The sequence below is a fragment of the Abrus precatorius genome, unplaced genomic scaffold (genome assembly GCF_003935025.1).
Source record: "Abrus precatorius isolate BTA unplaced genomic scaffold, Abrus_2018 Scaffold8, whole genome shotgun sequence".
NCBI lineage: Eukaryota > Viridiplantae > Streptophyta > Magnoliopsida > Fabales > Fabaceae > Abrus > Abrus precatorius.
Window position 1 is genome coordinate 25105998 of NW_020874428.1, and position 262590 is coordinate 25368587.

At 31.5% G+C, this 262590-nt stretch overlaps 40 protein-coding genes, 1 non-coding gene and 1 pseudogene across 89 annotated transcripts; 22 read left to right on the top strand and 20 right to left on the bottom strand.

Moving 5' to 3' along the window:
- Nucleotides 1–1454: 1454 nt before the first annotated feature.
- Nucleotides 1455–5168, top strand: LOC113847479 (KRR1 small subunit processome component). The gene is made up of 9 exons (XM_027476620.1): nucleotides 1455–2006; nucleotides 3213–3269; nucleotides 3420–3458; nucleotides 3584–3688; nucleotides 3778–3860; nucleotides 3955–4036; nucleotides 4343–4486; nucleotides 4616–4690; nucleotides 4833–5168. Exons 1-9 carry the CDS (start codon nucleotides 1548–1550, stop codon nucleotides 4947–4949), a joined length of 1161 nt encoding a protein of 386 aa, XP_027332421.1. The 5' UTR covers nucleotides 1455–1547; the 3' UTR covers nucleotides 4950–5168.
- An 8416-nt stretch (nucleotides 5169–13584) lies between these two features.
- LOC113846336 (3-hydroxy-3-methylglutaryl-coenzyme A reductase 1-like) lies at nucleotides 13585–16915 on the top strand. Its single transcript, XM_027474466.1, has 4 exons — nucleotides 13585–14665; nucleotides 15049–15230; nucleotides 15895–16241; nucleotides 16329–16915. Exons 1-4 carry the CDS (start codon nucleotides 13767–13769, stop codon nucleotides 16569–16571), a joined length of 1671 nt encoding a protein of 556 aa, XP_027330267.1. The 5' UTR covers nucleotides 13585–13766; the 3' UTR covers nucleotides 16572–16915.
- Nucleotides 16916–17943: 1028 nt separating this feature from the next.
- Nucleotides 17944–24357, top strand: LOC113846072 (T-complex protein 1 subunit eta). 4 transcript variants are annotated; one of them, XM_027473925.1, is made up of 15 exons: nucleotides 17970–18088; nucleotides 18186–18446; nucleotides 18665–18790; nucleotides 18935–19138; nucleotides 20309–20478; nucleotides 20590–20725; nucleotides 21097–21213; nucleotides 21303–21422; nucleotides 21528–21626; nucleotides 21711–21800; nucleotides 22316–22403; nucleotides 22510–22598; nucleotides 22686–22760; nucleotides 23753–23870; nucleotides 23946–24322. In XM_027473925.1, the coding sequence occupies exons 1-14, from the start codon at nucleotides 18074–18076 to the stop codon at nucleotides 23846–23848; spliced, it is 1686 nt and encodes a 561-aa protein (XP_027329726.1). In that variant the 5' UTR covers nucleotides 17970–18073; the 3' UTR covers nucleotides 23849–23870; nucleotides 23946–24322. The 4 variants fall into 4 exon arrangements, with proteins under 4 accessions (XP_027329724.1, XP_027329726.1, XP_027329727.1 ...); XM_027473923.1 differs by having other exon boundaries at nucleotides 17944–18088; nucleotides 23753–24357; XM_027473926.1 differs by having other exon boundaries at nucleotides 21717–21800; nucleotides 23753–24322.
- A 1534-nt stretch (nucleotides 24358–25891) lies between these two features.
- LOC113846884 (very-long-chain enoyl-CoA reductase) lies at nucleotides 25892–28610 on the bottom strand. Of its 3 annotated transcripts, none has more exons than XM_027475606.1 (5): nucleotides 28535–28610; nucleotides 28024–28126; nucleotides 27790–27829; nucleotides 26559–27304; nucleotides 25892–26254 (listed from the first exon to the last, which is right to left on the bottom strand). In XM_027475606.1, the coding sequence occupies exons 2-5, from the start codon at nucleotides 28090–28092 to the stop codon at nucleotides 26186–26188; spliced, it is 924 nt and encodes a 307-aa protein (XP_027331407.1). In that variant the 5' UTR covers nucleotides 28093–28126; nucleotides 28535–28610; the 3' UTR covers nucleotides 25892–26185. The 3 variants fall into 3 exon arrangements, with proteins under 3 accessions (XP_027331407.1, XP_027331408.1, XP_027331405.1); XM_027475607.1 differs by having other exon boundaries at nucleotides 28444–28610; XM_027475604.1 differs by lacking the exon at nucleotides 28535–28610 and adding an exon at nucleotides 28444–28530 and having other exon boundaries at nucleotides 28024–28189.
- A 6046-nt stretch (nucleotides 28611–34656) lies between these two features.
- LOC113874526 (UDP-glycosyltransferase 92A1-like) lies at nucleotides 34657–36108 on the top strand. Its single transcript, XM_027512748.1, has one exon. It carries the CDS (start codon nucleotides 34657–34659, stop codon nucleotides 36106–36108), a length of 1452 nt encoding a protein of 483 aa, XP_027368549.1.
- A 753-nt stretch (nucleotides 36109–36861) lies between these two features.
- LOC113847202 (UDP-glycosyltransferase 92A1-like) lies at nucleotides 36862–38535 on the top strand. Its single transcript, XM_027476155.1, has one exon. It carries the CDS (start codon nucleotides 36958–36960, stop codon nucleotides 38431–38433), a length of 1476 nt encoding a protein of 491 aa, XP_027331956.1. The 5' UTR covers nucleotides 36862–36957; the 3' UTR covers nucleotides 38434–38535.
- A 1892-nt stretch (nucleotides 38536–40427) lies between these two features.
- On the bottom strand, nucleotides 40428–41678 carry LOC113848466 (hyccin). Its single transcript, XM_027477989.1, has one exon. It carries the CDS (start codon nucleotides 41596–41598, stop codon nucleotides 40579–40581), a length of 1020 nt encoding a protein of 339 aa, XP_027333790.1. The 5' UTR covers nucleotides 41599–41678; the 3' UTR covers nucleotides 40428–40578.
- Nucleotides 41679–43869: 2191 nt separating this feature from the next.
- LOC113846530 (F-box/WD-40 repeat-containing protein At5g21040) lies at nucleotides 43870–46388 on the top strand. The gene has a single exon (XM_027474918.1). The coding sequence runs from the start codon at nucleotides 44361–44363 to the stop codon at nucleotides 46068–46070; it is 1710 nt and encodes a 569-aa protein (XP_027330719.1). The 5' UTR covers nucleotides 43870–44360; the 3' UTR covers nucleotides 46071–46388.
- Nucleotides 46389–47444: 1056 nt separating this feature from the next.
- On the top strand, nucleotides 47445–49449 carry LOC113874527 (GDSL esterase/lipase At1g71250-like). The gene is made up of 3 exons (XM_027512749.1): nucleotides 47445–47712; nucleotides 48269–48901; nucleotides 49217–49449. The coding sequence occupies exons 1-3, from the start codon at nucleotides 47445–47447 to the stop codon at nucleotides 49447–49449; spliced, it is 1134 nt and encodes a 377-aa protein (XP_027368550.1).
- Nucleotides 48763–51266, top strand: LOC113847511 (geranylgeranyl diphosphate reductase, chloroplastic-like). The gene has a single exon (XM_027476665.1). It carries the CDS (start codon nucleotides 49838–49840, stop codon nucleotides 51194–51196), a length of 1359 nt encoding a protein of 452 aa, XP_027332466.1. The 5' UTR covers nucleotides 48763–49837; the 3' UTR covers nucleotides 51197–51266.
- A 675-nt stretch (nucleotides 51267–51941) lies between these two features.
- On the bottom strand, nucleotides 51942–54818 carry LOC113847783 (alcohol dehydrogenase-like 7). Its single transcript, XM_027477059.1, has 10 exons — nucleotides 54731–54818; nucleotides 54460–54596; nucleotides 54232–54278; nucleotides 53315–53640; nucleotides 53107–53189; nucleotides 52945–53020; nucleotides 52758–52822; nucleotides 52577–52672; nucleotides 52338–52502; nucleotides 51942–52171 (listed from the first exon to the last, which is right to left on the bottom strand). The coding sequence occupies exons 1-10, from the start codon at nucleotides 54780–54782 to the stop codon at nucleotides 52055–52057; spliced, it is 1164 nt and encodes a 387-aa protein (XP_027332860.1). The 5' UTR covers nucleotides 54783–54818; the 3' UTR covers nucleotides 51942–52054.
- A 2373-nt stretch (nucleotides 54819–57191) lies between these two features.
- LOC113846787 lies at nucleotides 57192–59786 on the top strand. Its single transcript, XM_027475426.1, has 3 exons — nucleotides 57192–57548; nucleotides 58384–58711; nucleotides 59262–59786. Exons 1-3 carry the CDS (start codon nucleotides 57401–57403, stop codon nucleotides 59467–59469), a joined length of 684 nt encoding a protein of 227 aa, XP_027331227.1. The 5' UTR covers nucleotides 57192–57400; the 3' UTR covers nucleotides 59470–59786.
- An 8529-nt stretch (nucleotides 59787–68315) lies between these two features.
- On the top strand, nucleotides 68316–73936 carry LOC113846786 (nitrate regulatory gene2 protein-like). Of its 2 annotated transcripts, XM_027475425.1 has the most exons (7): nucleotides 68351–68780; nucleotides 68965–69023; nucleotides 69191–70379; nucleotides 70807–70878; nucleotides 71396–71610; nucleotides 71977–72200; nucleotides 72705–73934. In XM_027475425.1, the coding sequence occupies exons 3-7, from the start codon at nucleotides 69257–69259 to the stop codon at nucleotides 73405–73407; spliced, it is 2337 nt and encodes a 778-aa protein (XP_027331226.1). In that variant the 5' UTR covers nucleotides 68351–68780; nucleotides 68965–69023; nucleotides 69191–69256; the 3' UTR covers nucleotides 73408–73934. The 2 variants fall into 2 exon arrangements, with proteins under 2 accessions (XP_027331225.1, XP_027331226.1); XM_027475424.1 differs by having other exon boundaries at nucleotides 68316–69023; nucleotides 72705–73936.
- A 3420-nt stretch (nucleotides 73937–77356) lies between these two features.
- On the bottom strand, nucleotides 77357–78405 carry LOC113848143 (NDR1/HIN1-like protein 13). The gene has a single exon (XM_027477536.1). It carries the CDS (start codon nucleotides 78349–78351, stop codon nucleotides 77530–77532), a length of 822 nt encoding a protein of 273 aa, XP_027333337.1. The 5' UTR covers nucleotides 78352–78405; the 3' UTR covers nucleotides 77357–77529.
- Nucleotides 78406–81713: 3308 nt separating this feature from the next.
- LOC113848390 (probable inactive receptor kinase At5g10020) lies at nucleotides 81714–85781 on the bottom strand. The gene is made up of 3 exons (XM_027477876.1): nucleotides 84866–85781; nucleotides 82843–84366; nucleotides 81714–82300 (listed from the first exon to the last, which is right to left on the bottom strand). Exons 1-3 carry the CDS (start codon nucleotides 85764–85766, stop codon nucleotides 81714–81716), a joined length of 3012 nt encoding a protein of 1003 aa, XP_027333677.1. The 5' UTR covers nucleotides 85767–85781.
- An 8631-nt stretch (nucleotides 85782–94412) lies between these two features.
- On the bottom strand, nucleotides 94413–98049 carry LOC113846200 (ETHYLENE INSENSITIVE 3-like 1 protein). Its single transcript, XM_027474190.1, has 2 exons — nucleotides 97794–98049; nucleotides 94413–96947 (listed from the first exon to the last, which is right to left on the bottom strand). The coding sequence occupies exon 2, from the start codon at nucleotides 96743–96745 to the stop codon at nucleotides 94919–94921; it is 1827 nt and encodes a 608-aa protein (XP_027329991.1). The 5' UTR covers nucleotides 96746–96947; nucleotides 97794–98049; the 3' UTR covers nucleotides 94413–94918.
- A 1996-nt stretch (nucleotides 98050–100045) lies between these two features.
- LOC113874528 (AP-1 complex subunit sigma-1-like) lies at nucleotides 100046–102789 on the top strand. The gene is made up of 7 exons (XM_027512750.1): nucleotides 100046–100051; nucleotides 100927–101013; nucleotides 101618–101709; nucleotides 101808–101916; nucleotides 102005–102040; nucleotides 102531–102617; nucleotides 102718–102789. Exons 1-7 carry the CDS (start codon nucleotides 100046–100048, stop codon nucleotides 102787–102789), a joined length of 489 nt encoding a protein of 162 aa, XP_027368551.1.
- A 978-nt stretch (nucleotides 102790–103767) lies between these two features.
- Nucleotides 103768–108138, bottom strand: LOC113846395 (L-ascorbate oxidase). Its single transcript, XM_027474593.1, has 5 exons — nucleotides 107806–108138; nucleotides 107550–107642; nucleotides 106989–107201; nucleotides 106195–106392; nucleotides 103768–104871 (listed from the first exon to the last, which is right to left on the bottom strand). Exons 1-5 carry the CDS (start codon nucleotides 108061–108063, stop codon nucleotides 103912–103914), a joined length of 1722 nt encoding a protein of 573 aa, XP_027330394.1. The 5' UTR covers nucleotides 108064–108138; the 3' UTR covers nucleotides 103768–103911.
- Nucleotides 108139–109727: 1589 nt separating this feature from the next.
- Nucleotides 109728–113822, bottom strand: LOC113847252 (annotated as a pseudogene).
- Nucleotides 113823–116913: 3091 nt separating this feature from the next.
- On the bottom strand, nucleotides 116914–116997 carry TRNAL-CAA. Its single transcript has one exon. It is a non-coding gene; the product is annotated as a tRNA-Leu (tRNA).
- Nucleotides 116998–117905: 908 nt separating this feature from the next.
- LOC113846009 (leucine-rich repeat protein 1) lies at nucleotides 117906–122071 on the bottom strand. The gene is made up of 6 exons (XM_027473801.1): nucleotides 121656–122071; nucleotides 121118–121189; nucleotides 120063–120206; nucleotides 119111–119182; nucleotides 118941–119012; nucleotides 117906–118444 (listed from the first exon to the last, which is right to left on the bottom strand). The coding sequence occupies exons 1-6, from the start codon at nucleotides 121877–121879 to the stop codon at nucleotides 118372–118374; spliced, it is 657 nt and encodes a 218-aa protein (XP_027329602.1). The 5' UTR covers nucleotides 121880–122071; the 3' UTR covers nucleotides 117906–118371.
- Nucleotides 122072–129513: 7442 nt separating this feature from the next.
- LOC113845888 (protein argonaute 4-like) lies at nucleotides 129514–137270 on the top strand. 4 transcript variants are annotated; one of them, XM_027473567.1, is made up of 23 exons: nucleotides 129514–129625; nucleotides 130949–131184; nucleotides 131274–131479; nucleotides 131568–131792; nucleotides 131908–132044; nucleotides 132127–132224; nucleotides 132312–132409; nucleotides 132532–132697; nucleotides 132806–132922; nucleotides 133012–133119; nucleotides 133511–133573; nucleotides 133661–133774; nucleotides 133851–134016; nucleotides 134103–134215; nucleotides 134333–134470; nucleotides 134612–134742; nucleotides 135298–135363; nucleotides 135600–135663; nucleotides 135743–135854; nucleotides 135938–136011; nucleotides 136386–136480; nucleotides 136577–136608; nucleotides 136708–137249. In XM_027473567.1, exons 2-23 carry the CDS (start codon nucleotides 130951–130953, stop codon nucleotides 136881–136883), a joined length of 2733 nt encoding a protein of 910 aa, XP_027329368.1. In that variant the 5' UTR covers nucleotides 129514–129625; nucleotides 130949–130950; the 3' UTR covers nucleotides 136884–137249. The 4 variants fall into 4 exon arrangements, with proteins under 4 accessions (XP_027329368.1, XP_027329367.1, XP_027329366.1 ...); XM_027473566.1 differs by having other exon boundaries at nucleotides 129621–129658; XM_027473565.1 differs by having other exon boundaries at nucleotides 129624–129761.
- Nucleotides 137271–138291: 1021 nt separating this feature from the next.
- On the top strand, nucleotides 138292–140765 carry LOC113848235 (adenylate kinase isoenzyme 6 homolog). The gene is made up of 4 exons (XM_027477651.1): nucleotides 138292–138296; nucleotides 138648–138850; nucleotides 140102–140247; nucleotides 140333–140765. Exons 2-4 carry the CDS (start codon nucleotides 138650–138652, stop codon nucleotides 140514–140516), a joined length of 531 nt encoding a protein of 176 aa, XP_027333452.1. The 5' UTR covers nucleotides 138292–138296; nucleotides 138648–138649; the 3' UTR covers nucleotides 140517–140765.
- Nucleotides 140766–141503: 738 nt separating this feature from the next.
- Nucleotides 141504–143811, top strand: LOC113848236 ((R)-specific enoyl-CoA hydratase). The gene is made up of 4 exons (XM_027477652.1): nucleotides 141504–141544; nucleotides 142011–142307; nucleotides 143344–143459; nucleotides 143543–143811. Exons 2-4 carry the CDS (start codon nucleotides 142035–142037, stop codon nucleotides 143655–143657), a joined length of 504 nt encoding a protein of 167 aa, XP_027333453.1. The 5' UTR covers nucleotides 141504–141544; nucleotides 142011–142034; the 3' UTR covers nucleotides 143658–143811.
- Nucleotides 143812–144440: 629 nt separating this feature from the next.
- On the bottom strand, nucleotides 144441–145658 carry LOC113874529 (lamin-like protein). The gene is made up of 2 exons (XM_027512751.1): nucleotides 145505–145658; nucleotides 144441–144784 (listed from the first exon to the last, which is right to left on the bottom strand). Exons 1-2 carry the CDS (start codon nucleotides 145656–145658, stop codon nucleotides 144441–144443), a joined length of 498 nt encoding a protein of 165 aa, XP_027368552.1.
- Nucleotides 145659–147644: 1986 nt separating this feature from the next.
- LOC113875005 (la-related protein 1A) lies at nucleotides 147645–156284 on the bottom strand. 3 transcript variants are annotated; one of them, XM_027513391.1, is made up of 14 exons: nucleotides 155625–156284; nucleotides 154668–155202; nucleotides 154282–154447; nucleotides 153707–153797; nucleotides 153509–153580; nucleotides 151886–152415; nucleotides 151296–151365; nucleotides 150867–150971; nucleotides 150439–150767; nucleotides 150107–150247; nucleotides 149940–150003; nucleotides 149247–149392; nucleotides 148907–149011; nucleotides 147645–148406 (listed from the first exon to the last, which is right to left on the bottom strand). In XM_027513391.1, exons 1-14 carry the CDS (start codon nucleotides 155874–155876, stop codon nucleotides 148259–148261), a joined length of 2754 nt encoding a protein of 917 aa, XP_027369192.1. In that variant the 5' UTR covers nucleotides 155877–156284; the 3' UTR covers nucleotides 147645–148258. The 3 variants fall into 3 exon arrangements, with proteins under 3 accessions (XP_027369192.1, XP_027329145.1, XP_027329146.1); XM_027473344.1 differs by having other exon boundaries at nucleotides 147799–148406; nucleotides 148928–149011; nucleotides 155625–156264; XM_027473345.1 differs by lacking the exon at nucleotides 148907–149011 and having other exon boundaries at nucleotides 147864–148406; nucleotides 155625–156251.
- Nucleotides 156285–159449: 3165 nt separating this feature from the next.
- LOC113846220 (UBP1-associated protein 2A-like) lies at nucleotides 159450–164176 on the bottom strand. Of its 4 annotated transcripts, none has more exons than XR_003501650.1 (3): nucleotides 162570–164167; nucleotides 160474–160789; nucleotides 159450–160050 (listed from the first exon to the last, which is right to left on the bottom strand). XR_003501650.1 is itself a non-coding variant. In XM_027474235.1 (3 exons), exons 1-3 carry the CDS (start codon nucleotides 164085–164087, stop codon nucleotides 161555–161557), a joined length of 1647 nt encoding a protein of 548 aa, XP_027330036.1. In that variant the 5' UTR covers nucleotides 164088–164167; the 3' UTR covers nucleotides 159478–161554. The 4 variants fall into 4 exon arrangements, 3 of the variants coding, with proteins under 3 accessions (XP_027330036.1, XP_027330037.1, XP_027330038.1); XM_027474235.1 differs by having other exon boundaries at nucleotides 159478–161739; nucleotides 162578–163955; nucleotides 164004–164167; XM_027474236.1 differs by having other exon boundaries at nucleotides 159478–161739; nucleotides 162570–164176.
- Nucleotides 164177–167929: 3753 nt separating this feature from the next.
- On the top strand, nucleotides 167930–175342 carry LOC113847058 (SNF1-related protein kinase regulatory subunit beta-1). The gene is made up of 4 exons (XM_027475904.1): nucleotides 167930–168344; nucleotides 172504–172682; nucleotides 172796–172958; nucleotides 173611–175342. The coding sequence occupies exons 1-4, from the start codon at nucleotides 168150–168152 to the stop codon at nucleotides 173926–173928; spliced, it is 855 nt and encodes a 284-aa protein (XP_027331705.1). The 5' UTR covers nucleotides 167930–168149; the 3' UTR covers nucleotides 173929–175342.
- Nucleotides 175343–176536: 1194 nt separating this feature from the next.
- LOC113874871 (calmodulin) lies at nucleotides 176537–179785 on the bottom strand. Of its 5 annotated transcripts, XM_027513090.1 has the most exons (3): nucleotides 179475–179780; nucleotides 179197–179222; nucleotides 177741–178615 (listed from the first exon to the last, which is right to left on the bottom strand). In XM_027513090.1, exons 1-3 carry the CDS (start codon nucleotides 179555–179557, stop codon nucleotides 178242–178244), a joined length of 483 nt encoding a protein of 160 aa, XP_027368891.1. In that variant the 5' UTR covers nucleotides 179558–179780; the 3' UTR covers nucleotides 177741–178241. The 5 variants fall into 5 exon arrangements, with proteins under 5 accessions (XP_027368890.1, XP_027368886.1, XP_027368891.1 ...); XM_027513089.1 differs by lacking the exon at nucleotides 179197–179222 and having other exon boundaries at nucleotides 176537–178615; nucleotides 179482–179764; XM_027513085.1 differs by lacking the exon at nucleotides 179197–179222 and having other exon boundaries at nucleotides 177739–178650; nucleotides 179415–179785.
- Nucleotides 179786–180611: 826 nt separating this feature from the next.
- Nucleotides 180612–203022, top strand: LOC113846435 (oligoribonuclease). Of its 5 annotated transcripts, none has more exons than XR_003501684.1 (9): nucleotides 180664–180784; nucleotides 181700–181843; nucleotides 182363–182439; nucleotides 183157–183238; nucleotides 183511–183566; nucleotides 184610–184696; nucleotides 185215–185305; nucleotides 186417–186651; nucleotides 203013–203022. XR_003501684.1 is itself a non-coding variant. In XM_027474713.1 (9 exons), the coding sequence occupies exons 1-9, from the start codon at nucleotides 180712–180714 to the stop codon at nucleotides 186533–186535; spliced, it is 720 nt and encodes a 239-aa protein (XP_027330514.1). In that variant the 3' UTR covers nucleotides 186536–186759. The 5 variants fall into 5 exon arrangements, 4 of the variants coding, with proteins under 4 accessions (XP_027330512.1, XP_027330511.1, XP_027330513.1 ...); XM_027474713.1 differs by lacking the exon at nucleotides 203013–203022 and adding an exon at nucleotides 181191–181194 and having other exon boundaries at nucleotides 180712–180784; nucleotides 181713–181843; nucleotides 186417–186759; XM_027474711.1 differs by lacking the exon at nucleotides 203013–203022 and having other exon boundaries at nucleotides 180612–180784; nucleotides 181706–181843; nucleotides 186417–187046.
- LOC113846434 (protein TRIGALACTOSYLDIACYLGLYCEROL 2, chloroplastic-like) lies at nucleotides 186929–190226 on the bottom strand. Of its 2 annotated transcripts, XM_027474709.1 has the most exons (7): nucleotides 190010–190226; nucleotides 188814–189395; nucleotides 188364–188693; nucleotides 187918–188033; nucleotides 187719–187809; nucleotides 187493–187630; nucleotides 186929–187277 (listed from the first exon to the last, which is right to left on the bottom strand). In XM_027474709.1, the coding sequence occupies exons 2-6, from the start codon at nucleotides 189333–189335 to the stop codon at nucleotides 187538–187540; spliced, it is 1152 nt and encodes a 383-aa protein (XP_027330510.1). In that variant the 5' UTR covers nucleotides 189336–189395; nucleotides 190010–190226; the 3' UTR covers nucleotides 186929–187277; nucleotides 187493–187537. The 2 variants fall into 2 exon arrangements, with proteins under 2 accessions (XP_027330510.1, XP_027330509.1); XM_027474708.1 differs by lacking the exon at nucleotides 190010–190226 and having other exon boundaries at nucleotides 187131–187395; nucleotides 188814–189543.
- On the bottom strand, nucleotides 191413–198391 carry LOC113846432 (CBL-interacting serine/threonine-protein kinase 3-like). Of its 20 annotated transcripts, XM_027474698.1 has the most exons (17): nucleotides 198145–198382; nucleotides 197591–197663; nucleotides 197359–197405; nucleotides 196789–197017; nucleotides 196467–196529; nucleotides 195598–195669; nucleotides 195202–195309; nucleotides 195000–195080; nucleotides 194144–194197; nucleotides 193924–194049; nucleotides 193750–193839; nucleotides 193263–193385; nucleotides 193063–193173; nucleotides 192696–192809; nucleotides 192543–192599; nucleotides 192380–192454; nucleotides 191414–191780 (listed from the first exon to the last, which is right to left on the bottom strand). In XM_027474698.1, the coding sequence occupies exons 4-17, from the start codon at nucleotides 196957–196959 to the stop codon at nucleotides 191703–191705; spliced, it is 1323 nt and encodes a 440-aa protein (XP_027330499.1). In that variant the 5' UTR covers nucleotides 196960–197017; nucleotides 197359–197405; nucleotides 197591–197663; nucleotides 198145–198382; the 3' UTR covers nucleotides 191414–191702. The 20 variants fall into 20 exon arrangements, 19 of the variants coding, with proteins under 19 accessions (XP_027330488.1, XP_027330499.1, XP_027330491.1 ...); XM_027474691.1 differs by lacking the exon at nucleotides 197591–197663 and having other exon boundaries at nucleotides 191438–191780; XM_027474696.1 differs by lacking the exons at nucleotides 197359–197405; nucleotides 197591–197663 and adding an exon at nucleotides 197248–197306 and having other exon boundaries at nucleotides 191451–191780.
- Nucleotides 203023–205543: 2521 nt separating the features above from the next.
- LOC113848561 (probable serine/threonine-protein kinase PBL2) lies at nucleotides 205544–209421 on the top strand. Its single transcript, XM_027478172.1, has 6 exons — nucleotides 205544–205794; nucleotides 207210–207520; nucleotides 207613–207748; nucleotides 207889–208025; nucleotides 208135–208258; nucleotides 208724–209421. The coding sequence occupies exons 1-6, from the start codon at nucleotides 205740–205742 to the stop codon at nucleotides 209122–209124; spliced, it is 1164 nt and encodes a 387-aa protein (XP_027333973.1). The 5' UTR covers nucleotides 205544–205739; the 3' UTR covers nucleotides 209125–209421.
- Nucleotides 209422–209771: 350 nt separating this feature from the next.
- On the bottom strand, nucleotides 209772–214985 carry LOC113846155 (cyclin-dependent kinase C-2-like). Its single transcript, XM_027474107.1, has 12 exons — nucleotides 214547–214985; nucleotides 213810–213891; nucleotides 213498–213588; nucleotides 213368–213397; nucleotides 213114–213223; nucleotides 212958–213030; nucleotides 212755–212875; nucleotides 212530–212647; nucleotides 211778–211917; nucleotides 211582–211639; nucleotides 211122–211192; nucleotides 209772–210907 (listed from the first exon to the last, which is right to left on the bottom strand). Exons 1-12 carry the CDS (start codon nucleotides 214654–214656, stop codon nucleotides 210361–210363), a joined length of 1551 nt encoding a protein of 516 aa, XP_027329908.1. The 5' UTR covers nucleotides 214657–214985; the 3' UTR covers nucleotides 209772–210360.
- A 4902-nt stretch (nucleotides 214986–219887) lies between these two features.
- On the top strand, nucleotides 219888–220296 carry LOC113848342. Its single transcript, XM_027477806.1, has one exon. It carries the CDS (start codon nucleotides 219988–219990, stop codon nucleotides 220294–220296), a length of 309 nt encoding a protein of 102 aa, XP_027333607.1. The 5' UTR covers nucleotides 219888–219987.
- Nucleotides 220297–229447: 9151 nt separating this feature from the next.
- LOC113846670 (pentatricopeptide repeat-containing protein At1g71210, mitochondrial) lies at nucleotides 229448–232773 on the bottom strand. The gene is made up of 2 exons (XM_027475186.1): nucleotides 230071–232773; nucleotides 229448–229547 (listed from the first exon to the last, which is right to left on the bottom strand). The coding sequence occupies exon 1, from the start codon at nucleotides 232746–232748 to the stop codon at nucleotides 230145–230147; it is 2604 nt and encodes an 867-aa protein (XP_027330987.1). The 5' UTR covers nucleotides 232749–232773; the 3' UTR covers nucleotides 229448–229547; nucleotides 230071–230144.
- Nucleotides 231174–237161, top strand: LOC113846671 (urease accessory protein F). 4 transcript variants are annotated; one of them, XM_027475189.1, is made up of 3 exons: nucleotides 231174–233061; nucleotides 233838–233903; nucleotides 236247–237161. In XM_027475189.1, exon 3 carries the CDS (start codon nucleotides 236290–236292, stop codon nucleotides 237007–237009), a length of 720 nt encoding a protein of 239 aa, XP_027330990.1. In that variant the 5' UTR covers nucleotides 231174–233061; nucleotides 233838–233903; nucleotides 236247–236289; the 3' UTR covers nucleotides 237010–237161. The 4 variants fall into 4 exon arrangements, with proteins under 4 accessions (XP_027330990.1, XP_027330988.1, XP_027330992.1 ...); XM_027475187.1 differs by lacking the exon at nucleotides 231174–233061 and adding an exon at nucleotides 234676–235090 and having other exon boundaries at nucleotides 233813–233903; nucleotides 236238–237092; XM_027475191.1 differs by lacking the exon at nucleotides 231174–233061 and having other exon boundaries at nucleotides 233836–233903; nucleotides 236258–237118.
- A 2251-nt stretch (nucleotides 237162–239412) lies between these two features.
- LOC113874530 (transcription factor MYB101-like) lies at nucleotides 239413–240668 on the top strand. The gene is made up of 3 exons (XM_027512752.1): nucleotides 239413–239715; nucleotides 239807–240195; nucleotides 240332–240668. The coding sequence occupies exons 1-3, from the start codon at nucleotides 239413–239415 to the stop codon at nucleotides 240666–240668; spliced, it is 1029 nt and encodes a 342-aa protein (XP_027368553.1).
- A 3434-nt stretch (nucleotides 240669–244102) lies between these two features.
- LOC113874531 lies at nucleotides 244103–245140 on the bottom strand. The gene is made up of 2 exons (XM_027512753.1): nucleotides 245096–245140; nucleotides 244103–245014 (listed from the first exon to the last, which is right to left on the bottom strand). The coding sequence occupies exons 1-2, from the start codon at nucleotides 245138–245140 to the stop codon at nucleotides 244103–244105; spliced, it is 957 nt and encodes a 318-aa protein (XP_027368554.1).
- A 2933-nt stretch (nucleotides 245141–248073) lies between these two features.
- LOC113874533 lies at nucleotides 248074–251685 on the bottom strand. Its single transcript, XM_027512754.1, has 5 exons — nucleotides 251541–251685; nucleotides 251318–251442; nucleotides 249773–249870; nucleotides 248749–248969; nucleotides 248074–248480 (listed from the first exon to the last, which is right to left on the bottom strand). The coding sequence occupies exons 1-5, from the start codon at nucleotides 251683–251685 to the stop codon at nucleotides 248074–248076; spliced, it is 996 nt and encodes a 331-aa protein (XP_027368555.1).
- Nucleotides 251686–253774: 2089 nt separating this feature from the next.
- On the top strand, nucleotides 253775–256290 carry LOC113845808 (elongation factor 1-beta 2-like). The gene is made up of 6 exons (XM_027473397.1): nucleotides 253775–253985; nucleotides 254118–254234; nucleotides 254320–254392; nucleotides 255344–255464; nucleotides 255641–255754; nucleotides 255860–256290. The coding sequence occupies exons 1-6, from the start codon at nucleotides 253900–253902 to the stop codon at nucleotides 256021–256023; spliced, it is 675 nt and encodes a 224-aa protein (XP_027329198.1). The 5' UTR covers nucleotides 253775–253899; the 3' UTR covers nucleotides 256024–256290.
- A 2469-nt stretch (nucleotides 256291–258759) lies between these two features.
- LOC113845807 (probable E3 ubiquitin-protein ligase RHC1A) lies at nucleotides 258760–261324 on the top strand. Of its 4 annotated transcripts, none has more exons than XM_027473393.1 (3): nucleotides 258760–258817; nucleotides 258858–258919; nucleotides 259911–261137. In XM_027473393.1, the coding sequence occupies exon 3, from the start codon at nucleotides 259945–259947 to the stop codon at nucleotides 260938–260940; it is 996 nt and encodes a 331-aa protein (XP_027329194.1). In that variant the 5' UTR covers nucleotides 258760–258817; nucleotides 258858–258919; nucleotides 259911–259944; the 3' UTR covers nucleotides 260941–261137. The 4 variants fall into 4 exon arrangements, with proteins under 4 accessions (XP_027329194.1, XP_027329196.1, XP_027329195.1 ...); XM_027473395.1 differs by having other exon boundaries at nucleotides 258764–258817; nucleotides 259895–261137; XM_027473396.1 differs by adding an exon at nucleotides 259132–259175 and having other exon boundaries at nucleotides 258807–258919.
- The last annotated feature ends 1266 nt before the right edge of the window (nucleotides 261325–262590 follow it).

The window sequence follows — 262590 nt, forward strand, 5'->3', positions numbered from 1 at the left end:
AAATTTTAAAATAAATTAAATATTATCATAAATATTTTATAGAATTAATTTTTATTTTATAATTATTAATTATAATATTATACTATAATATAATAATTTATTCGTGCACAAGTCACCTATAAATCTTAATTGAAATTTTAAAATATATAAAGTATCTAAAATTTGCATATGAAAATTTATTTATCTTATTTTTTAATCTATTTATATTTGATATTATTCAATATAATATAATTTTATTATATTTTTTTATTTAAATTATAATTTTATAATATTAATATATACTAATTACAATATAAACAAATTTTTGTGACATATAAATATATTTACTAATCTATAATTAAATTTTTTATAATAATATTTATAATATTTAAAGTTGCATATAAATTATTTTTAACCATTATATTTATTTTTTATAAATAATTTATTTTAAAAATTATCAAAATTTTTATTTAATATTTTTTATCTTTCTGTTATATTAAAACTAATTAATTTAATATTTAAATTATAATTATTTTAGAACTAAATTATATATATTTAATTAATAAATATACGATTCAATAATAAAAGATTAAATTATGATACTTAATATATAACAATGATTTCAGAAACACAATAAGAGTATTTTTAAATTTTACAGAATTAAATTTATAATTTATAAATTCAAATTATATTTGAATTTAAACATTTTACTTTTAAAGTTAATTTATAAATATTTAAAAGTATATTATATATCTTTATATAATATATGAAATATTTTATTAGTAATAATATTAATATATACTAATTAATTTTAAAATTTAAAATAATTAAAATATTATCATAAATATTTTATATAATTTTTTTATTTTATAATTATTAATTATAATATTATAATTTATTCGTGCATCGCACGGTCACCTCCTTAGTAATGTATTGTTTCAAATTAAAGAAATCACGCAAATATTATCTGAAAAAAATATCACAATCCAAAGAAAAAAAAAAAGAATCTCAATGAATATTTTATTGAGTTTTCCTTTTGGTAAAAGGATGTTTTTACATTGATCTTATTAAGAAAATAAACAGATTATAACGAGTTAGATGAAAAATGTCAGTAATATAATTTTTAATCTTTTTTAACATAATTTTACTATCGATTTATTTTATTAAAATTATATATATGACTTGTTGAAATAGAAGTAAAACTCTCAATTTCACAAGTTTCAAAAACTTCTAGACTAATAAAAAAAAATATAATAAAGAAAGCAGTGTTAAAGGATGAATTATTAATCACAGAAGTTCTCTAAGTTAGATCCTATAACATTTCATTTCGAGATATAGCTATGTAGTTATTAATAATAAACAAGTACAATATTTTAGCCAAAAGTTTGATAAAATAATTGATTATTTTTATTTTTTTCAACCAGATACGTATTTTTTATGAAGACATTAACAACAATGGGCTGAAATAACAGACCCAAACTTGGCTTCTCTCCTTCCATCCTCAAACCCTCAAACCTAGAAACTGAGTGGACTCCATTCTCACCGGCGGGCATCGAAGCAAAGCAGAGATGGGAATCCACGACGGGGTTGAGAATGGCGTAACGAACGAAGCAGCGAAGGAGAAGCGGAAGGGGAAGCACGACAAACCAAAGCCATGGGACGAAGACCCTAACATCGACCGCTGGAAGATCGATAAGTTCGATCCTTCGTGGAACGAAGGCGGCATGCTTGAAGTGAGTTCCTTCTCCACTCTCTTCCCTCAGTACCGCGAAAAGTACCTCCAAGAAGCGTGGCCAATCATCAAATCCTCTCTCAAACAATTCGGCGTTGCATGCGAACTCAACTTGGTTGAGGGTTCCATGACCGTTTCTACTACCAGGAAAACTAGAGATCCTTATATTATCATCAAAGCTAGGGATCTTATCAAGCTTCTCTCACGAAGTGTTCCTGCTCCTCAGGCAATCAAAATTCTTGACGATGAAATGCAATGCGATATCATTAAAATCAGTGGATTCGTTCGCAATAAGGTACTTATTCTCTTCATTTGTAGGAATATTATGCAAACATTTTCATTCATTGCTTGCGAGTGTTTTATATTTTAGCTTTAGCTGATTTTCTATCACCTTTGTTCAAACACAATTCAATGTTATAAAAACTAGATGAATAATTTATAATTTACACTGTCTACATTTATATGCTCAAACCTCAAAAATGAAGAGTTAACGGCATATTCACAATTAGTACTCATTAGTTGTATACAGATAATTGCTATCGATCTGAGGCAAAGTTAAAAGGGCAATAACAAGAAAAGTCTAAGAGCATAAGGGGAATAATGTGATGGAATTTATAGGGAAAAAGGGGATGGTGATCAAATTAATAGGAAGTATCACAGATGGATTTGAACTGTGAAAAATGTGGGAATGGTGGGTCATTGGAACAGAGGATTGTGAAGACAGGGTGTGAACTGACTCAACAGAGAATCAGATACCTGTGTGAAGGGAGTGATTGTGTGAAATGCATTTGTGGTCGAGCAGACCAACAGAGGATGCCATCGAGCAGTGGGTGTGCTGGAAACACTGGTAGGCCCAAAACAACACTGTCAGGCAGTGGCTCAGGGGTCAGATTCAAAGCAGAAGTTGGGTTTTGGTGTCTTTGGGTGAACCCTTGATCGATTTCTACCCATGCACACCATAGCTGCTGCAATGAACCACATGTAGAGGCAACCTCCTGTGACACAATAACATTGTAGTGCTGCTATTGTGTCTGATTGACTACCACAATGATAACTGTCAGAAATTGTATGCAGTTATAACCAGACTTGTGTGGCAAACTGGCAATACTCATCCATCTTAATATGCCTATCTGAATTCGTATCCTATTTTTGGTTCAGCTTTATTAAAGGCAAATAGCTGTTTTTGGTTTTTCCGAAAGTTTTTTCTCAAAGCTGGAAAAAAAAAAACTCATAAATAAGCTGGACCAAACACACACACTTCAATCTTTCCTTGGAAGTGATTCACTAAGCACATTCAGGAGATCTTCCTTAATAACATCCCAAAAACACTGAAACCATCAGGCCATGGGGTTTTCTCCCTTATCCTTGTTCCAATCAGCTCATTCGATTTCCTATTCTACATATATGCTCACATAACTTTTGTATTTTTTATAATATTTTACTAAACTAGTATTTCAAAGAAATTAGTCTGATGGTAGGAAGCTTCATTTTCTGACTACAGGAGCGATTTGTAAAAAGAAGACAGCATCTTGTGGGTCCCAATTCTTCCACCTTGAAGGTATGTTTTTTGTGAAGACCTGATTTTTTAGCCATGGGGATGAAGTATGAACCCTTTGTTACTTCTTTTTTTTCATTGGCACTGCATACCACTTATTCTTGACTTCAACTTTGCAACTCACTTTTCTCCAACTATAATACTGACGTGCAGGCTCTTGAAATACTCACTGGCTGCTACATTCTCGTCCAGGTAATTTTTTCTTTTGCTTTACAGTACAGATTGTGAAAACTGTACATTTACTTGCACTACGTCTACGATATTAGTGGAATCTAGAATGAGCTGACTTCTTTTGAATTTTGCTTGCAATTACACAGGGAAACACAGTTGCTGCTATGGGCTCATTCAAAGGCCTGAAGCAAGTCAGAAGGATTGTTGAAGAATGCATGCTGAATAAAATGCATCCTGTATACAACATCAAGGTTAATTAATTTGCAATTTCTCCAGCTTGCTTTTATGGTACAGATTTCACGATTAGAAAATATCTCAGTTCTCCTTTTCAAATCGGCAGATTCTTATGATGAAGAAGGAACTTGAAAAGGATCCAGCACTTGCCCATGAGAACTGGGATAGATTTCTTCCAAAATTCAAGAAGTATGCCTTTTATTTATTTGATAATTTGTATGTGTAATTATGTAAACTCCTCACACTCTGCTTCAGTTTATTGATGCTTCATTTCTGTTTCTAGGAAAAACATTAAGCAAAAGAAGGTTAACACTAAGCAGAAGAAACCATATACACCTTTCCCTCCACCTCAACAGCCCAGTAAGGTGAGACAACCTCTAATATCTCCTATCTAGTTGGATTTTTTCCACTAATGAACAGAGTATCTTCCACTCATGTGGTTAACCCTCCCCAACACAAAAAAGATAATAATAATAATAAAGAATTGACAAGAGGTCCGGTGATCTAGAAAATGATGAAGCTTAAATTCCTTTATGTTTAAAACTTACCTAATGTTTCTCAAAGAATACTTATATTTTAATGGTTCTCAAGAACTCAATTCCTTTTTTCTGCATATTTTGTTTGTTAGTTTGTGAAATAAATTGTCTTTGGTAATGTATGTGACATTTCAGATTGATATACAATTGGAAACTGGAGAATACTTTTTAAGTGACAAAAGGAAATCAGCGAAGAAATGGCAAGAGAAGCTGGACAAGCAGGCTGAAAAAACTGCTGAAAACCAAAGGAGAAGAGAAGAGGCCTTTATCCCACCCCAGGTTTGTGAATTGTGTTACTATTTCTTTGGCATTTTTTTTGCTACTCTTCACAACATTTTATGTATTGCGTAATATTTTTTAGTTACCTTGACGGCATGGCATAAAACTTTTGTTTGCATTCTTTTTTAGGAACCTGCAAGACTGATGGATAAATCTGAGGATGCTAATAATAATAATGTAGCTGACATGGCGATGTCCTTAAAGGTATTAAGGTTCCGATGGAATTTTAATAAGGCATATTTTTTCCTTGTTTGGCTTGTTAAAATTATAAGCTTTCTTTGCCTAATGAATAGTTTCTAATCAATGAATCCTCTTCTCATTTGAATTCAAAATGGTTCGTTGGCAGAAAAAAGCAAAGAAGCTTGGGAAGCGTAAATCTGAAGAAAATATAAATGCCGAGACATACATCATAGGATCATCAGAACAGGCATCAGGAAAGAAATCCAAGAAGCAAAGGTCTTAGCGCCATCTTCATTTTGGAGATGGAAGATGAGCCATGTGATACGATTTCAATCAAAGATCTTTTTGTATCCAATGTCTTTTGGCAACAGTTTTGACATCAGTATATGAGGCTTTTTGTTCATTCCATTTGTCATGGAGACGAGATCGCATTGTGTATCTTACTGGTACTTACCAATTAGACTGTAGCATGTAAACTTCGGCAAATATTATTTGGTTCCATAGGTTGAAAACAGAAATCAAATTCATTTTGATTCCTATACAACCTATAGTTTAGCTATGCTTGATTCATTTGCTAAACGTGATCTAGTGCCAAAGGGGGTAAAAGAAAACAAGAATAGAAAACCAATATTTGAGTTTGTTACTGGGGGTGTTTTTAATGAAGCTGAAAAGAAGTCACGAGTTAAAAAAACGTGTATGTATAAACTTTTATTTATTTATTACTTGGTAGTTTATAATCAATTTATGGCGCTATATCTTAGAAGATTCATTGCTGATTTTTTTATGTGAATATATAATAAATGCATATCTTAAACCAAGTGAAGTATATATTAATTTGTGATTTATATATAGTGGCATGCTTAACAATATTTTGTGAATATTTAGAACTAAATACAAACTTGCAATGATGAGGTAGGATTTTTTTTTTTCGGTGAACAGGAGGGATTAAAGTTAAACTAAATACATGATAACTATAAAAATGGACAGGATTAACTGGATCATATGATTTTTGTCTATAAAGTCAATCTAATTTAATTCGCGACCGGCTATAATTGGCACTTAGAAGTTTACACGGACGGGGTATTTCATAAAATATTTTGATTTTATAATTAGTTTATTATATTGCTAACATTCTAGTATCCCGATATCTTAATTCGGTTGATAAAATTTATTTTTTCATATCTTTATTTAAAAATTTTATCAAGCAATTTTAGTCTGTATATTATTTGTATTTATAAATATTAATACAATAAATCAGATATTTATTAGTTTCAAATAACTTACTTAGTATAGAATCATTCTTTTACCTGACAATTGATGACATTGATATTCATGTAAAGTGCATAATCACGGTTCCTCAATGAAATTAACTGTTCGTGCCTTTTGATAATAGGTTATGATGAAAAAAATAATATGCTATCTATATATTAAGAAGTACTTTTTAATGTAAAAGGTTTATTATTATTATTATTATAAGAAGATTATCTTTTTAAAATTAATATTATATTACGATATCAATAATGTATTAAAAAGTAACTCTAAAACTAAAAGATAACAGACATAACAAAAATCTATAAGATAATAATCTTTTTTATTTAAAAACTAAAACATAATATTAAGAGATTGAATCGGTTAAAAAATATTTAAATCAAGATAACCAAAAAGATATATTAATCAAATCAAAATAAATTAAATTTAAAATTAAGAAAATTTTAAAAGGTAATTCAAAAAGAGACCTAGCTCCCTTTCAAAAACATATATATAAATGGGTACATTACTAGTCGAAGTGTAAAACTTGTTCCCCAAGAATTTTGACGCGCTACATAGCACTCTACTTTAGCATCGAATTAACGCAAAAATCGTTATGGAGTGGTGCAGTCATTGTTGCAAGTTTCGTCAAACCAAAGTGGAAGACATCGTCGATGAATTTACAGGCAAAAATTGCAGGTGAATTAATCATATTGCTCATATTTTCTTTTCTCTTAAAGGTTTTGGGAACAATATATATTATATTTTTGTACCATTAATTCATATTGATTTTAAATGTTATGTTTGCAGTTCTTGCACCATGTGTGGCAAGGTTTTATTAAGTTTGAGAATCCCCCTTGCCATCATACATAAGAAGATAAATAGAGGTCCTAAACGAATAAAGAGAGGGAGAAATTTCAATGCAAAATTAGTGAAAAAAGAATACGTAAGTACTCTGATTTATCCTTAGTTTTGTTCCCTTTTGTTTGTCAATTGAGATATTGTAAATAAACTGCTATGTAAATCTAATTATGGGTTAATTTTTAATTTTGTACATCTTGTAACTTCAGTATGCACTTAGAGCTGTTTTTAATCAGATTGATTTTTGTTTGACATTAATTCTTCTGTTTTGAACCTGTCCTTTTATTTGGGGTCGAAGAAACTGTCTTGAATGATTCTTCTTGTTTCGAATCTGGATCGGTGTATATTGTATTTGATTGGAACAAGTTGAAAATATGCCTAATTTTCATGTTTAGGGAAATTGAAAAGAAGAAAATCAAGGATGGGATTGCAATAAGAGAACCGTGATTTCACAATTATTAAAAATTTATGTCAATTGAAGCCTTGATCTTTGGAGCATATCACAGATTGTGGGTTTTATTTGTTTATTGGTATTCCTGTGATCTTTATCTTTTTCTTCAGTTTAATCATTGAATTGACAAATATAATGTGTGGATCCTTGTTGCAGGATATAAGTTCTGAAATTCCTCTCAACAATGAAGAAAAGAATCCAACAATTTCTGACACAATTGAAGTTCCCATAACCCCTGAAGAAGCGTAGTTCAGTGTTGCTGTGGATTAAAATACCTTAATTATTTGGCATTATTTCGATTTAGTTGACTATTCTCAATAAAGCTGATAACGACATAGTTACAATTGATGTATAGACCTACATTTAATTTTATATATACCATTGTTATACATGTTTTTGAATAATCACCATTTTTGTTTTCTCAATAAAGATGGATTGTGGATGAAGAATTCGTCATATTGTACTCTTTAACAAGAAAGAAAACGTAAATTCATTAAACAAATGTATCAATTGGGACAAGAGACGATGAACAAGTGCATCAATTGAGATGAGGGTTGCATAAATAGTAAGCAAAATTGATAGAACAAAATGAAAATGATGCACAAAGCCGTGTAAAATATTGCAGATTAAAAATTTTAATGAAGGGTATGATCCCAGATTCTTCATACATACCTTACAAGTCACTGAAGAGAAAATAAAATAAAATTGACTGTTAATTTTGTTAATTATTAATCAATGACTCTATATGGCTTATCTATGCAAAGATCATTATTCATCTTTGTAGGGGTCACCTACGTTCATCAAAGGTTGAAAAATTTGTGGTTGAAGACAAAAAGGAGGGTGAACTAGACTTTGGTATAAAAGAAATGTCACTAACATGCTTTTTTTTAACATACTATTTTGAAACATTTATAGTTTTTGTAATTTTTAATAAATATTTCAAGAAAAGTTTATATTCATGCAATGCATAGATTTATAAAATATGTAATGTTTCATTGTTATATTATTAATAATCAATCACAACTCATTAGTAATAATATTAAATAGATGTTTTGTTTATATTTAAATATATTTCAATAAATAGATTTGCTTAATTAGGATTTTATCCTTTCATTTGGTATTTTGTTTCTTATACTTTTATTTAAATAAGTCATTTATAAAATAGTTTTTTTTACTGAATAATTTCTTCATTACTCTTTTTTTAATTTTTCTTATCAAGTAATTTTTTGTTTTTCATTTGGTCTATCTGAATTTGGTATTGGTTATTATATTTGATATCTTATTTCATTTTAATTCTTATAAAAAAATTATAATTCATTGTTATTTCTAAACATAAAAAAATTATAGATTTTAGTTCCACTCATGGAATATATTTTTAATTTTAGTCCTTACTAAAAAAATATATTTTAACATTTTTAGAACTTTAGTAAATGGTGAGGAACAATTCAGAAAATTTTATTTCATATAAAAATTAAAACGTAAAACTTTTGTATGTAGAGACAGACTAAAATATGAAACGAGATTGGTGTGGGGACCAAAATTATTTAAGCTACTTAATATAGGATGCCAATAAATACAATTTTATTACTTTTAATTTTCAATCTTAGTTTTTTAATTTTTAAAAAATTAATTTTTTCTATTTTTAAAATTAAAAAAAAGTTTCGATTTCGATTTTCTTTTACCCAAAAGTCTCAAATTTTTAATTTTATTCAAATTCTTATAGGATGAGATTGACATTTAATGAAAGAAAAAGACTAATATTTTTTTTTATTTAGGATGAAACTTGATATTTTGATTGGAGTGTTTCAGAAAAAGAAGGTATAATAGCATTTTTCTTTCAATTTATAACAATATTTTTATTTAGGATGAAATTTACTTAGTTCTTGTTTGGATTATGTTAAGGAAATAGAGCACGCCTTAGGAAGTAAGATCTATGGTTGAAATTAGTTCATGCAAAGACTTTATAATCTAAATACGATGAAAGTGAAAAAAATTTCAATTTTAGGGAATGGAGTTTGCAAAATAAACCTCTTCTTCTTATTGAGTATAAATATTTATAAATATTTTTTTTAATTAAAAAATACATATTTATTGTATTAAAGTTATAAAAACATTGTAATTAATTTAAAGATTCTGGTTGGTGTAATTATAATTTAAACATTATAAAAAAATTATACTCACAGATAAAGATAAAGAGAAAAGATGTAATTAATTTAAAATTTTAAAAATGAAAAATTTAAAGAGACAATATATTAGAAGATTAAAAAAACATATGCCAAGTCAAAGTATTTTACTGGTTTGCCTAGGATTTAGGACACTGTAATTGGGTCTAGTTATATAGCACTTTAAAACTGAACGCAATTGATGCCATGGAGATGGAGTGGTGTAGTCATTGTTGCAGGCTTTGCCCAACCAGATTGGAAAGCATCTATGGTGATTTTTCGGTCAAATCTTGCTGGTAATAAACTTTTATTCATTCTCATTCTCTTTTTATTTTCACTGTTTCCATCTATCATAGGACTACATGTATAAACATCTTCTGTTAGGATATTCCAAAGGGTCTTGGATTAGCATGATGATTAGTCATTTTAACTATTGTTAGCCTTATAAAATTGTAGACATTGGATAAATTTGTATATTTTTGTGCTGTTAATTCATCCTATTTGATTTTCAAATTTCAATGATCTGTTTACAGCGTTTGCACTTTATGTGGGAAGGTTCTATTAGACTTGAATGCAGAACTCCATGTAATTTTTCCAAATAATGAAACAAATAAAAGTTCTAGAAAAATGAAGAGAGGAAGAAAGACCAAGCATGATGTACAAGTTCAGAAAGAAGAATGTGTAAGTAATCTAAATTCTGCTTTGTTCTGTATTTAGTTTCTAACTTTTTGTGACATTAGTGTATATAGTAATTATATCTTTATATGATTGATTTTTCTTTAATATTCCGAATCTAGATCACAACATATAGTATTTGATTGCAATTGGTTGAAAGTGTCTAATTTTCATGGTAATCAAAATTGTGAAAATTTGAAGGTTGGAATTGCAATAAGAGAACCATGATCTTTGTTTATGTCCCAATCCATCATGCAGCATACTAAGGTCTATTAGTTAAATACTGAAGAACTTACACATGCCATCACATAGGGAAATTTTCTGTCTGCTTCACTTTCTGTGTGATAAATTTTTAATTCAGCTTCTTGAGTTATTTTCTCTCTTTATTTTCTGCATTCAATCATTGTTTTTTCCAAAAAAAAAAAATATATTATTGGTTTTTCCTGTTAAATTGTTTAATTGACAATATGCTGTATGGACCCTTTTACAGGATGCAAATCAGAATGAAGAGGCGTAGTTTTGTGTCACTTAGTATGCTTTAGATTTAATTCTTATTTGATAATAACTTGGTTTTAAGAAATAATAACTTATTTTCAAAAAAATAAAAAAAATAATCATTTAAAAAAAAAACACTGAAATAAACACTTATTTATTATCTATTTGAGGTAACTATTCCTGAAAAATCTGATAAGTAGGACTGAGTTCCAGTTGAGAGATTATGTTAATTTTTTTTACTCATATTACCCAAGTTTCAGGATAATCACCATTTTTGTTACCTGGGATTGTGGATGAAGAATGTTTCATGACTTATGATATGTTTCTTCATGCTCCTCTAATCATTGATGCATTGTAAGGAAACTTAAATGCAAGTTAAATAAAAATATGAATTAAGATTCTAATTCCTTAAAGAACAAAACAATAGATCACAGAGCAGCACTATTGTTTACTTCTAATTTGGGGGATCTCAAAGTTATCTGAATGTGATGAAACTTGATCATGAGTTTAGAGGGGCCAATAAATTGGCTGATTTCCATGCAAGTCATGCTGTCAATGCCTATCATCTGTTTTTAGTTTTCAATCCTTACCTCAAGAACTTTATTTTAAATTATTTGTTTACCATATAAACCAAATTGCATTAAAACAATTTTTTTAACAAGTGTTTTAAAATTTATTTTTTTCACATTTAATTGTAGACTAATCACCTTATTTTCATTCCATTTTTTTATTTTTAAAGATTTGTATACAAAATAATAAATTTTTTATTATCCATTATTTTGTGTACATATATTTATAAATATGAAATATAATAGAAATAGGGTGAATGATCTTCTCACAGGTATAAATTTTAAAACTTTTATACTTAATTTAAATTTTTTATTTAACTTATATTTAACGGTTAGTGAAATAATAAATTATAATCCTTTAGATGTAAGTTAAATAAAATACTTAAATCAAATATAAATTTTTTTAGATTTAAATTAGTACAAAAAATTATATCCTATAAAAATAGTATAATATTTTTGTACTTAAAAGTAAAAACAATTGTTTTATAATTTTATTTTTTATTAAAACACAGTAACATCTAATATAATTAATACAAACTTGTATGTTTTAGATCTTAAAATAAAGATTTAAATTTGCCTAAACTTGCAATTTTTTCATTTAAATAAATTGAATCAACCGAACTTAATTGATCAAGAAAAATCAAATAGGTCAAGTAAAAAATCTTTAAATTAACTTGGACTTAAAATTTAAAATCTAAACCCTATAATTTAACAAATTTTAACTATAGATGACCCATTTTATCAATTTTCCTTCCTCTAAGATAAATACGAGGATTTAGGTTGATTAAGATTAAAAAAAAAATTACTATTCAAGTTTATAAAAACTGTAATAAATATTTTTTTTATAAAATATAAGTATAAAAATATGTACGAATATGTCTAACTGAGAAAATCGTTCCTAAAAATAGGTAAGGTAAATCAATTTTAACCCCACAAACTTATCATACATGACAAGATAATTAAATATTGAGAAAGAAATAATGAAATTGATATGGTAGTAGATGAATAATATACTTGTATTTTATTAATTGTATTTTATTAATTGAAGTTTTTCAATAATTATCTTTGATAATCAATGAAAAGTAATATTAGATTTTTATAAATTTTTTAATATTTTAATCCTAAAAATTTGACAATGGATAAGGTGGTCAAAATATAAATTTTTTTATCACGATGTTAATTATATTAATCAAAACTAATGCTTAGCAAAATATTTTCTAACACATTTTTGTTTGAAATTTCTAAAAATAATGTAAGTCTTATAATTTTTTTCATTCGTAAATTAAATTTTTTAAATAAATGTTAACTAACAATGAAGAGTGTATTAAAAAAAATATGTTATTAATATTTTTTATTAATTAATTATTAGCTATTACAACCTTTAATTTCCTTCTTTGGCAAGATGGCTTTGGAGTCGTTCTTCTATATCTCTCATGTTATATAAAAAATGTGATTTTTTTTATTGTTGTTTATGATTATCAAGTTAATTTAAAAAATTAAGTTTTATTAATTAATGTTTTTACAGTACTGAATACAAAAAATAAAAATTACAATAAATTATTTATAGCAAAATTTTTAATGTTTTTTAACTACTATTTAAAGATATTGTTTAACCTTTATCATAAAAATTACACTTAAGCGTAGATAAGTTGGTGGCAGTGGAAGGAATCAGACGCACTTTACCAATGCCATTAAATGCGTGAGTTTTAGGCTCATTACTTTTAAAAAATTACATAATTTAATACATTAACAATTCTGAATATTATAAATTTTTATATAAATTTATTATACATAATTTCTTATCTTTTATGATATTGCACATGGTAATTTTTTTAAATGCATTTTCATCATGTGTTAAAATTTATTAAGGATAAAAATATTACATGCATTAAATCTTACTTTTAATTACTTTAATTATTCATAAAGGTACATTAAAAAACTAATAACATTTCTCAAAAACAGAAAGCTTTTACTTATTTGGACATATTATTTTTCATGTGAATTTCTTTGAATGGCCATGCATGCAATTTTAGTCCTATGTAGAATCTGAATTTGATTCATTATCTTTTATTGTCGAAATCAACCTGTTGTTCTGAATTTATTAGAATCATATGCATTCCTAATTAAAACACTTGATGAAGGGTAATTTAACATACTAATGTGAAATTAAAATTTACTATTCATTAATTAATAAAAATGAGATGATAGCAACTACTAATTGAACTCTGGTTGAGGTTTCCCACACGATTCTACAATGGTAAGTTCCACGCTCGTGACTCCGTGACATGCGCTTCCTTGCTTTGGGGACAACTTTTTACCTTTTCTTTCTCGATCCTTTAAAGGAATGATAATAATAATTATTTGAATAATTAAAATGTAATTCTTTCAATTAAGCTTAAACATGCACAACTGCTAAACATATGATTAATAAAAAAATAGAGACGATGTGGTGTTGTTGGGTTTACAGAAGTGCTTAATAAAAAAAACAAGAAACAGCAAATCCCGACGCTGCTGGGTCCGGTGGCAGCGTGGAACCTTCGTCACCTTCGCTGGCAAAGCAAACACAACACACTCATTAACCATTCATTTCATTTTTTCAATTTCTCTTTAACAATTCCTATCACTCTCTCCGTTCAACAATGGATCTCCGTCCCCACCGAGTCAAGAGGACCTCCTCTTCCTCCTCCTCCCCTCCCCCTACCCCCAAGGCCTCCGACGCCCTCCCTCTCCCTCTCTACCTCACCAACGCCATCTTCTTCACTCTCTTCTTCTCCGTCGCTTACTACCTCCTCCACCGGTGGCGCGACAAGATCCGAAGCTCCACTCCTCTCCACGTTGTCACGCTTTCCGAGATTGCTGCCATTGTCTCCCTCATCGCTTCCTTCATCTACCTCCTCGGTTTCTTCGGCATCGACTTCGTTCAGTCCTTCATCGCACGCGCCTCTCACGATGTCTGGGACCTTGATGACGCTGTTCCGGAACCCCGCCACGACTTCCCCGTGGCTTCTGAACCGCCGATTCCCAAATTGCCCCCGCCGGAACCCTCGATTTCCTCTGAGGAAGACGAGGAGATCGTAAAGTCGGTGGTGGACGGCGCCACGCCCTCATACGCGCTGGAATCGAGGCTCGGGGACTGTCGCCGTGCCGCGGCGATCCGCCGCGAGGCGCTGCAGAGGCTAACGGGGAGGTCGCTGGAGGGTTTGCCATTGGAAGGGTTCAGTTACGAGTCGATTTTGGGTCAGTGCTGCGAAATGCCAGTGGGGTACGTTCAGATTCCGGTGGGTGTGGCGGGACCGTTGCTTTTGGATGGGTTTGAGTACACGGTGCCGATGGCTACGACGGAGGGGTGTTTGGTGGCGAGTACCAATAGAGGGTGCAAAGCAATTTATGCGTCTGGTGGGGCTAGCAGTGTCGTTTTGAGGGATAGCATGTCTAGGGCACCTGTTGTTAGGTTTTCCACTGCTAAAAGGGCTGCACAGTTGAAGTTCTTCTTGGAGGATCCTCTCAATTTTGATACCTTGGCTGTTGTTTTCAACAGGTTTGTTTGCTTGTTTTTAATTGAAATGATTTTTGTGACTGATGAACTTTTTTTTTAATTCAGTGTTGTTTTGGATATAGAAGTTTCCGACTTGTTGAAATTATTATTACACTTGACATGAGTGGTTTTATGTTGCAATTATTATTCAGGTGTTACTTGGTCCTACCTTTTCAGGGACTAATTTATTTTATTAGTATTTTCATTTCTTCCATTTTTGCTGGATTTGATGTTGTTCAGTTAATTTTATTTTTAATTTAAAATTGTTAGGTGAGAGGAGGAACTAAGGGACATGGAGGAGTGGAATTTTAATTTGGTTTCTGGGAGATTTTTTTTGGTTTATGCTGAGTTTTGGGGTTTTTTTCTTTTTTTTCTTTTGGTCTCAGGTCGAGTAGATTTGCCAGGCTTCAAGGTATTCATTGTGCTATGGCTGGGAAGAATGTTTATTTGAGATTCGCTTGCAGCACGGGTGACGCCATGGGGATGAACATGGTTTCCAAAGGGGTGCAGAACGTTCTTGATTTCCTTCAAAATGATTTTCCTGACATGGATGTTATTGGCATCTCTGGTAATTTCTGTTCCCTTTCCCACTTATTAGTGGGTTTTCCTGGATCTTTCTCGAATAGACCTGAATAATGTCGGGAATACCGTTTACTTTTAATGGGTGTTCACACGTTAGTTTCCTTTCAGGTACATATTTGTTTCCTTCATCAAAGTGGTCCAATCACATTTTCTTATTTCATTCCACGTCATGTTTGACGTTTTGGCCGTTTTATGTTTATTATATTATTGTCTGATTTGAAAAGGAGACTTGTGTCACATAATGGGGTTGTTGTAGAGGTTGAGTATACATGTGGCGTTGTCATGTGTTTCTTTATCTGAGCTTGATTTGTTTGTTCTTTCTGCTCTTTGAAGAAAGGGTTAATGTAGGTGATATGTACGCAATGTAATCTTATTTGTTTTAGTAGTATATTATATTCATTTGTTGCTTAATTATGATCTATGAAATCTGAACATGATGCAAAAATTGGGTCTGTGACAAACTTTCATACTCATCGCCAATTTATTTATATTTCTCATCTACTTGTTGCGTGGTAGTCATTATATTAATCTCAATCATTCGGTTGTTTATTTGATGCCTATAATCAGGGTCGGCTGAAATCATTTTATTCTAATGGGTATATTAAAATAAACAGAAAATGTAATGGTTTTATATTGACTTGATCCTTTAGGAAATTATTGTTCGGACAAGAAACCTGCTGCAGTAAATTGGATTGAGGGACGTGGGAAATCAGTTGTTTGTGAAGCAATTATCAAAGAGGAAGTGGTCAAGAAAGTATTAAAGACCAATGTGGCTGCCCTGGTGGAGCTTAACATGCTCAAAAACCTTACTGGTTCTGCTATTGCCGGTGCTCTTGGTGGATATAATGCACATGCCAGTAACATTGTTTCTGCCATTTTTATAGCCACTGGTCAAGATCCAGCTCAAAATGTTGAGAGTTCCCATTGCATAACCATGATGGAAGCAGTCAATGATGGGAGAGACCTTCATATCTCAGTGACTATGCCTTCCATTGAGGTGATTTGGCATCCCATCCTTAAGAATTTACTTTCAATAGTTGGTTAATTTTCCAATTTAATGCTTTATGATTTGTTGTCCTCTCAGGTGGGTACTGTTGGGGGTGGCACTCAACTTGCATCTCAGTCTGCTTGCTTGAATTTGCTTGGTGTGAAGGGTGCGAGCAAGGAGTCACCAGGATCAAACTCAAGACTCTTGGCCACCATTGTTGCTGGATCTGTTTTAGCAGGAGAGCTGTCTCTGATGTCCGCGATTGCGGCAGGGCAGCTAGTGAACAGCCACATGAAGTACAACAGATCAAGCAAAGATGTAACTAAAGTATCATCTTGACGAAGAGGACAAGGGCGTGGTTGGAGTCATTCATTGGGGAGTCTAAAATAAAAAACTTTTGGGACATTGAGTGCAGAAAACAAACAATTCAGGGAGGGAAACGGAAAACAGTAGATTAGATTGTTGGCATCCACGTATGGCTCTGCATTGCTGTCTGTAGTTTGTTATTTGGATAGATGAAGTAGAGTTCTACTTCTACCTTCTGGATCCGTTTGATAGCTTATTTTGCCGAGCCAAACGATGGGTGTTAATTCTCCTTCCCCTTTTTAAGCCAAGACATTTGACGTGCTGTATTATAATTCTTTACCCCCATATAATATGATTAGTATATCTTCCATTATCTCTTACATGTATGTTTTGTTTCTGTTCTATGTAGTTGCGAACCAGATGACCGAATGGGTTGAGGATGAGTTGTCTCTTCGTGTTGTCAGCTAGTACCAAAATTATTCTTTTGCCGCTCTAACTTAGTAAGATGCTTGACATTGGAGTTTGAGGTATTTCATTGGCAACAATAAAATGCTTCTTCAGTATTCAAGCATAAGAATTGCCACTCAATTATTCGTTGTTCGCTTGAAAAATGTTAATGGAACGGGACTCGCAAAGGTATAATAATTGTGAAATGCGGAAAAATGTTTACCTCGGCTTCTCCAACTCAGAAGTGGGTTTGTTTGTAGAATATTATTAACCAATTATTCTTTAGCACTGCTCCACCCTCAACGCTTAATTTTTTTCACTATAGTTCTGATAGTGTCATAGAAAATAGAAATAAGAGGAAAGTAATAACCGGGCATTCATCTATTTGAAGTATGTGGATCAACTTCAAGATTACTTAACGGAGTAAGTAGTTAAATAAATTAACTTTTAAAATTCTTGGAAATCTTATAAAAATAATTTATTTTATGACAATTTCATAACGACGTGTAAATATTCAAGCGCACGTATTCTTTAACAATATATCTTTACACATCTACTCTATCGATTTTTATTAATACATGCTGACTCCATTAGATAATTACATTGAAAATGCCCATATAATTGTAATCGATATGTTTGGTACGCCAAATGAACATGAACATAAGAAGTATGATTAAATGACGAAAAAATATTGAAAATTCAATTCTTTCACTTTTTAATAAAGAAAGATATATTCCAATAAGATCTATCACTAAAATTAATTATAACACATATCGATCAATAATTTAATATTACTTTTATTAAAATCAAATATATATTTCCGCTTAACTTTATTTTTGGTCGAAATACTTAACTGAACCAGGTTCTATAAAGGACTCTTTTTGGTCGACGGGCCCTAGCGGCGCGGGCTTCAGCCCAAATCACGAAAAAAATGAACTTTCGATTCGAAAAAGATAGTAACAAAAGAGAGAGCTCAAACTCACTCTCACTGCGAGAAGGAGGAGGCAGAAACCGCTACTTCTAGACCCATTTCGTGGTTCAAACTTAAACCCTAGCTCTCTCTCTCTCTCTCCTTCTCTTCCTCAACCATGGCAGCGATGCTGGTAAGCTCTCTCTCTCTCCCTCTCTTTCCGTTCCGTTATATGTTTCTCTAACCTAACCTAACTCATTACTACTCGTTGGAAATGGTGGATCAAACAGCAACCTCAGATCATACTGCTCAAAGAAGGCACAGACACTTCGCAAGGAAAGCCACAACTTGTCAGCAACATCAATGCCTGCACCGCCGTCGCCGACGTCGTCCGAACCACTCTCGGACCTCGCGGCATGGACAAGCTCATCCACGACGACAAAGGAAGCGTCACCATCTCCAACGACGGCGCCACCATCATGAAACTCCTTGACATCGTTCACCCCGCCGCTAAAATCCTCGTCGACATCGCCAAGTCTCAGGACTCTGAGGTACCTAACTGGCTCATTTAGATCTCCTTTTTCTGCATCTCGAAATGTTTTGTTTGCCTCGTTTTGAGTTCGGTTTCTGAAACGCGATTTTTACTTTTGCTTTTTGGATGTGGTTATTTTGTAAATTGTCTTTGCTTAATTTAGATGCTTGAAATTGTGGAGTAGTGTGTTTGTGAATAAACTATGGTATTCTTATTGTTGTCGTGGATGTGAAAAAGGTTGGCGATGGAACCACCACTGTGGTATTGCTTGCAGCTGAGTTTTTAAGGGAGGCCAAGCCTTTCATTGAAGATGGTGTTCACTCTCAAAATTTGATACGGAGCTATAGGACTGCGTGCTCTTTGGTACGCCGTACGCATTTATATCTCAGATTTTATTTGTTTGTAAATAGTTTTTGTTTTATATTTGGCTACAGTGTCTAATACTGTATGTAGAATTCTATTCCTGATTTGTCTCATTATAGTTGTCATGTTTAACTGTTGATGCAGGCAATTGGGAAGATTGAAGAGCTAGCTGTTAGCATAGAGGGGAAAAGTCTGGAAGAAAAGAAAAGCTTGCTCGCAAAGTGTGCTGCTACAACTCTTTCTTCAAAGCTTATAGGCGGAGAAAAAGAATTCTTTGCATCCATGGTTGTGGATGCTGTAATTGCAATTGGGAATGACGACAGGTTGAACATGATTGGAATAAAGAAGGTACGTGTTGGAGCTGGTGCAACCTTGTATCTGTGTGCTGCATTCTTTTTATATTGGTGATTATGTGACGTGTTTTCTAATAGAGGAAAATTTATTAGCTAATACAAAATTAAAAAATGGAGGAGCAAAGATACTCTTAAACAAAGGTATATAAAGCTCATCAATCTAGTAAGTCTTTCCCATCACGTTGTATATGTGGGTGAGCACCCTTAATATGGATGTAGTTAAGTTAGAGTTGCAGTTTTTGTGCTTTCCCAGAGTAAGGTTTAAGATGACCAAAATAGTTGAACAAGTCCTTTTGAAATAAGTTGACATTTTTTTAGGGAAATGATTACATGGGTTTTTTTTGTCTTTGTCTGGTTGTTATGAAACTTCATCAATTGTTGTTAGGCTATCGAAAAACTAGTTCAAGAAACATTTAATGGCTTTATATGAAGATATTGATTTTTACCTTATTTCTTTCTGTTTTCTTTTACTGGAGAGAACTATGGTTTATTGCAGTTGATGGAATTTTATTTCAGTAGATGCTAGAACCTGACCTGCCCATATATTAACATGCTATGCTACATAAATAACCAAATTCACACAGCCACTGTTAGTTCCAATTTTCCAATGTTGACTAAATCATACAGAGAACTGCAAAACAGATTTTCCAAAGCAGCTTTGCTTACTATTTGTGTTTTTTCTTATTTGTGTCATTTTATAAGAGTTTTTTATTTTTGGGTATGTACTTATTTTAAGGTGATCTTGATTTTACTGTGTTTTCCAATCATCATTCACCTAACATTTTAGTCAACGTTCTTGGAATTTAAAGGGGTTTCTTCTCTGGTGTAAAAGTAAAACAACATCATCAGTGTTGATATTTTAGTGTTTTCCCCCAATAAGCTTGCCTAGTTTTCATATTATTGTAATTAATTATATGTTTTGGGCTTCACTATTCCTCAGATATTCTGAAGTGCCATATCTACATTCCTTAAAATTGTTCTTGGAGACACATTTTTTTGCTTAAAAAAAAGATGTGATAGGAAGTTGAAACAATCAACTAACTAAAGTCGTGATGTATGAAGATAAGGGAGTGTTGTCATATAGGTTTTTGTTTTTATGATTAATATCTAATTACATGTAAATCAATTTATTCTTATTTTGGAAATCAATGTGATGGCTCTACAGGTTCCTGGTGGTAACATGCGTGACTCATTTCTAGTAAATGGTGTTGCCTTCAAAAAGACATTTTCATATGCTGGGTTTGAGCAACAGCCCAAGAAGTTTCTCAATCCTAAAATACTATTACTAAATGTCGAGTTGGAGCTAAAATCTGAGAAAGAAAATGCTGAAATAAGGTGAGTTTTTTTTTTTTGGGGGGGGGGGTTAATTTTATTTGATTATGCTGAGATCTTATTGAAGGATTGCTTACTTAACCAACATCCCTCTTTTTCCTTTGTTCTCTATAGATTGTCAGATCCAGCACAATATCAGTCAATAGTTGATGCAGAATGGAATATTATTTATGACAAGTTAGATAAATGTGTCAACAGTGGTGTCAAAGTTGTTCTTTCACGATTGGCTATTGGTGATCTAGCTACACAGGTTTTAATCATTTTTTTTTTATCCTTATTGAATCTAATTTTCTTTCATATTCTTGTGTTGCTTTCAACTTTCCATACATTGTTTGACCTTTCTATTGAGTTACAAGCAAAATATGCTGTGTGCCTCTTCCTGGGACAATTTCCTTGTGCATTATATGGATTTCCTCATATGTGATAATGGTCTTTTACTTATTAACTTTTCAAGTTTTTTAATTATGTGTTAACTTTTTGTTTTTCACATAATTAAGTGTTGATGGACTTCCTTATTAATTGTTCACAATAATGCCTGAAAGTAATTCTTTTTACTGTTTTTTTTTAAATCTTCCAGGGATATTCGTAATTACTTTTTTTAACAACTTGTCCTTGAAACAGTATTTTGCAGATCGAGACATTTTCTGTGCTGGTCGTGTAACTGAAGAAGATCTAAAAAGGGTTGCTGCTGCAACTGGTGGAACTGTACAAACATCAGTCAATAACATTATTGATGAGGTTGCACATTTTTTGCATGACTCTGTCATGGTTTGCTCGTTTTATATTGTTATTTAATACATCTGAAATTGTGATTTATTTGTTTTAAGGTCCTTGGGACTTGTGAGGTTTTTGAGGAAAGGCAAGTTGGAAATGAGAGGTTCAACATATTTAATGGATGTCCATCTGGCCAAACAGCCACCATAGTTCTTCGTGGTGGAGCTGATCAGGTCTGTTATATGTTGTGCAATAACCATTTATATAGCTGGTAATTAAACTTGTTGAATAGATCCTGCCATTTTTGGGTTTATTTGAGTTTTTCTATTCTCATACAGTTTATAGAGGAAGCAGAGAGAAGTTTGCATGATGCAATCATGATTGTTAGGAGGGCTTTGAAGAATTCAACTGTGGTGGCTGGTGGAGGTGCTATAGATGTATGTGTCCAAAATTTGTTGGTAGATATTGCTGAATTATGTTAGTCAATGTGTTGGAAGTTAAAATGTGGTTTTTGTTGGTAGATGGAGATAAGCCGGTTCTTGAGGCAGCATGCGCGTACAATAGCTGGAAAGTCTCAACTTTTCATTAACTCCTATGCAAAGGCTCTTGAGGTAACTGTACTTGGAAATTGAGCACATTCCATAGTTGTGATCTGTAATGTTTACTACTATTTTATTATTTTATTAAGTTTTGTACGAAACTGGAGGCAACATCTGATTGACACAAGTGTATTTTTCTTGTCATTAATGGTCATTTCTATCAAGGGTTTCTCTGCCTGATGGCCTGAAGTTCAAATAAATAGGACACGTAGTAATCAGCAATTTGTTTCTTTACACTTTTTTTTTAAATCAGACATTGATGCCATTAAGAAATGTTTCCAGTAATTGTTCCTTGTATATAAGAAGGCATGATTTAATAATCTTAAGGATGCATCTTAGACGTTTTATTTGATCAGGAATTGTGCATGTGTTTTACATGTTTCAATACAAACCCAAAAATGTCAAATGCATACTGACTTAGATACTGTTAGAAATGAAACATGAAGGGTTTGGGAACACGTTCTTCTGTTCAAAGAGTATAGCTACTTGATTGTATTTTGATGCAAAAATTTATGGTATTACTGCAGGTTATACCCAGACAATTATGTGACAATGCTGGATTTGATGCAACTGATGTTCTGAATAAACTTAGGCAGAAACATGCACTTCCTTCTGGTTGGTTGGCCAGCTTTCTGTATTTATGAAGCATGCTTGCATATGTACATGTATTGCAGAATTTCGTGCATGCATGCTGACTCATTTATTTGCCTGCTTGTTACAGGTGAGGGAGCACCATATGGGGTGGACATAGCTACTGGTGGAATTGCTGACTCTTTTGCCAACTTCGTCTGGGAGCCTGCAATTGTGAAGGTAGATGCCTCATTATTTTACATGTTTTTGTATTTTGATTCTGATGTTTTATGTGGATGCTGTTTAAGTGGGTCAATAAATTTGCAGATCAATGCTATAAATGCTGCAACAGAGGCTGCTTGTCTTATCTTAAGTGTGGATGAAACAGTTAAAAATCCCAAGGTAAGTTTAGTTCTGTCATTGTATATTTGCTGAAGATTGTACTTCGGTTCTTGATATATTTCCCAAAGACATGCACAATTTGAAGGGATTATTGTTATGTTATCAATATCATGTCATGTGTATTCAAATTTCACTTTCCCCTCTGTTTTGACTCAAGATTTTTCTGCATAAATCCACTTGCACGTCCAAATGTTCAATGCTTTTATCACTTTTAAACATTGTTCATCTATCATGATGAAGTAATGAGTACTGGTTTTCATGGTATATTGTCCATGCAAATATCTTCCGCTTGAGTAGAAGTAAGACAAAATACATGATTTGTAGGTTTAGCAAAAAATAAGATGAGGATCATATGTTGAAAGTTAAACGTGAAGATGATATTATACCATAAGTCCAAGTTTTTTGGTATTGTTTAAATTTATTATGGTCCTGCCTTGATTCCTCTAAATTGCTTATAGATGAAGGAGCTATATGCTTGCTACATTCATGAAGATAGATGTAGATGTACCATGGGGTTTGGTCTCTGGTATACTTACCAATTGTCATTGATAATATTATATCTTATTATCTTAACTGTCCAAATCTGTTGATAACTTTAATGTGTCTCACCTGACTCAAATAACATTCAAAAGACCCACTATTGATTGCAATTAAAAATATTTAAGGCCTTTTTAGTATCCATTAATTATGCCACGGCCTCTATATTTATCTAAAAAGTGTTGCATATTTAAAGGGATATATATAGTAGTATATGCCTCTCTTGTGACAACTTTTATTGATATTCTAACAATTGTTCTGGTTCGGTCTCATCACGTGACTTTCTGCCTTTTACATTGATTTGTAAAATTATATTATCATTGGTGTCTATAAGTCTGACTATTTCCTTTTTTAATGTTACTGTATTTTTTTAACTTTATTTTATTATGGCTTGTTTTATTCTGGCTACGTTGTTATGAAGCTGATTTTAATTATTTCATATTTAACGTATGTAGTCTGAAAGTGCACAAGGGGAGGCTGCTGCAAGTGCCATGGGTGGCAGAGGTCGAGGAGGTGCATTCCGTGGTCGAGGACGAGGAATGCGGAGATGATGAGAAATGCATTCTATTACAGGTTGAGTGTTACGTGCATTGTCTGTCTAATACATTGAAAGCCATTGCATGCTTGTTCTGATAGTTGGTGTTGTAGAAGCGTACCACATTTTGGGTCAACAAATGAAATGAAGGTAGGATTTGATCAAACTAGGATTTGAAGGTAGCAGTTGTCAAGCTTTGTCTTTCTGACGTTCATTTTATACGTTAGAGGGGTAAACTAATGGATGGCTGTTGGTGGGACATGAGCTATTTCGTGTGAAATTTTGCATCATCTTGTTCAACAATTTTAACTATTCTATTTCGTGTATTCATATAAGCATGCAATTTTTGAGTTTTTTTTTTTTTTTGGACTATTGTAGTCATCACTGAGAAAGTTTAAGACATGTCTGAAGTGGGGAAATTTGAAGTTTAATTAGTTGTTTATGGCAGTGGCGAGCAGATTCTTGTATTTACGCAAGTAACATTTAAAGATCGGAGTTATTATCGAAACTGTGAAAATATTAGTTTATGGTGGCTCTTGGTTCATGCTGTGGTCGCATTAGTGATAATTAAAAATACATTAATATTAAATGTTAATAAACAAATTAGCATGACAAGAGATTTTATGTGATTATAAAAATTGAGTTACGAAACAGGTTATCTTTGTTCTTTTACGTTCAAGATTATTATTTTCAGCTTGTATGTTCCCTTTTTTTCTCGTGGAAAATCATGTATTATTTAGTAACTTGTTTAAAAAGAAATTTGAAAATATAATTGCAATAAAAAAAATTACGTTTCATATCTTTTATTGAAAAAACACCATTTTAAAGAGGAAACTTAAAACAAACGAATTCTCTATAGCTTTTTCACCAATTTTGGAATTAACTTTTTTAAGTTAAATAATTAAGACATCTGACTGGTTTCCGATCAAATTAGTCGGTCCAATCTTCACGGATAACAATGATATGGACTCGTCAGCAGTGATATGTTTTTAAAATGTTGTGTAGTCATCACAAAATGGAGTGGAGGCAACTAATATTTGTTTTATTGATTCCACGGTTTCTATTTGTTTGCAGTGAAGACCCCTCCCAGTTATTATATCTGGTTCATTAGACTTTAGGCAACATGGATTGTCTTTTCGAGTTCTAAGTTGTCCGAAAACCAAAGAACTCAATTTTTATCATAACTGGGTTGTCAACGGTGGGAGATATATATGCAATAAATAAAAAAGTTAGAAATTATTTACTTTCAATTTTTAAAAATATTTATTTTTAATTACAAAGCTATGTTGTTTTATTTTTTTAAATATGTACAAGAAACACTATAAACGAAAAATAAATTATTTACAACATTAATAGGCGACGTACGATTATATGCACAAAAATTGACCTTTAAATATGGATTTAAATTTCTTTCGTGGCCATTTTATTTTCGTTTAAATGAAAATAGACTCTTATGTGAAAATACAAAAAATAATAAATTTTTTATACAAAATTAACTTAAATAATTTTTCTTTTTATTTAAACAAAGTTTGTACATTTAAAGAGATAGAATCTGAGTGTGAAAGAAAGAGAAGACTAAAAATAGATAGAAATAAGAAAGGCGGATGATATAAGAGTAGTAGTAGAGGGAGAAGGGAGTAAAGAGTTGAATATAGAAGAAAGAAAGAGAAATATGTATAAGATAGAGTGAAAGTGAAAAGAGAAAGAAAAGAGTTGAATATAAAATGGAAAAAAGAGAGAATTAGAAGAGGATGAAAAGAGTTGACTGCAAAAGAAGAAAAATGGTTGAACATAGAAATTAAAAAGAATTAAATATAAAAATTGAAGAAAGAGAGTTAAGCATGGAGAGAAGGAAAAAAAAATTGAGAGAAAAAACATAAAATTTGTTTAAACTAATATAATTCACTTAAACAAATTAAAATTCGAATCCTCAAAATATTGGAAAGAGTCATAGTCCTAAGTCACACTAAGAGGAAACAATTTTTTTGTTTTTAAAAGAGAAACTATTTTCAAAAAATAGAAACAAACATGCTGTTAATAATCATTGCAAAGTGTGTGGGAGCCAGAAATTTAAACTCTCATTTTCTAACATAATTGATAAAATATTGGAGAATAAAGAAAGTAGCCAACAATAAGAGGAAGAATTTGACGAATTGCCCAATACTACAATCGAGAAATGACCACAAATATTCTGGAAAATACTGCTTCAACAATTTAGGAACCAACTTCACAGTCAAAAACATTAAAAGACAAATTCATATCTAATCAAAATAGATCACTAAAATGCCATTATGCTACAATTCTAAATCTCAGAATCCTGTGAGCCTGGTGACCTCATCAGTGGCTTTGGCCTCTACAGGAGTGGGGGCAAAATTATCCATCGACGAGGATACCTGGGTCTCCCTTCCTTTCCATCAAATAACTGCAGATACATAAAAAACAGATGAGATGCATCATCATTCATTAATAAAAGATGCAAAAGAGGGAAAAGACTAACATTATTGGTTCATACAAATCACGTGTTTAATGTAACATGTAGCAGAAGAAATAACATCATGAACACAAATTTCAAAATCCTCAAAATATAAAAACAGACAGGTTAGCCAAAAGAACAATCAAACTTATTTCTAGTTTTACAAACTAGGTGTATATATACTTCACATGAAATTTTTCAGTAAACTATACTATACTAGTGAACTTAAAAAATAAAAGGTAAGGAGACAAACCTTCTTTAAACGCCTGTGCTTTGCAAGAGCCCAATTGGTCATGATAAAAGTAGCCACCACAAGGAAAATATAACCGGCAATAGTTTGCGTTGCAATGTTGAAGCCCAACCACTGATAGATCTCAGTTGTATAATTTGCACAAGTAACAATGTTGAAGAGAAAGCCACGAGGGATTTGATATCCACCTTCTCCATCAGGTCGGCGGAGATTCTTCAGTATAATATGGCAATAGAAATTTGAAACTTGACAGATTATCCCGAACCCAAATCCGATCTTCATTTGGAGATCGCTTACAGGGGTATATAGAGGGTGGTTCACATAATAAGCAATGTAAGAGCCAAAGGTCCAGTAATAAGCACAGTTGCGAAACACATTGGAAAGGGGTGAGGTTGCATGGCTGAAGCGATGCACAAAAAATGTTTCCAGAATTCGTTTGGCATAATGGAAACACCAATAGTACAAGGCATATGTCTGCACCGGGTGAATGACACGTTCACCTTTGTAACCAAGATATTGGTACACAGGGAAATAATAGAAGACAGGATAGAGAAGCAATGGTCCCAAATACTCAAAGAAAAAAAGGGTACGATAAGAAACTTGTGGGCCTAAGTCCTTGAATACCACCGTTAAGGTGTCTGAAGTTGTGTAATCTTTCAGACTCTTTTTGTAATTAAGAACAACAGGCCTTTCCTTTGATCCTGGTTGGACAGGAAGTGTCAAGCGCTGCCTTGATGGGGACTTCTTGGCTGTTGAAGTGAAACAAACAAATCATGTTAATGATGATCTGAGAAATCCAGTGCTGACTAGGGATAGATACACCAACAGACTTGCATTTTTTTCCAAGAGAGGTACAAAGATGGAATAACCAAGCATACAATAGTAGTAGGGTTAGAATGCAATGGATGGAACTAGTTTTGGAGCCAACAATTCCTTAAAAATTGGGTTCACAAGCCAGGAACTAATTTTCCATTCCAATATATCAAGTTCAACAACCAAGACTAGTTGCAGATGTAACAATCTAATAAATGATACTAAGACTTCACGCTGCTTCAATCATTTAAAAGAAGAAAGATCCAGCAAGAATGATAAATGTCAATCACCCTATGAGGCTGTTAACAATTCTCATCACACTGTAAGTTAAAAATCCATCACAAAAACAACTAAAACCACATGCACTAACATCTAAGCACCATCAAGATATAAGCCTGAGTAAAGGAACACGTTATCTTACTTCGCCTATGAATTGCCTTCTGCAGATCTGCTACAGTAGCCTATAGCAAATAAACAATGGGTCAATGGGATAAATCATAAAGCTTTACATTTGAAAACAGCGTGGGGAAACTTTTGAGTAATTAAACAAATTAAATCCAACTCCCCAAAATTATTCTAAGAAATCAAAACCAACAACGACATTAACAAAATGTGAAAAGAAAAAGGGTTAGAAATTAAGAAAAAGAAGACATACAGAATCGCCGAACTCGATGCCACCTTTAACAATTTCTCTTCCACTCCTCGAAACCACAATGACCTTCATCTTCAAAACCGAAACAATCCCACTTCACCAAGCACTGTCAGCAACACACTTTGCCAATCAAACAAGAATTATATGCAAGATCCAATATAAGAAGCCACTGAAACTCCAAAACCAGATAAACCAAAGATTCACAATTTCACATCAGCACCCAAAAACACCATGCATGGAGTGTGATTTTTCACAAGAAGCTATCAAATTTACAACCATGTCATTAAAACAGAAAACTGAAAACCCCACATTTTCTTTAAAAACTACGAATAAACAATCAAATCTTTGAAGCAGCAAATGTCAAGTTCAAGCTTTTTCAATGAAGCAACAGTGGGGGAATAAGGGGTTCCAAAAGATACAAACTTTGAATAGGGGAATTGGGTTTCGATGATTACTAAGAACGTGAGTCACCAAAAGAAGGCGAGAAGATGCATGAAGGAAGAAGAGGAAGTACCTGAATAGGAGGAAGAGAGAGAGAGAGTGTTTGCTAGTTACTTAATCACACATATAAATGAAAAATGGGGGGTTACAAAATTTCGATTTCAATTTCATATTATTTTTATAGAGAGAAAGGATGAATAATGTGAGGTGTGGTAAGTAGAAAGGTGCATCGATGCATACGCATATGTATTAATGCGATGTAGTTGCTTGTTGGGGTAGGACATCTAACAAATTGCCCTCATCATCTATATAACCCACCTTTCTCACATATTTTGATAAATCAATTTTTATAAATAATAATGAATTTCAGTGTTATATTTTTAGTTTTTACAGCAAAAATAAAACTAGAGAATGACACAAAATAAAAATCTAAGTATATATATTTATTTTTGTTGTAAATATTAAAAGTATCCTCTATCTTATAGTCGAAAACTATTGTCTTTCAAGATTGAGAGATTATTGAAGTAAGTTTTTTGTATACATAATAAGAAATTGAACATTATCATATTTAAGGGGTGTATCTATTTATTAACTATGCTGGATTTTGTGATATTACTTAGGGTCCTGGATTTTGTTCGTTAAAACTTAAATATATGTTTAATTTGAAAGAAAACTATTATTAAAAAGCTAAACCAAAAAGCGATGTATTAGCATGGCATAGGGATTATGGGGGTGAGGGTGTTCCATGTGAGAGTGTGAAACAGTAGTCGGATGAGGAAATGGCAATGCATTTACTAACTAACTACTACCCACTTTCTGCTTACCTGTGAATAAAGAGTTAGACTTCATTATATGACCACTCTGCTTAATTATTCTTTGTTTTGCTCACCTACTTGCCTAAGTAACCCTTCACTTTTTTCTTTTTCTTTTTTTGTGTCAACGGAAAAGGATAAAGAAAGAGCACTATCGTTTTATCTACCGTGATAATGCTTCGTATTGTGACACATGGCAAAGTAATAACAGGCTCCACGAAATCCTTTTTTCTTCCCTTCTTCCTTCATCTTCTTCCAATAGGTCCAAAAATTAGTATTTTCATGTATTATTGTGAGAAATAAAAAAGTAGAAACAATTTTATGAAATATTTAAGTGTTGATTTTTGATAAATAAAATAATATTTTGTATATTAATTTTTTAGGTAGTAATAGTGAATTAAGAGTCTATTTTTATGGCTATAGAAGTTAGTGAAAAATGTAACATATTCATTATGTTTAATGTTAGTAAATTACATATAGGTTCTTGCTATCAAATAAATTGATTCAATTAAACTTACCAAGAATATAGGTGTAAATGAAGTTTGAATTCAATTTTTTGTGGTCTAGAAACATTATTGGATTAATACAGGCATGTTTTTTTTTACCACATTTTGTGATTTTTCATTTATTCAAATTTTTGGCCAATGTTGCTCTAACTCTCCAAGGCATCTATTGCTATAATTTGAAAACTTCACATGTAACTTTATTGATTTTGACCCCACCATGAAATAACTTTGATATGTTTTTATTGTAAAATGTTTAATAGTCATTTTAACATTTTCTTTAGACTTAAACACTTGACCAACATATAATGTATCTCTCTCCCTCTAAGTTTAATCAACATGAATATCTAAATTTTTCATTTCTTGATCAACATATTCTCAATTAATATAAATATAGTGTAGCCTTAAATTTCAAAAAGGACTTTCAACCATGCATGCATTACAACCACACCATAGAGTTATTTTATCTTCTTTGTCAACAAAAATAGAATAAAATTTTATGTATATAATACCTCCTTCCTGTGAATTGTTAGTTATATTTAACAACAAATTAAAATCATCTTTTATATTTAACAACAATGTCATTCTCATATTCACTTTCCACATCATCATTAAATTTATTGTTAAGCAAATATATATTGAATGAAATTAAACATAAATTACCATAAAAGTAACCATGAATATATCTATTCTAAATAGAATTTGATCATTGTCACTAATATTTTCACATGGAAATGATAAATTTAAATTTACATATTGTCAATGAATAAAAGACTGTATTTATAATTATTATTTAACTGATGAAATAATGTCTTGTAACATGTGTCAAATCAGTTACAATATTTTCCCTCTAACATGTGATAGTGGTCATGTATTTTGATTGCTAATATTATTATCATCCTTTTATGGATGACACTCTTTTGGTAATGACATATGTAACATCTTAAATTAATTTACAAGTAATAATTTTGCAAAACAGGAGTAATTAAATTTTCATTTAAATAAAAGATTCCATCACAAAGTTTCATAAAAAAGTTTAAAACAATAAATGATTATAAATTTATATCAAAGACTGTTACATGATTAATTTAGTTATATCGTAAATTCAAAATACAATCTAAGTCTTATAACAGTTCATTCTTTCTTCACTGAGTCCGGTGCTAATTGTCTTGATAACTTGAAAAATAAATGTAATAATGAGTACTCTATACTATCTAACACACACAAACATAGAGACTCACCTCAATCCTACTTATTTACTAACATAATTTAAATAATGCATCCACAATACAATCATCATTCATCATCTATTCCAATTCAAAACACAATCGATGCATTCAGTGTACCAACATTTCACACACATACGTTTACCGCACCTAGCCACGCTCACTGTGGCACTGTGATCACAGTTTCACACCATAAATGGTCGTCGGTTACTCTCACCTCACGGATACCGCGTAGGTAGTTCGCTCAGCAAATATAGTGGTCAGAGGTCTAGGAGGAGAGTGTGTAGTCTGTGGTGCACTCACGCTCACTGTTAGTGTTGCCACCACTCTCTCTTTCCCACGGTATTTCTATCGTCCTCATCTTTCACACCTCCAGTATATCGTTGAACCATTCACAACATCATTACAATAACATTCAACATGCTCCATTCACACACACATTTCTCATTCATAGCATACGATACAATATCCATAGTCATTAACACTACACAGTACATAGGCCCACATTCATTCGCACACATAGCACAAGTGCCCACATTCATTCACAGTATACAGCCCACTGACCCACATTCATCTACCACACACGACACACATGTCCATTCCATACACACAACATTTCAACATGCCATCTATACTCATTTTCAACTATTTACATAATTCAAAGACATGCAAACACATCTATTCGCCCATATTAGGCTCAATCATTTCACTCATCACATTCAATATCAATTGCTCAACATGCTTATACACATTTCCTACTCTCTATCTCAGCCACATGAAATAATTAGTAAATTAAACACAACGAGATAGGATAGAGTCTCCCCTTACCTCGAATTGAAAATCCACACACGAATTTAGCTCTAGAAAGTGTTTCTCACGCAAACTTAGTCCTAAATACATGGAGGAATCTTATAATGATCAAGGAAAACCAAGAGAATAGAGAATGAGAGAGAGACATCAAAACCCTAACCATTAAAACTTACCTCCAAGCGTTTTCAACACAAATCTAACCTTTAATCTTACTCCCAAGCGGCTTGGAGGCAATTTAATCGGTGAAATAGGGTTTGAAAGTGAGAGAATTGAAGAAATCTCAAAAGAAAAGTGAGAAATAACCATTTCCCAAATCCTAACTCCTTTAAATCCTCTTCTGCTCTCATTGCAGCGAGGGGACCTTACTGCAGCGACACCCTCTCTCGCTACAGAAAAAATATTAGAGAAAACTGCACCCTAGTTTCTGTAGAATCTTATTACAGCAAGACTGCACCCAGAAATGCACCCTAAACTGTTGTTTTGTTACTGTAGCGAGACACTCTTGCTACAGTAAGAACACACTGCAGTAGAACACTTAGCCAAATTTCAGTCTAATTCCAGCATACACATATATTCTCATCATTTATATATATATATATATAATAATTAATAATAACATATGAAAGTCTACGTAAATACTTATATTAATAATTAAACTATATTACAAAATTTGGGTGTTACAAAATATATCTCAATCTCCCTTGTTCAAACTGTTACTTGCTTGCAAGAGCAATGTAGTCTTATCGCTTCATCATGTGTCAAGATTTAATGTAATATCAAATTGGAAGAGACGATATCATATTAAAGTAATAATATAAATTAATTATAGTTCATGCATATGCAATATTAACATTTACATAACAAAAAAAAAGTACTATATAGAGAGTTTGTTTTTAAACTATCCTAATTTTTAAGAATTAGTTTTAAAATTTTATTTGATTAAATAAAAAAAAATCTAATTTGTATCATTATATTATATTATGTTTAACAAAAAGAAGCCATGTACCATTGAATAAGCCTTATAATGCCATTTTCTAATTCGAGTTGAAACTTTGTTTCAATATTTTATTTAATATAAAGTCAACGTACTAATATTAAAATTTAATACATATTTTCAAAATAAAATTCTAAATTTAAAAATAATATTAGTAATATGCATAATACTGTATTTACACCTACATTTTTATCTCATCAATACCGTACCAAGTTGAAAGCGAAAATTGGGTAATACTGTTGGCCCAATTTGGAGTGGGTCTATTTCTGGCCCAAGTCAACCTAATTATACCCCACATGACAAGCTACGTGAGTTTGTTAGCCCAGTTACCAAAAGTTTTTTGTCCTCTCACTTTCTTACTCGTCGATCTTAATGAATATGTCAACGGTTTGATGTTTGAGCCCACACGATAAATAAATACCACATAAATACAAGGATTAAGATAGAGCAGTGGGTGGTCCCACACCATTTACTCATATTTTATTAATTGTATTTTTTTAAAATTATAAAATTAATATGCATAACATAATATAATTTTTTGGATCAGGATACTATTTTTTCTCTTATATAAGATTTCTACCACTAATCCTCAAGAGTCATTAGTGGTAAAGTCCTCCAAAATAGTAATTTCCAAAATTTGAGTTCTTGAGATTATAAGTAAAATTTCTTTTGACATTACAATTCATAAAGCAGAACCATATTTTCACTCGGCATGCGTTTATCAATACTTTACCGCTAGCAACAAACTCTAAAGCAGATTCCACCATGGACCCAAATTATGTATAGATAAGTTTAGTTGGTACATGGAAAAAGCCAACATATATAGAACATAGACATTGTAAACACCAATTCCACCGTTCTCTGATGCATAGAAACTTAATGGTGAATACAAGCCAATAATGGTTATTGGTCCACATTTTTTCCCTTTACCACCAGCTGAACCAAACCTAATGCAGGACAGGTAGAGAACTTGGTATATATACCTCTTGAAGTATGCATTGAGTAGCTCTATTTGAAAGATCATAATTCTCTCGGATCACTAGATGAGTTTGGGCATTACTATGGTCCATGTGTTTGCCTTATATATATCGTATCATATTTTATTTGCTAGAGGTTCAACCACTCTAATCCCAAATGCCTGAACAAGATGAATTTGGCCATTTGAATGATGCAATTTATGAGACAGATAGTGATTAATGTTGCAAAAAGGTTTGCTTTTGATGACAAATGGTCAGGAAGAATTGGTGGGTTAGTTTGTGTTTTTTTCTTTGTTGCATGTTGTTTCTGACTGAATTCAGATAAGATGGTATTAAAATAATAAGTTAAATATTTACTTCACTAAAAATTCAATCTTTATATTGAAAGTATTTTAATATATTAATATCCACGCTTATCTTAACCGTTCCTGAAAGTATTTTAATATGTTATGGTACCATCTAACTTCAGTTGTTTAATGATTTAAGATAGTATCCTGCACATGTAATCTTCTTCACAATCCCCTAAACCCTTTTCTATATAAGAAAGCTCCGAAGTCACTAATTAACACAAAGTTTGCTTTAGCAACAAAAAATAATAATCCTTCAAAAAGTCGTTGAATCTAATGTAAATAATGAGAGAGTGGAGAGAAAACCACACAAAGATCTAAATATAATATCAGAAAAAGAGGGCGGCAATGAAGGCAGCATGTGCTTACAATTACATAGGTTCAAGGAAAGTAGGACAAATCCCTGGTGTTTGCCGAACACACCCTTCAGCTTTTAACTCATGTTCCCTATGTACATTTTTTAATTACCAAATCAACCTATAAGATCAGAGGAGAAGTTTCATCATTTGTGAACTCAAATATTCCAATGGCACAGAATGAAAATAAGTCTGGGCACATCATAATGGTCCCTTTCTTGGCACGGGGTCATCTTATTCCTTTCCTAGCACTAGCAAGGAAAATCCAACAAAGAACCAACGTCACCATCACCATAGCTACCACTCCTCTCAACGTTCAATACCTCCAATCTTCCATTTCCTCCACTACTAATCTCCACCTTGCTGAGCTACCCTTCAATCCTACACAACATGGTCTATCCGCCAACGTAGAAAACACAGAGAAGGCATCCCTAGTTGACAATCTCAAAATTGGTAATGCCACCTTAAGCCTTGAAGCCCCTCTTCACTCCTTGATATCCAGAATCACACAAGAAGAGGGTCACCCTCCACTTTGTATTATATCAGATTTACTCTTAGGGTGGGTTAACAACGTTTCCACGAGCTTTGGCACAAGGAACATAACCTTCACCACTTGTAGTGCTTATGGATCTTTGGCTTACATGTCAATCTTGTTCAACCTCCCACATAGAAAAACAGACTCAGACGAGTTTTGCCTTCCATGGTTCCCTCAAAACTACCGTTTCCAACGCTCTATGTTGCATAGATATCTAAGAGAAGCTGATGGCAATGATGCTTGGTCAAGGTTCTTCCTTCCTCAGTTTGAACTTTCCATGAAGTCTAATGGGTGGATTTGCAACACTGTTGAAGAGATAGAGCCTTTGGGATTGCAACTTCTGAGGAAGTTTCTTAAGCTTCCAGTTTGGACTGTGGATTCTCTTATGCTACCAACTACACTCAAGTGTTCTAATGCAAAACAACCAGGCATAGCAATTGAAGCATGCATTGAGTGGTTGAATTCAAAGGATGAAAATTCAGTTCTTTATATTTGTTTTGGTTCACAGAACTCTATCAGTGAATCACAAATGATGGCATTGGCTGAGGGATTACAAGAGAGTGGAAAATCTTTTATTTGGGTTATAAGGCCACCTTTTGGTTTTGACATGAATGGAGAGTTTAAGGAAGAGTGGTTACCCACAGGGTTTGGAGAGAGAATGAGAAACACAAAGCAAGGTTTATTGGTACGTAATTGGGCACCACAGTTGGCTATTTTGTCACACATATCAACAGGAGCATTTCTAAGCCATTGTGGATGGAACTCTGTGTTGGAGAGTCTTAGTAATGGGGTGCCCTTGATCGGGTGGCCACTAGCAGCAGAACAAGCATTCAATGTGAAGATGTTGGTGGAGGATAAAGGAGTGTGTGTAGAGCTTACAAGAACGGTGGAAAGTATCATTTGTGGAGATGATGTGAAGAAGGTTATAGAAATTGTTATGGATCATGAAGGGAAGGGAAAGGAGATGAAGGAGAAAGCAAATGAAATTGCACAACATATCAGAATGGCGCACTCAGAGAAGGGTAAAATAAAGGGGTCTTCAGTGAAATCAATAGATGATTTTGCAAGAACCATTTTATCATCCTAGTTAGAGCTATTGCAAGGTGCGATCTAATGTTACATTTCTTTTCTTATATATAAAAAATGCTACTCGTAGGAAGAGGAATAAAATAAAATTGTTGCGTTTTCTCTGATGTTACTTATTTTTTAACTGTGTGTTCTCTGAGGTGGTTGGTTTTTAGAAGTAGAACAATTTGCAAACCAAGCGAAGTTAGCTAAACCGTATGAAAAATTTCGTTACACGTTCAGTGCAAGTTTAGAGTGATTTTTATTTTTAATGTAATTTTACTTAAAATATATTTTGAATGAATCTACATGTTTTATGACGAGTAGGAAAACCACTTGGAGTCTAAAGGCATAAACCGGTATGGACTCAGATAACAGTGGATCCCGGATCCCCTCATGCTTTAATCCAAGCATTAAATAAAATTATAAAAATGTCTACATATACTAATAAAAAAAATATATGACAAATTAAAAAAAATATTATTATTATTATATTTTTATTATTAAATAAAATTATCACTTAAATAAAAAAAATTCTACACGATACCCTTTAAGGGATATAAAAGAATTTACCATTTCTCAAATTAATACATTTCATTTGATAGTAACTATCTTTGTTAAACTTCGAACTTGAGTTTGGAAAGAGCAAGTAGATTAGATCACCAAAGGGCAACACATTCCAAAGCATGTCCCACAGCACCGAAAAGCTTGTTAGATATAATGTACAACGCGTACGTGGACTAATGTCATTCACACATTTCAGCCAAACCTTTTGCATTATGTTATCATACTATTCTGTTCTACCCTAAGCTTTATTTTATTTATGTGAAACCAAGAGAAATTTTGTGCTGAGGAGTCTCCCTGTGCTCCAATGGCAGAATCAACAAAGAAAAATGGACACATAGTGATGGTACCATTCATGGCACATGGCCACGTCATTCCATTCCTAGCACTAGCAAGGCTAATCCAACAGAGAACCAACTTCACCATCACCATAGCCAACACACCCCTCAACATTCAATACCTTAGATCTTCCACTTCCAACACCAACGACAATCATATCCACCTTGCTGAGTTACCCTTCAATTCTACCCAACATGGCTTACCCCCCAACATAGAGAACACAGAAAAGCTCCCTCTTTCTCACATAAGCAAACTTTTCCATTCTTCACTCAGTCTCCAAGCACCGCTTCACTCTCTTATATCTCAAATCACAAAACAAGAGGGTCAACCCCCACTTTGCACTATCTCTGACTTGTTCCTTGGTTGGGTTAACAACGTTGCCAAGAGTTGTGGTACTAGGAACATAACCTTCACTACTTGTGGTGCTTATGGAACCTTGGCTTATATCTCTATATGGGCCAATCTTCCACATAGAAAAACTGACTCTGATGAGTTCTATGTTCCCGGGTTCCCTCAAAACTACAGATTCCACATCACACAGTTGCATAGATATCTAAGACTTGCTGATGGTAATGATGAGTGGTCCAAATTCTTTCCTCCGCAGATCGCGTATTCTATGGAATCTGATGGGTGGATTTGCAACACGGTTGAGGAGATTGAGCCTTTGGGATTGCAGCTTTTGAGGAAGTATACTGAACTTCCTGTTTGGAGTGTGGGTCCTCTCTTGCCACCGGTTGAACTACAGGGTTCTAAACATCGTGTAGGGAAGGAACTTGGCATAGCAACTCAAGCATGCATTGAGTGGTTGGATTTGAAGGATGAAAGTTCTGTGCTTTATGTTTGTTTTGGGTCGCAGAATACTATAAGTGAATTGCAAATGATGGCTTTGGCTGAAGGGTTGGAAGAGAGTGGAAAATCTTTTATTTGGGTTATAAGGCCACCTTTTGGTTTTGACATGAATGGAGAGTTTAGGGAAGAATGGTTGCCTAGAGGGTTTGAAGAGAGAATGAGGGATAGCAAAAGGGGTTTGTTGGTGCACAAATGGGGACCACAGTTGGAGATTTTGTCACATAGGTCAACAGGAGTGTTTCTAAGTCATTGTGGATGGAACTCTGTGTTGGAAAGTCTTGGTAATGGGGTGCCCTTGATTGGGTGGCCACTGGCTGCAGAACAAGCATACAATGTGAAGATGTTGATGGAGGAACTGGGGGTTGGTGTGGAGCTTACACGGACTGTGGAAAGTGTCATTTGTGGGGAGGATGTGAAGAAGGTGATAGAAGTGGCTATGGATCATGAAGGGAAGGGTAAGGAGATGAAGGAGAAGGTAAAGGAGATTGCGGTTCACATGAGAGAGGCAACAACAGAGAAGGGTGAAATGAAGGGGTCTTCGGTGAGAGCAATGGATGATTTTGTTAGAACTATTTTGTCATCTAAGGATCCATGATTTTTTACATTTTGAGTTTGAATAATAATCAAGTTGCTTATGTAATAGATTTCCAATTAGATTGAAACATGTTTGATAATTATTGATAACTCAAAGATTAAGTATTAGAACAGAATAATTCACAGTGAACTGTTGGTTCTTATCTCTTACAATGATCAACAGTTCAAAATGATTTTATAGCATATTCTTAATAAACAACTTTTTATGAATGGACGTGTAAGATATGTTTGAGAAGTAAGAGGCGTCAATGACACTTGTGGCACTTCCATGTTTAGGTAACAAAAACAACTTACAGTGAAAGAAAGTTGCTAGCGATTATAGGCTATTGATCGTACCAAAACTTCAGATTCGTCAGAAAGCTGAAACAGTCTAAAGATACTAAACAACTAAAGTCAAAATCAAGTTTTGTCTTACGGTGATATATGTTTTCAGCCTCAACAGCATCATTTGATTATAGAAAACTACATTTTCAACTGCATCATGTTTGACACTTCCACTAATAGTCAACATGAATGTTTTCATCTTTAACAATGTTCCCAATAATCAATCTCATTAACCTATACCCAGAATCGAAAAACAATAGACTAGTTCTGTTCCCTTTTCATACGTAGTCAATTTAATTAAAATTGAAATTCTCTTCCTTAGTAGCCTAATCGATAGCAAGTGCTCCTTATCGGAAAACCTTGTCTTATAAATAAGAATAAATTTATACACCCTCATTTTATAGCCACTTAGTAAGAAGAGAGAAGTGCTGTTGGAATCAAAGCAAAGTTAATCTCTACATATACTAGAATAATAAACCAACAAAGCATACAGACAGGGCATATTTGAGAAAAAAGACAAGTCTATAAGGAACAAAATTGAGAGTTATTCCAGCAACCTTATTAGCTGGTTACTGTTGTTGGCCATAGACTACAACCTTTGATCCAAGGAAACAATTGAGAGATTGAACTTAACCTCAGACTCTATCACAAAATCCTACTATGATCTTGCAACTATTAATATCTTTTATGTTCTTCCACTTTTTTCTTCTCATATCTTTTATATATATATATATATACATGGGTGTGGCTTAACTATATTTTTAGTCTCTCAAAAATTCATAATTTTTTTATTTAATCCCTTATTTTTGTGTATGTGTGTTAATTTTTTTATTTAATTCCTGTTTTTTTTTTTTCTAATTCTGTTTGAACAGGTCATTCATAGTTTTTTTTATTGAGTAGTTCCCTTCTATTTTTCATACGGTTCATTTAAATATTATAAAAAATGTAAATGAGTCCTTATAAATATCATGAGTTTTGCATTTGGTCTCTATTTATTAATATGATGAATGTCTTATTTGATTCTCCTAAAACAGGAACTAAATTAAAAATGTGTGAAATATAAAAAGATAAATGAGAAAATTAGCAACAAAAAAAAGGCATGTCATACCCAAAAAAATTAAGGGAGTTTTGTTTGATTTTTAAAAAAATGACTAAATAAAAAAATCACAAATTTTTTAAGAAAACAGAAACTTAATTAATTAACCCAATATTTTAAAAAATTTCTCAGTCATAATTTTATTTTAAAGCTACGTTTTATACAATACTTACCGATTGAGGTCAATTAAGTGTGAGTTATGTATATTGCACTGATACTTCAAAATTGACAACGAACATGCATATAGTATGCACTACTACAACTACCCCAATATCATCGCGTTACCTTTAAATTTATTAATAAAAAAACTATCATATATCAATATAAATATTAATAATATTAAACCATAAAAGTAATTAAAAAATATAAATAATTTATAAGAAAGTATATTTTACTTAATAACTTTTAGTCATATTAATATCTTAATTTTTTAAAAATGACTATATTTATATTCATAACAATGACTATCTGTTTATATCACTCCATTACACCGTCTATCTAGTTACCTATTTCTCTTTTTTCTGTTTCGATCGTTTTCTAAACTGTAATTAAAATACAACTCTTTTAGTATATATATCCTATTACATGGTATCTGATAAAGTTTGAAGACATCTCCAAGGAAAGTCAAAAGATGCAACGAACGAGGATATGAATTCCTCACATTGTAATTTAAAACAAAAAGGAAACGAAAATAAAGAATGAAAAAGAAAAATTGAGAAATGTAGGCTAAATAGAAATAACATCAGAAAAGGGTAGCTCAGTGGGATCATCATCGTCATTTGTTAAGGCACGTTTGGAAAGCCTTAATAAACTCCTCATTGGCAAAATGGCTTTAGGATCAACATCATGCATTACCCGCGCAAACAAACACCTACATGCATCGCTCGCAACATCAAACACACCCTCTTCTTTCTTATTCGGACCCAACAAACAGTGTCCTAAAATCATCATCACTGGCTGCAACAATTCCCAACCCAAAGGAACCCTCCCTTCTCTCTTCACCTCGCTGTTTTGCTCTTCAACCACCCTTTCTTTTTCTTCTTCTTCTTCTTCTTCGAAGTGCATGTACATGTCACCATCTTGACCAGCCCACATCTTGCAAAACTCGCAAAAATCGATCTTTGAGGAAATGGGCATGTGGGAAATCTTGCTGTAGAAAAGTTCTAATGCCACACCCACGATGCGTCCTCTTCGGGTGGAACGAACCGTGCCGTGGGGTTCTAACGCCGGAGACACCACCGCCATGTTCAGCTCCGTCGCGCTGTTTTTAATCGGTGCTTTTGATTCGTGGTATACGCTTGGGTGTGTCAGGTCTGGGATCGTCACCGACACCGCTTGTCCCGCACGTGAGGTTGTTTCGTGCGAGTAGAGGGCTAAGAGCACCGCTTCGAACCCCGCTTGGGGTTTCCGGTCGCCGACACGTGAGAGGTACACGCCGGCGATAACCGGGAGGAAGCGGAGCACGACGAGCTGGAGCTGCGGGATGCCCGTTTGGAAGGTGTCGTAGAGCCAGCGGCAGAGGTTGTTGTCGCCGGCGCCGGAGTTAGGGTGCCGGAGGAGGGTGGAGATTTGGGAGTAGGTGTCGGGGTGGTTGAGGACAGAGAGAGGGTTGCTGGCGGCGGCGGAGGAGAGAGAGGGGACGATGGCGGAGAGAGCTTCGATTGCAGTTTGGATTTTTTGTGGAGAGTCTGCGGCGGCGGATGTGGTGGCCGGCGCGGCGGCGGATGTGGATTCTTCGTCGGACATTTTGAGGTGTGTTTGAGAATTGAGATTGAGAGTCTCTCTTATCTCTCTCTAAGATGAGTTTTTGTCTCTGAAATTCATGGCGTAACGAATGGAGCAAAAATAGGATCTTAATTATGCTATTCAAATTTCTTCCATTTATCACAATTCAGATCAAACTGGGAAAATTATTATTAATTACTTTTCCATTTTCGTATCGAATATTCACTGATGTGAAATATTAAGTCAAAGATACGAAAATTTTAAAAATTATTATTATTATTGTTCATTGTTAGAGTAGAGTGTTCTATGCACGACTTACTTAGATAATATAAAATATTATTGATATATGATAAATGAAATGTAATCAACTTTAAAACTTATTTAACATTATTTTTGTGTATCAGAACTTAAATAAAAGGAAATAGTAATAACAATAAAGTTTTAATTAAAATAATTTTATAATAATTTACCATTTAGTGATTTTTACTATTGCTATTTTCAAAATTGTAATTTTAAATAATTTTTAATTTATTATTAAAATTATATTCTAAACAAAATTTGTGTCTTTATTACTCGTGTAATAAAAGTAATATATAACCCCATAATTTACTTTAAAAATATGAGTGGATGTTTTAGCCCTGATAAAAATATTAGAAATTCGCAAACAATCAAAAAGCGAGAACATTAAAAAGCAATACTAATAAAATAAATATTTTAAGTAAGAATATTTTTTTTTGGATAATTTTACATTTAAGATAGTTAATTTTTTAGTCTTCATTTGTCAACTAAAAGATACTCTTATAAAAATGATAAATAAAATAAATTCAACAAAAACTACAATAATATAAATTTATAACTTTTGAGTCTAAGAATTCAATAAATAACATGTTTGAATCTGTTATAGTATACTCTACAGGCATTTTTCAGTGCGTTCATTGTAGGAAAATGAATGAGAATAATTATGTTTTGAAAATAACTAAAATTAAAAAATATTTAATTAATACTCAAATTTTCTACTCCAAATATAAATACCATTTTTAATTAAATTTGCTCAACTTCCAACTTTAATTAATGTTATATTCTTTTAATGCTTTTGTTGATTTTTCTTTTTTTATTTGTAAATTTTGCTTAACTTAACTCGAATTAGTTTAGTATCTATTATAATTTTAAATGTTACTGTGGTCTTAGGGGAAAAATAATTGTCCTTACCTATCTTTATTCTTTAAAAAATCAAAATAAAAATGTGTTGTGAAAAAGAAAACGATAACATGAATACTATTTATATTTTAGTTGTTTAATTTTAACTTCTAATAAATAGTATAATTACTTAAGTTATGGAACATTATAATAGTTTCTATTTGAAGCATGAATATAAGTTTATTTTTCTTTCTTATTTTAACTAATTGAACTATTGAAAAATGGGAACGGTAAAATTTGCAAATTAAAATTTTTATTTTGGTAGAAAACTTGTCAATCAAATTGGGAGATGGAGACACAAATTTGTTTTATTGCATATATATAGATATATAAAAACTGAAAAATAAAGAAAGTGGTTTGAATTTACAGTAATAAATTAAGTGAAAAGTGAAGTAAAAGAAAACTAAGAAAGGTCAAATAAATCTATATAAAAAAAAAGGTTAAATTAACAAATTAACTTACAATTTTTAGCGAAAACATTGATGGTAAAATTCAAAGATTAAGATGGATTAAAAATAAATAAATAAAAGATTAAGACAAATACATTTAATAATATAAAATACAATAATTTTAATTATTTTTTATTTATTAATTTTTTAGTAAAATACCTTCAATTTAATTTTCTAAAATCACTTATATCATTTTATATTAATCATTTGAATATTTTAATCATCAAATTATATTTTGAAAATTTAAATCACCGTTATATTAATTTTTTTAGAAAAATCATTTTTTAATAATTTAATCTGTCTAAAATTTAATTACTCATAATTTTTAAAATCATGAATATTTTTTATTAAATGCAATCTTGTCTGAAAAAAGATAAGTGTATTGTATGCGACAAAAAGTTAATAGATTAATTTAATAATAAAATTTTAAAGAATTAATGTCACAAGTATTTTAAAAATGAATGATAAATTTTTTGAAGAATTAATATAATAACACTATCAAAATGTTAAGTTCGTATTTACTTTAATTTATTTCTAAAAAAATATTTACTTATTTTTTAAAAAAAATTTCCCTACATACACAAAATTGAAAGTTTTCTTTAATTATTATTATTTAATAATTTAATAATCTGTCTCGAGTAATCCTGGAAAGCTACCCCGAAGGTGGTTGGCAAATTCGTCCCCAAACCTGTGGTGTGTAAATTTCAATCTCAATCTGAATCTCATTCTTTTGTTTCCGTAACCTAACTCCACAAACCCTTATTCCTTTCTCTTCCCTCGCTTCCAGGTATTTCATCTCTTTCCCTCCTTTTCAATTTCCCCCTCAATAATCTTTTTGCCTCATCTAGAATTATGTATATTTTTTAAATAAATCACATCAAACTTCAATCATTCTTATTTCCCCCCCCCCCCCCCCCCCTTTTTTTGGGGCAAGTGTAGGATTTCGATTGTTTGCTAACCTTAGGGTTAATTCGATATATAATCGGGTGTCAATTTTTGTGGGTTCCTCATATTAGGGTTTCAGTGTTCCCCCAATTTGTTATTTTCATTGGCTTCGGTTTGGGAATTTTGAATTTGTCACGTTGCAGGGGTTTGAACAGTCAACCCTTTTGATTCATAGAGTAGGATCCATTTTTTATGGCATTTGAGTGCCCGCAGACTACTAAGGTTTCTCAAAAATTGGTACAATTTGTAGCAAATCCAGGTATAGGTATAGTTGAACCAAATCAGCTTAGTCCCAAATTTGTTACTGAAGGAATAGTTACATCTAATCTTGTTCTGAATACCAAACGTGAATCTGGGAAAGGTGAGAATTTAAAGGGGGCATCCAAGATTAATTCCAGGAAAGGAATCAAAGCCTCGGCCAGTACTTTGAACCAATCGTCGATTCCTGGTGATGTGGTTTTTGATTGTCGTCGGTGCATCACCGACCTTCCTCCGGCATTGATATCTGAGATTCTTAATTGCCTTGACCCGAAAGATCTCGGCGTTGTTTCGTGTGTCTCCACAATTTTCCAGAGACTTGCATCCGAGCACCATGCTTGGAAGGAGTTCTATTATGAAAGGTGGGGACTGCCAACAGCTCTCGTGGCTGCGGATTCAGAGGATTCAGGGGTCTCAGATGATAAGTCATGGAAGGAACGTTTTGTGGAAAGGGAGTTTAGGAGCAAGACTTTTATGGGACGTTATAGTATTGATGTGCTGTATGGCCATACTGAAGCAGTTCGGACTGTTTTCTTATTGGCTTCTGCGAAGCTCATATTTACCTCTGGGTATGACACCATTGTGAGGATGTGGGACATGCAGGATGGCTTGTCAATTGCATCATCACGACCCCTTGGCTGCACCATTCGTGCCGTTGCAGCAGATATAAGACTGCTGGTTGCTGGCGGTACTGATGGATTCATTCATTGTTGGAGGGCTGTTGAAGGACTGCCCCATCTGTTTGAGCTTAGAAGCTCCCAAAACCAGAATAGACTTTGGGGACATGAAGGTCCAATCACTTCACTTGCTTTAGATTTGACAAGGATTTATAGTGGTTCATGGGACACAACTGTTCGAGTGTGGGACCGTCATTCAATGAAGTGCACTGCAGTGCTTAGACACAGTGACTGGGTCTGGGGACTTGTCCCGCATGATACTACAGTTGCCAGTGCATCAGGTTCAGATGTGTATGTTTGGGACACTAATAATGGAACTTTGAAGACCATTGTTCAAAATGCTCATGTTGGCAATACTTATGCTTTGGCACGGAGCCATATGGGGGACTTCCTTTTTACTGGAGGTGAAGACGGTGCAATACACATGTATGAGATTGTAAATGATGGCTCTGAGACTAAAGCTTGGCACGTGGCTGCTTGGGTTCCTCACTCAGGTCCTGTATATTCACTTGCCTTTGAGTTTCCATGGCTTGTTTCAGCATCAAGTGATGGCAAGCTGGCTCTAATTGATGTGAGGAAGCTGCTGAGGACAAGCAAGCGAGGTCTGGGGAAGAGAGTTTCAAAGTTAAAGCATTTGAGTGTAGACACCGTGGAGCCTCCACAGAGGATGTTGCACGGATTTAAGAGCAATCTTTTCTCTGTAGATATAGGAGCTGATAGAATTGTCTGTGGAGGTGAAGAGGGTGTTGTCAGGATTTGGAATTTCACGGAAGCCTTGGAAATTGAGCGTAGAGTCCGTGCATTAAGAGGAATGCGATTAGAGAACAGGATGAGGCGGCGGAAGCTCCAAACAGAGCTGAGCAATAAAAATGGTCGGAGTGATCAATGTTCAGTTGCAGCCAAGAAGAATTCTGCAACTTGTATTTGGCCCAATAAACGTGGGATGAGTGGAAAACTGAAGGCATAGTCACCGAGGTCATCAAATATTTGCTTCTATGCACCAATTGCCAATCTTTATAGTTTTTTTTTTTTCTTCACAAAATTGATGTATACGATATTTTAGTTTCAAGCAGTTAAATTGGCCAACTTAAGTTTCTCTCCGTATTATGATATATTTAGTGTCATTGAGTGGTGATCAGATCAGACTACTTCCATCTGCATATCAATGGTACAATTCCTAAATGATAGTACTACTTTCAGAGAATTGTTTTTACACAAGGTATTTCCACTAGAAATCTATTGGTGCATTTGATAAAACGTATCGACTTAAAATGGACGGAAGATATTGCATATGAAGCTACGGTGGTCATTTTATGTTCTTGGATGATGAATTTGCCCTTTCATTGCTCTCCGAATCAATTACGAAGGACGAAAACATGCAATTATGTCACAAGTTTTTGGTATTGCAGATAGAGCTGCCTATGATAGCCCATCGTATATATATTTTTTCACTAAAATGTAACTGCGATATGCGCACTAGTTATGAGTGTGTTTATCCATTCTTCATGGAAGAATTGCTCTAACTTCAGTTTACGAAAGAGGGACTAAAAACTGATTTTTATTAATAACTGAAATCTGTAAAATTTATTAGCCGCAGTTAGATCGGATTCGTGAAGAAATTTGATAAATAGACAATAAGGTTATGGTAGAATTTAGATAAACTTATTAAGTATTGATATAAGTCAAAAATTTAAGTAATAAAATACATTATTTTTTTTATGAATTTAAGTTAACTTCTATTTATTTATTTTTATATTAATTTTTTTCTCTTAAATAAGTTCACCCAAATTAGATTATATGAATCTTGTCGCCGGAAGCTTCTTAATTTGAATTTTGGGTAAAATTACATAATGTTCAAGACCGAACTTTTTCGTTGGGTGAGTATTATGTTTCTTGCTGCTTCTTCCAAAGCATAATGACTCATTTTTATCCGTTCTTTTACCTTTCGTAAATAAAAAGAACGGATAAAAACATCAATTTTGCTGATGAAGGTTGTTGAGAAGTGAGAAAAATGTGAGTGGTGTTTCAAAAATAAAAGAACAAGAACACAATTTGTCCAATGACTGCACATGTTATGAATGGAATTGTTTTCCTTCTCCTATGATCAAGTGGGAAAGATTTTAAGAAAAGCTAATCAATCTTTAATTTCCAACTATTTTATAATGCGATTAATGCTGCAAAGTACCTTCATACTTCTAGACTGAGATAATCCTGCAAATCTTTAGCTTCTTTATCCTTCCATCTTATGTTTTACATGTAACACCAACGTTATAATATAGCAGCAAATCAGTTCTTACACCAAGGGTCAAAGGAAATTGATTGTTCAAAGTAGGAAAACAATATGAGAAAAAGAGGGTTTGGTGTTGTTCATTTTCTTCTTGCTGTTCTGATAATGAGCATTCTCAGCATAGTGCATGGACAATACACAGATACACCACCAACTGCCACTGATAATGAGAAGAATGGCTCACATGTATCGGCATTGTATGTTTTAGGTGATTCCTCGGTTGATTGTGGAGACAACACTTTGTTCTACCCTCTGCTTCACGGTCGTCTCTCTTTGTATCCATGTAATGGCTCTGATGCTACCCTTCTTCCTCAACTTCTTGGTACTTCTCTTTCTTTTATCTCTTCTTATTTCTCTTTCTTGGTCATTTAGACTGCTTCCATGATTCTTGGAAATTGGGCAAAACCAGATGAAATCCCACATGCAGGATAATGCAGAAGTTATAATTTGGAACCATTGTATTTGTGATAGGAAAAAAGAAACTGATATACTTAGTACCAAGAATTTAGGCAAAAGATTATTATTATTCAAGAAATATTGAAGTTCTACTCTAGACCTACTGTAGGTACAGAAAGACTCTTTCTTGCAAAACTAGAATATTGAAATGATAATTTCCAACTATTTCAATGCAGTTCAAGAGGCACTGACTATAAGCTTCTTAATAGTTTTCTCCCTCTCCCTCTACATATGGTCTATTACATTTTATATGTTCCTTGAAATTAAATCATTTAAGTAATTATCATCAGGCCCATTTTACCTAATACCCTTAGTATAGACCCTTTTTATTATGGATCTATTTAAATTATTGCTATCAGAAACCTTCTTTAGTGATCATAATAACATATTTAACATGAGTAGTATTGGAATCATTGTTGTAGCTAAGAAGATTGGATTGACATCAATCCGGCCATTTTATGGTCAAAATGGATCTCTGGAAGAGGTTCTTGGTGGTCTCAACTTTGGTTCAACACAGGCTACAATCATGAACCAGGGAAGCTACAGCCACCAATCTCTCACCCAACAACTACGCCAAGTTTCTGAGACTATGCAGCTGTTGCAACTGCAGCTGAGCGAGGACACTGCTCTCCAATTTACAAAATCTTCCATATTTTTCCTTTCCTTTGGCAAAGAGGATTACATTGATCTACTCCTACATAACTCTTCAAGCCAAATGTTCCAGCACAATCCCCAAAATTTTGCTACCATTTTGGTCAACCAAATGGCAAATGCTGCCAGGTATCTTTATGATGCAAATGCGAGGAAGATCATATGTTTGGGAATCCTTCCTTTGGGATGCACACCTCGCATAGCCTTGGAGTCGAATCACACATCAGGTGGAGATTATAACGGTAACAGTTGCGTGGAACATGTCAATGAGTTGGTCTTTGAATACAACAAATTGCTGGATGAACAAATAGCCAAACTTAATGCCGAATTTCCTGATGCTCAGATGGTGTTCTGTGATGTATACAGTGGAATGATGGAGATTATCAATAAACCATGGCTTTATGGTAAATTTTTTTTCTCTATATAACTTCACCTATAGGTTATATAGAATGGCAGAATAAGCAAACACAGTGAGTTTGAAAACACGTCGAAAAAACTGCAAATGTGAATTCAATGCATAAGCTGAAGTAAACGTGAATCCGTAACCATGTAAACATGAAACCAAATACACTCATAATACGAGTCCAAAATCAATTATTGGGAAAGTCAGGCTAATAGAACTGAGAGTTTCCTATGCTGAATGTTGGGTATGTTCAAGCATTTGAAATTAACAAGCAGCCATGTGAATAAATTAATCAAGTGTTTCTTTCATTGTACAGGTTTTGAAGACGCAAAGAGGGCATGTTGCGGACTTGGTCTGAATGGTGCAATGATAGGGTGTGTTTCCATGGACATGGCCTGTGATCAAGCTTCAACCCATATTTGGTGGGATTTATACAACCCTTCACAAGCAGTCAACTCCATCCTTGCTGATGCAGCCTGGTCTGGCCAACCAATCCCTAATCTTTGCCGTCCTATCACCATCCATGAATTAGTGAACATGGAAATCTAGCAATTTTACCTTTGCAGTTACAAAACTACACAAAAACTCACTCATAAAGAAAAGTTTCAGAACAATTTGGAGTTGAACATTTTTATAAAGCCATAGGCTAACCCCACTGCCAGGTTTTGATTTGAAAACCATTTCTTTATTATAATCCAACAGCACAAAACGGGTTTTGGTGCTGACAACATTTGTCTTTGTCCGCTGAATTCGATTTAAAGTATGCATTAACAATACTAAACAAACAAGAACTTGAAAAAGATACCAACTGTTCAACTTTAGTAAAGAAAATGTAAAAAATTATTACACCCACGCTCAAATTGGAGAAAAACCCTAAATCACAGACACTAACCTAAAATCCTAAGACACCAAAACACTTCATTCTTCACCATTCTCAATGGCTGCAAAAATTGGAACTTGTTTCTATTTACCTTCATTTTCCACTCCAACCCCAAAACCCAAATCCAACTTTCACTCCCTCACCATCACAGCCTCCAAATCCACTCGCCCATCCTTCACCGGCCGCAAGCTTCGGGCGGCAGTAATCGGAGGCGGCCCCGCCGGATCCTCCGCGGCGGAGGCCCTAGCCTCCGGCGGCGTGGAGACCTTCCTATTTGAGCGTAACCCGCCGTCGGTCGCGAAGCCATGCGGCGGTGCCATTCCCCTCTGCATGCTCGAAGAGTTTAACATCCCTCACCACCTCATCGACCGCCACGTCACGCACATGCGCATCTTCTCCCCTTCCAACATCGCCGTCGACTTCGGCAAAACCCTACACCCTCACGAATTCATCGCCATGCTCCGCCGTGAGGTCCTCGATTCCTTCCTCCGCTCCCGCGCCCAGTCCGCGGGCGCCACCGCCGTCTCCGGCCTCGTCACTAGCCTCGACCTTCCCGCCACAACAAACGCACCCTATACCGTCCACTACACGACCAACGGCTCCTCCAGGCGCTCCCTCGCCGTAGACGTCGTGATCGGCGCGGACGGCGCCAACAGCCGCGTCGCGAAATCGATCGGCGCCGGCGACTACACCTGCGCCATCGCGTTCCAGGAGCGTATCAAATTACCGGACGAGAAAATGGCGTATTACGAAAATCTCGCGGAGATGTACGTAGGTGAAGACGTATCCCCAGATTTCTACGCGTGGGTTTTCCCCAAGTGTGACCACGTGGCAGTTGGGACGGGTACGGTGCGGTGCAAGCAGGATATTAAGTTGTACCAGCGCGCTATCAGAGAAAGAGTGAGGCCGAAGATCAACGGTGGAAAAGTGATTAAAATTGAGGCCCACCCGATTCCGGAGCACCCGCGTCGGGTTCGGGTCAGAGGACGCGTGGCACTCGTAGGGGACGCTGCAGGGTACGTTACCAAGTGTTCGGGTGAGGGTATTTATTTTGCAGCGAAATCGGGTCGTATGTGCGGAAACGCTGTCGTAAAGGCTTCGGAGGGTGGTGCGATGATGATCGACGAGTGTGATCTTAGGAGGGAGTACCTTAAACCGTGGGATGCGGAGTATGTTAGCACTTTTAGATTTTTGGATCTTTTGCAGAGGGTTTTCTACGGTAGTAACGCGTCCAGGGAGGCTTTGGTGGAGCTCTGTGGGGATGAGTACGTCCAACGCATGACTTTTCAGAGCTATTTGTATAAGAAGTTGGCGCGTGGGCGAGCGTGTGATGATGCTAAGCTTTTCCTTAATACCATTGGGAGCTTTATCAGGTCCAAGGTTGTGGCAACCCATATGCACACTTTGGTGCTTTAGATACATACCATTATGCAATTCTTAATCAGCATTTCTGTTTTACAATGATCAATGAACTATCATGAGTCCTTACTTTTTCTGCTCCATTTCATTGAATTAGGAATTGCAACAATTTCATATATAAGAATGGACTCATTTGTCCATCCAGATCACACATCCAAGACACTTTCCTTTAATCATTAAATCAAAAGCTTTGTTGATGTCCTTCAACTCCACCTCATGTGTCACAAACTCATCCAAACTCAGTTCCTGTAAATATACTGACACTTTAAACTGAATTATCGATAAATATTAAAATATTATGATAAGTTGTGAGACTTATGTAAGAGGGTAATAGAGTTGTTATTAAATTTGAGTAAAAAGTGACATGTGGGTTATTAAATTAGGATATATGAGAGAGAACATTGAGCATTTTCCTGAACCAGCAACACCATAAACAAAAATTGGGCTAGTAACTCAGATGATAGGTAGGAGAGCAAACATTTCTCTGGTATTAATTCACGTAATTTTTTATTTTAATAAATTTCAACAAAGTGTTATAAAAATATATATACAATTTTTCAATAAATTTTGATTAATAATTAAAAATGTATTAAAAAGAGTGTGTTTCTGGTCTTTCTCTTATATAAAATGGTAATTACCAAGTAACTATGGTAATGCACACTAAGATACTTTGAAGCATTGAATAACACCAACTTCTTTAACAATTCCTTTACCGGTGAATCAACTGCTTTAGCAACTTTATTTAATACATCGAATATGTTTCATCAAATATAAAATAACAAGAGTATCCAATATCTTACATATTGATGTCATATTTCAAGGGCTCAAATCATCAATTACTTATACAGAATGGACTCATTGGTCCATCCAAATCACACATCGGAGACATTGTCCTTCAATTAATAAATCAAAAGCTTTATTAATATCCTTGAACTCCACCTCGTGTGTGACAAACTCATCCAAATTCAGTTCCTGTAAATAATTAGAGATGAAATTTACTAAAAAGAAGCATCATGAACACTTGGTATTATGTCAGTATTAATTTTACATAATTATCACTAGTTTTACAGTACATATTAATAGAGGGCACAAAGAGCATAGACTAAAATATATAAATAAAAGAAAGTGCACACAGTACCTTGTCCATGTAGCGTTTAAGGAGAATGGGTACATGAGACTTTGGTTTGAGTCCTCCAAATAAAGCTCCCATGAGGCTCTTCCCATCACAAAGGACCTCACTAGAGCTAAAGCTCATCTTGGATCCTGGCTTGTCCACCCCTAAAACTATTGTTTTCCCCCAACCCTGTATGCAAATTAAAGCATTAGTTTCAACAATTAATGCTTACAAGAAGCATTGAGAGAGAAAGAGAGAGAGACCTTTCTACAAGAAGCATATGCTTCATGCACCAATGATGCCATACCAACACATTCAAAGCAATAATCTGCTCCCCCACCAGTCATCTCTATGATGACCTGATCCAAATCACATATGAAAAGGAAATTTCAGGACTTTAGGCAATTAAAATAAATAAAGATTGGAGCCTAGAAGAGGGTCAACCTGGCTCACAGATTTGTTTTCAGATTGGACAGCATGAACAAAGTCTGTCACTCCAAACTTCTTTCCTGAGTAGAGCAGTGAACAAACACAATGTCAATTACATAATAAAAACATTAAAACAAAATTATTTAACATTATTATTTGACAAAATGCTTACAGTGATATTATTAAACAAACAAACCATTACCAATTTCATATTTTTCTGTGTTGACATCCACACCTATAATCCTGGTTGCTCCACAAAGTCTAGCTCCCTCAGCAACCTAGGAAACCAATCAATTGCAATGATTAATGAGCATTTCAGTATTATAAACTACAAAGTATTTAATGAAGAATGAGGAGTCCTTACTGCTAATCCAATACTTCCCAGCCCAAAAATAGCAACTGTAGACCCTGGCTCCACGCCAGCTGTTCTCCAAGCAGCACCTACCCCTAAAAATGTAAAAACAACCTTGTATTTATTTATGACCTACTTTCTGACCATAATTTATATTTTATAACTGATATAAATCTTCTACTTTATTTTATTAAATGTTTGCATCTTTTAGACAAATTACCAGTTGATACACCACAGCTGAGGAGGCATGCCCTGTTGGGTGGTGTTGCCGGATCAATCTTTGTTAGATTGACAATGTCAACCACAGTGTACTCGCTAAAACTAGAAACACATAGGAAATGATATATGATGTCTCCTTTTGAATCAGTGAATCTAGAGGTGCCATATCTGGGCATCCATGGAGACACCTCAAAAGGAAACTTTGAACAGAGGTTGCTCTTGCTTGATTTGCAATCTATACACTCCCCACAATCAGCTAAGAAAGTTGGAACAACCACATCTCCTTTTGTAACTTCAGTTACATCCTCTCCTACACTTTCCACAACCCTGGATCACATAAAAATTGATTGGAACACATCCTCAAGTGCCATAGTGGTAATTTAAATGTATGAACGTATAGGGAAAATACAAGGGGATTCAAGGTGGAAAATCATTGGCAACCAACCCAAGAAAGATGAGGAAAATTAATTAATGGTAAATTTTAGTGATAAATCAATATTCAAATTAGTGTCTCTGAAGGCTTGCGGATACCCTTTCCTATTAACTAAACAATGCTCAAAATTGAAAAACTAGAATCTGTCTCATAGCTATTCAATCCTTTCTCTATAAATTGGATTTAGGAAATTAACTACTCTTGAGAGTTAGACTACAAAGGTGGCTCTTAAAAATCTTAGCACCTGTAGAAACACAGTGTAGAAACCACTTTTGTCAGAAGTAAGGATCACAACAAATTTTGAGCAAACATTTATATATTGAAGCACAAAAGTTTATGCTACCTAAGAAAGAGCACAAATCTTGTGTTGATACAGGAAGACCATAAAAATAAGTAATCGTGGAATTCCTTTTTCATTATGAATGAGACATTTTCTCAATAAACAGAACTACGAAAATAAGAATATAAAAAAGTTATATACTCACCCAATAGCCTCGTGACCCAGAATTCTGGGACAAATGGCAGGAGGTACCTTAAAAGAACAGGTGAAAGTAAATTAGAAAAAATCATTAATCACTAAAAACCTCCAAAACAATTTAAATCAATAGAATCAAAAGAAAAAGTGTGAAAATGAAAAAACGGTACATGAAAGACATTGACTAAGAAAAATGTTTTAAATCATTTAAATAGAAAGAAAAAAAATACATAGAAACCTTCATTTTCCAAAAAGTAACATCACTCTGACAAAGAGATGTGCATATAATCCGAATCCGAACTTCACGAGGCATTGGTGGCGCCACAATAATCTCCTCAATAACAAGTGGCTCACCTGGTTTGCGACAAACCGCAGCTACAATTCGCAAATAGTATTCACAGTCATATATGAACACATGAAACATAGTAAAAGAAAGACATTTAAAAAAGATAATAAAAAAGAGCATAGAACTTATGTATGTTTGTTTTAGTGAATCATGCATAGCACACCTTTACATCTTATGGGCTGCCCTTCACTTTTTGTTGCTAGTTTATCTTCCATGGCGATCCAAAGCACAAGAAGAGCCAATGCACAGTGTTAGTGTCAGCGTTGAAAAGCGTTGGGAGCTGGCCTACGAAATATAAGTCAAAACTTTGGGCCAAACACAAAGTGTTGTGATGTAATGTCGTGTATTGCATAGAATTTGCAAGTTTTAAAAGTTAAGACAAAATTAATATAGAAAGGTCAGATGGAGACTAATGAACCAAGGACAGTGACCTTTTTTTGCTTCCGTGTGAAGCTATTAAACTTTTTTTTTTTTTCAGAAAAAGATTTGGGTATAGAATTTTATTTTAATAATATATGTTAACTTTTATTGCATAATTTAACAAAATAAAACTCTAATTCTAATTAAAAAATAATATCACGAGTACTTACACTTAATTTTTTTCTTTTTTTGACAAAGCTTCCAAACTAGTTTGGTGTTATGATATTTGCGGGTCACTCTCAGGTACCCTTTTTCTTTCTTTCTTTTTTTCGGAATCATTGTGATGAGTTGTTAAATATTTTTATTTGTTTATGGATTAGGATAATATAATTTTTAAATTCATTTTATATAATTACCAAAGAAAAAGATGGGGTGTTTTAACGTACGTTTGGATATGCGTTGGCTCAAGTCAAACGTCAATTTTCTTTTCTCAACTGGTTTTTCTGCTACCTTCTAACTTGTTTAATAATTTTTGTCTGCAAAGACGATGATGTTTTCTTGTCCTCAAAAGCAAATTTGACACCTACCCACCTGTAAATTGCTTTTGCGGTTAGATGGAACCATGTTTAACACGGTATACTTTTGGTAGATAAAACCTAGTTTAACCATGTTTTAGAGTGCTGTGCATTACATGAACTTTGTTTTGATCAATATTGGTTTTGATCTAAATTATTCAGAAGATATTAATCCTATTAGTGCAACTTTTTGGAGAAAGAATCTAAACAAAAAATTATTTTATTTCAAACTCAGTTTAATAAAAATTAATTTATGAAATTAAAACCATTTATAGATATTCATCTAATGTCTAATCACACACTAAATAACGAAGTGATCATCCTTAAATTTGACAGTGTTAACTACTAGAAAGTAGCCTAATTATTGAGCTTTGTCATTTTTGAACATGACAACACAGAATCACGTGTCCAGAAGTGCTATACATCTTAGCCTTGATTAATGAGTATATGGTTCTGTACATGTCAACACAGAATGCCCTGTCAAGAAATGCTATTCATGTGAACCCTGATTATATGCTCTAGATGAATGAATAAACAAAATCATTTTACAAATATTTCAAGGTTCCTTCATATTTATTTATTTATCTGGTGAACAAGGTTCCTTCTTAGAACAACATCCCAACATCACATGAATAAAATGATATGAGAAACTACTTTCATATTGTAACTTATCACTATAGACAAAATTTTCAACAAGTATTTGTAAGGAAAAAAAAGTTTGCTTGGAAGGTTGAAAGCAACGTCTCATCTTAATAATGTTCACAAAGCAAATACTATAAAATGAGAGTAATGTCAGAAAATGGGCATAAAAAGGATAATGTTTTGGAGGAATCATGTAGAAATTTGATACCAGATGAAGATTTTCACATCCAAGCTTCATCAAGTGTATATGCTTAGAAGGTATTCACATTCAGCTTAGTGCTTTGCTACTTTTCCTATTCATTCCGTAAGTGTATGTACTTTACAGAACAGAAAACTAAATAAAACCAAAATGCTTGTTAATATCTTTCTTTATTATTGAATTGAAGTATTTAAAAATAATATTTTTAAAAAATATTTATTACATTAGAAATACAAAGATATAATAAATACTTTTTAATTTTTACTATGCATGTGTTTGGTTGCACATTTATTTATCTCATAGGTGTTTTTTCATATTTTTTTTACGCTTCAAAGAGTAGTCCCTGGATGTTCAGCGTGTTTTTACTTGACTTTAATACAATCACTTGTAAAACAAAAATACTGGCACTTGAAGCTTAATAGGTTGAATTGAATTATATTATAGCTTAAATATAAAAATAGTCTATATTTGAACTTTTAAAGTTTTGGTTACTTTATTTTTTCAAGTTTTTATATTTTTATGATTTTTTATTTTAATTTATCTTGCTAAATAATTTACATGCCAATTTTTTATTATTCGATGTTGAGGCTAAAACTAAATATTCACAATAATATAAAAAAAATTATAGAAAAAAATTCAAAGAAACGAAAAAACACCCTTTTTAAATAATTTCTTTTAAAAATTATCGAACTAGTGTATTCTTTTAAAAAATAAATATCAAATTAGGATAAATCGTAACCATGGAAATGAACTTGTTCTTTTCTTTTTTTTTTTAATTCTATTTTAATGGCTATATCACCGATTTTAATTACTTAATAGTTCATATTAATAATACAGAAAAGTTAAACTCTTACAAATTACGAGAAAAGTGTATTAATAACAATTTTAAATAATAATTTTTTCATTTTTTAGCGATGCGTACCGATGAGCATATTTTGATTCACTGGTTGCTCCTAGAGTTTACTAAGATTTGGGGTGTTGTGTAGAATATTTGATTGTGGATTTGAGTAATAGAATAGATCTGAAGAATAAAATAATCCCTTTTTGGGTGCGTGTAATGGCTGGTTTCACCGCCGAAGATCTCTCCACAATCGGAGGAATTGCCACCGTTTCGCTTCTTCATTCCTTCATTCCCACACATTGGCTTCCTTTCTCCATTGTGGGTCGTGCTCAGAAATGGACTCTCTCCACAACCCTTCTTGTCAGTACGTTCCCCAATTTCATTCTCAGATCCCCTTTTTCCTAATTCTAAGTTCGGCTTTCTGGGTCCTCCTAAATTTCATAAAAATTAAAACTTTGCTGTGCTTTTTGGTGTGTTTCATGTTTGAATCTTCATATGGGTTTAGGAACTCTGGTTTTCTTCGGCATTGTTCTGTTGTAGCAGATGATTGTTTGAGTGTGACAAATCAGACAATTTTGATTGAATTAGATAATTGTTCTGTGTGAGTAAAGTGAATGAGACAAGAAAAATTACCTTATACATGGCTTTATTTCTGTTTAAACTTGAAATCTAGTGATTAGATTATGAGTTTACACATCCTTTTTCTGCCCCATTAGGTCACAGATTTAGTCTGAGGCATCGGTGGCAAAATGTTGAATTCGTTGTGCAAAGTCTTGAGTAGTTAAATATAAAGCTGAATTAGGCCACCACTCATTCCAATAATATAACAATGATCATTGAAGTCAATATTTTTTATTGGTGGGATCTAGTAAATTTTTGTTGTGATATGTTCTTTTATATTTGAGGGAAACCATATATGCTTCATTGAACATTAGGCTTAGCATTTTACTTTAAGTTTGATGTTTTGCACAAAAGCTGCATTTGAAAATGCATCAGATATTTGGACTTCTGAGCTATTAGCTTAGTGGTATCGTTGCTTCTTTCACTATCAACTCAGCCACAGCAATTAAGGATGTCAAACAGCTTTTCCAGGACTTGTTATTGTTTTTTATGTTAATTTGTTTCAAATACAAAGACAGAAGACTGTTCCAGGATTGTCTTCTAGTGAATTTTAACCTTGTTCATTGTATTTCATGCAGCTGCACTTGGAGCAATTTTGCACGTAATATCCACTTCACTGCTTGGTATAACAGCAATTACCATGGCAAACACCATTGCTGGTGAAGAAACAGTGCATAAGCTCGCTTCACTTTTGCTTGTACTTCTTGGTGGTAGTTATGTAGTGTTGTTTCTGGTGGGAAAGGGCGGCCATAGTCATTCGCATAACCAACCCATGGAGAGAATGGCTGTAGCTGGACTAATTCTTGTTCCTGCATTGTCTCCCTGTGCTACAACACTTCCAGTATTTCTTGCTGTTGGAAATTCATCTTCCATGATGGTGCTTGCCATCATAGTGCTGCTATTCAGGTATTAATCAATTCCATTAAATGTAAAGAATTTTTGCCTTCTGCTTTTATGAGCTTATTTTTCTAATGTTCATAATTTTCTTTTCTTTTCTTTTCTTTTCCTTTGTGTGATTATTTAATATGATATTTTATTTATTGGAAAATGGTGATATTAAAAATTCCGATGTTGACCATAGCATTGAATAAAGCAAAGGCTCCTAAGAACGGTTTCACTTGCTGATCATGAAAATGTGTTTTGACATTAAGACCACAAACTATTGCTTTGGTACTACAAACTATTTGGAATTTGAGATGCCATCACAATCCAGCCAAATCCCTTGACTACTTTTTTATATTCGGGTTACTTAATAGAATAGTAAGAATCCTGATTTTTGTCTTCCATTTGAATTTAAATGTTGTTGTGTGTTAAAGATGCATAATCTTGAAGGCACAGAATTTCTTACTCTGGGTTGATGCTAGTTTGGTTTAGATGCCAATTAAGTTTGCAAAAGTGTTATGTCTGTTTGGATATTCACTACTGTTACCAAGCTTTACATGTACTGCATTTACAGCACAATATCTGTGATGACTTCGCTAGTAGCATTGTCATTTTATGGGGCTAGTCAGCTGAAGTTTCACTGGGTGGAGAAGTATGACAAACTTCTTGTTGGTTCAGTGCTGTGTTTAGTAGGAATCTTGACCCTAATTTTTCATGATCATGATCATGGAGAACTAGGTTCTATTGGAGAGCATGCACATAGGAAGATCATTACCTTGTGAGATATACACACGTCTTTTAATTACACGCTTTTGAGCGTTGTCACAGTATTGTCTCTATTTTGTATTAAAAGAAAAAAAAATGTTGCTACTTAGATAATTGCTTATTCCTGTCTAGTTAAAGTGGGTGTGCAATGAATTTAGAATGAGAAGTTAATGATATTCAAATTACTTCTTTTGGGGGGCTGCAAAATTACTTTGATTAGAATATAGTGAGTCTCCAATATACTGTCACAAAATTATGTACCTGTGGGTACCCCTTATATCTTATAACTGTATAATCTTGATTTGGCAAATTCAGCGTTTCCTCCAACATATGAAAAGCCTGTTTCTAAAGGGCAAAGAACGAATTTTTATTGCAGCTAAAATTTACTGTTGTCATGACATTGGGATTTTATACGAAATGCATTTCGTTTATTCATCTTGTTTCGTAACGTGTCACATTTGCACAATGATAAAACAGTCTTTAAATGATGAGAACAGAGCTGGTTTGGGAATACAAGATTACAATAATAATTTAATCAGAGTGAAACACAAACCTTGGTAGAATTAATGAAATGAAATACTCTACTCATCTAAATCTTTTTGCAGGTTCTTACAGGTTTAGTTTATATTGGACTTGATTTGATCAAATTAAAAGTTCTATATCTAATTCAAATTAAAAATTTAAAAATTTAAACTTCATGTTTTATCAGCTGGATTCAGACTGGTCAGATTAAATAGACTTATTTTGTCAGCTTTAACTCTTAGGTTAGAAAATGGTTGAGTTACTACAGTTTCGAATTCCATAGATAAAAATAAGTAGAACAATGACCTCTGATTTGGCAGCAATCCATTTTCTGCTTCAAGACGGCGTAGGTGTGGCTCCCGTACTTTGACTCGTATTCTTCAGCATTCTATGGTCCCCCACCATTTTCTGCCAGTTGTCGAATTTAATTCATACCTACAAAATGACAAAAACAAGATAAGAGTTGAGAACATAGTGATAAAAATGACGTTGGGTATTAAAGTTTGTGGTAAATAAGGTTGTCTGAGCCAATTGAATGAATTCATTTAGACCATACGTTAAATTGAATTCAGATGAAGATCTCAAACACTATCGTCCTGGCAAATAAAGAATGAAAATTGTCGAGCACTTGCAAGAAATTATTTCACTGTAATTTGTAGTTTATGTGATAAATTTTGAAAAATGTAATTGAAAATTAGGGGTTTGAACTTGCAGATACACTCGACTCATCATGAATTAGCTTAACATAACTTGAGAGTTGAGTGCCTTAAATAAAAATTATAATTATTAATCTTCTCTTAAAATAAATTGTCTTTTTTTTTTAATTGTTACTTAAAGAAGCATTTGAGCTTGTAACTCAATATACTATTCACTTTTATCATTACCATTTTAATAATTTCTAATTTATCACAACAGTATCACCAATTTATTGTGAAATACTTGAAAAAAATTATTTTGTTTACTATTTTGAGACATCATAATAAATGTAATTCAAAAAATGCTAAATATTCATTTTAATTATTATTCTATTTTTACGATTCTTGAATTGTTTTTTAATAGTATATTATTTAGTTAACTTATTACACTGTTCACACTATTTATTTTAATTATTCAAAATATTTAATTTATAAGCGAAACTTTATGAGTTTAAATTAATTTATAATAATCTAAAAATATATATTTCTCAATAGTTTTTTTTAAAATCATATATATCATATAAATGTATTATTTAGGTCAGGTGACTAACTTTTAAAATATTAAAATACACATTAGCAAAAAAAAAAAAAATTATTAAAATACACACCATGCCAAACCAAAGATTGATCAGTGGGTCGAAGACACCTACCTTCTAGCAATCAATTTACTCAGCCATTTTCTTACATGACAAATATCTGTTACTTTTATTCAAAATTTTAAATATAAATCTTTAAAAGTAAAAAATTAATTTATAACAAGAAGAGGCAATATTATAATTATTTATGAAAAAAATAAAAAACGTTTGCTCAAATTAATTTTATACTCAATTTTATTCCATATAAGTATTTGTAACGTTTTCCTTAACGGAAAGAAGAGAATGCATAAAAGGAAAGAAAAAAAAACACTGTCCATTAATGGAAGATACATAAATTAGAATCTGAAATAATGCAATCATTAATTATGAATAGAAGATCAAATGAGGCACCCTCATTTATCAGGAGGTGTAAAATTTATAAGACTGAAATATATTTTTAATGTTTTGTTTTACAAGCATTAATTAGTATCCTCTATTTTAAATATTATTACATATATTTTTTTTTTCAAAGTTAGTATTATTTAAAAAAAATCTTATTTTATAATTTTTACATCTTCATTGTGAAAGAATTTAACATCATAATATTAATATCATTTTAAGACTCAAAATAAACCGAGTAACCGGATATATATTATACTAGTTGATATAATTTACGAGTAGAGATATACACGCTACTCGTACACATCAACTGGTATATTAAGTATCCGGTTACTCTTAGATTACTTTCCTTTTAGCTTTGAAATAATTTTTTTAATATAAAAGATACGAGAATATAGATTTTTTCATATAGAGTGAAATAGTTTCTTTCTGAGTTTTCTTTAAGCTTTTCATTCATGATGAATTATTTTTTGGGTTCCAACAAAGATATGGTTCAAAAGAATGTAAGCAATCGTACAAGTGATTGTTACAATCAAATGCTCAATAACTATCAATCACTTGGGAGTAACTCAAGAGTACCTCAGCAGAGACTTCAAGATTATTCTCGTCCTATCAATTTCTTTCAAGGTAACAACTTCAATTAATCTTAATATTTTCTTGAAGACCACATGTCATGTGAACAACCATGTTGTGTCTAAAAGTTTACTAATTATTTTATTTGATTTACTTTTTTTTAATAAATGTTACATGTAGGAAAGTACCAAGAGAAAAATTTTGCAGATGGCAAGACTCAATCAATGGTGCCTCATGCCTCCTCTAGCAACAACAATGCACCCATATTAGGAGGAGGAAGATATGGTGGAATGTTGCCTTTAGCTATTCCAAGTGATCCTCAAGGGCAATTGGGTTCCCATAATGTGGTTCCTTTTTCACCACATGTAGACTCAGTTAAAAAATTCCCATTCAATTGTGTGGGTTTACAAGGCCATCACACAAATGGTTTTCCAAATCCTTCAACAAGAGCTACCATTCATGACCAAAAGTGCTTTCCAAGTCTTGCAAATGGAGCAAATTGTCTTTGCACAAGCCATCAAAGGAATAACCCTTCAGGGCTTAGCAATGTGATTAATCCTAATCCAAGGATTAGCATGAATAGTTTTCATAATGTGAGGGATAATGCTAATCCAGGGCTCTTGCCTCCAGTTCAAATTCAAAACTTGGACATGCTTTCTTACAAGGACTTGAATCTTGAGAGAGCAATGAAACGACCCTTATGGGAATTTCAAGAAAATGACTTAGCAAGTGCTTCAAAAAGGCCAAGAATGGGTCTTACCCCACCAAATTATTACGAGGGAATGCAATCAAAGATGAAAGAGTTTCTTCTTTCCAAAGATGGAAAGCACCCATTTTCTACCTTGAAGATTAAAAATGATGCACAAGAGAACATTGATAAGGACAATTTGGATCTTTCCCTACACCTTTGAATGATGATGCATCTCCTTTTAGTTTATTGAATGTCTTTTATATATGATCTTATGCTATAAATTTTTATATACTTATATGCTTGTAACTCTCACTAGAGAGGAATCTCCTTATATTTGCATTTTTATTTTTTTCCACCTTATAATCAATGGATCCTAAGCTCTTTTCAGTTTCAAAAACTCTTATAATGAATGATATTAATGCAAATGCATTGTTGATGCCAAGGGAAATCAACTTTCGTCAAAGCCGTGTTTGAATCATTTTGGACAATATGGAAATTTTGAAAAATGAATGTAAAATCTTAAACATTAAGAATTAAGTGACTATTTAATTTCAAAAATATTATTTTACTGTTACTTTTAATCATAAATTATTACTTTATTTCTATTCTATTTTTAAAAATTTATACAGAAATAGTACAAATATTTTTTAATTATTTTATGTACAAAATTTTAAAAAGAGGAATAAGTTAGAAATAAGATGGAAATTTTATAATTAAAAGTAAAATAAAAAATATTTTCTATAAGCAAACCACCACTAAATTTTCAATAAAACTTTGATGTTTTCGACAATTTTAATTATCTTGTCCAACTTAAAACAATTACATTTTTTAAAAAACTCATTTGATGATTTCCGTATTTTCAATAATTTTGAGGACTCGCCAATTTAAATGTTTTAACTATTTTAAAATAATTTTTATAAAATTAAAAATTTCCCTTTTTTCTCATTTTTACATTTATTTTTTTGAGATTTCAATTAAGTGAAATGTCAGTGGAAATCAACTGAGTGAGAGGGTGATACAGTGAACAAACATATATTATGTAAAATTGTTAATATTTAATGAAATTTTTAATCTTTATGTAAAACCTTATAGTGACAATTATTTTTTAAAAGTTTGGAGTATAATTTATTCTATTACAAAAATATAGATTTAATGTTTGGTATAATTTTCTAAAATAGGAAAAAGTTACTGTATATTGTGTCAATAATTTTTTATACTATTAGCCAATGCTGTATTAAGATATAATTTAATGATTTTTTTAATAAAATATCATTTAATGCATTAAATTTAATAACACATAAGTTGTCAAACTTATTAATTGATGTATCAATATATCATTAAATTTATAAAATGTTTTTTGTGTAATAATAATTTATCAAAATTAAATTGCTCAAACAAAAACAAAATAGACTCGTTAAACATTTGCTAGATTTAGCAACACGGACAATCAAAATCACATTTTAAAGCAAAAATAAATTAATTTAAGTACTTTTTAAATTTTCCTCAAGAAACTGCCAATTATTACAAATATTGAAATATTGATTAAATTATTTTTATATTCTAAATTTAAGTTTCTAATTTTAAAAATGAGAACGTTTTTTATTATATATATTTTTATTTTGACGTGTAATTTTATCATTACTTGGTATTTATTTTTATATTTTAAAATTTTTTCAAATTGTTAATTATTTTTAAACATTCCTTTCACATTGAAATTTCTTTTTCAGATTAACTTCTATGTTAATATTTTAAATTAAAAAATATCGACCTTAATTACTTTTAAATTTTAATTTTAAAAATTCCCTTTTATATCAAAATTTATTTATCTATACAACAAAATTAAGTATTTTCATACTTTATCTTTTTAAATTTAAGCTAGTTATATATATTTACCTTTTTTTTAAAATACAATATACTTGCTAATTATGTTTTAAAATCACAATAAAAATAGTAAAAGAAAAAAGGTTATGTTTGACCCTAGATTTTAAGAAACAAGATAATAGGTTTGAATTTTTACTGCAAAAAACACTCATGTTTTACATCGTTAAGCAGTTAAAATATATCATGATATAATTTTTAAATTAAATATTCATACTTAGATGATAAATTAAAATTAAATAAAAATGTAATCAAATAATTTTAGTTAGTTTTTTTCAATAAAACAACTCAATAATTTTAATTAAAAAACATTTCATCTTTCAACTAAATTATTCAACTAATTTTCATAAAAATATTATTTTTTTAAAAAATATTTCAAAACCACTCTACACTCCTTTCAATTTTGTGTCTCTATATGGTAAGCAACTAAGCAAAATTAATAATTTGATTTCAAGGATTTTCTATATTAGATTATTTTTAATATGTATATGGAAGGTTCATTATCAGGTTGATGCTATAATTTAATTTCAATTAATAGTTGACTTATCATAAAAGGAAATAATTATTATATAGATTAGTCTTAAAATTTTTCCTTGATGCCAATCCCATACATGGGAATTCATTATATATGATTTTCCTTATGACACCGTAATATGACAATGAGATTTAAAACTTGGAAACAAGTGAGGACTTTATTAATCACTGTAACACCCAAATTAAAGTTTTTTAAAAGTTAATTTATTTTAATATTTCAATAATAATAAAATTTAAATATCTGGATATAAATAAATTTTAAAAATAATGTACTTTAATTATTGTTTACATATAAAATAGTATAAATTTTGTATGTTATATAAGAATTTCATTTCAACAGCCTCTTAGTCAACATAACAATACATGTATATACTGTAGCAATTTTTTATAGGAAAAAATTTAATAATAAACAATACATAAAGTTGTATATTTTCAAAATATAATATATTTAAATTATCATAAATAAAAAGTAAAAAAAGTAGAAAGTGTCCCAAACTTCAATATTCAGGTGCATAGTATTGAAATTGAAAGCTTAAATAAATCCCCCTCTTATTATGAATTTAATTTTTTTTTTCTTCTAACTTAAATATAAAGACATTTCTTTTGGAATGCATAATTTCTCTATTACTTGGTAATTATTAAATATTTTAAAATTTCCTAAAATTCTTAATTATGTTTTTAATTACCTTTTATGTTGATTTTCAAAAATCATATTTCTTAAATTAAATTTTTAAATTTTATTTATTAAATATCCATTTATTATTTCAAATTTGAATTATTATCACATTTAAATTGATTATTTTAATTTTATAAAAAATTAATTTTACCCTCTTTAGTTTATGTTACTTATATTTCATTTTTTATTTAAATTAATTGTTTATGTTTTTAATATTATTATTAATATAAAAGTATCCATGCATTGTATAATAAAAAAACTTGCCATTTATTATTCTACTCTATTCAGTATTTTTCCATGTATTAAAAAAATTTCATATTAGATGATAAATTATATGTTCGTGTTTTTTTAATTATATTACTGTTTTCTTATTAGTAAAGTAAATCATTAATTTCTATTTTTCATTAAATATATGTATTAATTTATTATTATTATTCGATTTAAATAGGTGAAATTAAATTAAATTATATCACCGATTACTTGCTGACCACACACGAAGGAATCTTTCAGTGTCACTCACACGTGTACTAGTTTGAAGGCACACGTGGCAGTACAGAAAAGGAGAGATTGTGTATGTTTTTGTTGCATAAAGTTTTACCCACCAAAAATGACATATTGATATTCCATACTTTTAAATATATATTATAAAATTATCTTAATTTTAATTTTATATTTTTTTATTTTCTGATTGAGTTATTTGAATTTTTATTTTTTAAAGTTAATTCAATTTGGATTGATCATTGAAAAAATAAAAAGCAAAACTAATATAACCTCATTTAATCCATTTAGACCCAAATTTCCTCGTAAGGTATCTTGTATTCACAACACCTATGGACTTGAATAGTTTTACCCATAAAGTAAAAAAAATAAAAAAGATAAATTGTATGAATTTTTTTTCGTGAAATAACTTAAAATGAAAAGATGAAAAATATCATTGTCTTTTATAATTATGATTAGTTATGAGACATTGATAAAAAAAATTATTTAGTACCAAATAACATACTCTAAATAAATAATTTCCATTTAAAGTAAGAATTGTTAGGTTGATGCTTGAATTGAGCTAGAATTAGATTATTGAAAATGATAGTGTTACTATGTTAACTATTTAAAAATTATCACTGAATTAAAATTTATAAAGAGAAAATGAATTATTAATTTTATATTATGACCATTGTTATCTGTAAAGAATGTGATGACATTGTAATATAGAAAAAGTAAAGCATAGATGAAAGGGATGACTAAGAAAAAGGTGATGAAGCCAAAAAGCTAATCACATGTCCACAGCAAAGACGGTGCTCTCCCCAATTATCACTCTTTCTCCATTGTCCAACTTTTCTTTTCTTTTTTTCAACTTTTTTATAATTATGAATTATTATGTGATATTAAATTGTGTGTGTATATATATATATATAAAATTTGATAAATTTATGTTTTTAACAACTTTTATAAATGTTACATTTTGTTAATTTAATCATGCAATATTATTTAATAATTATGTTTATTGAATTTAGATAATCTATATTTAAGAGGTTATGTAACTTAATAATAAATGTTTATATTTTAAAATAATATGTTGTGTATTCAAATAAAATGGTATAGTCTCGAATGAATTAATTTTAAATTATAGAAATACAAATGTATCAATTAAATTGATGAATTGAGTATTTATTTGTAAGAAATTATTAAAAGTATAAGTCTAGGTTATAGGGTTACTAAAATTATAAATTTATTAAATTTGACACCTTCAATTGAACACACACGTAATATTAAGAATTTGACTGAAAAAATATATTATTAAAAAATAATTATGTTATTTAAATTAATTTTTGTGTTCATATTTAAAAAATTTATGTTGTGTGCATATTTAAAAAATATATTTCAAATAAAAATACTTGAAAGTATCTATATCATAATTTAAGAAACATTTTCCTTAAAAGTAGTAGTCTGAGCAGCTTCAACAAAAGCAATTAGTACCTTGATATGCTTTTTATGCTAATGCTAATAGGGTGTATTAGAGAACAAACTTCACCCAACACACATGCAACTTTATTTTTAATCAAAGCTTTGAATTTCTTTTCTTCATTCTTCTAAAAGAATAAAATGAATACACCTAAATTGATTTAGACACTTTTGGATGGAAAATGAATGGTTGAAAATTAGATGCCTTTAAAGAGAAAGCTATTGCAAATTATTATTAAATTTTAGGGCATTGGAATATTGGATGCTCCAAGCGCGTGTTCCCACGCTCCACTTTCGACAGACAGTGGGACCCACATTGAAGTGGGCTTCACTGTCCTCACTCAGATGTCTGTGTCTTCCTATGTTTCTTTTGCATGGTCGAAGCCATGGGGTGAATGAGTTTCATTACTCTCTCTCTCTCTCTCTCTCTCTTTCTCTCTCTACTCTGAAAATTCCTTTCTTTTTTCCAAATCCAATTTCTGTCATTGATTCTCTTATATGGGTCATCGCTGAAATCCAAGTTCCTAGTGTGCAGCTTTGGTTCACTGCACCCTTGTTCGGTACCCACCAAAATTTCCATCTTTTTCCAAATTCCATTATTCTTTTTTGGTGGTTCACTTTGATTTTTGCTTTTTGGGTACCCTCCTTGTTCATGCTATATCAACTGTGAAGAGCCTTTGATCCAACTTCTTTTTCCTTCTCTAATTACTGAAAAAAAAAAATCCCACTTTCTATAACCGATTTTGCAGTTGGGTTGTCTATCCCTTCCTTGAAATTTGCCTCCGTTGCTTTATGCATCTCACGCACTCTCTGTGCCTTGCATTGGGTTTTGGACACTCTCTTTTGGCTTTTAGTTTCAACTTTCTACTACCCTACTTCATGTTGCTTTCTCTTTGTATAGTGGATGCTCTTTTTCTTTGAGTTTTTGAAGTTTGAGCTGGTTTTCCTTCAGCAATTGTTGGTGTTTTTTGATGTAGTGATGATTCCACTAACAATACTGTTTTCCTCAGATCAGATGCACTTTTCTTTGCTTGCGTGTCCACATGAAAATTGATGGTGACATTTCACAGTAATTACCATTATCATCTCCACCACTTCTTAGATCCTAGTCCTTTTTTTTTTTTTTCAATGTTTTACAAATGCAATACAATCTGGCCTTTCCTGAGTTTACTACTAGTACATAATTCATTTGTTTTTTGTCTAATATATTTGATTTGATGTTGAATGAATTTGCAGATAGAACTCAAGGTTGAGAATTTCCATAAAGGGAAAGCCAAACTTAAGTAAGTTAGATTCGGGATAATGGGGGCCTCAAACTCCAAAATGGAGGATGATAAGGCACTGCAATTGTGCCGTGAAAGGAAGAAGTTTGTAAGGCAAGCACTTGATGGGCGTTGCTCACTAGCAGCTGCTCATGTTTCATATATCCAATCACTGAAGAATACAGGAACAGCTTTGAGAAAATTCACAGAACCTGAAGCACCAATTGATCCTTCTTTATACACCTCCACTAATGCAACACCAGAGCAACCACCGCCACTTGCTTTAACTGAAAAGAACCTCTCATTCTCTTCACCGTCTGTGTCACGATCACAACACATAGATGCAGCTGAACCTGAAACCTTCTCTCTAACTCCCTCTCCTTCTAGTTCTAGTAAGTTCCAAGCAAATCATATGAGACTTAGCACTATTTCTTCTAAGAAAATTGAAGAAAAACCACCAGTACCTGTTATAGCAACAGTAACATCATCAGGCACTGTCCCACAGAATGACACTGTAATGTCTGAAACAGCTGCATTTGAAGATTCTTCTATTCCAGCTGGAACTCCACAATGGGATTTCTTTGGCCTTTTTCATCCTATTGATCATCAATTTTCTTTTCAAGAAAGTAAGGGCATGCCACAAGATATAGGGAATGGTGATGATATAAAAAGACTAAGAGAGGAGGAAGGGATTCCTGAGTTAGAAGATGACGAAGAGAAGGCTTCATCTCACGGAAGGGAACAATCTAGGGACTCTGAAGATGAATTTGATGAAGAGCCTAATGCAGAAACTCTAGTCCAAAGATTTGAAAATCTGAATAGAGCCAATAACCATGTTCAAGTAAATGTTTCACCTCCTACAACTAGGCCTCTGAAAGGAGATTCAGCTTCTGAAGTTGAATTAGTAAATGGAGAGAAGGGGAAGTCTCCTAATTTATCTTCATTAAAGACAGAACCTGTGGCAGCTTTGCCTCCACCTGAAACAAACAAATCAATGGAGAAAGAAAATCATAGTGAAAACAAAGTTGCTCCTAAGAATTTCTTTTCAAGCATGAGAGATGTTGAAGGTCTCTTTATTAAAGCTTCAGAATCTGGTAAAGAGGTTCCAAGGATGCTTGAAGCAAATAAATTTCACTTTCGTCCAATATTCCCTGGAAAAGAAAGTAATCTTTCTGGCTTTCTTCTTTCTATCTGTCTGTGTGTCGACTATCATCTGGTGAATATTAAATATTAGCAGTTCTTACTTCTTAGTATTCTATAAGTAAAATAAAATGATTGGATAATGAAAAGTTGTTTTTTTCCCCATAGTTTTGCAATGCATGCCACTACTTATGATATACTCTATAGGCGCTTGGCCAAAAAGATAAAAAAGGATATACCCAATAGGCTAAAGACAGTCACTGTATGAATGTCCAATAACTGAGATGATGATACATTTTTAACTAAAATATCTTCTTGTTGAAAGTTGATATTAGCAAGCTTCAGTTTCTGTTTCAAAAAGGGTTTTGGAAGTTTCTTTTAATTGCTTTGTAATTTATTTTAAAATAAAATGGTTTTAAGTTTTAACCAGGGAATTCTTAATTGTAACAGAAGGTTCTGTGGTATCCTTGTTTTTGAAGGCCTGTTTCTCATGTGGGGAAGACCCAAGCCAAGTTCCAGAAGGTAATTTCTAAGTCATTTTTACCATTGATCTTTCGTGTTTCCTAGACACTGCTGACCTTGTTGGGTCGAACCAATTTCTTGTTACTTCTGAAATTTAAAGTATTCCCAAGAGTACACATTTTCCCTAGCAAGAATGATTCAAATTGCAAATCCATGTACTAAATATGGCTATTGTTGGCGTTGGTCAAGAAATTGTTGAATGTTCTGGATTCTGTGATGTAGAGAATCTAAGGAATTGGGTTTTATTAGAAGATGTAATTGATTTTGTTCCTTTCCTAGAAATTTTAGAACTCATTTTCAGTTCCTTTCTGTTTAAATACGGCAAGGTAGTAATAACATTCTCTATTCTCCTGTTAAAATTGAAACTCATTTCAGAAGATAAGATTACTTTAGACCTTATGATTCTGAAGCTTGTTTTACAAGAAATGCATCCATTCCATTTTTTTGTAATTTAGATATTCATTCCTAAAGTTGTTTTTGGAATTCAACACCTAATTTTTCCTTCTTTACATCCTAGAACCTGCTCAAAACACGGTGAAGTACTTAACTTGGCATAGGACAGCATCTTCCCGATCGTCCTCATCCAGAAACCCTTTGGGAGCGAACACAATAGACAATGCTGAGGACCATACAAATAATCTCTTTGATAATTCTTGTATGATCTCTGGAAGCCATGCGTCAACCTTGGATAGGCTATACGCTTGGGAAAGGAAACTCTATGATGAAGTGAAGGTACCATGTATTTCTTATAAATAATTACATCAACCTTTATGTATTTTCTGTATGTTACATTAAGATAATAGTATGTTGCCGCTCTTGTTTTGGATCTTAGACTAAACCCGGAAGTTATTCTGTTGACAACTAAATATTTTAAACAAGGAAACTGTTGTTTGTAGCCTTAAAGTGGACACCTTTATGTGTCACCTTTATATTTGTAGTGTATTTTTGGGACGTGTGTATACAAAAAAGATAAAAAGTAAGAGAGAGATAGAAACAATGATATATAGTGTTACATATGATGTTAAATTTAGCGATTCAAATATCCAAACTGTTTAAATCTGTTTGTTTTCTAATAACTTCGTTTGTTTGTGCAAGTAGGCTAGTGAGATTGTCAGAAAGGAATATGACATGAAGTGTAAAATCTTAAGGCAACTGGAATCAAAAGAACAAAAGACCTCAGCAGTTGATAAAACTCGTGCCACAGTCAAGGATCTGCACTCAAGAATCAGAGTTGCAATTCACAGGATAGACTCTATATCAAAGAGGATTGAGGAGTTACGGGACAAAGAACTTCAGCCACAACTTGAGGAGTTGATTGACGGGTATGATTCTGTAGGTTTTGCTTGTTTTGTTCAGTGTTAATTTCATGCTGAAATGTAGCACCCCATAATGGGTTGTGTACAGAAACTCCCTTGGACTTTGAAACTTGCTAACACAACTCCTTGAACTCAACAAATTATGCACATTGATTCCCTATAGTGGACTTTCTGCACTTGAAACCTTATGGAGGTTTTCTGCCAAAAGATTGTCAACATTAAAAACCTTGTCTAAATTGGAAATAAGCTTATAGTTAAATACAATTGTCAGTTTTCCAAGTTTTAGTGTTAAGTTTTAACTTTTAGTAATTGATTATTCAAGATTACTAGTTTTTTTGAGATGTATGATTAAAATTGGATGCCAGTTATTGAATTTGGATCAGTGAACAACTTATGTTTTTCTATCATTGAGATGTACAATTCACACGTGTCCATAACTTTAGTTGGGGTTGATTAGTATGAGGTTCTTGCTTTTGTATTTCATCTGATTCTGTTATACTTTGATGGCAGGTTGAATCGAATGTGGGAAGTGATGTATGATTGTCACAGACATCAATTTCAGATCATGTCAGCGGCATATAATGATAGCCATGCTAGAATCTCCATGCATTCTGAATTACGTCGGCAGATTACTGCCTATCTTGAAAATGAACTGCACTCTCTTTCATCAAGCTTTACCAAGTGGATTGAAGCTCAGAAATCCTATCTGGAGGCTATAAATGGATGGCTTCACAAATGTGTTCATCTCCAACAAAAATCATCTAAGAGAAAAAGGAGACCACAAACTGAACTTAGACATTGTGGCCCTCCAATATATGCCACCTGTGAGTTCTGGTTGAAAAATCTTAGTACATTACCTGTAAAGGATGTTGTGGATTCTATGAAGAGTTTAGCGGCTGATACCGCTCGGTTCTTACCACGCCAAGACAAGAACCAAGAAAAAGGTGCTCATCCTCCTATGTCAATGTGGAAGCCTGATATTGGTGGTGAATCAGCAGATGGTTTATTGAGAGATGACATCTCAGAGGACTGGATTTCAGGTTTTGATAGATTTCGAGAAAGCTTGATTCGATTTCTTCGTCAATTAAATGTTTTGTCTAGTTGTTCTGTCAAAATGTACACAGAACTTAGACAAGTCATTCAGGATGCTAAGAAAAATTACCATAGACTGAATTCTCAGTCTCAAAATGGTCATTTGAATCCTCGATCTTAAGATGGTCATTAGAATTCTGAGTCTTAAGATCCATCATAGACTCATAGTCACAACCTCCAGTGGTTTAGGCTGAAAATAAACATCCAAAAGAATAAGAGAAGAATTGCATGAAACATTGTGGAGTTGCAGAGTTATATCTTTTTGTTGAGCACACTAGTCCATTAGATGGAGCATTTGTACATGATAGGATGTAATAAAGTCATTACTGATTGTCATACTTATTTGTTAATTTAGTCCTTTTAAGAATATAAGGGGTTGTTTGATTTCAGGAAACTTTTTTATTTCTAATTATAAAAATGTCACATTGTTTCTGTTATATTTTTAGTTTTCTCTGTTTCCTGTAAGTAATTTTTGAAAATAGAAAACATAATGCAAATAAAGTGACAATTTTATAATTAAAAGTAAAAACAAAAACAGTTCTAAAACCAAACAATCCCTTAGGGAGCTGAAGTACCAGGTTCTGATGATGAAGAAATTTGGGTGTAAATTTTTGCAAGCAAAGGGTTAATGGAACACCTTGTCATTTTTCATTTTTCTTTGCTTATGTTATTTTTTAATTTATCTTATGAGTACGTAATTATAGGTTAATAATGTTAATTGGAATTTTAGGAAGGAAAACTTAAATGACTAATAGCCCTTATAGTAGGTCATCTTGACTAGTACACTCCCGGGGTTAGTAACCTCATTGATTTTCAGCATTTTCATTTGGACAACTTGCATGTATGTGTATTTATGCAAATCAACATTTTGTCTCGGATGCATAGTGTTACAACTCTGATTAATTTGAAAAAAATGCAGTTTGAATGTGAATGTGTGATTGTAATAAGATAAATTAAGATAATCTTAGGTTTAGCCAAATAAGATAGAGTTTCTTGTTTTTTACATTTTTTTACCTAAGCCTTCCCTTTCCTTGTTTCTACAATTTCCACTTGTTCTTTTACTAATGATGCATCATTATCATATTAACCTTAGTCTCAATTGACTAATTGTAATGCATCTTACAAAAGCAGCAACCTTTAATAAGGGAAATTACAGCAACTTCTCCTAATCTATGTCATATTCATAGCAGGTGGTTATGTCATATTGCAACATCCTTCTCTTCAAGTTACTTCCATATATCTTTTTCTTTGTTTTTGGGTGCATAATTGAATGAGTTTGACTAAAAGAATTACACAACTTTAAAATAACCACAAAAAAAAAATCGTAATAAATGATTTTACAATGGGTGTTTAATGACATAAAATAAGAATTTATATATAACAAAATTTTTATTAAAATTCACAAGTTTTAATGCATTAATAATATTAAATCCTTTTAAGGATTCAAATTCAAATTTTGAGTATAAAAAAAATTAGTCCCACTATATTACAAATATTTTTTTTATCCATTCTGTAAAAATTATATATGGTCTAAAAGAAAAGTTGGTTGGTAAAGGATTAAGAGCTGTTGTTTATAATTTTTTATTTCCCTGACAACTCTCAAGACTTAAATCTTCTTTTTAGGCACAAAATTTAACAAATATTAAAAGAATTACAGCCTGTGTGTCTTTATATAATTGACATTACTTAAAGTGATTGTAGATGGATTGTGACTTTGGATGTAATTAGAGCTTTGTGGACTAGTTGTTTTAGTCATTGTTTGAAACTAATTTCTATGGCTGTTTAAGGCCATTGAGGCAAGTTTAGTCAATAATGAAATTCGAATTAATTAATTTACTTAAGTTAGATTGGATTAATTTGTTACTTTTTATTAACCCCACTTGAATCAACTGGAATAACTTAGGTCAATTTGATATATATTTATAGTTTTAATTTATAAAAAATGAATAACATAAAATTAACTATAAAGGGTTTATGAATTGGATTGAATCCATGATCATGATCGCTCCTACTAATTGCTTCTTCTTAATCGAAAATCATGAGTTTATTATATTTTAATCATATTATATACTATCTAATTTTCTTTGATGGTATTAGAAGCCCCTTTTTAAAGCTAATGGCATCATTCTCTATCGTATTAATTATTAATTATTTAGGTTGAAACTATAAATATTTGCCCCTCATTTGTAAACGTTAGTTTGGGTCCATATTTTTTTTTTTAATCTTTTTACGGCCAATTTTCTCATAAGGACATTTTCCCTTCTTTATGCTTTGACCCATTAAAATAAGGTTCGATTATGTCGTTGTCTTTCTTTCTTTTTAGTTCGTATTTGTTACATACATGCATATACATATATGTAAAATTTAAAGTTATTATAGTTGAACATGTTTTTGTACCTTTCTTTATTATTTTACTTTCTTTCCATGTCTTTCTTTTTTATACTCATTTCACATTCCATTAAAAAGTATAAAAGTATAATTATTTTAAAAGTTTATATGTATCACAGACTTCACCTCCTTTTGTTTAATTTTCCACAGCAAAATTCTTGAAAACTTAAAGTAGTAAAAGAAAGTTTTCATCATGCAAGAAATTGTTAAAAAGTGAAATATACTGAATTAAACCTACAGGCATCAGTTACGTAATGAGGGTTGTTTTAATCCTTATTTTTATAATTTTAAAGACTGAAATATAGTTATTATGTAATAATTTGAAGAACTAAAATCACATTTCTGCGATATTAAAGGATAAATTCATCAATATTTATAATTTTATAGATTAATTTACTATATTATTCAAAATAAAATTTACAAGAGATGAACATAAAAGTAATGGTGCTCAATGTTTGATATCTATCATCATCATTATTGTGGAGGAAACTTTTTGTCTTTATTTTTCAAAAGAAAAAAAAATAATTACCTTTCTCAAATGTATACTTAACAAATGTAAAATTCAAATGCAATAAAACAATCTATTTCCATTTTTTATTTATCCTTAATATTTTTCTAGAGCAAGAAAATGTCTTAACCTTGTTTACTTTTCTCTAAGAGAGATTTATATTAAAACAATGATGAGAGATTTGCATAGTCAATGGTACTTTTAGAAAATGAATATGGCGGTGAATAAAGGGTCTAGTCTAGTCTTGATTAACAATGATCCTTAATTAACATCAAACATTACAAGTGCAATGTTGATTGATGTATTGCCCAAATTTCTTCTGTTTAGGTACAATTAAGAAGGATTCTCATCTAATGGTAAGAAAGAAAAAAAAGGGATAAATTCTTATCCATACATGAAAAGAAGAAACATAGCCTATTCCATCTAAAAGTTCGAATTAGCTTTGACTTCTGCAAAATGTGCAATTAATTCTACACGCCATTGTGAAAAAAACTTTGCACCTTGCAGTGACTTTTTATTTTCAGCTTAATACAATGACAATATGGAAGCATTAAACGCTGAGATATAACAGCTAATTTTTAACGTTATATAGAAACAAACCACTTATATGGGGCATTGAATTAGAAGGGGTGTGTCGATTAGGTACAATAGCTTCCTTCTAAGTATAAGCAAACATATGTTTATTCATATAAATCCCACTAGTTGATTTGATTAGGCAAATAGTAGACCTTTCCCCCCAGTTATTGATCTTGACCAAGTAACAATATCTACTAAGTAAAAACAAATAAGAAACTCTGATAATTTGACTTTGGTTATATACAATCACATTAACTAGTACTAATTATGGATTTTATATAAAATATGAATCGATAAATGATAATCTCAAATTTTATAGTCATATTCGATAGAAACTAGACATAAAATGGGACTGAAAAAGACAGTAAATATCCAGATTTCTTTAGAAATAACCACTTGAGTTGGGTTTTGGAAGGATGCACATTTTTAATAAAATTTAAACTTTGGTAATAAGCGACTAAATTTAAATTTTCGTCAGACTAAACTACAATTAATAATCTTTTAAGGAAACAATTTTGTTATTTACTATAGATAACTAACCCGATATTCTAAAGAGTTGTGGTATCATAGATCACAGTTTCAAGAATTTCTGAAAAACAATACTAAATAAACATATAACATGGATGTGCTACCATGATGTATACGAAAAATGTATATAATATCTGCAAATATCACTACACTATGTATTAAATAAAAACAATGTATTATAATCTTTTAAAAGGGTTCCTTCCTATCTCTACAATAAAACACACAATTTTGTATACAGTTTCATCACCAAAGATCCACTTTGTAATTACAATGCTTTGAAACAATCTTGGCCTGCGCCGTTAGCTCATTCACCGTTACATCACAGTCCACCTTAACGGTAATCTTCCACGTCTTAACCAACCCCACTTTTATTTTCACAGGCGCCCTCAGCCTAACGGTCAACGGCACTTCGCGTTTGGTCTGCGCCTGCAGCAAGGCCTTTTGATCCTCATTTCTCAGCTCGATTCCGTTCCCCCTTAACACCGTCGTAAACACCGTCACGTTATTTGACGGCTGGTAAAACGCCGGCAGAGCGCCGTTACACAGCCTCGCGTCGTTATAGAAGATTTCAGCTGAACTATCCGTCTCGTAATGTATTCCGATCTTGTCGTTAGGGTTGTCGGCCTTAACGGTGACGTCGAACTCCGGCAAGATCGCTGCAGTAGACGACGGCGAAGTCAAGTTAATTCCTCTGATAGCGATTTGATTGATGGTGTAGTGCGGCGCCTCAGGACGGAAAACGAGGTAGAGGACCCCGGCGGCGATACCGAGGAGCACGACAAGAATGAAGATCAATCCGATGAACCAGCAGAAGCAGCAGCAGCAGCGGCACCGACGGTGTTTCCGGCGAGTGTATTGATCGTAGCGGCGGGCATTCTCGGGCGGAGGGACGCGGTAGACTTGGTCTTTGGGAATCTGGATGACGTAAGTTCCCGGCGGAGGAACGGGCTTCTCCGAGGGTGGCGGAGGCGGTGGCTTTGGAACGACGGCATCCTCCTGAGACGACACCGTCGGTGCTTCTCCGGAAACAGGGGGCGAGTCGCGGGGGTGAACTCGGTCGGCCATTGAGTGAGTGAGTGACGAGTGAAGCAAGAAATGGAAATGGAAATTGAAATAAAAAGATGAAAGGAGAGGAAGAAGAGTGAGGGGCTATAAGAAGCAAAGGGTTTGCGCGTGAAATGTAATATCTGACACGTCTTAGGGGTATAAATGGAATTAAGAGGTTTTCCAGTTCTTAAAATGCGAGTGAGCAATTTATAATACAGTTCAGTGTGGGACCCACTCTTTTTCAAATTCGAGTTACGTTAAAACCTTGCATTTGAATTTGCATTTGAATTTGCATTTGAATTTGCATTTGAATTTGCATTTGAATTTGCATTTGGATTTGCATTTTTCAAGTAAGCACACGGAAAGAGAGTTGCCGATTCATTTTGTCTGCCAATTAGTTGGCGCTTTGCCATACACGCTTTTGTTCTTCTTTTTATTTATTTAGATTAAATATTATGCAAAATTTCTTTTTAGAATGTTATTTATTAAAGTTGTATTTTTAATTGATGCATAAAAAATTTATCTTTCAATTACTTACCAATATTTATTGATGAAATAAATAACTTTATACGTTTTAAATTTTTCATTTTTATTTAATGAAAACAATCAACATATATTATCTATATGGGTAAATAAAATTTACTGTATACTAATGTTAAATGATATATTTATTAATAGTTATAACAAATTCATTAGATGTATGCAATTTAATATTAAAGAAATTTAATAAAAAGCTATTACTAAACTAGAAAGAAATCAGTAAATGTTTAATGCAAAAATTATATTTTTAAATATATGCTAAAGCAGATAATTATATTTAGAAAAAATATATATTTTGAAATAGCATAATTTTTAAAAAAAATACTAAAATGCATATAAATTGATGAATCTATATAATAATTATTCTTTTAAATAAGATTTTATGATTTATTTGAAACTTAAGTATATATTAAAAACTTTCTTACTTTTAATTGTTATTGTATATCAAACGAATATTAATATAGAGGTTTCTTGTATGCTAAAAAATTAATAACGTTTACTTTTATGCATTTTGTTATAAATGAAATTTTATTTATTATAAATGCTTAGATAAAAATAAAAAACATATATATGATATGCCTTCTAGCTAGGATCTTTTATATATTAAATAAACTAAGTCATATTTTTTTATAACAACTAAAACAATAGGGACTGAGAATACTTTAATTTTCAAATCTTACATGTACTACTGAAAAATATAATAAACGAAAAATTTAAATGATATGGTATTATTCAAATTGATTTTTATTTGTAAATAAAATATTAAATTAAAAAATATTTTTAATTAAAGAAATACTTAAAAAAGCACAAACAAACAAGCCTTGAACGAATCAAAGACTTGCCATTCATTTGAAAATGAAGAAATCAAACACACCATTGTGGAGAATCATCCAACACCTTGCCGGCTGCCACATGAAGTAGAGGATGAACTTAAAAGCTTTAAATAAAAGAAAAAAACAACTCAAGTTTCAGCCAAAAAATGCATTAATTGTTTATTATTATTTGTTATTTAGTTTTAAATTTATTTATATTAAAATTTTTAAAATGAATCAATGCCTGTTTTAAAATGACATTGAAGTAAATTTAAAAAAAGAGTAAATATAGTATTTAATTTTAAAGTATAAATAATAAAAAAAAAAGGGCTATAATATGTGTTGGGGATTAGGTATTGCTATAACGTCCATATTAGGTTAGTAAATTTAGTATTTTGTTTTATTTTAAAGAAAATATCAATTAATATTTTAAAGATATTTATTCAGAAATTTAAAGTTATATACTGTTTTTATTATTTTCACTACATTTTTAACGTAATTTCTAAAAAAATATTCTTTAATCTTAAGGACTGGTTAGCAAACCCATAATCAAATTGTCATAACATGCATTTGTTAAAAGGTAAAAAAGGAATGAAAAAGGTACTAAGGTAGTAATATTTAAAATAAATTTCATTGTTTTAAAGAAAATTAAAAGGTGTTATTAATAATGAGTGTATCAAGGATATTGGTTAAAAAAATAATATTTTTTTATTAAAGTTATAATAAATTTACTATTCCTGACAAAGTAAATTGGTAACACTTACACATAAGAGCTTTTCATTTTTATTATTTTAACCACTACCTTAAGAATGCTTAGTAGTATTATCCGTTTTAAAATACTGGTAATTTAATTAAAATGTTATTTTAAGCACTCATATGCTAAATTTTACGTTAAATAAGAGAAAAAGAAATAGAAGAAGTAAAACAAAAGCAAAAAGAGTATATTACTTGAATAGATAAAAATAGGAAGGGAAGTAGAAATATTTTTATTCACTTATTTTAATATGTAAAAGAGAGTGTGAAGAATTAAATAAAATATATAAAAAATATCCTAATTTAAAAATTAGACTTAACTAATAAACTGTAAACTTTTTACCCTTTTTATTCTCAGCACAAAATTATTTATTATCCAAAATTTCTATTAGTAGGAATTCATTGTTACAAATTTGTTAAATAATTAAAATCATTATTTTTTTCTTAAAGCATAACCATATATATCAATGTTAAAGTTTTCAATATAATTGACACGTGTGTATTTGTATTTTTTGTCATTTATATTTGGAAACTTCTGTTGTATCTATCTTGAATATTAAGAAATTATTTTATGTTTTTTTACCTGTATCACTATTGATTTTATATTAAATATGTATAGTAAATAATAAAAATTAATAGTTTATTTAAAAAATATAAAATATTGGAAAAATTATAAATGTCATAGTATAAAATAATATTCTTTCAAGTTTACAAGTATTGTATTAAGTACTTTTATATTTTCATGTTAAAAAGTAGGTCTATTATTTTATTTTTTGTCATAAAAGATTATTATAAAAATCTAAAACACACCATTGTTGAGATTTTTTACTTTTTATTCTTGAATACGTTTGGGGTATAAAAAAAATGAAATTTTGATATTTGAATTGTATCTCCCTTTTATTTTCTTCCCTTTATTTCTCCCAATCCAAACACAATATACAAGTACCAACCCGTATAAATGAATCAATTACAAAACATATGTACCTGTGATGGCAAAGAGGTTGATTAATGTCTAGCAAATATCAACTATTACAAAGAACAATACTGCAAAATTCAACAATATACAACGTACCCATTTAAGGGTTGAAAAGAATGAATTTCCTTTGATAAAGAATCTCATTTCTTATCCTCATTTGTTATAAAGCCTTTGGAGAGCTGTCATATCATGAAGGGGCCAATATTTAACAAACTAGAAAAGTAACATGAAAAAGGAAAATAAACTATATATAAAAATTATGTTAGTGGCTAAGGCTAATGATGATATAATCAGCAATGCTACCTTATTGTTGAAAGATCATCAAAGACAGTTTTGATGTCAGGCCTATCAGATGCTGGAAGAATGCATCTAAGAGCCACCTTCAGCATTTCATCAAGAATTCTACATGGTCTTTCTCCAATGTGCTTGTCCATTAGAGTCCTATCAAAGCATTGGCTAGAACGATCTTGTTCAGCTAAGAACCTCACCCAATCAGTGAGATCAACCACCCCAGGAATTCCAGAAACTATTTCTCCAGAATTTCTTCCTGTTAGGAGCTCCAACAAGACTACTCCAAATGCATAGACATCACTTGTCAAGGAAGGGCACGGTTTGTTTGATCTAGCAAACTCAGGAGGGCGATAACCGAGTGCACCAGCATTCAGAACTTGCTCAGCAGTGCCTGCAGCAGTGAGTATCCTGTGCAGGCTGTAGTCAGTGAGGAGGACATTCCTGTTGGAAGTTTGTAGCAGAATATTTGTGGATTTGAGATTGCCATGAGGTATGGCTTTCTCATCATGTAGGTAATGCAGACATCGCGCCACCTCCATGGCCACCCTCAGCCTTTCATCAAGTGATAAAGGATGGAGATTTCTCTTATCTGCCTCTACAGAGGGAATAAAAATGGAAACAAATAAGAGTCGCTCCATGCAGTTGAAATTTCCAATCTATATGTAAAGTTTAACAAAGCTTTAAAATTTAGCTCATTAGAGTGTTGCAAAATTTCGTCCTGCATTTCAACATAATTGAGTTCTAACTTGTTGAGAGACCATGCCATTATCAGTTTTAAACAAATTGACTCTAAAAGTAAAACATGTTTTACAATAGAGTTTCAGCAAGTAAAAATTGTGAAGATTGCATATATATTTGGCATGATAAGTTTAGGCCATGCATAAAATTCAAATCAAAGATCTACTTCAAACTAAATGTTCAAGAAAAAAGAATAATATCTCTACAATAGTCCAAGTTACAGAATAAACTTGAAATTTCATAATTATCCAACATCTTGAAAGAGCTTCATATATTCTAAAGTAGAGAAATCAAATTCTATGTGGTAAATCACTCTTCACATCCAATAATATCATCAGAAGTATCACAACCAAAAAGCTAGGTTTTGTGCTGCAATCAAACATGAAGCAATAATCTTACCGTGGAGATAAATGTCCAAAGATTGTGCATTCATGTAGTTTGATATAATCAGTTTCTCATGTTCCTTTGGCCCTAGGTAGTAACCCTGAATAGGAACCAGGTTTGGATGCTTGATAGTCCCAAGTTTCTTTACTTCCCTTGCCAACTCTTTTTTCCCTTTAGTGATTCCTTCTCTTAACCATTTGACAGCCAAAGCATGACCAGAGTCAAGTGTTGCTTTGTAGAGTGTTCCATGACAGCTCCTGCCAATAACTTCTGCTGGAGCACATGAAAGTTCTTCCGCAGTTAGCACCAAGGATCCATCAAATAGGTGCAAATCTCCTACCAGTTTGTCCGGGGAGGATACTTTGAGGGAACCAGCATACTCAAACTGATGGCTTTTAGAAGATGACGGATTTGAAGGTGTCAAAATTGACATTGGAGAAGACATTGCTTCCTCATACTTAATTAAGTCATCATGGCCAAGATCTGTCGGCTTCTTTTCCATTGGATGAATGTTTCTTGCATCATCAGCAGACCCCCTTTGAGAAGGTGGTAATGCTGCCAAATTTCTATAAGGTGCCTCTATATTTGATGCGAAAGTACGCTCTTGGGTTATGCCTTTTGTGCCATTTTGTTTAGAAGTCCTTTCTTTTTTGTGATGAACCCTATTAAAAATTATTATACCAACAAAAGTCATCACAATAGCACCAGTAACCAAACATGCAATCAAGACATTCCTAGTTGTGGATTTTTCGTGTGACCGATGTTCCCTCAAACCTAGGTTGGAAGTATCTTTAGGTAATGATTGCGAATGTGGAAATGTCAGCATCATATTTCCTGGATGAAATGCTGATTCAGGAAACTGCATTAAATTTTCTGGTACAACACCAGAAAAATTATTAAAGGACACATTGAATACTCTCAACTCATGCGGAAGGTCACCAGGAATATTACCTTCCAATTTGTTGCTGCATAGATTGAGATATGCCAAATTGTGAAGCTTACTCATATTTGAAGGAAGAATCCCACTCAAGTTGTTGTGTGAAAGATCAAGAAACACCAGACTAAAATTTTCAGCAGAAACTAATGGACCATTTGGTGGTTCAAACTGAAAAGGAATTGATCCAGAAAATTTATTGTTTGAGAGATTAAGATTAGTCAATTTGGTTGAGGTAAAAAAGCTTGGTAGGACGAACCCAGAAAGCTGGTTAAGGCTAAGATCAATCTCTTTTAGTTCTGGATATGTTCCCAGGACTGGTGGGAGAAAGCCCTCCAATGAGTTACCAGATACCTTAAGTGCAGTTAACCTTAAAAATTGAGATGTTTCGTTTGGCAGCATTCCTGTCAATGAGTTTGTACTAAGCTGAACAACTTCCACATAGTTACCCCAATACCGGATCCTTGACACATTGCCTGATAGAGTGTTATTACTCAAATCTATGCTGGCACAGTGGCCTACCCTGAGAGGTAAGGGGCCAGACAATTGGTTTGAAGATAAATTAAGCTTCCTCAGAGTTACTGAGGTAATAATTCCAATTGGACCTACAAAGAAAGTTTAAATTGTAAAGGAAGAAAAGGGTAAGTAGAAACTAGTTGAATAACAAATTTTTAATCCATATAATATGATTTTATACAATTATGACTAAAATTGATGAACAAGTTAAGTGCTGAAGAATGGAGGAGAGCCGAAGGGTACAAAGCGGACCAAAGAGATCATTTGTCACATGTAGCATACTTTTGGACAGACTTTGAAAGCACTTCCCATAATGTTTCTGTATAAAAAACTAAAAAGTCCCTATAAGGATTAACGGATGAATATATAAAAACTGTACAACAAGGAAAGCAACTTTATTGCAGATATAGGTTACCACATAAATTTTTTATGCAAATACCTAGAAGTCTGCTAACAGTTGCATGGCTGGTTGCATAGTTCAATGGCATCTTGAGTTTAGGTACACATTTATATTAAAAAAAATGGATGTTTTAACTTTGAAGAAACAATGTGATAACAATTTATACAGAAAACATAGAAGTAAGGTACCTTCAAGCTTGTTTTGACTAAGATCCAGTTCAGACAACATCATTGAACTCTCTTTCAATAAGGCTTGTGGAAGTGAGCCAGTCAACTGGTTGCATGCAAGTCGAAGAATCCTTAGAGATACCACAAACGTGAAGGAAGGTATATTACCCTCTAATTGGTTATTACTAGCATCAAAGACCTCTAAATTGTCCAGGTACGGCATACCATCATGAGCAAATGGCTCACCAGTCAAGGAATTGTGGCTAATATTTAAATATTGAATTGAGGAGAGAAAGGATCCGTCTCCAAGTCCCAAATCCAGTGTACCAGAAAACCTGTTGTTGCTTAAGTCAACATATAGCACACTGCCCATCTGAGAAAAGATATGCATAATATCCCCAGAAAAGTTATTAGTGTGCAAATCTAAATACTTCAGCCGCTCAAGTTTGTAAAATCCAATAGGAAGAGTACCTCCAAATTCATTTGAAGAAAGATTCAGATACACTAAACTACGCAGTTGAACAACATTAGAGAGTAATGAGCCATTAAACTTGTTGAGGGACAAATCAAGAAATTCAAGTGATTCCGTTGGACCAACATGTAAGAGATTTCCTGTGAACTGGTTGTTCACAATTGACAAGTTGCGAAGCATTGTAAGGCCAAAAATAGCAAGAAAATTAAACTCGCCAACCAAACCAGCATTATCCAGAGTGATTGATATAACATTGCCTTCACTACACAATATTCCATACCAGTTCTGAGGACATCCAGTGGAATCTAAAGACTTGGAATCCCAAGAATTAACAACTAATCCAGAAGGGTCATTCTGAATACTCTTCTTGAATTCAAGGAGTGCATCAATATCTGAATTGCCCAATGCAATAGCCACCATCAACAATAGCATCAACCAGACAGCCTGCATACCTTTCCTAGTAGCTCCTAATCGAAGCATCAACAACACAAATATACATGACTATATGAGGAACTTACCACATTGAAAGTGAGAGCAAAGGGGCAAATGCACAACAAAAATTTGAAGGCAGAAGATGGAACATAATACTATTCTATAATGTAATGCACATGCCGATTAAGGCCAAAATGTTAACAATGCAGCCAGAATATCAACAATAATTGCTATAATTATTAAACAATAAACCTACTCTTCATGCTGCACAATCAAACCCCCCCCCCCCCACCAAAAAAAAAGCATTCATTATTACCTCTTGTTGAATAATGAAGGATACACTGGTAACAGCAGAAGCAGCAATGCTAGCCAAAACGAGTAGAAGAACAAATAGAGGAGCAACAGAACCACATTAATTTTATGATGTTAAAAAAGAATGGTTCTGAGCAGGGGAAGTTATGAATCTGAGAGAGGAAGTGGGTGTGGTAGAATGCAGTGTGGAAAATAAATGATTAAGGGAAAGTTTTGATTTTGAGAGAAGGGTAGAAGCAGACTAGAGTGGTAGAAGAAGAGTTCTGTAAGGCAGACAATAACTGAGCAACATGGTAGGTAGGTTGCTGTTTTATCATATGATGATTAGCAAAAACATGGAAGAGAATTTCTCTCTCTCTCTCTCTCTCTCTATATATATATATATATATATATATATATATATATGATCGTTTAATATATGTTCAAAAAGTATATGTTAATAAATTTAAAATAAAAAAATATTCATTATCTTAAAATTATAAAAGCATATCAAATATATTCTATATAATTTAGAATATTTAATAAAATATATTTAATATATTTCTTAACACTTGTACATATATAAAGGGTTCTGATCCTACTTGTGAAATAGACTTTTCAAGATAACGTCATTGGTTGTTCCCAGATACAAAGCAACAGTACTATATTACATGGCTGAGTTGCACTTTGACTTTGGTAAACTTTTAACCACATCTTTCTTTTTCTGTTTATCTTCCCAAGCATCCCAATGCAAAACCGCGTGCTGCCATTTACTACGCTAACATCTCACTTCTTCTATTTTTTTATGTATGATTTTTGTTTTTCTTGAGTACGGTTTCCAATGTAAAAAGGACAAAATAAAACGTTCATTTTTAAAATAATATCTATAAAATATCAATTTATAATTAAAATATTAATTTTTATAAAAACTATTTCACTTTTTTCAATGTAACTCCTAATTATATCACAAGTATTCTAATGGGCTACATTAGAAAAACGTAGATGAATGGGGAAAGGCAGAACACAGACAAAAAGAAAAATAGAAATTCGTTTGCCAAAATTACATAGGGAGGATATATACATATTATTTAAAATTATAAGCATTTTTATTAGATATATTTGTGACTTTGGCCATCCTGAAATTGATACGAAGAGGGATAGAAAGACAGCAATTTTTTATGTCCAACAATTAAAACACAGATTCTCAACACATGCCATAAGAGAGGGACTCGGTCAACATTCGAAACTGAAGAATCAATGCCCCTTAACACGAGTTTGTGCATCAAATTGGCACTTTAACAATCAATAATTACATAATCAGAATGATGATCTTATCAACACAATAACCAAACTAAGCACCAATCAACCATCTCTCTATTGACCTTGCATTTAATAATTTGAATTCTCATTTTTTTCATGTTAAGGGTACGTGAGAAATTCATTTAGAATACGATAAAATAATTTTTTAATGTGTATCTAAGAATATTAATATGTTTTTAAAAACAAAACTTAAGTGCAGTACCTTTAATATTTATTAGTGACTATTTATGTCAACTTTTGTTGAAGTGAAGCTTCAACTTTAATTGGAGAACAACACTGATAATATTTATCGTACTGCACCTAAATTTTATTCATGTTTTTATTAAGAATCACAATACAAAATTTAATAGCACAATAACATTAAGTGTTATTTTTTTTTAATGCAAACTACTATTTATTATTATTTTTATTATGTATCTTTTAGTGCACTTTAAAATAAAACCAATGATAAAATTGACTATATATAATTTTATTGTTTGACCTTTGGGTTGTTTACAATGATTCATCAAACATCAAACTTACTAGACCTCTCCCATCTTACCTTTCTGGTCTTCCTCTTCTTCAGCTATTGTAAGTTGTTAGGTCCTTTGTTCTTCTGTGTCAAGCTGTACTATATACCAAATATCATTAACTGCCCATCACAATCATAATTTGCTGTATTTCTAAGTCTATATTTTATTATTTTTTAAATTTTACGAATCATTCTATACAAAATCAATAATAATTTTTCAAGATTATTACAGGTCAACTGCAAACAAAAAATAGTGGCAATGTTGCTTCTACATTTTGGTAGAACTGGACTTCAAAGTGTTTTTTTTTTCTCATGCAGAAAATATGGTGGTTGAGGGGGTGCATTGTCTGATAGTTTGTCAACATGCAATTGGTCTTTATATTCACTTAGGTCTCTTGTATTCTTATGTGTGTTTGATATGGTTTTGTATATTCTTCTGCCTAGATGCTACTTTATTTTACTGCTCTCATTTACTCAGTTTGAGTTTATAATCTATCAGTGACATGCAAAACAATCAATTTACTAGGCATATTAAGCATTACAAGTCTTCCTCCAAATGTCACACTCTATGCTTCTAAACTATTGTTGCTGATTATAGATGATTTGTTATATTATCATTTGAAAATTACCATCTTTCGGGGTTGAGGGAAATTCTTTATGCTCAAATAACAACACTTAGCTTAGTTCTTTGGATCTGGAAGTGATTATAACATCAACGGAAATTCCAATGTTAGCTGTGCCAGTCAACCCCATATCCCCTCCTTATGTGGAGTGTGTCTGTAAAACCCATTTGCTTGTTCATTATTCGTTGAAAAATCCAAGATTTTCCGATTTCTGTACATATGGGTAACCATTTGAGAGACTTGACAGATGGTATTAATAATCAGCTATACATTATTAGTTTTACATTATAATAACATACTTCTTTTTACATACTTTCAATTATTAATTAAAATTTACAAAATTCACTCGTTAAATTGAGAATAGAATTCACATAACTCTGCATTGTTTAAATAAACTCAAACTAGCTGGCAATGAAACTATATTTAAAAAAATATTATAAAAAATAACCAATAGTTTAAGAATTCTGTTTGAGAAATTAAAAAAATATATTGCAGTGAATTGAGAATTACGATACAGGTCACATTTACTTACAAATTAGTAAACTTTATTAAATATATATTAAAAATACCTTAAAAAAATGGTGACTAACATTTATAATAAATTTAGAGAAGAAGAAAACCCTGGATTGAGAATGAACTTGAGAAAGTGCATGTGAGAATTGGGCCAGGCTGCTTTAATGGCAATGCAGGCCATGACAGTCACAAGGCACATATTTTAATAATGACATGAGTTAAGGGCCCATTCCTTTGACGACAATTGGAACATGAAGCAATAAATCTGGCCCATGCTCCTTCATCATGCATTAGATCACAATTCACACCCTCGTTTCCTGTATTGTGGTGCAACCCAACAACATGCCACACTACAGGATGCAACAAAAGTTCCATTATCTACTACACATTCAAGAACCATTTTCCAGCTTAACTCATGCAGAGGTAGTTCTATTGAATATCACCGTGAGTGATAAAAGTTCTCTCTAAGCTTGAACAATATGTTAACTGATTCATGTGATCATTAAAATTACTTTACTTTTAGAAACATGGTAACATTGTGTATGAATTTAAATTTGAACTTTTCAAAGCAATGACAAAGCTTCAGTTTGTTCCAAATCACCTTTACTGGTATAAAATCATGGAAACTCAACAAGGGTTATCCATAAACCAATGGAGAGAGAGAGAATTGATGGAGGGGTTGAGAGTGTTGGGACTGGGGAACCTCAACAAGACGGCGCTCTATACCATAAAAATGTGTCAGTTGGTGCCATTTCTTTTCCTCAATCAGTGAATGCATCACACACACACACACACACACACAAGAAAGATCATTGAACATTGGATTCCATCATTAATATAAACTGTACTCACAACTACTATCACTAAAGTGCCTAACCATCCAAATCTCACTTTCATATCACTCATCTTATTTCATCATACACCCTTTCCTTTCTCTTCTACGCCTCTACATATGTGTTAACAATAAAGAGGGGTGTAAAATGAGAACATCATATTTTTTTTCTTTTCTTTTCATGTTGATTCATTTAGATGAACAAAAAATAAAGTGGATAAATTTTAAGTTGTTTAAATTAAAGAGAAAAATGTAATTTCTATTTCTACTTAGTAAGTAGACAAGTAAAGAAAGAGAAATAAAATAAAATTATATTAAATGATATTTAAATCCTTATAATATGATAAATTAATGAAAAATATTAATATTAACTTTTAGAACTAATTTTAACTATCGAAAGCGTTAAAATTTTATTAAAACATATGTTTTATGAAAATATAAAAAACTTTATTATTATTAAAAATAAATCATTAAATCTGAAGTTAATAAAATTAGAAATTAAATAAATAAAATTGTAAACATTTTTGTATGAAAAAAATTAATAAAATATGATATTTTAAAAAAATTACAGCAATATGAAATATTTTATGTATTAGTTGATTTGAATGCAAAAATTGTCATTATCGATTTTTTTATAATTTTTAAAAAATTTGTTAATAATAATTTTTTATACTATTAAAATTATTAATAGTAATCTTTACACTTAATTTTTTCTATTATTATTTTATCTCTAAATTTGTATACTTACACTAAAAAAATACTAAAATTTTATTTTCGAATATTTTTATTTTTATAATTTTTGAATATCATATAAAAATAAAATAAAATAACTAACACTTTTGTCTTTACGCAAAAATAGTCTCTTCTCTTTCAACTTTTTTTCTCTCTCTAAATTGGAAAGTTTTTGGGTGTGGATCTTGATTATTTTTTTCTCTCTCCTAAATGATAGTTGTTCTTTCACATGTTTGATTGGAGAGAGAAAGAAAAAGATTGAATAAAAAATATAATTTTTGTAAATCTTCTCATTTTTACATTTATATATTTTTAAATTTTGAATTAAAAAATAAATAATTATATGTAGTTTTTTTTTTTATTTTTCCCTTTCGTTAAAAAAGAATTATTGTTCATCAGTAGGGAAAAAATCAGAACATTAGAGGAATTAATCCAATTAATACATGTCAGAATTTCTTTTTACCCTTTAATTTCAAAATGTTATTTATCCTTCTTTGATAACTCTAGCTTTGTAACATGATTTGTTTCTCTTGGTGATGCTGTGCAACTTGCAGGGAAGAGATAACCTGTGTTAGCAAAATCATGTCGGTTCCAATATTATGGAAAAAAGCATGACAAATATATCTATTTTCTTAATATAATTATATATATTTATCTGTATTTGAACTCCACATCATAAATTAAAAATAATTTTACGTATTCGATATATATTCTATATCATTTAATGTAAAAAAAATTGTTTGACACTAATTATAATATGCTGTTTGCTGTAGTATACTGTTGACCAAGAAATTGATGGTAATATTCCATATAGTTTATAATGAATTAATGAAGAAGACGTGACTGAATGTTCAAGTTTTGACTTTATGGTATCTGAAATTATACGTATAGAATGCACAAGATCAAGGGAAAAAATCATACTATAATTAAATTGAGTATGTTTCTACGCGTAATATACTGCAGAATATATGTTTATTTGACCAACTAGGTTGGCATCTTAATTTCAAATTTGCAACATCTGAGACCATAGCCATTCTTGATTTTGGGCTTCTAGTAATATTCTGCTACGTTTTCCCTCTTTATTTTATTCTCTTTCATAGTTTAATATACCTAACTATCTTTTCAACTTTTTTTTAACAAAAATTCTCTTTCAACTTCTTTATTTGCTACCACTAAAGATACCTTTCAGCTGCAATAGAATAATTGAAAAAACTAGTCTACCTTCGGTGGCGTTGGTGGGTTGCATCTTGTGCAGCTATGAAATAGAGGTTACATTATTTATTTTTTTAATTCCTTTGATCTTAAATTGTGGTTTGAAATTAAAAACTTAAGAAAAACTAGGTAGTTGGTGGCGTGAATTTGCAAGGTTTGTACAGTTTAAAGTGAGAAAACAATGGATAGTTGAAAAGATTCTAAACTCTTATCATATGCTTAAATCAAGATCTCACTAAAGAGAACATGAAAATCAAATGGAACCTTTTAAACTATTAAACTTTTATCTCCTTTCACTTTGGTATTATTAGTCAATCCAAGAAATCAATCTAGAAGCAACTGCTGTTGTTGATAAGAAGTCCCTCTAGAAAAACTGACATATTTGACACTTTTGGAATCTCAGTATAATATTTTGATGCCCAGCTGAGATTTTTTCAATTAGAGTTTAGGTGAAAAGAAAAAGATGAACTCCACTCACTGAGTAACTAAAAAGGTTAAAAGGGCAAAAGAGAAAAACATTTATTTTTCATATTGAATGGATTTGCATTTGATAGAGTTGCTATCAACATCTATGATCGAATTTAAGTTGAGATGCTGCCACTAGCTAGAGAGCTATCATTTTGGGAAAGGTGGGCTGCATGAGAGCTTAATTTGCAATGTGACAAGTGAAAGTTGCTGTTGTCACAGTGTGCAAAAAAGCAGATATGGTAAAATAGGACGACCCCACTTCAGCTTGCATGTTAAACTCCGCTACGTGGCTGCAATAATTGTGTAAAAAGCTTTTTGGCCAGTGAAAGTTTGCTTTCTTTTATCTGCACCATCTTCATCTTCTCCATTATCCTCAAAAATATTGATGTGTACAATTTGATCTTAATAAAAAGTTCATTTTACTTACATATTAATTCAATTTTGTTTGCATTTAATTCCCATCTACACAAATTTTTTGACTTATTTTTAAATACACATTAAAAATAAAAATAATATGTCAAAATACAACAATCAAATTCTATATTTACTTTGTTTTTCATATTAAATAAAGTTCAAGTTGTTTCTCATGCAGCCAATGAAATAAGAGAGAAGTCAAGAAACTGATGCGTTTTGGTGTTTTCGAAAAGATAAGATATCACACATAAAATTGTGGTGCTATTATCCATTGTGGCTCAGAAGGGTAACACAGTCACAGATACAGCAATAGAAAGCCATATGGCCAGCTATGCCGTTGTCTTTCTTTATATTTAAGGCAAAGCAAAACAAAGCAAAAGCAGTGGCTGGGGACTCTACACTTTTCTTCCTTAGGGTGCTACATCAGATTCAGATCGTTATGTTCTAGCCAGAATTTATTTATCTATAGTTGAATTTTCACCATTAATTTTGAAACATGATATACCACTAAGTCAACTACTTCTCTAGCTATATTTAAGCAAACTCTCCCACAAGAAATGGAATTATACTTCTTCATCTTTGAACTATAGTTTTATCAATTTTGCTGAGATCGCTTTTGAAATAATTTTATTATAACCTTTATATTTTTTTATTAATGAAAATTTTTACTTTTAATTGCTTAAAATTAATTTTAAGAATTGGTGTTAGCAAAATCATAGTTTTATTCTTAGGTTATTTTTAATTTATTGAACATATTCATGTACATGTTTTAAGATTAATTGTTGGTATTTGTTGCTTGTGGAAATTGATGAAGTATGTTTCAGGGTGTGCAGGTGCTTGCAGTTACAGATGCTAAGAAACACTGCAAGTTCATTTGTCAGCTATGCTGCTTCTTCAGGGATATTTTCTTTCCATTATAGGATGTTGAAGCTCAAAAAGTGATAGCCCTATCTATCTAAGAAGAATGTTTTGTACTCGAAGAACCAACATCAAAATTAAGATTATTTTGGAATTCTGTATAGATTTTTCAGTAAAAAAGAAAAGAAAATTTTAGTTTTTAATTTGATAAATGTAATCTCAATTTTTGTCAACTTGTATAAATTCTAAAATGTTAACATAATTAAAGAGAAATTAATCACCATTTATCGTCGTATTTGCAGTTTGTCCTTGTTTATATTTGAATTAATAAATTTTTAATTAAATTTTTTAAAAAAAATTCACATTAATAAACATGAACTTTACCACCATTATAAATAACAACAACAATCAAGTTTTGGATACATACAAAAAAAGAACTCGACAAAACCATATAATTAGCCATACACTTGGGTGGATTTGCACTCGGAAGTTTTCAACACGTAGCGATATTAATTTACCACCGTTTCAAACAATTTCTTTACTTCACTGACTTTGATGACAACTATGCCATTCTAAATGGATAATTAGCAGTTCATGTCTCAAAAATGTAAGAAATGAAGTTACTATGCAAAATATTAACATTTTAATGGGCATAAACTAAGCACAAAAATAGAAAAACTGAGTGCAAGTTTAGCCGCCTAACACTATCAAAAGTGATAATGCCCCTTTTGCTCGTCTCATGAATAGGCAATTTCACTTTCAATGAAGACTAAAGATGAACAATTACAAAGCACGCCTAAAGATTTGACTGTCGACTACAAAAAGACAAAGGCAACGTGTCCCTTGAAAAGACCCCACAACACTATGCCATTACCCATACACACAAGTTGATCACGCAATTGAATATGTATGTAAATTGGCATCTGCCAAATGGGGTCCATTTTATATGGAAAAAGATAAGCATGGCATATGAGAAGGCAAACCTCTCTCTTCCCATCATCTACCAAACCAAATTTCCCATAATAACAAGGCCACATATTCAGATTCCTTAACCATGAATGTATAGTGGAACTACAACTCATGAGGGAATAAAAATATTTATTTATATCACAATAGTACATATAGTATCTGTATTAAATAACAACATAGGGCTAACATATAAAAACACACAACAGGGGTTGGTTACATTAGGGAACATCCATGATTTATTAACCCATAATATACCACCAGACCAGACTTGCCAAGCATAATAAAATATCTATAGACCTAAACGATTACATGTGAAGAAAAATGCAGTTACTGCCTTTGAGTCAAGGGAGTTTCACATGATGAGGGCACCCCTTTTAATAATGACACAATAAGAAGTCATTGGTACACGACTTTGCACTTGTCATTTTCACTGGTACCAAATTGAAACATCTTGCTGTTTGTGAAGGGTATCCATCCCTACTCCTTGTATGTCCTCCTTGAAATCAAAGGATGCCAAATCACAAGGTGAACCAAACATCAAATGGATATTATTGTTGTTGTGGCTGGTATCATAAGGAGAGTTCATGGCCTTGAACCGGTCAAATTGACCTTCCTCTCGTGGAAAGAAGTTTCCTTCCATCACCATTCCTTGGCCAGGGAAAAAGTTGTCTTGTTGTTGCTGAATGTTGTGCTGAGAAAGGTTTTGACTTTCTATAGGTACACAATTAGTGGAGCTTCCATTCTTGTTTGCTAGAACATTTGTATCATAGATTGACATTAGGTCACCAATGATTTTCTGGCCATCCTCTGGAACTCCAAGGCCGGTTAGATCAAATGAAGGTTGAACAAGACTTGCAGACTGAGTTGTAGTATTGGGTTGAACAAAGGACTGAGGGAATATAACTGGCTTAACCTCATTAGCATGGAAATTAGGACCACCATAATCTGCAGAATTGTTTCTATATGGACAATTCAATTGATGATTGTCCCTAGAAGACCTGTCTTGAAAACCAAGGCGAACCTCACTGTAAGGGCACTGAGGATGTTCACAAGTGTAGATTTTCTGATCCATCACCATGTTGAAGTCACTAGAAATCTTCCTCTTCCGAATGAAATCCAAGTTTGTGACAACCCCTCCCTTGATTGGATGAGAAGGTTGCTGAATTGGCATCCTTCCCCTCATTCTCTCCATCCCAAGATTGGATGGATGAAGATTCTCAGGTTTCCGGTCCTCCACATCAAAGTTTGGCTCGTCCTCTGCCCCTTCAACATCATACTCGCTGCAATCATTGATGACCAAGGAGCCACTACCTCCACCAGATGATAATGGAGGGCAATAATCGGGATAAAGCTCTCGAGCCAAAGCTTCTTCTTGATTGATGATGGCAAGCCAGGTTGCACTTTCCTTGGCTGTCATTTTATCTTGAAGGCATTTGGACTGCCTCACGAGCTTGCGAATCTTGGCAATATCAGGAGACATATGCTTGATAACTGCAGTGAGAACACCAACCTTCCATGCCTTCTTTAGATCATGAGGTTTCTTGTATGGTGGAGGACCTTGATCTTTAGGTAAACCAATTTGAGGCCACCATTCTTCTTTCCCAGTGGGCCACCATGGTGGAGGAACACCCTTCTCTAATGGGAACCTTCTCTGAGGAGGATCACAGTGCTGCATAAGTGCTGACAAGAGAGAACCCAAGGTTGTATCCTGTAGCTCTTGCAAGGTGTGTGGAGTTGGACCAATGGAATTGCATCCATCGTTCTTTCCTGGAATTGCATTATCTGCTTGATACTTGGCTATGGCAGCCGGACCATTCCGATCAAACCTAACCTTATCCTTCCACCATTCACGAAGATTGTCAGATGCTCCAGTCACCGGTTTTCCTTTCTCAGGAATTATACCATAGACAAACCCTTGTGCCTTACAAACCTCCATCATTTTCAGCATGTACTTCAGTATTCCATCTTGAGCTCTTGACATCTTTTTCCTCCTTGCCTGTTCTTGGGATTGCCTTTGCTTTGCCGCATCAATTCCTTCCTTAGCCTTGGTTTGTTCTTTCAATCGCTTGAGACGCATTTTGTCCCTCCACATCCTCTTCTCAAGCTCATCCACATCAATTTCTTCATCACTGTAATCATCTTCAACTACAGGATCTGGTTCAGTTGGTCTGACAGCAATATCCCCTTCCCCAAGGGCAGGACCACATAACATATCAAAATCCCCACAAAAACCCATGTCATCAAACATCATCATCTTTTCCCACGGTAAAACAACCCAACGATAGACTAAATCTCCAAAAAAAAAAAAAAAAAAAAAAAAAAAAAAAAAAAAAAAGAGGGTTCAGCCTATAAGCTTCAGATGAAGCAAGTAATGTTCCGGGTTTCAAATTTCACCCTCTTCTGTACTATACACCAACTCAATTCAACAAATCTTCAAACTTTAAAGACCTTTACACCTGTAAACAGCCAAAAACAGTGATAACAATTGAGACGGCGCAAAGATCAAACAATACTTTCCAATCATCAACTATGTTGTATATAGGCTAAAAGGCACATACTTCTTTCATTCTCATCCAGCAATATTGGATATAGGCTAAAAGGCGGGTCGGAAAAACACATGGATTAAAAAAAACAAAAAATTGACTGATCACCGATGTTGCACGGCTATTCAAATATGTTGTATCTACGGATACGTTGTCAATTTTAAAGTATTCATCAATAAACAATACGAGTATTTGTCAATTTTAAAGTACATGGGCATTAGATCACTAATTGAAATCTCAAAATTCTGGATTATCTGAAACATAATCCATTTAAACAGTTACTAGACATGAAAATACAAGCACCATATACACTAAGCATGCTTCAGTAATAATTTAGAAAAGAATCGCTAATCAACCCATCATCAAACAGATGACAACCGACAAGTTTCATGCAAAAAAAAGAAAAAAGATATCAGCAAAACAGATGAGGAAACGAATCAAACCAGCTACGAACAGAGGATCTAAGCCCAAACCAATCACTGAAACCCCCACGAGACCATAAACAGCAACAAGAAGCTTACAACATATTAGAAAAACTCAACTGAAGACTAGAAAACTAATAAAAGATTAAAACTTCACAAATCAACAGTGTAGTGAAACCAATACCAACACAAACAGCAACACAAAAAGAAAACAAAAACCCACAATTTTAATTACCAGAAAATGAAAAACCCATAATTTTATTGACCAAGCAGCTGTCAATAGCAAACTGAAAAGTAACAAAAGGCAATTTTTTTTTTTTCATCAAGGGAACCTTACCAGAAGATCCAGAAGTGGGTCTTGTGTTAAGACCACAGGTCAACAAGAGGAGAAGAAGGGTAATTTTTTAGAGCTTCAACAGAAAGAGAATGAAGGAGGAGAAGAGAAAAGAGGGAGAGAGGAAGGTGAGAAGAAAGAGAGTGAGAAAAGGGACAGAGTGTGGAGCATTATCCTGGTTTTATTATTGCTTTAGAAGAAGGGTTTGAGTTGGGGTGGTGCTCTTTGGTGAATGTGAAGTGGGGTGCCATTCATTATTGGCGGGGTTATAAAATAAATAAAATGTTATAAAATCCCGAATTTGAGGACTAATGGAAGTGCAAGAGATATTTATAACATTGGTTAGGTTAATCCAATCCTAACTTCGGAATAATCGGTTATTAGTAGTATTTAATAATAAATTTATTGTGATATTATGTATGAACATTATTAATGAAGTTGCTGTTTCTCTCTCTGTGTTTTGTTTGTGTGTGGGGTCCGTGTGTGTCTCGTAGGTTGCTCATATTGACAAGTTCACCTGACCAATTACGAAGTCACTCACATAAACAAACGGACACACACACAAACGGTCCTTTAACATACTCCAAAATCCTTTTTGGTGTATCCATTCACCACTCAAATTACCTGTAATAACAGGTTTTGTTACTGTTTTTTCCACTGTTCCAAAAACATGTTTCGACCTAATTAGTAATAAGGTATACAAATTTCAGATACATGAAAAGTCAAACACTTTAACCTGTGTAATATAGGATATACGAGTTTATTGATCAGGTTGTCATGTAAAACATTGTAAAAGTTTAATGTTATGATTAATTTCTTTGAAGTGAAAGATTATTTTCAATTCTACCTGTCAAAAACTAAAAAAAGTACACCAAGATATTAAGTATAAAAGTTATTTGTATCTCTTTTCATAATAACTTAAATTTTTTAAATTATATTTATGTTTTTAAGGACCAAAATTCTTTTTGGTCGGCAATAATGGACCAAAACTATTTAGGGGTGTTTGTGAACAAGATTGGATTGATTTTTAAGGCAAGTAATCATTCAATCCAATAATAAAAATATATTGTGATTTAATTTTAGACTGTTTCAAATAATTTTTCAACTTCAATGAAATCCGATTGTAAGTAATTTAGATCATATCAAATGAACCATTCTTTATAATTTTATCTTAAACTTAGTTAGAAGATAATAAACAATTTTTTTTATTTTTACACTATTTTTAATTAAATATTATTTTTATATAAAACATAAAATTGATATAAAAAATATATGATGTATAAGAATACACTTAAATTAATCTAAAATAAATAAAATGATCAAATATATCCATAAAAACTAATTAAAAGTTATAAATTTAAAAGTAAAATTATTAAAATTAACTAAGTGTTGTAATTTTATAATATATATAGATACACAAATTCGATTTGAATTCGATTAATTTTAAAATTGAATTCAAGATTTAATTAAAAATATTTTTATGATATTTACTTATTTTTTATTTTTTTCGATTTTGTAATTTACGTTGAATTTGTGAACGATTACATGATTTACGAAGAAAGAGCACTTAATATACTGTGTACAGAGCATAGAGAGAGCATCGATACTCTGCATAAGTGAGTGGATGAGTGACGAGACATTAGTGGAACACACTGTGAAACCATTCAAAGGGAAAAGAGTGAATTCAATGGAAGCAAGAAAAAGAGAAAAAAAAATTTCCCTAATTTTTGTTTAAAGGAAAATTTGATTTTTTATTTGATAATAATAATAATAATAATAACAAAATTATTATTATATTTTACTTGTAACTTTTTTATTTGATTAGTGACACATAGATGAAATTTTTTAAGCCTACGTGAATTTTTCCTTTTTTTTTAATGACGTTTGGTTATTAAAATCATAATTATAATAGTTTATCTTTTAAAAAAAATTTTAAAAATATGCGAAGAATTTAAGTGGATCGGGCTTATCATTAAGGCCCATTAAGCTCCTTAGCATATAATATACATCAGTTTATTTTGACCTAAAAAATATCACTTTTTCTTTCATTTGGACTAAATCAGATCATGTAGTTATATTAATTAGTAATCTCTAAGAGTGTTTAAGCACAAAGGTTTGAGAACAAAAAACACGTCTTATTTTATTCAAATTATTTTTTATTTTACAATATTTAATTAGTTTTTGTAATAATATCCTTATTTATTATGAATACCTTTTGCCAACTACTAACAATTTTAATAACTTTAGCACTTTTAATGGAGGTATTTAAGTGAAATTAATTTATTGTATCATGTAATTGATAAGATTAATATTTTTTAATAATTATAAATAATTTACATAATTACCTACTAATTTATCTAATACGCATCAAACAGGATATAAAAAGAGTGGGTAGCATATGGTGCTGGCCAACCATTTGGGTGGCAAGTTTAGTAGACGTCAATAACATCATTAGATATTTCATAAGATAATGTTTGATGCTGCAATCATCACCTTATAATATGCAAAGATTGTATAATTGTGTTTTCAGTAGTATAACACAATTAGAACTAAATAAGCTATAAATACAAAAAAAACAGTGATTAGGCATGAGTCCTTCTTCTAAGTAACAACTCAATTTTATATTAATAAGTAAAAGAAAAACAAATCCATATTTGAAAAATTATTTATTAAAAAAAATAATCAGATACACAGTTTAATTTGTGTGAAACTAATGAACCCAGAAAGTTAAACTTTGTAACGCATCACAAAACGGAATAACTTTGTCCCTTTCTGAAAAGTGTAAAACATCAATCTTCAAAGAATTTTAATTGTATTATTCTCAAACCCCATCAATATCAATCATCAATGGTAAATGTTTTTCCTTCTCACTTTCATCATTTTTTAATTATATCCATGTTACATGTTCTAAAAAATTTTGTGATTCCTTCTGATGAACCTAAACTCATTATGTAGTGGCTGAGGTCACAATTTGTTGTCGACGTTGGCTTAATTCCCTCCACATCCCTTTGGATTTGATTTTGAATTATATATATGATTGGTTTCGTAGTCATAGATCATGTGTATACATAGTCTATATTATAATTATAAATGAAATGTAGTGACTCTAATAAATAATAATTCTTTTTGGTTGTAGATTCACTTTGTGCTTCTCATTAGTCGACAAGGAAAAGTGAGGCTCACGAAATGGTATTCACCATACTCTCAAAAGGAAAGATCCAAGGTATCTGTCCCTAATTCAAATATACAATATAAAGGGTCTAATTTTAACCCCATCTATAGGATCTTGGTAATTGAAATTGCACAAATCATTGAATGTGAGTCTTTAATTTTGCTTCATCGCTGAAATTGCATGTTGAATCTCCGGAATCAGCAGACACATATATAGGGGTGATAACAAGCCAAACACTCGAATAAAAAAAGATATTGAATTTGTGTTATGAGATTTATCAAACCAGCTAAACCAATGATTCTTCTGATAAGGCAGAAACCCTTATACATGTATAAAGATATTTTATTGTATTTGGCACTTCATTTGTTTGATTGTCTTTTACACTGAACAAATCAGAGTATTTTTCTAACACATACTAGGCATATTTCATATACTTCTTGATATTTTTATATTTAATGTTAATGTTTAGTGTATTCATGAATTTGTTAAATATATGCACTGGATCATATCCTTATATTAAAGTTTCTGCTATGTCACCATGTTTTCCCTTCATCTATGTTAATGCCTCATAGTACTTAAATTACAAAAAATAGTATTTACTTGCCTCTGTAACACGGATTTTACTTCTTGCTATCCTCTTATAAAATTTTGGAAGGTAATTCGAGAGTTAAGTGGCCTAATTATCTCTCGAGCCCCAAAGCTCTGCAACTTCGTGGAGTGGAAAGGTTTCAAAGTTGTTTATAAAAGGTGGTCATGACTGTCCCCTTTGTTATTTTGCCTCGGTTGCATGCTTAGCAAAATACATTGAACAATAATTGACTCTAATGGTATTGGTTGTTGTTAAGATATGCTAGCCTCTACTTTTGCATCTGCAATGATCAAGACGACAATGAATTGGAGACCCTTGCCATTATTCATCACTATGTTGAGACACTGGATCGCTATTTTGGCAGTGTGAGTATCATAAACTGTTTCAAGTTCTTAATAATTAGTACACATAAATCAGAACCTCAATTTGTTTCTCTCCTACTTATCTTGCCAGGTTTGTGAGCTGGATTTAATCTTTAATTTTCATAAGGTAAATCATTTCCTTTCATACTGTATTCTCTCTTATTATTATTAAACTTGAATATAAAATCTCAATGTTATAATGCACATAGTTCGACTTTATTTTGATGAACAAAACTGTGTTATCCATTTAATCCTAGATTACGAAGATAAAACTCAAATTTTGATTAGAGAATAAAGCCAAAAGAATTCCAAGATGCTACACTTAAATTTTGACTTGTTTTTGCATCCCCTTAGAAATCAAATCTTATAATCTAATGTCATGTTAAACAGTATAGCTTCCATGGTAAATTAGACTTTTAATTAAACTAAGACAGAGGATCCCTCTTAGGTTGGTTCCACTCTACTTTGTGATCAATCATAATGTCTGTTTTTTTAATATAACTTGAAAGTCCTATATAACTAAGAACACTAATGATGTAATGGGAAAAAAAATCTACCATTTATTCTTTCATTATTTGTCTTGTATGAATGATTAAAATTAAGCTTGATCCTATCAGGCATATTTTATATTGGATGAAATTTTGCTGGCTGGAGCAATGCAGGAGACTAGTAAGAGAGCAACTCTGAGACTGATAGGTGCACAGGTATGACTACAAAAGAGCCCTTCCACTTCCAATTTCTATAATAATCATATTCTGTAACATTGTGTTTCACAAAATTCTGAACTTATGGTATGAGTTGCAGGAGGATTTAGTTGAAGCTGCTAAAGAGGAAGTCAGTTCACTGAGTAATATAATTGCTCAGGCGACCAAATAAAAGTGTCATTCAAGGATTGAAAATTTATTGGCAGCTCAAAATTTTCAATCTGGTGAAAATTTTTCGCTAGAAAATCATTAAGATTGGAAATTTTGATACAAGACAAACAATTTGATTCTTAATAGAATCACAACACGCATATTAAGTCATGCACCTGAAATAAGGCTTGTTGCTATTTTATTGAGATTGGAAATTTGTTTATGTTAAATTGTTTATCGCTGCATCATCTTTATTGACCATAGTATGCAGCTAATGATCTAATTAATACGTAAATGTTACACTGTATTGCTTTGTAATATAACTCAAAATTATTGGGTGTTATTAAAAATAATATAACTCAAAATTATTGGTGCGGTTTCCATAACATGGACATTTTTATTACTCGTGAGTCAAATGATAATGTTAGTTTATGATTTTTCGTCATGGAAACTATACCAAATTTGGTTTGCTTGAGAAGTCTTCATGAATGTCTGTCAAGCTCATTCATTAGGAATGTTTTATGGAAAACACTAACAACTACTTTTAAGGCTAAATAGTTAAGAATTAAAAAAAATGTCATATACTAACACAGCTTTAGTAAGATTTATTTATTTATTTCTTATAAGTATTCTTATGATACTGTCACAAAACCTATATTTTATATATTAATGCATTCAGTTGGTTCAAAATGATAGTTCAATATTCTCAAAAATCATTGTCATTTTCATTTTCTATTTCATTTCACTTGAACATACCTTAATTATATAAACTCCTTAAATCTCTTATTATTAACTCACTCTTTTCTTGGCCATTTTTTTTACCCCGCATGCCAACCATGCTAATCGATTGCAGACTAATAGGATAACAAGCCATAATTTAACACTTACAATGGGCATACAAATTTAACATGTTTTTATAATATCAAAGATACTCCATTGATCTACACACATGCATTTCTCTTAAGTTTATGAATTACACAGATTTGCAAAGGATAAATGCAACAGAGAAAAGATAACTACCCTATGCGAGGTAGTCAATGGAAACATAACACAATAACACCAACAAATTGACGGGAGTAACAAGGCATGCATGAGAAAAAGCTAAATTCAATGAATTCAATGCAAACACAAGTGGCTACTAATTTCAATTGTGTTTCTTACTCATGAAAATCTTCCGAGTAAGGCCACATGCAAGAGCTTCCCTAGGAATAGCCTTCACATTTTGAACAGCTTCAGCAAAAATCACACCCATTCCCATGTGCAAATGAGGTTCAATATGGCAATGGAAGGCCCAAACTCCAGGATTATCAGCCTTAAACCTTAAAGCAGTCCAACCATAAGGAAAAATCACTGCAGTATTTCTCAATGGTGGGTTTTTCAAATTGAATTTTTTCTCATCACCCGGTTGAAATTTTCCATCTCCATACCCCAAAACCCAAAAGTCATGGCCATGCAAATGCCAAGGGTGAATTTCACTATTTTTCCCTTTTAATACATTGGCATTTTGGAGTATCACATCAACCACTTGGTTAAGCTGAAACATGTACACCCCACTTCCAATATTTGAATTAGGATTCACAGGAGGGTTCAAGATATCATAATTTGCTGAGAAATTATCAGGTGGACTTTTTTGGTCAAAGGCACCATTTAGTTTAAACTTAATAGAGCCTAGGTAAGGAGTTGATGGTAATGTTAAGGAGACATTGTTAATGGCCCATTTAGTGTATCCATCAACAAGGTTTTGTGTGTTGAGAAGGAAAATTCTACGATCATAATGAAGTGGAGGTTGTGGAGTTCCCATCAAAGCAAGAATTTTCTCAGTGAATGCTTTGCTACGACTATAATCATCCCATTGAGGTGTGATGGGGGGTGGAGATGTAGGAAAAACTGAGGCAGACATTGTTTTGTAGTTGAGTATGGTTAAGGCTTGTGATGTGTCGGGCTTTCTTCCTCTAACACCAACTGAAATCCAATAGTTTTTCTTCGGATCTTGATCTGTTCTGAGAAGGACTGAATAACTCTCACCAGAATATATGTCGATATCGTCTACAGTAAATGGTTGCACGTAGTTTCCATCAGCTTCCACCACTACCATTTTGTGATTCTATAAGAACAAAAAAATATGCTAAGTACACATCAATATTCATTTCTACACCAACTGACGTTAGAGAAATATACTTTTTACTGCAAAAGATTTCGGTTTGCATGTTAGAAATACCGAAATCTTTTATAATTAAAATTTAGCTTTTATATCCTTCATGAAGCAATGTGATTTGAGTGTAAAACATTAAAAAAAAAATAATAGATGTGGTAGGTAATATTAATAAAAAAGAAAAGAACGGATAAAAATAGAATATAAGAAAAATTAAATGTGAAAATATTATTGATATGTTACATAATAAAATCTTTTTTTATAATATCATTAAAAAAAACTGAACTTAACTCATTTATAAATATTAGTTTACAGGGTGAAATTTATTTAAATTTTATAAAAAATATTATGTCTAGATTTTTAATTGATGTAAACTATTTACTGAGTTCAGGACTATATATCTAGTTTGTGAAGTGTATAGGTTAGATATACATATTAGTAACTAACATTCAAATTAAATAAGTTCTCATATCGTAAATTTAATCTTAACTCAATTTTAAAAAATAGTTTATAAGAAGAAGATTATCTAAGCTTTATAAAATATATTATAGTCACATTTTTAATTAAAGTGAGGCCTTTTTTTCTGTAAAAAAAGTGAGGTATTTTACAACAATCTTCAAAGGGAGAATTGAATCCGTACAGGCCTGAGCCCATAAGTGTGGGGCCTGGGATTACGGATGGACAGAACAGAAAAGGCCAAGATCTGTACAACAATCTTGGTTGCTGCTTTGCCATCTCCACAATAATCTTCCTAATTTTCCCTTTTATTTTTTTTTAATTTGTACAAAAAAAATTATTTATTTTAATATATATATATATATGTTGTACTAATAAGTTTATAGTTTATAATTAATTTTATTATGAAAATCAGATTCAATCAACTTTGAAAACGACCCCAAATCCGACCAAAACATAAAATTTAGTATTCAAGACTCAATCATTGCCAAATTATAGCTTCAAGCAACTGGATTGTTTATTCTAAATATGAAGTATGATAAAATTTAAAGTCATGTAAATTATTTATTCTAAAATATGAAAAAAAAGTATTTATGTGCATCATTATACCAATAAATTAAGTTAAAATCTTCTTTTTTTATTTTGTAAGTGGTTATTGTTTGCTTTGTCCTTAGGTTAAACATAATCCTTTTCTTAAGCTTTAATTCCTTACCTTAATACCAATCTAGTATGTGCTTTTGAAGTAAAATTGTAGTAATGCATGATTTATATCATTAAATAAATATTATGATGGAACAAAATATATAATAGAAAACTTACCGCAATGGCCAAATTGAGAGATGCTAAGGAAGTGGAACTGGCAATTCTGATTCTGTAGGTCTTGTTTGGATCGACATGGAGAATCTCGGGTGCACATTCTTCACCACCTCTAAAATTGCATTGGGGCAAGGTGGTGTTCTTGATAAGATTAGCTGCCATGGAACAATTGTATTGTCCTCTTCCATTAATAAGCAAGGACTGAAAAAGTAAAGTTAATGTTTCCAAGGTGAGAAGATGAACCTTTGGATTATACATATAATTACTTCATCAAATGAATTTGTTTGAAGCAAAACACTGTTGAAGCATTTTATTATTGTTTTAAAAAAAGAGCTTTATGTCATCATATAAGAATCTGGGACTAAAAGACAATTTGGCAATGGATTTATCATCCAATTAATTTTCACTTCTTAAAAAACACAAACATTAATCTTACAATGTTTTCACTAATTGTTTATCAAAGACACGTAGCCATTCATAAAATAAAAATTACCACAAACATTAGTGTTAAAAATCTGGTTGAAAAATGAACAATATGTTGGGAAGATTTGTACCAAATTCACAGAATTCCAACATATACCCACTTGCGGGTGATGGACATACGCAATGAAATTGTATCCATACATTCAAAATATTCCATTTTCCATTTTTATTCTTACATCACATGAGGGAGATGGTACATAAAGCTGACATACGATGTGTCCTTTCACATACATTATTATTGATCCATTATAAGACTTGAAGAAGCAAAGAAAAGAATCACACACTACGTGGGTTGTTTTGTTCAATTAATTTACCTGAGGTTCATTGATCCATTTGAATGGCTTGGAAGAGAGGCCAACCTCTTGCTCATGTGTACTTTTGTGCCACCAGTCACTCAACAAAAGGTTGAACTCACCATCATAATGGAATGGTTCCTTTTGTCCATTTGGCAAATCCACTATCAAAGAACCATACAACCCCGCTGCTCTTTGCATACCATAATGCCCATGGTAGAAGTATGTACCCGGCTGCACCATATTTTTACCCATGAATATTATTACATTAACTTAATTATATACTTTGAACATTCAACGCATAACATGCACTATAAAAATTTAAAAATGTTATAAATATTATAAACATAATGTAACAATAACAATATAATACATTATAATAACAAATTTTGAAATGTAAAACAGTGACATATATGTACCATTAGTACATCATACATCTATTGATAATGCAAACCCACAATGTTCTGAACAATATATGCATGTAAGTTAGGACTAATGAACATCGAAGGGATAATTAACAAACACCAATTAAGAAACTAAACAGAAAACAAGGAGATCAACGTAATAATGCATGTAATATACCCTGTCAACTGTGAATCTGTAATGAAAAGTTTCTCCAGGGCTTATAGCACACTGTGAAATGGAAGCTGTTCCATCTGCCCAAGGTGTTCCATACTGTAACACAGTAGAAGTGTGGGTTTAGGTTGATAAAAAAAAAAAAGATAAACAAAAAATTTGTATCTTAAAATTTTTTTTTATAAAAGTAACATACTGTCAGCATATTTTTTTAATGTCTCAAGAGTACTAGGTAGTTAATAAAAAAAATAGAAAGAAAAACCTGTCTAATTCCATGCCAGTGAATAACAGTTCCTTCTGTGGAAAGCTTATTGGTGAGTGCAATATCAAGGGTGTCTCCAGCTTGAGCTCTGATAGTGGGGCCAGGAAACTGGCCATTGATTCCCATCACAACGTGCTCATGGCAATCTGGCTCACGAAGCATGTACTCTACATCAAACTTGTAGTGCCTCACAGCTCCTAGTGATAACTGTAATAAACACAACCAAATGCACCATTGGGTTAGAGCTTTGAAGCTCATTTTCTTGCTTTTCCTCTGAGAGCCTTATGAGGAGGAGCAAATTGTCAATAGATTGGAAGGTTATGGCATTATGGCTTAGCTGGGTGCCCTTGTATATATAGAGAGGGGAGGATCTAGATATAGACATTCTATTATATTAAAGACAAAACTTATTCTTTATTAATTAAAATGTTATTTTAATAAGTAATTTTTTATCACACTTGACTTAATAAATTACTTCACTATTATTTAGTTTCTTTATATTTTAAAAGATAATAATTTTCTTTTATATTGATTTTTTTGGTGTTAAATCTCAACCATACTTTAAGTTGTTTTTAAATTTTACTTTTTCCTCCCAATTTACTCTTAAGCAAATCAATTAGGTTTGCTTTTGTCAATGAAAAATAGTAGTACTTGAGAATAAAGTCATGCACAAGGAATAAATTAAGCAAAAAAAAAATTAGGTTTAACTTTTGTAATATTTCCCCCTTATTCCTCTATCTATTCCTTTAGTGCGTTTGGCAATTTGTTTAAACTTTAAAAAAGTAAACACGACTGGCACCCATCTTCAATATGAACACTGATAAGTAGATATTTCAATTATCGGATACTGGAATTTTTGTTTTATGAGAAGTTCGATATTTTTGAATTATTGCATATAGTTGGGGCAAATCAAACTTGTATAAGTTTTATAAATAATTCAAATTATTAACTCCAAATTATTTTACAGCGATACAGAATAAAAGTTCATTCAGCAAAGGAGTCCATATTTCAAAATAACAATAATTTAATCTTAGCTATACTTAAAATATTGTATTTTATTACTTTTTTTCCCAAAGGAGTTATAAAATTTAAGTCAAAATTAACTTCTATTTTTGTAAGGCTATATATACATATAAAACTTATAGAATATTTTAGGTCCAAACGAAGTAAACTCCATTCTTTCTATTTTTAAATTTTTGGTAAGGAAATAATAAACAGAAGAAATTGGAGATCATATTTAGCAAGTATATCTCAAATATGTTTTGCATTATAACAGTTTTAGAATTTTAAAATCAAACATGGTGCATGTTTAGTTGGTGATATTTTTAAAATAATTTCAATAAAATATGCAAGATTTTGTGTGTGGAGTAGTTTTCTTACTTTAAATATGTTTTTAGCCTTTACAAATATGATTTCATTTGAATTTAGTCTTTAAAAAATTTCATTCTCATAAATTTTATATTTTTTAGAATAAATATTGTTAGGAATATTTAATTTATGTGTTTAATTGATCCAAACTGTAATTTAATAATTTCAGTAATCAATAACATTGTCCTTTTATGTTGCATCCTTCTTGAAATTAAAACCCGGTGTAAAGTATTCAAATCTCTCATTATTAACTCATTCTTTTCTTGGTCAATCATCTTTAACCCCTTATGCAAATCACTCTAATCAGTTAGAATTGTAGCATAGCTATCTATAACATCTACTACCATGGCAATGCAAATTTAGCATATTTATTCACATTTTCTCAATTGATCAACACATTTCGATCTCATAAATTTAAGAGTTCCAAGGATTTTGCAAAGAAAAATAGTACAATAAAGGGGAAGAGATAAACTACCTTGTATAAGGTAGTGAATAGGTCTAATCTCATATTAGAAACAAAACATGAAAACAGAAAAAAAGGGGGGGGGGGGGGGATAAAGTTGATTATTTATGCATGATATATGCTATTTCAATTGTATTTATTGTTCATGAACATCTTCCTAGTGAGGCCACATCCTAGAGCTTCCCCAGGTATTTCCTTCACATTTTGAACACCCTCAGCAAAAATCACACCCATTCCCATGTGCAAATGAGGCTCAATGTGACAATGGAAAGCCCAAACTCCAGGATTATCAGCCTTAAACCTCAAAGCAGTCCAACCATAAGGGAAAATCACTGCAGTGTTCCTCAATGGTGGATTTTTCAAGTTGAATTTGGTCTCATCACTTGGTTGGAATTTCCCATCTCCATATCCCAAAATCCAAAAGTCATGTCCATGCAAATGCCAAGGGTGAAGGTCACTATCATTCCCACTCAATGCATTTGCATTTTGGAGTATCACATCAATCACTTGGTTTAACTCAAACTTGTAAACACCATTACCAATCTTTGAATTGGGATTCATTGGGGGGTTGAAGATATGATAATCCATTGAGAAGTTTTCAGGAGGGGGATTTTGGTCAAAGGCATCATTGATGTTAAACTTAATGGCACCTAAGTAAGGTGTTGATGGTAATGCTAATGAGATATTGTTAATGGCATATTTATCATATCCATCAACTAAGTTTTCTGTGTTGAGAAGGAGAAGCCTACGATCATAGTGGTTGGGAGGTTGTGGAGTTCCCTTTAAGGCAAGAATTTTTTTAGTGAATGCTTTGGTGTGTTTATAATCATCAAATTGAGGTGTGATGGGGGGGGTAGAGAATTAGGAAAGTTTGTGGCAGGAACTGTTTTGTAATTTAGAATGGTCAAGGCTTGTGGGGTGGATTCTCTTCCTCTAACACCAACTGAAATCCAATAGTTTTTGTTTGGGTCTTGATTTGTAGTGAGAAGGACTGAGTAGCTCTCACCAGAGTGTATGTCTATGTCATCTACAACAAATGGTTCCACATAGTTTCCATCAGCTTCCATCACCACCATTTTGTGATTCTAATGCACAAAGAAATAGGTAAAAATTTATACCAAAACCACCATAGACCATACATATGATTCGTGTTAAAATTAATTACGCATAAAAATTAGATATGTAAATTGGAGTCTGTCTAAACGAAAAGTGATCTCCTGCTGTCACATTGCATGATATTAAATATATATTATTATAACATAATTTTATTCAGTAACACATTTTAATAAAATTGAACAGTGTGATCGCACACTATAATAATGCATGTATTACTTTTTTATGCTAATAAAATTATTTTATATTGAGTTTATTCTTTTATAAGAACTTATTTAGAAAACTACTAAAATAGGACTAGACCTAGTTTGAGTAAATTTTCATAAATTTTTTTATAAAAAAATAATATTAAAAAATTATAAATTAAAAACAATTTATTTTTTAAAATTGAAGAAAATTTAAATGAGAAAGGTTATCAAAAATTATTAAAAAAATTAATTTTTATATTAATTTTTTCTCCTACAAAATTTTTTCTAAAATTTTTTCTAAATTGGTCCTAATTCAATTTCAACTAAGTGTTAATATATGACTCATAGTCTCATACAGTTGCGCCTTTTTTTTTTTCCTTTTGTTGGAATAATGAAAATGTCTTTGGAATCACCAATTCAATAGTAAAGTATAAGTATGGATGTAGTTTAACTTATTTTATAAAAATAATTATTTTTAATTTCCAATTTTTTGAAAGAGTTTTTAAAAGATAATGATTTATCCTAATGCATACAAACATGTACTAACTAAAGCTGAGAGAGAACTCAATTACCGCAATGGCAAAGTTGAGAGAAACTAGGGAAGTAGAGCTGGCAACCCTGATCCTGTAGGTCTTGTTTGGATGAACATGTAGAAGTGGGGTGCACATTCTTCACTACCTTCAAACTTGCATTGCGATAGGGTGCTGTTAATAACATTAGCTGCCATGGAACAATTGAATTGTCCTCTTCTATTGATCAGCAAAGACTGAAAAAGTTAAATGTTTGATGGGTCACAATTTTTCAAGAGCCTACAATCTATTGTCGTTCTCTTTGTATTCTTTTAGAAATACAGATAGCTAAATATTATTCATCAACTGTTGAAGCACTTTACTATTTAAACACTTCTACAGTGCATGAAGATGATCTGCCAATGGATTTATCATCTAATTTTCAATTGTTAAAAGAAAATATGAAACGTTATATAAAATTTGAATTCCTTTAATCAAAATAGAAATACTCTTTTTTTTATAATTCTTATATCACATGAATAAGATGTTTATAAACAACAAAACACTCCTGAATTTGGGTTCTCATATTCAAAATAGAAATATTTCATTTTCTATTGTTATTAATTTTACATCACACTGGGGAGATATAGGTACATAAAGCTGACATACAGTACACTATTTTCACGCGCACACAGTTCCCAACATCCATTATAAAATTTAATGTGTATTACTATTTAGGAGTCTGTTCACAAACTTAATTTATTTTAATTAAACAATAAGTTTGAAGTATATAAAAATTAAATGTATAATTACCCAAAAAGATATATAAATAAGATTAAAGTGATATTATAATACTAATTATAGTTAAAAGAATTGGTAATACACATATAATTATTTTTCCTAAGCTAAGCCATACCCCAAATGCAGAATTAATTTTACACAAATTATGTTTGATTTTTTTATAAGATATCAGAAAGTAGTTAATTAATTATTATTTTGTTTACATGTTTGAGAATTTATATTTAAAAAACCACCGAAATTTATTAAACAAATTAGCACAAACTCAAAAGGGATTTGAACATCCAAAAAATCCTAAAGTATTTTTCCAAACTAGATATTAAAGATACTCAAGTAGTGTTGTGTTTAATTTACCTGAGGATCATTAACCCATCTGAATGGAATGGAAGAGAGGCCAACCTCTTGTTCATGTGCACTTGTGTGCCACCAATCACTCAGCAAAAGGTTGAATTCACCATCATAATGGAATGCCTCCTTTTGTCCCTTTGCCAAATCCACAATTAGAGAGCCATATAATCCTGCTGCTCTTTGCATGCCATAATGCCCATGATAGAAATATGTACCCGGCTGCATCACATTTTTCACTATCAATATTATTGTATATTAACTTTATTATAGTTTGCACATAAGATAAATCAAAATCATAAAATACTAAAAAAATTGCTAAATATGTTAGTAGAAAATATTAGACGTTAAGTTATTTGTCATTGTTGGTGTAATTTTTGTTTAAAGAAAAATATTGATATAGAATAATAATACAATGTATTATTTGTTCATATTAAAAAAGAACTATATATATTATTGTTACATCATATATCATACGTAAAAGTGTGATTTTTATATCCATGGAAGCAAAAAAATTTAGTTTTTATCATATTTTCTCATGATTAATTGATTTAAAGAAATCAATTTATGAACATTTTTTTAATTATTTAAAATAATTTAAAAGAACCTGTCATTGGTATTTTTTTATTGATAAACATGAAATATGAAACTCTAAATAAGTAGACAATGTAACATAATAATTATGAGTCTACATTTTTAATTATAATTTTCATATTAAATCTATATTTATACAATTTTTAACATCCTTGCAACCAAGCAAGTAGAGATGTACATACCCTGTCAACTGTGAATCTGTAATGAAAAGATTCTCCTGGGTTTATGGCACACTGTGAAATAGCAGCAGTTCCATCTGCCCAAGGTGTTCCATACTGCAACACAACACTCAAAAAGAGGAATGGATTTAAATTGATATAATAAACCGTTAATCAAATATAATTCTGTGTGTGTCAAAAGAGAAAAAGAGGAAGAGATAGGAAAATAAATAATAACAACAAAAAAACCTGTCTAATTCCATGCCAATGGATAACTGTTCCTTCTGTGAAGAGTGTCTCCAACTTGAGCTCTTATAGTGGGGCCAGGAAACTGGCCATTGATTCCCATCACAACTTGCTCATAGCAATCTGGTTTTCGGATAATGTACTCTACATCAAACTCGTAGCACCTCACAGTTCCTAATGATAACTTAAACAAACTCATCCAAATGCACCATAGGGTAAGACCTTTGAACCTCATTATGATCAATGATGCTTTTGCTAGCTAGAAGAACTTGATAATGAGGAAACCCTACTCAAATACCTATGAAGAAGTTGTTGGTCACTTATGGGAATTTATATAGGGTTGATCAACTATGGCATTGTGGCCTAGCAATGTGGGCTTGTATATAATACTTGAGGGACTCTAGAAATAGCAAGATGAACAATATAGAGTGATCTATTTTATTAGAAGCATGTTATATAATTGTACTTCAAATTTCATAGATACAAAACTATAGCTAGTTATAAATATATATAGAATCCGTCTTCATATGCTTTATCATAACCATTATTTGAAAGAACAGTGGTGCACAAAAAGTCACAAAATTTGTATATCATATTGATGCACTATATTAATTCAAAAGTATTTAATTTACATATTAAATATTAAAACTAGTATAATATATATTTTTAAAGTATATAAAAATAAAAAAAATTAATTATACTTTTTCAATATAATTTGATTCAAATAACTAGGTGAATATATAATTTTATCATTTAATATAAAATCAATAAAATATATCCCACTCCAAAGTAATATTAAAATGTATTAAAAGTAATTCTATAAATAACAAATAAAATGCGCACTCATCTTGTGTGAGAAATAATGTTCTGACTATGTTTGTCCATCTGCTATCATTATTTATATGATTCCACCGACAGTCCCACCAAAGCAGTTTTCAACTATTATATAAAGTACAGCCTCAAATACATGCTGTTTCCAGTTTCCATGAAATTTGAAAAGGTAGTGCCATAACTAAAGAAAATTTTGGAAGAGATAACAATTCAAAATTACTGTATTTTCTAGTGAAGATACTACTTCATGAAGAATAATGCTTTTTTTAATCTTTTTTTCAGTTTCATTTTTATTTCGACTCTTGATATACAAGGTTTTCTTCTTTGCATAACAATATTACACAGAAGAGTTAAAAGACAATAAAATGTAAATTAAAAAACTTCTAATCTTAGTTTACATGATTCGAATTATGGAGGGAGAAAACAAATACATGTTCTACCAAATTTTTACCTTATCACATTACCTATTTGATGTTATATATATTAGACTATATTTACAAAATGCAGAGTTTGGTTAACACAGCAGAAATTTGCTACTTCTATATTTCATTACATAATCTGAAGTCTTAAATCTTACATTGAGAGAGATTTATTGTTCATTACTTAACAAAATTATTACGAATTGACCCGCACGTCCATCTATATGTGCTTGGGATCTTTTTTTCATGATATTCTTCTTGCAAAAGATAATTAGAGGACCACATATTATGAAAAACATGTGTTTGATTTTTGTGTTATTCGTATTGGTGCTGAAATTATTGATATATAATATCAACAAAATTCTATAAATTTTAGGTGTTTGTTGTTGTAATTATTCATAAATTTAGAAGTTTATTCTATAACCCTCTTTAGATTAATAATTATAATTTTTCTACTGTTTTAAGGATAGCCTAATTTTATTATTTATTAATTTAAAATTAACAGTCAAAATTATTTCAGGTATAAAAAAATATATCAAACTCTTTAAATTACAAAAACACAGTAAATTTTGCTTAAATGTTAAAGTAATTTGAGACAGGATATTGATGGAATCATAAAAAAAATTGCATCTCACATATGACTTTATATTCAGTCTTGAAAAGAGTTAAAAAAAGTTGTGAGATCTAAGAAGCAAGAGAAGTTTCATGCTTCCTTATTTTTTAGTTTTTTTTTTTTTTCATTTATACAAAAACATAGTGTGAAATTCACCATTAAACTTAAAAATTATAAAATAAAAGCTCTGGTCCCCTCTCAGATATTTCCATGCACTTCAATCTATGGAATGGGCACTCCCAAAATCCATATAAAGCCAATTTGAAAACTGTGACTAACTATTGATATTGAACATGTGACAGATTAAATTAAGGTCCCGGGAGAGTGGGGAACTCATTCACAGGGATCAAATTCGGACAAATAAATTTGCACCATACAATTAATAAATTACTGGACATTTCATGTTCTTTTTCTTTCATATTTTAGTGTTATTGATGGTAAGTGAAACATGCTTGTTGGAAAGTGACCAATTGAAAACTTGGAAACCTTTTTGAAAAAAAATTTAAATTTAAACTACAGATATTTAAAAAATAATGATTTTATTTAGATTGTATAAAATTAGTGTAAATAATAAGATTTGTTATTTAAATATTTAATATAATTGTATTTATTGAAAGTTAAGTTTAAGATATGTGTATATAGTAATCTATATGAGTATATCGATGTGCTTTAGTAGTTAAAAATAATAATTTAAAATATTAAAATCATAAATAAAATAAATTAAAAGAACAATTAAACTTATAAATTACAGCAAAAATTTCTCTTGTAAAGTTGTAATGGACACATGGGTTACTTTGTCGCGTGTGACTGCAATGGACACGTGGAGTTTGGCGTCAAGTGCCGCTAACTGTTGACCATTGTCACTTTCCCCAGTCAGTGAACACTGACAGACTCAGAGTTTTTAAATAACGATAACATTTTTGTTTACTATGTTTGAAAATTTTGGATGATAAAGATAAAGTTAAAAAAAAAATACTGAATGACAATTTAATATTATAATAATATTAAAAGATAAATTGAGACTGAACATAATTTTTTTATTAGAAAAATGTTTCACATACACTGTAATTTGTCTGTACTTTTAAATATAATATATATTTAATATTCCTTATTTTTCTATCATTTTTTAGAATATTTCAAAGAAAATTATTTTATCAGATAAATTTTTTTTAAATAACGTACCTTTTTCATTTGATTTCTCTTGTATTTTTCACCCTTTAATTTTTATTCCTGATTATTAAAAAAAAAAGGTCACAGAGTAAAAGAAGTCAAAAGCCTTTTGCCCAAATTTTCTGAGCTTATGAAAAGGATGTCCAATGAAGCTTTTGGGCCGAATTTGGTATCAGCAATTACTATCAATGTTGAAAAAGCAAACCTGACCCAATAAGCACACGAATCCGATCCGAAAATGGAATGTTTTAATAATATTTAGAAAGTCACAAAAAAAAATGAGTAAATATGAATGTCAGAAGTGGGATTTGAACCCACGCCCTCTCACGATGACCAGAACTTGAGTCTGGCGCCTTAGACCACTCGGCCATCCTGACAATTTATGTTCATTTAGCATTTTCATTACACTAAATATTATTTATTTATATATCATTATTTATTAAAAATAAAATAATATAATGTAAAGATACATTAATTCATGACTATCAAACCATTGTGGATTAAAATTTTAACCTGACATTGAAATTTGTAAATTATTCTAATTGAATATAAACTTGCATAAACATGTTAATTACTTTTCTTTAACTTGTAAACGTAGATATAACTAACTTGAAAAATAAAAATTGTATTAATCCTTCCTAAAATTATTTGATTCACATTGAACTTGTTTTGTTGAAAACATTATAAGTTTACATGCCCTTTGCATAGTGAGCCAAAACTCTGAATGCTACCATACTGAATATGATTTTAAATAATGACCAGCAGAGATGGCTTTGTAAAGATCGAAGCTAAGAAGAGCAGCGAAGAAAAAGTTTACTTGTTTTACATTCATAATTCATTATATTTATAGTCTTACAAGTGTTTATTAAGAAATTAATTAGAATTGAACAACAAAGCATGATGTAAAAGAACATTTGGGGGCTGCTGATTAGCGATGCTGAAAACCAGTGAGATATTGTTGCAACTCATTTCTTATTGGTTGCTTGATCGACTTGATTGATATCAGCATGCAACAACCGAGACATTAAAAAGTCCGCAATTTTCCAACCACAAATTCTAACAATGAGTATTCTCATTTTGAGGATTGTTTGAAAAAAATAAAATATTTTTTCCATTTGGTCAACCAAAAGATACAACAATATTACAAGAAGCTAAAAAACATGAGATAGCTATTCCCAAGTTAAAGGTAAGTTGAAGCCAGTATTTGCAAAAGCAAAATTGCTTTGCATAATAATTGCTACCTTCTAAGGGAAAGTAGAACAGGAGACTAATCCCAATAACTTGAAGCGGTTCATACCTTACATTCTTATGGGGTAAACTGTTGTTCAATAAACTGTTTCTCCAAATACATGATATTCAAGGAACCCCGGTATAACTTACATATGTGAAGGAAAAACCAAGGTTATAAAAGCTCTTACAACACCGTTGACAATAACAATAACAGCTTGTGCAACAGGGGCTAACAAACAGTATTACTAGATGAGATGGAGAGCAAAGCGTCAGTACATTACAATATTTTATCAGTGACCAAATTCATTTTTTACTAGTATTACATCAATAGATATTCATGTCTGCAACGTCATTAGAAGACCACACTACTGTTACAAATGCCAATGCTCTTCAGTATGTAAATTTACATATACCAGAGATTACATTTACCACTGCCCATTACACTATGAGGTAATACACTTCAATTTTAGAATACATATATATAATCCAACGGAGTTTGAGATCCTACTACATCACGTTATTCACGAGCAGTTTGTGTCATAACTTACAAGTCCCACCAACTCTGGACCTTCCAAACGAGGGTTATTCTCAAAGCTACAGCATTCAAAAGAAAAAACAATGATTATTCAGTAAGTAACATGATACCAACTAAAACTGTTTGTATAGGACACTAAAATGCAATTCAATTCCCCATTATCACGGGAACAGTGAACCAGGGCAGCCAATCGAAAGCATGTGGTACAGCAGGGATCTAATTAACGCACAATAGCAATCAAATATCACCATCACAATTAACATGATCTCCATAAATCAGCCCAAAAACAAGATACAACATCCTAATCATTGAGCAACAAAAATTGCAAGTGATGGATATAGCAGCATATGGCAGAAAAGGGCACTAGAATTTTCATTGTTAAACCCAACCCAACACCCCCCCCCCCCAACCCCCCCAAATAAAAAGAGAAAAAGAAAATGCAGGAGAGAAATAAAGATGACTAGCAAAAATCAACACAAACAGCATCACATGGAAAATATAAGAAAAAAGTCACATGCTTAAAGAAATTTGAAATAAAAGATATTTGGGACATACTTATTCAATGGAATATGCTCAAACGGCCCAGAGGTAGGAATTGTACCACATAAGTCATTGTTGGAAACATCCCTGAAGATAAAGTAAAAACTTAGGCTCTTTAAAAGATCAAATATTCATGTTACCACCAAATCATTTTATCAACATATAAAGACAACAAGGTTACTTACACTACTTTAAGGCTTGAAATAGCAACAAGTTCCTTGGGGATTGGGCCAGTTAGTCGATTGTCATTAAGCCGTCTGCAAGGAAAACACTAATAAGAAATATGCAAGTGCTGAATAATTTATGCAACCAAATCAGAAGTCTTATCAGTTAGCAATGTGGTAAGTTATGCCATATAACATTGAAAGAGTCATTAGCAGCTTCCAACAATTGAAGATGAGATTATTAACTCGTGTTACTATTTATGTCAAATTTTGTCACAGCTTCCACGAGGTCTATTTCAGATTCTGAGAGCGCTAAAAGCTGAGTTAAAAATTTTGACCACATAAAGAAGAATATGGTTTTCATTAGGTCATTCACTAACTAGCCGTTTAATTTTACCAAGGATTTCAGAATGTAATTAGCAATTGTCCATTGAAATATTTAGATGAATTTTTATATTATACAGGAACTTTCTCAGTTCTCTAGTTTGCTTGAATTGAATCAAACTATTGAATGTTGGGCTACATCAATCTCAATTCAATGACTCATGCAAAATTGCCTGAATCTGGGTTTGCCCAAGCTACATTCACGCAGACATATTTCAGGCATTCTACATTTTTCCAAGCAGAATTAGTAAATTAGGATAGGAAGTATTTCCTTTTGCATGGATATATCAAAATTGTATTTTCAAACAAGCCTTATCTCACAAGGTGAGGTTGGCTACTACAAAATGTTTCAAGAAGTGTTACACTGGCTGCCAAAGGCCTAACACAACCCTCTTCCTTTACCTGGACCTGGGACCAACTATGGGGCCATAGAGATTTCACAAGTTAAAATTCAAAGAATTTTGAATTTCTCCAGCACCATTCAAAGCATTGTTTGAATTCATATGAAAGAAAGGGGAAGAGAAGGGCAAGGTGGATAGCACAGTCCTTTCATGCTTAATTAGAGTAATACAATGTTAACCAGACTTACAAAAAGACAAGATTCTTCAATTTCCCCAATGAAGGCGGGATGCTGCCTGATATATTGTTGTTGTACAAGTCTAAGCTGACCAAACTCTTCAGGCTTCCAAGCTCTGGAGGTATAGTTCCTTGAATGTTGTTTTTGTACAGCTCACTACATTCAACAAAAAGAGAACCACAGTAAACCCAAAAATTAATAAACCTGAAACACTATTATTCAACATAAGGTACCATAACAAATGCTATTGATTGATCATTTTGGCAACACTACAAGCACAGTAGTCAATCCCAAATAGCAACGTGAAGTGGCTGACCCCAAAATGGCTATTGCAGGTAGCAATACAACTGCTGTTTTGTTAAGATACACCTAACATAGATTCTACTACACATATATATACTGAAAAATAATCAACAGTAGACAAATTAAAGACATTTTCATAATTAATGATCAAAAGTTGAGTTTCAGAAACTGACACACAAGTCAATAACATAGAAAAAAAAAGGAATTTAACAACAGAGCAGAGATGAGCACGCCAGAAAATGCCTCAAATGGAGATGGGACTTGCTGGAGATGAAGGGTGAAACCAGAACCAGGTTGGAAATGGTGTGCAGCATCAGATCCTGGCCAGAAAAAGATGTGGACCGCTGGGAATCTTCTGGCAGAGCTTGGTTCATCAGAGATGGTGACTGTGACAGCTGTGAACTAGGGTGTTCATATTGAGGATTGAGCATGCAAAATAAGACCATAAAAGGGAGCAAAATCCCAAGATTGCCCCACTAAAACACCTTCAAAAGTCACGAAACTGAGGGCAAAAAAGGCTTTACGCCAGCTGAGTGAATAGCAGCTGGTATGGCCATGAAACCCCGTGAAAGCAGCCGCAAGTTGTGCTGCTCCAGCCACAGCAACAAAGTGCAATGCTACAGAGCTTAGGGGAGCGCCGGGGGTCATGACTGCGCTATATAATGCCACTACTGCACACGATTGACTAATCTAACTACAAGTTCATTTTGTTACTGAATTCACAATATCAGCACAAACTATTAAGCAAAGATTAGACAACATACAGATACTGTAGATGCTCAAGCTTCCCAAGTTCAGGTACCAAATGTCCAGACAGGTTAGAGTTACCAAGATCCCTGTAGAAATAATCATAACGGTCATCATAAACATGAGAAAAATATTAATTGCTTCAGTCAATCCAATGCATTTAGCCAGTATTACACCAACACCAACTATATCATCAAACTTAAGCAAGAACAACCTCATGCCCCAAAAATCAAACAGCAAAGAAAAAGAATCTCGCAGAAGATCCCTCAATTTCATAAAGCAATTAAAAACTGGGAAAAATCCTTAAACCCAGCGTTGACTGGCGAAAAAGAAGAAGAAAAAGGATAGAGAACCTGAAAACAACTCACACACATACAAATTTGAAGAGAACAAGGGACCGATCGTTACAAACAATCAAAGTAAACATCAAACAGAAGAAGCCAAAAATATTAAGCAAAATTTTCAATGAAAACAAAAGAGGAAAAATGATTAGTATTAATTATTCACAACACAGAGAAAGAGAGAGAGAAAACAAAGCAAAGAAAAAGGGGATACACTCGAGTGACACGATTGTCCTGGTTGCAGGTGACATGGAACCAAGTACAAGGACTAACGAGGGTGGGATCCCAGCTCTGGAGAACGTTGTCAGGGTCGGAGAGGCTCCGTTTGAGCGTGTAGAGTGCGTCTCCTTCGGAATTAGCACGTGCCAGGTGAACGAGGGTTAGGATTAGGGTTACAGAGAATAGGAGGCGCAGAGAAGCGAGAGTTGGTGCTGCCATGGCTGATCCGAGCTTTAACCAAGGAAACACGCGCGTGGTGTGTTAGGATTACCTCGCTCTTGCTCTTATTCCTGGATGCAACAATAGCAATAGCAGCACAGAAGAAGGTGAAGTTTTAGAGAGAGAAAGAAAGAAGAATCTTGTGTGTGAGAGAGAAAGGACTTGAAAAGGAAGTATCGGCTTTGGGAATAACACACACCAGTAAAACATGGGATGCTTCACTTTAATTATTTTTATCCTGTTTACCTTTTTAAATTATTATGTCTTTTATTTTTCAATTTTTTATCCAATGTTATACATATACTCAAATATTATCCTAAACCTATAAATTATTTTATTGCATTTATATGTAAACAGTGAATTTATTTAGTAAAAATTAATAATATACAAATTTTGTTTATATTAAGCAACTAATAATTTGTTTTGAATTCTGTGTTTCAAAACACTTGACGGTCTCTTGTTATAGACCAAAAATTCTAATTAACTTCACAATCATAAATGCAACCTTTCATGTTGTTTTCATTTCTCAATTTGATTGTGCATTACTAGGCATTGTGTACAGTTACATGATTTAAAATTGTATTATTATCTAAAAATGAGAGAAAACTCCAATTTATTTGGGGAGTGACGTGTTCTGTGTGATAGTTCTAAGTGTGTGGAAAAGGTAGATTATTTGGTAAGTGGCTTATTGTGTGTCATAATGCTAAGTGTGTGCAACCACCATTACTAGCACCACCTAAAGTGGTTGGGAGGATCCAAATTGGTTTAATAATTTATGGCTGTGGTGCTCCATTGTGACTTTTGTCAACGGATCCATTTATCTTATAGTCTTCTTTTTATTAGAAGGAATTTCATCATACCACCTCTCCTATCTTATAATCTTATTTAAATACAATTTTTCTATTTCAATGCATTTGTTAAAGAAATAAAACTATAAAAAAAATACAATTCTTATATCCTAAATATAAAAAACTTGTTTATGCAGTTAAAAACTATATAAAAGAGTAAATTTAATAGCAATTAACTAATATACTTAATGTATAAGATAACAAATAAAATAGTCAACATTGTTTTTTTTTTCAAATTTATTAGAGATGTAAGATTTTCACGTTTGTTATACATTTTCAAGGAAGAAAAAAAAAACATGGGTATTGTTTATTTGAGAACTTAATATGGTCTTATTTTACTTAGTTTTTATTCTCTTTACAAGGTGGTGGACAAGGTGCCGGATATTTCATCTTTATGAAATTAGGTGAAGTTGTTTTCTAACTCAATATTGACTTTTGTTTTTTCATTTGTTATTTGAAATGCATTTTTTGGAATGTTAAAATTTAACTAAATACATTGTAAATTTATCCACAAATAACACTCTTATTTATAATTATTTAAAATATAAATAATTAAAATTTCTAATAATTAATAAATAAAAATTACACATTTTATTGAATATGCAATTTTTCTCTTAGGTTTTTCACTCTTTGTTTATTTTTTTTAATTATTTAAAAAATATATATAAATATTTGAAGTATATAAGTAAATTAAATTAAAAAATACCAATACAAATGAAGTTGAGTTAAAAAAAATTTTCATCATCACGTGTGAACTCTACTCTAAATTCGCTTTGTCTATCCAAGGCAAGGCATGAGTGGCAAAACGAACAAGTTCACCTTGCTCCGCCAAAAACTCGCTTAAAAACTGAAAAATTACAATTATATTAATAAAAATTATATTTAGTTATTTTTTTCTAAAAAAAAAATCTGGGTCCCAACAAACTAGCTCGTCCTAACCTATCACTAGTCCACATTTTAGCAAGTTAAAACAAAACGAGTTAGGCAGACTAGTAAATCTATAGCATTCAGGCGTTTCACTAATTTTGATGGGCTAAATAAGTCAATCTGAGCAATCAAACTCATTTTATCATCCCTAGATTTAAGAATAAATATAACAACAAATTAAATTTATCTTTAAGCTGCAATACTTAAGGATAAAAGCTCACTTAAAGCATGTGTAATACCTTAAATTTAATTTCAAAATAATACATTTTTCAAAATAAGAATAATAAAAATTTCATTTCCAAATAATAAGTATTTACATATTTTGATTAAGGAAACTATTACAGAACTAATTCAAATACATTGAAATTTCAAAAGAAAATCAGAGTCCTATAGCAATCTCATCCATTCCTTCACTAAGTCTAGTGTTGATCGTCTTGGTCAACTAAAAAATAAACGTAAGGGCGAGTACTCCACATTATCCAACACACACAAATATAGAGACTCATCTCAAACACCCTTCAAGTAGTTTTAACACATTTCACATAAGTAAAATCAATTTAAATGACACTTTCAAGCATATCATTTTCAATTCATAACTGATGCACTAACGGCACCAAAACATTTTACACACACGTGCGCTCAGTGCACATAGCCACGCTTGTTGTGACACTGTGATCACAATTTCACATCATGAATGGTCGCCAGTTACCCCCGTGTCACGGATATTGCATGGGCAGTCACAAGTCGCTCGGCAAAAGTAGCGATCATAGGTCTAGTCAGGAGGAGAGTGTGTGGCTTGTGGTGCACCCACGTTCACTGTTGGTGTCACCACCAATCTCTCTTTCCTAAGGTAATTCTACTGTCCCCATCTTCCACACTTCTAATGTATCGCTGAACCATTCATAGCATCATTACAATGGCGTTTATCACGCTCCATTCACACTCATTTCAGTCTCATACAATATTCATTCATAGCACACGACACAATGCCCATAGTCATTTACATTACACGGCACATAGACCCACATTCGTTCACAACACACGGCACAAGTGCTCATATTCATTCGCGTTACATTCGACGCATAGTATTTTCAACTCACATACAACAATTTCAGCATAATATACATCCATCAATGATAGGTAAGCACACTCACTCACATTCCACATCAATTCCTCGTCCAAGTCCACTCATAATAGGCCCCAACATCATTATCTATCAAAACACACCAGTTCACATATTCTATCTTAATCACATTACCAAAACATAGTAATTGAATGGATTTCCAAATAAATTGAGATAGGTTAGAGTCCCCCTTACCTCGAATTGAAGACCCACGCACAAATCAACAATGAAAAGGACTTCTCACACAAATTCCATCCCTAAAACACATGAAAAACTCTATGAAAACTAAAAAAAAAACCCAAAAAATAGAGAAGAGGGACGAAAATCGAAACCCTAACCATTAAAACTCACCTTTAAGCATTTCCAACACAAATTCAACCTTCAATCTAACTCACGAACTACTTTGGAGTCAATTTAATCCATAAAATAAGGTTTTTGGTCGAGAAAATTGAAGAAATTTTGAAAAGAGGAATGAGAAATGAATTTATCAAATCCTAACCCCTTCAAATACTCTTTAGGTCGCTATAGAGAGACACTCTCGCTGCGGCGACGCCCCTTGTCGCTACAGCGAAAATTTCAGCAGTGCACTCTAGTTTCTGCTGAGTCTCGCTACAGCGAGACTGTACTCAGGATCTTCTCACTGCAACAAAAATCCTCTCGCTATAGCGAGAACGCCCCAGTATTACACCCTTAACCTGTTTCTCAGTCCAATCAATCCAATTCAATCGTACATGAATACATTTATATGCATCCATATGCATTTATACACATTAACATCATCATCACGCACGCAAGTGCAAATTCCAACATCTATCTATATTTATACACACACACACATATATATATATATATATATATATATATATATATATATAACAATAATTAATAATACAAAATTCAGGGTATTACAGCCTGCCTAAAAGCAGGCTAGGCCAAGTCCATTTCATTTAAAAAATGGGTCTAATTTTATAGCTTGACTGTTTAAAAGTAGTTTGATAGGCTAATGAGCCACCCTCACAAAAACTAAAAAAAAAAAAAAGTTAGTGGGTGGGTTAACTCACAAAAAATAATCAAAAAAATTAAAAATTATAATAAATAATAAAAATATTTTAAATTTTTTTATATTAATAAAATTTAATATTTTATTAATTTTAATTTTAAATAATTAAATTTGGGTTAGACGGCCAACTTGCCCTAACCTACCAATAACATATATTTTAACGAGTGAGTTAAAATAGAGTGAATTGATAAATTTATATCATTAAGCCTTACTCTCCAATTTTAGTGAGCTAGATACATATAAAATAAATTCATTTTGACATTTCTAATATCAGAAACAAATAAAATAAACAGTTAAATCTATCTTTAAATTTAACTTTTTTCTCGTTTTTTAATCATGAACCAAAATATGCATATTATTAAAAAAATTATTTATTTACGTTAAATGACTATTTAGTTTCCAGTATGCTTATGTCTTCTTAAGTATTCGGACTCTTCTCATTTTCTTATTGTATGTTAAAAAATACAATCCTTGATAAGGATTTCACCAAGAAAAGGCTGATTTTGTTTTACTTTTTAAATTAAGTCAAGGGAATTCATATTAACATTTATACTTGCAATTAGACATTAGCATTTAGGTAAATAAAGTAACCAAATATTTATGTAATAATATCTTATTATGAAAAAAACTATATTTTACTCTCATAAAATTATCAAAATAAGTATTATATATATATTACTTATTAAAAAACTACATGTATAGAAGAGGGTGAAGAATATTTGGTCCAAGTTTACTAGTATAGTATCCAACGCTGTCTTTCATGACGAATAAAATGAAGAAAAAATAATAATATTGGGATAAATTTAAACAAGGAGTAAATGAATAAAAAAAATCATATCTACTTACTTAAATGATTAGAAAAATAATACAATTTTAAATAATAACAATAATAAATAAATATTTAATATAACATTTGTTCTTAATAATTTTTTATAATTTTGTATACTGTATACAATCTTTAATTACGAAATATAATCACTCCTTACTCTTTTACTTTTCCATTTTTTTTTTGTATCCGCTCCAATTAAAAAAAATCAGTTCACTTCTCCCGTCTTCTTATTCAAACACAGTGTAAATATCACATTGAGCATTTAATTTAAACAAAATAGGTATAATTATTGTGAGCAACAATTTTATTTTTTTGTTTTTTAATTTATTTGCATTTTTAGAAAATATATTTCAAATATTTAGTTAGATTATAACAGCTTTCTAAATGCAATTACTATTATCATTAAACAATAATGAAATCACATATTTTTAAATATCACAATAAGAGAGATATGTCTATTACATACTTAAATGCAACGAAGATCATTATTTTTAAAATCTAAATAAAAAATTTATTATGAAAATAGCGCTTTGTGAATCAGGGTGGATTATCATTATTATTATTTTTTAATTCATACAGTAAACATAACAACATAAGTTCTTATCGTATTCATACAACTGTAATTAATGTTGTCGAATGATTTAATTTAAAATTGCATGTTAAATTTATATAATTGCTAGTGAGTTTATCAATCTTTTTAAGTGTGCACTCAAATTTAATTTAATTATGTTTAAATAACTTTGTTAACAAACATACTAACAGAGATAAAATATAATGTTGTAAATATATGACACAATTTGTTAAAATATCTATTTGAAAACAAACTAATTTTAATTAACTTTCATTTTTACTTTTAATTAATCTCACAGGTTATATTAATTTTTTTTTTTATGTACTTATAAAAGAGATCTTGATGATTCCTGGTGACCAACAAAAGAGGGAAAAGAAAAAAAGGGCTTTCTAGGGTGAATGTCTCTCATAATGTTAATGTACAGAGAACATAGAATTGAAAAGATACCAGAGAAAATTTGACTTTTTTTCAAAAGATTATTCATTTTACCTTTTATAGTTAAATCTAGATTGAAAAAGTTAATCTTACACATAGCTAAATAAAAGAAATAATATTTTTAAATTAAAATTAAATTCAAACATCACAATTCAGGTATATTAATATGGCTGTTTCACATTTATAATTTTAAGAATTTAAATCAAGATTATAAAAGATTTTAAATTCAATCTACTTAAAAAAATTTTCGATTTCATATACACATTTGGAATTTTAAATTTAGATAAGAAATTGTTTTTAATAACAATATAATATTTTTAATATTATTATACAATCATAAATTATTATATTAATAACAATTGTTAATTTTGTAATAATTAATATAAAAAATATATTTATAATAATTTAAATTAATTGAGAGTATTCAATATTGTTATAGTAATAGTATACTAAATTTATAATTAAAAGAGAAAATAATATTTAAAAATAAAATAATTAATAAAATTTTTTCTAACGCATGAAAAGTCGTTTGTCTTTACAAGAGATAAAATAATTATTAAAAATAGATTTATTTATAAATTTGAAATTATACTTAATATATAAAAAATTATACACTACAAATTTAAAAAATTATTTTTAAATTAAAATAATGAAAATGCAGGTAAAAAATAATTTTTATAAAAAAATATATGCTTATATATATACGTACAATAATCATTTATAATTAGTTTAAAAAACAAAATAATTCGTTAAAGAATCTATACAAAACCTGTCCAACCAACAAACATATTATATTTATTTTAGATAAAGTTCATTACTTTTGTTGATAATTGATAAATTATATTTACACTATTAAATATCATATTATTTTCATATAACATAAAATGAAAAATAATATTTTCTCTGGATTTTAAAATTATTATAATCTTAATTCCATTTCTGATATACTTATTTAAAAATATTATCTTGTTTATTTATTTATTTTTCATATAATAGATGCTGAAGTATTTGGTTTCATTAATAATATTTTTAGATTTATAAATATTATAATATATTTTTAAACGTGATACTCTTCTTACATCACATATTTTTGTTTGAACTTTTTAAATAAATTTTCATGATTTTAAATTAAATTTGATTTAAATTTTATATTTTGACATATTATATAAATTTAAAAATATTTTTCTATGGATTTTAAAATTATTACAATTTTAACTTCATTTTTTATATATTTATTTTAAAATATTTTCTTGTTTACTTATTTAGTTTTGATATAATGGATGCTGAAATATCTGGTTTTATCAATAAATATAATTTTTAGATTTATAAAATATATCAATGTATTAATTTTAAATACTTAACATAATTATTTATTTTAAAAAATTATAATAATCTGACCATATTGGCATAATAAAAAGAAAAATCACTATAAGATTATTTATTTTTTCTTAGTGATATTGTTTCCATATTTTTTAAAATAAAAAAATATTGAAACAAATATCAAATCCAACAAATAATCTAATATCAATGAAGAAATAATCTAATGAGAGAGAAATTGTTTAAAAAATAAATAAAAAACATGAAGAATATCAAAAAGAAAATATCTTATTTTCAGGAGCATTATCCACTATCTTGACATGATTGCGAATATTAATCAATAGTTAATATTTTAAGAGAATCAAGGTTTCCAAATTATATTTTTTAATAAAAAATAGTCGTAAGCTGAGTAAAATCGGGTCCACCAATGCAAACGTAGTCACAAGATGGCCCACTTTTTGAACCGAATCCAAAACCGTCGTCACGAATAGCACTTAGAACAGTGATCAAATCTCACCTCTCCACATCAGCACCACACATCATCGAACGATGGAGAGAGGATAACTGTAGGGACCGTAGCAACCGCACTGCAGAGTACATAAGCTTTTGGTTCGGTTACCAGAGGAAGAGAAACAGGTGACTCACTCTCTCCCGCTTTTAAAAGAGCGAGTAAGAGAGTGTCCCTCTAAATCACTTGCTTCAATTTTCTTCTTTCAAACTCTATTAGGGTTCTCTTTAGTGCTTGCTGTGTGTTTCTGTCACTTTTTGTTTGGTGAGCTAAGTGCATGCTCTTCTTCTTATTTCATTATCACTTGTCTAATGATTTTTGTGCGTTTTCTTTTTTTTTGAAGTGTTTTTTGATTTTTGTGTGTGCTTGTTTTTGACACGTTAATGGTCTCTCTCATGATCGAATGCTGCATTGGCCATTTTCTTATGTTTCTTTCTCTAATTTTGTTCCTAGAGTTTGATTTTTCTCCTTCTCTTTGTTTTTTGATTATTTTAGGGTTTTCTGTTTTAAGAATGCTGCTACCTTGTTTTTGTCGTTGTAGTTTTCTGGATTTTTGTGTTGTTCCTGGCGCTGCATGTGGTTGAGATTCATCCTTTTTTGTTTTTGAGTGATTGTTTTGAATAAAAAATGCCTTCGTTGTGCTTTGTTGACTTTTTGCTCTGAATTTCTTAGTATTTGGAGTTTACTCTCATTTCTTCTAAATTTTGTTCTGTTGATTTTTTAAAAGCGTAAGCTGTATTTGGAGTAACGATGGTCCTAATCGGCTCCCACACTAGCCATTTTTGTGTCCTTTTATTTTGAAACCAGACATTTTCATCAAGGATCCTGATTGTGGTACCAGAGTAGCTTTTCTTTTCGATTTTATTTGTGTATAAATATTTTTATAAATTTCCCTTGGCGATGTTACTTGCCGCATTGGTGTCTTAGCTATTTTGCGTGCATTGCATGTTTTTTTTATTAGTAGGTTTATTTGTACAAAATAAATTTAGCAATTTGCTTGTTTTGTTTCATAACTTTCTGTTTTTGAGTTGCGATTTTACCCTATATTAGCTGTTATTTTTACCACACTTAAATTGATGTTAACTTTTCTTTATTTTCATTTGTAAAATAGATATTTTCTTCCTTTTTTGTTCCTTGTTTAATTTCCTGTTTTGTCGTACATTGTTTATATATTTGGATTTTGTGGAGATCCTTTGAATGAAAAGACCTTTTACAATGATGCTATCTTTATCATGTACATCCTTAGAGTTGCATGCAGACAGCATGAAAGATTTACTTGTTTTCAAAATTATTACGAAGGTTTTTTGTTCGGGAGGTTCTTTGGTTATCTGAGAACTGCTAATGTTTACAGTCTATTGTAATTATTTTTCTGAATTAGCTGACAGTGTTTTTAAGTTGAGATTTGGTGGCATAACGATGCTTGTACTTAATTGACTACTTAAATTTTACAGACATGGATTCGCATGGGCCAAATGGAAAAGAAGACCAGGATGCTTTGCCCCCACCACCTCCAGTCTCATCAGATGGTGTACCCATCAAAGCTGAACTGGAGCAAATTAAGAAAAAGATTTCCAGGCTTCCAATAGCAAGGCGTGGTCTTGGGACAAGGGGGATGAAGATACAACTTCTCACCAATCACTTCAAAGTCAATGTTGCAAACAATGATGGCCACTTTTATCAGTATAGTGTATGCCCTTAATTTTATAACCACTGTGTCTCTGTTTACCAGCAATCATTTTCTGAAGCTTTACATTTTTTTATTTTATATTTGTACAGGTAGCCGTTTCTTATGAAGATGGGCGACCTGTGGAAGGAAAGGGTGTAGGGAGGAAAGTGATAGATAGGGTGCAAGAAACTTATGATTCTGAGTTGAATGGGAAGGATTTTGCTTACGACGGTGAAAAGACTTTGTTTACCATTGGCTCCCTTGCACGCAACAAACTTGAATTTACAGTTGTTCTGGAAGATGTTACTTCTAACAGGTTTGAATGAGAGTGGTTTTTAATTCTTCAACTTTGTTTGCCTATTGTTGTTTATGCAAATTAACTTTTATTTTTCTTGTATATGTAGAAATAACGGAAACTGCAGCCCTGATGGTCATGGAAGTCCAAATGAGAATGATAGGAAAAGGATACGACGGCCTTATCGATCTAAGACATTCAAAGTTGAGATTAGCTTTGCTTCCAAAATTCCATTGCAGGCAATTGCCAATGCTCTACGTGGGCAGGAGTCGGAGCATTTTCAAGAAGCCATAAGAGTGTTGGATATTATTTTAAGGCAACATGCTGCTAAGCAGTGCGTGAATTACAGATATTCTGTTTCTCCTTACAATTTTTGGTTATGATGTCTGTGTTATGTAATAGTAAAAAGCATTGTCAGTGATGTAACTATGTTATGATATTTGTTGCAGAGGCTGCTTGCTTGTGCGTCAATCATTCTTCCACAATGATCCTAGGAATTTTACTGACGTAGGAGGAGGAGTGCTTGGCTGTAGAGGATTTCATTCTAGTTTTAGAACTACACAGAGTGGCTTGTCTCTGAACATAGGTTTGATTTGCTGGTGCTCTGCACACTACATTATTTTCTTCATAATCTGGTCTTAATTTCTTATGTCTTCCATTTTGTTTAGATGTCTCAACCACCATGATAATTCAACCTGGGCCTGTGGTGGACTTCCTGATTTCCAATCAAAATGTGAGGGATCCCTATTCTCTTGACTGGGTGAAGGTAAGCAAATTCTTTGAATATTTGGTTATAGTGTTTAACTGACTGTTTATTACTACATTCTCATGTTTTATTAATTTTCATTAACAGGCCAAGAGGACCCTGAAAAATCTGAGGATTAAAACAAGCCCATCCAATCAAGAGTACAAAATTACTGGGCTCAGCGAACTCCCCTGCAAAGAACAAACGTATTTTATTGTCCTGTATTTGTTGATAATTAACTTTCTATAATCTGACTGCTCAGTATTGAGTTAGTTTTTGCATCATTTATTAGTTTTTTTAATGAAAACCAGAAGGTGGGTAATTGTAGGTTTACACTGAAGAGCAAAGGTGGAACGGATGGTGGCGACGCTCCCGAGGAAGTGACAGTCTATGATTATTTTGTTAATCATCGTAAGATAGATCTTCGCTATTCAGCTGATCTTCCCTGTATCAATGTTGGGAAGCCTAAACGTCCAACTTATTTCCCCCTTGAGGTAGATTAGGTTGTTTTTCTTTTCTGTTAAGTACTGAAAGTCAGAAAACTTTCAGGTTTATTTTTACAGCTTATCAACTTTTTTGTTCTGCTTTAATGTCATGCCTAGCTTTGCTCTTTGGTATCCCTGCAACGTTATACAAAATCATTATCTACCCTTCAAAGGGCTTCATTGGTGGAGAAGTCCAGGCAGAAGCCACAGGAGAGAATGAAGGTCTTGTCTGAGGTAAGTCCCTTTCCCAAATTTTGAATTATGTGTTTCCCAAATAATTGTCTGGCTAATATGAAATCGCTTCTGTAATTTTGTTATTACAGGCTCTTAGAAGTAGCAATTATGGATCTGAACCCATGCTGCGTAATTGTGGAATTTCTATAAACTCTGGGTTTACTGAAGTTGAGGGTCGTGTTTTGCAAGCTCCAAGGGTAAATATTTTATTCATTATGATCATGAAAGTGACTATTCATTTTTACTACCCACCTTCTATAAAGATTTGAAGAGTAAAACTTGGTAAATATTGTAAACAAATGTTTCTCTTCCCCTTATCAGTAATGCTGTGCTCACAGATGTAACTTCAAATGTTTTTTGGTGAATAGCATTGCAACTTTTTGGTGAATAGTAATATCATATTTTAATATATTTAGAAATATCAATATCCATTCTGTTCTATGATCAAGTTCAATTTGAATTTTTGAGAAATGTGATCAACTTAATTGAGAATATTTTTCTTTGTTGTTGAAGGGATCTTGTTCACTAATTATCTATGTTGTGTTCTGTGATGGGATTGAAAACTGATTATTAGATTTCCATCTGCAGTTGAAGTTTGGCAACGGGGAAGATTTCAATCCAAGGAATGGGAGATGGAATTTTAATAACAAGGTGCATAATTCAACTCCTCACTGCATATTTACATGGTTCATGAAAAGATTGATTTGAATTTTCCTGACTTAATAATTGTTTCTCCAGAAAATAGTGAAGCCAACCAAGATAGAAAGATGGGCTGTGGTTAACTTTTCTGCTCGCTGTGATGCTCGAGGACTTGTGCGTGATCTGATTAAATGTGGCAATATGAAAGGAATTGTAAGTTGCATAAATTGTTATGGACTCTGAAGCATAAAATATTACTGACTCTATCTGTTATATTTACTTTTGACAGATGATAGAACAACCTTTTGACATATTTGAAGAGAGTGGTCAGTTTAGGCGTGCCCCACCATTGGTTAGAGTGGAGAAGATGTTTGAATACATTCAGTCTAAACTTCCTGGGGCGCCCCAATTTCTTCTTTGTCTGCTTCCTGAACGGAAAAATTCTGATCTTTATGGTGAGTTACTTGATATATTTCCAACTTTTATGTACTATATTTCATATGCAATTCTCTATTACTGAAAATTGATTGTACATGCTAAGGTCCGTGGAAGAAAAAGAATCTTGCTGAATTTGGAATTGTTACTCAGTGCATAGCCCCTACAAGGGTCAATGACCAATATTTAACTAATGTACTGCTGAAGATCAATGCAAAGGTATGTGTTTTATGGACTTGGTTTCCTGGTAATTTTTTTGACACTGTCATTCTCATTTGTGTAGTTTTGTTAGGACATTTGTTATTGTACTTGTTGAAAATCTTTATCTTCTTGTAGCTTGGTGGCCTGAATTCATTGTTAGGTGTTGAACTTTCTCCTTCCATTCCTGTTGTTTCCAAAACTCCCACCCTAATTCTTGGTATGGATGTATCCCATGGCTCTCCTGGGCAATCAGATATTCCTTCAATTGCAGCGGTAAATTATATGTGGTCTTCTGTATTTTTTATTAAGACCTTTGTTTCAGATTGATCTCTCTTTTTGTTTCAGTCTTGTTTTTCAAGTAATTGAAATGTATTTTTGACGATTTGCTTGTACGCATAATGCTTAAATATGCAGGTGGTCAGCTCTAGGGAATGGCCTCTAATATCAAAGTACAGGGCATGTGTCCGTACCCAGTCTCCTAAGGTTGAAATGATTGATAATTTGTTCAAGAAAGTGTCAGAGAAGGAGGATGAAGGAATAATAAGGTTGATGACTATGTGCCATTTACCTAGTTGGTCCTTCAAAAATACCTAGGATTACATAGTTTACCAATTGTTTTGGACGGCAAATTTTATTTGATTGTGTGAAATATGCATATTTGGCAACTAAGTACATGGCATTCACACATTAGGTTTAAATTTGTTGGACCAATGAGATCCTAACTATGTGCCATTTACCTAGTTGGTCCTCCAAAAATACCTAGGATTACATAGTTTACCAATTGTTTTGGACGGCAAATTTTATTTGATTGTGTGAAATATGCATATTTGGCAACTAAGTGCATGGCATTCACACATTAGGTTTAAATTTGTTGGACCAATGAAATCCTAAATCTTTGGAGGACTTTCTCATAGGAACAATGTATTTTTTGTGTTTTAATTAGTGCGTGCCTCTCTTCTGGGCTTTGCATTGCTACAGAACTACTTGCTTTGAAGTTTTTTTTGCTATCTGATAATAGCTAGTGTGAAATGTTGTTGGTTGATGGTCTGTACTTTTATGGTAATGTGGACAGAGTTGATTGATCTTGTTCACACCTGCAGGGAACTTCTGATTGATTTCTATTCAAGTTCTGGAAATAGAAAACCGGAAAATATAATCATATTCAGGTTAATATTCTTTCACAAATTATTTTCCATGAACTATTTATGATTTTTATATGAATCTCTTTTACAATGCGTTCAGTTACATACTGTAATTACATGAGAAGTTCCTTCTGTTGTTGTGATTGTTATTTTTATATTTTTCTACTGAATTGATTTTTTTTTGTTTATAATATTTTGTCACCTTGGATTATTTACTCATATCTCAGTACTGAACATTGATTTTTCTTTTTGGAATGTAGGGATGGTGTTAGTGAGTCACAGTTCAACCAAGTCCTAAACATTGAACTTAATCAAATTATTGAGGTGCTTAAGCTTATCATCTATGTTTTAAATATTAAATAGTTTAGTTTTTAAGGTTAATCTTGACCTTTTTAAATATTAGGCCTGTAAATATCTTGATGAAAATTGGCATCCCAAGTTTTTGGTAATTGTTGCTCAAAAGAACCATCATACCAAATTCTTCCAGCCTGGATCTCCTGAAAACGTTCCTCCCGGTATGCTCTTTGTTTTATAGTTTAACAATATTCTATTATTTTATTTAATGTTTTATCTTCTGTTTACCTTTTTGATTTTGCAGGAACTGTAATCGATAATAAAATTTGCCATCCTCGAAATTATGATTTCTACCTATGTGCACATGCTGGAATGATAGTGAGTTTCTGCCGTTTTTTTTTTTTGTGGTTATGTTCATATGGTTTTGGTTTTCAAATTTTGTATGTCCATGATTGCTGTTTTGTCCCTACTGCCGATCTAATGTCCATGAATGTGCTTTTACAAGCCTATATTATTTCGTCTTTTATTTTGTGATTTTAAATTTGGCTTTGTGTAGAACTTGGAAGTTATTTATGATTTTTACCCACCTGAAGTGACCTCTATTCTTCCTCGTGACAAATGAATGTCCGGAATTAAGTGATGTGCATTTATAGAAGGCAGTCCTGTCTTCTGTCATAATGTGTAGTTTTATGTCAGTACTTGCACTAACATTTGACTTCACTTGTTTTTTTTTTTTTCAATTTACTGCTCAGGGTACAAGCAGGCCTACACACTATCACGTTCTGTTGGATGAGATTGGTTTTTCTCCTGATGATCTACAGGAACTTGTCCATTCCTTATCATATGTGTAAGTGGAAGTTGAGTCTATTTTTCTGCTTTAGAATATTGTTTCCGCCTTATCGTGCTCGATATCTTAACCTACATTGTTGTTATATGACAATAGGTATCAGAGGAGCACCACTGCCATTTCTGTAGGTAAGAGTTCTTGCACGTGTTTTATTGCATAATATTATGTTTATCTTCTTGTTTATAGATTTATAGGTTCTCATTTGTAATAAACCCAATCTTTTGCAGTTGCCCCAATTTGCTATGCTCACTTGGCTGCAACTCAGATGGGACAGTTTATGAAATTTGAGGAAAAATCGGAGACATCTTCCAGTCATGGTGGGTTGACTGCTCCTGGTGCTCCTCCTGTTCCTCAGTTACCTAAGTTGCAGGAGAAGGTCTGCAACTCAATGTTCTTTTGTTGAGGCCTATGAGTTGCCATCTAGTACAACGTTGTTCATAATCGTATATCGATGTAGGGAAACTAGTTTCTAGTTGAAGTTGAAGTTGAAGCCAGTAGCCTTAAACCAGGTTCGCCGCAGGTTTGGTGGAACAGACTACACATGTAAAAATCATTTTGCACTAGTCTTTACATGTGTTTCAGTCTTTTTTAACTATTTTGATGATTGGGAAGCATGTTTTGTCTCTGGCTTTTATACGTTTATACTTTCTTGTTAATGTTTGATGTGGTTAATGTGAATATTTGGTTGGTTGATTCGGAATCCTAGAGTGGTGAACTGGTTCAGGATTTTGTTGGTTACACGAAATTATAGTTCCTATAAGCTTTTTATATGACGCGCTACGTTTACGTGGTAAACACCTCTTTTGGAGCAAAATCTAGGGGTCAAACACCTCTTAAAAAAGGTGATATTGTAATGCTGTAAAAATAAAATACTACAAATTCTCGCATAAAAGACTTGCGAAACAAAATGTTAAACTTAGGAGCAAAGGGAAGAGAATTCATTCTATTTTCAAGAAAGAGGAAGAATTCATATGTGCGTAATATTTTGTCAATATGTTCATAGTTTTGTTGTATCTTGTCTTGTATATTTTAATAATTTTTTTATTGAGTTAATATTAAATGGGAAAATTCATATGTATTTGTTGTATATAAAATATAGAACTATTTAAAGGTGTCTTGATTAATTAGATAGGATTATTTTACACGATATTAATTTATTTTCGAACGCATGAAGCATAATGACTGTACTTTTTGTTTTAAAAATTTATGTTGTAAAGTAATTTTTAAAATTTAACTGCACCAATTAAGCAAAGGGGTATTTTTGAAACATTTGTCAGAAATTACACTCGTCAGTTAGGGGCAGTTTAAAAAATATATTATCTATTCTAAAAAATATACTTATATAATCATAAATTAGTAAAATATATCTCTGAAAATTAATACTATGGTATAAATTTTAAAATAAAATAATAAAAAATAGTTAAATATTATAATTTTATAGGCTTAAAAGTAGGATTTAAATGTTAATTTTATAAATAAAATTATATATATTCATATAAATTTGATTTGAATTAGATTGGATTAATTTTTAAAATGTCATCCAAAATTCAATCTAATTTAATAACAAAATATTTTTTCAATTTTTAGTTTATTTAATTTTTGATAAATTCAGTTTTTAATTCGATTTTTCAATATATATTAAATTGAATCCGTTGATAACACCTCTAATAAAGATAGTTTAATGACATGAACAATAGAATAGCTAAAAGGCTTTATGGATTATATATTAATGTGTATCAATTGAGAGTACTAAACTTTTAAAAAATAAGTGAATAAATATATTTGAAAGGAAATTTAATTTGTAAAAATTTAAAAGGTAATTCTTTTTTCTTATTCACTTGCATCTTTCTGTTTCTAAGAGCGATAAGAAAGAAAACTCAACCCAGCCAAGTGCGTTCTTTTTTTTTTTTTTTTTTTAATTCTTTGCTTCTATCTTTTTTTACACTAATTTTGTTTCTTCTTCTAAATAGCTACAACCATGTAGGAGGTGATTTTATTTATTTTTTTGAGGAAGGGTTTTATATAATTACATATATATTGGGTTACTGTTGTTAGGTCAAGTGAAAACTGAAAATCTACCCTTTTCCTTTGAGATTTGAATGTTGTTAGTGTTATTAATGTTCACTGATTAGAATTGAAAGTGGGTGTTTGTTACCTGATGTTGTAGGGATGGTGCAAGAGAGTGGAAAGAGGAAGAAACCAAACATTCTGGTAACTGGGACACCTGGGACAGGAAAGACAACCTTGGCAACTGCTCTGGCAGAAGCCACCCTGCTCCGTCATATCAATGTCGGAGAATTGGTCAAAGAGAAGAACTTGCATGATGGTTGGGATGATGAACTTGACTGTTATGTTCTTAATGAAGACTTGGTAAGCCACCAATTTATATACTTGAGATCATTCTTTTTAGTAAGTCATATTGTTATTTGGTGGCGTTCTTCTGAATTTATTTTGTTTTGAGAATGTGTAGATAGTAGGTCTGTGAAGTACAGATACTTCTAAATGATAGTCGTGTTATGTTGTAACCGTGTTAAATTTATATTCATGTCAAGACACTGCGTAGCATTTCAACTACTTTTAGATGCATTTTTTAAATTTTTTAATTTGATTTTTAAATTTTTATACTAATAAATTTAGCAATTTAATGTCTATAATGACTCATACTTTTTTTAAAGATAGATTCTCTGTTGTGATTGAAAATTTTTATGTTAATTTTAGATTAATTTTATGTGTTGCATTATAGCTGTGTTTTGTCCCATGATTTCCAAAATTTGATGTGTAATCGAGTCTGTTTGTATTAGTGTCCCATGTCATATCCATACTTCCTAGCGGTAGATAATAGATTCAATGAGGACCATAAATAAATGATGATGATCATTTTAAAAGTTGAGGTGGTAGATATGTTGTGCATATAATTGGAGACTGCAGTCATGGTTCCCTTTATTGATATTTATTATTGTGGTGTTCTTGGATCAATGATTCAATATTTAATATCTTATAGAGATTAGTAATCAAAAGATTGGTGTTGAAGGGAATGGAAAAAGTTCTTGTTGGTGAAAGTAGCTTACTGAAAAAAAAAAAGTGTTTCAGGATCTATGCTGTATATATCCTCTGCCACCTAGGCAATGAGTCCATGCCATTTATTCGCTAATCCTTTATTCTTTCGCAACCACTGTCAGCCCTTCATTTACTTTCATTCTTATTGATAATGACTTACGAAAATTTTACCATAATATTATGTACTAATGGTGAACTTTTTTTAATGGTACTGCTGTATTAAAAAGACATTGAAACTGATTGGTATTCTGAATTTTCTTTGTGGGCTTTGATGTCTGTTTATACTTTTGGGTATATACATTTAATTGTAATTTATGATTTCTGTGACCTTTTAGTTGCTACAAGAAAATGTAACTCCCTTTTTGACTTAGTATTATGAACCAATATCTTGTCCATCAGGGTGATGTTGAGCTGCTACCTGGATTTGTTGTATTGTTGATTTACATAAAACACTAGATGTTATCTTCACGGTTTATACATATCTTGTTATCCTGTGCATCATATATATATATATATATATATATATATAGCTTTTATGAATATATCTTGTATGAGATTTTGTAGGTCTGTGATGAACTTGAGGATGTTATAAAAGAGGAGGGAAACATTGTGGACTATCATGGCTGTGATTTCTTTCCTGAGAGATGGTTTGATTATGTGGTGGTACTTCAAACTGATAACACCATTTTGTATGACCGTTTGAGCAGGAGGTATGAAAGCAATTGTTTCTGATGTTCTTCTAAGTGATTCTATTATCGGTTTCATCATTAACTTATTTCTCCTTATATGTAACAGAGGGTATAAAGATTCAAAGATTTCCAACAATATTGAATGTGAAATATTTCAAGTTTTGCTTCAGGAGGCTAAAGAAAGTTATCCAGAAGACATAGTGGTTGCAATGACGAGTGATACTATTGAAGATGTTGATGGAAATGTTGCAACTCTGACAGATTGGGTCAGAAGTTGGCCACCGGCGTAGTCATAACAAAAAACCTTTTACTTCTACATGCTGTGTTGCTTGATGAAAAAATTGAGGATTTCAAGATAATCTGCTACCTGGATATGTTGCTAATTACCTCTTACAAATTTAGGTGTGGCATGTACTTTGAGAAGTTTGTTTTGTGGATTTTAAATTAGACACTAGTATAAAACTTTTACCATGATTTTTTATGCTGAATGCAATAGTTGAGGGACTTCAAATCAAGTAGAAACAAGATGAAATTGCAATCTAGTGATTTTATTTTTCTTTTATGTATTTTTTTAAATTATTTCACTATCACTAGAAGAAAATATTAAGTAAAGGATCTGGGTCCAAATGTAGAATTCTTTTAGTTGATAGAACATGATATCATCACTTTCTCCTTCTTAATTATCACACGAGTTTTGTTATTTCATGTTTGAACAACTAAAAAGTAATATATCACATTTGATTTCGTATAAAATTATTTTTATCATTCATGTTTTTTTAATCTTTTTCTGAATGTACATGTTCCAAGAATATACTGAAAAGTAAAGGACTCAAAAGTTTATTCTTAAACGTTGTTATTATTTATTATCATCACTCCATCACCACAACAATTTTACTGAAGTACAGGATTTCATTACTGCTTTGAGTTTCAAAATACAAAGTTTATAAACTATATATTTTATCCTCTTAATTTTTCCATTTTTAAGCCCCTTGGCTAATCTCATGAAGATCAATATATTCATTGCAGCTTGGCCCGAAATTATATTTCATTTAAAAACAATGGCGCAAAATGATCTCGACTTGTGAAAAATCAAAAGCTATATTTGTTTTATTTTGATGGGCCTTTTTTTATTACAATAATATAATTCAATTTTTCTCGTACACTATATTAGTTAGCATATCAAAGTAAAATGCGTGATATAGACAAATTTATTTTTGCCTATCACGTCACACAAATAATACAATTATATTTGTACAATCATGTAAAACAGCTTATATACATCATTCCCAAGAAATAAGCCCAAACAATCAAGAAAAAGGTCCTTTACATGTCTCTCGTCTTTGTTGAGGTGAAACATTTACCATTGAGCTCCAAACTCTAGAAAAAAGGCAATAAGGACCATATATTTCAATTTTCACTTCTCTTATCGATGGAATTCGATTCATATTGCATGAATGGTTGTGACATGTCTTCAAGTATTGCCATGCACATTATCTGTTTGTTAAAATGTTGCAAAAAAAAAAAGAAAAGCAAAGGGAATTGCTTCTTGTTCTGTGTTTAGTGATGGTGCATTATGCATACTGCACTTTAAATTACCTTTGATTTTGAAACCTGCCAGTGTGTTTAAAGTTTAAAACTTTAGTTGCTACTTCAAACAAATGAAAATGGGGGGCTTAATTTACAATTAGTTGATATATTTTTCTTTTGTTGTTTTGTTCAGTTCTAAAAATTTTAGTTGGTCTTCAGATGTGGGAATATTAAGCTTCACTTTGCTTGATTTTCAGTTGTTGAATTGAATCCTTACAATAATGCTCATTAGGAGTTTACATTCTACCAAACTCAAGTCACTGTGGCTAAGGTGTTTTTCGTCTGCAACCCCTCAGGTACTTAAACCTGGGGATGTTTTGAGAAAAGCTAGGCTTTTTACTGAGGAAGATGTTCTTCAATACTCCAAGGTGAGTCAGGATTCTAATCCTTTGCATACTGATTCTGGTGCTGCCAAAAATGTTGGATTTGAAGGTCCACTGGTGCATGGGATGCTCGTTGCCTCTCTCTTTCCTCATATCATCTCATCACATTTTGTAAGTTTCATACTAACCCTCTGCTAAAATTTTGATTTATATATCATGGAAATAGATAGTCAACAATCTCATCTCAATAAACCAATTTAGAGAGAATAAATTAATAAACAGATTGCAAGAATGAGATGAAGATGAAACAGATCTGTTTCATGGCCTGTGCACGGTCCTATATACCAACCCGGGATTAGTCCCACGCCTAAAGAGTTTAAACTATATGATACACTATTTTCACACAACCATCCTCTAATTTTAATAGCTAACAGGAATTGGAAATAAAATTGGAGACTTTTTTTTCCCGATTTTGTTAACATAAAACCTTAAAAACTAATTTTAAGCATATGAAAGTAATAAAATTTTATTTGAAATGTAAGTAATTATTACATTAAAAATATAAAAGTCTAATAAATATTTTTTTAATAAAAACTTACTACTTCTAAATACAGTCCTACAGAGGGATGTAAATCACCGTTTTTTATTGAACAAATTTATACTTTTATAACATACATATTTATATGCAAGAGTCAATTTATTTGTGCTTTATGAGAGTGAAACTTTTCCAACAGTCAACATCTTTGGGTATCAAAGTTCATTCTGGGATCCTAATCTCCCTGGCCCCAATAACATCCTTGCAGTCGAGTTGAGAATTAGACACCTTTTAAAGGGAACAAAGGGGCTTTCACCTGTTGCATGGATTCAAATGTTTCATGACTCATAAGAAGTAGAAAGTGTACGATACATGTAAATAAGCTTAAATTTTACTACTTTTATGGAAGGCATGAAAATATGAATGCATAGATAAAAGATTTATGTGTTGTCAATTTAAATATCAACCTGGGTTCTATTGTTTGCATGATCATTACTAGGCATTAGATTTAGTCAACTTGAATAAACGACTGAATTTTGAAGTGATTAATAAATGACGTGAATTTGACAATAATATGAGGTCATTCATTCCATTTCGTTGTGATAATTTTCTTGAAGTTCTTCCTTTTCTTCCGTGGCCCCTTCACTTTTCTAACACTGTTGATAATTGCAGCCAGGAGCTGTGTATGTATCTCAAAGCTTGAATTTTAAGTTCCCGGTCTATATTGGAGATCAGGTTATTGGTGAAGTGCAAACAACTAATCTGAGAGTAAATAAAAATCGATATCTGTAAGTCCTGATATTATTATTGTACATTCTTTATGAAATAAGGAGTCATTTTGTTTCTGAATGAGTTCCTCAACGTTATTCAGCGCAAAGTTTAAGACAAGGTGCTTCAAAAATGATGAACTTCTTGTTATTGAGGGTGAGGCTGTGGCTTTGTTACCAACCTTGAATGTAGAACAGGGGCAACATGTGGAGCAATAAAAGATATTCACTGTTCTAGCTGTTAATCATGAATGCCTTTTCAAAGGCAATGTTAGACGTACTGGTAATATGTTTGTTATTTTATGTTTTAATGGAGACTTATAATTATTGATAGTTCCAATTTGTGATCCCCTGCTCTGAACAAAAAGATAAACAGCAGACAGAAGAAAAGATTTTGTTCTCTCTGTTATTCTGATGGCATTGATTAAAAATGATTGATAGTTCAGTATATGTTTTTGTCATGTTTCACAAAAGCTCACTTCTTTGAATAGTGCTCCGAATAAAAAATTAACGATTTTGGAGGAGACTTTTATTTTAACAAATTAGATTTTATTGTTAGCTTTCTGTCAGTTTGGTTTCTCTATATTATATTGACAACTGCTTGGCTTGAAAGCAAAAATATGTTCACTAATCGATCCTCTTGTTCTTCCCAATATAGGATTAATTTTAATCCACTTTCAGAGCAGCTAATTGTAGTAAAACTGATGGAAAATTTGTTTTGTTGGTAACTTTTTAATAACGAACATGATTCAAACTTGATTTGCTAAAACAAAACATTAGAATTAATTATGTACCACAACTAAACTCCTTCCCTTTTTTTCTCACTTTTTCGTAAGTAATAATGATTGACATTCAAAACTACTAAAAACAATAGTAAACGCAAATCATCCATGATTAAAAGATACCTTAAATTCCCCAGTTGAGCTAACCATTACACAAAGTAAACCAAAACCCAACAAATAAAGTTAATACTATGGTAAATCTACTTGTGGTCTGCCATTTCTAGTAGCTGTTGTTTTTTAATAAGATAATCCACACGAAGACTGAGATGAGCAGCACAAGTGCTTGGACCTGAATTCCAGAAGCATATGAAGCAGAACATCTTTTTGATGGAACAGGTTCTCGAACAGGTGCAACATCTTCAGTAACATTTATAGCAACTTTCATACCCTGCCAACAATAACCTCCTCCACTTAAGAAGTAATAGGTCTTCGCCTCTGTCAATTGAAACACATCTCTTCCTCCACCCCTTGTTATGTTCTTAATAAATTCTGTGTCTTTGCAGTTCTCATAACTAGTCTTGTTCACCTCTAGTACATTGTACATGTGCTTATCATATCCAAAGTCTAGCAAGCATAAAAACATCAGTGAATCATAGTGAAAAGAGAAAGTAAATTAATGAACAAAAATATAGGTTCTATTCAGTTGTGGGTTGTGGTTCTTTCCTCCCCCCTCCCCATTCCTCACCCAAAAGTTGTACTTGTAAAAAAGAGAGCACAGGGCAAATCACAGCATTAAGTTTAAGAAGTAATGTTACATAAATTGCTACATTTTTGTGCATTAAAATATATAAAAGAAATACATTGTTATATTTTTCTAATTCTTTATCTTAAATTTTCAGAGTAGTAATTATAGATACAATACATTATTTATATTCAACCATTCGTAAAAAAAAGTGTATAATTTTTCATGTGTCGTGTGAATCTAGATTCTCTGCAGTCAAAATTATTGTATTCATCAATCAAGTATTTATTTCTTATTAATATTTTAAAATTTAAAAAATAACAATAAAAAATTATCTTTCTTTCTCTTTCATGCGAAGAATTCATACTCACTCGTGAAGAATCTATACTCACTTGTGACAATTCACATCATGAATTAAAAAAATTTAGAAACAAGTAGCTCAATAGAAAAAACATTGGATAAATTTTTTTTTAAAAAAGTATGAAAAAGGTAAAATTTTTAGGGGGTAAAATCATGAACTAAAGTTGAAAGAAAAATCCTCTCTCTAACCCCCTAATTAGGGATATGAAAAATCAAGAAATTAAGTGTTATGGAAATCTTACATAGCCAATCGCCCAAATAGAAGTGCTCATGACTTGACCATTCTGAAAAATTAACATTGGGTGCCCAACTAGACTTGCTCCCTCCAACGTAGTGCTCCTCACATTTTACCCTGTTTCCCAACATCATCATCGTAATCATCATCACCAACACCATTTTTTCGAAGCTCAAAATCTCCATTTTTTTTCCAAAGCCTCTATTAACTTTATGTGTAACAATAAGACCCTGAGGATCAATGTGAGATTATATACACACACACGCACGCGTTTTCAAAATCGATCAAAGCATGTAGAGGATGGAAAGAAAGGATGCCCACCTGGTTGTGAGACATAGCATTGTCACATTTTTAGAATAAATCAAAACATTTCCATATTTTAATGAATTGTCACTGTGTTTGAATATAGCTCAATTCGAATTTGAATTTGCAATATTCTTTTGACTGAATTGCATCAATCAAATTAGGCATAGTAATTATATCAATCCGTATTATTCAGTTACAAACATTTAATTTAATGCATAAATACAATAATTACAAAAATACAGTACAAGCTTAGCAATATATTAAGTAAAATATAATTATATTATATGTGTACTATTAAATATTATAATATTATTATTATTTTTTTAATTTCTCAAAATAGAAATCCCCTAAAATAAAGAAAGTTATTTAACAAGTTCTATGAAGTATGAAAATTTTATAATAATAACTAAATTACATTATTATTATTTAAAAACATTAATAATGATAAGAAAAAAAATAACTTTATTTAAAAAATATTTTATCATAAACGTTGATTATTATAGTAAAATATTATGTTAGCATAAAAAAATTGGTTTTAAGCACAGTTTTACTCCCTATGATTTTGCTTTGATTTTAGTTTTAGTACCAATATTTCCAAATTTTGGTATTTGATCCTTATAATTTTATGAGTTTAGGTTTTGGTCCTTTCAGCGTACTTGACACTCATCTAAATGATTTGTACCTTACAAGACGCGTTTTGCTATATTGCTAATAGCGAGGATTAAAATAAAAAGTGATTATAAAGACCTAAATTATTTTTTTTTAAATATAGACATCAAAACTAAAATTAGTGTAAATTAGAGATTAAAATTGTATTTAGACAAAATATTTTATAAAAACACAATATTTAATAATTTTCTAAAAGCCTCACTAAACTTGTTTATTATTCTTAATCATACTCTTATTTTCTAAAATATTTATTCCCTTTTTAGCAAGAGCATACATGTAACATGTACTTTGTTTCTTGAATAATTGAGAAGAATTACTAACTAAAGATAACAATGTTTTATAAAAACACAATGTTTTATAATTTTTAAAAATTAAAGACACTCGTAAAAATATAAAACAGGAAGTTAAGCTATATATTTTACTTAAAAATTAGAACAATTTATGATTTTATTAAAATATTTAATGAACTTATCACTTTAATAAATTATAAGTTACTATTATTTAAATATCATAAATCATAACAAAATACTAATAAATAAAGATGATCTAGAACCATCTAAAAAGTTTATTATTTTATTTATAATTTTAAATTGACCATAACTCAATGATCAAATTAGGTTTGAGATATATTTTAGAACATATTAAGTAAACATGCTTCATGCGCTCAGCATAAGAGATCATATTATATAACTATTTAAAGAAAATAGTTTTTATAATAAATTTATAATAAATTTTTTTTATCATAGTCCTTAAAAAAATGGACAAGATTTTATAAAACATGTTATATTAAAAACTATAAGTTAGAATTATATGCTATATTAAAAAATAATCATGATCATAATAAAATAATTGTTTTTTTGAAAAAAAAAAAAGAAGAGCTTCAATCTTTAAAATTACACTAACTAAATTTTATATCTACAAAATAGAATTCATCCTCACTTAAATAAACACGTTAAGTCACATTATATTTATCATTTCATTAAAATGAATGATAGACCAAACATTTAAGACTAATTTAATATATTTTTTAAAAAGATCAAATTGAAAAACTCATCATCATTTAGAAACTAAAACAAGAAGCCACACATTCAAAGACTAACTTTAATATTCAAGGACTAAATTGAAGGCGTTTTATCTTCAAAAACTTTAATGAATGACACACCACACATTCAGAGACAAATTGAAGATACTCTCCCAAAAATATTCATCCAAAAACAAAGCTCCCACTTTAATTGCCAAAAAGAAGCCTTTTTCCTTTTTCAAAGTATACCAATTTGGTGAGACAGAAAGTGTAACAAATAAATTAAATGAGCACGCCAAATTACAGTAAGAAGAATCTCACTCTTATTGTTCAAATTTGGCAAGATATAAGTACAACCCTTTCCCCCTCTTTTTCACCCCCCACCAAAATAAAACAAGAACCTCTTTTTCTTATGCTGTAATGTTCACAACTTCTAGTCTATCATCTTATGTACAACATTTGGAGACAAGAAAAGGTGCCTCCTTAAGTCTACAAGAACCACCAAAGAAAGGATGCAATGGTATACCATATAGAATGATCCATCAAAGAAACTTGAAGTGCTTGGCAATCAGCAATCCTCTTGCAGAGGCATAAATCAATTCAACCAAATATAGAACAAACAAACAATCTTCCTCTTTTTCCATTCAAACCAAAATGCATGCCGCTATTCCAACTCATGTTATGTTGTTAGAGTTCTCATCAAAATTGTGATCCCATCAAAACTCTCTGCCATTATGTATTTACTGTTTGAGCACATCACTCAACCTAGTTCATGTCCTCTTTCACTACATTCTTTTCTTTGGCACGAAAATCCTCCAAACTTCTATATTCTTCTCGGAGCAACCTCTCCAGTTCAGGGTGTTTAGTCAAAGGTTCTTTATGGTCACGCACCTTGCGATAGTGGTGAAATGCCCTGTCAATGTCATACATATGAACAAAGCATAAGTCCCAAGAGTGATGATAGTGTGAAGAAAGAGCCAATACAAAACGAGAAACTACAATTATTTCTCTATATCTTCTAACATAATCTAACAAATGTGAGGAAGACTGAATTTTTCTGAACCCCTCCCCCAAAAATATAGAAATACCATGTACTAAAATAACAGGCTAACATTGGTACAGGGAAACTAGCATATATTTACAATATGATGATCGATTTTGAATTAGCTAAGCAATGTTAATCTAGTGTCATGTACATTTTTAACATTTAGAACCGTTCACACTGTTCCATAAATATACCCTCATGAATAAATAAAATGATAAATTTCAGTTCAATAAAATGGTCAAACAATTTTTTATAATCTAGAACACAACTTAGCTAATGCTTCAGCCAATCAATGCAATTACTTTCTTCACAATACAAAACAGAAAACGTGCAGTAAAAAAATAAAAAGCTGAGTAAATAGGTTTTACCAATATTTTTCCAGGCCATACAGATTGCCTTTCTGGTAGAAATCCAGAGTAAGATGTTCAAAATCCTTGTATAAATCATCACTAAATTCCTTCTCCAAACCATAACTGAACAAAAAATTATTAAAAAATCAGAAGAACTAGGTACCAGTGTCTGCTAATGAAAATAATAGATAGCCAAAAAGCAATTTAATCAATTTCTCTGAATAAACAATATAGATGAATATTAAGACTTGAAACCACCCTATATAATTTTCCTCAACAAAGTGGACCAGAAGATGAAATTTAAATGATACTTCTAGCTTCTCAAGCAAATAAGAAACGTAAAATTTGAAATAGATACCTGTAGAATCTGAAAAGGCACTCTATACCATAATTATAATTAGCAGCAGCATCTTCCTTCGCTAATTTCTTAAATTCATTATACATAGAAGGGACAAACATGTCTCGAAGAAAATAGGACCAGAACCTGTATAATGTATTCATTTCCTGCATAGACATACAAGAGGGGGGATAACTATCAGGATAAGTGTGTGATTTAAAAAGAATATTGAGAAAAAATAAATAAGAAATTTGAAAATAATATGAAAAAAAATTATATACAAAATATGTACGCAGAATGAACAAAATTAAGCTAATGAAGATAACAGTACTGCATTCCAGCTCATTTGGATGTGAAAAGTTTGGATAATAATGGTTTTAAGTTTAAAATAGAAAGTGGAATGCTGGAAATCGATATTGAATATTGATAATACTAAGTGGGGTAACTATTCCACAATTTTCATACAAGTCCTATTATAGTATATTCATACACAGTAATTTAGGAGAAAGTTCATACAATTATGTAATAGAAAAGAAAGACAATAGATTAAACATTCTGTGCACAATAAAAGTAATGGGAGCAGAAAGAAGCATTTGTATTGAGAGAATGAGTTCAATCTGTTTACACCAATGTGGAGAGAACAAAATTTTATTTGGTTCAGCATTCAATCATTACGAATATTGTTTTCATACAAAGTTAAGAAACGAAGTTCACCTCACTGCAACCAATTCCAAGTTTCTTTCTATCATTCAGGCATCGTTTATGATACTTCAAGTACCTGAAAAGAACAATAACATGAGCAATTTTGAAGATCCAACATACTCCATATAGCTATATCCTACTACTGTTCATGCAAGTAAACAATAAGCACTGTCACTTACTTCTGTTGTTTGAAACCATTTTCTTCTAGAAGTTGGTGACTTGGATGCTGAAACGGTGGGAAAGACTTCGGCATTGAACCCACAGGTGGACTACCAGAAAGATACCCATGTGGTGAACTACTCAATTTGGAAGGCTTGAGACTGCAAAATTAAGATAGTTATAGGAAATAGCTTTTCAGTTGTCAAATAAAATGAACATGTCATCTGACTGATCTCATGCGCTCTGAAACAATGATTATATTATTTTTAATTGAATAGTTACTTGATATTCTTGGGGGGGAGAAGAGTCAAACTAATATCAATAGCATGCAGAACAATCACTTTGACCTGACCTATAATTTTCAGGAGGTGTAGAAGCGAAGAAAAATCCAACTGAATTACTAGGCGGGCTTTCAGATATGATTCCATGAGAGTTACGACCAGTTCCATGGTTTCTAAAATTGCTTGAGAAAAACCGCTGCTTAAGGGAAGATTGCTGCTTGTGAAAGACTTTCTGTTTCCTTCGAGAATTATTGCCTCCAGACTCTTCAACACAGCTTCCATTGATATTCTCGCCTGCCTTTATATTTGATACTCCTAAAGTATGGCTTGAAGATTTCATGTTCCTATCTCTATTATCACAATTATTCTTTCTACGATTAGACCGCCTATGCTTCAGTTCCTGTTTATAAAATTAGGTAAGCAACTACAAAATAAATAAAGCAGCCAATAATTTGAAAAAATAAATTACTAAACATTTATTAAAAGATGGTGACTTAACCTGCTCATAGAAGTAAAGCCCATCGTTTATCGTAGAAGCAAGTTCATTGGAAATGGATTTTGATTCTTTACCACCACTTCTAGATCCTTGTTTAGGATCACTATTCTGTACATTAAAATAGAAAATAATAAGTTCAATTCAATGCAATTAATATTCTACATATTATGGCTAAATCAGTTTTCATGTAAACAAAAAAATAGACATTACATTGCCGTGTAGTTATAATAACATAGTATAGAGCTTTATAATTATGTAGTTCCAGCCTATGTATAGACATCAAAGGACCCTCAATTTATTTTAATTTTCATCAGTATTTCAGTTTGTGTAATCTGGCATAGTAAAATCAAAACCTAATTTGAACGATAAGCCACTTTTGAGGCAAAATTAAACATATGTACTTAGTCTGTATTAGATCATCAAAAGCAATACCTGGGTAACAATTACAAGTCTCTGAACATCCTGTTCAATGACAGCCATCTCATCATCTTCGTCATCAATTCTTCAAGGCAACAACTTCCATCAGAAAAATATTTAAATAAAACAAACACATGTTTATTGACAGTGGCATGAAAACAAACCTTAAATCATTTCTATATGGGATACCAAAAATAAAGAACAGAAGTACTCATCTCAAACAGAAGATGTCAACATTGTTTAAAGATGTCAACATTGTTTTAATAAAAGGAGAAAAAAAAGGAATATATAAACCTCATGTTACTGAAAAATTGAGATTTGTCTATCATTAACTACAAAGAAAATGCTACGGAAATTAAGAAACACAAGCAAGGTGTCGGATCTACAAGTAAAACACAACTGCATAAAAGTTCCATCCCCTTCAGTGTAAAGCAACTAATACTTCTATGAACCAGAAATCCACTTCAAGCACTGGCTTAAACAGAGACTTCTTGTTAGGCATATCCCAGATGAACCTCTTATAATGACATGGATATATGCATTGCACAGAAAAAGTTTGAATAAAAAAGGATAAAACATATCAAGGAAAAAAAACTATGTAATACCTTCTATTACAAGAAAGATCAATCTTATGCTCAAGCTCGATCTCTTCATCAAGCATAAAAGTACTGCCAAAATCATTGGAGAGGTCTCGGATATCCAGATCAGTCAATACATCCGTGTTTCCAATCTCATAATTATCAAATATTTTGGGCTCAGTTTCTTGTGAGTGGCAGCTTAAATTATTATCTGTTGTGTCAAGATCACAAAATTTGATGCTTTCACCAGTTACTGTATGTGACTTATCACTGGAATGCTTGCTCTCATTATTTAGTTCTTGGCTGTTATGTGAAACTTGTAACGTATCCTTATTTGACTGATTATGTTCTGCCAAAATTGAATTATGATCACCATCATTAAGATTTGCTTCAGAAGTCTTTTTTGTCTTATCTCCAACAGCATCACTATTTTCAAGAGAATTGGCAGCACCCTCTACATGTTGGCTTTGTTGAATCTCTGCCGTTGATGATCCTGAATTTCCTGAGGGTACTCGAATCCATTTTGACCAATTATTACGTTTCCTTATCTTGTCACCCTATAAAAATTAAACGAGTTACAAGTGAGGGAATCAATAAGAAAACGAAGCAACACTTAAAAGAATTAACAGGTTGGTAACATATCTCCAACTTCTCATGCACTTCATAAAGTGGTAACCTATAGTTGGGCCCAAAAGCATTAACCATTAAGTATGATATTTATATAAATATAGTATCTACATATGAAAATAACAAGTTCTAACTTCTGAGGTGTATTAGCTAAGAATGATAACTGTTTTCAACTCCACAACTCATGTCATAACTTCAACACACCTATAGTACAGATGTAACAACAAATGTTTCAAACCTATGAGAATTATTTTATACTTAATAGTTAATAAGGAAACATAATATAGAGAATATTTCAAAACTGAATTCCTTTTGCTCTATTAGAGCATGAGACTTGGCACTGGTACAGATAACAGCAAGGTCCATTGCGTTGTGACATAGAGGTCACATGTTCAAATCCTGGAATCAGCCTTGCCACTTGTTAGGGTAAGGCTGTGGACATACATTCACCCTAGACCCCACCACTAGGAGGTAGGAGGCTTGTGCACCCGTTCAGTAAACTATACATACATACATAGAGACTGAATAATTTCAGATTGTTGTTAATTCATTGTAATACAAAACACTATGGAATTTAATTTTAATAGATTTCTTGACAAGAATGTTTTTAAAAAAAAATTGTCAAGAGGATATGAATGATTAGCAGAAAAAAATCAAGGTCTATGCGGACCAAAAAAATTCTATATTGAGGAAAGAACAAAAACTACATCAACAACTTAAAAAGATTTTGAATTTCAAACTGCTGACAAACATCCAATTGCATCCCATAACTTCAAAAATAGTTTTTTTTTTTTAATATCTAAGTACTACTCATGACATAAACATTTGAAATTACCAATTCCAAAAATTAATATCAGAGATAAACAAAACAAAAATAAAACCAGTACCATAAAAAAAATTCAGCTTTGAAGCAAAAGTAGTTAAAGCAATGAACTAGATTCCAGAAGCTTAGGCCTGTCTAGTGTCAAGACAGGCAGTGAAAAAGCAAACCTAGAAAAGTAAAATAACCATTGTGAATATAACCTGCACTTCCACAGCATTAGAGCTCTGAAGTGCATCAAGGATGAAAGGTATGTCTGTGCTCATCCTCTTGACCTACAAGATAACCCAAATTATACAAGGCAAGTTAGAAACTGGGATTAAAATGGATTGCAGAACGCACTAGCAGACAGCAAATATCTGTAAAACAAATCTGGGAGGCAAAATGTGCTTTGGACATACCCTTTTAAAATCAGCGACCGAGGATATGGGAACCCATCCTTGGTCATCCATCAACGAAATGAGGTAATGGTCATTCTGCAGATTTCCATCACTGCCAAAAGAAAGCGCTAAAGTTAGCAGTTTGTCATATGAATTGTCTTTATCATATGAAATGCGTTAGTTTATTCTCACAGTGAATGGATATGATTACAGGAATTCCTAATAATTTCAAGTGTTCATTAGCTCATTATTGTAGCTTTAACAATCCAAAGACCAAACATTATAAATTAGTTCTGCTTCACCATCTGGCAATAATCCTTGGACAATTCCATCAAAGACAGTCATCCTAATCTAGAAGACACAGGTTATGTCTGAGTCCAATATTATAATGTTTCTTAACCAAAAATAAACAAAATAATGATATTTTGACATCAACGGAAACATCAATTTCATAATAGAGATAGGCATAAGTAAGATGAGAAGAAAAACCAAGAACCATTTTTGTGACATCAGATAAATATGACATATTTAATTATAGCTAATAGATCAACATAAAAAAAAATATAGAAGCCATAATCAACAATTAAATTACTCACCTAAAATAATAGTCTATCTGTTTAACAATGCTAGTCCTCAAAGATAGAGTTTCTGGAGGCAGTGGCTGAGGTGCAGGGTTGACCGGATATGGAACAAAGTGCCGAGGATGGGGTCCTCTAATGGAGCCAGGAGGCGGCATGGGGACACACCATACAGGTGCAGGACCTATCCATAAGATAAACAATGAATTGCAGAACTAGCTGATAGAGAAATTAAAGGATAAAAAGAACCACAGAGGAAAATCCTCCCATGGCATTCAAGTTGAGAAATATGCAACAGCACAAGTGGCTAGGCACAAAAGGATGTGTGTGTGTGTGTGTGTGTGCGTGTGTGTGTAATTGCACAACCATGTGCCTTAATAGAGGAGTGTGAATACAAATTTTACCTGGGAAGCTTGGACCAACCATGTACCCAGGAGGGGGACCATAAAATGGAGGTCTTATGAAAGGCCTTGGGCCCAAACCCTGCTGCATAGAAATGTTTGCTCTGGAAGGAAACGGTCTTTGATGATGCCAAGCATGATTTAGATGGTCCCCTTGTTCCTGAATATTTGGTCTTCCATTAGAAAAGTTAGCAATATAGGCATTTGGATCCCCTTGCACCGAAGATTGAACATTTTTGGCATCAACAGCATGAGCAGGTGGAGCAAAAGCTTGTCCTGGTGCCTGAGATACAGGCTTCACTAAAGGGTTTTCTACACTCGGAAAAGGTCCTGGACCAGCAGGGAAAATATACCCAGGAACAGCAAGGTGGGGTGGAGGCACCATAGCAGGAAAAAATGGAGGAATTGATGGGTGATGATAAGGCATTGGAACGGGAAAAGGAGGAGCACCACCTGAGTTGCGCTTGCCACCTGGCTTTTGATGGCGTGATGATGGCACCTTGTGCATTGGGTTAAGGTTTCCAGAACCATTGGACTTCTGTCAAACAACAAACCCACACACAATACAAACAAGAATAATATAGTCAATACCAAAGATACAAATCTTGTAGCATACAAATTTTATTTCAATTACAACAGCGGACACATTAATGGGGAAAAAACAATAGGCACCTACGTTACTTGATAAACCTTGGGAACACAACGCTATTTTACTCCTTATTTACATACCATCCAATGTCAATCAATAATCACAATTATAGTGCTTGCAATATTTGTGCATAAATCTGACAATCAGAACAAGACACAGATGTCTGTCTTATACAAGCAAATTCAGTTACAATATAAGGGCAATAAAAAAATATAAGTATTCACTCAAAAAACATAACGCATTTTCACTAACCTTTACATTGCATCTTCCATATCACAATCACAGTGCTACACAAAAAATAACATACAAACCTGCATAGATGGAGGCCTTGGAGCAATCTCAGCAGCACTTGCCACAGAAACTGGAGCATCCTCGGGTTTTGTTGCAGCAACAGTCTCAAGACACTTTGGTCTTTGAGCATCAGAGAGAGCTGGCCAAGACTCAGTGCCCATCATCACAGATACATCACCTCCATTCCCATCAACAGTTGGGGTCTTCCATGGAGACTTGGGAGCACTAACCTCCTTCTGATCCTCACCAATCTCATTCTCAGCAGTCACCATAACTGCTTTTTCTCTCACCAACCTACACAACTCCCTAGATTTCACCCTCTAAACCTTACTTGGTAAAAACCACAAACCTTTAATACCCAGATATTAACCAAAAATGTGCAGATACTGCAAAAAATCGAAACTTTACTTGCCAGTTGAATCAATGATATTGAGCACAATAACCCAGAGCTGAACAACAGAAAATTTTCATGCGGGTGTGCAAAAAAAGGGTTCTTTTTGTGAAGTTTGAATGAAGGAAAGAGTTGGGTCAGTGTAGCAGCATAGGATGGGATTAGGGTTTGGACAGTGAGGTGATGGAATGGGTTTGTTTTGTGAGTGTGTTTTGAGACAGTAGCAAATAGCAATTGTTAACAGACGCCAACAAAGTGCGACGGTAACTGACGAAAAAGGTTGTGTGACAAGGTTTTAGAGTTAGAGTTTGCTTATATATGGAGTGCCCTTATCAATCACACGCATCATTCAACTCATTCCATGCTTTCCTATTCGTTGTTTCTTTGGGACTATTACTCTATTAGTGGAAGTCTATTTGGAAGCAGCCAAAAGTGCCCGTATCAACGTTTAAACCCTATTATTAGCATTCGACAATCTTTTTAAACAAACAAAGATAATCGGCATTAAAGATAATGGTGTTTACCAAACCATACGATAAATCGAACTCAATTTCACCAATCCTAAAATAATTTTCAGTTATATATCTTAACTTATAGATTTGTACCAAATAATAAATAAGTTTCTTTTTTAACTTTTAAAACAATAAAAATATTTTTAAAAACAGAAAACAGAAAAATAATTAGTCGAGTATGTTTGTTTCAATCATTAAAAAGATTTATATTCTTTTGAAATTTGAAATATTTCTTTTTGTTGGAATTACACCAGTTATGATACTTTGCAAACTGATAAACACTGGATGCCTATTAATCTTAATTTTATTCTAAGTCTACAGATTTTTCTTTGTTCACAGTACATAATAGGTTTTGGAATTTTATTTATTTTTATTGTAGTAACTTTATTTTGGTGTACCCAAATGTGTATTAGTGTTAAAACAAAAACACATTTGTTGTAAATTTGTAGTTTATCTAGTGTAGTATGAACATTTTAAAACTTAATTTAAAATTTAAATAAAATATATAATTTGAATCATGACTTATCAATTTTTTTATCTATAGTTTGTAGTGTATTCATATTTAAATTTCAAATTTCAAACTGAATCCAGTTGGGATTGATAAAAGTTAAATAATATTATTTAAACACAGTAAAAATAATATAAAATTATACGATATTTAATGTAGAGAAATACATAATATACTGAAAATCCATGTTAATCAAAGGTACTTAATTAGATTTTATGATATAAGGTTAAATAAACAATATATTTAAGGAAATGTGTTAAATACTTACTTATTAGTATTTACTAATATGTAGTTATTTACTTTTTAAAAAGAAATATATTAATAAGTTATAAATTTTTTTAACATATATTTAAGATATATTTTACTAAAAAAATTTAATTAAAAAATAAATGAACGTATGTTGATACTTGTAGTTATTAACATACATTTTCTTATTTTGAAAAAATATATTTAAAAATACGTATAAAAATATATTTTGTTAAAACATTTTAATTAAAAAAACTAAGTAGATATGTTTTGACAAGTTCCAGACGTATACCAATTAATCGTGACTAAAATAAACTTGCTAAATATAAAATAGTTAAAATTATACGGGTTAGTTTGTTTGATGAAAACCATAAGTGAATCGTCATCCTAGTTTAAATATTGAGGATTGATTTTTGGAATTTTTTTATTTCTTTTAACACTTTTTTCAATTTTTTATAATTTTTTTAAATACCTTTTATGACAATAAAAATATTTTTTACTTTTTACTTTTAAATTGAGCATAAAACTAAAATTCTAAGAATACATTTAAAATTGGCTTCCAGAAACTTAATTTATGGAAACATGTATAAAGATGATTTATTTTGGAAGTGTTATTTTTAAATATAGTTAATAAATTTAAAATTTTATTTTTGGAGCTATGAAAAACTAATTTTGAAAATTTATTTTTAAAAGTGTAAAATCTTTATTTAAAATACTTATTTCTAGAAATGTAAAATCCTAATTTTGAAAACTTATTTTCAAAAATAGTTAATAATTCTGACAATTAAATTTCAAAGGCTTAAAAACTTAAATTTAAAAATTAATTTAATTTTATAAACATATTTTCAAAAGGGTTAAATTCTAAATTCAAAAATATATTTATGAAAAAATATTTAAAATTTTGAAATTTAATTTATAAAAAGGGTAAAATAAAATGTTAATTTCAAAAACTTATCTCTAAAGAAGTATGGTGCGCTGACAGGTTTATATAAACCGACAAAGACGTCATTTTTAACAATAATTTAAGTTTCTTATAATAAATTCTATACAGTGGACATGCATAGAGTATCAATGCTTAAATATATGCTCAAAGAAAATGCTTTAAAATAACAATGATGCTTGAAATAGTGGGGAGAAAGAACAAGGAACTATAGATAAAAAGTAAAAAAAGAATTATAGAATCTGAAAAGAAAATAAAGAATTTAATGACTATTTGATTTTAAAAAATATATTTTTATTTTTATTTTTATTTTCTGTTTAGTGATTTAAATTGATGTTAGGAGCATTTTAAAATATTATAAAGGAAAGTTCAGTGTGGTGAAAAAATGAACAAGTGCAAAAATAGATCCAATTTTCCTGAAATTATTGTTATTAATCAAATTTCAAATTATAATTATTATTTCATTATTTAATATAATAGTGTCTTATATTTTGACTATTTTATGACACGTGGCATCACTGTTATATTGCATGTGTTTTTATATATATTTTTAAAAATTAGTAATTTATTTCAATCTCTCTTGCGACAACCTTTTGGTCTAGTATCCCCCTAACATTGTAACATAAGATCGTTGATTTTATTAACTTCATTGGTAGAACTAAGAAACAAACAGCTTCACTCCTTTTGATTGATCTTTCAGGTTAGGCCATATGTATCGACGCGGGCCATTGGAAAATAAGCACAGCAAAGGATTCATTCCATGCAATAATGATAATGTTAGAAATATGAAGTTCGGGTCACAATATTTGAATTCTCCAATAATATTAGATTCTTTTATTCGATATAGTGCCCCAGTGGACCCAGGCAAAAATTGCTAATCAAGTATACATGTTGCCATAGGGAAAAAAAAATACTCCGTTATTTCTCTGCAATACATTATTGTAAAAAACTATTTTGTTTAATCTACAAACTTGCTGGCAGCAAGCTCGGATTGTTTTTTTTATTTTGGTCATGCTCGTATAATGAATGTTAATTTTGTTACTTAGAACTAAAGAAATTGGGCCAGAACAAATGAAACACTTAAACAACTTCAAACTATCCACTGCAATCGTGGTTGTTCACGTAATGTATAACCATAACTGACAATGGCTCCACGTATACTCAAACAATGTTGGCGGGTTTTAAAAAATTTCGTAATCTTGAATTCATTCTCACTTAAACGTGTACGCACACTTATTTAAACGTGGACCCAAATGTTATAAATTCATTGACACTACGAAAATTATTTTATACGGCGCCATAGAAATAAGAACCCCGTTACTACATTCAATACCTATATAAAGGGCTAATTGTTCTTGGTAAACCACACCAAAAGAAAAAAAATATAAAGGGCTAGTTGTTCAACAATATAAACAACTTCGGAACGTGGAATAATGAGGCTCAGCCAAGAATTTGAGCAACTATCTTAAAGCCATCTATCTCCATGTGTAAAGAGAATGACTATAGGCTTTGACTAATTTAATATGAAGAGTTGTATAGCACCCTCGACAAATCTTTCATTTAGCAGGTCAGAAGTGTTAGAAGAAACCTAAAAACTTCAAAATCATGTATAAGATCAACCTCCCCAAATAACTGCAGCTCTAACAAAGTGTAACACAAATTAATATTTCTCCTTATCAGTAAGCCTTCTTCAGTACCACGTCTGCATAAGCCAATAATACCTTTGAGATTGAGATCCACGTGCAGTTCAAGCGTGTGCCTACTGCATTCTCAAGCTGTGTGATCCATATCACAAATATCCTCTTCATTATAACACCGAGAACGTTAAGCAGCATCCAAAAATATTGTCCTTGTGAGAAATTATGAATTTAGTCTCACGCAAATAAAATAAGGTAATATCAAAACTTAATCCAGTCCGGTATTGCTTTCATATACGCTCCAACTTTGAATTAAAAAAAAAAAAACAAGTACGATAAGTTTTGTATACATTTTAGCAAAGCAACTTGTTTTGGAGTTAAGTTTTTTTAGAAAATTATTTTCGCAGCTCTACCAGATATTAGCTTTCATTAAAGACAAAGCAACATCAAGTTGGGTCTTCTCCAAGATGATTGATACGTCAAAAAAACATTGTTTGAAATCCTATGCGAAATCCAGAAGCCCAACTTGGTAATACTAGAAGAATATCTTCAGAAATCAATTTAAAGCTTCTGTTAGTCAAAAGGTTCCAAACTTAACTTTCCCAGACAATCTATAGGCATAAGAAAAGACATACCCATGGAGAACTGCAGAGATGATAACACCACCGCACCCATCTGATCTTCTCTCTCTGACATTCACTCCAGACCAGGGTACACTTGAATATAGTGAGAGCAACCCACCCACCAAGTGTGACCATTTCTTGCCTTCGAAGTGAATGGAATGATCCAAGCTCCATCAATGAATGCAGATGACAATGTTATGAATAGATTCTAGCATTTGTTTAGTGGCAAGGACCTATGTGTCTGGCAATCCAGCCCCTCAAGCAAAAAAAATGTGGTGTGGCATGTCTAGATCAGTTGCCAAACAAAGTTATACTGAAAATTTCTCCCCTAATAACAAGAAAACAAGAAATTACAAGTAGAAAGTAGGAAAACATGCTAATGTACACCCAAAGAACTGAGGGGTCATTTTGAGAGGGGAGTAAAAAGATGATGGGAGTCTGGAGGATATAGATTCATTTCAACAACTATTCATTCCCATATCGAGGATGGGAAAGAATATTGGTTTTCAGGAACAAGACATTTGACTATAGAAAAATTAGATAGATGAAGAAAAAGTGTTGGTAGAATGGTAGAAAGACAAGCCTTAAGAAAAACCTTGTTTAATGTTGGTCCACTATATCATATTATATTCATTTTCAATCCCCACCCCCCCAAAAAAAAAAATCAATGAAAAGAGAATTGGTCTTTGGTAAAAGGATCCGAAGTAATAAGTGGCATTCAAATTTCACAGGAACTCATATGTAAGTAATCTCAATAATAATCAAAACCCATGAGCATAAAAAATGACTACTGCAGTGCCCCCAAATTCCCATGGGATATTGCCATTTTTGGATAACAGTATACTTCTGAAAAAGATGGTTAATAGTCCTCACAAATCATGGCTGAATGCCAGACACAAATAAAACAAATAACTTACAGATGAGCCCGTCATGCTTTACGAAGCTAGACAACAATAATGAAACAGAATAGGAAGTTCAGGGAAAAAAAGAAGTCCGCAACACACTTAAAAATTATTGTAACAAAGTTTTCTCTGCCCCAAAATTCATTCAATCCTCAAAATTCCATAAAGGAATATGAGGTACAACAAGATTTTTAAAACATGTCAGGGGGAAATTCTACTAAGATGAAGAGAAAAATACAGGTTTCAGAATCTGGTTCTTTAGTAATAAAATAGTAACTAAAATTACAAATTAAAAAGATGCATTTGAATAGTGCCTGGTACTTCAGAAGAATCAGCTGAGTCCAAAACAAAAAGATTGATGCATCTATGAGGGTATCTGCACAGTGAATACATAGAGTAAAAAAACTAATTTCAAAAACCAATTATCTCTGGAAAAAAACACAAATAAAAATGAGATCTTAAAAGGCCATACCTCTGGTACTGCAAAATATATTTTTCAGGAGTTATAACTTTTAAATTCAGATTACGATCATGGCAATTGCTTATGCGGGAGAAATGATAAATATGCATCAGATGATAACAGAGTTAAATGCAAGTTGCAGAATGCTCTCACAAAAAGATGAATGGATCCAGAAGCTTGATAAGAAGGGACCAATGGAGCTATGAAAGAGAACAGTTGTGAAGTATATGTTCCTTCTCTTATCACAATATAAGAAAAATTATTCAGTGCTAATTGCCAAATAATTTATGACCATTTAACAGTGGACAAAAGGTGAGTATGCAGTCCTAATACAATGAAACAGCTAAAGAAGGTAACATAAGGGAGAACTAGATTATCAAACTGGATGGTAACAAGTAACTTTACCCATGCTCATTAACCACGTAATAACTGCCAAACAAAATAAAATTACGGATAGGAGCACCATAACACAGTTCACATCCATTCGAAAGCAGATATCAATTAATTCAAATGCAACTAGACATAACTGGCATGTCAATTCTACTTATCCAAGAATAAAAGAAGCCTGATAGAACAAGGCTGATTCCTTCGGTTAAGGATTTTTAATATTCATCCAGAATACATTACTACCCCCATATCATGCACTTCCTTCTTTCCCACGGTGAACTTTAGTTCAAATTTCACAACATTGCATAGATTCAGCATCACATAGATTAAGAAATAGCAAAACTATACCAGCCACTTACCTAATGACCCATGTAAGGAGCACCAGCACCGGGGTGAGGTCTGACACCACTGCTCTGCCCCATTTGAGGATTCTGGTACCCCGGTTGCATCCCTGGTTGATTCCCATAGCCCATAGCAGGCTGATTCCCATACGGAGCAGGTGGCCCAGCCTGGTTAACCGGTGCACCGCCAAGACCTCCAAGCAGGTTCCCAAGCCCCAACCCAGCTCCTTGATTTGTAAGCAATGCAGTTAATGCCTGTCCAAGAGCTGGATTCAACCCCTGCGCCGGAACACCGGGGTTGAAACCCCCAACAGCAGGGGCGGAGGGCGCCATAAGGTGACCACCTCCATGCGATGGTCCACCACCAGAGGAATACTTGTTTTTATCCTTCCTTGAGTGATAATGAGGCTGATGATGATGATGAGAATGGTGCTGATGCTGTTGTTGATGATACTGATGATACCCCTTATTTCCCTTAGGCCCATCAACAGCTTTCTGACAATACAACGTGTGTCCCTCAAAATTCTTGTGTGGCTCTTCCAAAGCCTTCTTAGCACTCTCCACAGATTTATACACAAACAGCGCAAAACCCTTAGGCTTCCCAGTCTGCTTATCAAGACCCAGCGGACCATCCTCCACCTCTCCAAACTGCTTAAAGAAATCGAGCAATTTCTGTGGATCAATCTCCGCACTCACATTGCTCACAAATATCTTCCTCTGAGTGTACTCAGAAACCACCGGAGCATTGGGTGGCGGCGCTGGAACGGGTCCAGCGGAGGCCAATTGACAGGAAGTCGTACGATTTCCAATCTTCTTCTGAGGATTCTTAAGCGCCTTGCGAGCACCCTCCCTGTGCTTGAACAAAATGAAGGCATAGCCCTTGGATTTCCCCGAGACCTTGTCGGTAACCGCCTTGCAATCTTCAATTTCGCCGTATTTTCCGAATACCGCAGTTAGGGTTTCGGCGGTGGCATCCCATCCGAGACCGTGGACGAAGATTTTCCGGTGAGCGGGGTCCACATCAGCCAACTGGCGAACATTGTCAACGAAATCTGGATACTTCTCAGCGGCTTGCTTGACGAGAGAGTGCAATTGCTCCTTCGTGAAGGGTTCCAGAAGCTTCTCAACGGGCTCGTCTTCGAGACTAAGGTCTTCTTCTTCGTTGTTGTTGTTTCCTTCTTCGGCACCGTTCGCTTCGTGGTTGGGACCTTCCGCGTCTTGCTGTTCCTGCTCTTGTTGATCTTCTAGGGTTTCGTGTTCTGGCTCCTGATCTTCTTCTTCGTGTGCTTCTTCTTCTTCTTCTTCGGCGTTGGGCTCTTCGATTTGTGGTTGTGGTTGTGGTTGTGGTTGTTGTTGTTCCTGCAGCGGAGCGTGGTCTTCGTCGACGGCCATGTTGTTGTTGTCCTGGTCTTCTTGTAGTTGTTGAGGGTTAGGTTGATCGTCGAGTTCCACTGCCTCTTGGTCCTCTTGTTGCTGTGGTTCGATGGGTTTGGTGGGCTCGGGGTCGGAGGATCGAAGCTTTCGTTTCTTCGCCATGGCAGTGAGACGGTAGGGTTAGGGTTTGCGGAGAGATAAATTTAGAGGAATTAGGGTCGTTCGTCTGAAGAGAAAAAGAAGAAAGCGATTTTCACTGTTAGTACCCGGTTCTCACTTATGAGTGTACTTGTTGGGCCGGGCCGGGCCGATCTCTGCCCAACCAAAATTATCGTTTTCCGTCTGGGCTTTATTAGTAATTTGCATGTGATCCGTTCAATGATTATTATAACTAGCAAGTTAAAATTTTAAACTCAATTTCTTTTCTGTTAAAATTTTAAGATTTCAAATCTTAACTCTTATTACTTTTAATATTATTTTTTCTTAAACCTTGCTTACATATATATATATATATATATATATATATATATATATATATATATTTTGTTTCGTAGTTTTTTCTTATTTAACAAAATAAAAAATATTCGTATAATATACGAAATACTTGCTAGTTAGTATATATAATGCAGTTATTAAAAAAGTGTTATCTCCTATTGAACTAGAAGGATGCCTTGGACTTTAAAGAGTAATTTTGTCACCGAAGTAGCGTTCTGCTGTTATTATGAAAAATAATAATAAGAGGCTGCAATAAATATATTATAAAAAAATTTAACTTGATTTAAATTTTTTATTTAATTTAAATTTAAAGAGTTATATTTTATTATTAATTAAGTATAAGTTAAATAAAAAATTGAATGTAAAAAATTTTAAATTTATTTTAATATGAGAGATCTTTCTTCAATGAAAAGATATAGCATCTACTTTTTTTTATTATGGATGGTTTAACAGACATAAGTCTGACACAAAAGGGATACTCCAAATGCACGAGAGAAGGCCCTGGAAACCGAGTAAGAAGATAAAGAATAGCCAATAGGCCGAAGAAGACAAGTTTAACTTTAATGGTTTATTTAAACCTAAATTAAAGTGATTTTAAATTTAACTTTTTTTAAGGTATTTAAATTTATTAATACTTTCAAAATTTTTAACGGATAGAAATTTTTAGGGCTTTGTGTCCAACCCTTTTATTGTTTTTAATATTAAATTTAATAAATTTTTAATACTTTTGTAAATTTTATTTAATAACTAAAAAATTACATTCTAACACTAGGAGGACTAGGCACATGAGTGAGGGAGAATCTTAACCTTATCCAAATCACTTGGACGTCACGTGACAATAATAGCACTTTGGGCAAAACGAAACGAGAGGACCCCTTACACGTGTCTCCTTTTTGCCACGTACGGCACTTCTCTGCCCTCAACACGCTGCCTCCTCTGAATACACGCACTCACCGCTGCGCTTCTCCATTTTTTGCCCTTGAACCAAAAAATATCAACGTCATTAATTAACTTTTAAAAAAAGTTAATTGACGTACGTTTTTTTAAATGTAATTTTTGTATTTTTAATCAATGCATTAAATATATTTTTACCATTATTTTAAAATTCAGCCAGATATCGACTTTACACTTTTCTTTTCATTTTTTTACTACATAAAATTTTACGTCAACATCGAAAAATAATTTATGAATTCTGTTAACCTCAATTTTCAAGAGCTGATTTAAATATTTTAAACTAATAACTTTTTTACAAATATATACTTATTATATTAAATTATAAAATATGATAATCACTTACTGCTAATGGTCCAAACGCAGGTTAGAGGCCAATTAGTGAACTGCTGATATTGGGAATGGTGGTGGCTGTCCACCAATTGAACATCTTCATAGAAACCTGTACAGTATCATTGTACCATTAAGAGTATATGCTGCTCAAATCTATTTTTGTAGCTTCATGTACATGTGGCTTCAATGCCCCCAGGAGTTTCTTAGCATATATTGTAAAATTATTTTTAATATATTCTTATTCATTAGCTAAAATTTACAAATATAAAAAATTAATAATTATAAATATATCATTGATATTTAGTTTAGCACTTTTACTTGTCCTCCTCTTTTTTATCTCACCTTTTTAAGTATAAGTGTTTTATATAATTGTAAAATAAAATGTAAGATCTTATTCATAGTTAATTTAAAATATTCATATTTATAAATATTTTAATCAGTTTATTGATAATTAATCTTAAATAAGCTAAATCTCAAAAAAGTAGTCAATGTATGCTATATGGAGAGAATATTATTTCATGAAATTTTGTCTTTCTTATGTATACGTATTTAGTTGTATGAGTACAGAGGCAAGTTTATCAGAAAAACTCATTATTTGTAATATTTAAAATTAACAATTCATTTTATATGAACTTTTTTCAACACAACTAATATTTGATTCTAAACTGTTAATGTGATTAATATGTATTTTTAATTTATTGAATTTGATATGTTAATTTTTAAAGTAAAATATTATAAAAGTTAATTAAATGTAATATTCATGAGTGTAATGTGTTGGATTATTATTTCTTTAATATAAGTTTATAAAGCGAACTGATTCATATAAGGTTCAACTTGAATTATTATTTTATATGAAAATGTATTTATAAAAAGGTAAATGTATAAATTTAATATAAAGGAGAGGTCGGTGTCAAATAAAAAACAATGAATTGAGCATTTAAAACAATAAACACTTTGTCTTTTTTACTGTTCCTGTTTTTCCTGATCATACACACTTATGCTTGGGTTCCTTCCTATCCTTTGGAGATGCAGACAAAACGAGTTAAAAGGTCTAAAAAATGTGTCTTCATACCGCTGAATCTGGTGCCTGTGATTGGAATTCATAATTCATATAGAAACTTTTCCATAGGGCATGAGTGTATTTAATGAAGCCTTTTTGGTAAGGAGTCAATTTTAGGACAAGGGTGTCTCGTTGCAGAACTTTAATGGCCCAGTATGTGATAGTGATCGATTTGGAATTATCTTGAAGGGCCATTGCACACGCTCTTCATCCTCATGTCCTTAATTTGGACTTTGGAAGATGGGGAAGACAAGGAATTAAAGTGGAAGAAAGAGAATATCTATTCAAGAAAATAAATAACAAAGGAAGAAATTAAATGAATAGTAATCATTTTAGTTTAACACGTAATTTCGATTTTGAGGGAATTTAATATTGTTTGATTATGTTATTAACTATTTGAATATAAATATTTCTGTGTCTTGTATAGGGTATGATAAGACAGACAAGATATAAAAGAATATCAAATTTTCAACCCAAAAAGAAAAGTAGAATGGAATTTAAATATGTCAAGTTACCTCGGTATAGGAATAAGAGTAGCACGTTGCATTTTAGTATTCCCACCATAGACCACAGAGATGCTGAATGTACATATTTGCTAGAACAAATCCTCGATCTATGATTTAATATTCATGATGTCAGCTATTTCTCCACGCAAATCTGACATTTTGTCAGCTAACCATTTTAAAAATTGTTTAAAAAACAGCACTTCAACTAAAATCATTCATTAGCAAATTCCCCATTTGCGATTTTAACATTTGATAATGGCAACTAGTTACCAACCATGAATGGCTCAAATTCTAAGAAGAATAACATAATGCTGCTTAACCACTGTAGAAATATTTAGCTCTCTTCAACAATTTATATAATTAATTAATCACAGTAAATTGATAGAAGAGTATTAAAAAAATGACAACAAGAATTAAAATATTTCCTTAAGAAAAATAGTTGCACGAATAAAAAATTAGCATGAAGATAAGCGTGAGTTGCGTTGAAAAGAGAGCGTGGAAGAAAAACGCGACTAGGAAAGGAAAAAAAGAAAGAAAAGAAAAGGTTTATCTTTTTGGGTTATTATTTATTTATTTATTTCTTAATATTTTTGTCTTTTTTCCCCTTAATTTTTAATTTTCGCTCTAAATCGAAACAAGACACAGCGTCAGATCAGACTCAGACAGAAGAAGTTGATAAGAACAAATAACAACGATACGGTTTTTCTTTTTTTCTTTCTTCTTCCCTAAACACTCACTTGCTATCTCAATTCTCGTTCATCAGCGCTGTCGTTTATTCCTCGCTTGCATTGCATTGCATTGCTATCGGAAAACGACAACGCTACTGCGCACCGTTTTCTCTTCCCGCTCCGTCGTTCCTTTCTGCAAATAACCTATCGTATGGGAAACGCTAACGGCAGAGAAGACGGAGCTATTGCCGGCGGTGGAGATCTCTCCGCCGCTGAATCCACTGTCCGTGGAACTCACGCGCCGGATTCTCGGCCTCCGGTTCGGGCCTTCTCCTCCGATTCAATGGCCAATAGCCCGCCGCAGAGTCCTCGCCGCTCCCGATCGCCGATCCTCTTCGGTCCTCAGGTTCTCTCCACAACAACCTATTTTTTTCACTTCCTTTTCTGCGTTTTGGTGCGTGCGTGTGTTTATGTTCGTTACTGTTGAATTGAACTTGATTAGCTAGGGTGGGATTTCGATTTTGGTTGGTCAACTAGGTGATTCGTCGATTTTGCTCCTCCGTGTTCTCTGTGATTGGTTGGTGAGTTTAATGCTAACGAATGCCTGGTGTATGCGAGACAAGTAGCGAGAGATTAGGGACCAGTGCGTAAAGTGTTGAAACTATAGATTATTACCGAGTTTATCTTTGCACCATCAAAGCTTCGAAGTTGGAACCAAATAGTTTTTGCTTTTGTTTTGTTGAGGATGTTGAATTGAACGGATCTGCGAATTATGATATTGATGGATGAATGGATTTGTTCTTTCGTGCATGGATCATATATAGTCGATGAATGTGATTCAGATTGAATAAGCATGACAATGACCAACGGGAAGTGGATGGTTTTGAGTGAGTGCGTATTGGTTGTATGTCGAAAACTTGTTAATGGCGATGATCTACGGGATTACTGCTTTGAATTAAACTGCTTGGACCTTTCCGAATTGGTTACTTACTTCTGTCTGTTTAGGAGAGTTATGGCGCCATTTTGCAGATTCCCCACAATGGTGTAATCTCATTTTTGTCTAGCGAGAGTTGAATAATTTTACTGGACTTATGGGAGTCAGAACTTCACATTTTGCATGACTGCTACACATGGCTTCGTCTAAGTTTAAGTTGGCTTACATGATTTTTTTCTGGTTAAACTCAGGAGCCATGTCTGCACATTGTGGATAGTTGTAAGTTGTAACTGACAATTGCTTGCTAGGATTGCACACCATTTGGAAATAAGCATCCATAATTCTAGTCTACCATGCTGAACCAATTTATTTTGTCTGATTTGGCAATTGGAAACTGCAAGCAATAACATCCACTGGAATGAGCGAGCGAAATTTGGCTTTTTTGAATGTCAATGAGATAAGATATGTGTCTTGCATGTCAAATTTTGTGACGCGTCCTTGTTTAATTGCTTACTTTACACGACACTTCTCCATTTGAGAATCAGCACGTGAAGTATTGGATTATGACTGCATGATCTACCAACACTGACGCAATAATTTTGGATATTGTGATGAATGCACCAGGATGTAGCTTCAAAAAATTATGCACATAACTACGTACGACAAGGAGATTATGTGCAGTTATATTTTAATAGCAGTTGTGGAGTACCTTAAAAAAATTCTACACAAGATTATAAATATGATATACAATATATGTCCGCATTTTTTCTGTACTGTTATTCCCTCTGATCCTACGGATTTGGTAAATATTTGTCTATAGTTGCTTTTATATCTATCAATGTTGTGAATGTTCTTTTTTTTTTTTGGTCATTAATTTGCGGAGAAACTGGAGAAGAAAGGCTTAATGCTGCAGTCATCTTCTCTCTCTCTCTCTCTCTCTCTCTCTCTCTCTCTCTCTCTCTCCCTATTGTGTAGAGTTGATAGATTCAGAAAAACTTAAAAGACAAGATGTGGTACTATGGTTTGCTTTGTATGACTTACTGTACATTCACTTTTTGTGGACTCTCTGAATTTTGGTTTTAATGCTTTAGATAATTTTGTATTTTCGATTCCAATGTTTCAGAATCTGATTTGTTGGCTTAGTATTTTTTTTGAAAGTTGTCATCCCTTAGCAGTCCTACAATTCTTTTAAGGTGAATGAATGTGCGTAATTTAATTTACCATGGATATCTGAAAATCTATTTTTACCGTTATTATATTGGCTGGTTTTTACTGGATTTTCTCATGTGTATGCATTAGTTTGTCTTACAGTTGAAGAATCTTGCTCCCTATGTTAAGTAGAGTAAAATCTTGTGAAAAAAATTGCATATTTTCAGGTTTATGGGACTATGGTCAGCAGAAAATCATTTTCTAGTCAGTAAAAAAGAACCTGTCAATATTTAGAAATTGACTTTCTATCGTCCATGGTGGGAATTGTTTTTGAAAACAGTTTCGATCTTGAAGGAGTAGTGCCCCTCATAAATTTTCCCTTTTCACTTCATTTTGCACCTTCAAACAACCTTGGTTAGGCCCAAATCATGACATTTAAATTCATTTACTTCCACATGATTCAATTCAATTAATGTGATCACTATTTACTTTAACTACTCACAAATCTGGAAACAAGATGATTACCCTCTCAAACCAGTTCGGTTTAATAAAATATCTTGTGCCATATTAACCGGGCAGAATCTAGAGTGATTGATGACACTTTTGCAACATAGTTCTTTGCACTTGCAAAACAATACTAATGAAAGTTGGTTATATTTTCACTTAAATGCAGAAAAATTAGAGACAATTTCTATTTAGTTACTCTGTTATTGTTATTTGTAGATATGTTACAACTATTTCCAAGGTCATATATATGGCTAGTGACATAGATGTGCATTAATAATAAAAAAACTTTTTAAATCATAAATTTGCCTGGGAAGTTTTGAAATCCCAAAGAAAATGCAATAGTTAAGTTAAACTTTTGAAGTCATGAATTTGAAATCATAAAAGAATGGAAAGTTAAAGAAAATGCAATAGTTAAACTTTGAAATCATAGAGGAAAATTTTGATGAGGATTATAGGATTTCAACTTAAATTTATGATTTCAAGGAATATGATAATATGATATGCAAATGTAACTGAGTACTTGTGTCTGTAAAAGTCCATAATCTGCTATTGAAAGGCCTTGCATTGGCTAACTGATGCAGAGTAACTATTCAGTATCTGATTTAGTCTGGAAGGTATTCATAGAAATTTCCTAATTTAACAATTCCATATGCATAGATAATGGGACCCAAAACAAAAGAATGAGGCAAAACAGTTAGAACCACGGTAGTTAGTATCACACGAAATGTGATACAAAACTACAGATTAGATACAAATCTGTGACGTAGGGATACAAATTGTGGGAAGAATTGTTTTACATCTAGAATCGTTTTTCAAATTGCAGTAATTGTAAGAATCGATGCTGAACTGCAATTCTCCCCGGTGGCGCATGATTTAAGTGTGAACTGGGTCGTCGGGTTGGCGTGACCCGGTTTAGTAAAATTTTATTTTATTTTTTTGCAAAAATACCGATTTTTACCTAATACTACCTTTGCCGATCAAACTACTCTTTAATATTGAAAGAAAATCTTGTTTTCTCTTTCCCGTGCTTTCCTCTTTCTCCACACACATTGTTTCATGCTATTCCCTATTGCATTATTGTCTCTTAGTGTATTATTGTGGTTCTTCTCTCAACTTCCCACTCCTTATTCAATATTTCTGGTGGTCCCCTTTCCAGTACCACAGTTCTTATTTTTTATTTGGCTTCTCCTCTTCTTTTTGCTAACTCTCTTTCCTTCTCTATGCTTGCTGTTTGCTGTTTTCTATCTTGTGGTAGCAAGAAAAATGTTAGAAGAGAACCTTGATTTAGTTCTAGAGGACATTGTTAGCTATATATTATTTGACTTCAAAATGTTAATATATAGATGTTTTGATGTTTTTAATGTTACAGTGTTCTTATATTTATGTTTTAAATTATAAGATTCAAAATCCAATTCGATTTTCACTATTAAACAAACAGGTATTACAATTCACAATTTGAATTTCAATTTAACTACCTTGGTGAGAACAGTAATCGAACTAGTTTCTGGTTTGATTAAAGTTGTCAATGGCAGGGTATTAACTTAAATAGTAGGAGTGGGGCAGGAGAGGCATGGATTCCAATTTCTTAGTTTTGGGAAATGAGCAGTGGTTCAGTTGTAAAAGGGGAAACCATTGCAAGGAGAATTCTCTCCTTATTCCTTTTGTGATTCAACCAACCATTGCATATTTGTTCTCTCTCTGATCTCTGTTTTTTTTGTTTTTCTGGGTCTGCAACTAGATGGGGTGGACAAAATGTGTTTTGGAGTTACCTTTTGGGATCTTAGTGATAATAAACCAAATTTAATGTAAGTTTGGAGGATCAACTTTTGACTACCTTTGTATATATATCCTCTCTTTTAAGATTCAATTTCTTTCAGGTTTGGACTTTTGTAGGTGCTAAGAACAAAATATGTAGGCCTCATCAGTGGCAACTTAGTACTACTAAATAAATATATGATTTCTTTGTATTTTTCAGGTTCCACTAGCTCCATTACAGAGAGGCAATGGCCCTCCTTTTCTCAATCAAATGTGGCAGAATGAATCTCATAGTATTGTTAATCAACCTCCTGAGCATGCGATCCCCGTGATGATTACATGGAACTTTGGTGGTAACAATGTGGCTGTGGAGGGATCTTGGGATAACTGGACTTCTAAGTGAGATTTAATGACTCCTTTGTCAATAATAATAGCTTCATTGTATTTGACATGAAAAATAACTGCAAATATTATCTAGTGGGTTAGTACCATTAAGTTTTAATTACTTGCAGGAAGGCATTGCAACGAGCTGGCAAGGATCACTCAATTCTTTTAGTCCTTCCATCAGGCATATATCATTACAGGTTCATTGTTGATGGTGAAGAGAGATATATTCCAGATCTTCCTTGTGTAGCCGATGAGATGGGGCATGTCTGCAATCTTCTTGATGTTAATGTATGCATCTTCCTTCTGGTTTCTTTATCTTTATGAAGATGTCTTGTTATTTTTTGAACATCTTTCATCACGAAATTCACCCCCTATCTACGGGTGTCTGTAATGAAGTTTTTTCTCCTTTTGGTGTTTGGGTGATTGCTTCAGTTCGGTTGTTTTAAGATGAACTTGACATAAAACTGATGCCAAAGTTCTTTTGTTATCCCCCTCCCACCTTTTAGGTCTTTTTTGTTGGTAGTGTCTGTGGAAAGAGTGATGCACCATACTTCTTTCATCATGTCCGCATGTCATACGTGGAGATAATGGATGAAAACAGACAGAGGAAACACTTAAAGTTTGCCTTTGGAAAGCCAGTTTTCATGGGTTTTTGTGCTTTTAGGGACTGGCATGAATGAAATAGCAACACTTAACAGTGATAAAATTGGAATAAGAAAAACTTTCAAGTTCTTCCATGATTTTGCTTTCCATGAATTGGAGGTTGACTATCAGTACGAAAAGCAAATCCAATTGATTATGAAATAAAGTTATATTTTCTTATCCTGTTTATCCCATCCTGACTTCTCTGGATTGGTTGATTATGAGGAAGTATCATCTGCATTTAAGTGAAAATGATTTGTCTTCCATTTAATGATCTGAATGTTCTTGTGTTCTGCAGGATTATGTGCCAGAAAACCCTGAAGGTGTGACTGAGTTTGAGGCCCCACCCTCCCCCGAATCCAGTTATGGCCAAGCATTTCCGGCTGAGGAAGACTTTGCAAAAGAGCCAATGGCTGTTCCTTCACAGTTGCATCTTACTGTCCTAGGTATGGAGAACTCTGACACAAGTTCCTCTTCAAAGCCACAACATGTTGTGCTAAATCACGTCTTCATAGAGAAAAACTTGGCTTCCAAATCTGTTGTTGCCCTGGGACTGACTCACAGGTTCCAGTCCAAATATGTGACAGTTGTCCTTTACAAACCACTGAAGAGGTAAATATGTGACGCTTGTCAATTATATAATCCTTTTCTTTCTTTTTTCTTTTTTTTGGTAGCTTCAGTCTGTAAAAATGAGAAGTTTAAATAATACTCCCCCAACAGGGTATGTGAAGGTCTTGTGTCAATAGATATGCTTAAGAGTAACTCGGCTTCTGTTTCGTTTTGATACATCAAACTTTTTGCTTTTCAATAACTTTCTGTTGTTTCTTTTACTTCTAGAATTATTGAAATATCAATAGGTTGCCTTAAAAATTACGTTGGTATTGGGGACGTGGTGGTAGTGGTACTGGTCACAATTATGGTTTTTGGATTATAATCAGATTATTGTACGCCGGCGAAAGTAGTAGCTGAAACATTGGTTTAGTTTAGTGCATGTGATCTGCAGAAACTCGTTTGCCGTGTACATCCTACGATTCATTTTTCTCTCCCTTTTGTGTTTGGTACTAGGTTAGATTGTGCATGTTTTTGGTTTAACTTAATTTCTTAATTTGGAGAAATAGTTATTTCTTTAAAGAAATTTTTTGAAAGATAAGTGATTATTTCTCTAAAATCTTGTTGAACCAAACGTGCCATAAACTGTCAACTTAATTTCTGTTTGATTTTTCTAATAATAAACTCGGAGTGAAGTTCCTGTTACTTTTTTTGGGGCCAACTAATGAAGTATGAAATAGAGATTTTGTTGCGTCTGGGGCTGTAGCAGTACTTGAATGGAGCAGTGGCGCATTAGAAATAGACTACAGAGATGACGGCGGAAAACTTGTGTTCAGTATCGATGCTATAGCAATGGTAGTCGGGTTTTTGCAAAGTCGTAGCAACAAAGAGGAGTGGATAAACGAGACCAATTGGTGAGAAACGTAGAAAAAAGAACGGTGGAAGAAAATTTACACCACTGTGGAGTGGGATGATACTTGTGCTCAAAAGAAGGATATAATACTTGCATAAAATTTCCCCTTAAAAAAAATGGAAACCAAACGTATCATTTTTCGAAAATTTACTCCTAAAATTTCTCCTTACTCTTACCGGACATAATCATAGAAGTAACAATTGAGATGTTCTTAAAAGAAGAATGTTAATTTTTAAGGTTGTATTAGAATATTAATAATGGATATAATGAAATAGAATCATCATGATAGGAATTTGCGCGGGGAACGGAGGGAAAGGAAAGTTAAGAATAAGGAAATTTTCTTAATCTTGTATGTGAATTAATATTAAAGCAGAGGATGCTAACACATTCTCTTTTTTAACATTACTTTTTAGATTTTGCTTCGGTATTCACCCTCCCTACCAATAAATTTAAAATTTTTATTTATATTTGATGTTTAAAGCCTTATTTTTCAAAAATGTAAATCCTATTAGAATATTGAACAGTATTTTTATTCTTATTCTTTTAATTAAACTCCTCAGACTTCCCCTCAAAAGCAAAAAAAAAAAAAAAAAAAAACTTTTTAGAATGCTTCGTCCATTAAAAGAAAACTCAGACAATAGTTTAGATAATTTACTCCTTTATTCTTTGTACTTACCTCTAATCCAAATATAGTTGCTGTATTAGGCTGGTGATGTTATCTAAATCTGGAGGAGTCAACCTTGACACTATCCTCCGAGAATATATGTATATATATATATATATATATATATATATTTGGCTGAGAGATGTTATTACTAGTACATGCGAAGACTAGGAGTACAAGTTAACGTTTAGAGGGTGAAGCATGCGCAAATGCAATCTCTACTTGCTGGTTCTGACTGCCACGTGTACACAACCAAAATATGTTTTTAATAAAGTATTCCAACGTACTAAATGCAATGTCATAACTTTTTCAAATTTATTTTACTAATTTTTTTTGGTAAAGTCTATAAAAATAAATCAATTTTAGTTTATTGTAACAAATTTCATAATTAAATTTATTACATTTACCCTCATGCACCTCTAGAGATGTTTATATGGTATTGAAATGCTATCCACCTATTGTATTGCTTCCTTACGCGTTTCAAAATCACCATGATTCCATCCATTTTATTATTATTTTTTTCTTCTCTCTTTCTCTTCTCCTAACTATGGTAGTATCTAACTGTTGCAACGCATGCCTAAAGAACAGAGTCACCAAGATATAGAACAGACTCACCAAACGGAACAAAATTAAAGCCAGGTTGTGAAATAACAAAGTTAACCATTCTAATGCTAAAGCATGACATGCAATGGTCCAAAGGGAGCGTAGAATTGAAGATGGTGGGCCGTACAGTAAGTATGGGTTGGTACCATATATTGTTGCCTACTATTAATAATTCAAGATGTTTGTATTTTTATGGGCAGAAATGCAAAAAGAAATAGGAGCAACTCCCTAAATTATAACTCAAAATAGAACAAAAGTATCTCTTGTGGCCGGTACAAGACTAGTTCTTTTTACATAATAGACCATCCATCAAACCTTCAAGGTGTAAGTAAATATACTTGATATATTTAGAAGATGCATTAATATTTTATTTTTTAAAAAAAAATCAAAGAAAACCAATTTGGTGTGTGAAAACAAAAAATGACCCCATCACACTTTAAAATGTTGTGGTATAAAAAAATAAATATCGCAATTAAATGTCAACACCACATTTTAGCTCCAAATTTTATATATTATAAATAAGTATGTGGGAAAATTTCAAACTTCTTTAACCATCGATTGAGTAATATAAAAAATAGATGGTTGGGACAAATTTTAGCAACCGAATATACAGGTAAAGGAGGAAAAGAGGAAGATCCAGCCTCCACCATGGATTCCCTTTGTGATCAACAACAACCCTTTGCAATGTTTGGAATCTTCATTCAAAAGCAGCATCTGATCCGGCTTTTAGTGGTTTTGGATTTGGATTTGGATTTGGGATTGGATCTGCTTCTGCTAACAGAATGCTTCATTCTGAAAGAAATTAATCTCGTGGCATCAGTAAGGGAAAATCTTTCGTGCTCATGGTGGACTGCGCGCCATCAATTTCTGATGAATTTAATATAACAATAAATAATATGATGAGCCATTATCTTATAATAATAGTAATATAACATAGTTGCTACTCATAATAATTAAACACCCTTGTTGGGTGTGTTTACATTTTTCAGTTTGCTTTAAAATACATATTACAAATTATTGAGAAAGACAATATGCCTTTTAAATCATTTTGGGAAATTAGTTACCAGTTGTTTCCAGTAATTTTTGGGAGGTTATAGACCTAGAAATAGAAAGCTACATTCATGCAACGTGCATCACTTTGAGTATCGCTTTGATGCTTGCATTTTATGTATAGTTTTAAAGTATATTATCCTAGTTGCCAAAATGGAAATCATAAAACAAATTGGCATATGATCTGCACATTCCTTTAATTAGAAAATTCATTTTTTAGTACAAAGGTGTTGACAAAGTATGATAATAGGTTAAATTATTCTACAGGTCCCTAAACTACTTGAATTTTTTTTGTAAATCTATGTACTTCATAAATGTATTATTTACTCCCTAAATTTTAAAATCATTATTGAGTCCCTCCCTCCGTTAGGATTTTGTTAAGTACAAGAATTTATTTTTGAAAAAAAATTAAATTATTCAGGGACTAAGTCATTAATTTAATTATTCCATAAGTACTTAAATTGTTTGAAAAAAGTTAATTTAGTCCTTGTACTTAGCAGAAATGTGGTCAGAGACTCAATTAGAAGTGCTTGGAAACTTCTGTAATCCATTTACAAACTTTTAAAAGATAAAAACTTATTTAAAAATTCTCAAATAATCCAGGGACCTCCAGATTAATTAAACCAATATAATACTCTTGATCTTGATCGTTGCTATGTTGTTAACTTCACACTAGGAGAAAGAAAAGGGGCGAGCAATCAAGATGATGGAATTCACATGAATTGTTCACTAACGAGGACTAGTTTTTTCCATCATCATCAGACTGAGGCCGAGGAATGCAAAATCATCACAGAAACAATCATGTAGCATAGGATGGTATTAACAGTATTAGTGATCCACATGTAAAAAGCACAAATTGCAACCAATTGTTCCATGTTCATAAATAGTAACCCAAAAAAGATGAAAAGTGAAGTACAAATGCATGGTGAGACACAACTAATCCAAACTAGTAAAACAAGGGACAGAGCAAACAAGTAGAATACTAATGAGCAAATACCAATAATAAAGCAAACAAACCCGACCAACAAAAACTAATGACCCCAAATGAAAATGATGTCCTAATGAAAATAGAATTCTCATCAAAACTTATCTGCCCTGTCCCTTTTCTGTTCATGTGCTTTTCAAATTTTTGGTTATGGTTGATTGGTCCTCACTTGGCCATCATGACTTTGACAAACTCCTCATAGTTGATCTGCCCATCACCATCAACATCAGCCTCGCGAATCATCTCGTCAACCTCTTCGTCGGTCAGCTTCTCACCGAGATTAGTCATGACATGGCGCAGCTCAGCTGCAGAGATGAAACCATTCTGATCCTTGTCAAACACGCGGAAAGCTTCCTTAAGCTCCTCCTCAGAATCAGTATCTTTCATCTTGCGGGCCATGAGATTGAGAAATTCTGGGAAATCAATGGTACCATTCCCATCAGCATCAACCTCATTTATCATGTCCTGCAGCTCAGCCTCAGTTGGGTTCTGCCCAAGTGACCGCATTACGGTCCCAAGTTCCTTGGTAGTAATACAGCCTGCAGCATTTTTAAAAGTAAAACACAAACAAGAGATTCAGCCAAACAAGGAACAGCAGCATGTCCTAATTTAAGAATCAATTTGGAAGAAGAACACATACTTAGATCTAAAATTTTGATTTTCTTCTTAAATTCAAAGCAAAAGTTTCAAAAACACATGAATGTGCACACGGAGAGTGGTAAACATAATATTCCAGGTTAACTCTCTCCTTTTTATACGATTTCATAAATCAATAAATTCATTATTATAAGCATACAAAAGTCGCAAATGCAGTACAATGTAAAAACAAAAATCCTTTTCATTCATTATAACAACCCACATAACACTCAGCAATGCTAATCAATAAATCACTGGTCAACCAATCATAAATCACACTTTCTAATAAAAAAAAAAAACGTAGCATGTAATTTTGCTATTTCATTCCCAGAAATAGAAAGAAAAAAAAAAAGGCAAATGCACTAACCAAAACATAAAGGGGTCAAATCCAAATCCAAATCCAAATCCAAATCAATATTTCACATCCACACAAGCAATTCTGATAGAGAAATCAAACACCAAGAAACCAAATCTCAAGTTACACCCAATATCAGAGAACAAGGAGAATGACATGCGACATTAGCAAAAGGGCAAAAAAGGAAAAACAATAAATTTCAGCGAATATGCAAATCCAGACCACACACCCAAAAAACAAATGAACCCTAGCAGTGAACCCAAAGAGAAAAAGGCTTCAATTTTGGCAAAACTTATCCAAAAGGGTGGAAGGGGGAGGGAACAAAATTGATGTAGAAACATAAAAATCAGAGATCTAAGAAAGAGAAAGAGATAGAGGAAAAAAAAAAAAAAAAAGGGATCTGAGAAATGAGACCATCGCCATCCTTGTCGAAGAGGCTGAAGGCTTCCTTGAACTCTGAGATCTGTTCGTCGGTGAGTTGATCGGCCATTGGAGTTGTTCAAAAGAAGATGAAATCGATGGTTTGAAGGATGAAACTCTCTCTCTCTCTCTCTCTATCTTCTGTGGGATATGTGGAAAAAATAAAGACAACCATTAATGCTATTTATATACTCTTACAGTTACTTTCACCCAAATGCCAAGGGCTTCTCTTTTTTCTCTCATTCTCTCTTTCTTTTTGTGGATTTTAATTCCTTAATTAAATCAAACCATCTCACGTTACACTACAACTCATGTATTCTCTAACGAGGTAATAATTATATTTTGTGGTACTAACAATAATAGCATTAAATGTGATACATTTGTCACGAGAATTTAGTAGTAAGCATCTATATCTATATATGTTAAAAAAGGAAACGAAATAAAACAAAATATTTTCTCTTAGTTTTTCTTCTTTTCCAATTTTTTTTTAAGTTTTAAAAAGTGTTTAATATGGTTTTTTTAAGAAATAAGATTTAATAAATGTTTTTATATTATTTAAATGGGTACATGATAACAGAGTATAAAGTTGATACTATTCGTTTAAGGTTTTACATAACTCGATTGTGCATTATTACATCATTGAAAAATAAATGCAAGCCAATTGTCATACTTCATCTTTATGTGAGTGGCTAAAATAAGGACAAAATTATTAAATTTAAATGGAATAATTTCCTTTTCAGTTGACTAAACTGCTATTACATTTAAATTATTTACCAAAATACTATCTGTGCTCATAGAATATGACTAACCTCATTTATCTTTAAGAGCACGTTATGGAATATATATTTTTAAGTACATTTTTAATTCTTAAATAAAAATTATTAAAAATTAAAAGATTATGCATTTTTAATTTTAAATTTAATATTTATTTTTATATTTTTAATAAATTTTAATTAATTATTAAGAGTATTAAAAAGTGAGACTTTGCACATTTGGGCCCAACAACCAATCTAATTATCGTAATTAATAAAAATAATTGGGTGTAATTTTCGGGTTATATCCAAACCCGAAAAGGCCCAAGACTGGTATGCTGAGCCCACAACCGCAACCCATGGAGTTTGCATAGTGTCGTGTATGATTGCAGTTGCAAAGCTTAAGCTGCGAGTGCTAAAACAGCGCCAAAATCGAAGTGTTTGAAGAGAAAGAAGGGAACAAAGCAGAAAAATGGAGCAACTTGCAAATTCGTTTTCAGTGTTAGAACTTGACGCTGATGACACCCACCTTCCCACCATTGCTGGTACCCTTTCCCTTTTCCTTCTTCCTTTCAGTTTACGCCTTTTTTATTTTTTTAATTTTCGCGCCTAGTTACTGAAATTTGAGTTAGGGTTTCACAGTTGTTATTGTTGGTGATGTGGGTTTTTCCGGAAGAATCCGGTGAGCTCTGTTAATTATTGTTGCTGACGAATTTATGGAATTTAATTAATTAATTTTTATTTTGTGATTTTTTTTAAAGCGTGCTTGAAATCTTGCAACTTGGTTCTTCAGTATCATTGCACTGCTTCAATGCTTAAAGTAATTCCATTTTACTTTTGGTTTACTTCGGAGGACAGTGGACATTAGATATGAGATTGCCCTTGGGGAAACAACTGGGTTGAGTTATGTTGTGTTATTGGCTTAAGGGTTGGTTATTGTGTGATTATTAGATGTGTTCAATTGAATGAGGTCGTGACTTGTGTTTAGGGAATGAAGGTATGCATGATCCTGATCTCTGATCAATAGGTGAAAAATTGTCAGTTGGAGAGTCATTCAAGTGTTGATTGAATAATTATTGCTTAACAGTCTGATTTGGTAATAAGTGTTCAAGAATCATAGTGGAGAAACAGGAAGGAGAGAATGAGCTGCTTTTACCAGGTTTTAGTGAATCTGATTTAAGTTTCTGGGAAATTATTGGTCTATGCATGAACATCTATGCTTGGGTAGCCTCTTCCTGGTTGACTGAGGCTAAGCCAATTGTATTGATGCATTTACTTTTCTTTAGCAATATTTGTCTTACAATTTCGTATTATTTCATGGTGTTATCTTCTGTAGTCAGCTTTTGCTCTTCATTTTTATTTGCATTGACTAGTTTAAATTTCCTGGATGAATGCTTGCTAGTGGGAGTGTTATGTTAATTACCATGTGAGTGTACAAGCAGCTTCTACATACATTCTTGGTGCAGGTAGTAGCAGTAATAAGAGAGTTAATGGCAACACTGACACTTTACCAGTCAAAAATGAGAAACAAGATCTACAAAATCTGGTGACTCCTTCATGTGAATACAAGTTACCTCTTGTTTGGATTGACTTGGAGATGACCGGTAAGCTTGTCAAATGGGCTATTTAGAGTGTTTTACTTGTTTTTATTTATGTAAATATTTTTCATTTTACCTTTTTCTGTGTTTGGTTTGTATTGTTCACAAACTTATAAATTAATCAGTATTAAAGCTCGTACATTGTATGATATGGCACCCGTCTTGGTAAATAACTTTGTTAGATTAGTACAGATGTTTTCCTTTTACATGGCTCTACATCTAAAGTAGAATTAGAGTAAGTCAAGTTATCCTTCTTCCTAGCAATTTGATAACTTTATATCTTGGAAAGATATGCGCTCCTAAGGTGACTTATTTATTGTTAAATAATTCTATACTTCTGAGATCATTTTATTGAAAAACTTATCTTTTCTAGATTAGTGGTTCCTCTCTGTTCTATTTATATAGCATTTGCTTTTGTTTCAAATTGTGTTATCGTCTGTTCTTGAACAGTATATGAATGTTTAGTGTCTGCTAAATTTTATTATTTTTATTTTGAGTGTTAAATCTCTGTGTGTGTGTGTGCAGGTTTAAATGTTGAAGTGGACAGAATACTGGAGATTGCTTGTATAATTACCGATGGAAATTTAACCAAAACAGTGGAGGTATTTGATTTGATGTTTAAAGTGTGTGCTTGTTGATTTTTATGTTACATGATGCTTCACCATATTTTGAATGAGATTCTTGAATCTACAATCTCCTGTATCTAGCTAATATCATTCCTATTCCCGCCCTCTCTGTCTTCTCTGTTTTTCTGTGGGGAAAAATCTCAAACAATAAACTAACTTGCCTGACATTTAGATACTTGTAAGCTGGAAGTTATTTAAGTGAAATAGTTTTTTACTCCCATTTTGTATTATTGATTTTCCTTTTTTCTGTATATCATATTAAACACATGTTTTGCGTAGTTCTTTTTAAGGGAAATAATCATTTTCTTTTCAAAAGCACTCTCTCAAGGAGCTACCAAAAACAAAAATATTTCTCCAAAATAAGCTGAATTTAACATGTATGAATAGATTTTGACGCATTAATGATCCTCAGCTTTCCTTATCTTTTTTTGTTTTTGGACATTTCCTTTTTCTATTGTGTTTAATAGATACATCAACATTTTTTGGGTGCCTTGTTGACTTTTCATTTTGCCATGTAAAGTATACAATATGCAGTTGGGAATGATTCTAACTTTTTCTTTTACTCTTTCTTAGGAAAAGATGAAATGTTGATTACTTTTGCTTAAATTTTGCATATCTATTTCAAGTAAAGAGCTAATCCAGTATGCATGATCACACTAGAGTATGTATGAAAGAAAGTATTTGCTATTTTAGGGTCCTGATTTGGTCATCCATCAAACTAAGGAGTGCCTTGACAGAATGGGAGATTGGTGTCAGACTCATCATGCTGCTAGTGGTGAGTGGTAAATGCTATATTTTGATACCTTATTTTTCTAGAGGGGAAAAATGTTTTATTAGAGAGATGGCCATGGATAGTGTAAGCCTGTAAGATATCCTTCAAAACAGAGAAATAATTTAATATATTATAGAATATGAAGAAATTTGATACAGCTTTGTTCATGTGTTGTTGCTTGGTTGTTTTTCTTTAACATTATTTACTTCCTTTTTTCCTTTTTCTGTTGAATTGGATTTTAAATGGCATTGACTAATGATTTTCAATGAATTTAGGGTTAACAAAAAAGGTGCTCCAAAGTACAATTATTGAAAAAGAAGCTGAAAAACAGGTTTGTAGTAATTATACCATGTGGCAAGCTCTCGTTTCATTGGAACATACTTTCTATCAGCTAGCATATTAAATTTGTGCTGGATTTTCATATATTAGTTCTTTATTTTTTACCATATTTATTTGTATATTTTTTTTTCTTCAACTCTAAAATTCTTAAAATAGTCAAGTATTTATCACCATTTTTTAAAAATTAAATATATCACCATTTTTATATTACTTTTATTTAAGATATTTTTTGTGTAATACTAGTGAACTTAAAAAATTGTTATCGTTTTCATATTATAAGACAGATGAAGTAGTTAACTTGTCTAATAGGGATTGCAGAATCTTAGTGTACAGAAGGAGATTGAATTCTCATATCATTCTTAAAGTCCATAAAAAAATTGGGAGGGGCATAGTCTATGTTAGGAAACTTTTTGGCAGCTGAGAAGTTTTTCTTGCCCTACCACAAAAAGTTGTTATCTTTTCTCTAAGGATTCATGATACTGGCATGATTTTTTTGAAATAGATGCATTTTTACTTTTAATTAACCAGTTTGTGATCTGGTGGTCATTTAAGTAATTTATATGATTTATGTAAGTAGGTCTGAGGCTATACTGTAATCAGCAAAATGCTACTGTTTTGAGACTGATGATAGATGTAGTACATTCTTGTGTTCTGTTATCCATGTAAGGATGTGTGGTCCCAGAAATTTTATCTTTTAAGGACCTATTTAGGCTAAACTTAGTTACAAGATGTAATAAGTGATTGTAGACAAAATTAGCTGGCATTTAATATCCTACTCCTTCACCACGCTAGTGATATCAGTTCCAATCATATAGGAGTATGGCTTGGATGCCTTTACCCATGCCACTCTTGTTTGTTGCATTGAAAGTGTCTTTAAATTGATATTTTTCCCCTGTATATTGCCACTTGACCTGTAATGAACTAAAATACTTATTTCGTTCTTCGCTGGAAGGGACTAATTGAATCTCTTTCCCTTTGTTTGATTCATTATTTTCTTTTTATGATGCAAATCTTTAAAATCTTGCAAAATTGCAGGTTATTGAATTTGTTAAAAAATATGTTGGTTCATACACACCTCTCTTGGCTGGAAATTCAATATATGTGGATTTACAATTTCTGAAGGTATTGGTTCTGCCATAATAGATAGTGACTTTGCTAAGTGTTGTTAATTTCTAAATTCTAATAACCATAATGTTATTTGTATTTATAGTGCCAGTTTTATTGTTGAAGTCTTGATTCTTTTGTTGATAATCTCTGCTGAAAATTATTGGTCACATCATCAAATTTAAAAAATTTTAATCGCATCATATTACAATATTACATTCCTGTGTGAGTGAGAATAGCTTATATTTCATGCTTGCTATGTCATGGTAATTATGTTGGTCAACTGAATACATCATAGCATTCATGAAGTTGGGCATCTGGTAAAAGATCAGGTCAAAACACTGCATGAAAATTTCTGTCATCTGAATGTTTAGAATCTCTAAAATTGAGAACCACTCCAACTTTTCCGTTATGCATATACTGATCAAGCCTTATTGAAAGCATGTATTGCCATTTTTTATTTGCAACATCTATACATCCTATTGTTCCTTTTTGAAATGTTATGTTGCCTGTCTTAACTAGATCAATTTTTGCAGAAATACATGCCAGAATTAGCGAGTCTCTTCTCTCATGTGCTTGTGGATGTTAGTAGTGTTAAAGCTCTTTGCATTCGCTGGTATCCTAAGGGTGAGAAATTATACAATTAACATACACACACACACGCATAATGAAAATTCCTTGATGTTAGTGCATCGAACCATATTGAAGTAAATATTTGTTGTGAACTATCAACTACTTTTTATCCCCTAATCTCATCCCCACAACCCCCCGCCCCCCTCTCCTACCACCACCAAGAAAAAAAGGTGACAAAATAACAATTGTTTGTGCCTGAGATTGTTGGACAATTCCGTTACCTATTCATGGAATTTTATTGGATCTGCATTGTTAACTGGATCTGTTGTGAGCATGATTCTTCTGGTCTTTTTGCTATTCTTGAATTTTTGTTCAGTTCAATTTGATTGAACTGGCAAGTAATACGATAAAATCATAAAACACTTAGTTCCTATCCAAAAGTTCCCAATCTCAAGTGATTGTGATTTGTGGATTAATATGGCCCTCCCAAACAAAAATAAACAAGAATTTCTTCCGTCGGTTGCCCTTTTGTGGCAAAATTCTGATTCTGATTGTTTCCTTCCACCTTCTCCAAGGCATATATTAGTAGGGGAACTTTAGTTCCACATAGATCAGAGGTCTTCACTTGACTCTTCCCATCTTGTGTGTATTTCTGACCTTCCCTTCAACACTATTAAGGGTAAAGGATAGAAGTTGAGAAAGTGCAAATCCAAAAAACTGCCAAAAAAAAAAAAATTAAAAAATGATGGTTTTACAACTTACGTAAGAGTATGGACCTACTACCCTTCACCCCAACAAAATTCAACTAATGAACAATTAATGCGCATTTCATGCTGCCGTTGTTGATTTGAGACCTGTGATGCTGTAATAGCATAAAGATGTTTAGAAACTTGGCAAGGTAACTAAAGCAGATGCTTGTTGATATTTCTCTGTTATTTCTTTTGATGTTTTAACTTTTAAGCTTGGAATCTCACCAATCACCAGCTACCCCTTTCGCTTTTGGGTTTGCTTGGATCAGAATTAATGTTTATTTTTCTTACTTGTGACCAGTCTTTGCCACCAATCGTTATAACACATGCTGACCAATTAAACAATTCCAAGAGATAAGAAACAATGGATATATTTGTTTTTTGTTTTTAAATATAAAAGGTTATCATCTGTGTAGATCAGAAGAAAGCGCCTTCAAAAGCAAACAGACACAGAGCAATGGATGATATTAGAGAAAGCATTCAGGAACTTAGATACTACAAGGCAAATATTTTTAAGTCTAAATCCAGAAAGTGACAGGGTTGAAGGCAAAGCAGCATATGAATGTCGATTGAGAGGTTTTCAATTCAATTGTAAATCTTGTTATGGAAAGTTTGGGCACTGATTAAATGGCGTGTGATTTTGGATAAAGAGTACTTTTGTTATTGCAGTCTCATTTAAATTTGTAGCAGGAGCCCTGACATGCAAGTGGACTAGAGCTTCAGCTCCGATAATTGCAATTTGTGTAAAGTTGTTTAAAGAAAAAAGTGGAAATATAATTATCGATGACAATGTCCAAAGATATTTTTTGGTTGTGTCCAAGTATTTGTTAACAGTGGAGGATCTGCCAACTGGACTATAGCGGAATGCTTGACTTTAGGATGAAGATTTTACGTCCGTATATATAGTATATAAGCCTGATTTGTAATACACATAGGCAAAAGACATTTACTCAGATCAGATGCATGAATAAAAGTCATACAGATGACTATGCAAATTAACTTAAAAGATGAACCAACCAGGACACATCAATAATATTGTTTGCTACCACAATGGTTGTTTTCATTTGCCAATTGACAAAAGAAAAAAAAAAAAATAGAAACCTCGACATTCAACAAATATTCTGTATCCGGAAACTCTTAATATTACACTGCTCTATACTTATGTTCGTCAATTTCTAGACTGCTAAGTGGTTGTGCACAACTGAAAACCTCACCAATTAGAAACACTTTGAATGCTATATAATCCTGTCACCTGTAACTTCATTCTTTCCGAGGTCCTGGAGTGACATGAGACAGTCGTTAAAACTAGTCTATGCTACACGTATAAGCAGATAACTAACAGTAAAAGAACAAGTTCATCAACATAGCAATCAGTTCCACCAGTCAATAACACGCCTGCACTCATTAAGACAAGGAAAGAATTTTCATCACAACAGAATGCATGAAGAAACATATATAGTGCTACTATAGAAGCAACCAAAACAGATTGTACCTAATATTCATATCTGTTATATTCTACGTCACTTTAACTTTTACTTCACAACAACCTGCTCAGATTCTTGATAAGTAATTTCAAATTACTTTTTGTAGTCTCATCACCAGTAAAACCCAGAATATCAGTGCTAATATTCTGCAGTGATACAGCCAAAAATCAAATAACATGGGGAGATGTTATTCATAATAATTCAATTTAGTCATTTCCCAAATTAGGGTCAAACCTCAAAGTTCTTCAAGGTAAAAATAAGTGTGTATATGGACTTCTGAATCAATTCAGCGTTCTCAGGGGTCATAATGGAGGAATGTGCCCTTCTGCATACACAAAGGTGATTTTTGTTAGTTGTCATACTTCAAGTAAGTTAACCTCAATTAACCTCAAATTAATGATAGGCATGGGCCATAGAAGATTAGACAATTAACCTCAAATCATCAGAAGCTTGGGTAAGGTTTCGGGTTAAATTCTCAACTTCCTTCAACAGGCCACTACCACAGACATCAGCCAACAAAGGTTGAATATCTTCAGCCATGGCTTTGATCTGAGGCATCACTACATCAAAGTGAAAATACAGCGCATGAGCATGCATTCAACATCTATGCAGAACGAAGGAAAGCCATTTAATAGGTTCAATTCCCACGCCGACTCTTTAAAACAGATAATTCTTATTTCTTAGACATTAATGAACAATCTGGTTTTAGCTTTAACATATTAAAAGTTGGAGCAGGAGCCCTATGGAAGAAACTAATACTCCATGCATCATCATGCATTGATCTATTTTTCTATTGGCAAGAAAACGGTTCGATTCAACGTGTGTTCAAGTGAATTTATTTCCATCAGTCAAGCACACTGGTATAAGAAAATTACACACCTGTATAAGAAGTGGTTTTGCTTCTTCAATAATAGAAAAAACTCGTTCAGCCAACGAAAAGCTATTGATGACACCAATTTCCTCCATATCACGCCCAAGGCGGGTGAAAATCGCAACCAATGTATCCAAACTTATTCCTTGGTAGCCCTTGATCTTTTCTCTATCACACACAATAAGACCTTCTTTAGTACAGTCTTGGTCAAGAGGGCCAACTGAAGGCATTGGAATAGGATCATGAGGAGTGATGTCAATTTTTGTTTCCATAAGAAGACCTGACTGGTTAACCTCAATGAATGAATTCCGCGGTATAATTGTTTTATCATCATCAACCTGCAAATTCAAAACTGATGGTTTAACACAATTCAACAACTAAAACAATGCATGTCAAGCCAAAGCAAGATTTTAAAAATGTGATATTAGAGTGATCAGATTGTGGAAATTGAAAGACACCTCAACAACCGCCTCAATACTTCTCAAGGAAGGATTCAAATGTAGGACCCTGCCAACAGTGACCCCTCTGATTCTCACAGGTGTTCCAGTGCTTATACCACAAGCTTGAGCAAACTCAAACACTGCTGTGTACTTCCGAAATTTAGATCTTATTTGGAAGTCCCTCAACCAAGCCAAAGTAAGTACAAATAGGACAGTGCCAGATACTAAAAACAATCCAACCCCACCTTCCCAGATGCTCCTATGACCTAACCCAAAATCACTTAATGGACGCAATGTTTGCCTCCAAACAGCACAAGAAACATCTAATACAACTGCAAGTGGATTCTTTGCTTCTGAAGTAGATGACCATTGGCCATGACCTTGACCTGCATCAGTAGATGCAGCTCTTATCTTGTTAATTTGTGTTCGATGTCTTATTGGAAGAGGAGAGCAACTTAAGGAATTTCCTGGATGGGTAATCACACATGAAGAAAAAGAAGCTGGCAATGATGAAACATTGAGTGCAGGGTTCCCAACCATCTTCTAAACAACCTCCTACCTCTGAAGTTCTATAATCCACACACAAGAAAAGGCTCTACGCTGCAGCAACCACCCAATTGAACTAGAATCAAAATCATTGTAAATATAACCAGCCACTAATGCATAACTAGATGACAAAAATGGATTAAAATGAACAAAAACACAATCCACAATCACATAAACAAATTCCAACGGTTCTAATTACATGAGAAAAATCATCTTGGTTAGAAATGGGCATTCCATTGAGTGAGGTACGCAAAAAGAATCCAATAGACCATGTCCCAAAAAATAGTTATATAATTTCAGCCTAGGATTAAAAAACAATACCTAACCAAAACCTTGAACTTCACCTTTCTATAATGTGAAGAAATGGAAAAAGGTATCAATTTGAGAACAGCATCAATGCAGAAAAGAGAAAACAAAATTCTGGGTAACACACAAAGTGCTCCAATACGATATTTAGCACCTAAAGCTATCATTTTGTACCTAACAGGCATGTAGAGTTTATTATAGGATGAAAATTTTTCAGAGAGATTGAAATACCCGACAAATTCTCATGATGGTGAAAAATTATGAGTAATGTTGGTCTGTGAAGACAAGTTAATTTGAAGAGCAATGACACTTCTAATGTCATCATGAAGCAAAGAATGAAAGAACAACGTAAAGAGACATACTAGTGTTAATGGAAGCTACAGAAACCTATGCAGCATCAATCACCCAAAACACCGAACAAGACAAAAGCTTTTAAATTTTCAGGTTTCAGAAATTCTTATATACAATGCAAGAATTTGGTTAAACGCGGAAAGGTATTGTTATACTTTAAAAAGTAAGCAAGGAAACAAAATTGTTAGGAACACTCTTTATAGCACTTTATTAAATAAAAAAAAATCTATTTTAATTAATAGTAAAGAATGTTTAAAAAAAAGTGCCAAATAATGCATTATAAATATTTTTTATTAAAAGAATTAGTATCTTATTTTGTTAATTAATCGCTCAATATGTTATGTAATTATTTTATTTTTCAAATATTAATTTGGTAATTAATGATGACAATTTCTCTAATGTATGGCTCACCATTAACATCAATGGCGTTATTCTCGTTTATAGAATTATAGTGTGACTATGACGAGTTTTTCATGAAGTCTACACCAAACAACGATCATAAAAGAATTTGATTGGAATACGAATACCGTTCAAAACGTGTCATTTTCGTTTCCAATTTTGCAATTCATAAGACAATAATAAAAATTATTTGTATATTTGTTTGTTTTTTCTCTTTATGACATGACATCTTAATACTTTTAAAAAAGATAAATGTGCTGTCAAAAAAGAAAAAGGAAAAAGAGATTCTCACTCAGAATGTAATAAACCCAAATAAAGAAGAAAAAAAAGTGCTTCTTAGATAATTGCAACTCGACCAGGACAAGTGAAGTAATCCAAGTTATTGGTTATTACTTTTTGTATTTTTTCTAACTATACCCTTCATTTTATTTTTTATTTTTCAAAATTAAAAGTTCGAAATAGGAAAGAATCGTGAAAAAAGGAAAAAGATCATAATTAATTTGATTTTTTTTGTTAGCATATTTTTTTCTAAATTATTTATTTGATTTGAATGACAAAATTCAGCATGGCCCAAACTGATTTTTAGCCCAAGGTATTTGGGCTCACTAAAAGTCAATTTTATTAAAATTTAAAACACGTGGTTTTATTATGAACTTAAAGAAACAACAAGACTGGTGGACCAAAAATCAAAATGAAACAACTAGATTGGCCCATTATTACCAACTAAGGTAGGAGTGTTGACCAAATAAATAAAACAACTATGTATTTTTAATTTTTAAAAAATAATAACACAATTATTTATTTAAAATAAATTAAATTAAACATATGCTAATATTTTATATTGTGTGATTTTTTTGAGTAGATATTTTACAAGTGTTTTTTTAATAAGTACTTAATTAAGTTATTATACAAATGCACCTAGTATCATTTTCTTCACATAGCCTCTTTCCTTTTAATTTTATTTTTTTCAGTTGCTCTAATGAGCTTACCTTATTGCTGGATAGAAATCAAAGTAGCAGCAAATGCAAAAGATATTACTAGCAAAAGGAACATTAAAATAGCTATATACAATGTACAAAATTTCTTACATTTTTTGTTTGATGAACATAACTTGAACTGTATACGAGTAAAACTTCTTACATAAACTCTGCATGCTTTCCAAAAATAATAGCATGGTACGCAACATATGAGTAAATATGCAATGTCCAAACAAATTTACGAGGGGAAATAACGAATGAAGAAATTGGAAAATAGTAGAACGTGAGACACCGAGAAAATTACACTTGATAACAATGATATCAAATATCACTTTGTTTCTTCTTGCATATCATCTTCTGTTTTCCAAACAACATCCTCCAAGCATGTTGAAAGTTTTTTGTAGAACTGCAGAGGTGAAGCAAACAATTTCAATTAGATTCAAAAGTAAAAACAAGTGTCGACTGTTCAAACTCGTTATTGATAAACTTGGATCCTTTCATGTTGTTCAATAACAGGATATGATCTGATCATATTGAAGTGAAAAAAGACACAATTTTTAACAATAGGAGAATTAAAATTCATGCAAGGGACCCACCATGATTGGTTATTAGATCCTCTCTTGTTCTAAATCCCTTTTACAAAAGAGCTATTCAAAGGACAAAACTCAGGTAGTTTCTTATATCTTTGTCATAAAGTTCTCGAGTCAAACAATGATATGTTTGATACTTTTTCCTCATTCAGCAACATATTTTAAAGGAGGCTATTTACCATTGGAAAACAAAATCATTTGCCATTGTTTAATTTAAGAACCTGATGGCAAGGATATAAGAAACTTGATCTAATTTTATTTTTCTTATTCAAATATTTAGTTATGCAACTACTGATGTATTCTTCCCGGGAAAACTATTAGCTTGAGCAGAACTTTGACAATAGAACAGATTTTTGAAGTGTAGCAAGCAAAGACAACTTAAAGTAATTAAGTAAAGAAGGGGACAGAAGAACACCTTATGGAATTCCAATGTATCGCCTTTTGCTTTTCGTACCTCAACCATGTGAAGAGAAGGTGCCACTTGAAATATCTGTTTATAATGAGTACTTTCAAATTTCAGTACAATAATGTGACAAAGTGTCACACATCACCAAATAACAAAAATGAAGATCATATACCTCTGTGGCAACATTAAGGTTTCCCTTCCTTCCAGCTTTCACATTGGCAAGCCTCATCTGCAGATGATGGTTTATTAATTTTACAAAATACCATTTAATATAACGGTAGCTAGTTGAGTAGAAGCTCATAGTAAGTTGCACAAGTAAGGTTACCTTGTAATTTTTCTTCTGCACATCAAAGCCAAGAGGTTTTGCAGCTTCCTCAATCTTGTTGATTATCTCATCTGCAGGGGATTTTGATGTGAACCTTGTTTCCCTTTTAAATCCCTGTGGTCAATGGCACATGCAGAAAGCAAACACAGTAACTTCAGCAAGGTATCTCATGATCTGCACTAATTGGACTTCAGAGAAAAGTGCTATCCAAATCCAAATTAAGTATAAGTTTCAACATAGATAACTAGTTTTTATCTAACCAAAAAAAGCTTTCAGGTCAAAATGAATGTAGCTTGCAAGATTTCACTACATTTTATCGCAATAACAAAATAATTTAGAAAGCATCTTATCATGTGATGTTGTGAACCTGCTCTATATCGAACAAATTTTCGAGGTTCAGCCCTTTGGACATGGAAATTAACTCAAATGCATTCATGGCTGTTGGATGCTCTTCTTTCTTCTCTGTTACATGGTGCTCCTGAATACAAGGGAAAAATCCTTTATGAGACAATAGTCCAGAACTTTGGAAAACAATAACAAAATCATATCTAAGAATCGACAACATACTTCAGAATCTTTAAAGACGGCCTCCACATCATCAAGGTTGGTTTCCCCATTCTCCTCAAAAACTGGAGGCTTATAATCTTTCTTAAACCATTCATCATCCAAAATCTCAGGTATAGTAATACGCTGCCATTCGGTTATGATAAATCAGAAATGCAGACCAAAATTTAAGTAGTACAGAAAAATAAAGATAACTACGTAGATTGATGATCAGTGCTCTTTTCTTTTTAACTTTTCTTTTGGCGAAATCCGGGACTAGCTAATTGTGATTCTAAATAATCCATTATCGTGTTTTCATAATCATGAACGAAATCAAGCTGATGCACATGATATCAGGCCAAACTTAGCCCTTAGTGATCATTGGAAGCCACCAAGGAAGTGTAGGTAGTCATAACTTGTTACAAGTAAATTGACCCTTCCACTTTCAGAACAAACATGCAATTACATGATAAAAGCACACACACACAGATAATCAAATGTTGTTTCTTACAGTCGTGGGATCAGGATCCAAGATTCGACTTATCAATTTCCTGGCACTGAAAGAAAGCCATGGGGGGCAAGTAAATTCAGCAGCGGAGATCTGTGGATAAATAAACAGGGACTAAAAATGTGCAACAAAGACTAAAAATGTGCAACAAAGTTCAAGGCTTCAAGCAGTGCTCACTTTTTTATACAGGTTCATAAGATTTGGGTCATCAAAAGGCAAGTAACCTGCAACCAATACAAAGAGAATCACTCCACATGACCACAAGTCTGCAGTTGCCCCATCATAGCCTCTATCGTTAAGAACCTATGTAACAAGAGTATACAGTTAGAAGAGTGACTATGAATGTAAGAGTTTTGGTATACAATTTACAAGAAAGTAGCATAACATTTGTCTGCACCTCTGGAGCAACATAGTTTGGAGTTCCACATGTAGTATGGAGAAGTCCGTCATCCTGTGGAGACAACCATTTTATAAGATCCAAATCAATCTTAGGATGCATGGAAACTTTGTCAAGTATTCATTAACATTATAAGAAAATGTTCAAATTTATAACCATTGATAAGTTGGGAATAAAGAGAGCAATGTCTTTAACAGATATAGCTTAGTTTTCATTTGAGGAAAACTAACTCTAATTTTGGCATATAAATTACAATGGTGCTGGGTAGCCACATCTTCTTGTCTTGTTAAATTAAAAAATTTCAAGTCTACATTTTACACACCTATAAAATTGTAGCCATTTTTTTTTACCAATGTGAATTATTTAGTTTTCCTATTCATTTGCATGTACATTAACTAAATACACGTATATAGATGATGTATGAATGATTTAATATAATTTTGGATGCTGTATTGCTGTCAACACTTGCTTATTCCAACTTTAATAATGTCATATTCCAAATCTTAAACTTTCCATTGGCATAACCTCTTGAATCCATCCCTAAATTATTAAAACAAATCAAACCATGTCTAGGTCAAAATCAATCACCTATTAAAAGGTTGGATGCTATTGTATCTTCTTGTGTTTGGTATTCTTTCCAAAATCTTACTGTTCTCGTATATTTTACATCACCTGAAAAAGACAATCATATTTTCCCAACCTTTCTCACACGTCTTCTTACTTTCTAATTATTGCTTGTTCTTCTATAACAACATCTATTTGGTCATAGTTTTACTTTAAAAAGCAAGATAAATTTAATGAACAATGATAAACAAAAAAGAAAAGTAAAATTCAGAAGGCAATGAATCATGATTACCCTAACTTGCTGAGAGAGTGCACTCAACCCAAAATCCGATACTTTAAGGTTACCATAATTGTCTAGTAGCAAATTTTCTGGCTGCACAAGGTTTGTGGAAAGTTATGACACGTTAGAGATTAGGACTTATTATATCAAAATTAAAAGAAATAAGATTCTGGCGTCTGCATGTGTGTGTGTTTGTAAGGCAATGGAGGTTTACCTTCAGGTCTCTGTGGTAGACACCCCTGCTATGGCAATAATCAACAGCATTTATAAGCTGCTGGAAATATCTACGTGCTTCATTTTCACTCATCCGTCCATGGTTTACCTTCACAACAAAAATCCCTTCAGAACATAAACAACATTTTTTTTTTACACATAATAAAGATGGAATGTATGAACTAATATCCAAATCAACCCTATCTATAAACAATACCAACAAATAATGATAATAAATTGATAATGATGAGTGAAGGACACTAGTCTAGTATCATAAGCTAAGCAGGATTGGTTGACTACAAATATGGTTAAGTGAGTCATCCTTTCTTCCATTTTTCTTTGGAGGTTCTAGAACCAATTGAAAATGAAAGGAATCCAAGAAGATTGATTTACTCACAATTTTGTCAAAGAGCTCCCCCCCAGTCACATACTCCAAAACAATATATATTTTGGTCTTGCTTCCCATGACCTGCTAACAAAAATGTTGTAATATTAGAAATAGAATTTGGAAACAAAGTAAACTGTATTGAGAATTAATTTGATTTCTATTTGCAGATTTACTTCCTAAAAAATTAATTTCTTCATAGTTAGATATTCTGTACTATTGCATAATGCTAGATTATAAGCATACAAGACAGCACCATCAGAAAATTAATTATAAGACAGAGCAAGTGGTGAGAGTAATGAAATATTAAAAAAAATGTATTTATTCTCACCCCCTATTCTTTTTTTCATGTATAAAAAATGTTATTACATGGGCAATTCATGATAGAAGAATGTCTCAGGGCCAGTAGCAACAGGATTCTCGGCAAGGTAGTCCAAAGTAATACATTATAGGTCCTTCACTGCATTGATCAAGATCATTCTTTCTAAATTGAGTACTGATTTGTCATTACAAGAATTGAATAAGGCCTGTTCAATTATTACTGGGATCTTATATCTTTAGCCTTGGATAAAAGGAAGCAGTTTCCTGACTATTTTACAAGTACTGTCAGTGAATATGTGAATAGTACGATGATTCAAGTATTCAACGTATTTGGAACTTCCAACGAATATATTTTTAATTTTTTTAGAACCAATCTTTAATTATTAACCAAGATACTTTGAGCACTTGCTGGAATGGTAAGCACTAACTCAATCATTACCATTTGCTGCTTTGAGAAGAGCAAAACTTCAAGCAAGAATAAAATAAAGACAAAATGAATGTTAAATAAGAGAGAAAGACAAAACATTGCATGTGAGTGTTCCAGAGAGAGAGAGAGAGACCTCAAACAGTCGAACAACATGTGGATGCTTGATCAACTTCATAGTTGCTACTTCCCGCCTGATCTGTAAAAAACACATAAAAAACATCTAAAAAACTTGACTTCATCATGCGAGGGTCTAAAGCAACTACAAATAAAAATAATAAGATGCATCTGAAGTCTATAACCTCCCACTAAAAAATAAATTCAGCACAAGCTAGATTTTGTCAACAACTTGAAAGGTTTTTGGAAAATGTGAGGAAGCAATTATGTCACAAAAATTGTACGATTTCTAATAATTAAGTGAAGTAATAGAATGAAGTCAAACTACTGAGGCTTTCAACCTGTTCAGCCATCTTGTGCTTGAGCACCTTCTCTTTGTCAAGAATTTTGAGAGCCACATTCTCCCCTGTCTCAGAGTTCCTTGCAAATTTCACCTTTGCAAAAGTTCCCTCACCAATGGTCCTTCCTACCTCATATTTACCCACTCTGCGCTTAATTTTAGGCTGACTCATTCTCTAGGCCTGTTAAACTTTGCGAAGAAGTGAACTTCTGTTCACTTATGAAGCCTACCTGAAATGCATTTTAGAATTCAGTTCCTAACTAAATTTCATCCACAAATGAAATGATGAAATAAAAACAAGCTTGATTCAAATCTTGTGTACTGAATTGTGATGTATGAATTTAAGGAAAACAAGTTCACGCCAAATATGCAAAATAGGAGACTGTCATCAATTTCAGGATTAAATGTCACTATTTAATCAATCATGGCACAAGTACAATAAAATCCCTAGAGATCTCACTTTCAACCAGTAATGCAGTACACTAGAGAGATCCTGGAGAAATTTAAAACCACTTGATGCTGGATTTTAAGTTGCAGAGAAAACACAGCAATTGTTGAGATGAGAAATAACCTCAAGTCTGTCTTCAAGTAAATGATAAACCCACAACCAGAAGTGAGCTTGAATATGAAACAAACAGGAAAATTAACACAGCATACCTCTATGAAATCACTAACTTTGGAGACAAGATTTGTGAGAAAATCATCAATGTTCAAAAAACAAAATTGAAGGTCCTCAGTTAAAAAATAATGATGAGTTACTAAAATAATCAATTTTACAACATTAAAGAATAAAAAATCGTCACCTGATTGAATTATTATTCAACAACAAAACAAATTAGTTGGAGAAAAAGGGGAACTCATGAACTTAGGATCCACCTACCAAAAAGAAAACAACAAACTTCAAATCTTACTTAGAGACACAGTAACACAAATGGAGAATCCAGTCAGTTCTTGCTTTTTGTGCAAAAAAAGTCCCAGAAATTCATTTTGGAAAAGAATGAAAAGACTTGAAAAAGAATGAAGGGACCAGAAATAAATAAAAAAAAAAAAAAAACCAACTTTACAACAATTTTGGAAAAATGAACAGAAAGACAACTGAGGTAACCAATATATGACCCAAAGGGGTGCTGATAATAAAATTACAAAGCAAAAGTAGATCAAGTTTTCAAATTTCAAGTACCACAAAAGCTGCACAAGGTAGTATGTTATATAAACAAGACTTTGAGTCTCATACGAGAAGAGGATAGACATGAAAATAAAAAAAAAATAAAACAAAAAATAAAAACGGGAAAGTGAACAGAGAAATAAGTAGAAGGAAGCTGGAGAGAGAGAGAGAGAGGGAAAGGGAGAGAAATACTTCAATGAAATCTATGAAGATAAGAATGTCTGAATTTGAGCAGTGGAAGAAAGGGAATGTTAGCTTGAGGATGGTGAACCCTTTCTACAGTGCTTTGGCTTTTGATTATGGCCAAAGGGTAAGAGATTTTTCAGACAACTACCAACGAATGCTATGCAATCAGACAAACCTCATCGGTCTGTAATTTTGCATTTTCTGCAATTTATTCTCATATGAACAGCTTCAACAGTTACTATCAATACTTATCTGTTTTCATGGAATGTATGTCTAATAATAATATTAATAATATTATAATAATATGTGTGGAATCCAGAGAATATTTCTGGTCTGGTCCCCTGTAATTGCTGTCATCACAATGTTACTGTGTATATCTCTTCTCCATTCATTTCAACTTGAAGAAACAGTAAAGCTGAATTCATGCACAGTCATTTGTTTTGGTACAAGGTTTAATGTCCCTTCTAATCTTAATATTTTGGTTTTAGTTTTTTTTAATTTAATTGCATATTTAGTTTAGTTAAATTTTAAAAATAATTATTTACTTTTAACAGTTTTTTGTGAGAACTCTTTAAAATAATATACTAACTTCAGTCATCATGATTGATTTTAAACACTCAAAACAGTATATTTTTTATTTTAAAAAATATTTATTACATAGAAATTCAAATGTGGTGTATATTTTTTATATAAAAGTTATTATTTTCAAATATTTTAAATTAAAACTAGTATTACTAAATCTATTATTAATTTTAATCAGGACGATAAATTTTTTAATTTTAAGTTAAAAAATTGTATGTTATTTATAATAATATATATTATTAATATATTAAAGTTATATTAATATATTAATTTATACCTTTTATATTAAAATATTAATTCACTTCCTAAAATGAGTTTTGATAGATATATATTATCATCATTTTACTTAGCCAATCAAAGCACATATGAATGAAATAATTTTACTTCGTTTAAAACACAGGTTGATAAATAAATAGAAAAAGCAAAGAAAAAAAAACTAAAATAACTTTAACAGATCAATCAATACAAATATACAAATCTTCAAGTGACAAACTGAATTGAATAGAAAAATAGATTAATTGCAAATTTGTTTCTATTTTGATAGTTGGATAGCATTTGGTTTAGTTTATTTTTCTTGAATTTTACTTTTAAGATTAAAGTTAAAAGTAATATTTTAAAAAATAATGTTAAAATTATTTAATAAATTTGTTAGTTTAAAACCTCCATAATCATTTTCCTGTTTGAGTTAGTTTACATTATCATCTAAAATCATTTCACTTAACTTTTATTTTAATTATACTTTAGATCTCTATGTTTTAATTTATTTGATTATAGTTACTTACAATTAATTAAATTTTTTACTTAAAATTTTATTAAATTATTAATAAAAATATAATAGAAACATGAGATATAATTATTTTATATAAATAATTAAAAATATATAAAATATTTAAATAAAGACATTTAATAAAAAAATCAAACATATAAAAATTTTCGTCAATTATTACATAAAACTTTAAGATAAGAGATTTAATTTCAAAAATTAAAAAATAAATATAAATAATTAAATTTTTTTAAAAAAAAAACTAGAACATTAATCATTTTCTTTTTAAAGAGGAGAAAATTTGAAGTTAGGCACTACCTAAAATAGTAATTTAATAGCTTGACAATGATCGGAGACATATATAGAGAAAGACAACGACATGCCTCGTAATATATATGTGTGTATTTTAAAGTAACATTTTATATTTATTTTAAAAATAATAGTTTTGGTTTTGTTCCCTTTCAAAGAAAAATAAATGACAAATATATTACAACTTAAGTTTTAATTTTTTATAAAAAAAATTAAACCTGTTTAAGATAAACTCTAACTAGATTGATTTATTTTCCATCATACCAAATGTCATGTGGTGATTTAATTTTAATTTTTATTAATTATTGTATAAATGGCTAGATGAGAGATTTAATTTAAATATTTAACAAATTATGACAACTAAAAACAAATAATTAAATTTAGAAAATCAAAATTGTACGTATTTAAATATAAAAACTAAAAGAATAATTAAATTAATTAAATAAATATTAGATGGCTTTTATATTTTAAAAAAAACATTTTATATGTTCTTAACTATGCTGATGCACAAACATTAGATAATTAGTTTGAGTGTACTCAATTAGAAACAATTTAATTTATATTGACTATATATATATATATATATATAATATTGTATTTAAGCTTTGTTATTCATATAAAACACTTACATTTTCTTTTTTTCTCTTCTCTTTTTCCCAAGGATAATTTTTTTTATTTCCAAGTTAAAAATGTATAATATTTATAAAATAAATAAGAATTAGAATATTAACTTATTGTTTTATTTTAAATATTATATATATATATATATATATATATTTCTGTCTTTTTAAAACTATACTCTGAAAGATAATTTAAAATAGCTATTACATATTGATGCAAATAGCACTTAAAAAAATACTCCAAATTTATCAATGCAAATAATATTTAGTTGAATACTGATAGAGAATAATTAAAATGTATTTTGACAGAGACTTTTTATGACAATTTATTTCACATGCAAAATTATTTTTAATAATACAGAAAAATATCTTTTGTGATTCAACAAAAACAATCACAACGAAGACTATTGAACCCATGCAACTGTTGTGATTGCTCATGTTACTGTCATATCATAACCCCTTTGATTTAATTAAAAAATATATGATAGATTTGTTTTCATTATTTTTGTATATACTAATCAAGGACGGGGAACGTAAGCGTTTGCTACTTGAGCATTTATCAAATATTTTTTTTTAATCATTATTTAATTAAGCTTATAATGGTAACATATATAGATATGATTAGTTTAATAGTATGTTAAGATCTACCTCGTTTGAGATTCCTAGAAGTGGGTTTGCTTTAATTTTTTTTATAGGCACAATAAATATTATTAAAGATAGTTTAAGAGGAACTCAAAATCTATATACACAGAAAAAAATTACTTATTTAAGAAAATAAAAACTAAAAATATATTTATACAAAGCTAAAATAGACACAATTTCATGGGTTTAAATATCAATCAGCTAACAAAATAAATTTTTTTTTACTAACAAATGATAACTATTTTCAGGACTTCAGAATAATAAAATTTAAGACTTCTCTCTCATCTAAAATACCATTAAAAACATAATTATATTTTTATGTAATCACAGAAATCACACTGTACTTATTCAAATAATTAATAAGCATAATTCATTTTCTTTTATTACAGTCAACACCAATAAAACAAGTGAGTTGATAAATCTGAAGGTAAAACCAATGAAAATCTAAGTCAATGCATAGTAAAATACCAGATTTAAGATGAAATACGTTAAAAATAAATGAGTTATGATGTTTTTTTAATGCGTAATTATTGACTATATTCATAAATATTTAATTTTTACAAATAAGAGATCTTGGGTTGAATAAAGAAAAAAAATCATAAAATCGAGAGTAAGAGTGGAATGTATCCAAATTTGGCTCCGAAATTAGAACTAGTCAGAGTCAAAACCAAATTTGCTCACGGCTTATGAAATCCAAATTCTTAAATGCTTGTACGTAAAGTATTATATATTTAAATAAATTCAAAACATTTTTTAATCTATTGATATTATTAATATATCTTTTTTATATAATTTATCTTAGCACGATTCATAACAATTTTTTATTTTTAATGATTGAACTTTTGAGAATGACATCTTTAGTTTAGTAAAAAAGAGTAAAGGAAAATTCAAAAAAAATATTGGAAGAAATTATTAGAAAATATATTAATTAACTATATTTTTGGTTCAAATGAGATGAAGTTTGATGTTGTAAGTATTGAACTAAACACAAACATGGGTCTATCAGATACTCTTATGGGCTTATCAGTGATTCTCGCTTACAACCGCACTAATTGAGATATGTACCTAACATAAGTACGTAACCCCAGGTCATTGTACCTGGAAATTTTGAAATAATTGAGGTGATGACCCAACATTTAATCTGTGGTAGATGTTTGTTTGAAGTTATAATCAGAAAGAAAATGAAGTAACCCCTCTCTCTCTCTCTCTCTCTGCTTCAGAATGTGACCAAAAAAGAATCATAATAGATACAACGTTTAACAATCATCTGTGTCTAACAAATCTGTGTTATGTTTTCATAGTACAATGTAGATGTTGTGTGTGTGGCCTTGAAATACCATTCTTGCCAAAAAAGAGCTGAATCAACAACGTTTGCAGAAAGGCAAATCCACAGACATTTGATGTTCGAAATCATTGAGTATGGTCTGTGTTCCACGTGGCACGTGCATTAGACTTTCATAGGTTGCCTCCTTCACATGTAACCTTACCTGTAAAACCCTTCAAATAAGATTAAATTAATTTCCTTTTGAAAACTCTTTAAATGAAATTTTTATCCAAATATCATTGTCTTCATGTAAACGTAAAATAAGAAAATACGACACATACATTTGAGGTTAATAAATAAATAAAAATTTGTTAAAATATGTTATTACTTTTAAAAATGATATAGAGACGTACCTAAATACATCACCAGATCCAACATTCCGTACGCCTCTTAGAAACTTAATTTCTAAAAAAATTATATGATTTTAATTAATTTATTTTAAAACATTATTTATACTCATTTAACTTACATTTAATTATCCATAAAATAATAAATTACAATTTATTATATATAAATTAAATGAAAGATTTAGATTCAGTATAAAAAATTTTATACTTACAATAATGTAACATATTTAAATTTTAAAAAAGTTATTATAATTTATCTATAAATTGATTAATTATTTTTCACTTAGTTAAATGTCTTTTTAAATAATTAATTAGGTAAATTATAAATAATTCAAAATTTTAATTTTTCACATAAATATTTATTAACTATTGTAATTATTGTTTAAAAATAAAAAGAAAATTTACTAAATACAAAAATTTTGGACCACTGAACTACTTTTGGATCTGGACCCTGTTTTTTTTTCCCTCGGGGGGACCCGTTCGGCTTGTCGTAATCAACAATGTCGATTGAAACATTTGTTCTTAGTTAAAATTATACTTAGGATGTATAAAAAATGATAAAATCTAAAGAAATTGAGTGGTTTTTTCCTTATATTAATTTCATGATGCATTGATAAAAAGACTAAGCAATTACATGTTTTGATTTGCTAAAACTAAAAGGAACCCATTATCCTCATCTTTCTCACTTGAAAACAACATTATATAATAAACCAAAGAGCTTTTGGTCGATTGAAACAACCCTCATTAGCATTTTCATAATCACTTTTATAAATAGCTTTTGTGTATTATGCATGGAATGACGTTATACATGTATTCAAGGTCCTTGTAAAGGGTAGGTGTGAGTAATTGAATACAAAGTTCCTTCAAAGAGGTAGGTCAAAGTCAAGCACTAGTCAGTTGACTATTTGGTAAAACACATTCATGTATTGATCATTATCATTTCACTGTTTCCTTATTAGTAATTGATCTTTATTTAGTTTCTGGATTCCAATATTTCAAGTGCTGTTGTTGACTCAATGCTTCATGTTCAATTAATTATATTTTTTTATTTTCTTTCAATACCATCTGTGTTCAAAATTTTAGCACAGTTACATTTTTTTAAGGCTATGTTTCGACGGGATAATTAAAAAATTTAAAATATTTTGTTTTGATAAAATAATTATTTTTTTTTCATTTCAAATATGTTTATTTGGATAAAGTAATTATATTACTTACATTCTTAAAATAATAAATAAAATCATCACTATATTTGATAAAATTAATTAAAAATATAAAATTTAAATTATTAAATTATCTATAACTAAATAAAAATCTAAATGAACGCATAATAAATGAAAAAGTAATTAAAAATTTTCACTCTTTTATTAAAATTTAAAATTATTTATCTTTAATCTATTAAAAATTTTCACTAAAATTCTTTAAAATTAAATATTCAAACAATAAAATTTAACTCACATAATTAAAAAAAAATTAAAAAGTAAACTACCCATTTAAAATATCTCATTCAAGTTCACTCTAAAATTTAAACTTAAAAGTTCTGAGTCCATAAAAGCTATATATTTTAGTGGATTACAATATTGTATACACTTGACCCTACAATTGAAATGTCATTAATTTTTTTCTTCTTTTGAAAATGAAGAGGATCGAGGGTCGTTGTATCGTGTTTATTAACGTTTGTCATAATATTAATTTCACGTTCAATTTGCATTTGTATATAGCATGTTAGTTTGTAGTTGTCTGTCATATTAATTTCATGATACGTTGAAAAGAATGTGTATGCTAAGTTACCCTTTGAATCGTTAAAGGGTCTGAGAGTAGAGATTATTAAAAGTGCAATTCCAATCAATTTTTTTAAAATTTAATTATATATAAATTAAATAAAAAGCTTAAATTAAGTATCAGAATTTAATACTTACATTAGCATAAGAAAATTCTGAAATCTAAGCTCGCAACTTGAATTTTACTAAACTTTTATTTTCAATTTTTTTGGTTGGATTTACACAACTATATTGGATATGGTTTTAATGGCACTTTGACTCTTGATTTTTCAAAGGGAAACAAAGCTTGACATGTGTTTAATTCCTTTTCCCTATTCTTTCTCTTATCATGAGAACGCGTCATCGTAGACCCTTATATGTTGCGGTCAACGAAACAAGAGACATCAAACCCAACAAAAGTAAAATAAAATAAACAGAGAGAGAGATTATCACACTCATTGATCTCCACCGTCATGTTACATAATTAAATTTATTAAATAATTTAAAATAAAAAATATTTACTACAACAATACATGACAAAACTTACCAAAAGAAACTCAATAGAATATGAAAATAATGTAGTATTTATTGACTTAATATTACTTTTTATTTTAAGATACTAAAAAAAATAAAATTAAACGACCTATTTCAAACTAGCAATACAAGAAATAACCATGTCTTTAGTATATAAACATTTTTTTTTTCCAAAATTGTTTAATCAAAGACAACAATTTAAATCTTTGAAGTTTTCAACAATAATAATAGTGCTTTGACATACAAGTTTGTTGGGCAGATGGAAATTAAGTGTGATATTGGTAAACATTGTAGTATAGTTTCCTACTTTCCACGTCCAACGTTAGTAATTGACACAGAGGAAGTGGTCATGTGCATGGACATGGAGTCACAATCTTACCTATACTTAATAAAAGTTGGTAGAATCCAGAGCCTGTTTTGGGGTGCTTATCCCTTACTCCAATCTTTGAAGAGTCAAACTGAAAAATAACAAACACTTTGTGCGTTTATATTGGTTCATCAGGTGGCAGCTTCCGTTTCATTGACTATGCTGTTTCCTCAGCTACCCTTTGCTTCACTTCTCTATCTAAGGCCATGCCGTGGACATTTTCTTCATCCTTTACACACAAATACTTCCAATTTTGAGACTTCTTCAACTTTCATTCACACCCTTTTCATCATTTTGTGTTTTTCCTTCATGAGTGTTGTTCTGGCCTGAGAAAAGAAAAAACATAAACTTTCATCATGGGGAACTCCTGCAGAAAACCAGTTGCTCACGTGTCTTCCACAAGTTTTTTTGGTTAGTTTAATCTTGATCTTATGTGTGTTTATATCCTTGTTTGTTTTTGTTCTCTAAGCTTTGATGTTTTTGCATTGGTTATGTCTTATGCCACTAGGTTGATGCTGTTGTCTAGATTTTAATTAGTGTCTGTTATGGTGGATGGTGCTTCCATTTTTTTTTTTTTGTTATTTTGTCTCTGGATTCCACGGAGAGAGGAAGAAGGCGATGTTTTCTAAAGGGTAAAACAATAGTTCATAGGCTGTAGCATGAAATATTATTGGACTTGCCATTCTTGAATGAACTTTTTCTTTTGTTTTCTTATTTGTTTATTGTTCTCATCATCAGCTCATGTCCTTGGCTTTCTTGGATTAAATGAAATTTTGTCTTTTGGTCCACTTAAATACAAACAAACCTTCAGTATCATGTTAGTATTTGGTCTGAAAAAATGGAGATTCTGAGGCTTCTTTGCGCTGATTCAGGTTCTAAACAATGATGAATAATTTTGCATTTTTTTCTTAGATGCAGTAGGTGGAATAGATTGAAATAAGATGCATTTTCTTTTGGCTAATTTCTCTTTCTTTTCAATATTAAGGCATTGGTGCTCCAAATGTGCTAGATGTTTCCCCCTTTCCTTTTTTCTAAGTTCATAACTGAAATTTGTTGAGCAAAAATCATTCAGGTTGTGTTTTTAAAGTTTGGAACTTTAATGGCCTATGGTTATTTGTTCTTGTTCTTGCCTTTATTTTGAGCAAATCCCCCACCCCAACACACACACACAACAGTAAAACTCATCTCATTGCCCGTGGATATCTTACTTTATTCTTAACCAAATTATATTCAAGTTCTATTGGGACCAAACTTAGATATTAGATGGGTTCAGTTAGTATAAATAATAAAATGCATGATCAGTATTCAAAATAAGGCTTCTTTGAGAGAAATGAAAACGAAGAGTGAAAATCATGTTGTTTATGTTTGCTTATGCATGTCAAATTTGATGTGTAAAATCACACTGCATATATGCTCTAAGATTCCTAGTGAGATTGACAAAAACCACACTTGATGAAAATTTATTTGATGGTCTTTCAAGTCTCGTGTCAGTTTCAATTCATGTTACGAATAGGCAAATCAAATGACATGTATATAAAGGCATACGTCTTTAACTCGAATCCCGTAATCGTAAAAACATTGAAAAGCCTCATCTTTGCATTTATTTGGGTCAGGGTTAGAGAGTTGATTTATTCTCTGCATAGAAATGAATTATCATTAATCATGCTGAAAGAAACCATACTATTGCTGCGTATAGATAAGATACTATACTTATTTGCACCCTGTTTTTTTGCATCTCATGGTTAGTAATAAACTTCTAGATGTTACAAGTGATAGTGTATTCTAATTCTAATAGCTTATTTAACTTGCATTTTATATGCTCTCAGGAAGTACAAAGTCTCAAAGCAACACAAAGCAGAAATCAAATTCTCCTGAACGAAAAGCTCATTTGGAAACTTCAGCATCAAATGTTGACAAACCCATCTCCAATAACCTTAAGTCCTTCACCTTCTATGATCTAAAGGAGGCCACTAAGAACTTCAGGTATGAAAATTTAGTTGGAGAAGGAGGGTTTGGTTTTGTCTACAAAGGATGGATAGATGAGAACACCTATGCTCCCACAAGACCAGGAACTGGAATTGTAGTAGCCATTAAGAAACTTAAGCCAGAAAGCTTTCAAGGCCACAAGGAATGGCTGGTATGTCCAACACAAACTCTTAAATCAAATTGTTTTCTAATTGGTTGGTCTTGATTGAAGTGTTGATGTTTTTTTTTCCACTTTTGTTGCAGGCGGAAGTCAATTATCTAGGCCAGCTTCACCATGAAAATCTGGTGAAACTTATTGGTTACTGTTCAGATGGTAAAAACAGGCTTCTAGTTTATGAGTTTATGCAGAAAGGAAGTTTGGAAAATCATTTATTCAGAAGTAAGTAGTAGATTCACTCTTCAACATGTTCATCTCAAATTATCCGCTAAGTACTAATGTGCTGCAACTTACTGTTTATGAACTATGCTATAGGTTCTTTTTGTTCATAATACCTTAAATTTGGTTCTATATTTCTGCAGAAGGTGTTCAACCTGTTCCCTGGATTACACGGATCAATATTGCTGTTTCTGTTGCAAGAGGATTAACATTTCTACATTCTCTTGATGCCAATGTTATCTATCGCGATTTAAAGGCTTCCAACATCCTACTTGACTCGGTATATAAGTAACACAGAAAATTTGGCTTGTGGATCTATGAAGAAAACAACATTTGTTGTGTTTTACATGCAAAGCTGTATTCTGAAAGAAGCACTAAAATTTATGTAGGATTTCAATGCAAAGCTATCGGATTTTGGCTTGGCAAGAGATGGTCCTACCGGAGATAACACTCATGTTTCAACCAGAGTTATTGGAACTCATGGTTATGCTGCACCAGAGTACGTAGCTACAGGTAGATTTGCCTTTCCATTTTCCTTTATCTTTATCAGTGTTAGTAGTTTCTTAACTTTGGGGTGTTGAGGTGGACAGTACCAGAGAACACAGGAACATGCACTTATGCACTGTTCTACTACTATTAATGAACACTTCGAGACATTTTTTGTTCTAAAATTTTCTTATAATTTTTGGACACCAATTTGAATGCATACTTGTTCACTACAGTAATGGGTTGGTATGAGAGACCTAGTAATTTCGAATTATGTATCATCAAAATGTAATCAAATTGACCTATACATATGTAATAACATATCATAAAAACAGAAAACAAATCAGTTCAGTTCTTGACACCATGCATATGTCATTCAAGTGCTCATTAGAGTTCCATTTGCTATGGTATTATTATGTCCATGATATCTAAATTTTGACGAGTCTATCTTTTCCTCCTTATAATAAGTTGTATTTTTTACTATACAAACAGGTCATTTGACACCAAGGAGTGATGTATACAGCTTTGGAGTTGTGTTGTTAGAGTTACTAACAGGAAGGCGTGTAGTTGAAGAAGAGAGACCTGGATTTTCAGAAGAAACACTGGTGGATTGGGCAAGGCCATTCCTGAGTGATAGCAGAAGAATTTTGAGAATCATGGATACAAGGTTGGGTGGTCAATACTCCAAGAAAGGAGCACAAGCTGCTGCAGCACTTGTACTTCAATGTCTGAATACTGATCCTAAATATAGACCAACCATGGTAAATGTTCTAGCTGCATTGGAAACATTAAATTCCACAAATTCATTCCCAAGGACTCCAAAATCTGGAACTGAGAATCATACAACAAAGCATTCTAGTCATTGCCAAAAGTCAGTTGGAAATACTAAGTAACCATGAGCTGTCTTTCTCTATGTGGACTAATGCTTATGCATTCCAACAAGGGCTCTGTTCTTCCAATTTTGAGGCCAAGTGAATGATTTTCATCTAAGCTTGGGGCAAAGTTTTCTGGGTAACTATTGGAAAGAATTACCAAGCTTGGGACAAAGTTTTCTAGGCATTTATATGCATATAATTTATCCACGCAGAATCACTTCATTTTTTAATGTTACATAACTCTTGCTAGTATTATCCTTCCAAAACATTTGTCAAAGTGAATACCATATCTCGTAAAAAGAATGATTACTTAAGCCATCTATTTTTTTTTCATCTTCTAGGTTTTTCTGATTCCCGAAAATTTTTAATTCAAATATTATCACCTACACAAACTTGACTTAAAAAAAAATGCGATTTCTCACACACACAAAAACTACGTAAACTTTAAATTCACATTATTTACCCGCAATAAATTTTGATAGCACATATCATAGCTTTTAGGATATTAAAAAGCACTATGAATTAGTCGTGTGTTTAGCTAACTATGAGAAAAGGATAATTTTAACACCCGACTAAAGATATAAACGATTGTAGTTTTTGCCTCACCCCCCCCCCCCTCCCTCATGCTTTGGGAATGAATCTCATGTTTTCTCTCGTGATTTGGAAGAATAACACAAAAATTAGTAGGAGCTTTAATGATTGCTGTAGGACTAATTACATTTTTCTTTAGCAACGAACTCTCTCACATTCCTTCTTTCTTCACTTGCTAGCTTAACCACAAGAAAAAGTTAAAATTTGGCCCACAGCCACATCACAATGGGAACAATAATTAAGTTACAAAGCAGCATGTACTATCGCGAAAAACCTGAGAAAACAAAACTTTGTACTAGGTAGTATCCCGAAAAGGATATCGGTAAGAAGAGTAGCTTGTTACAAATTTTGAAGCGTGCAGCAACCATTCATAAATACTGCAGAGGAAAAAAAGAATCTACAAAATCGGAGGTAAACTCCTCTTTTGTGGTGCCTCTATGATGGGGAGCACTAAACATAACCTGTTGTGCATGCATCACAAAGGATTCCAGACACCTCAAGTAGTGAGAAAATACTTTGTATCTCAATAATAGTCTACAAACCATAGAGGTCACATCTCATATCTTCTCAACAACTTGATCCATTAATAGTCTGATCTTTCTCAAATTTATCAGAGCTTCGCCAAATCGTAGTACTAATACTGATCATTATAAGAAAGTGTATTTACTGCTGCCAACCATACTGTTGTTGATTGCGGTTTCCACCCATCATGTTTGAGCCGCGACCAGCAGCTGACCCCCCATATGGACCACCTTGTTGGGGATAATTTGGAGCTCCAACTCCATAACTGCCACCACCCCCACGAGGACCACCACCAGGCATACTACTAGACCCATAAGGTGCTCCATGCCCTTGAGGAGGATAAGGTCCACTTCCATAGCCACCACCTCCTTGACCTCCACGATTTGGGTGATTGTATCCTCCGCCGGGGTTCCCATTGGGGGGATATCTTCCTGGACCACCAGATGGACCTCGAGGCTTCCCATAATGATGAGAGGGTCCTCCCGCAACTTGGGGCTGAGAGCCATGAATTTGTTGGTTAGGTCCTGACCGCATTTGGGCGTGTTGGCCAGTTTGCTGAATGGGGGGAAGACGAGTGTGCGGCTGTGGGTGAGAAATTTTCTGACGCTTAGCCATTTCTTCATTTTGCCGTTGTTGTTGGCGCTTTTTCTTTGTCTGAAATTCATGGGATGACTCATACTTGGGTAAACTGAGCCATATAAAAGAGAGGTAGTGAGTTGAAAAAATATTGACCAGAAATGGTTAGTTAAATAGAAACAAAAACAAAGGTTAAGGGGAAAGGGAAGAATGGGACATACATTTAATGCTATTAAGATCACATACTTTCATGGAAAAGCAATATTTTGACTTACATGGAAAAATATATTTTTAAAATAAAAATTATAGTACATGGAAGGTCTTACCTCTTGGGATCACATGGTAATGGATCTGTCCAGAAATACTCAGCATCAAGGGCATCTTTTGCAGTAATTCTCTATGGAAAATCATAACAAACAAATATTAAACAAATAATGAACAAAATTAATTATCATAAAAGTTTACGGCCTAGTGATGAACAATAAAATTTCAGATAAACAACACACGACTTCATATTATAAATGACAGCTCAAAGACATTTACTTTACAAAATTCATCTCAACTAGCACTGGGCCATCAATGCTTTTTATCACCTTACATAAGTTTCTCACAAAGGAAAACAGAAGCATACCAATGTAGATACACTCAATCACGTCAAATTAAAACAGATCGAGTGGTATAAGATAAAACTGGAATAACATGTATTTGAAGGCTGAAGCACTTCAAATAGCAATTCAAGATCATTTAACAATTAATAAATCAGACCCATCAGTGAAGAAAATATACCTGAGCTGGATCAAGTGTCAACATCCTCTCCAACAATTCCAGAGCATTACGATCAAAACTGTTAAGTTATAGGGAAACAAGCTATTTAGATAAATATGAAACTCTAGAAAATGAACTACATGCTAACTTTGTCTGTAAATTTTAGAAAAGATATATATGCCTTCTGATATTCATGCTTTAATGCTTTAATACTTACTGCCTGAAAACTTCCCTCAGACGTCTTTTCATTGGCCTTGTTGGCTTAAATTGATTATACCAAGGTGTTTTAGAAACCCCAGGCCAATTGACCTCATCTGGAGCTCCACACAGCTCAAATATTTTATTTAATTGTTCAGGCTACAATAGTCACAAGCAAAACATGTATTACATTTAAGCTGTGCAAAAAATTATTACCATGAGGATTTACAGTATAGGCCATATGTATTGAAAGCAAGATCTGGAATGAATGTAATGACTAAATTCTGAAAAGTATTGAGCACGTTAGATCCAGCAATCTGACCAAACGTTGTTATTAGCAATCCATTTTTTCCTGATGATTAAAGTATAAAATTAACTTTCAGTAAAATGCATATATTGAAAATACATAAACGTCATTTTTCTTCTGAATGAAATTATTTTTTCAAGTAAAAAAAAAAATTAAATGTCTTGGCACCCCAAGAAAGCAACAAATGTAAAGGCACTTCAATGAAAACATAGTTATTTTATGCTGGTGGCAACTAGGCACAGATGTGTTTAAAATATTCAGTGAAGAAATATGACAGCAAGTATCTAGAGAATGAATCAAGAGCCAGAAAGTAATATAAAGAATCTCTTCTTCCAGCCATTAACTCTTAGCTGTGCAGATAATAATACATGATAAGACCATAACTAGCCAATCAACAAAATGACATCAATCACTTGCCACTAGCTCTAATTTCACTCAACAATCAAATAAATAATATCACTAACCTCATCTTTTCCAGGAAAGATAGGCTTCCCATGAAGAAGCTCAGCAAAAATGCACCCGACAGACCACATATCTACTGCTGGTCCATACTTTGTTGTCCCTAGCAGCAACTCAGGCGGTCTAAATATATAACAATTAACAATAAACTCAATACGTGCACTGGCCAGTCTCACAATCCCCTTCCCCCTTGCACATTGAACTCCCATGACCAAATTGACATCAATTACCTGTACCATAATGTAATGACCCGATTTGTAAGATTGGCATTTTGGTCATTAGAAAATGATCGTGCCAATCCAAAATCTGCAAGTTTAAGATTTCCTTCATTGTCTATAAGAAGATTAGAGCCTGCAGCAGAATGAAATACATCAAATGGGAGTTTTAGATTGAACATTCTGATCTAAAAACATAACCTTTTTAAGATACAAACCTTTGATATCTCGATGAAGTACTTGATTTACATGACAATAATGTAGCCCTGTCAAAAGCTGTCTCATGTAACACTAAGAAAGGAAACACAATTCAGACAACGATACAAGGAATAACAATTGATATACAAAGTAGTGATCAGTATTAATCATAACACCTTAATTTGGGGAACTGTAAATCTCATCCCAGGTCGATCAGCAAGACCGGTCAAATCATGGTCCATGTATTCAAAGACCATGTAGATGCCACCTTTATATTTGTTACCATCTGCAATCCGCAATGAATTAGGTTTAGTAGGGAACTAAGTGAATCCAAAAGACAGTTGATGGAATTATTTACACAGATAGAACTATGAAGCACATTATGTGCCAGTCCAGCAATTGGCTAATAACATGAGAATGAATGACTTGCCTGGCCTCCCTTGTTCATCTTTCTCAGGGCCTGAAAGAAGAAACACAAAATGTTATATAAAAATAAAACACAGTTTTGAATCCTAAATCATTTTGATAACAAAGCACATCTAGATCTTGATAAGGTGTACCTGGAGAAGTCACAATTTCTTTCAGCTTGATCACATTTTCATGGTGTAGTTTCTTTAAAATTTTGATTTCTCGTATAGCAGTTATAGGAAACTGCAATAAAAAAAAATTACAATACAGTTCAGGGAAGAAATTCATAATACAGAAGTAGTAACAGATAGTAACTGTAACTTCTAGGTCACTGAATAGCATGCACAATGAAAAGTTTGTAAATGTAGAAGACAGATCAATAAAGTTTACAAATGAAGCAAAAGTACAAATAAAATATGTTATGCATCCATGATATAATAAATCAAGAACTATTCAAAGATTACCCCCTCTCTCTCATTATCCATTCTTATTTTCTTCAGAGCAACAATTTCCCCGGTTTTGATCTCTTTAGCCATGTATACTTGACTGCAAGCATTAACATATATAAATCAGTTCACTTCAGACAATATCAGCAATGAATTGGAAACAATATTTTTCCCTCTGATTGGGAAGTGAAAACAAAAGTTTAAGGAACATAAGAAAAAAAAAAAAAAAAAAACTTGATATGAAGAAAGCTAAAACTAGATGACATGCTAAAGATATGATAGAATTGGGAACTATATCCAAAGAAGACACCAATGTGGTAAAACGTACTGCTCCATAATCCCAAAAAAAGGAGAAGGGAAAGGCGGACAGGAAAATGCACAAGTGAAGCAGCCAAATAAACCAGAAAGAGCCAATAAACAACTTTTTAAAAAGAAAGTGATAAATGGTAACTAAACCTCAAAGCACTCCAACAATAAATAACTAAGATGATTACTTGACTCATTGAAATTTTGTGATTGATAATACCTACATGCAAATGAATCAAGAATTCTAAAATTCTCATGTTCAAGCTCTTTTCAAGTTCAACGTTACAATAATCCAAATAGAGTGTTGCATAGTACAAATAAAGAAGACAAACACATTTACCATTGACTTCATAAAATTTCATCTTCCACCTCCGAACAAGACAAAACACCCCAAAAAAAATTGAATTTTGATAACGTAAAGAATAAACAGTAGAAAAATTGAAACTAACCCATATGTACCCTCGCCAATTTGCTCCAACTTCTCGAAGCAATCAACACTTCTGGATCCCCAACAGGGTGATTCAGTCACGTTGAGTTGCCCCGGGGTTGCAATAGCCATTGTTCCCTAATCCAATGAATCAGTGTTTCCCTTAGGGTTTCTCGCGCGCGAATTTTACCGGAAAATCTCCCACAAAATAGAAAAACACGAACACAACGACAACAAAATATGATATTGGATTATTTTAAAGTGAAAATTCTACTTTAAAAAAAGTATATTTATAATCATTAATTGATTTTAAAATAAAACACTGAAACTTAGATGAGATATGTATGAGTTTGAATTGAATGTTGAATAACTTTTTGGGACATAAACTCTGCTTCACCATTTAACGATTCAGGATATTTGATAGTCATTATGAGTCGATTTTATTGTTTTTTTGTACTTTTACTCATAACTTTGACTATCATTAATAATACCCTTTGGGGAAGCTATTTAGAATAATTGTAATTTTATTTTTTACTTTTATGTTTATAAATTGAGCTTTCTTAATTTTTTTATGAACAAATTATTTTTTATTTTTATGAATTTTCTTAAGTATTAAATGGAAAATTATTAAACAATTTTAATAAGATAATAAATATATACGTTTTCATTTAATGTTTATTTCATAAAAATAAGAAAATAAGTATGAAAATATTTTTAAAAAACATAGTAATTTTTATTTTCTTAATAACCTTTTTAATATCATATAATGTAAGTATTAAATTAATAATTTATGCATTTATCATCAAAAAATATTTTTTTTGTAAAAAAAGAATTTTTATAAATTATATCAATTATTAAATAAATAAACTAAAAATATTTTTAAAAAAAATTATATATCTTTTATGGTTAGATAAGCAATTTATTAGTGCCAAATTTTAAACATTTATAATATTTTAATATATTTTTAAAAAATATACATTAAAATAAAATAATACGACAAAGTGTTCTATATTTTTAATGTGTATTTGTTTTATTTATGGTACATATTTTTTTAAGCATTCAATAAATGCACAGTATTTTTAAAATATATAATTAATTAAACATTTATGTAGTAAGTTTTTACATACAGTCATAAAATTAACTATAAATATTTTTTAAAATAAAAAGCTTATTATAATAAATTATACTAAAAATTAATTAAATAAATAAAAATAATTTATAAAAAGTTAAATTCCTTATAAACTCTTTTAAAGTATTACCGAATGATGGTATCTTGTGCGGAGTCACCATAAGATATATTCATACCAAACTGATAAATTATTAAAACTTTAAATTTTTTAAAGACAACACATAATCCAAAAAAATGATATAAAAAAACTATTTTTTAAGTCATCTTGAAAAAAAATGAGAGAGCTATCATTGCAAGGACTAGTTTAATTTTTTTTCAGCTATTGATAACTTTTGGGCTCACTATGAAATTAGGGCCAAGAAATCATGCCGAGTTGCATTAAACAGATGTCGACAAATGGGCCTAACTTGAAAGCCCATTGATTTTGAGTTGGCCCGATAACAATATTTTCCTTTTAATTTTCAGGCTCATTGAAAGACACAAGCACTTAACGTTAATCATTATCAATCCCAAGATTAATATAAAAAGTATAAAGATAAAATGTCCATTATAGAGTTTTGAAAAAAAAAAGGATGCCAAAGTTTGATTTATTTACTGAATTCTGAAACAGTATCCTTTACAATGATATAGATATTGAATAAAGTATTTTTACAAAAAGAAAAAACCATTTAAATAGTCCTTTGACATAGTTTTTTAAATTTTTCTGTAATTAATTAAAGAAAAAATGTTGCCAAAATATAAAGAATGAAACAGTCAAAATATAAAGACTACACTTTTTCTTTTGTGTGTGGAAGGTGGGGGAGAGGAACGTTCCTCCCTAAAGAAAAATTGGTTGACTTTATCCCATTTTTTAAAGAACATAAATATAGTTCATTAAATTTTTTTAGTTTAATTTTTAAATTAAAATCATACTCTAGTAGTGTATTGTAATTTTAAATGTTTTATTAAAATGAAATTCTAATTCTAATTAAAAAACAATATAAAAAGTATTTAAGAAATTGAACTTAAAAGTTATCCTTTGTTTTAAGGTAATGATCCCACTAATCTAATTTGCATATAAAGATAATGGGAGGAATCCTATCATTGTTCTCTCTATTCTTGAGTTTAAAAGTTAAACTTACAAAAAAAATGTTAAAAAACTAAAATAATAGTGATGTAGTAGTGGCACTATGGATCAAGTGGGCGATCCCATAAACAAGGCATGGCCCAGCACAAGGATGAAGATAATGTAGATAAATGTTGAATATTCTATTTCATGGCCATGCTAAAGTCATTTCACTTTCTTAGCCACAGAACTACGATGGATGTTTCCTTAAGTTATGGTGATATAGTTGGTCGGTGAAGATGAAATTAACATGCAAAATGCATTTTAATAAAAAAGTAGTTGTTTTTATGATGCATAAAACTAATATAGCTCTTGTTTCCAAACAAATTCATTTTGGCCACTTAATATCAAGTTGTCTTTTCGTTAAACATACTATAAGTGAAACTTTACACGAAAGTATAAAAAAGGACAAAAGTAAACCCACTAGGAAAACTTCAGATTAATTAAATTATACATGTATAAAACTTCCAAGGTTGCAATGTAACCAATTAAAAGTTGATGAATGAAAACATATTTATGAGGGTTCATTTCAAACTGTTTGTGATTTCTGTTGCTACGAAAATAATTGTTGATAGAAAGTGCTTAATTTGTGTGATGGGTAGGGAAAGTTTGGGACCATATTCACAGTAGTTCCTAGGATAAATAAGTACAGTAGTTTCATCTTCTACGGAATTTGTAATTCAATCACAATAATTTATCTTATCTGTGTACATATTTAATTACAATTGCATATGTTGATTTTTTTAATATATGATAATGATTCTTACCTTTTCTTAATTTCTAAATCATTCATTTTTACTTAACGATCCTTAATTTAACAGCATAAATCTATAGAAAACAACTTCCATCTTATAACTCATCTCAGTTCTATAATTGTCAATGTGAAGCCATTTCTTCTTATAAACAACTCTTTCTTATATAAGAAGTTATTATTCAGATTTGAATTTCTAATAAGTTATCTAATAGTGTAATTAGTTAAGATACAATTAGCAGCAGCTACTTTTAAAGTACTAAGGACAAGCCAGTTGGTGGTTGCTCTCTCTGAAGAGAAATTGAAAAAGCAACTCAAATAGTAGTAATAGATCAATGGAGAACCCATCATGAACATCTTACACCTATTGCTGTTGGTGGTGGAAGCTTTTGTTGCTCGATCTTCACACGTAGTGAATTTCACAATTTCATTTTATCTCAAAACAATTGAAAAATAAAGATGAATAATAAATATATATTGCGTGGGATAAGTTGTGAGGTTCATTTATTTATTTTTAGAATAGTTGGATTAAAAAAAGAGTAGATTGAATTACTTGAAGTAATAAAATAATATAGCATTATAGAAAAATATAATTTTTTTCTAAAATAATTTTTTACAACTTATATGAATTACATATTAGATTTGCCCAAGATAAAAATAATGTATGCGTGCATCTCTTTACGTCAATTCTAAGTTTGTAGTTCAAAATAGACACCAATTTGCTTCAAATGCAAGTCGATTAGGCCAATTTAGATGAAATTTTTAAAGAATAAAAATTTAGTATAAAAAATAAATTTTTTCTCGTAAATTAGAAATAACTCATTTCTTTAAAGTTAAACGAGAGAACTTGTTAAAAAAAAAAAAGTTAATTCTAACTTATAAAACATATTTATTTATTTTTAAACTATTTTTTATTTTTATCTTTGAGAATTTTCTCAGTGTACAAACTTTGCAAACAAGGTCAATCTATGATGAAGGAATTAAAGGTCTTGGACATGAAGACTCTGATGGCAAATTAAGTCAATGGAATAAGTTTTGTGAGGAATGAAAGTGAGGTATGAGAGAAAGATAGAGAACAGTGATGGATTAGATTACTAAGCATAAAAGGAAGGTTGGTGCAGTCAGCTTTAGCTGGATGGCCGTTTTGAGCATAGTCATGCATTATCCTTAAGATGATCATGGGTTGACTTGTTGGATATGATCGTGAATCATGCTACTACACATTTATTTTCAAAAAATCCAACTAAGAATATAGGTTGGGAAAAAAATTATGAAAAACGATATCAATAATTGGATTTTCTCTACACAAATAATGATGGTTTAGTTTTTTAAAAAATGTTTAAATAATAAAACTCTTTGGGACACTACTAGTTACTTCTTGTCAAAAAGTCAAATCGCTTGCATAGCATTGGTAGTTGAGGCTTTTACATGGGTCAAATACTAGATAACTAAGAACGCATTATATTATATACTGATTGTTTTGCATAATGATAATCCCAAGTGCATATTTTTCTCCTTAATCATTGTTTTTTGATAAAACTTAATCATGTGTGCATTTCTATCTACATATTGATTTTCCTTACAAGTTGATGATAAGGGTTTCTTAGTGGAGGAACAGTGCTCATTGACAAACCACCACATGGGTCTGCATCACAGTTTGGTACTGCTATATTGACTCTCGATTTGTAGGGAACCCAAAAACTTTGCATTATTCTGATTTCTAATAAAAAACCGACGTCTATCAGTATAAAGATCAATCATAGACGGTTATGATTCTTTGCTGCTAAACCTTCTGTCCACAGCTTCATGTGTGTAAGGGTCCCTTCAAATTGTAGCCAAATAAATGAACTGTAAAGTGAAAAGCTATACCTCAAAAATTCCTTCTTGTATTTTGGGAAAACCATGTTACATGTAACTGATGTACAAGAACAACTCAGCAAAAGTAAACCCAGAATTTGATAGATAAAAGACTTTTTGTGCAATTGGTCACAGCTTTGTCGGCAAGTTGGGGATAATAGACCCCACTTTGATTAATAGGAAGAGAAAATGTTGTTACATGTAGTCGCCCTCTTTAATTTAAAACTAAATGCACCAACAAAATTTTAGGACTATTTATTTTTACTTTATTGTCATTTTTATTTAAGTGATTCTTAAAAAATAACTTTACTATTAATATATTTATATATAAAATATTTTAAATAAAAATTAAATATAAAGCAACAATAATAAACATTTAAAAGTGAAAATAAACATGCTTCATAACTTTTTGTGACTAGCACAAGCACTAGGTAACACCACCACCAAAATACCATTGTTAAAAAGCATTGTACAAAGAGTTGGCCCTTCCAACAACCCTTTGTTTTCTCTGCAGAGTTCAGAGTCCCCCATATTGTGTCTTATTCCATATATATATATATATATATATATAACACTCTAATCTAAGTTTCTAGCTAGCAAAGGCAAAGGTGGTGGTTGAAGATGTGGCGTATTCTAGCAGCAGTGACAAGAAACCTTAACAACACAAGAAAGAGTTCAAAGGTGGCAGATGAGAGCATGTTTGAAGCTGGAAACGCAGTTGAGCTATTTGGACATGAAAGGGGAAGAAGACAACATGGTTGGGGTCTTGTGTGTAGCATTCTTCAAGCTCCCATGTCAATACTCTCGTGTGTTTCTCATCCTCAGGTTAATGGGTCAGATGGGGTTTGGGTGAGTGGTGAATTTTCACAGATGTCTGAAATGAACCATCTTATGGTAAGTGACAGCATGAGATATGCAATTTTGATGTAGAAAATGTGAATACCAATTGTTGCTCTTGCTTTCTAAGGACAACACACATAGCTCCATCTCTTGCCCTCAATTTTCCCTTTTCTTTTGTTTACAGTTTGGAATTGGATCATATATAATACACTAGGTGATTGAATGGATCAGCCATAGTAATCACCTACTTTTGGTGTTAGTCAATGGTTTTTTTCCCTCATCTTGCCATTGTTCATAAACAGGTGTACATATGTTTGGATTGGAGATATAATCATATAAATATTATGAAGTTCCCCACCCCTTTCATACCCTTTTTTCCCATTTTATTTCTCTCATCTTCTTTAATTACAGTGTATATATATGCATAAAATAAGAACAAGAATTGTTTTTTTGTTAGCATTAAAATATATGGCCAGGTTCCTGTCTTGCAAAATAGAGAGATGTTGTAACAGTATGGCTTTAAGCTTTTGGTGGCAACTTTTATTTTGGTCTAAGTTATTATTGGAATTTACATGAGGCCAAGCAAGCGTTTATTTTTGTATTTGGAGCCCTTCGACTATTCACAGTAATGTTAGGTTGGACGTGAATATTTTACATTTTAACTTTTCATCAAACACGCTTTGAATGTTTATGTAAAAAACATAAGAGCCACTACTTTCTATGGGAATGACTATTTTTTTGTTTTACTCCTAGTTGTTAATTTGATCACAGTTCTTTGTTGTTAAAGCTAAACTTCTATGATCTAACTAGCAGTGTACATACTCAGAGTAAAAGTTTAGGAGATCAAAGAGAAAATTATGAAAAGTGGGAGTGTTTGTTTTGGCTAATTTAAGCTAAACTGTGACGTTATTTTTATTCTGCTTTTTATTTTGAAAAATTTATACAAGAAACAGTAATTTTTTTTATATCTCACATAAATCTTTAAAAACTAGAATAAAAATTAGATGATAATTTTATAATTAAAATAAAAAAAATAAAGACTAGACAACCCTAATTAACCCAGTAATATAACAAAATGAATATCAGAACACAAAAAGTAAAGTGAGATCGGTAGTCAATGATGGTTAGTTCAATTTCTGGGGATCGGAAACAGTAATCTTAAACATGAGAATAATTGAAATTAAAAATCCTCTTTTTGTTGTCATTCAGGACTTAATTAGATTTAACCTGACTTACAATCTCATTGGCTTTAACAGATGAACACCTCACACCGGGAAATGAGTTCTAAACAACAATAATATAATCATGGGACTTAATTCACATGAGACATTTTGAGGAAATTAAAGAATAGTGCTTGATTACTACTTAATTAATCATAATTAAACTTGTGAGATGGAATTTATAATATACTTTAATTGTTGTATTTTTTAAGGTGGTCCTAATGGGGGCGGCGCATGGGGCACCAGCATATATAGAATAAATTGTAGAAAGCAATTGGTGAACCATATGAGTATCTAATTAGTTGATTAATCTATGGCTACCCATTTTGCAATTATGTATTCGAATGTGAAGTTGAAATTTGATATTTGGTGATCATCAACCAATAAAGGATTGATTCAAGGGTATGACACATAAATACCAATGTGGGAATATCAAAATATCGTTTTCACTGAGTTTAGATTTCTCTTTCCCCATTCTTTGGAAAAGATTTTCGATTAAGCTTATTGATTACACTTCTCCAATAAGGGAATCTTGGGGACTTGTTTGATTTAATTTTGCTTTTCAGTTTTTAAAACTTACATTTTAAAATAATTTTATAAAACTGTTTTTAAAAATTAAATTTGTTTGATAATTTAATTTTTAAAACTGTTTTTAAGATGAAAAAATAAGAAAATTTGTTTAATAAATTTATTTTTAAAAACTAAAAAAAAGAAAATGCGTTTGATTTTATTTACTTTTTTATTTAGTATTTTAAATTAAGTAAATATAATATATTTGATATTAATTTTAATATTTTTTATATTTAAAAAAATATTAAATTAAAAAATTATTAAAACAAAATCGTAAAGTTGGTGGTGCAAGACAAGAAAACATGAGGATGCTAAAAGATTGTTGGTAAAGTGCAGGGAGATGTGAGAATACTTTGAAACTCTAATCTACTCCATTTACATTTTTTATTTAATTTATTTATTTTCAAGAATGCCATTAATGAGAAATAAGTTTTCTGCATCTTGTAAATTTTAGAAAAAAAATCAAAATTTAAATATAAAAACACCTTAAAAGCTATTCTGTATTTTAGTTTTAAAAATTGAAAATAAAAACTTATTTTTAAAAATAATTTTTAAAATTTAAATTAATAAACAAATTTTGAAGATTTTAAATTTTTAAAATTGAAAACTCTTTTTAAGTAGGGAAAACAAACAGTCCATTGATCTTCAAGTTTTTTTTGCAAGTCCAATCATAATTTTCTTCTCAATTTATGCATTTTTGGACCGATTTTTAAAAAAATATATTATAAATATTTATTGTAATACCCATAAATTTAAAAAAGAATTTTATACTTTTTTTTATTAATGATTGCAATTCTTTTAATATCTTAAAAATAAGAAGAAATTAACATTTTTTTAACTAAACTGTTTATTTTATTATTTATCATTTTATTATCTATCAATATAAAATTAACGGTTATAATTATTTTACGTGTAAAAAAAAGTGATAAATCTTTTCAATTACAAGATTACTGTAGATTTATTTATTATATATATATATATATTTATGATTTTTATAAAATGAACTTACTCTCTTATTATTATTATTATTATTATAAGATTAAAAGTAATTTTCTGTATCCTCTCTTCTTTCGCTTGATAAATATATAATATTTAAATGTGCAACACTTTGGTATGCCGTGAGGCCATTATCATTACAAAAACCCGTGACCTAGTCACTTCTCCACTATTGCAACTACCTAAGCTCTAACTCTATGCAGCTTTGTTTCTGATAGTGCTCAGATTGCACTTTCTACTGATTTTTCAATCAATATTCTTAGTATTTGCAACAATATTGTCCACATGCCAGTCACTTAATGCAAGACAATGGAATCAATGTGTATTGATTTAGTTAGGTGGGTGGGGTTTAAGTTTCTTAACCATGTGTTTTAGGTTCCATTTTTAAATCTATGCTTTGACAAGTTCAATTATGTTCTTATCTTTCACACCTGTTTCTATTTTCAAAATATCAATCTTTTACTTAATTAGAAATGAGGCATGTTTTATTAAAAAAATTTGATGAACGTAAGCTTGAAAGGGTGATTTAATAAATTAAAAGTTTTCATTTAAATATTTTGACAGTACTTTACCTATTTTCAATAAAAAATTGTATTTGTTTATTTAAAATTACTCTTAAAGATTAATGTTAACAAAATTATTAAACTAATGTATGTAAGTTAAATGTTAATAAGTACTTTAAAGATGTTAATTAAGAAATGAAAAATAAAAATTTAAAATTAAAAGTATTATTAATACACTTTTATTGAATTTTAATATACTTTTAATTAAAATTATTTATTAGTTCCTAATCAATACTTTAAAAATACTAGTTGACGATATCTTATATATGTGTGCAAGTCAATGGATAAAAGAAATTCTATATTGAATTGAACACTGATAGATTATCTCAATGCTAATCAAGCCACATTTGCAAAGGTCTCCCACATATTCTAACAATTATCAAAAGTGCCATGATTTGAAGACATACATATCTATATATTGTTGATATCCACTTTATTACTAGTGAGTATTGATGACTATTGTGAACTTGAAAGACTTTTGATGGAACACATTCACCATTAATAGTAGTAGAAGCTTTGCTGGACTTGGTCTTATGGTTTTAACCCTTCCCATTGTGTAAAAGTTCTTCAAATTAGAACTAGTCTGTGTGGTCGGTTGTCATTCTTTGATGAATCCAATATTAATTAATTAGTGAGATGTAATATTTTTACAATAAATTTTTTATTATAATAATTTTTTATCTCTTTATTATATTACTTTTTTTCTACTATTTTCTTATCTCTCTAATTATACATATTTATTGTATAGTTATGCTATAACAAAATAAAGAGTTACCCAAAATAATTGTTCTTTTTGCTATGCTTATCTTTTTCATCGATCACTACTTGCTATAATTGTTTCAACAACAGTGAGCGATCAGAAAAAAAAGAAAGTTAAAAGGAACCAATCGAAAGGAAACGAAGAATATGATTGGGCATTTATTTGTCAACATTAAGTGGGAAACAATGGAAAATAGTCAACTATTATGGCTTTTATCTTTGTCTTAATTTGAATTTGACGTCAACTTGCATTATGTAATGATTCATCTACACTTAAAATTTTATAATAGGTGTTAGAAAAAAAAATTATCCCATTTTAAATGGTTTACTTTATTTGAATCAAATTAGTTAAAATTTAATATAGTTTTTTAATATTAAAAATTTTAGACAAAAAAGTTTAATATATTTGTATATTTACATTTTTTAGGAACAAAAAAGATAGTTAATTTGTTTAATTAAAAAAATAATAAAGGGTGTTTGTTGAAATACTCAAATTACATTATCAAAGGAAAAAAAGAAGGAATACACAGCAATATTAAGAAAATTTAGATTGTGGACTATATTTATTTTAACTCTATCCAAACTATAATATTCCTTTACCCCAAATGCAATAAATATAAATTTGAATGCAAAAATAAAATGCAATAAAAATGTGCTCAAGTGTGGTGGTGACTATTATCCGTACGATATATAATTAAATTGAATTTGGACTTTTGTAAGGTTTAATTTGGATGATCTCATTAACTATTCCATCAATTGACATTAATAAAGCAACGATGATTGAATGGCATGAAGACTTTGTTTTTGTTATATTGTTTAGAACCCTATTTCATTTCTACGTGCCATACATATAATCACACAATTGAAAGACATAAACTATAGAAAATGAATGGTCATCACAAAACCCAAATGAGTACATTCTATTCTAATTCTAATTAAGCATACGTGGACTCGTCTGCTGCACTTAGTCTGAGAAATATACAAACCATTTACAATCAACACATTTTGCTTCTACTTATGCTTTGGGCATATATGAAGATATTATTAATATGCATTTGAATTATTTATAGAAAATATTATATTAAGAATCGATAACTTTTATAATAATTTTAAGATGAAGGGTTATGTTTATTAGATTTAATCACTTTTTAATTAGATACACAAATTCTCAATATAATTTTATTATTTTGCAACAAAATTGCAAATCTTCTTATACACAATTATCAAATTTCTAATACATTTAAAGAAGTATGTGTTATCGTTGCCTTTCTTACAGCATAAAAGTTGGTGGATATGAAACTTAGATAATAACTTATTTTACCTATCCAAATCATTCATTCATTCAAAATTTCATACTTTTATACTTTGCGAACAATTCTTCCTTTAGTCTTTTTATTCTGTTGCAATTTTTCTTGCCTTTCCTTCTTTTCTAAATTTGTTGTTAATTAATTCAAAAATTATTTTAATGGAAAAAATAACTGTAATCTTTTTTTTAAAAAAATGGTTGAATTGAATTTGAATATATGATGATGATTTTTTTTTCCACTAATAACTTAACATCATCTTAGTGGGGGTGACCTGGTCTATGGATACAATAACTAAAGTTTAAGAATTAATTATGACAAATTAAAAGTTGAAAGTATCTATTTATAAACTATATATACTTTTCTCAAAGTAGTAAGGCTCAATGCAAGAATGAATTTCACCTAATAGGACACATATTTTTTACCTCATTAGTTTTGGGAATGGATTCTCCAAGTTAATTGCATTTTTAATTTGTGTTTAATAATCATGAAGTGGACATGTACCAGTGCCAGAAAACTAAAGAAATGACAAAGTGGACCTATAGAGATTTCTGATCATACGCACTCAATCTAATCCTTGGTCAAATTAATTGCACCTTTTACTAATTATGTCTTGATCCTACTTTCAAATAAACGCCTCATAACATATGATATTTGATTAATACCCAATTTGAAAATTTTAAGGCACCAAAATCATGAATGCAGGAAGTGGTAGAGTCTTTTTGGTGTATAATGATCTTGAGGGTTTGTGGAGAAGGTGGAATGGCTTGCATGTGAGAGAGTAAAACCTTGGTTGTGATGAGGTTAGGTTGTGATGGATGAGGGTATTTCTGACTCAGGTGATTCATGTTTGAGTTCCATGTTGATTGACTTTGATGGAATCCTTTGCTATTGCTATGGGCTAGTGTTTGATCATTTCGTGGAAGAAAATAACAAATCTTTATCAAATAAAATGAAGTCGTGTCAATACTCAGTCCACATATCTATGTAGAAAGAACTTATTTCGAAATTTCAGAAAACATTACATTAGATTTGTAAACTAACTAAAGATTATATTTATATATATAGGTATATATTCTTGTGTGGTGGATTGGTAAACCACCTAAGCAAGTGGAGTACCCTAACACTGTTTGAATAAAAGATGAAATATAGAATAAAAATAATAAGAATATATATTATTTGAATAGATAAAATTTTTAAAAAGAAATGAAAAATTTTGTTTTAACTTGTTTAAATAAATGAAAGAAAATGAAAAGGCGTATATATAAAATTATTTATAATAATCATAAAAAATCTAATTTAATAAAAAATATTTTTTATTATAATAATTTTTCTTACTAAAAATATCATTTTAAAGTTTTTATATTATTTTAAAAAATGAACAAAAACATAATAGGATAAAAGTATAATAATTTCTTATCTTAGGTTACATCTTGATACATGTCAAAACAATACACTAATTGCATTTGGACTCATAAGCTACCTCTTGTAGCGATTAACAATATTCACCGAACACGCGATAAATATATTGTTTATTTTATTTTATTTTATTTATTTTTAACCAAAAATTTTGACATGATGAAATTTATAGTAAAAATAAATACATCTATAAGATAAATTTATCATATCCTATTAATTAAATAAGCACAACAAGTAAGATAAAATAAAATGAATATCCTATCACATTTACTTATTTTTCCAAAAAAAAAAAACCTCGGTATAATGAAGAGTAGAACTTATTCCAACTCTGACTCAATTGTCATTTACTCCCTCTATTTTTTTTCATCAATTTAAGAAGAATGTAATTAATATTTTCTTTTTCAACTTCCCACTATGTCCTCAATTATTATTTCTTCCTTATTTATTTAATTTTTATTTACTTAATAGTTTTTTTATGTAATTAAAAACCTTTAATTTTTCTAAAAAATTGTGATTTTATATAAAATTAAAATAGTCATTGTTTTACCCACAATAAAACAAAGTAGAACAAAATTAACACGAAGATCAAATGCCCTTTTCCCCCATTTGACCTCATTATTCCAATTAAACAAAAGACAAGTAAAAGACAACAGTTATGGATAAATTAATTTAGCTGTAAATACATATTTTTTTGAACTTCCGATAATGAAATTATTGGCAGTCGTTGAATATTAATATCTGTCTAGAACGTACATCGAAACAAACTGAAAGGCGGTATATTGAAGAAATTTATATTATCTCCTAAAATGGGGAAAATGAAAGAAAGTTCTGAACCTTGACGTGCATTTGATTAAATAAATTAAATACTTATTCACTAAATTCTTATTATATGAGTTTAAGACAAATTTAATAATAAAATTTATTAAATAAACTGAAAAAATTTATTTTAATAATGATACTGAAAAACTTATTTAAATAAGGTAAAAAGAACTTATAAAATCATAAGTTATTTTCCAAATGGTCACTAAATTTGACCATAGGGTGTAGAATACATTTCCGTGATTCTCTATTAATCTAAAGCAATTGCGCAAACTATCCTGCCAAAAATTAAAAACTAAACATGTTTATATTAATATTTTATTTTCTGTTTTCTTAGAGTTTGAGAGTGATGAACCTGTGATTCTGATCTCTAACTGGGGTTTATCCATATTTTCTGTAATAAAATACCTAGTTACCTATCAGCTTTCTTTTACTATCCTTCATTTTCACATCATCCAAACAACATAAATGACTTCATCAATACCTCAAATCTATGATGCAGAGACATTCCGAACCAGGAATTGTTGCCATATAAGACACTAATGTTAGAAAAGACGCAACTCCTTAAACTCAATGGTACAATTTAAATTTTAAGATGTTGCACTGTCCACGTTAGCCCATGCTTAGTGGGTTTCATTCTGTCCATATTGACACTTATCGGAAAAAAAACTTATCCTATTAATCGGGCGCTTGAGTTCTCTTGAGACCTCTCTTCAGGCAATGGCTCGCTTCACTCCACAAGTTCTTTATTTGTCTTCTTCCTCTCCTTGTTTTTTCTTTTGTTATAAAATCCTCTTTTCTCTGTTTCTTTCTACAGGACTAGTTTTCCATTTCAGCTTTCAATTAGATTCAGTTAGCAGTAACGAGTATACACCTCACCATGAAGTACTACTGCTATGCAAATCCCACCAAGTATCAAACACGGGTTACAATTTTTAGAACTAAGTGACAAAAGGAGGGATTAGTAGGGCCAGAAAACATCTGATTCGAGGGAAAGGAATACCATCGTATGTATATCATGCCCTGCAGAAAACAGATAGCTGGGCTATCCTAATTATTCCTAGGTTGAAACTAAAAAGTATGTCAATACTCAATAATAATAAAAAGCCCGGGATCAACGAATTTGGCATCTGATTTTGAAGGAATTTGACATAAATCATATAATGGAAAATGAAACTAAGGATGACATTGATCAAATGTCAATGGAAGTAACACAAAATGATAACGTCAAATTTAAGTTCTAAACAAGGAAGGAGTCACGCACACTATCCATCAAAGAAACCAACGCAGAAGCACCAATTGATTAGAAGAAAAAAGAAATATTGCCAAAAGAAAATAAACCGCTAGAGATTATGCTTACAAGAACGATGCATGGATGATAGCTCATAGGGAAAATTGTAAGGTAGATGTATGAAGCAAATCCCTTTTAATTCATTCAGTTAACTGTAACTTTTTATGCAATGACTAATGCCAATGGCCAATATGGTATTAGCATGAAAACCAACGAACCCTTAATGAGATCAGCAGTCCATTTCTCTAGGACTCAAGCAATCTCAACTTGCTGAAAGAATACAGAAATAAGTGCATAAAACATAGGATGTTAGATCATGGCAGATGACTGGAAATATAGAAGAGAGAGGCCATCAATTGATTTCTTGGCAAACAACTCAACTAGTGACCGGTTCAAAAAACTTCACAAGAAATAGCAAAATTCAGTGTCACATGTACATATATAAAATAACTGAGAACAACAATCACATGTCAGAAGTTTCATCTCTTTCTCTGCAATCACATTCAAATCTCTTTGTGTAGACAATCATGTAGGCAAGCTACAATCAATGATTCAATAATCATTGACACAAAAACAACTTTATTGAGATTTAAAATGCATCATTTGTGAATAATCTGATTCTATTTTTTATTCTGTGTGATGGCAACTAGCACAGAGAGGATAAGAAGCAATGCTTCTACTTTTTTAAAATACAGTATGGAAAATAAAATAATGTGTAAAAACCTATGTCAAATATCAAAGCTTATGTCAATCTAGTGTGATAAATAATACAAGGTGGAAACATTTTATTTCCCAGTGCTTCCACAACAGAAAGGGGGGCGGGGGGGATTGCCCAAGATTAACAATTAAATGGAAAAAACTAAAAACAATGCATCCAATGTAACCCATTTTTCTAATGAACATAAAAATCATAAGATCCTTACCAAAATTGTGTGAACCATTTTGCATCTTTAACGTATTGATTTCACATTGACTGAATATCCTTGGATGAATTCTATTACTTTCTATGATAAAATCCTTTACGGAACATTTCTTCAACCCACTGCTTAGCCTCATCTTTCCTCCCTTGTTTTGTGAAACCATGTACCATGATATCATATGTCCAACAATTAGGCTCATAACCCTTTTGACATATCCGATCAAACAACTCACGAGCTTGGTCCATATCACTGATGGTTGCTTTTCTCAGCAATAGATTGTAGGTGTAAATGTCCAGTCGAAAGCATGTTGCTATTAATTTTTCCAAGTCCTCAATACTATGGCTTACTCTGAGACGACCAGAAAAAGCACCAATTACCAAACTAAATGTTGAATTACCAGAAAATTCCCCGTGCCTCAGTCCTCTGTTATGAACATATATATCATAAAATTGCGGTGATATAAAAGAATGAAAAAGAAGTACGTTGCCGATAAAAGAAGTTATTTGACGTCCAATTTTCTCATATAGATAAACAAGATGTAATGCTTCATGATATCTTTTCAATGAGCAAAACTTCTGCACAATATCCTCATAGCATTCCACGCTTGGATTCAATCCAGCTCTTAACATGTCGAACAATAACCCAAGTGCAACACCTGGTCTATTGGACTTACAGAGACCAACAATCAAGGAGTTATATAACTTTTTACCCACAATACCTTGGCTCTGGAGATTATTAAAATAATTCAGAGCATCAGAAATTCTTCCACTTTTCATATAACTTTTAAGCATTAAAATATGAGAAGACAAATTGGGTTCAATGCCATTCCTTTGCATCAATTCAAACACTTCCCTAGCCAACTCAGCCTTCATAGCATGCCCAACTCCGTCAATGAAAAAGTGGTAAATCTCATGACGAGGTTCACTTTGAGTCAGCATCTCCAGTAAATTGAAAACTTGTGCTCTTGGATTATCCATTTCAAGTAAACAACCAATTACAGCTCTACATAAAGAAGATTTCAGCTTATGACCCTTGCCTTTCATTTCAACAAGAATACGAGCAGCAATATCTCCCCTATTTAACTTAATAAAACCCATAGCCATCTTAACATAGGACACACTGGTAGCAATATTGTTAATTTCCCCTTGTATCAAATAACCATCTTCTACTCTTCCAGCCCGGCACAGAGCCAATATGAACTTGTCATATATGGTAGCCGTAGGCATAAAATTCCGCCCCCAGGCAAGACAGAGCAACTCCTTCATCTCGTCTACCATGCACTCTTGACACAAAGCATTGGCAAGCGTAGCAAAGGTTTGCTTATCAGGAAAATAACCCTGATCAACAGAGTTCCTCAAAACACTGTACGCTTCCCTAGTGCTCCCATCCCAACACAAAGTAAGAATCAAATACTTGTAAGCCATGTGACTGAGGGACATCCCATACTGAGACCTCGAATTATACAGCTCGAGCGCAACATCCACCATCCCTACTTTGCAAAAGAAGCACAAGACAGCATTCATGGTAACCACATCAGGCGGAATGCAACTCTCATTCATATCCATCAACAAATCATACACTTGGCGTAGCCGATTCTCTCTCAAAAGCCTCCAAATCAAAACATTATACCGAATGGTGCCCAGAATATACCCTTCAGACCCTTTCTTTTTCATAAAAAACTCCAATGCCTCGTCCACTCTCCCACCTTTAACAAGACCCTTTATCCACATCCCATACACATGCTCCAAGGGAACCAACCCAGACATCCCAAACTGCCTAACCAACTCAATTGCACGCTCAAACCTATTACTCTCACACAATGACCCAACAAGATAACTCACCTCCAGCCCCTGCAACTCCACCCCGCGACACATCAACTCATTAAGAAAAGCCTCAGCCTCCTCTAACCTACCCTGCCTACACAAACACTTAACAACAATCACATTGGTGGCATGATTCTCATAACCCTTCATGCGAATCTGCTTAACAATCGAATCAAACGCATTACAATAATTCTTTTCAACAAGGGCATTCAACAGAACATGGTAAGCAAAACAATCCAAGTCCAAACCATGAAAGCGCATTCTACCAAACAGGTGGAGCGCAACCTCGGGTTTCCCAGCAATGGAGTAGCCAACGACGAGCGTGTCGTCGAAGCGAACACGGTGGGCGAAGATGCGCTTTCTGAAGGAGTGAAGGAAGTCGAGAATAAGAGGCCTGAGGTTGGCGCGCGAGAGAATGCGGAAGATAGCGACGAATGTGGCGCGTGTGTGGTGGTAACCCGGTTGGCGTCCGGCCCAGTCGAAGAACTTGAGGCAGGAGAGGATGTCGCCATGGGCGCCGCCGTGCCGGAGGACTTGGAGGACGAAGGGTTCGCAAAGGGGAAGAGAGAGGGCGGAGAGTGCGGCGGAGAAGTCGTCGGTGTCGGAAGATAGGATTTGGTAGATACGAGGGAGGAGTGGGTCTTTGCTTCGGTGACGGGTTCGGAACCAGGTTTTGAACGAGGCAGCGACGTCGTTTCGGGTGCCGAGGAAGTAATTTGAGGTTGAAGGTGGACATGACGATGACGACGACGACGACGACGATGCTGAAAGTGACGTGCAAGGGTAAGTGTTTGGAATCGAAGAGAAAAGGGATTTGGATCTGAATCTGTGTTTAGTTACATGTTTGAGTGATAGCATTGTCGATTTGATGAGTTGATCTTCAAACTCTCGCGCTTTTTCCCATTGTCGTGTTGCCTTCTAAGTGTTTGTGTATAGTTATTGGGGTTTTGGAGTGGTTTTTGTTTTTCAATTTTGCATTAGGGTGAAGTCAAATGAACCTAGCTACATGCACTTCTCTCAGTGGTTAAGGGTTTATGAATATGATCCTATAAATGCGAAGTTGAAGCTAAGCTTCTTCTCTCACTCCATCAATCAAAAGTTTGAGGAGCTGAGCTGAGCTGAGGATGTTTAGGGATGCTTCAAATTTTCAAGTGTCATGCTCAGTGTTTAGGTTTGGACTCTATTACTCTAATCTGCTTCCATATTACAAAATAATTATAAATTTATTATATTCTTGAATTAATCTTCGGGAATCGAAATTATAAGATTGAACATTTATTTCTTGAATTTTTATACTTTTTGTTGGTTTGAAAATTCATAAAATATCTTCTTCTTTTTTCTTTTTTAAATTAAGGCTAGTAAATATTTTTAAATTTTTATGGAACAAAATACCTAACTTATATAATTTCAAAAATTAAAATTAAAATTTACTTATAATAAACTATTGAACTTAGATGACTCATTTTTATATAATATGACATTATTTGTTTTGAAATATGCATTATACATATTTTCAGTTTTAATTTTACAATTTAATTATACATAACGTGTAAAATTATTTTATAACCATTACTTCTTATGATTGATTTATGTAACTTAAGTAATGTATTTTTATTAAAAAAATGTTCATTATATAAATCATATAAAATTTGGTTTGTGGTTTTAAAATTATTTAACTTGTCTTATATTGGGTGTTTAAATTTTTAAAAAATATCTTCTTTTGGTAATAAAAAATATACTTTTATAATGTATCTTTATAATTTTTTTAGTAATCATTTTCTTTAAATTTTAATAAAAATCATGTTTATGTTTTCTAATTTTTTTTTATAAAAAACTTATTCAATCATGTTATAAAATATTTCAGGCACATTTTTAAATTGAAAATGTTTTGTTGTCTTCTGAAAATGCTTTAATGAAAGCACAATCCTCTCTTGAATGTGTTGGCAGCGAAAGGAAGATAAGAGGCATCGCATAGAGACCCCTTTCTCTAGTTCCTCAACGTCACATCACCTGGTAAACTTCACATACCCTGATGCTTCTTTTCCGCTTTCTTCTCTGAAGTTTTTGTTTTTTCCACTCTGTACCCGAATTCCTTCGTGGGTTTTGTAGCTAACTCGTGTTTATGCTTCTCGTGGAGTTTCATTTCCTTGTTCTTCTTCGCAGTCTTTGATTATGGGTGGATCTGGGAAAATAGCTTCTTAAGTATCTGTTTTATAAACTTATTTTTGTCATGAAGGGCTTATCATATAAATTTTACCATAAAATTTCTTCGAATAAACTTAAAAATTTGATTGTGAAAAGTTATGCTACAAAAACTTATTGAAAATAGCTTATGAAAGTTATAACTTATTTTCATAAGTTTTCTATAAGTAATAAGCTCTTCTAAATGCCGCCTAAACAACCATATGAACATTTTTTGTTCTCTTTATTATTATTGTTGTTGAAGTTTAAATTTTGTAAATTTAAGCGGTCTTTGTTCTGGTCCCTTAAAATTGATTTTCATCGATACACCGTGATTGTTTTCTCTGCTATTAGGAAGTGAGTTATTTGGGTTTCCATGTTTGGTCATGGATATTGGATGATGATGTTCCAGTTTTGGTGAGTTACTAAGAGCAATGGGAACATCAAGTGTATTATGGGAAGATGTGGCCATTGTGCCCAAAATTCATGTCATAGTACCCTACAGGCCACAGTCCCAATCATGTTCAGGAATTATTGATCACTATGTAAGCAAATATTTGTTGGAAGTCTACAGTCAGTGAAGTAAGTACCTATATTGTTTCAGATTCCATTGGTGAAAGAGGAGTAGACCCTGGAGTTCTGCTGGTCTAGATGAGTTTTGGGACACTGAGTTTATCCATGATGGTCCGGTTGGAGGCCACGAGCTATAATGGTTTGCCCCCGTCTCGGTCTCCCAAGTCATTGCCTCATCTCTCACTCACAAAGCCATCTTGGGTTGTGAGGACAGAGTCGAATGTTCAGAAGAAAAGAAGAAAGAAACCAGATCCGCCATGCGTAATTTGTGAGGGGAGTGGAAGAGTTGCTTGCCACCAGTGTAGTGGAAAAGGAAGGACAAACCAGGTTCATTTGGAAATGCTCCCAAAAGGTGAATGGCCAAAATGGTGTAGGGTTTGTGGTGGAAGCGGTCTTAGTTACTGCTCCCGCTGTCTTGGGACTGGAGAGTATAGGTATATCATGGGCTTCCAATTCATGAACATGGGCAATGATCAATCCCAAGAAAACAAGACTTAGTTTTTTTCTCGGGTAAAGGTATTAGGTATTAGAAAATGGCATGGTACAGCAGCTTTACTTGTAATTGCTGAATGATTAGTCTCAATCACAGTATGGAAATTTTTGATTAATAGATTCATCCCAGTGCAATTTTATTTTAACATGCAGGTTGGTATGATGTAACCTGAGTAACTAATTTAGTTTTAAAATACTTTTTCCTTGCTTTCAACTTTCAAGAGAGTTTTGAGTGATGTCTAACATTAGTCCATATTTAATTCTATTGTTAGTATTATCTTACTTGGTACTTAGTGCTAACCTTAGGGTGTTAATATCTAATATCTGAATCCATTTCTTACTAAGGATGTTGTCTAACCTTACTCCTTATTTAATACTACTTTTAATTTCTCATATCTTGGTTTTTAACTTTTTTAACAATTAAATAACTAAAAATGGAACTATGCTTCTTCAACATTTAGGAAGTTCCAACCATTTAAGTCAACCTCCGAACATAGCTGCTGATTGTTGTGTTTGTTCGATGTCATGCTGAGCAAACAAAGTGCTTGTCACATTTTAGTATTTTGATCTTCACGTTTTGTTGATTAAAGTCCAAGGCCTGTGTATTAAATCCATTTTTCTATGATGAATGGAGTACTTAATGGATATTTTTGGGTTCTTCTGGGTTTTTGATTATCTAGAATTAAACCTTTCTCCATGCTCAGCTTTAGAATGTTTAGCTTGGAAATTTTTTGGGTTGCTCATGGTTCACTTGAGAGTTGATAATTGATAATTGATATACTTTTTGAAATAAGAAAGTATTTTGTGACCAAGGCACACTCTTAATTTTTTCTCTTGGCAAGATTCATGCCATACTAGATCTGCTGTAAGTTATCATCAGTAGAAGTTTACTGATGCATAGCAACTATTTTCTACAAGCTTATAGCATGTGGTTATGACTTATGATAGGATCAAAGACTGTTTTGGGATTTCAAATTTGGTCATGTTGATTTTCTTAAAAGGTTTATCCCATACATATATTGTTCATTTTCAAAAGATCAATGAAAGTATTTTAGATTGCTTTACAAGATTGAATCCATAAAGCTGGTTTATTCCTCTGGACACTTGTAGTAACCTGACAGTCTTGGTCAACACTGGAGTAATATCATTTACAATGCAAATAAATGAAGGGCACAACAGACTTGGCTTTGCAGACTCAATTTTACAGTGGAGTCAGTGGCAGTTGCTTGATTCCCTTCTACCTACTGGTGGATTTGCTCATTCCTTTGGCCTTGAATCTGCAGTTCAGTCCCACTTAGTATCTGATTCCAATGACCTTAAGACATTTGTTATCCATGTCTTGGAGAATACAGGAAGCCTACTCCTTCCTTTTGTGTTCTCAGCTTCCATGGTGCCTAATTTGGAAACCTGGCATAAGCTTGACAAAATATTGGATGCCACCCTAACTAATGAAGTTGGTCGAAAGGCGTCAATGTCGCAAGGATCTGCATTAATGAGGGTGGCTTCAGCTGTGTTTTCTGAGAGTCCCTCCCTCAAAACCATGAGAGATGCTTCTCTGGGGTTAGGGACTGTGTATTTTCATCATGCTCCTGTCTTTGGACTTGTATGTGGAGCACTTGGATTTGATAGTACAAGTTCTCAAAGAGCTTACATGTTCATCACAATGAGAGATGTGATTTCTGCTGCTACAAGGCTAAATCTGATAGGACCCCTTGGTGCAGCATTGTTGCAGCATCAGATTGCTCCTATTGCTGAAGTTATATTAGAAAAATGGAAGAATCATGCAGTCGAGGAAGCTTGCCAAACTATGCCTCTGCTGGATACTGTTCAGGGCTGCCATGGCTACTTGTTTTCAAGGCTGTTTTCATCTTAAAGGGTGCAAATGCGGATATTGCTTTTCATATTTTGATGGATGAAAAAATATGTATGAAACAATTAGTGTTGTGTTTCAGATTTCATCATTTGAATCACAATTTTGGAACTTCAATTATGCTCACGATGACATGAAATTTATGTTTTTAAGGCCAGACATTTGATTATATTAAGGTTGATGCTACAAAGCGAGAGAAGCCACAAATAATTAAAAGAAGAAAAGTAATATTATAATCACCCTTAATCATATATTTGATATAAACTAATTAAGACTATTAATCCATAAATATTTTAAGTGTCATATGGGAGTCACTGTTTATCTAATTTAATGAAATTCAAGAACGTTGAAAAAATAAAAGATAATTGAAAAACCACATTAGAAAAATAAGAAATTGATATACGGCAGTTATAGAGCAGCATACATGCATAAAGTAGATAAGATTTCCTTGTTAAGCAAGTTAATTTGAATTTAGATATTATGTATTTTTTTGTTTTTAAATTTATATATTATATTTAAAATGATTAAATTAACACTTTTAAAATAGAGAAAAAAATATAGAAGTAAATTACGTTTAGTAAAATAATTTATCTTTATTAGTAATTTTCTCATGTATTGTATCGACATCATTATATTAAAATAAAATTTTAAATATTTAATTAAAAATATATCATATGATTATTTTAAATTTAAATATATTTCTGTATGTGTTTAGAAGCTTTCTCGTTTAATTTTTTTAACAATAAAGAGAAAATTATTTTATTCATTTTTTAAATAAATTTTTTACTGTAAATTTTTATTCAACTGAACCTTAAAATTATTTAAAATTAAAATTTTAGTCCAAAAATTTTTAGTTTAAAAATTTTTCACTTTTTAATTTTAAAATTTTAGTATCAAATTTAAATTCAAATTGCACTTTCAAATTTTTAGTTAATCTTGGCCGTTGAATTTAAATTTTAAATCTTGATACACTTTCGATTAAAAACTTGTTTCTGATCTAGATTAATTAAATTTTAAATTTTAAATTTTGATACATCACCCAAAAAATCTTGAATTCAATTTTAGTTTATAATTTTTTTAAAAATTTCCCCTTAATTTTAATAATATTTTCTTTTTAATTTAGTCTTATTTAATAAAAAAACATTTATTATTAATAAAAAATACATTTTTAATTTAATAATATCTATTTCCAAAAAGTTTATTAATAAAAAAAAAATTAGAAGGTAGGTCATAGGTGTAATTATCCTGAGAGTCAAAAATTTATAAAAACAATACTCAAAGAGATGGATTAATTTTAGAAACACATGACATGAAATAATAAAAAAAGTATATAACATTTTTTTTCTAATAAAGTATATAACACTTTATCACTTTGGTTATTTAAACCTTTTATTTTAATTTAATAATATCAAGTTTTATTTTAAAATTTTCTCTTGAACACAAAAATGTTTTATAAAAAGGGAATCTTTTTAGAAAAAAAAAAACTAGTCAAACTTGAAGGGATTGCATCTTCTTTTTCGCCAACCAGTTCTCCATACTCTTACATTCGTGGGTCAAATAAAGAACATATTGTAAAAGTTAAATATTTACGGCAAGTAGAACTCTTTTGCTGGTTCTCTATCTAAACTTGAGGCTTTTTTTAATATATATTTTTCTAAATTATTTAGTAAAAATCTCTAAACAAATAATTTATTTATTTATGATAATTTTTTTCATTATACAGTAATACTGCTCATGTCAGTCACTAAAAATTATATTCTGAAACTTCTTAAAGAATTTAAGTATCTTAAAGTTATATAATTGAGAGTATCTTATGATGTTAAAACTCATTAAAGAAAAGTATAGATAAACTTTTTTTACTAACATGAGTATGTTGGGAGTTAAATACAAGTTATAAATTTAATGAGTTTACTGTAAATATATTATTATCGTAATTGTTAAGAGCTCAATAAATATTTGAAAGATTTTCCATGTATTAAATTAACACATTAATGTCAACTTAAGTTTTCTTTAATTATTTAAAATTTTAAGTTTAAAATTAAGGTGCTACAAAGCATGGTACAAATGAGAAAATTAATTAAGATTTTTCAAATGCAATATATGTTATTAATGTACACACAAAAATCAATATTTTTTATTTATCTGTATATTTGAATTTGACAATTTTTAAGCACTATAAAAAGTGAATCTTCTTAGAAAAGAACTCATCAAAAACCCTCAAGCGAATCTCAACAGAATTCATCACCCGGTTCTCCATACTCTTGCATTGTTTCACTTTCTGCTTCAGCTTTACAAAGTAGAGTGGGATGCGAATCTTGATTTCTTAGTTTTATAACTTTTTATTCACAGTTCTTGATTTCTTCGCTGACTTGAAATTTGTTTACTTTTGCTGTCACATTTTAAAGTATGTCATCTTCATCATCAAAGGGGGAAGATGCATCAATAGAGAATGAAATATTAAAGAAAGGGCCATGGACGGCGCAAGAAGATGAAATATTAGCAGCATACGTGACACAGCATGGAGTGGGAAATTGGAATGAAGTTCAAAGACGTACGGGACTTGCTCGTTGTGGAAAAAGTTGTCGTCTAAGATGGTCAAATCATTTGAGACCAGATTTGAGAAAGGGATCATTTTCTCCAGAAGAACAACGTAAAATCGTGGAGCTTCATGCCACAATGGGAAACAAATGGGCTAAAATGGCACAAGAGGTTCGCATTCTCTCCTCTCTTTATCTACTTATATTATGATATTATAGAGTTTGTGTTCTTGAAATATCATATAATTTGTTGTTGTGAGTAGTTGCCTGGGCGCACAGACAATGAGATAAAGAACTTTTGGAACACAAGATTAAAGAAGAGGAGAAGAGCTGGGTTACCACTATACCCTGATGACATAAAACCAGCAACGTTGAACACTGCCAACCAAGGAAGTAGACTAAAGGACTCTACACAGCAAAATAATGACTCACAAATAGATACATCCATTAGTGTGCCCGAATTGATATTCGACTCATACAGTCTCAGTCAAAACCAGCTTCAGATACCACCAATTTTTGTAGAACAAGGTTCATATAATCCCATTATGCATCCCCCGGAGCAGCTTCATCAAGATTCACATGAGCTGTACAATTGTTTGGACAGTACTTGTGTGATCACTGCTGTTGCACCACCACGACGATTAATTGATAAGTAAGCAAATTACTCCACCTTGTCTTTAAATATAATTTTCATCTTGTTTTCTCATGCATTATGTATCCACCCTAATGAGAAGAATTAAAACACTTAAGTTCCATAAATATGTATATACTTTATTAATTGTTCACAGTCTAAGGACAAGCTACAGAAGTCAGTCCGGGGTTGATTACACGTCGGAGGGGAATGCATGTTTAAGTCCCTCTCTCCCCATCTTTGAGATGCCTCCATTCCCATCAACGTTGGATTTTTTGGTGGAAGAGCATAATCCACAATTGGAATCCATGTCTTACCCACCAACTAATTTGGAAGGTAATTCACATCACTGTTCCACGGATCCCAGTGAGGCACAAAAGGAACCAAATCCAGGCAATGAAGATGCTTTACCTCAGATCAATTGGTTAGAGGATTATCAGAAGATTGAAGATACTTTATTCTCAATTGTCCAACCCTATGTCAATAGGAATTAAGACTGGGGTTCTTAAGATTATTTTTAGCAGTATCTTTTCTTTCTTTCTTCTTATTATATGCATTGCATTGGTATAGAGACATTAATTTGTTTTACAATTTTTAATGCACTCTTGGTTTTTAATGCATTGGGTTTATTTACCATTTTGTTTATTGTTTCATAATATTATTATTTTATATCTTATGTTTTTATATTTTATTTAAAAATTAAACTATTTACTATGTTTTAAAATGTCAAATGATTTAGTTGAAAAATAAAAAATAAAATTGTTATCTTTTGAACAAAAGTAAAGGCGAGTCACAAATATATTTGAGTATAATTATCAGATTTAGTTTTAAGTTTTTGACAATTTTAATTTTAAAATTTGTGTCAAATTTTAAATTAAACTACACAACCGATTCTGTAGTAACTTTGACTATTCAGTTTTAGATTCAATTTAAATTTTAAATCTCCATAGACTTTCAATCTAAAGATATAATTCTGTTTTAATTTAATTTAATTTTAAAATTTTGAATTTTGAATTTTTTTTTGCTATGTTGGATTTGATTTTTAAATTTTCATATACAACTCAACTGGTATAAAGATATTACATTAGTTACCTTTCGGTCTTAAATTTGTTTTACAATTTTTTTTTTATGATAATTTGTTTTACAATTTTGTAATGTACTCTTATTTTTAATACATTGGGTTTATTTACCATTCTGTATTGTTTCATAATATTATTATATTATATCTTATGTTTTTATTTTTATTTAAAAATAAAACTATTTACTATCTTTCAAATTGTGAAATAACTTGATTGAAAAATTTAAAAAAAATATTTTTTGAACAAAATGTAAAGGCGAGTAAAAAATATACTTGAGTCCTCTTTAAGTTTTGAAAATATTAAAAATTGAAATCATGTTTTAGTTTTAAATATTTGAAATTTTTAATTTAGTAACAAATTTTAAATTCAAACTACACTACCGATTTTATAGTTAATTTTCATTTTTCAATTTTAAATTGTCTAAAATTTTAAATTTTCATGGACTTCCAATTTAAAGATATAATTATGTTTTAGATTATCTAAATTTTAACATTATTGTAACTTTATTTTGAATTTAATTGTTAAATTTTGATATTTAACCCATGTCAATCAAAATGTTGATAAATTATTGTATCTTAATTATATACTTAAGTCATCAAAATTTTACTATGCAATCAAGATTGTTGATGTTACGTTGTTAATTAGGAGAATTATAGGGAGAATTAAAAGAATGCTAATTAATCAGAGAAGTCATACGCTTTCTAAATTGACAAAATTTGTTTAAGAGTCTATCTTACAATCCATGTCCTCTTGTTATGCAGTGGGAAATCGAGTAAAAATTAATTTTTTAAAATTAATTTAATATTTTATTGTTTGTTTTACTGGTGATAGATCATAAATAGCTTTGCCCTGAACCAATATTTTCAAATACCATCATTGGTTATTAAATTTTGCATACAGTTAACTAGTGTCTATTTCATTTTAAAATTTCAACCTGTAAAAATGCCATGCATTAAACTCATCTTAATTAATGGTATATTTATAAAATTTTTCAAATAAAAATAGAAACTAATTGTGTAGCTAAAATTTAGCAAACTATATTATTCTTAAAATATAGAAACTATTTATTCACTGTATACTTAACTAATAACCTAAAACAATAAAAGTAGTTGCAAACTTTTTCTTGATTGCAAATTGCAAATTATGTTTTCTATGTTTTAAATTTCCTAATAGAAAGTAAATTGATTGTCAATAAGAATACTGTTTTTCCTTCAATATTTAATTAGAATTTGATTCAAAGTAATTGGTCATAAAAATTTTTTACCATCATTAATTAAGTCACTATTTAAAAAATTGATCAATTTAAATGTTTCACTCCTTTTAAAATTGATGTCTAAGTTGCAAGTATTTTTGAAATATCTAATTATTATATTTGTAACTTTAAGACGTTTTTTACTTACACGTGTAAAATAAAAAAACCTACTTTCAATACTTAAATATATTAAGATAAATTATTCAGATAATTTTTTTACATGAAAAGTTATTTACTTTTCTTATAATAGATTTAAAGTAAAATTTTTATTTTTATTTTTATTTTAAAAATATTTTGACCAACTTCATATTTAATTAAACAATGTCTTAAAAATAACTTTAAATTCTTTTTCAATCAATTAGTTAATGTTTAACAAATTTTAGTTAATTTCAAGAAACAAAAAATAACATGAATTAATTTTGTGTCTAAATAAGTTGTTATTGTAATTGTCTTATTTTTTTTTTACTAAAATAGGATCATTATTACTTATTTTAAATTTGGTGACATTAGTCCATATAAGATTCTAAAGAGTTTTTTGTTGTTAATAATTTGATTAGTGTAACTATTGTCAGTTAGTTGACTTTCATTTTATTTAAAGTTTGAGAAGCAAGTAAATTATAAACAAATGATCCTCTTCCTCTTATCAACAATATATTTTTTCACATGATGATGACATAAGAAATAATATTTCTTCTTGTTAAATTTTGCATCTTTATGATGTATAACATGTAAGATTTCTTTGACAACACCTTCTAATTTCATCACATGCATTTGCTTATGTGCTTTTAAGGTATTGAGAATTACATTAGTGTGATTTTAGACATTATTACAAGAGTTTTTTCTACAATTCTAGAATTAGAAAGCTCAACACCTAATAATCTTATCTTATTAGCTATACTACAACATGTTTTAATATATTTTAATTGTCTTAGACTTTATCGTATTTAGGAGTCCAAATCATTTTATCAAATTAAGCACTTGCATATCTTAAATCCTTTCATCTCTCTTGCATATTTTTTCTTTAGATAATTCTAAATTATTTTTATTGTTTTGAAAGTCATGATCCTAAAGATTATTGTTGAAATAATAGTAAAAAGACATTATTTTATTTTTGCCTTTCAACTTTTTTTCATATTAACATTTTATCTTGACCATGGTAGAATTATGTAACGACAAAAAAATTTTGTAATTCTTTTCAACAATTTTTCAAATATTCAAAGCTTTCATTTTAATAGTTCAAAGATCATAGTTTTTTTTATTAATTAAAGACAAAAAAAAAGCAACTTAAAAAAAATTTGATTAAACAATATCCACTCTTACCTATTCATAAAAAGACAAGGTTTATATCATTTTGTTAAAAATAAAAAATGAAGAAGAAAAAAATATAAAATTGTGAAAAAATGAATAAAAAACAAACATACATTTATATTTATATTAATTCAAATAAAACAGCAACATGTAATTAATGTTTTAACAATGAAACTTATATAACAAACTAAAATATAGAAACTACTAAACAGTTGAAAAAACATATTGCTACTACACCATAACCCTCCCCTTCAAAAATTGGTGATTTCAAAAACAAATATGCTTCCTCTTACGTATCCTCGGGCAACTCTTTCAGATCAAAGCCATGAACTTTTTTGCTTGATTGATCTGCTTCTCTTGCGCCATCTGAAGACTTACGCTTAAGATTCCTCTCTTTAGCGTGGCTTAATCTGTCTTCTACAAAGTCTAGGATCGTTGGATAATACCTACAGCAAATATCACATTTGTAGCCATCTCCTGCCTCATCTTTAACTCTTGAATATGGATTCTTCAATTTCACTGTCAACTTTCTTCTATTCTCGTTGTTATTTTCCTTGGACATCTTCATTTCACCAAAGTCACGAACTAAATCTTTTACTCCACCAGTACCAGCCTCATCTCTAGTGTTCATATCATTCGATGCTCCTTTCATATTATTTCCAAAATGCCCCATTTGAAGTACTGATTTGAGATGCACACCATGTGGCCATGTGTCATGACTGATATCCACCAGTATTTGAGCAGCTGTAATTTCCTCTTTCCTATAAACACGTTTCTTCCTTCTTTTCCCAAATTGCCATCCTGGTAGCATTCGCAAATGTTTTAATAGATCAACAGGTTCTTCTTTCTTTGGTGTAGCAATTGCATTGGAATAATAATGATTTTCGTTCTTTTCCATCGTTAAGTTGGAGCTAGAATCGTGGCTATGAGCAGGAAGAGAAGGTATAGGAGGGTGAACACCCCTCCAATTTCTGTCAGGATGGGTTCTCATATGCCCACACAAGGATTTCCTTGATGGAAAATCCTTCTTGCAAATAAAACACATAAATTTGTCTTTAGACATTGGATTAAGCTCTGTGACCAAATTTTTCCCTTGAGCTTGAAGGTGGGATATTTTGTGGTCAGTTGATGTTGTGTCAGAGTTACAGTTCTGGACACAAAATTCACACTCGCTTGCTGTCGCCACAGATTTCTGAGATGCCTTTCAAGGAAAAAAGAATAATAAAAATTAAGTAACAACTAGAGAAAGAGTTTTATGACAGAATATAGAGTTAATATATACCTCATGTGATTCTTCATGCGGTTTATTTTGTTCATCAAAACCCATCTCGATACTTGAAAGAAAAGACAACCTAAAAAGAGAGTAATGTTAACTTTAAAATTACTGATAATGGATGCTAACAAATTAACGTAAACAGTGTAAAATGAGTGCAGTGATAGAGGGTATAAAAATAGAATATATGCACTAAATAATGAGAGTTGAAGTGAATGTACACGGAAGAAAATAAGATAAGAAAGTATTGTACCAGAGGAGCAAACACTATTACCCTCATATTATTTATTGAGGTTGATTAAAAAATAAATTATTAAAAATTAAAATTATCATAAAAATTTAAATATTTGAAGTAGAAAAATACTTACTATGATTAAGAAGCGCTCCCATATGAGAAAACTCATGAAAAACTTTCATTCAAAAAGTTAAAATATAATCTCAAATAATACATAAAGATTGATTAACAAATATTTTAGGTATTAATTGGATGAGTAGTAAAAAGTGAGATGAGTTACGCATGATCATGCAAAATTAATTACAGTATAATATTAAAGAGATGAATGCAAAATTGAAATTTTGTCAAGAAAAGAAAGTATCATTGTTTGGGAAAAAGTTGGGTTATACATATAATGAGACGTAAGTGTTGTCACCTGAATCTTGACGACGTGGGTATGGCAGTGTAATTCTTGATCTTCTTCAATAATCTTGTGCCCTGGAGACGACGATGTATTTGCAGAAGAACACTTCAATACTTGATCAAAGACTACAGCCGAGAGAGTAACAAAAACCAGTGATGATTTTACCTAGAGATGTCCCATCTTATATACAGCGGAGTTTGTTTTTTCTTTTATACTTCATCAACGAGGAGGTTAAAATTTTCAAATGAAGAAGAAAAGAAAATTATAATTTTGATAAATGTTGTCAATTAGATAATTGTTTAAAGATTTTGCCAGTGATGTACTTAGATATATGTCCTATCTTGTATGCCAAGATTTTTCCTGTCCCTCTGTCGTTGGACTTGATATTTCAATTTTCAAAGGTGTTTTGACTTGGTAGTGGTAATTTTTTTAATATTTTAAAGATCAGAAAATATTAATGTTTTATATAACTAAATCACTAATTTTATTATTTATTTGTATAAAATTAATAATTAAGATTATTATACGTATAAGAGAGTATCAAACCCTCTCAACTACTGAAGTAACATAAATTTAATCATTTTTAAATACGGTTTAACTATTAAATAACTGTTTTTAATGATTATTAAATATAGATTTTATATTAAAGAATGTGCTATGAAAAATTAAAGTTGATGGTGAAAATAAAAATAAAAGGGTCTTCAATAAAAAGATTGCAAGCTGTGATTGACAAATTTCATCCTGAAATCATGTAGTTAGTTATGTACTAAATTTAAAATAAATTAAATATTTATAAATATATACATTCATATTTATATTTAAAAAATATATTATATTTATTTAAAATTTTTAGTACAAAATAAATTAATTTTAAATTTATATAAAATTTATAAATAAAATTTAATATCTATAAAAAATATTAAACACTTAACACAAATATGGTCTTTTGTTAAAATATTACTTTTGTGAGAAATTAGTCTTACATTAATAATTTAATCAAATAATAATACGAAAAAGCCCACAGTGTTGAGGCTACCAGTATCATTCCTTACTCTTTACCCTGACGCCATCCATTAAATGTATACATTTTATTTGAAAGTTAAATTTAGAAAAAGTGAAAGAATGGAAGAAAAATATTTATTTCATGATAATTTTTAAATTTGGGGAAGAATTTTTATAAAATTTCCAAAATTTTTAGTAAAGTTGTGTTATTAAATTTTTAAACTGAATAGTTTTTCTTTTAACATTTTTTATTCTTTCCTTTTATTTTCCTCCTTTTTCTCAAACTCTTTACTTCCTCTTCTCTTTAAACTTTTATGTAAAGTCTTTGGAATATTTTTTAAACCAAACTATTAATTGAAGTGATAAAATTGATGGTTTACAGTTTAATTGTTTAATTATATTGAATTGAGGTCAAATTAGCATTAATCAAGTATAAGTTTTTCATATTATATAATATATTGAATAAATTAATTGATATAAAATTATAATTTTTTTTTAAGGAAACATATTACATGTTTTATAAGATAAAACAAATTATAATAAACAGTTAAATTATTTTTTATTCATTCAAATTATATACCAAAGTTTTGTTTTTTTATTTTTCTAAGTAAGTGTTAATTTTTTTTATCTGTGTATATGAATTTTAAATTTTCTTTAAACTCTCTCTCATAATATATATTTTGCTTATAAAAAAAAAATTATATACCAAATACTACTAAATTTTGAAAGTGGTATAGAATTTTGACATGTTCTAACTAGTTTGCTGATGATTATTTTGGAAACACGTTTTCATAAATTTATTTTGGTTGGAAATACCAAAGGTGGATGAATGTGTGTAACACGTGAAGACATACAAAGTTGCTATGCTTTGTTGTTCCTCGAAGTTTTTGGTTGATTAAGGTGTCCCTTGTGGAACTTATTGTAATGTGTTTTTCTAATTCGTCCTTCAATTTTTTACTTGAGTTGTAATTGCAAGCTGATGCAACAATTCTTCTTTAGCTGCTAATTGCTCTATCCATTTTGTTGAACTAAGTTAGTAACAAAATTTCAACAAGTAGAGGTTGCATGTGCACTAAAAAGTTTAAATGTGCAGATTTCAAGAATACTAGGTGCTAATTAATAAATTAATTATTGCTGTTAGAGAATATTGATTTGGTTCAAATCCAATATTACTTATCATTTTGTGCAATACAAACCAAAAATCATTTAGCATTATTGTTACTCTATGAGAATTGAGGAAGATAGCAGTCTATAATGGCTATAATACCATCATATTATGGAGGTAACTAGAGAGGATAGATTGTGACAAAAAGTGATGTGTAAGTAATGCACAATACAAGTACAAAATCAATCCCTCAAATGAAAATTACTCAAACCAAAAAACTGTTTACACAGTGTGTATTCTTCAGCCCCTCCAAGGTAATAGTTTTTAGCTCCTCCAAGAGATGAGCAACTTTCACTTCTCTGATATTCCTCAGTGCTTAAGCTTTCATGTGTTGTTTGCATGTTACTTCCAACACAAGTCATGTCTCTATTTTCCTCTTTCTGTTTCAGTTTTTGGTCCCTTTCTTTCACATGGTTCCTGCTTTCTATCAGTTCTTCATCCTTCCACTGCTGGTCACTTTTTCCTTGACATTCCAATTGCTTGTTTCTAATGTCTTTTTCTCCTGTGCTCAGTTGATTAGGAGTTGAGCACTCTGCTTCATCATGGAGGCTTTCTTGTCTCAGTGCTTGTTCCAGTTTCATAGGATAATCTTTTCCATGAACTATCATTAGATTGTTAGTACTTTTACTTTTAACTATTTTGGATGCTTATGGAGGAGAAACATGCAAAGAAACAAAGCCATGCTAATGCCAACCCACATGATATTGGGTACCCTTAGAATATCATTCTTTCAATTTCTTTCAATGGGTTGTGAATGGAAAATTGATAAATGAAAACAGCTAAAAATATTGAAGTTTATCAAAATTAGAAGCTTATATTATATTAGATGAAATAAAAAAATGTGTTCAAGTACTTACATGTAGGGGAAATCTCAATGCTGGAATGATCAAGATCAGGTTCAGTTGAAGTGTCTGGTAGTGGTATACTGTCAGTGTATGTTTCATGGGTGCTACCTGGTCTTGTTTCTTGGGGAAGTTTTAATGGTCCTCTTAAACGTACAATTTTATTGAAACGCCTTATTCTTAATATACCACAAGAAAGCTTCCGGAGGAAATACTCCTCATCATTTTTCATTTTCCTGTGACCACCCAGATGCATCTTACATTAAGATGAGGTTGTAGTGAGTTAATTCACTCAATAAAATGAGTTTGGATTTCACACTTGATGCAATTAAATAATTTGTTATCTTATTTCATTACTTCTGATAACAAGCATATTTCTAATCATACACTAACATCCCGAAGTTATTACAAGCTCCCAATTTGAGAATGTTGCACGTCATGTATGAATTAATATAGATTTGAGTTCGACCAATATATAATTTTGAAATTTTATATAACTCGATTATATGACATACTCATGTAGAATACCCTTAACCAAACGTAAACATCCAACTTTAACTTCACCAACAAAATACTGATTCATATGTAATCTATCATTCTATTTTCTCCGTGTGTTCAATGTGTACTTCAACTAAGCAGTTGTATTGTTTAGGCCTAACTTGCGAGTGTGGGTAGCCTGAGTCATTATCTAGGAGTACGGCTTAGATATACACACATATAAAAAAATTTATGATAATTATGTTGTGATTTAGTTTGTTAAAAACAGAATAGTTGCAGTTGTAGAAGGTAGTTGATTTATAAGTAACACCCAAATCTAAGAGTTAATCAATAGACATGACTTGTTTAGACATTATGACCCATAGACCGTAGTTAATGGATTTTGTTAGATAATATGTTTATACTTGAATAGCCTTCAGATGAAGGGGTTCAAAAGAACTATGTCATCCTTGCATGAAGTGTATAATTGGCATCAATATTTTGGTAGTCCATCTACGAAAATAGAGAGAGAATTCAGATTATCAGTTTAATTTCATCTGACCTGTCTAGTATGAGCCAAGTTGCCTTTAACTTTGTGGCTGATTTCATTGCAACTGCCTTTAGTGATGATCCTATAGCCATTTCTATCTTAAATTCAACCTGAAAATATGATGTGCAATGTTTCATAAAATGCTAAAATAGTGAGTGAAGCATGTGACAGGTTTATGGTTTTCTTCTCTAGTTCTTTTATGATGATCTGTCTTGAATGAAACAGATGTGTGGTTGGAGTAGGATATATGTATAAAGGAATAAATAAAAGAACAGCATCAACTTCTGCGATTTATCAAGTGTTATTTGAGGATGATATTGTCAACCCTGTAATTTCTATTAAAGAATTTTAAGTCATAACCATAATATGTCAACAGTGTAATGATTTATGATCATGCTAGGACTGAAGGGGTTCTTTTGTATTTAGGTAAAGAAATTGAATCTTAAATATGTGAAACTCATGATTTTGCCTGGTAGGCAACTCAAGTATAGTTTGTTCCTGGTTTTTATCAAGATTGTAAAATTGTTGAGTACCTGAATGAGTTGTATTAGTTAATATTCTTTATGCAATGATAAGAATATAGAATTAAGGATAACTGCATATTGTCTTCTTCTCCTGCTCTTAGTTTGAATATTGTTTCACTTTATCATTTGCTTACACGTCATATAAGTTCACAAACAAAATAATGACTTACTATTTGCAAAATGTGTATACTCATGTGAGAACTTGTTCTGTTGAGAGATTGTCAAAGGTTTTAGCTGCAACCTATTACTTTCCCTGCCTTCCTTTAGCATAGTTGACACCCAAAGGAGACATGAAAGTAGCAACTGGAGAACAATCAAGAACTTTTTTATAATAATATGCACATTTTTTTAATATTGAAGAATATGATTTAACAACTCTATATTTCCTTCGAATTTTGTGAAAGAATTTTACACTTATTATCATTTGGAATGCACTAAATATCCCTTAGAGCACTGTTACCTTAATACTTGGTGGCCGCAACTATTTTGTATCAAATTACTCAGTATGCTTTTGATTATAACCCCCTCCAACCACACAGAAAATATCATCAATATATGTGGCACACCTACTCCACATGATTGATTTGCATTTAGATTTTGGAGTAGAAATAGTATATTTAGTGAAATCTCTCTCGTCCCCACTCACTTTTAACTAATATCTTCTAGTATCAAATCCAACGAAGTCAGTTGTGAAGTTAGTACCCAAAAAACAAGTGTAAGGGATAGGAATACTAAAATATAAGGTTAGATTTGGAGACTAAAGTAAAGAAACTTCTTGTCTAATAATCCCTTTTAGACCCTACAATATTTAGTAGTTAATAATATGCAAGATAATTTGTTTGACTGCTGCAACAACATTTGATATTTGATTCTCCATGTCTAGCTTATTCAGTCAAGTATTTATCAACTTGCAAGTCATACTTGATGCTTCCTAATGATCACATAAACTAGTGATTAGTGAAGTTCAAAAGGAAAACAAAAATAGAGAAAAGTTTTATTAAATAGTATTTATGACCTTTTTTGATTTATATACTTTAAAAATCTGAGCAAGTTCCACATTATTCATATACTCTTCCTTCTTCCTTGCAGCTTGTGCCTCAACAATCTTCTGGTTTGCCCCAGACATTAACCTGCTGTCAACACTGCTTTTGTATCCCACTACAAGAAAAATGATGTAAAGGGAAATAAAAAAATGGATTGATTTGCGAAATTAACATGCATATTGTGAACAAAGTTTGCCAAGGAGGATTACATACTAGGAGTGATGACCTCGTGCAGGACTACAATTAGTGTGAGCATATCTCCTGCCATAAGTAACAAGCCATGTAGAGTCCATTCAAAAACTCTTAAATTGAGTTCTCTAGATGCATCATGGATCACAACTACACTCTGGCCCTCCATGCCAACGATGGCAAAGACTTCACTACCTTATTGAGGAATTCCAATTTTTTATCACACAAATGGTTCAAGGAAATTTTGTGTACAGGATAAGTACTAAAGAACCAAGACTCTTGCAGCTTAATAAAGTATGAGTTTAGCTACAAGAGACTAGGTGTTGAAGACAATGTGTGTACAAAATTTGTCAATGTGTGAACAAAATCTTCCAAAACAGCATTTCTTGAGCTTATCAGGTACCTAAGTAACAACCCCTTAAAATTGATGATTCATGATTGGTCTCAACGGCTTGGTTGGATTTTTTATGTTTTGGCAAAATCTAAGCTCATATCATTATTCCTCTATGATTCCCACAGAAGCTGGACAAGATATTTTATTAAACTTTCGATGAAACCGAATCATTTTCTTGGTTTAAGTAACGAATTTACTAAGCTGGCCTTAGGCCTCGTGAGCTTCATATTCCCTTTGTGAGCAAAGCTATGGCTAAACAATGGAAGACATGGATTCAAAGTGTGCCACGTTATGTATTGAAGCGGCGAATTGCTGATGAAACTTGTATATATAATTATTCTCTTTCAATATTTTTCCCTTAGAGCTGTGACATGGTACATGAAAAGCTTGTGAAAGTAAAACAAAATTGTGATGGATATGTTACCATAACGTACCCAACAAATAGCAATATTAGAAAAACTATAATAAAAATATTTAGTATAACAAATTAGCTTATCTCTAGGATTAGGAAGAAAGAGGAAATGATTTTCTAAAGAAAATACAAAATATCTTATTCTAAATCTTAAAATGACATTGAGCTATTTAATAAAAAGAAGAGGCCAAATCAATCAAAACTCTAATTAAAGAAATTAAAGTGAAAACGAAAATTCCCATATTATTGATAACCAATAATTGGCTAGTACTAATCCAATGCAACAAATTAATTTAAAGAATTCCAAAGGAAAACAAGTGAAGAAAAATAAAAAAACAAAGCATGAAAAATAAATAAAAAAAGTACCAAAATAAATAAATTAAAAAATAAATATGTGATGATAAATATATTAGGAATCTCATTTCTTCTTATTTTCCTTAGAATTCTGACTAGACTAAGATTTAATCAAGGAATTGATATGACAAATTCCTAAATTAACTTAATATTTTGGTGTATGAATCTTTTAGTTTCTAAAATTCAATTAATTCTTTCTTCTTAAACTTAAGCTCTCGAATAGAGGCATTACTTATTTACATTTACATTATCTCAAAACGAATAGCTCACAGTCACAAATTTATATTTCGAAACAATTAAAATAATATAAGTCATTCATAAATTGTCTGATTTTTTATGCAACTCATAATATCATAAAATTAAAATAAATTTACAATAAATATAAAAAAAATAAACTTAAAACAAAAAGGTATGATTTAATTAAGAACTATAATAGATTTTAGATATAAACAATTTTTAAAAATTTAGATGTAATTTTTTCATTTAATTAAAATATTGATAATACGAAAATAATTATATAATCTTTCAATCATTAATTTTCATATGATTATGAATCATGAATTTTATAATAATCACTTAAAAAATATATTAATAATATTTTTAATTGATAGATTGTAAAAAATTAATAAAATACAATGTTAGGGTTTAAAAAGACAAACGAAATTATAATAATTTATTTTAAAAAATGAGATTTTGAGTAATAATATTTGATTAAAAACATTTAAAATAATTTAAACGATTCCATTTATAATTTTTTAAAATAAGGATTTAAATAATTTTAAATTAAAAAAAATGATGGAAAACCTTGATTATTATAATTTAAATAACAATAACAATACAAGGACTATAATTATAAAAATTCACAGCGAAGAAAAAAGTCAAAATAATCAAATCATTCACTTTTCCTCAGTTTTGCAAGTCACATTCATAACAAAATAGTAATAAACTCATGATAATATATTATTTGGAAAAGAAATGAAATTTAAAAATAATATCATTGAAGGAAAAAAGAAAAAGAGAAATTAACTGCATCAATTACTCTGAATTTTAACATAAGAAAATTCTTTTTCTGAAAGTGTGACAGAATTTTTCAGAGGTGGGGACTGATCTAGGGTTTGTGCCTCTGCATCATATAAATATCAATTTTTGAGTATTGAGCTGAACCCTATTTTTCTCTCACTCTTCACTCTGCAGCATCACCGTTCTTCGTCTCAAACACTCAAATGGCTATCACCTTCTCAAATCTACACACCGAAGAGGGCCTCAAATCCCTCGATCAATTCCTCTCTGGGAAGACTTATATTTCTGGGTAGCCTCTTAATTCTTTCATCCTCAAAATGAATAAACAAAATGAATAAACAAAATAAAAAAATAAAAAATCATTTTTTACTGTTTCTGAGATTTGGGTGATTGAATCTGCATGTGGGTATTTTCAATTCAGGGATCAATTGACAAAGGATGATATCAAAGTGTATGCATTTGTTGTGGGAAAGCCAGGTGACTCTTTTCTCAATGCTGCCAAGTGGTACGATGTTGTCTCTTCCCATCTTGCTAAAAGGTTTGTTTTTTCCTCTCAATGATCTGTGTTTTGTTTTTTATTTTATTTTATTTTCTAATTTTGATTTTTTTCTTGATAAAAATAGCTTCCCGGGGAATGCTCAAGGGGTAAAATTCAGTGGCAAAGCTGCTCCAGCTGAAGCTGCACCTGCCAAAGCGGTATGCATTTGTTTTTTTTTTAATTTTATAATATGTTTCCTCGTGTCATTTTTTTTTCCTTTTTTCTTTTAAAAAAAATCACTTGTTATATTGAAAATGTAGAAGTGATACACTATATGTTTTTTTTAATAGTAATTAATGTCCATAAACATTAGCTTTAGAACTGTTTGTATATGATAGAAAAGTTGTAGATATAATAAAGATGGAATTAAATCTGAGTTAGCAATATATGACACTCCATGGTAATGTTTGTGTGATATTCACACTTGCAAATAGTTAAGATGTTTACTTAACTAAATCATGCAATTACAAGAAAACTTTCTGCCAGTTTTCTCTATCTCAAGCTCTCTTTTTTTTTTTTTTATGTTTTTCTTGCTTATCATACCTCTTATGTTTTCCGTTCGATGTTCTGACTGTGACATGCTAAATTTATAACTATCACTCTGACTAGAAGAGAAAAGTTGCTTAAAAATTATGTAGAAACCTTAGATTTGCTTTTTGAAGAGAAGACAGAGCAAATGTTGTTTTAGAACGTGAATTTGAGTTTGAAATCAAATGGGGTATGCCCAGTTGTGTAAACCCCTGGAATGAATAACTTTGATATTCAGTTTTAGAAAGAACAGAGTTGGTTTTGTGACCATATTCGTATGTTTATTATATAGTTACTGGATGAGGTAGTTATTAGCTAAGAATATGATAGCTTCATTGAAGGCAATGTGAACATTTTAGAGTGGTTGCATAATACTGTATTTTACTTTTCACTCAATATAGTTACTAAAGTTGTTTCAAATTATAAAAATGTAGAATATAGACTTTTCACTTTTTATAGATAATTAAACACTCATTTCAAAATGTAAGATTTGTAGTTGTACTGAAGCCACTTAACAAACTACGACAAATAACTTGATTACTACAAATAATATGATCATTGGATTTATTTGAATTTGTCAGGTTGCTTCAGCTGAAGCTGAAGATGACGATGATCTTGATCTCTTTGGTGATGAGACCGAGGAGGATAAGAAGGCAGCGGAGGAAAGGGAGGCTGCTAAGAAGTCCACCAAGAAGAAAGAAAGTAAGCTTTATCTGAATCTTTAATTTGTTGTGTTCATGAAGCATTTCCCAGAAATATACAATATGGTAGAAAAACAAGTTGAAGTTTATGATGACTTGTCATGTACTCATAGAAACTATTTTCTTCTCTTCATGTCTTGCTTTCCTGCTGAAACTGTTTGATTTGACATTTTATAGGTGGCAAATCTTCGGTTCTGCTTGATGTTAAGCCTTGGGACGATGAGACTGACATGAAGAAGCTGGAAGAGGCTGTTCGTAGCGTTGAGATGCCCGGCTTATTGTGGGGAGCATGTATGTTAAAATTTTCATCAATTTTTTTCATGCATGTTTGATGCATTTACCTTCTATTGAAAAAAATTACGATATTTCTTAAATGGTTTGTTCCAATTGATACAGCAAAACTGGCTCCAGTGGGATACGGGATCAAGAAGTTGCAGATCATGATGACCATTGTTGATGACCTTGTATCTGTGGACTCTCTCATTGAGGAACATCTCACAGTTGAGCCATGCAATGAGTATATCCAAAGCTGTGACATTGTTGCATTCAACAAAATTTAAGTTTTCTTTTTGAACTTTTGAGTTTAGCCATTTTGAAGCGGCTGATAAGTCTGTTATTCTCTGAACCCTCTTTCATCGTTCATGTTTGGTCTGTCTCAATGGTAGTGATTTTGTTGCAAGAATTGTGAGAAGTAAAAGAGATATGGATATATTAAGTATTCATGTTATGGTGTAACTTCCAATGTTATTCTTGTATTATTATTGTCTGTGAGATTAACATAACTGAACGATGTGCTTCTTCCATTTAATTTATGAGAAGTTTCTCAAAACCTCTAATTTCATTGAATGTGTACTCTTTGTGAGTTTGGTTGTGCTTTATGGTAATACTAATTATAAGGCCCTAGTTAATATATCAATAAAATAAAGTTTTTTATTGAAAATTACGTAAAAAGTCCATTAGAAAATATAAAGAAAGTGGGTTACCATTTCACATTTTAATTAAAAAAAAAAATCTTTTAGGTTTTTTAAATGCATTGGTTTATCATTTTTTATATTTTATGTGAAGCAATTTTAAAGCTATTTATAGGTACATGGTCGTTCTCGTGAGCTACCAAGAATATGCTGTCGTATTAGTGCATTCCACAATGCCAATTTTGCTGACACCCTCGCAATTTCTACAATGCCATGTTACATAAAATATGATTTGCTTCTTTTGAATCGTATTTATGTATAATTCTAAAAATATCAAACATCAGTTTTATTTTTTATCTTTAGTAATAATATTCTATTTAACTGAAAAGTTTTAATTGCTGGCTTTTCTTTAGTTTTTCCATCAAATGCAATTTCCTTCAAGTTTTTCTGTTTGGATCTCTATTAACTTTAGTATTTAATTGAAATTTTAATATTTGAAAATGTAAATATGAAATTGCCTCAACTATTAATAAACGACCTAAAACTTTCATTTTGTTGATAGATTAGGGTAATGTAGGGTCATATGAGTAGGTAGGAATGTACACTGTGACACACATGGAGAGTATAGACCTAATTGATTTTTTAGAGATCATATAAGCTTATTATCAACATTAGAAAAAAAAATGGTAATTGAAAATTGCTTTAGTTGCGTTAGTCAAACAAATGTCCAAATCAAAAGTGCATTATATTGATCAAATTATATGTATTTATTATGTGTATCATAAAGTTGGTATGGATGCCTAAACAATTTAGGGTACAAATGCAATTATAAGCATTTTCATATATATATATATATATATATATATATTTATTTATTTTTTTTTCTCTCTTATTTATTGGGTAGAAGCTAGGCTACCTATGATCTATGATCTGTCTCTCTTACATGGCAAGACAAATTTTAAAATTAATTTTTGAACATATTTGATAGTAAATATTTAGGTTTAACATTATTTATTATTAAATGATATTTCATGTTTATCAATGAAATTAACATAAAAATTACCCAAGAATATAACATTTAAAAACTGTTGTTAGTATTTTAAAAGTCAATGTTATATTAAATGTATTTAAATATTTGCTTTGTACTTTTATATAAAAGTGATAATTCTCAGTTATAAAATATTAATAAAATAACCACATTATATTGTTTCTTATTTTTACAAAGTAATTTAACAGCAAAATTAGGTTTTTTATAAATCGATAAACATTCATTTTCACTAATTTCAATGATTCATGACTTGTTTATCTGATTCTCAGAAAATTCGTTTCTCAAAGTTATTCCAATCCATCAACTAATTCCCTAGGCAGTCAATCCTGTTTTCAAAATATAGAGAAGGTATCTAGAACCACGTCAAAAATATAAAGAAAAAAAATAAAGTTGATTACTGTAAATATAATTGGTGTTATTGTTTAATTAAAGTTAAGTTTTTATTTTGATAACGTGTTTAGATTCTTAATACTAATATGTTGAGTTTTAGTATTAATGCCTTTTACATTGATTGACAAAATGAAATTCTAATTTTAATTAAAATATTTTCAATTCTATACTTGAGTTGTGTTAACAGTTAAGAGATATGTATTAAGCAAGGAAGTATCACTTTCATATGCTTACTGGGATTTATATTTCAGTATTTTTTTATTTAAAATTCTTCTATCATTAATATAATTATAATCTATAGAAAAATATTTTAGATAAAATTTATCTAAATATAAATAATAATAATAATAAATACTTAAAAGTAACAATAAATACCACTATTAAATAAATTTTATTTATTACAAGTTTTGGGTCAACATGAAAATTAAACGCTTACAAACAAGCATAAAAAATTACCATAATTAATATAATATTTTTTAATCCGTATGGACTCGTATTACAAGCAATTTTAAGAGACTACGAAAAAAGAAAGGATAAAGAAGAAAAAGTTACGTGAGATAATGAAATTTGAATAAATAAATAAATAAATTGTTTTTGAAGAAGAAAACTATCGATAATTTTAACCTTTAAACAATGCTACGTATCTTTTAATTTATTAACTAAAAAGTCGTAAAACATTTACATAAATATTTTATAATGATAATAAATACACTTTTTACTATAAAGTTTACTTTAAATTTTTATGATATTTTGAATATTTGTTTTAGAATATACAGCATAAATTTATATATAATGAAATTTATTAAAAATTATAAAAATTCAATATACTTGTAATATTTAATATTATAATTTTAAAAATATTATTTATTATTATATTTTTTAGACACATTTGAAAAATGAAATTATTTAATTATGTAAAATAAGAAAGGGTCATAATGGTGAAGTGGGGTAAATATCACAGGACTTTTTCCTCAGTGAGACAAACCTCAGAAACAGAAAAGGTCTTCTCGTTCTTTCTCTCTCTCTCTCTCTCTCTCTCTCTCTCTCTCTCTCTGAGGCTCAGAATCTCACGGTACTAAGCTCTGAGTTCTTGCTTTTTCTCTTTTGGTAAGTTCACTCTGATGAATCCTGAACCTTTTCAGCCTTGTGCTACAATTTTTCTTTTCTCTGTTGAGTACCCCCCTTTTTCTGCGGTTTATTATGTATGATTTTGAGGTTAATCTGGTCCTTGGAGTAAATCGGTATTGATTGATTGAAACCCCATTTGAAAAAAAATTGTGCTTTAATGACAGGTGCTATGTTTTCTTCTTAATTTTCAGTTGGGGCTTTGTTTTGCTTTCTCTCTACTGTTACTGTCTCTGAGGTTACGATTCATGATAAGTGCTCTTTGCATCGTGCATGAATTTTGTTACTCCCCTATTCACCTTTGATAATTTGTTTTAATCTTTTTGGGGGAAAATGTTTTCATTTCAATTTGTCTATTATGATGAATATTTAGAGCTTTTCCCCCTATTGTAACTGTTGGACCCGATTCCTGAATTCTGATTTGGCCTTGGTCAGAATTTAAGTACTATGATAGTTTAATGTGCTTTTATATATTATATATTGCCATATTTGACACAATTGATCTATATCTTCCTTTTTAAATGGGAAGTTAGTTTCTTGACACGAATATGCTGCTGTCATTTGCCAGCAACCCAACCAAGCCTTTGTTTACCTTGTTACAGGAAATGAAAAAACCCTTACATTTCTTGTTTTGGCATCCCTTGTTTGAAAAACAAAATCATTTTATGATTGTTCAAATAATCATCTTCAAACTTTCTGAATTGATGGCATGATTGAAGCTCTGGTTAAAACAAAAGCAGATCTTATTTTGCTCCCTTTGGTGGTTTAAATTTAATTGGAGATAACCTGTTCCTCTGTGTTACTAAGTTATTAATGTTTAGGATATACATATAAATGCTAGCATAGCCAATTGGGATATTGAATGTCAAGGGTTTTTTTCATTTATTGATTTCAACTCTGTAACTATTCTTTTAAATAATTATTGTTTAATTATTTATATTTGACATGGAAGGAAAGTTGAATTTTGGTGCAGATTTTACAATTTAAAAGTCTTGTTAAAGAGAAAGATGTCAAGTGGAGCAACACACTGGTGTTATGCATGCAGACAGCCAATTGTGCTTGAAGGGAGAGATGTTGTTTGCCCTTACTGTGATGGAGGATTTGTTCAAGAACTTAATGAGCTGCAAGGAATTGCACCCCACCATACCTTTTCATCACAGTCAGGAGAGTTTCATCAAATGCCTGATTTTTTCGATGCTATTCATGCTTTTGTGGGGCAGAGAGGTTCTGATCAGAGATTTGGGCTTATAGATGCTGTTGACAACTTCATGAGGCATAGAATGGCTGGAAGACACCCAAACTTTGATGTTAGAGGAAGGTCTGGTTCTTTACCAGTTCCTGAACAGAGTTGGGGTGTCTTTAGTTCTGGTCCTTATTTAATATTTCATGGTCAAGTTCCTGGATTCACCATGTCAAATGGCAGCCCGAGAGGTGGTCCTAGGCGTGTTGATTTTGGTGAATATTTTATGGGTCCTGGACTGGAAGAACTTATTGAGCAACTTACCATGAATGACCGCCGTGGTCCACCACCAGCTGCACGATCTTCAATCGATGCAATGCCAACTATTAAGATCACACAGGCACATCTTCGCTCGGATTCACACTGTCCAGTTTGTAAAGAAAAATTTGAACTAGGTTCTGAAGCCAGAGAGATGCCATGCAACCATATTTACCATTCTGATTGTATTGTTCCTTGGTTGGTTCAGCATAACTCATGTCCTGTTTGCCGTGTTGAGCTGCCACCTCATGGACATGTTAGTTCCCGCAGTGGCCGAAGTTGGGGAGGAAGGAATTCCAACAGCAACAGTAACGATGGTAGCTCCAGGGGCCAGGAGAATAGCCATCAGAACCACGGAAGGAGAAATCGACTGTCATTTTTGTGGCCGTTCCGCTCTTCTAGTTCAAACAATAATCATTATGCTGAGACAGGGGGAAGCAGCTCTTCAACCACTCCTGACCAGAATAATGGAACAAGTTATAGTGGATGGCCCTTTGATTACTAAAAGTTTAATTTCTTCTCCTGGATAAGTACAATTTGCTGTCTAATAATGCTTGTAATTTAAAATGAGAAAGAAAGAGTTTGTTAAGATTGTAGTTTGAACTTAATCTCATGTAAGGAAGATGGTAGATAGAAGTTTCTTGAAATCTTTGTACATGCAATTGCTTGGCAAGTTGAATCCCTTTGAAACTTTCCTCTTTCACCTGTCATTATTCAATTTTATTGTTTCTTGCTGCTTAGTTAGTTAGTCTGGTTCTTTAGGCCTCGGGAGCTTCACATGGCAGCAAGCACAAAATGCTAGAATTAGGGTATTGGTTTGTTAGATCCAACTTTTTAACCATGGAAGTCTTCTGTAAATTGATCAGCTAACAGATTAAGGTAGCTTCATGAGATAACTGCATTGTCAAGCTTATAGAGTGCACACTTTTGAGAATGTTGCCAAGCAAATTGTCTCTTTTGGTTTGGTGGCATGCTTCTGTGAAAAATCATTAGCTAGTGAGGTCATGCAATGGAAGCCTTTAGGAAATTATTTGGTTGAGCTGGCCAAAAAAACTTAGCTTTTTGAGAACTTGGTTTGAGTTATAGCCAAAACTATGGGAATCTGTAGGAATTCTGCCATACAGTTTATACAATTTCCTTAGACATCCTATTGTCGTGAGAATGTGACTTAACCGACATATATGCTTTCATGTAATTTAATTTGCTATGCAACACCAGGATTAGTCAATGTATGGAACACCGGAAATGTAGCCTAGAGTCAGATAGTCTTCTGAATGTGTGGCTGCTTGTATCACGAATAATCATAGATAAATGATAAGGCCCAACAAGGAAAAAATAAAACATATAACATAGTGGGGACCAATTTCTGATGATCTTGCTTTTGTGATTTTGTCATATACAGAAAAACAAAAAGTGGGACCCTATTGGCATGCATGCATTAATTACTATGCCAAGGAGTCACAAGTTGCATCATTAACTGGCACCGAAGGTTGCATTGCATTACTCATTACTTGTATACCTGTCACAAAAAATACAAACAAACAACAAGGGTCGCATTTTGGAAACTAATCAGAGAATTTCTTTTATGCTACTGGCTATTGTTGCAATTTGATGTCTCATTCCTGGGGTATTGTTGTCCCTTTGCCCCGCTAGAAAGTAGTTTTCTTTTGGATGAAGAGTAATAAAAAGAAAATGCAGGGTAAAGGATTACTTACAAGTTATAGAATAATTTTTTACCTTTTTTTTTCCAAACTTTTTACCAAGTTAGATTTATGAAGTTATAAATAAATTAAACTGATGAGTAGCCAGGTAAAGGATTAAATTTTTCACATCATTATTAGACGTTTTTAAAGGTTGGATCTTTACTAATTTAAGTTGTAAAGTTATTGGTTTTATAATTTTCTTATTGACAATTGGGGAAGAACATAGAACTTAAGATGATAAAAGAGTCTCTGATGTGCGTTGTCATTTCATTTTCATGTTAATATCAAATTAATTCACAAAAGATTATGATATAAACGGTGACCGCTCCAATTGTATTCCATCAACTTCAATGTCTTACTTTCATAAATTAAATAATAAAAGAAAAGCTTCATGCTCTGAGTGAACATATATGTAACATTTTTTTTACTCATTTAAACATTTTCAAATTCTA

Coding starts and splice junctions, on each gene's coding strand:
- LOC113847479 (XM_027476620.1), top strand. CDS start 1,548: ATGGGAATCCACGACGGGGTTGAGAATGGCGTAACGAACGAAGCAGCG. Junction 3,459..3,583: donor GCTGCTACATTCTCGTCCAG/GTAATTTTTTCT, acceptor GCAATTACACAG/GGAAACACAGTTGCTGCTAT. Junction 3,861..3,954: donor TTTCTTCCAAAATTCAAGAA/GTATGCCTTTTA, acceptor TTCTGTTTCTAG/GAAAAACATTAAGCAAAAGA.
- LOC113846336 (XM_027474466.1), top strand. CDS start 13,767: ATGGATCTCCGTCCCCACCGAGTCAAGAGGACCTCCTCTTCCTCCTCC. Junction 14,666..15,048: donor TTGGCTGTTGTTTTCAACAG/GTTTGTTTGCTT, acceptor TTTTGGTCTCAG/GTCGAGTAGATTTGCCAGGC. Junction 15,231..15,894: donor GGATGTTATTGGCATCTCTG/GTAATTTCTGTT, acceptor TTGATCCTTTAG/GAAATTATTGTTCGGACAAG.
- LOC113846072 (XM_027473922.1), top strand. Junction 21,627..21,710: donor CTGGTGGAGGTGCTATAGAT/GTATGTGTCCAA, acceptor TTTTGTTGGTAG/ATGGAGATAAGCCGGTTCTT. Junction 22,761..23,752: donor AAACAGTTAAAAATCCCAAG/GTAAGTTTAGTT, acceptor TAACGTATGTAG/TCTGAAAGTGCACAAGGGGA.
- LOC113846884 (XM_027475606.1), bottom strand. CDS start 28,092: ATGAAGGTCATTGTGGTTTCGAGGAGTGGAAGAGAAATTGTTAAAGGT. Junction 27,305..27,789: donor GAAGGCAATTCATAGGCGAA/GTAAGATAACGT, acceptor TCACTTCAACAG/CCAAGAAGTCCCCATCAAGG. Junction 26,255..26,558: donor AGCACAGGCGTTTAAAGAAG/GTTTGTCTCCTT, acceptor ATGTATCTGCAG/TTATTTGATGGAAAGGAAGG.
- LOC113874526 (XM_027512748.1), top strand. CDS start 34,657: ATGGCACAGAATGAAAATAAGTCTGGGCACATCATAATGGTCCCTTTC.
- LOC113847202 (XM_027476155.1), top strand. CDS start 36,958: ATGGCAGAATCAACAAAGAAAAATGGACACATAGTGATGGTACCATTC.
- LOC113848466 (XM_027477989.1), bottom strand. CDS start 41,598: ATGTCCGACGAAGAATCCACATCCGCCGCCGCGCCGGCCACCACATCC.
- LOC113846530 (XM_027474918.1), top strand. CDS start 44,361: ATGGCATTTGAGTGCCCGCAGACTACTAAGGTTTCTCAAAAATTGGTA.
- LOC113874527 (XM_027512749.1), top strand. CDS start 47,445: ATGAGAAAAAGAGGGTTTGGTGTTGTTCATTTTCTTCTTGCTGTTCTG. Junction 47,713..48,268: donor CCTTCTTCCTCAACTTCTTG/GTACTTCTCTTT, acceptor TCATTGTTGTAG/CTAAGAAGATTGGATTGACA. Junction 48,902..49,216: donor CAATAAACCATGGCTTTATG/GTAAATTTTTTT, acceptor TTCATTGTACAG/GTTTTGAAGACGCAAAGAGG.
- LOC113847511 (XM_027476665.1), top strand. CDS start 49,838: ATGGCTGCAAAAATTGGAACTTGTTTCTATTTACCTTCATTTTCCACT.
- LOC113847783 (XM_027477059.1), bottom strand. CDS start 54,782: ATGGAAGATAAACTAGCAACAAAAAGTGAAGGGCAGCCCATAAGATGT. Junction 54,279..54,459: donor TTACTTTTTGGAAAATGAAG/GTTTCTATGTAT, acceptor TGTTCTTTTAAG/GTACCTCCTGCCATTTGTCC. Junction 53,021..53,106: donor TGGGAAGTATTGGATTAGCA/GTAAGGACTCCT, acceptor TTGGTTTCCTAG/GTTGCTGAGGGAGCTAGACT.
- LOC113846787 (XM_027475426.1), top strand. CDS start 57,401: ATGGCTGGTTTCACCGCCGAAGATCTCTCCACAATCGGAGGAATTGCC. Junction 57,549..58,383: donor CTCCACAACCCTTCTTGTCA/GTACGTTCCCCA, acceptor TATTTCATGCAG/CTGCACTTGGAGCAATTTTG. Junction 58,712..59,261: donor ATCATAGTGCTGCTATTCAG/GTATTAATCAAT, acceptor CTGCATTTACAG/CACAATATCTGTGATGACTT.
- LOC113846786 (XM_027475424.1), top strand. CDS start 69,257: ATGGGGGCCTCAAACTCCAAAATGGAGGATGATAAGGCACTGCAATTG. Junction 70,879..71,395: donor CCCAAGCCAAGTTCCAGAAG/GTAATTTCTAAG, acceptor TTTACATCCTAG/AACCTGCTCAAAACACGGTG. Junction 71,611..71,976: donor AACTCTATGATGAAGTGAAG/GTACCATGTATT, acceptor TTGTGCAAGTAG/GCTAGTGAGATTGTCAGAAA.
- LOC113848143 (XM_027477536.1), bottom strand. CDS start 78,351: ATGGCCGACCGAGTTCACCCCCGCGACTCGCCCCCTGTTTCCGGAGAA.
- LOC113848390 (XM_027477876.1), bottom strand. CDS start 85,766: ATGCAGGCTGTCTGGTTGATGCTATTGTTGATGGTGGCTATTGCATTG. Junction 84,367..84,865: donor TAGTCAAAACAAGCTTGAAG/GTACCTTACTTC, acceptor CTTTCTTTGTAG/GTCCAATTGGAATTATTACC. Junction 82,301..82,842: donor TTTGGACATTTATCTCCACG/GTAAGATTATTG, acceptor TTCCCTCTGTAG/AGGCAGATAAGAGAAATCTC.
- LOC113846200 (XM_027474190.1), bottom strand. CDS start 96,745: ATGATGATGTTTGATGACATGGGTTTTTGTGGGGATTTTGATATGTTA.
- LOC113874528 (XM_027512750.1), top strand. Junction 101,710..101,807: donor TTCAAAGTTGTTTATAAAAG/GTGGTCATGACT, acceptor GTTGTTGTTAAG/ATATGCTAGCCTCTACTTTT. Junction 102,618..102,717: donor TGAGACTGATAGGTGCACAG/GTATGACTACAA, acceptor TATGAGTTGCAG/GAGGATTTAGTTGAAGCTGC.
- LOC113846395 (XM_027474593.1), bottom strand. CDS start 108,063: ATGAGCTTCAAAGCTCTAACCCAATGGTGCATTTGGTTGTGTTTATTA. Junction 107,643..107,805: donor ACTGGCATGGAATTAGACAG/GTTTTTCTTTCT, acceptor ACTGTGTTACAG/TATGGAACACCTTGGGCAGA. Junction 106,393..106,988: donor AATGGATCAATGAACCTCAG/GTAAATTAATTG, acceptor TTACTTTTTCAG/TCCTTGCTTATTAATGGAAG.
- LOC113846009 (XM_027473801.1), bottom strand. CDS start 121,879: ATGGCAGCACCAACTCTCGCTTCTCTGCGCCTCCTATTCTCTGTAACC. Junction 119,183..120,062: donor TTGAAGAATCTTGTCTTTTT/GTAAGTCTGGTT, acceptor TTTTCCTTGCAG/ACGGCTTAATGACAATCGAC. Junction 118,445..118,940: donor GAGCATATTCCATTGAATAA/GTATGTCCCAAA, acceptor TGAATGCTGTAG/CTTTGAGAATAACCCTCGTT.
- LOC113845888 (XM_027473567.1), top strand. CDS start 130,951: ATGGATTCGCATGGGCCAAATGGAAAAGAAGACCAGGATGCTTTGCCC. Junction 134,471..134,611: donor ATATTCCTTCAATTGCAGCG/GTAAATTATATG, acceptor TTAAATATGCAG/GTGGTCAGCTCTAGGGAATG. Junction 135,664..135,742: donor AACTTAATCAAATTATTGAG/GTGCTTAAGCTT, acceptor TTTAAATATTAG/GCCTGTAAATATCTTGATGA.
- LOC113848235 (XM_027477651.1), top strand. CDS start 138,650: ATGGTGCAAGAGAGTGGAAAGAGGAAGAAACCAAACATTCTGGTAACT. Junction 138,851..140,101: donor ATGTTCTTAATGAAGACTTG/GTAAGCCACCAA, acceptor GAGATTTTGTAG/GTCTGTGATGAACTTGAGGA. Junction 140,248..140,332: donor TATGACCGTTTGAGCAGGAG/GTATGAAAGCAA, acceptor TATATGTAACAG/AGGGTATAAAGATTCAAAGA.
- LOC113848236 (XM_027477652.1), top strand. CDS start 142,035: ATGCTCATTAGGAGTTTACATTCTACCAAACTCAAGTCACTGTGGCTA. Junction 142,308..143,343: donor ATATCATCTCATCACATTTT/GTAAGTTTCATA, acceptor TGATAATTGCAG/CCAGGAGCTGTGTATGTATC. Junction 143,460..143,542: donor GTAAATAAAAATCGATATCT/GTAAGTCCTGAT, acceptor AACGTTATTCAG/CGCAAAGTTTAAGACAAGGT.
- LOC113874529 (XM_027512751.1), bottom strand. CDS start 145,658: ATGGTGTTGGTGATGATGATTACGATGATGATGTTGGGAAACAGGGTA. Junction 144,785..145,504: donor CTATTTGGGCGATTGGCTAT/GTAAGATTTCCA, acceptor TATGCTTGCTAG/ACTTTGGATATGATAAGCAC.
- LOC113875005 (XM_027513391.1), bottom strand. CDS start 155,876: ATGGTGACTGCTGAGAATGAGATTGGTGAGGATCAGAAGGAGGTTAGT. Junction 153,798..154,281: donor CAGATAGACTATTATTTTAG/GTGAGTAATTTA, acceptor TTCTTTTGGCAG/TGATGGAAATCTGCAGAATG. Junction 150,972..151,295: donor GACTTGTAATTGTTACCCAG/GTATTGCTTTTG, acceptor TTTAATGTACAG/AATAGTGATCCTAAACAAGG.
- LOC113846220 (XM_027474235.1), bottom strand. CDS start 164,087: ATGGCGAAGAAACGAAAGCTTCGATCCTCCGACCCCGAGCCCACCAAA. Junction 163,956..164,003: donor AACAAGAGGACCAAGAGGCA/GTGGAACTCGAC, acceptor CAAGAAGACCAG/GACAACAACAACATGGCCGT. Junction 161,740..162,577: donor TGCTGGTGCTCCTTACATGG/GTCATTAGGTAA, acceptor TTCACTGTGCAG/ATACCCTCATAGATGCATCA.
- LOC113847058 (XM_027475904.1), top strand. CDS start 168,150: ATGGGAAACGCTAACGGCAGAGAAGACGGAGCTATTGCCGGCGGTGGA. Junction 168,345..172,503: donor CGATCCTCTTCGGTCCTCAG/GTTCTCTCCACA, acceptor TGTATTTTTCAG/GTTCCACTAGCTCCATTACA. Junction 172,683..172,795: donor TGGGATAACTGGACTTCTAA/GTGAGATTTAAT, acceptor AATTACTTGCAG/GAAGGCATTGCAACGAGCTG.
- LOC113874871 (XM_027513085.1), bottom strand. CDS start 179,557: ATGGCCGATCAACTCACCGACGAACAGATCTCAGAGTTCAAGGAAGCC. Junction 178,651..179,414: donor TTCTCTTTCTTAGATCTCTG/ATTTTTATGTTT, acceptor GTTTGGCTGAAT/CTCTTGTTTGTGTTTTACTT.
- LOC113846435 (XM_027474710.1), top strand. CDS start 180,712: ATGGAGCAACTTGCAAATTCGTTTTCAGTGTTAGAACTTGACGCTGAT. Junction 184,697..185,214: donor TGGATTTACAATTTCTGAAG/GTATTGGTTCTG, acceptor CAATTTTTGCAG/AAATACATGCCAGAATTAGC. Junction 185,306..186,416: donor CATTCGCTGGTATCCTAAGG/GTGAGAAATTAT, acceptor TCATCTGTGTAG/ATCAGAAGAAAGCGCCTTCA.
- LOC113846434 (XM_027474709.1), bottom strand. CDS start 189,335: ATGGTTGGGAACCCTGCACTCAATGTTTCATCATTGCCAGCTTCTTTT. Junction 188,694..188,813: donor GTATTGAGGCGGTTGTTGAG/GTGTCTTTCAAT, acceptor TTGAATTTGCAG/GTTGATGATGATAAAACAAT. Junction 187,810..187,917: donor CAAGCTTCTGATGATTTGAG/GTTAATTGTCTA, acceptor TTGTGTATGCAG/AAGGGCACATTCCTCCATTA.
- LOC113846432 (XM_027474707.1), bottom strand. CDS start 198,336: ATGCAAAATTACAGACCGATGAG. Junction 196,955..198,313: donor CAAAATTACAGACCGATGAG/GTTTGTCTGATT, acceptor CTAGAGAATGAG/TCAGCCTAAAATTAAGCGCA. Junction 196,530..196,788: donor AGCACAAGATGGCTGAACAG/GTTGAAAGCCTC, acceptor TGTTTTTTACAG/ATCAGGCGGGAAGTAGCAAC.
- LOC113848561 (XM_027478172.1), top strand. CDS start 205,740: ATGGGGAACTCCTGCAGAAAACCAGTTGCTCACGTGTCTTCCACAAGT. Junction 207,749..207,888: donor GGAAAATCATTTATTCAGAA/GTAAGTAGTAGA, acceptor ATATTTCTGCAG/AAGGTGTTCAACCTGTTCCC. Junction 208,259..208,723: donor ACCAGAGTACGTAGCTACAG/GTAGATTTGCCT, acceptor CTATACAAACAG/GTCATTTGACACCAAGGAGT.
- LOC113846155 (XM_027474107.1), bottom strand. CDS start 214,656: ATGGCTATTGCAACCCCGGGGCAACTCAACGTGACTGAATCACCCTGT. Junction 211,918..212,529: donor TCTTTCCTGGAAAAGATGAG/GTTAGTGATATT, acceptor TGACTATTGTAG/CCTGAACAATTAAATAAAAT. Junction 211,193..211,581: donor TGACACTTGATCCAGCTCAG/GTATATTTTCTT, acceptor GATTTTCCATAG/AGAATTACTGCAAAAGATGC.
- LOC113848342 (XM_027477806.1), top strand. CDS start 219,988: ATGTGGCGTATTCTAGCAGCAGTGACAAGAAACCTTAACAACACAAGA.
- LOC113846670 (XM_027475186.1), bottom strand. CDS start 232,748: ATGCTATCACTCAAACATGTAACTAAACACAGATTCAGATCCAAATCC.
- LOC113846671 (XM_027475187.1), top strand. CDS start 234,723: ATGAGTTTTGGGACACTGAGTTTATCCATGATGGTCCGGTTGGAGGCC. Junction 235,091..236,237: donor GAGTATAGGTATATCATGGG/CTTCCAATTCAT, acceptor TATTCCTCTGGA/CACTTGTAGTAACCTGACAG.
- LOC113874530 (XM_027512752.1), top strand. CDS start 239,413: ATGTCATCTTCATCATCAAAGGGGGAAGATGCATCAATAGAGAATGAA. Junction 239,716..239,806: donor GGGCTAAAATGGCACAAGAG/GTTCGCATTCTC, acceptor TGTTGTGAGTAG/TTGCCTGGGCGCACAGACAA. Junction 240,196..240,331: donor CCACGACGATTAATTGATAA/GTAAGCAAATTA, acceptor AATTGTTCACAG/TCTAAGGACAAGCTACAGAA.
- LOC113874531 (XM_027512753.1), bottom strand. CDS start 245,140: ATGGGTTTTGATGAACAAAATAAACCGCATGAAGAATCACATGAG. Junction 245,015..245,095: donor CGCATGAAGAATCACATGAG/GTATATATTAAC, acceptor TTTCCTTGAAAG/GCATCTCAGAAATCTGTGGC.
- LOC113874533 (XM_027512754.1), bottom strand. CDS start 251,685: ATGGAGGGCCAGAGTGTAGTTGTGATCCATGATGCATCTAGAGAACTC. Junction 249,871..251,317: donor AACTTGCTCAGATTTTTAAA/GTATATAAATCA, acceptor TCATATTTTCAG/GTTGAATTTAAGATAGAAAT. Junction 248,481..248,748: donor CATTGAGATTTCCCCTACAT/GTAAGTACTTGA, acceptor TTCATGGAAAAG/ATTATCCTATGAAACTGGAA.
- LOC113845808 (XM_027473397.1), top strand. CDS start 253,900: ATGGCTATCACCTTCTCAAATCTACACACCGAAGAGGGCCTCAAATCC. Junction 253,986..254,117: donor GGGAAGACTTATATTTCTGG/GTAGCCTCTTAA, acceptor TTTTCAATTCAG/GGATCAATTGACAAAGGATG. Junction 255,755..255,859: donor CGGCTTATTGTGGGGAGCAT/GTATGTTAAAAT, acceptor CAATTGATACAG/CAAAACTGGCTCCAGTGGGA.
- LOC113845807 (XM_027473393.1), top strand. CDS start 259,945: ATGTCAAGTGGAGCAACACACTGGTGTTATGCATGCAGACAGCCAATT.